Source organism: Panthera tigris, chromosome B2 (genome assembly GCF_018350195.1).
Source record: "Panthera tigris isolate Pti1 chromosome B2, P.tigris_Pti1_mat1.1, whole genome shotgun sequence".
Classification (NCBI taxonomy): domain Eukaryota; kingdom Metazoa; phylum Chordata; class Mammalia; order Carnivora; family Felidae; genus Panthera; species Panthera tigris.
Genome location: NC_056664.1, coordinates 70461467 through 70749824, shown reverse-complemented (window position 1 = coordinate 70749824; position 288358 = coordinate 70461467). Strand labels below are relative to the sequence as shown.

At 35.4% G+C, this 288358-nt stretch overlaps 2 protein-coding genes, 1 long non-coding RNA gene and 2 pseudogenes across 11 annotated transcripts; 3 read left to right on the top strand and 2 right to left on the bottom strand.

Annotated features, from left to right (window-relative positions):
• The first annotated feature begins 82736 nt into the window (after positions 1–82736).
• Positions 82737–82836, top strand: LOC122238923 (annotated as a pseudogene).
• A 15688-nt stretch (positions 82837–98524) lies between these two features.
• On the top strand, positions 98525–237025 carry LOC102951886 (pleckstrin homology domain interacting protein). Of its 3 annotated transcripts, none has more exons than XM_042986702.1 (40): positions 98525–98765; positions 98881–98939; positions 99075–99104; positions 99294–99353; positions 113984–114134; positions 114222–114320; positions 131955–132115; positions 147831–148052; positions 148327–148427; positions 152507–152577; positions 153970–154070; positions 154160–154200; positions 154968–155066; positions 155856–156009; positions 156437–156571; positions 168169–168297; positions 169493–169718; positions 173246–173383; positions 174042–174225; positions 179099–179213; positions 190200–190340; positions 193011–193087; positions 195613–195844; positions 199391–199510; positions 201467–201574; positions 202320–202444; positions 202572–202654; positions 206223–206334; positions 206503–206564; positions 208937–209092; positions 210373–210493; positions 212947–213072; positions 216383–216452; positions 216796–216846; positions 217157–217306; positions 224477–224629; positions 226002–226165; positions 226620–226879; positions 227381–227578; positions 231563–237025. In XM_042986702.1, the coding sequence occupies exons 1-40, from the start codon at positions 98726–98728 to the stop codon at positions 232195–232197; spliced, it is 5460 nt and encodes a 1819-aa protein (XP_042842636.1). In that variant the 5' UTR covers positions 98525–98725; the 3' UTR covers positions 232198–237025. The 3 variants fall into 3 exon arrangements, with proteins under 3 accessions (XP_042842636.1, XP_042842635.1, XP_042842634.1); XM_042986701.1 differs by having other exon boundaries at positions 231560–237025; XM_042986700.1 differs by having other exon boundaries at positions 98526–98765; positions 179096–179213; positions 231560–237025.
• LOC122238676 lies at positions 135047–189033 on the bottom strand. 7 transcript variants are annotated; one of them, XR_006217717.1, is made up of 8 exons: positions 188774–189033; positions 169589–169779; positions 168139–168536; positions 167307–167613; positions 157234–157339; positions 153947–154077; positions 142096–142160; positions 135047–135281 (listed from the first exon to the last, which is right to left on the bottom strand). It is a non-coding gene; the product is annotated as an uncharacterized LOC122238676 (long non-coding RNA). The 7 variants fall into 7 exon arrangements; XR_006217722.1 differs by lacking the exon at positions 153947–154077; XR_006217716.1 differs by lacking the exon at positions 135047–135281 and having other exon boundaries at positions 141868–142160.
• On the top strand, positions 135252–138867 carry LOC122238675 (annotated as a pseudogene).
• Positions 237026–266911: 29886 nt separating the features above from the next.
• IRAK1BP1 (interleukin 1 receptor associated kinase 1 binding protein 1) lies at positions 266912–282432 on the bottom strand. Its single transcript, XM_007090168.3, has 4 exons — positions 282089–282432; positions 275446–275511; positions 267323–267453; positions 266912–267219 (listed from the first exon to the last, which is right to left on the bottom strand). Exons 1-4 carry the CDS (start codon positions 282401–282403, stop codon positions 266949–266951), a joined length of 783 nt encoding a protein of 260 aa, XP_007090230.2. The 5' UTR covers positions 282404–282432; the 3' UTR covers positions 266912–266948.
• Between the last annotated feature and the right edge of the window lie 5926 nt (positions 282433–288358).

Here is a 288358-nt window from a genome sequence, read left to right as displayed (position 1 = left end):
AGCTCAGGTCATGATCTCACAGTTCATGGGTTTGAGCCCCGCGTCGGGCTCTGTGCTGACAGCTCAGAGCCTGAAGCCTGCTTCAGATTCTGTGTCTCCCTCTCTCTCTATCCCTGCCCCACTCGCACTCTGTCTCTGTCTCTCTCCCAAAAATAAATAAACATTAAAAAAATATATACATGAATATCCAATGGGGACATGAGAACATCATGAGAGATGTAAGAATGCTACACTCTGTGGGATTGTTCACGCACTGCAGGATGTCCAGCACCTCTGGTCTCTGCCCAGGAAATGCCAGCAATTTTCTCCAGACACCTCTCACCCACCTCCCCACTTCTGATCATTGTGACAACTAATAATGACTCCACAAAAGACCAGAATACCATCTGAGGGCATAGGGGTAGGCTCCATTAAGGAACACCACTCTAGAACTTTAGTATCCTCTTGGTGAAGTCAGAATTGGAATGAATCTGGGCATGAGGTCAGGTCCCAAGTGATGGAGCCTCTGCTGTTGTTTGGGGGCCTGATGGCATCAAGGTCACAAATACACCTCCTTTCCTGTGTTTTTCCATTCTACCTTTTTAATTTTAGTGTACTTTATTTTTTTTAAGTTTATTTATTTATTTTGAGAGAGAGAGAAAAAGAGAACCTGCACACAAGCAGGGGAGAGGCACAGAGAGAGGGGGAGAGAATTCCAAGTGGGCTCTGCTCAGTGTAGAGCCCGATGTGGGGCCCAAACCCACGGACAATGAGATCATGACCTGAGCCAAAGTTGGAAGCTTAACCAACTGAGCCTGAATACCCCTGTACATTATTTTTTTACTCAAATGTTTTGAAAGTCAAGTAGTACATAACAGTTACCTGCTATATACTTCCCCATCAAGCTCTTTCCCCAAAGGTATATACTTTCAGATATTTCCTCTGGTATTATGTATCCATAATTCTAAATATGTTTTTCTCTCCCTTAGGGATTGATGTCTTAAATCATAATCTTTTAAAATTTATATATAATTACATTATGATTATATATAATTTTATATTTTATATATAATTATGTAATTAAATAGAACTTTATATTATATATAATTAATTATAGATTAAATTATATTATTAAGTATAATATATAATAATACATATTATTAAAGTAATTTATAATCATAAATGTTATCTATTGGCTTTCAAATAGGGTATATAAATGTTTATGCCATATGTACAGCATATATTAAAATTAAGCTACTTTCATGTAGTGTTTTAGAATTTACAAGCACACACAACACTTGCACACACATCATCTCATGTGATCCTCACAGAACTTTTGAGAGGGTTATTGTTAGTGTCATTCTCATTTAAAAGATAGGAAACTGGAACACAGCTAAGTGACAGATCCAAGATCTTGACTTACAACATAGCAAAGACAAGACTAGAGCCCGGAATGTTTGCTCTTAATAGACTTGTTTTCTACCTTGCTTCAACAGCTTATTTGTCTATAGACCTATTCTGCTTAGATTCCCTTCCAGCACTTCAAGGCCCTGTTCCAATGCCACTTTCTTCCTGAAACTTTGCTGACCCTCCCCAGGCTGTGAGTCCCCAGCACTTTGGCCCATACCTCCATAATAGCACTCATCACAATGAATCATGACTTGTCCTTTTCACACTGCCTGAAGTTGGATCATGAGCTCATCAAAGCCCTAGGCAGTTTCTGCTTCCTCTTTTTGTCCTCAGAGCCCAGCAGGTTATAGGGCACATGGAAGGTGCTAGTTATCCAGGAATGTGAAGAGGCATCTGTGTGTCAGGACTTGTGTTATGTGCTGGGGGTACACAGATGACCAGAACAGAACACATTCCCTGGCTTCCAACCCTCCAGTTGGTAAATACGTGAATGCTTGAGTGCTACTTTCTGAAATGGATAGAGAAGCAATGATTTCAAGAGGATAGCCACACAGACTGCAGTCCACTCAGATTTGGCTTGCTTTGCACCTTAAAACTTAAAAGATTAGCCAAAACAGACTGCAAGAGATACTCATGGAGGATGAACTAGATTCATAAGGTAATGAAGATCTTGAGAGAGGAATGGAATTAACAAAAGAGGTCAGTAAAGGTATATTCTTACAAGAACAAAGATGAAAAATGATTTTGGTGAACAGAAGTGAGCTATAAGTAAGGCCAATAGAAGTTTACATTAATCAAGATGGGAATTTATAAATGCGTGGATTGATATTTTATCTGAAAATTTTTTAATAGCTTTAACAATAGAGAAGATATCTTTGGCTTTCAAGATGATCGGGGAGAAAGGAGAAGAGGAACAATTTTTTTTAATATGAAATTTATTGTCAAATTGGTTTCCATACAACACCCAGTACTCATCCCAAAAGGTGCCCTCCTCAATACCCATCACCCACCCTCCCCACCCTCCCACCCCCCATTAACCCTCAGTTTGTTCTCAGTTTTTAAGAATGTCTTATGCTTTGGCTCTCTCCCTCTCTAGCCTCTTTTTTTTTTTCCTTCCCCTCCCCCATGGACTTCTGTTAAGTTTCTCAGGATCCACATAAGAGTGAAAACATATGGTATTTGTCTTGCTCTGTATGACTTATTTCACTTAGCATAACACTCTCCAGTTCCATCCATGTTGCTATAAAAGGCCCGAAAAATAAATAATCCAGTGAAGAAATGGGCAGAAAACATGAATAGACACTTCTCTAAAGAAGACATCCAGATGGCCGACAGGCAAATGAAAAGATGTGCAACGTCGCTCCTCATCAGGGAAATACAAATCAAAACCACACTCAGATATCACCTCACGCCAGTCAGAGTGGCTAAAATGAACAAATTAGGAGACTATAGATGCTGGAGAGGATGTGGAGAAACGGGAACCCTCTTGCACTGTTGGTGGGAATGCAAACTGGTGCAGCTGCTCTGGAAAACAGTGTGGAGGTTCCTCAAAAAATTAAAAATAGATCTACCCTATGACCCAGCAATAGCACTGCTAGTAATTTACCCAAGGGATACAGGAGTGCTGATGCATAGGGGCACTTGTACCCCAATGTTTATGGAAGAAGAACAATTTAAAGAGATAAGCCTTGGGGCACCTGGGTGGCTCAGTCAGTTAAGCATCTGACTTCAGCTCAGGTCTGTGAGTTCCAGCCCTGAGTCAGGCTCTGTGCTGACAGCTCAGAGCCTGGGAGCCTGCTTTGGATTCTGTGTCTACATTTATCTCTGCCCCTCCCCTGCTCACACTCTGTCTCTCTCTCTCTCTCTCTCTCTCTCTCTCTCTCTCTCTGTCTCCCTCTCACTCTCTTAAAAATAAATATTAAAAAAATAAAAGAGAGAAGCCTTCAGAGGCAATATGATAAGAGAAAAGGAGTAAGGCTTAGCAATAAGCTAGTAATGGATATGAAATTGAAAGGAGTTTATAAAGTTATCAAATCAAGTGGTATTGAGAAATTATGAAGGAAAAGAGAGGAGGCTTTGTAGGGGGTGAGTAATTTTTTCATTGTCCAGTTGAGCAAGAAGTGAATGCAATGAACACCTAGTAGGAATTACAATATATAACATACAGACTTTATCCATAAATGCTATCAAAAGGTATTTGAATTGCCAGTTATGCATTTCTTTTCTTTTTCCAAGCCTAAAAAGGAAAATATCCTCCTTTACCTTTGGTAAATAAACACAGTTGTAAATAAATGTATTGGGGGAGTACTGTGTTAGCCAAATACTTTAGTTCAAAGAAAGCATTGACTATTTGTAAAGAATAATGTAATAGGGGCACCTGGGTGGCTGAGTTGGTTAAGTGTCCGACTCTTCATTTCGGATCAGATCATGATGTCATGGTTCGTGAGATCAACCCACATCAAACTCTGCGCGGACAGCATGGAGTGTGCTTGGGATTCTCTCTTTCCCTTTCTCTGCCCCACGCTCTCTTTCTCTCTCTCTCTCAAAAACAAATAAATAAACTAAAAAAAAGAAGAATATGCATAATAGTAGATGCATACATGTGCTAGGCCTTGACACAAACTTGCCCTAATCTTCTGCAAAGAAGTTTTCGTGAGAAAATTAAAGTAACTTGCCTTTGGTCACATAGAACAGCTCAAAAGATCTGCTGTGCCAGGCACAGTGCTAAGCATTTCATATATAGTGTGACCCTTAATCTTTATAATAAATCTAAGGAGAAACTATTGTTCTCATTTCATGGATGAAAAAACAGGAACTCAAGAATAATTCTTGCCCGAAGTTGGTAATAATAGTTGTAGGAAGAATCTCCTGAAAGTCCACCTGGTTCCTCTCTTCCACCTGGCATCCAGCAATTCCTCTTTGATGATATGATGGATTATCAATTGTGCAAGGGTGTCCATGTAAACATGAATTATAATTTCCAGAAATATCTAGTTAAATAAACTCTCTTTTGTCAAAAAATCATTATCATCATTATCATCATCCTCATCATTGATGACAAACATCTGCCATTCTCAAAAAGAAGGCACTCAATTTTCATTAATGATGTTGAGTTGGGAAAATTCCTCATACACAGCAAGTTAATGGCCACTTTAGATTCAAAACAGGGGCTCAATAAAAGGAACAGCAAAGGAAGATAATTCTTGTGGCTCCAATGCAAAGCATGCATTAAAAAGGTAATTTATAGGAAAGGCAGACTGAATGAATTTCGGGTTGAAATAATGAATGTTAAATTAGGCTTTTTAAATCTTAAAAGAAGCTTCAGAGTGACCAAGTGTAATTTTGTTTCACACTTTCTCCTTTTATATTAGCATTTGTTTTAGAACAGCCAGTAATTTATCTTTAGCTAGCTTCTGAAACTAAATAAATTGATTTAAAAAGAGAGAGTTTTAATAAAATGCCTCTGTTCCTGATGCATTTATTTGTGTCTCCATCCACAACATCTTTGTTGAGAGTCCAAGAACTAAAGAGTCACTTGGGGCTATGCCCTTTCAGGACCAGGTGAAATGGCAATTATCAGTGTAATGGGGTCAGCAGAGGGCCAAATAGCTTTCCCTGAATTAGCATGTGAGGGGAGTGTGGGCAAATTAACTGTGTATGACTAAACTCCACTTTAGTTGCTGCTGGTGACACATTGCTGGAGCCAGATTCATCTCTAAAAATGGAACTCTTCAGGGATCCTGAAAGAGTTCATTTCACATTCTTGGTCATTAGTCTGCATAATAATAAAGCTCACAAGTATTGAGTACTTACATACACTGGGTTTTGTGCTTTACATTATTTCATTCTCACAATAACCCTAGGAGATATTGATTCCAACAGGATTCAGTACAAAAAACAAAAGGAATCCTTCTAAGTATTTTAAGCAAGGTAGGATATAAGACAGGGAATTGGGTGTTTACGAAACTATTAGATGGGCCAGAGGAGCAGGTTCTAGATGGGGCCTCCAGAACTGATTCCCAGAGAAATAACAGAACCGGTCTACGAGGAGAGCAGTTACCTTCCAGGTTACTGAAGTTAGTAAATTTACAAACCATGTGCCAGAACAGGAATCCAAATTCAAAAAGCTGCTACCACTGCCACAACTTTTGACACCCAGGCAGCTGGAAAAAGAATCCCGGAGCACTGCTCAGATGAAACCTCACGCCTCCAGGATTTTTAGTGCCAGCAGTAAGATGGCCAAGTGAGATGAGAAGATGGCCTTCTCGTGTCTGCCTTCCAAATTTCAAACAAATCCATCTAAATGACGGGAACTAAATCACAGCCAAACTCCTAGTTGCAAAACAGTTTGAGAAATGCAGGATTTTAGCTTTTCAACCTCTGCAAGAGAGGAAGGACCGAGAAGGGAGGTGGAATATATGATAAGCAAGGTAATCCACATTATTATTCCAGGGGGGTACTCTATTACCATCCTCATGCCCCTGTTAATAAATAAGGGAACTGAGGAACAGAGAATTAAGTAAATGGCCTAAGGTAACACCAAGGCAGTCTGCTCCAGAACCTGTGCTCCTACCCATGGGCCTTTACCGCCTCCTTATAGTCAAGTTATGGTCCTTGTGCACAGAGGCTAAATGAAAATTCTGGCAGCATTGCTCACCAAGTTGAAACTTTTTTTAACGATAAAAAAAGTTCCCACAAGGTAAATCAGGAAAGAGCCAAAGCTATAGTAAGGGTACTATTGGATTCTTCCTACTTTAATAATACTAAACAAATTCCATTTAATCAGATAGATCCAGCAAAACTCTTGAATTTTACTTTTTTTAGGACCTGACTATTGATTTAGGTACTATTAGATGCTATGGAAATGGTGTTTCAGCTTGGAGAACCAAGAATAAACAGGGACCCAACTGCAGATTAATCCCCTTTCAACACTAAATTCAACCCAAAATCTCAGAATTTACTACTACAATGTGATGAGTAACCTCTTACAGAGACAATGGAATCAGACCTCCAGAGAGCAAAAGAAAATATCTTTTATCCCCAGCCCAGAACTGGTGTGACTGAGACATTTCCAAATGTTTACCAAGCCCATTTTAATTTCCTCGTGGGCTTCATTGCAGTTAGACTGGGGCATGTAAGTTCTGGACAATGGAAGTTGGGAAGTAACGATGTACATTACTTATAGGCCTGGCCACCCTTTCCACCCATCACTGGACCCTGATGACCAGTCCATGTGTTGATGGTGGTGGGATCTCAAGATAGAAGGAGCCGGAGCTCCTCACCACACTAGACCATGATGTGAGGAAGCAATACATTTTTATGGTATTAGGCCACTGGGGTCTGGAGCTGTTTGTTACAGCAGTTAGACTGACTAATCCAGCTGACCTGGACCTTCTGCTAAAGATCTTCTTGACAAAGACAAGACCAGGTCAAGAAGACCTAGCCCATGGGCAGAGGCACACCATGTTGGATTTGTAGGCGAGTACCCAAAAGGGTGTTACTCTCTGGATAGCCTCAATTTCATGGCGTTTTACCTGCCTTCTCCTCATCAACATCAGACTCTTTTTTCAAAAATTCATTCAAATATTTCCATACCCTTTGCTTTGCTTCTGCTTCTCAGACCAGAGTAGCAAAGCTGGACACAGTGTTGGAGAGGAAAATAAAAGAGCTAAAATGGAATCAGGGAAAAAGGACTCTACCTGAAATTGCTGGACCCTTAAAATCTTTTGATAGTGTCACCCCTGGAAAAAGTAGTCCCTTCCATCTGCTGAAATCAGATCATTGATGAGCCCTCTTCCGCCTGGGGTGGGAGCAAGCAGCATGGGAAGACAGTAAGGACACAGAGGATTTGAGCTCCCTTTTCTGGGGAACATTGGTGATCACAGGATAGGACTTCACTGATGAGGGTCCCCTTCTGTACACCAAAAACATATGAATAGGATAACCCAGAATTCACACACCCTAAAAAGAAAACCCTAAAGCTCCTTAAAAGCACCATTTATATACAATAGCAAATACGTTCATTGTAGATCACTTTTAGCTGTTCATTAAACCAAATTCCCTGGGGACATTTTATGTCAATGCTTTGGAAATTAGTCTTTGTTACTTTATGTAATTGAAAACAATAAAACTAAGGGCTTGTTATACTCTTCTGTAATTTGAAACAGGGACTCCCAACCTCAGGTCCTATCTCCAGGCCCCTCAATGGCCTCAGAGGTAATGATGGGAATCTGCATTATTTCCATTATATCAGAAAATCTTACAGAAATTGAACATTCAACTTAAAGCTGTATGACCTAAATAAAATGTTGTTTCTATTTTTTGACTGAGATATATCAGTTTAGTACAACAATTGATCATCTCAGAAGATAATTGATAGTTGATCACCTTATGCTACCTGGCCGTGCTGAATAGCAGTCATTTAATGTCTTTGATTAATCACCCAATAAGATCTTCATAAAGAGCAACCTTTAAGAAATGGGCTCCATGTAAGAAAAATTATTAGCAGTTTAAGAATCTAGCCAAAAAGTGGAAACAACTCAAATGTCCATCAATGGATGAGTGGATAAGTAAAACATGGTATAGCAATACAATGGAATATTATTCAACAATAAAAAGAATGAAATACTGCCACGTACTACAACATGTATGAACCTCACAAAACATGCTTAGTGAAAGAAACCCATCACAAAAGACCATTTATTATATGACTCCATTTATATGAAATGTCCATCAGATGCAAATCTATAGAGACAGAAAGTAGATTAGTGGTTACTTAAGGCTGAGATGAAGGACAATGGAAAGTGACTATTAATAGATATTAATAGATTGAGGGGGTGGTGATGACAGATTACCGTGATTGCACAGCTCTGTATATATTCTAAGACCTTTTGTAGACTTCAATGGGTGAATTTTATGCTATATAAATTATATCTCAATAAAGCTATTAAATTTATTCAGAATCATGAATTGAACTCCATAATTTTCCATTTGACCAAAATTTGCCTGGATTAATGGAATCTTATAGTCTTGGAGTAAAATTGGGCTCTGGAGAAACAACACAAAAACAAACAATAACTGTCTACAGCATCTTCTCTCAACCCTCTCTCCCCACTTCAATTGGGTCTTCTCCTGTACCCTGTTCCTTACTCACAGCAGGAAGTCATGAAAAGAGAAGCTGTTTCTCCCACTGCATTGTCCCAAGAAATGACCCGGGGCTTTACACACTTTCACTTCTATGCAGAGAATACAGCCTGTGGCCCTTCAACCACAGCAAAGTCAATCCTTCTCTTTGGCAGTTTTCCCTTTTCCCTCTATAGCTGGTTTTACCTGGCACTAGATCTGCACACATGACTTTTCCTTTTCTCTCTTTGAGTCATTTAACAAATTCCTACCAAAGTCACCAAGAGGCACAACAGCATTCTCCTAATTATAAGTTGGAAGCCAATTGTAAAAATTTCAGAAAATATACCACTGGCCAGTAATAACCTTTGTTAATGTTTTGGCATATTTCCTTCTATGGTTTTATATATATTTTTACTCTTTTTTTTTTTTTTAGTTGAGATCATACTAGAAATTTATTTTTGTAGATTATAGGAATCATGTAACTAGTCTCCTTGTCAGTAGCTGCTAAAAAGCCTAGAGGCAAAAGCACAAAATCTTACAACATTCATGCTCTGGATAAAACTCTCCTAGCTTAATTTTATGATTTTCCATTTAGTTTTTTTCTGTCCTACTTTCCTTGTTCTTTTATTTCTACATTTAATCTTTTATTATATGCATCTCTATAAACAATGCTAAAAGCTTTCCAAAATAAATACTTTTGTCCCTCATAATCATTCTTAAGTGTACAGTTCAGTAATGTATTCACACCATAATCTTGCAAAACTGAAACTCTGTACCCATTGAATAACAACTCCCATTTCTCCCTTCCTCTAGACCTGGTAGTCATCATTCTACTTTCTGTTTCTATGAATTTGACTACTTTAGATACCTCACATAAGTGGAATCATACTGTATTTGTCTTTTTGTGACTGGTATATTTCACTTAGCATAATGACCTCAAAGTTCATCCATATCGAAGCATATTGGAGAATTTACTTCCTTTTTAAAATTGAATAATATTCCATTGTATGTAAATATTTTTTGTCTATTCATCCATTAATAGACATTTGGCTTTTATTTCCAATATTCTTGGCTATTGGAGATAGAGCTGCTATGAACATAGATGTACAAATATCTCTTTGAGACTCCACTTTTAATTTTTTTGGATATACAGCCAGAGTAGGATTGCTGGGTCATATGGAAGTTCTATTTTGAATTTTGAGGAACCACCATACTGTTTTCCAATATGATCGCACCATTATGCAATCTCACAAGAGAACACAGGGATTCAAGTGCCTCACCAATGCTTGTTATTTTGTTTTTGTTTTTGTTTTTGTTTTTGTTTTTGTTTTTGTTTTGATAGTAGTCATCCTAATGAGTGTGAGGTGATATCTCATCGTCCTTTTGATTTGCATGTCTCTAATGATTAGTGATGTTGAACACCTTATATGCTGTTGGTGATTTGTATATCATTTTTTTAAAATGACTATTCACATCCTTTGCCCATTTTTGATCAGATTGTTTTTTGTTGTTGAGGTGTAGGAGTTCTTTGTATATTCTGGATATTAACCCTTTATCAGAGATATGATTTGTAAATAATTTCTCCTATTCCATAGGTTGCCTTTTCACTCTAGGGATGTGTCCTTTGAGGCACATAAGTTTTTAAGTTTAATGTAGTCCCATTTATCTATTTTTGCTTTTGTTGCCTGTGTTTTTGGTGTCATATCCAAGGAATCATTGCCAAATCCAAAGTCATGAAGTTTCCCGTATGTTTTTTTCTAGAAGTTATATGTTTGGGGGTCTTATGTTTAAGTCTTCAATCTATTTTGCATTAATTTTCATATATGGGATAAGATAAGGGTTTAACTTCATTCCTCTGAATGTGGTTATCCAGTTTTCCCAGCAGCATTTGTTGAAGAGATTGTCCTTTTCCCATTGAATGATCTTGGCATCCTTGTCAAAGACCTTGTCCAATGTATTTGACCATATACATGAGGGTTTATTTCTGGGCTCTTTACCCTATTCCTCTTATCTTTATGTCTGTCTTTATGCCAGTATCACACTATTTTGATTACTGTAGCTTTGTAATATGTTTTGAAATCACAAAGTGTGAGGTCTCCACCTTTTTTTTTTTTTTTTAATGTTTTGCTTTTTGGAGTATCTTCAGATTCCACATAAATTTTAGAATGATTTTTTTCTATTTCTAAAATAGTGCCATTGGGATTCTGATAGAAATTGCATTGAATATATTCATTGCTTTGGGTAGTTGACATCTTAATAATAAATTCATGAACACAGGATATCTTTCCATTTATTTTTTTCTTTTTTAAATTTCTTTCAGCAGTGTTTTGTAGTTTTTAGTGTAAACACCTTTTTTCACCTCCTTGATTAGGTCTGCTTCTACATAGTTTATTCTTTTTAATGCTATTATTAATGGGATCATTTTCTTAATTCCTTTTCAGATAATTCATTATTAGTGTATAGAAATAAAACTGATTTTTGTGTGTTGATTTTGTGTCCTAAACTGTACTGAATTTGTTTATTATTCTTAACAGTGTTTTGTAGAATCTTCAGGGTTTTCTACATATAAAATAAAATCATGTGCAAACAGATAATTTTATTCTTTTCTGATTTAGATGCAATAAACAATTTTTTAATGGAATAAATGTGTTTCCTGTGTTATTGAGATATGACTGACATGTAACATTGTATCCACTTTAGGTGTACAATATAATGATTCCATGTATGTGTATATTGAAAGATTATTCCTACAATGAGTTTAGTTAACAGCCATCACCTCAAATAGTTACATTTTTTTTTCTTGTGATGAGAACTTTGAAGATTTACTCTGTTAGCAACTTTCAAATATACAAGTACTGTTAACTATAGTCATCATGCTACACATTACATAGTCAGAACTTATTTATCTTATAATGGGATGTTTGTACCTTTTGACCACCCTTACCCATTCCCTCACTCCCCCACTTCTGGCAATTACCAATCTGTTCTCTGTAGTTCAGGGTTTTGTTGTGTTTTTGGTTTTGTTTCTTTGTTTTTTGTTTTTTGTTTTTTTTTTTTTTGGAGATTCCACATATAAGTGTGATCATACAGTATTTGGCTTTCTCTATCTAACTTATTTCACTTAGCATAATGCCCTCAAAGTCCACCCACATTGTTGCAAATGGCAAGATTCCCTTTTTTATGGCTGATAATGTTTCATTATGTATTTATACCACATTTTCTTTTTTCTTAATAATTTTTTAATGTTTATTCATTTATTTTGAGAGAGAGAGAGAGAGAGAGAGCTCATGGGAGGGGCAGAGAGAGAGAGGGAAAGAGGGAATCTGCACTGATAGTGCAGAGCCTGATGTGGGACTTGACCCCACAAACTATGAGATCATGACCTGAGCCGAAATTAAGAGTCAGATGTGTAACTGACTTAGCCGCCCAGGCATTCCTATACCATATTTTCCTTATCCATTCATCTATCAGTGAACACTTACGTTGTTTCCATATCTTGGCTTTTGTAAATAATGCTGCAATGAGCATGTGGATGCAGATATCTTTTCAAGATAATTATTTCATTTCCTTCAGTCATATATCCAGAAGTTGCATTATTGAATCCTATGCTAGTTCTATTTTTAATATTTTGAAAAACCTTTATACTGTTTTGTATAGTAGCTACACCAATTTACATTTCCACCAAAAGTGCACAAAGGTTCCCTTTTCTCTACATCCTCACCAATACTTATTATCTCTTGTCTTTTTGATAATAGCCTTTCCAATGGGTGTGAGGTGACATCTCATTGTGGTTTTGATTTGCATTTTCCTGATAATTAGTGATGTTCAGTACCTTTTCATATATCTATTTGCCATTTGTATGGAAATTGTCTTACTGGAAACATGTCCAATTTCCTTATTTGGAAAAATATCTACTCAGTTCTCCTGCCCAGAATAAATTTTATATACCACCTTTCACTATCAAAAGTATTCTCAACATCATTAAAAATGTTTGTAAACATGATTTTTTTTTAAATTTTTTTAACGTTTATTTATTTTTTTGAGACAGAGAGAGACAGGGCATGAACAGGGGAGGAGCAGAGAGAGAGGGAGACACAGAATCTGAAACAGGCTCCAGGCTCTGAGCTGTCAGCACAGAGCCCAATGCGGGGCTCGAACTCACAGACTGCGAGATCATGACCTGAGCCGAAGTCGGACGCTTAACGGACCAAGCCACCCAGGCACCCCTGTAAACATGATTTTTAATTGCTACATGAGTCCACCATCAAGGTGTGCCATAATTTACATGACCATTCTTCATTGTTCTATTGTTGGACGTTTAGGTTGTTTTGAACTTGTGTTATAAGGAGCAATATTCGAAAGCATGTCTTTATGTATAGTTCTTTGGTCACATTTAAGATTTTTTTCTTTATGATACATTCCTAGAAGCAGTACCACTGAGTTAAAACTTGTGAATATTAAGACTTTTGACACATTTTTTTCTAATTTGGGAAAGCATAACTTTAAAAAGATAATTGAACATACAACATTTGGGTACATTATATCTATCTTTTGAGAATTTACATTATATCTTTATATTTTTAGATGGCATGAAATACATCATATAGGTAGCTTCAAAAACACAAATATGTGAATTTTATTTTTCATAACATTGAACTCTTTTGTTCCTTCCCAAATCCTTCCCTTCCTTGCTGGGGTGCTGGGCAGCCAGTACTGAAGAGTGAGTTTTGTGGGGCCAGGATGGGAAGGGGTAGCCTACTTTAGGATGTACAAAGTAGGAAGCAACTATGGGGCTAGTTTAGACAAAGTTTTGGGGGGACAGATGGCAAGGCTGAGAGTCATTTTTCTGAGGAGATATAGAGCAAGCCTGAGAGGCCTGACCTAGATTGGACAGTGCGAACCTAGTGCAGACCTGTGGGCCAAATGAGGCGTGTATCATAGCTGGGGGGCAATTGGAAAGGTGGGAGATTTGGGGCTGTCACAATGATTGGGAGGGTACTACTGGCATTTAATGGGCAGGGGAGAAAAATGCTAGAGATATTGCTTGGCTTCAGACTATTTCCTAAATTAATTTTCTAGCCCTTAATGTCAGTATCTCTCCCACTGACATACACTGGACTACTTTTGTGTTGATGCTTCCAGACTCCAAGGGCTACCCTGTATTTGTTCCGTTAACCATTAAGGACCATAGAAATGTAGAAACTCACATTCAGTGATTTAATTAAGTGGATAACTTCAAAGTTCCTAAATGTGAACCATTTGAATGTTGGGTACCTTTTTAAAATGTACTCTATAGGGTTGCCTGTGTGGCTCAGTTGGTTAAGTGTCAGACTTTGGCTCAGGTCATGATCTCACAGTTTGTGAGTTCAAGCCCTGCATTGACAGCTTGGAGCCTGGAGCCTGCTTTGGATTCTGTGTCTCCCTCTCCCTCTACCCCTTGCCTGCTCATACTCTGTCTCTCTGTCTCTCTGTCTCTCTCTCAAAAATAAACATTTAAATAAATAAATAAATAAATAAATAAAATATACCCTCTAGTGATGATGGGTTTGGAATAAAAGGACAAATTTTATATTTATTCAAAAACCTATTATAAACCACAAACTTTATGTATTAGTCTCTTATGGCTATGTAACAAATCACTACAAACTGAGTAGCTTAAAACAAAAATTCATTCTCTCACACTTTTAGAAGTCAGACATGTGAAATCAAGATGCCACCTTTTAGAGAGGCTGTATTCCCTCAAAGGCTCTAAGGGATAATACATTCTTTGCCTCCTCCAGCTTTTGATGTCTGTAGGTATTCCTTGACTTGTATTGACTTTCCTCCAATCTCTGCCTTCAATAGCCTTCTCCTCTTCTATCTTATGTCCCTCTGTTTCACTCTTATAAGGACATTTGTCTTTGGATTTAGGGCCCAGCTGGCCAAGCCAAGATGATTCCTCATGTCAATATGCTTAACTTAATTAAATATCTAAGACCTTTTATAAAATAAGGTAACACTCACAGACTCCAGGGATTATGACATGAGTATCTTTATTGGGGGACCACCATTTAGCCCACTACTACACTTTACTTCCAGAATCTTACATTTTATAGCAATTGTATGATGGAGCATTGTATTTCTTGTTTACAAGTGGAGACATTGAAATTTAGAAAAAATGAGTATTTGACCAAAGGGTCCTGGCACTTGAAGAGCTAAGATTCATGCCGCAGCTCCCTCATGCTTGGATCCAGTGCTGATAGGATCTGCCTCATGCCTGGTCAGTTACATGGCACTGTCTTCACTAATGGAAAAGTCAGTCTCAGACAACAAAGTTCACAGATGGCTACGTACACACCACTAGTCTTGACCTAAAGAAATAAAACTTTTTTGCTAAAAGAACATTTAGCTTAATACAAGAAAAATATAGTCAAGCCATTAGAGGTGCTCTTTCCACAATCAATTCTGAGTATGTATCAATGCAACCTAAATTTAGATATTGCAATGTTCCAAAAGTGCCTTTTTCCATTTTCTTATCCCCTGAATAAAAAGATACATTTTTCTAGCTCAGTCCAACTTATTCTCTCAACATTTGTTGAATACCTACTATAATTTATGATATAACCTCCCTTTAAATCTTTCTTGGGCATTTTTATTTTAGAGTAAGAATACATTTAAACTCACACACATATACAAAAAGGCATAAAGATAATTCTAGTATTCTCTATATCCTGGGTTATTTTTTAACATAATTTATTGAACATTAACTTTTTGTTCCTTTTGCTTAAATTTAGGATATATTAAATAGCTTTAAGACTTTACATAACTGTGAGTGGTTATTTCTAAAAAAAATTTTTTAAATAAAGATTTTTTTTCACAATTCAAATTTAGGAGTGTTTTGAAACAGGGCCATGGAGTACACATTCAGTCAGGCCCATCAAAGCAATTATAAAATAAAGAGAATATCATACTGCTTTTCAAAAACAGTTCATTTTTCTATCAAGAGTGAGTTTTTCAACAGATACATATTAAGATATCTCATTATATACATAGTCAAAAAAGTTGATAGTTTAGAATCATAACACTTTTCAGGGAAAGGATAGATTTCCTGATAACCTTGTATGTTTAAGGAAATAATGTATTTAATGAACTTACACACAAATAACATCTGTTATTACTAATTGGGTAAATAATGTGGAAATACAAAAAATTGAAATGACATTAATTTGGCTACACTGGAGAGCATCCACAAAAGAGACCCCTTAGATGCTTTAAAATGTAAATAGTACCCATCAGGGGACGTAGCCTCACTTCACATAATAGGTTTTCAGATAAACAAGTAGGGGAAATTTGCACTAATTCTATAGGGGCATAATTAAAAATAATTAGAAAAAAAACACATATTTTATGAAATAACTTCAAGAAAACATACAGAGATGGATTTTGCATTTTCAGAAAATGGTGAGCATGTTGCACAGTCCTGGGATCTGAAGTCCCCAATGATACAAACTTCCTTCCCTGTGTACCTGCCAATTTTCTTTAAAAAAAAAAAGAAGAAGAAGAAGAAGAAGGAAAGGAAATACACACACACACACACACACACACACACACACACAAGACTCTCCAGGGAAGAAAAGGCATGTGTTTAATGACTCAGTCCTTGGCAACCATCAATAAGTATGCTAGTTACAGGCAACCAAAGAGTGTAATATGTGTACTGCAAATCCAGGAAAATACTAGAGTGGATAGATAGATAGATAGATAGATGACAGATAGATGAACAGATTCCTTACTACGAAATAAAAGAGTAAACAGAATGACAATCACTCTTGGCCTTTGCTACAATAACAAACAATGGCCAAATCTCAGTGCACCCACAAATATTTATTTTTCTTTCACATTACATGAAGGCTAAAGATTCACAGGGCTTGTGCTGAGTTTGTCTGGGTTCTACATGTCTTCTCGTTCTGGGACCCAGGTAATACTCATAGTAGAGAGCAGAAGGTAAGAGACAGAGCCAAATTACACAAGGACATTGTTCTGCTGGGACACAGCATACTCATCTGCCCACATTCCATTGGCCAAGCAAATCCAAAGTCAGTAGGGTAAGGAAATATGTTGTATTAAGAGGAAATATGGTGGGGAGACTGGGTGGCTCAGTTAGTTAAGTGTCTGGCTCAGGTCATGATCTCATCGCTCGTGGGTTCTAGGCTCCTGTCTGTCTCTGTGCTGACAGCTCAGAGCCTGGAGCCTGCTTCAGATTCTGTGTCTCCCTCTCTCTCAGCCCCTCCCTCACTCATGTTCTCTTTCCCCCCTTCTCTCTCTCTCAAAAATAAATAAACTTAAAAAAAAATTTTTAAAGGAAATATGGAAAAGTGGAGAGGAATAAACAATTGTGAACAAATAGTCTATCACACCTAAGATATAGAAAATAGCAAAATAATATGACCAAATATATTTATTTTAAAGAAATATTATTATTAAACATTTAGGCAATTCAAACAGGAAAGTGCTCTAGTCAGTGGTGGACCCAAGTTTTATGGGGTTCTAAACCTATGCATTTTTGATCGTCTTTAGAAAACTATGATCAAATACTACTATTACAAAATTAGGGGACTTGAAGCTTAAGCTTAATTAACATCAAGGTAAATTCAATTTTGTATTCAATTTATATAATGTAAAAAAACTTAATTTCATTCATCGGTAAAATTGTAACCAAGATACATATCCTCTACTTCAAAACTTGTATTAGCATAGTTCTTTTTTTAAGCTGAATTTTGTTTTATTTTATTTTTTGTTTTTATTTATTTTTGAGAGAGAAAAAAGAGCATGAGTGGGGGAGGGGAAGAGAGAGACAGAGACCTAGAATCTGAAGCAGGCTTCAGGCTCTGAGCTGTCAGCACAGAAAAACTGAAAAATTTTAAACAATTTTATTAAGTTTTTATTTATTCATTTATTTATCTCTATATCCAACATGAGGCTTGAATTTACGACCCTGGCATCAAGAATCAATGCTGTTCTGACTAAGCCAGCGAGGCACCCCCAGCACAGTTCTTTAAAAATAAAATACCGTAATTTTTAATAGGCAAATGATGTTTATTCATTTGGTCCTAAGAACACAATACAATAATCTTCTGTCCTCCTGACGCTACACAGGGCACAGACTAAAAGGAAGGTGGGAGTTCTCTAAAGGTCCTCATCTAGAGAAACCCATCTATTCACAGTTTTATTTATTCAAAGAATCCAAATTGGTTGCCATTGTTAAGTATATTATGACCATCTCATACTGCTGTTTTAATGCGTATGTTTCATTTTGGAAAAAAATTTAGGCCCCTACCCCAAGAGACAACTGATGTGTAGATGCAAGATTGTTACTGAGAATTAACACATATTTTTACAGTTAACACAAAAAGCACATTATTTCTTATACATTTTCCACATCCTAGATATTGTTGAGGATAATAAGGGAAATCATAGATGGTATGGTTTTCAAGCCAGTGAGCTAAATAAAACTAAGCAATAAGAAGGGGGTAGTGTTAGAATATGTTGGAATGTATGGTAGTAGGCCCAGATCCAGTCAGCGTGGGTTAAGATCAGGAAGGTGGAGGCCAGAAAGATAAAGATTATCCTACTCTTTCTTCACTTGGTGTGGTAGGCAGGATAATGACCCCCTAAAAAACGTATTTCCTGTCCCCCCAAATCTGTGAATGTTACCTTGCATAACAAGGGTACTTTGCAGATATGATTAAGGTTATAGACCTTGAGATGGGGAAATTATCCTGAAATAGCCAGGTGGGCCCCATCTAATCGCACAAATCCTTAAAAGCAGAGACCTCTTCCAAAGGTGGTCAGAGAAAAAGGTATGGTGAGAAAAGAGTCAGTGAAACTTGTTACAAGAGAGACTCCACCTGCTATGCTAACCTCCAAAAGCAGACACAGCTCGGCTGACGCATCTATGTTAATCTAGTGACATCCTTACTGGACTTTTGACCTCCAGAACTGTAAAAATAAATTTGTGATGCTTTAATCCACTCAGCGTATGGTGATTTGTTACTGCAACAATAAAAATCTAATATATTTGGCAAAGGCGGGAAGCGAGCCACTTGATGACATATGCAGATAGTATCCTGATTCACCAGTGGGAATGCTCTAGGAAGATTCATTCCCTGAAGCTCAGCACCAGGTCCTGGTCTTTGACCCTCCCCCCAAGTTTCTAGGGCTCTCCCAGGTACCCACTGCCACTCTGCCATGGCCCACCAGGGGAAATCCTAGTTTATCTCTTCCAGTTTCTTCAGTTTGTGAAGTGACATTTCAAGATTGCTCTTAGTTTGATTTTTCTGCATGAGGTATAGTGGGAAAACACGCTTCAGCAACTGCATGGGTCACATTCTCCAATGTGATCAAACTGTTTGCAGTGGGTCAGGGAAATGATTTTGGAAGTACATTCATTTTCCACTGGTTCAGTGTTCGACAGTTTGGTTTGTTCACATTGCTGAAAAAAAGAGCATATAACGTTAAGTTCTTCTGTGGTCTTTGAAATATGGATATATTTGAACTGTAAAACTGCATTCTGATTAAACCCACTTAAACATTGTTGCAAAAAACACAGGTCTGTATTTTTGTTCTCAGCTGGACATTCTGCTGTGCAAAACAATATCTGCCTAGCTCCAAAGGGGATACTCAGGAAGAAACCATAAGAAGAACCTCTAATTAAAAACAAAAGCAAAAAGTGAGTCATTTGGGAAAGTTAGAAAAAGATATAGAATATACGCTAAGGCAAGGGATGGACCGATTCCAAAACATCTTTTAAAATAGTTTGAATAGAAATGGTCACTGACTAGTGGTGAAAAACAGTCACACACAAGCTATTATGAATGATTTTCCTCGCACATAAAATAGGCTAGAAAGTGAAATCAAGCAGCAGTAAAGTCATGATAGGTAAGTGGACTACACTACTGAGGAGGAACAGAAGTCCTCAGGTAAGAAGAAACTATGAAAGAATAAAGCCATTTGCCAAATAATGGACCAGAATGATGAGGTTTGTGTTAACTGATATTATAAAGTTATTATATAATATTTTAGGATACTTTAATGCATATTCTTTTTCAACATCAAAGGATTTAATGTTGAGAAGAATGTTTACCATCCTCCCAGAGCTTAGTTTCTGGATTTCAACTGTGCATCACTGAGAAAACAGAATGTAATATTAATCGAGCATTACGTTGCCCAGAATATTGACTATTTATAATAGACAGTTATTAAGAAGAACCACTAGTATACTGACACTATTTAAATAGTAGAGATTGGCAAAAAAGGAGGTTATTTGTGTTCATAAACTAGAGATATTTATTCATGCCAACTTTCTTTCCAATATAATCCAAGTAGAAGCACCAGGAGTATATTATGTATTTCCCCTTGAGAGATGGCTAAGTATAACAAGGAGCACTGGACTTGGTGCCAGGACACCTGGGTTCCAGTCCCCATTCCTCTGCTTCTGGCACTGATAATGCTGGGAGTCTCCCAGAGCCTATCCTTCACCTGAAAAACAGAGATAATGTTACCTATTTTTTGTCTGATTCACAAAAGAAGGTAACATGATATACCACAATATGAAAGTGCTTTGTAAATTTTAAAGGGTCATACATTAGGGTCCTCACATGATGCTTAAAAAAACATATATAAGTCATTGAAATACCATTTAGCACAAATATACATTGTAACAACTTCTGGTAGAATTTCATCAAAACTTAATCTAATGACAGTTTTATAAGCTGGTTCTTGTTCTTGTCATGAACTTTGGTTGTGTGCTTGCACTGACGTCCTTTGCACATGAGTATTCTATAAATAAATGTTGCACTCTCCATAGTTTTGCCTAGAGCTAGCCTTTTACCTTTGTCTCCAAGTTCTCTTACAATTACTGTTCACAGCCAAATTGTGTCTCCATTAAGGTGCCAGAACAAAGTTAAATTCACAGATTTATTGACCAACAAATATTAATCACTTATTATGTACATAGCACTATTCAAGGCGTTATTCAGTAAACTCAATGAAATGAACAGTTTGATTTTTTTCCCCTCTGCAAAACTGACTAGCTCGTTGTCTGAATTAATCAAATCAACCAGTAGGTTTTTGGCTTCCTGTAGACACAGCTTAAATGTCACTTTCTATCTTGAAGCTGCTATTTTGAGAATTGGTGATGTGTAGGTGGAAAACACTTTACTATTTAGAAATAGAGTACTATACAGTAAGGCTTATTAGACAGTTATTTTCACTTTGTAGTTTTTATTTCATTTAACTTTTCATTACAGAAAATTTTAAACATGTACACAAGCATATGGGATAATATAAGGAATTCATATATACCTAACCTAGCTTCAACAATTAACAATTCATGGTCAATATTGCTTCACCTGGACCCCTACCCAATAGTCCGTTATCCCATATCATTTTGGTGTGAATATCAGAGTTTATATAATTTAATTATCAAGTGTTTCAATATGTATCTCTAAACATAAGGATATTGAGAAAATAACCACGGTAGCATAATCACACTCAAAATAAAATTAGCAGTAATTCCTTAATATCATCAAATATTCAGTGTGTGCTCAATATTCCAACTGTTTTGTAATGTGATTTTTTTGTAGTTTGTTTCAATAAGTTTTCAAATAAATCCACCCATTGTGATTGGCTGTGTCTCTTAATTCAATTTATACTTCAGCTTTCTCTATTTTCCTCCTTGCAATTTATTTGTTAAATAAATTGAGTCATTTGTCCTGTGGTCTTTTCTACAGATTAGATTTTACTGAGTGCATCCTATAATATAGTTCAGTGTTTTTCAGTCTTATGTGTTTCCTGAATATAAGTATAGAACTGTGCTGTTCTTTATTTCCATGTGTAGCTTCTTTTTTAAAATGCACATTTTTCAGGGGCACCTGGGTGGCTCAGTCGGTTGAGCTACCAACTTCAGCTCAGGTCATGACCTCATGGTTCGTGAGTTCCAGCCCCACATCAGTCTCTGTGCTGACAGCTCAGAGCCTGGAGCCTGCTTCAGATTCTGCGCCTCCCTCTCTCTCTGCCCCTCCTCTCTCTCTCTCTCTCTCTCTCTCTCTCTCTCTCTCTCTCAAAAATAAATAAACATTAAAAAAAATAAACGTTTTGCATAATAGTTTGATTTACAGAAAAATGTGAAGATTGAACAGAGTTAACACCCAGTTTCCCCTATTATTAATATCTTCTTTGTTGTTGTTTTTATTCCAGTATAGTTAACATACACTGTTATATTAGTTTTAAGTGTACAACATAGTGATTCAACAATTCCATAGGTTACTCAGTGCTCATCATGGTAAGTGCACTCTTTAATCCCCATCACCTATTTCACCCATCCCTCCTATCATTAAGATCTTTTTTTTTTTAGTTTTTTTTTTTTAAGTTTATTTTGAGAGAGAGAGAGAGAGCAAGCGGGGTAGGGGGCAAAGAGAGAGGGGAGAGAGCGAATACCAAGCAGGCTCTGCAGGGTCAGCGCAGAGTCTGATGTGGGGCTCGAACCCACAAACCATGAGATCATGACCTGAACAGAAATCAAGAGTCGGACGCTTAACCGACTGAGCCGCCCAGGCACCCCTCATTAATATCTTAAATTAAGATGATTCATTTGTTACAATTAATAAGCAAATATGGATACACCATTAATACACCACTAATATCCATGCTTTATTTAGATGCTCTTAGTTCTTACCTGATGTTCTTTTTCTATTCCAGGATCTCATCCAGGATACTAGATTGCATTTAGTTGTCATTATCTCCTCAGGCTCCTCTTGGCTACGACAATTTCTCAGAGTTTCCTTGTTTTTGATGACCTTTATAGTTTTGAGGAGTACTGGTGAGTTATTTTGCAGAATATCCCCCATTTGGATTTGTTTGATGTCTTTCTCACGACTGATCTGAGATTAAGGGCTTTAGGGAGGAAGACCACAGAGGTAAAGTGTCATTTTCACCCCATCACATCAAAGGTACATACTATACAGATAATTTATCATTGTTGATATTAACCTTGATCACCCAATTGAGGTAGTATTTGTCAGGCTTTTCCAATATACAACTACTCTTTTTCTCCTCTTTCCATGCAGTCTCTTCTTTCCCCACAGTATCCTTTGGAAGGATAGCTCTATGTGAAGCCCCTGTTCGTGAAGTAGGAAATTATGTCCCATCTCCTATAGGTGGAATAGTACACACATTATTCCGAATTCTTCTGCATGGGCAATTTTTTCTACTCCTTTATTATATATATATATATATATATATATATATATATATACTGGTATGATTCATGGATACTTATTTTATACTTTGGATACAATCCTATACTATTTTATTTTGCTGCTCAAATTGCTCCACATTTGGCCATTAGGAGCTCTTTCAGTTGGCTCCTGTGTCCCTTTGCCATACCCCATCATTGTGAGTGTGTGTAAGTTGTTTTTTAAGTAATTTCCTATTTTCTGGCATGTAAGACACCCCAGGTTCATCTTGCATGTTCCCTGCTCTCATCCTAGAACAAGGATTTCTCTAAAGATCCCTGGTTTCTTTTATTAGAGAATGGTATTAGAAACCAAGATCTGGGCACTAAGTTTAATAAAATATTTTTAATCATTCTTTTACCGACATTTTGTCTATTTCAAAAAAACTTAATTATTTTTTTATAGTTTGTGGTAAAATTTTTATTTTTTAAAGTTCCAATTTTCAAAAGTCGGTGGGTGTTGGTAGCATAGTGGTGAGCATAGCTGCCTTCCAATTTTCAAAAATCACTTTTAGGGTTTTTTATTTTTAATTTTTTATTATATATATAGAGAGAATGAGCAGGGGAGAAGGGTAGAGGGAGAGAGAGAGACAGAGAGGGAGAGAGAGAGAGAATCTCAAGCAGGCTTCATGCTCAGTGTGAAGCCCAATGCGGGACTTGATCCCACAACCCTGGGATCATGACCTGAGCTGAAATCAAGGGTCAGATGCTTAACCAACTAAGCCACCTAGGTGATCCAAAAGTCACTTTTAGTCTAAAATTTCTGCCTATATTGAACAGTAAGTCTTTTTTTCAAGCAAGTAATTTACACATATATTTTGGTTTTTATATCTTACTATTAAATCTAGGGTATGAAAATTTGAATTTTTCTATATTTTGCCAATTCAGTTAGTTCAAGTATCTATTTGGTTAAGTGATATTAAGTGTCTGTGATCTTTGACTCTTTTTTTTTAATGAATTGACTAAATATTTTGATATGTATAATTATAAGGTAGCTAGAGAAAGTGGATAAAATGGCAAATGTCATAAAGAAAGATTATGTTAATTCTGTGGAAATCATACAACAAAAATTCATTAAGGTGAATCTGTTTAATGTGAACTTTCTGAACAGCTAGGTAAACTAGTCACAGTTGAAACACAATGTTACATTAATTTCTGGTGTACAACGTCATGATCCAGCTTCTCTCTACATTATGATGTGCTCATCACAAGTGTAGCTACCATGTGTCACCATAAAACATTTTCAAGAATTGTCATTTCTCTACAAGTATATTACTTACATTTTTTCATTTGTTGTATCTTCATAGAATTCATTTTTAAAAAATAGGTTTATGAAAGTTATTCATTAGGATTCCAAAGCCAGGCGAACCTAGCAAAACAGGTTACCAACTATCAAGCAAGTATATTTTTCTGTGTTGTTTCCTTCTCTGTAAAATCGGTTATTAAGATAAATTGGCTCATATTTGTATAGAACTTAATACATACACTACATGTATGTATAAAATATATGCGTATCTACATGTATTGACATACATGTATAATGTATGCATACACACAGAAAAATACCTAGAGCCCAGCCCTTCCAAATGTTCAGTGATAGCTGTGCTTTTCTTATCTTTAATAGTATTTTTTCTACATACTCTAATATTACTTTTCCTTATTTTATTAATAGTTAATAACTTATACATTTTGCAAATTCAGACTGACCTCACCATTCAGTCCAAATTAGTGGAATTTGCTATAGTTAATATATTTTCTCTGAATCAATACTGTAATGGGAATGTTTTGATATATATTAATGAGTTTTTCTCCTTTGCGTTTCTTAATGTGTGGCCTTTGCTCATTCTGCCCAAGGCATTAGGATTATATTATAGCTGGAATGAAAAAATAAAGAGAGTTTCAATATTCAGCTTTTAATATCCAAAGTAGAGGTTTTAAGTTTGCATCAAAAAAATAATCCTGAAATTTGGCCTTTGTCAAAAGACTATACAATTTTCTATATTTTTTTTAGCTCCATGTTGACTTTGTCTATGGAAGTTATAAAGTGACAGGGATAGACAGAATTCAAGATAAGACCTGAGGGAGGACCTTATAACTTGGGGAATATCATAAAGAAGGAAAGGAGAGGTCAGGCTATCTCTTTTGGCTTAGGGGAGATTTGCAGCAAAGAGAAGAGAGACAGGGATAGAAAGTAAGACCTAAGCAGAAGCCCTTCCAAAAGGGTAATGCCTTAAATATGTTGGGGAATCCTGAAGGCAGAAGGCCTTTGCTTTGTTTCCTCTGGTGAGCCTTTGGAGAAGAGGTGGTGTGGTGCCCAGCAATGGCATTTGGTGGAAAGAATTTGTCTACACCAAAAAGTCTGATCTGCTGACTTGCCTGGCCTGTGTGCAGTAAGCAAGGGATCCAGAAGTTTCTGTGTGTCCTGGTGAGGAAAGCAAAGATCTAGAAAAACCCAGTAGACTAACAAGATCCAGGGGCAAGGTCCAGTGATGGGTGCCTACACAATGACACACAAGGCAGATGGGTCTGTCAGCAACCAGCAGTTGCAATTTCCAGGGACCAGATCAGGCACTCAACTGCAGAGATCAGTGAGGGTCCACTGATTCAGAGGTCACTATCTGAATCCAAAACCCGTTTTCACCACTACTCTCCCTACCTCCACCCCCTCACATGACATCATGACAGTATCTTAGAGTTGAGTAAGGGGAGGAAGAGAAAATCTTATATAATTAGCATTTGCCTAAAAGAGACTGGCATGCCCAAAAGAGACTGATTAAACCACCAGAAACTCAGTTATAGTGACTCTGTAAATTTAAAACACACTCACTATCTAGTAGGTGAGAAATAAAAAATCAGTTATGAGAAAAATATTAAGTTTGCAACCCCCTTAAAAATAGAAAAGCTTTTGCAATGATGAATGCCTTCCCTTCCCTGGCAGCTATGAAGATCAAATGGGTCAGTTGATGGGAAGCAATGTTGGAAAGTGAGAGCACTCACTGCGGGCAATGATAATGGCAGCTGCACATACTGCCTTGAGCATGATGGAATTGGGACCATACAAGCAGCGGGTACATCTCAGCTCTGGGCCAGGAGGCAAGGGCATAGACAAGAAGCCAAGTTCAAGCCAATTGCATGGTATCAGGGAAAAAGAGACCAGAAATCAAGAGCTGCATGCAGATGTAGCTGAGAAGTTGTGGGAGGAGAGCCAAAAAGCAGCAAAGGACCAGGTCTGAGTACAACCTCCCTACATGGGGAAGCAACGTGGAGACACATTCTTCAGGAATGACACAGGGCCTAGGGCTATCTGATATATTCTTTTTTTTATGTTTTTTAAAAAATGTATTCATTTTTTGAGAGACAGAGAGAGACAGAGCGTGAGACAGGGAGGGGCAGAGAGAGAGGGAGACACAGAATCCGAAGCAGGCTCCAGGCTCCGAGCTGTCAACACAGAGCCCAACAGGCTTGAACTCAAGAACCATGAACCACGAGATCATTGCCTGAGCTGAAGTTGGCCACTTAACCAACTGACCCACCCAGGCATCCCTATCTGATATGTTCCTTAAACATATGGTGAAAAAGACTGAATATGTAATAGTAGATTCACTAAAGATCCTCAACAGAGTGTGGCTCCTAGTCCCACAGAAAGAGTCTTGAATTAAAATTAAGAATCATCTTGTTAGGGTAGAGAAAGATGAGAAGGTTAGGTCATAAAACTAAGTGAAATCAGGATAATTAATTCATAGGAAATTTTCTCAAAGCTTCCATTTGAGGAAAGAAAGTCTTTACAAGAATAAGGGGAGAAAACAGATTCAGGGATTCTGATGAATCATATGTTATTTGGCTCGTATTTATGGCACCTATGGTGCCAGGTTCTTTGATAGGTAATTAAGAGGTCCTTGCTAACAATCCAGTAGGAACAGATAAGTCAATAGACCTTTAAAACAAATGCACAATAATGGGAGAGGTATGGGAGAACAGAGGAGGAACAGAGGGGAAAATGGCATTTTTTTAGTCTGAACTGTCCAGGGTGGTACCTAGTTGGTCAAGTCTCTGAGCATATTTATTGAGGGCCTACTATGTGCAAATTGTACTAGAGGATATAAGAGTGGATGTGGGATGCCAAAAGAGGCTTCCCAAAAGGGGACTGCCATGAGAAATCCAAATGGTGTCCTGGGGAAGCAATTGACTGTTTGGATCTGGGGTTCTAAAATGATATCTGGCCTGGAGATGCAAAGCAGCTTAATTCAAGATGCGTAACTGTTAAAAAATAATGCTCATATTCTTCTCTTCTCTTCAATAGAGCTGTGTAAATGATTTTTATTTTTCAAACTGCATACCATAAAAACAAAGTTTTGAAATATATTTGAAGTATGAATCGAGAATATTATTTCTAATATTGAATATGTACTTGGCAATGTAAAAAGAAATCAGTTTGCTAATTTAAAATGTTGGGGGGTTTTGTATGACAGGTTTTCTAACAAAATTATAAAATGTACGTTTAACTTTATATATTGTTCTTTTTACTCTCACAATTGAAATATTTTAATTTTTCTAATTTCTTATTATTGTTTAATTAGAGTCTAACTATAGTTTTTTAAAGTCACAGATCAAATTTTAATCATTTCTTGCAGAATTCCATTCCTTTGTGAGGTCATTTCTGCTTCAAATTTTTTAATTTTCACTGAGATATAATTGACAAAGAAAACATTGTGTAAATTTAAGGTGTATATGATATCATTGCTTTACTCTGTACCTTTATCCAAACACACATGAGCACTAAAATTTTGACAGTGTTTTGTCATCAGTAAATTTGGAAAAATACTAGCCTGGTGCACCCATGTTGGTGTGGCTGGGGCCTAATTTATAGCTGTGCAGTAACTTGTGACTTAAACCCAGCCAACTGCTAGACACTTAAAATGTCTTTGATTTGGAAATGTTAATCATTGTCCTTCTCTCAACAGAACTAGTTGCATTCAAGAGAGGGCTCCAAGCCTTGAGCCCCAACTGACCGTGATGCCCGATACAATCCCTGTCTTTGCCTAAGGCTGGCTCTGCTTGACTGTGAAACTAGTATCTGTTAGGTCAAGCTCTTACTAAAACACTGCTCAACATGCTCAGTCTTCACTGTGGTTTTTCACTATATGCAAATGGAATAGTTGGAGCTAGACAGAGAGCTTCCATATGTAAAAAGACAATTGTCTCTCCATGCATGAGTTTGTTTTATCATAATGTTACAAAACTTCCAAGGAAATTGTGACATAAATTATGTATTTGAAATATGCTTACCAGATAAAATCCACCCAATGTTCCTGTCTACCACAGGCATTCATAGCTTGGCCAAGTCCCAGAGAGTGAAAACTCTCTATCAAGGCCCTTGTGTTTGTCACTTGTGAAAGGTGAGTCTGGGAAACTATTAGTATGGAAGTGGTATGAATTTGGTATGGAAATGCTATTTGGAGTTTCTATTTTAATTCCAGATGCCAGAGAAAATTTCAAATTGTTAACCATTGTATAATTGGCAAGCCTTAGCGTTTAGATCCACCAGCCATATTCATATGCCTCTCTAAACACCAGGAGAAAGTCCCAAAAGAAAGAGAAGTGGAGGATAATGGCATATTCAAAGTGTGGCTGGGCACCTGGGTGGCTCAGTCGGTTAAGCGTCTGACTCTTGATTTTGGCTCTGGTCATGATCTCACGGTTGTGGGATTAAGCCCCACTTCGGGCTCTGCGATGACAGCACAGAGCCTGCTTGGGATTCTCTCTCCCTCTCTAAACAAACAAACAAACAAACAAACTTACAAAAAATGTGTGGCTTACTTATCAGAAAACAGATATTTTGTTTTTACTTTCTTACATTAGCTGGGGACAACTGATTCTTTCCTGACTTCAAATCATTTATTAAAAATTCAGTATTAAAAACAGATATAGAAACCTATCAAAATACATTTATGGAAGCAATAATAAAACAACATTTGCAAAGCTGTAGTCATATAGATACACATTCAACATCACCCAGCATTTATTGGGCTTTTCTTGGGAATGTCCTAGATACTGAGGAAAAATACGTAAATAAAATAGAAGACATGGCCTATATGTGTCAACACTGTTTCTACAGTTAAAACAATTGTTTGATTTAAATCTGACTCTTCCGATGCATTTAATCACTTATTTGCATTTATTTGCGTGTGACCAGTTAATATGAAATGGAACTTTGAAATCACCCATTTGATTCAATGTAGCCTGACAGACTGTTTAATTTTTTTTTAATGTTTATTTATTGGGGAGGGGGGGAGGGGCAGAGACAGAGGGAGACACAGAATCGGAAGCAGGTTCCAGGCTCTGAGCCGTTAGCACAGAACTCGACACTGGGCTCGAATCTACAAACTATGAGATCATGACCTGAGCCAAAGTCGGACACTTAACCGACTGAGCCACCCAGGCGCCCTGACAGACTGTTTAAATAATGTTCTCTACTGAAAGTTTTTAGCTTGAATTACCCAGTGTGGTATCTAGTTGATCAAATATCTCATTCATACATATTTACTGAGGGTCTACCTTGTGGTAGTTTGTATTAGAGGATACAGAGGAATGTAATCACCGTCCCCATCTTGGAGAACTTATACTCCAGCAAGATAATAATAGTATATACATAAACAACAACCACTTATCCTTCAGGCAGGGCATGATAAGGACCAATGATACAAGAGGGAGTGAATGTCACGGAAGCTCAGAAGAAGGAAAGGTGTCCATGGGTTTGAGGGTCTAGAGAGAATTCTGAGAGAAGAAGTTCAGGCTTTAGACTTAAGATTCTCATTATTTAATGAAAGATAATTCGGGGCGCCTGGGCGGCTCAGTCGGTTAGCCTTCCGACTTTGGCTCAGGTCATGATCTCATGGTCCGTGAGTTCAAGCCCCGCGTCGGGCTCTGTGCTGACAGCTCAGAGCCTGGAGCCTGCTTCAGATTCTGTGTCTCCCTCTCTCTCTAACCCTCCCCCGTTCATGCTCTCTCTCTGTCTCAAAAATAAATAAATATTAAAAAAAAAAAAAGAAATATAATTCTATAGTGACAAAAAAGTTATCTTTTACATCAACCCTCAAACATGTCTGTGCTGTGAAGCTATATTATGAGATTGGGTATGTCATGTTGTTTATTTCTTAATATTTTAGTCCCTAAATTCTTTCAGTTACCAGTTAAAGCCCAACAACAGCAACAACAAGACCAAAATTAGTTGCATGACTTTGTATCTCCAGATAATGTTGTTATATAAATTCATAGTTATAAAAATGAGTGGTACTAAGAAAACAAAAAACCCTATAATCAAATAAGAAATTTTATAACTCTTAATGATATTACTACTTAAATATGAGGGGGAGGAATGTGACAAGATTGTCTTACAAAAAACGTTAACATATTGTCCATCAGGTTTTCTTCAAATTCATAAGACCTCATTTTTCACTTATTTATTATAAGTCAGAACTGCTAATCTTCATACAACAAAATAACCACACTTTTCAATTTTCAAACGTTTTCTTTTTCTGACCTAGGAAGACCCAAGTGGATCAGAATTTCTCCTGTTCTAGTTAAGCGTTAATTTTTGGCCAAAGATTCAGTCATAAAGGCTGAATTTGGGGGAGGTTTAGCCCAAGGTTAAAAAAAAAAAAGAAGCTATATAAAGGAAATGATAGTGTAATTTTAAGAAGAATATTTATAGCTGTGGGTACTAATTTATTCTTTTAAACTGGCTCTGTATTTTGAATTGGTCTAAAATAGACCAACCCTACTAAATTTACATTGGATGAGTGTTCAGCTGTTATGTATGTGCAGAGGTGGTATAGCATGGTGGTTAAATGCCGAGACTCCAGAGCCTGACTTGTCTGAGTTCAAATCCCAAACCTACCTCATTCTCTTCACATTTCCCTGGGCAAGTTGCCTAAATAAACTCTCTATCTTTTTCTTAACTGTAAAAGAGGAATAATAGCAGTGCCTGTCCCCGAAATAAATCGGTACATGGAAAGCAATTAAAACTGTGCCTAGCAAAGAGCAAGCATGAAGCGTTAGCCATTAATACTATTCTGTTTTCACGTAGTGATAACTGCAGGTGTGTTGTTTCCTTACTTTTCTGTCTACAACATCTTTTCTTTCCTCTCTCCTTCCTCCCTCCCTCTCATCTCCTAGACTGCCTATCTTTCATTTTATGGCCATTTTCCATTGCTGTGCACATGTCTTCACAAAGGTGCACAATAACTGTTGAAAGAATGAACCAAACTCCTATTTATTTTTTAAATCCCCTCAAAACCATCCCTGGCCCTCTAGCCCTGTTCTGTAGTGGAGAGGGTGCTTTCTTCCTTGCTCCCATAAGCCTTTATGTATACCCAGTCACTACAGTTAGCACTGGAGGTTAGGGTGATCTGTATATGACTCTTTCTCTTTTTCTTCAGGTTTGTTCAAATTCACAAGATCTTGTTTCTTCCTTAGGAATTACTGTGAACCGATATCTCTGAACTTCTTGAGGGTAGTGGCTCTCACCTTCATCCCCTAAGGTTTGGCACACTGTAGGCCTGGCTAATGATTGACTGAATGAGTACATGGACAAATGAATGGACTCATCCCAACTCCTCAGCAGGGGCTGGACATTCTCCTACCACTAGTCACCGTCCAGCAATGTAAGCACACGGGCCCATGGGTCCTCTGTTGAATGGCCTGACCCTGGGAAAGGGTGGAAGAAACCAATAGCAAAGAGCTCTGCCTGCCACAGAAATGAATGCTATAGCTAAAATTGTATTCTAACACCTTCATTTTTCAAATGAAGAAACTAAACCTTAAAAAAGGTTCAATTAGCCAAGATCTCTTAGCATATTAGAGAAACAATTGGGAATGTGATTTAGGTTTCCTGGATTGTTGCCTGTACATATCCAAGTGCAGAGAAAGTTTTCATTTAAGGTTTTCATATTCCATTGAAAGCTTAGTAGTAACAAGTGGAAGGAGAAGGGAGATAGGATAAATAAAAAATGTCATTGGAATGCCTGGGTGGCTCAGTCAGCTAAGCATCCCACTCTTGCTTTTGGCTAAGGTCATGATCTCACAGTCTTGAGATTGAGCCTTGAGCCTCAAATTGGGCTTCACATTGACAGTGTGGAACCTGCTTGGGATTCTCTCTCTCTCTCTCTCTCTCTCTCTCTCTCTCTCTCTCCCTCTCTCAAAAACAAATAAACAGGGGCACCTGGGTGGCTTGGTCAGTTGAGCAACTGACTCTTGATTTTTGTCTCAGGTCATGATCTCATAGTTTGTGAGTTTGAGCCCTGCATTGGGCTCCCCACTGACAGCAAGGAGCCTGCTTGGGATTCTCTATCTCCTTCTCTCTCTGTCCCTCCCCTGCTTGTGTTCACAAATGCCCTCCCTTTCTCTCAAAATAAACTTTAAAATAAATAAACTTTTTTAAAAAAAGAAATGTCCTTGTTTTTCTTGTTCATTATTTTTTTAAGTTTATTTATTTATTTTGAGAGAGTCTGTGAGCAAGGGATGGGCAGAGAAAGGTGGGGAGAGAGGGAATCCCAAGCAAGCTTCACGCTGTAGTGCAGAGCCTGACACAGGGCTCGAACTCATAAACTGTGAGATCATGACCTAAGCTGAAACCAGGAGACTGACACTTAACTGACTGAGCCACCCAGGCACTCCCTTATTTATTATTCTTAGCAAAAGCCTTGCTGGCTACAATATCCTCCCACATGTTCTAACTGTTAATGATCAAAGCCATAGATAGCAATTACAAATAAATGTTATGGTAGTTACAGTATGTTATATTTCAGAATCTAAGAACATGTACTACTCTCAACTCCCAGAATCTTTTCCTGTTTTTGGTAACCATGCCTTGATTTACCTCTGGAGATCTATGTCTTTCCAACTCCCTGCCTTCTTCGTCATAATTTCAGTGAAGATGTTCAGAATGTCCCAGTCAAGGTGTGGCCTTGTGAACTCTCATTCTGGGAATCTGGATCCTGAGCAGAATGTTGCTGAGACAGGGTGTAGATTCATTCCAGTGAGCTTCCCGCAGACATTGTCCACTGCTCCTTTTTACCTAATCCCTAGAACTGCTCTAGGTCTGCCATTCCTGGGGCTGCTCAGCAGCTTTCCTTTTGATTCTGTGAGCTAACCTGTATTCTTCCAACAAATTTCTTCTCTGTTTAATTAGGCAGAGTTTGTTTTCATTGCTTGCAATCAAATTCTGGTACTGGTTGGACTTCAACTTGCAAGTTCCACTTTAGCTATGGTTTGTGAGTACAAACCAAACTGGCAGAAAAAAGAAATAACTAGTAAAATGTATGTGTGTGCATGTGCGAGAGAGAAATCTACTAAGCATATAAATGCTTAAGAAAAAATAGATTTTGTGCTATAATATATTCAAAGCAAAACAAGCCAACAATATTTTTACCAAGGAATTTGTATACTTCTTAAGATGGTCTGGAATTAAATTATTCAATTTAGGTTCTTTGTTACCTGACCTGACATATATTTCCCTTACAACTTAATATTTAAATTAAACTCGTTTATTTATGTAGGTAATAGTAAAACAAACAAATCAAGTTCATAAATTAGAGAAAATAGTATGTATAGTTTAATTTATTCACATTTATTACACTAAGCTATAAATATATACATTTTATAAATAATAGACAGGAAAAATTCTGTGTAAATCCAATGTTAATGATTTCACTATGAACTGTAGCTGTTCTTTAATTTTAAATTGCACTTAATAGGTTAAACTAGAAAGCACATAAAACATGTTCATTTTAAAAAGTATTTATGAAAACTCCTTAAGAATTAAATTATAAGAACAACCATCTATGTTCTCTCTGAAAAATAATTATTTTTTGGGAGAATATGACACAAAGGTCTTGAATAAATAATATTTGGGGATTTTTTCCATCTCTCCTTTACATTATGAGGCTTTTAAACATGTTATCTATTTAACTCTTTCTCAGGTGAATGTGTTTTGCAGGCTGAATGTTCCACCAAGCACTGGAAATAATTCCAAAGAGGTATTTATAGTAGTAGCAAAAAAGTACTTAAAAAATTTATGAAGAGGTCTTTACAGTTTCCATAATGCACATTTTTATAGTACATGTACACATATTTGAAGGAATTTTCTAATAGCTAATGTGTCAGTCTCTATGGTTGGCATACTCTTCAATTTTTAAAAAAATGCATACAGAAGCAACACTAATTTTTATTTCTTCCTCAATACAGGAGCTTAATGCATAATATTTACAACTCAGAAGCAGAAAGATAAAAGAGACACAAAGCTGATACCATCTGCCTTGCCTTATCTGGGGTTACTTTCCATTGCCTTTCACACCCTGACCTGTGTAGAACGAGGCTCGAGCACTGGTCTTCAGCACAGGTTGACACCGAGGTAATGTGTGCGTTGCCATTTAGCACGTGTTCTCTGATAACACTTAGAATAATGGTCTTTCATGAATTGGCAAAATCCGTAAGAAGACAGTCCTGGTTTCCTCAGATTCTGGGTATTTTGATTTGTGAAAACTGCTAGGACTATGAGTGTGTGTGTGTGTGTGTGTGTGTTCTCTTTAGTTACCTATTTGGTATTGCTTTTCTGTGCCAGTTTTCAACAGCAGGGGGACTTTAAAAAAAACAAAAAATTACTTTTGTATTGTTTGTGAGATAGGAATTTTTACGTTAAAATTTTTTTAAGTTTATTTACTTTTGAGACAGAGAGAGGGAGAGAGCCAGAGCATGAGCGGGGGAGGGGCAGAAAGAGGGAGACAGAATCCGAAGCAGGTTCCAGGCTCCAAGCGGTCAGCACAGAGCCTTACAAGGAGCTTGAACTCATGAACCACGAGATGATGACCTGAGCCCAAGTCAGATGCTTAACCAACTGAGCTACCCAGGTACCCCAGGAATTTTTACATTTAAATGGAAAGTACATTTTAAGATTCAGAAAAACATACATCAAAGTCTTATTTCATGATTACATTAGGAGGAGAATGTTTCTGGGGAGGTAGGAACAATAGCCTGGAAGGGAGAAATAGAAAGGAGATCTTTATTTTTAACTCAAGATTTTTATTTAACTATACGTTTGGATTTTTAGAACAATCATACACTACCTTTTATAATTAAAATTAAATTTTAAATGTTTGAAAAATAGTTACTATATACTACAATAAAGCCTTATAAAAACTGGAAAATGTATGTTTTTCATTTGTTCTTATAGCTTTTAAAGTTTGACACTAAGTAGTTTAAGTTTTTTCATTTGAATATAGTTGACACACAATGTTACGTCAGTTTCAGGTGTTGATTTTTAATTTTGATTGAGCTTTTACAATCCTTTGTATAGATAAGTAATATACTAGTATTAATAATGATAATGGTGACAGCAATAGCGTCAAGGGCTTGTGCTAAGTGTTTCCTGTACATTGTCTATTTCATTCTTACAAAACCCTACCAGTAGAGGCAGAGCTAGGTTCAATGGGACTTGAAGTTGATAGGGTTTGGGGAAGGATGGATCTTTAAGAAAATAATACAAAATTACCATGGCCCTTTACAAGGCTCTGGAAAGGGATCTGTGCAGCTTTAGCTAAGCTTCATAGGCTTCCTAATAAATCCATCTTGACTCATCAATCACATACTAGTTTCATTATACATACAAGAAAATGAAGCTTAGAGAGATAACTCACCTAAAGTTATATACCTATGGAATGGCCAACCAAGCTAATTGCAATATTTTATTATTTTAATACAATTCTCTGTATCTCAGTAGTCTATGATCTAAAGTATTTCTAGTGGAAAGTTGGAAAGAGTATTCAACTCCTGCCCAGCTCTCATTACTACAGATCTCTGCTTCCCTTAATGACTTACCCAGTAAGAAAAGTAGAGGAGAAAGAGGGGACACTGAAGGAAAGCAGGAAAGAGTAGAGAATGGAACAGGAGTGACCAGAAGTTGTGCCATTGAGAGAAGGAAGGAGAAAACAAGCAATGTCCAAATTCATGAGCATGTGCTTTAATGGCTGTCTATAGGCTACCATGGGCTTGCTGAAAAAGGCAGGGGAGGCCTGAGTCAAGGGTTCTGAAGGTCTGAAGCAACAAGTGTGTTCTTGCTTGAGATACACTCATGATGACGTACAGGGGTAAGACAGAATGGGAAATGGCCATGTTAGCTAATGGCATTAATATTATCAGGCTAAAGGTCAGAAAAATCAAAAGGAGCCCCAAGTAGCATTGTTTGAGGACTTGGAGCAGGAAAGAGTTGAAATAGCTGATATAGAGCTTAATCTCCACGAGAAGCAGGAAGATTCGCACTTGGAGGAGATCAAGAGATCTCCCAAATGAGGGAAGGAAGGTATATTGAATGATTTCTGATCTAATTTGAAGAGTTCCCTATTTTCAGTCCAACACTAAGGGTGATCCTTTAGGACTAGCGATTCCAAGGCAGACTTGAAAGAGCTACCAAGGGAGTCTGTGCCCTCTAATTGCTAGTCATCCTTAGATCTTTCACAAGGTCTTGCATGCAATGTGCCTTTAATATAATAAGTACTCAGTAAAAGAGTTTGAACGAATCAATCAATAAGTGAAGCTCACCAGAAAGTATAACCTTGAGCTGCCAAAAAGGTAAACTTCCTTAGGACCCCCCAAACCTTTCCTCCCCTCTAGTCTCCTATTTCCACCTCGCTTTAGCAAATCCCTTCCTTCTAGGAAGTCACTGCACATGAATGGAATCCCTAAGTAAACTCATAGTCATGGTTTTTCTCTCTAGGTCTATGAAGATGCATAAATAACTCCATAGGAGTGGAAAGACCAAAGGCAGAGAGGTCTTCTGAAATAACCTGATTTTACAGGTATGTATGAATACAGAGCTATTATTTACAGTATATTCCCAGAGAATTTGTGTTACTGTAAAGTTCTTGGTCATCATCCTAAACCAGGTACTTGATATTTCCTGACAATCCTACTAGATCTTTCATATTTGCCACAAGCTCTTTCTCATTCCCACAGCAATCAATCACCAAGTCTCATCAGTGCTACCTCTCCAATCTATTTGATTCCATACATTCCCAGGGCTCATCTGGAGTTCTGACCACTATCCCTTCCCTACCGATTACAGCACTAAATTCCTAATGAATCTGCCTACCTTTCCTACTGTTCCTCTACTTTCTCCATTCCAGTAATCATCTTGGACTTCTCTTGACTTCTAAAACATGCCACATGCTCTTCCTTCACAATTTTCTACATGTGCTCCTATTCCCTGAAACACTTTTTCTCTCTACTCTCCATTTATTTATTTTTTTTTTTAATTTTTTTACATTTATTTATTTATTTTTGAGACACAGAGCACAAGTGGGGGAGTGGCAGAGAGAGAAGGAGACACAGAATCTGAACCCGGCTCCAGGTTCTGAGCTGACAGCACAGAGCCCAATGCGGGGCTCGAACTGTCTACTCTCCATTTAGACAGTATCTACTTATGCTACAGATTCCCAACTAAATCTCTTTTTTAGCAAAGCATTCCCAGACGTGTATGCCTAGTTCAGTTCCCTTCCTGTATGTTCTATCATAATAGTCAATTTGCTTTATGGCGTTTATTTGTTGAATGTATCTTCTCTGCTAGTCTGTAAATTCCTTGAGGTCAGGGACAGTGTGGTCTCTTTCATTCCTGTGCTCTGAGCTCCCGAGCTCCACCCCAGGAATTCACAGTCCTCCAAGGTCTCTATTTTTCTTCCTGCTTTTCCTTGCCAAAGCCCATGAAATCTTTATCTAGTCTGGGAAAAGTTGAGAAACTTTCTCTTCTTACACAGCCTGCTTTCTTTCAGATATGTTGTCTTTGCCAAGGCCAAACCTTTTGAAACTCAAAAGCAAAGAATTGATCTTTGTGTTCTCTGTATTCTGCTGTTTCATCCCTCTGCCAAGATAATAGCAGATGGAATGGCAGACAAGTATGGGGTACAGGAATATCTATGTGGGGGTTGGGGTAGCAACCAAAGGTTATCTCAACTGTCAGTCACCTCACATTCGCAGTGAGCACCTTACCCAAGAATGACATCTATCCTCCATGACTTCTGGATCCAGTGCCACACTGCTTAGATTGTCTCTCCATGACCAAGGATCCTATTCTCCTGGAAGCTAGAAATTTTGTTTGCTGACAGCCATCAGCTTTCAACTTTCTCTGGGAATTTCCCTCAGGCGTAGTCAGCCTCCTTTCCTAGAGTGGAGTCCCTTCCTACAGCCATCTCATATCCAGTATAAAGGTGGGCCTCTTTCCCTAACCCAATCCCAGGAGTTGGCTGAAGTCTTGTTGTGACTATATATATTACAGGCTACCTTCTTGGGCCCATCATGCCTCTTTCCCTTCCCCTGGAAGTGTCAGTCCCAAGAGCAGTCCAGTAAATTTTGTGCACAGAGATCTCTATCTCAGGGACTCCTTCCTAGGAGACTTGTCCTATAGCAGCCACCTTTAGATCCATTTGCCTATGATTATATATATATATATATATATTTCACCTATCTGCCAATTCTAGAAATCTAAAGAATATAGGGGGAATTTCAGGTCATTTAGAGTCTTCCCTCTTTTTTAATGTATATATAAGAAAATTTAGTACATTCTCATATATATACATTGATTGTATGTGTATATATAAGTCACATAGAAAAACAGTTATAGTTTATTTCTGTTTACTTTAAATTTCAGATACAGTCAATGGGGTATTGTTGCAAGGAGAGAGAAAAGATAGGAGAGACAAAAATTCTGCACATTTATCTCTTTCTAGATTGCATTGGAAAGGACTTTATATGTGTGTGTATATATATATATAGAGAGAGAGAGAGAGAAAGAGAGAACTTGTAGAATTAAAAATAAGAAAGAAATGTAAATGAAAGTTGCTGGTAATTTTTCAAATACGAATTATAAAATTTTATAAACTTCTCTATAAGCCAAAATAACTCAAGTCATCTTGAAGAGTAGAGCTGATGTTTGTTATGCAGATTAAAAAATACCATTTGCCAAGACTTTTAGTGTTAATTGCTTCTCACTGAAAAACTGAAGAAAATCAAGTTGAAGAGAAGGTAAGATTTAAAAAGACAACATTCATTGTGTTTTTCATGCAAAGGAATGATAATATTACTTTTTCCTGAGAGTTGAAAGATCTTAGAAGTCTCATAGTGTCAAGTCCTGGCCAGTGCAAAAATACCTTCTGTGAATTGTTTTATTTTTGCTTAGAACACATAAATATGTTTCTAATATTAATTTATATTTTCTTGTTTTGAAGTTTAATTAATAATCTTGGCTAAATATCAACTTGAGGCCCTGTGCACTACATTGCTTTTTATCATTCTTTGATTGTCTTAATATTGGTGCATTTACATATCTTTTGTTTAATTTTACCCATGGGAACTATTATATTTAGTTAGCAATGAGTGTCTAAAGGACATACATTGATTTGCTTTGGTTTGCTCTCACACTTACACTACACTTACCCCATGTTCATGAGAATCCAGAAGGTTTTCCCTCTTTGCTGAGCAACTACAAAACAGAGGTGGACAGTGTCAGAGTAATGCAGTAGAATAACTCTCTTGAGCATTGCCTCATTATGAGTGGATTATGTTACCAAGAAGACACCTGTAATTTTTTTCCTGTATGTGAGTGTATGTGTATGAGGAACAAGAGTGAGAATGTCCCCCTTGCCAAATAGTTTATTATCATTCTTGCCTCTTTATGAACAGTAGAGCAATTCCATTCAGAACACAGAAATTAAAACAAAGTAATAATAATAGCCACTCCTTATAAGTGTTTCCTATGGTCTAGGCACCATGCTGAGTGTTTTACATATATTTGGCCCATTTAAGCCTCATAACCCTCTGAGGTAGGTATTTAAAACCTACACTTTATAAATAAAAACCTGAGGCTCAGAGAGGTTTAAGTAATTTGCCTGAATTAACATAGCTGGAAAGTTACCATAAGTCATATCTGATTTTTTTAAAACCATTTTTCCAACACTCAAAGATTTTCACTTCAGGTCTTGACCAACTTTTCCAGAAACAGCCTCTTTGCCTTTACCTCTCCCTCTAGGATTAAGTAACTCAATTCCATAGCTGCTCCTCCCCTGCACATGAAAATGACCCGCGCTCCTTCCCTCTGCCAGCTACCTTTGCTTCACCCAGCCATCTCTCACTACTCAGCGTTTTATCTGTTCGTTATCTCCTAGACCTTGCTAACTGGATGACTAGCTGCCAAATAAAATCACAGGAGGAAAAGATAAAGCATCTCATCTTTCTCTCTTAAGCCTTCCCTCTTTTCGACTTCCTTGTTGGTGAGTGTTCAAGTTCTCCAGTTTCCACAGGGCTAAATATAGCCCACTGTGTGTGGCAGTACGGTGCCATTTCCTGGGGAATGAAGGCTCCAGTAAAGACAACTAGTGCAGTGAGTGCGGGGTCACCCTATCCCTCGTCCCTGCAACCGCTCCCGGGGGGGGGGGGGGGGGCCTCAGACTTCCCCCGGAATTTGCTCATAGTCACTCTTACACAGATCAGATCAAAAGGAACTGGTGTGTTTCCTCTCTCAGATGAGAGTGGTATAACTTAGCATGGCTTCAAGGACATAATATGAGTAAACTTGTTGAGGTACAAATATAATTCAAGCCTGTCAACCATACCATTGTTCCAACTACGCAGAGAGGCTTGGCGAGAAGTAAATGTTAATTGTACTGCTAACGTATAACGAAACATAATTAAACTCATTGCAGATTGTTGGAGGAAAATCTTTCCTGGTACATACATAGAATTTGGGGGGCCATTTTTAAAAGGGGCTTACATTAAAAAAGACTCCCTGCCAGGACAAAAATAGAAACGAAATGATAAAGAGAAAAATATATATAAATCTGTACTCTCCTCAGCAATCTGTTATGAAATAAGGTTTTTCCACAAAAAAATAGCTTTATCATTTTTTATTAAGTAACAATCCCGTGAACTTCTAAAAATTAATCTGATATTAGAGAAGAAAGTAAAAATTACACAAAATCCCCCGCACTGAGAAAAACAAGTTTTGTGACAATCCTTTCTGCATACACATTTAGGCCTAAATCCCTCAGTTCATTTCCCTAGCCACAGGGATTCAGAAGTGCAGCCAGTTGGGGCCAACAAGATGTGAGAAGAAACTGGCTGAAAGGTTTTATTTCCTCACTCTTAAGAATAGGTCATGGGGGGAAAAAATGGCTCTTTTTATCCTGGCCATTGTCAAGTATAGGTGTCACTTCTAGAAAAACTGCTGCTATAGCTTTCTTGATACCAGCTTCAGAAGGAAACCAATTCAATGTTTATTTATTTTTGAGAGAGAGAGATAGAGAGAGTGCAGGGAAGGGGCAGAGAAAGGGAAACACAGAATCTGAAGCAGGCTCCAGGCTCTGAGATGTCAGCACAGAGTCCAGCTCAGGGGGCTTGATATCAGGAACCGGGAGACCATGACCTGAGCTGAAGTCAGACGCCCAACCGATTGAACCACCAGGCACCCCAGGAGGAAGCCATTTCAAAAAAAAAAAATGAGCAAAGATGAGAGAATCACAGAAAAATGATTTGGATATAGACACTGAGTTAAGCCATTCTTAATGACCACCCTGGCTCTGGACTTCTAGGCATGTGAGCCCATAAATTCCCTTCTTGTTAAAGCCTGTATGACTTGGATTTCTTGGTACTTCAAGTGGAATGCATCTTAACTAACACAGGTATTTTTTGCCCTAAGAAAAAGCTTAATATTTATATAGGGTCAATCATGCATTTTCTTAATCTGGTTAGTAACTTAATAATAGTAAATACTTACTAATAGCAAAACGATATTGCTTTTCACAATATCCCCAACATATAGGTTATACACATTATCTCACGAACTTTATCTCTTAAACATTTTATTATTTTATTTTTTACCTTTTAAAATTAGTGCAATGCTTATACATCATATGCTTATACATCATATGAGGTAATGGTCCAATATTAATCTTTTCAAATGAATAACTAATTAAGCAATTTCTAATATGAAAATAAAATGTACTAATTTACTAAACCATTCTCTCCCTTTTGAAGTGCAATATTACCATTCTCCTATATTGAGTTCCCATGTATTCTACAATTTTTGATTTGGTCTACTAATCTATTAGTCTATCCGATCTATCTGTATGCTAATACCTAACCATTTTGATTATGCTAACTTTATAACATTTTAATATCTCAAAAGGAATCTCATCATTATTTTTCATATTCATATATTTCTTAGCTTCCCTTGGACACTTATTCTTGCACATAAAATGTAAGATATTTCAATTTTTTAAAAACATAGAGATATAAATTACAATTCATTAAATATATATAACAACATGGGCAGAAGTGACAAATTTGTGAAATTAATCCTCCCTTGTAAGAATGGGGTATATGTTTCCATGTGTTCAGCTGTTGATGTAGTTCTTCAGTAAGATTTTCTGGTTCTCTTCCTATAGACCCTGAACTTTTCTTATTAAATTTATTACAAAATATTTAAAGTTTTTATATTATTGTCTGTGGATTATTTCTTACATTTCTAATTCTGATTATTTCCAGTATAGAGCCATACCATTACCTTTAAAATAAGTATGATGTATAAGCATGTTACCAAATTCCCTTATAACAGTTTCAAACTTGAATCTTTAAGTCTTTTGGTTAATGTCTAGAATGATATTTGCTCTTGGTTTTGCATAAGTAGTATTTATCACATTAGGTAGTTTCCTTTTATTCCTAGTTTGATTGAAATTTTAATAGAAATGGCTGGTGAATTTAACCAAATGCCTTTTCAGCATCTATTAATATCATTTTAATACATTAAAATAATGATGTAATAAATTATGTTATTGAAAAAGTTCCTGCCACAAAACCATCTTTGCATCTTGGCAATGAATTATACTCGGCCACTACTGACACCTACTACACTTTATTTGCTAATATTTTTATTAATAATTTTGTATTTAGGGGTGGGTGCCTGGGTGGCTCAGTCAGTGAAGCATCCAACTCTTGATCTCAGCTCAGGTCATGATCTCACGGTTTGTGAGTTTGAGCCGCACGTTGAGCTCTGCACTGACAGTGAACAGAACAGAGCCTGCTTAGGGTTCTGTCTCTCCCTCTCTTTGCCCCTCCCCTGCTGCTGCACATGCACAGGCTCTCTCGCTTTCTCTCTCAAAAATAAATAAATAAACTGGAAAAAAATTTTTAAGGTGCCTGGGTGGCTCAGTTAGTTGAGTATCCAACTCTTGATTTCAGCTCAGGTCATGATCTCAGGGTTCGTGAGTTCAAGCCCCATATCAGGCTCTGCATTGGCTACTCTGAGCCTGCTTGGGATTCTCTCTCTCTCTGCCCCTCCCACACTCACACTCTCTCTCAAGAAATAAATTAAATTTAAAAAAAATTAAAAACAAATCTTGCCCAAAGTGGCTTTGTGACTCCTCATTCATATGAAGCAAAAATTCCTGAAGACTCTTTTTTTTATATTTTATTTATTTATTTTTTTTTGAGAGAGAGAGAGAGAGAGAGAGAAAGAGAGAATGAGTGGGGGAGGGGCAGAGAGAGAGGGGGACAGAGGATCTGAAGCGGGCTCTGCACTGACAGGCTGAGAGCAGCAAGCCCGATTCTGGCTTGAACTCAAAAATTGCGAGATCACCACCTGAGCCAAATTCAGACACTCAACTGACTGAGCCACCCAGGTGCCCCAGTTCCTGAAAACTCTTGAAAGAAGAGGTTGTTCATGTTCTCAAAACCCCCTGTGCCTCTGTGAAAAGTTTTAGGAATGGACAACCTTCCCACACTATTGACTTACCAATCTTGAACAATGCCATAGCTATACCACTCTCCTCTCCCATCCTCATGGTCATTACCTTGTGACATCACATTATCTCACAATCTTATTTTCTTTGTTTATCCTCAGCATCTTGAGAATACACAACATCCACATTGATGATTCGCCAAATCCCCATCTTGCAATTCCTTAATATTTTTTCCATCTATAATGCTCATCTCCTTATTCCTCAACACCCACTTCCATAGCTACATAAAAACTATCATTATAACAGCTTACATTTACAGAACACTTTTTGCCAAGCACAATTCTAAAAGCTTTATGTACATTAACTCATTCGGTCCTCACAAAAATCCTTCAGTGTAGCTTAAAATGTCCTCTGAGCAAAACTGAGGCACAGAAAAAAATGTGACTAACTTGCCTAGTGCCATATAGGTAGCAAGGGGCAGAGTTGTTATCTAAACCCAGGTAACCTGCTCTTAACCACTATTACATTATTCTCCTGTCTCTGTAAGCATAATTTCCTGTCTTTTAACTATTTCTGCGCCAATAGTCCTGCTAAACTTTTTCTTTAACCACATTAAACATACAGTTTCTTGTAGAATCTTTTGCCCTATCAGATTCTCTGGACTTTACTTTCTTCCTATTTGGATTTAACAATACTGTAAATCACTATACTTTTCCAAGCCTTCTTAATTATTTCGAAATATTCTCTTTGTACTAAAACTTATTTTCCAAGCCTTACTGTGGGCATAATTATTTGATTTTTCTGTTCCTTCTCTCAGGCTGGCCATCACAGCTATATAAAATGATACACTAGTGTTGACTGACTCCACTATAACCCTATGACCCAGCTGACACCTGCCTACCACTACTCTGTGGTTCTTTTCCTTCTATCTACTTGGCTGTCTTTCCCATTCTGAATAGTAATAGTCCCCCTCAACTGCTCAATAATTTTATTGCCCACAGTCTTGCTATTCACCTTCTCAGCAGATGACTTAATTTCTAATATCACAAGAATGCTGTGTCCATCATGAATAAACTCCTTTAACTTCTCCTTTTCTGCCTCCAAATTTTTGTCCCTCTCTAAACTTTTCAACATTTGTGAGAGGAAGAGGTGGTCCAATTTCTCTCCAGACCCCCTAACTTACCATCTTGAATCCATTTTCTTCTGTCTCCTTTAAATTGCATGCCCATTAAGTACTGACTTTCAGATTTGTGTTTTGGTCAGAATCATCTACGCTATACTGCAATAACAAAAATTCCAAAATCAAGTGGCTTAATAAAAAAATGTGTTCATTTATTCCTTCCACCAAAACTACTGTGGATATAGGCAACTCTCCAGTGCAATTGACTTTGATATGGTGACTCATGAATTCAGGTAGCTATGGTCATGTGGTTCCCCACATCAACATGAGGCCCCAGTGGTTCCCACGGCAGGGGAAGTGAGAAACTAAAAAATAACACAGGGGTTTTTCACCATCTCAGCTCACAAATAACACATCGAACTTTTGCTCACAACATATTCACCTGCGCTACTCATATGACCTTGCCTAACAGCAAGGTAGCTGGAAATGGAGCTTTCAAAGAGATTTGAAACAGATTTGAGGACCATGTGGAATTGTTCTTCCATGTTTGTATCAGTCATCTCTCTCATTTTGCTGAATCTTTTGCCTCTATCACAAATAGTGCCAAGTCTAAACCATCTTGAAAAATGCCCACCCACCATTTCATCTACATACCTTCCCTGATATATTCCCCACATTCCAGCCACTCTGTACTGGTTGATGTTACCCACAGGTCTCATGCCACATGCCTTATTTTCTCTACTCATGAGATTCCAGCTTCCATGTAGATAGATGCTCCTTCCTGGGATACATCTATATTCCTTGCCTCTGCAGCATTCCTGCTCATTTCATAAGTCCTATAGACAGAAAGAAGGTCTTGTATCTGCAATTTATAAACCTATATCATAGTATAATTATTATTTGTATGATTTCTTGACTTTCCATATAAACAATGAGATCACTGAAGGAAAAATTGTATTTTATTGACTCACATATCCAGCACCTTACATAGTAGTGCCTGGCACATAGAAGACTTTCAGCAAATGTTTAGAGCATAAATGGCTGAATAAATCCATGAATAGTAAAATTTCTGAAAACCAATAGTGGAGAGTGTATGTTGCAATTTTTGAAGTATTATTTATGTCAGGGTTATGTCTTATTTTTTAAAAAGAGAATACAATACATATTTATTTTAAAAATTAGTTGGTAGCAGGGGTGCCTGGGTGGCTCAGTCGGTTAACCATCTGACTTCAGCTCAGGTCATGATCTCGCAGCCTGTGGGTTTGAACCCCCTGTCGGGCTCTGTGCTGACAGCTCAGAGCCTGGAGCCTACTTCAGATTCTGTGTCTCCCTCTCTCTCTGCCCCTCCCCTACTCATGTTCTGTGTCTCTCTGTCTCTCAAAAATAAATGTTAAAAAAATGTTTGTAATTAGTTCGTAGCATAAGTAGCTTGAGATAAGGAATTACTGATAGCATTATATTATTTATGCAACAGTAAATAAACATAGCATGATGCAAAATACATACTAACCCAATCATCCATTTAAAGGAGTTAAAGTAGGGGCGCCTGGGTGGCTCAGTCGGTTGAGTGTCCGACTTCAGCTCAGGTCACGATCTCGCGGTCCGTGAGTTCGAGCCCCGCATCAGGCTCTGGGCTGATGGCTCAGAGCCTGGAGCCTGCTTCCGATTCTGTGTCTCCCTCTCTCTCTGCCCCTCCCCAGTTCATGCTCTGTCTCTCTCTGTCCCAAAAATAAATAAACGTTAAAAAAATTTTTTTAAAAATAAATAAATAAATAAAGGAGTTAAAGTATGTCTCAATATTTATGATACAATGCCTTGCAATAAAGGCTGGGGGTGCTCTGGCATGTCCTCTATGACTGGTGATAATGTTTATAATATCAGGAATATATATGTGAAATTTGCTTATATGTGAATTTTGCTTATATATGTTATAAATGAACATGAAGTGAAAATATTAATGTTGGAAAAGAATTGACTAATTGATAATAATAAAGCTAAACAAATGTTTAAGGAAGATCTTAAATATGCTGAGGAAGCTTATAATTGTAAGTTAGAATCCTTTAAACTTATATTTGATATAGGCATGAAGGCTTGGGCTATAGATAAAGCTGAAATATTAGCATATAATTTCAACCATTAATTTTGGGCATTTCTATAATGCTTATTCACTTAATTATGACATTCCACCATTTGTCTTGAAGTGTAGGATAAAAATTATTATCCTCTGAATCTTTCTTATGTTCTAAAATAGAAGCACGTAGATAAGAGGATCTTGGCCAAAACAGACAGTGTTTTATTTGTTCACTTATCATAAGCCATACCATATAGAATTTAGCCAATGAGGACCATGCTTTTGTTAGAAAATGCTTTTTGAAAACTAGGATCATTTCATATGTTAAGTCCATTACTAATCCTCAAAATGGAAACTATTATTAAGTTTGAGATATACATATATATGTTATATATTTATATATATAATATATGTATATATATGTATATACTGGTCCATACTCTAAGACTGGCTGGAGATAGTTGAGGAGGAAAAAGGCAGGAGACAGTCAGGAGGGGTAGCTATGCATGCAAACATTTAGCAAGAGTTTTCCCTAAAATGGGAATCAGAAACTGGAAGGAGTCAAGGTAAGCCTGGTTGAACACAGGTACAGAGCAAACCCAGAAGCTGGAGCCAAGGATCAAAGGCAAGTTGAGCCCTAACAGTTATTGAAAAGAAAAAATAAATAAAAAGGAGCAAGCAAGAGGATGCTAAGTAACCAAGGTGGTGAAATAAAAATATACCAAGAGAGAGAATCAAGGAGAGGGCAGAGTAATTAGCTAGAAATGAATTAATGTCAGAAGGAATGTTCAAAGAGCAAGAGGGTCTGTTCAGAATTCTGCTAGACATTGCCTTCTGCTTCCACTTTTGTTTATTCTTAAATCTCCCCAGCCCAGGGCTTTTGATCCCAGGCCTTGAAGGCACCAAGAATGACTTCTGACATTTCAACTCCTACAAACATTTTCTTTCTCTCCAAGAGAAAGAGCAAAGGTCTTAACATTTCAAAATCCAAAGGTAAAAGCATGCAATTGAGAATTTTTTTTAACACTGAGGAATTCTTTAAAATTCATAGAAGTCTTATTTTGTCTATATGTTATTTCATATTTCACCCTGCAAGAGGACTATATATATGTTCCTCTTTTTGTATTTATGTATTTATATATAAATTACGTATTTATTTATTTTATATATATTATATATTATTTTATATATTTTTTCTTCTTTTATATATATACTTTCCCCCCAAAGACAGTAGCCAAATACTTGTCAATCATCTGTATGCTCTATTCCATCTCACTGATTTATTCATCTCCTTCTAAATTGGAACAAATGGAGAGTATTCAAGTCAACTTTTTGTTATTTTGTTTTCTTATGAAAGATTATGAAGAAAAAAACTTGTTTGACTTGTTGCTGTCAGATGAGCTTCACTAAATTCAAGAGTCACTCAGTCCTGCTCCCATTTCCTTTTTGTTTTTCTTTTCTTCTTCCTTTCCACCCTTCCTCCTTCCCTTCCTTCCATTATGTTAAAGAAATAAAGAAACGGTGAACATCTAGTCATTACATCTTAAAGCCTAAGAGAGGCCTAATGCAATGGGAAGCCTTTGAAGGTTTTTGAAAAGTGGTAAAGTTTCTTGTTTTGTTTTATTTTTGATGGACTCTAGCTGCATAGAATTAGATTGACATAATCCTTGCTTCATGAGATAGTTTCATCATTGGTCTATGCAAGGCCTATTTTGCTTTATTCATACTAATTTATTTATAATATTATTATGTGTTATTAATGGTACTAATTCCTAAGAAAACTCATTACCCTGCCAATTTAAAAATATATAATTATGGTGCATTAAGAAAAAGACATATAAATCTACACAACTAATGGTCATATCTTGCAGTTACTGTCACCTTGGCAAGATTAAATTTCAGATTCATTTCCAGGAGGAAACTGGGGCCAAGAGTTCTTTCTTGATGAGATAAACTTCATGGAACATTCCCTCTTTAGATAACAAGGAAAGCACATCCCGGGTGATATCTGTGAATGCCTGGAGAGAAGTGGGCATTATCTTTTCTCTTGTGTGAGACTCACAAATCGAACTCACAATAATAACTACCTTCATTGGGCAGCTACTCTGTAGCCAGCACTGACGTAGGCTCTTGATTAAATATTCACAATAAGATCCTGACAATTAGGTACCTATTATATAGGCATTTTTATCAGCATGGTTTAAATGCAAACAGAGGTTCAGAAAGGTTTAAAAATTTAGCGAAGGTAGCAACACTAGTGAACGGTGGAATCCTAAGTTAAACCTGGCTCTGGCTGTAAAATTGCGATTCTCACTTTAGGCAAGTTACACATTTACTCTGAGCTTCCATTTCTTCAACTGTTAAGAAAAATAGAGATAACTTGTTCTAATCTAACACAGATCCTGGTACACAATTTCAGGTTGTCTGGGGATGAAATCTTTGAAGAGAGCATAAAGATGACAAAGACACTGAACCGTTCCCCTCTTCTAGGACTAGGGAGAAGAGTATATTCCAACCAATTTCCTCCCTAAGGAAGAACTACTTTTATAAGAAACATTAAGAGGTAGTGGTTAGAAGCACGAAGTCTCCATTTCCTCCTCAGTAGGGTAGGAAGGGTAATATCTGGCTTATAGGATTGTTGTAAAGAGTAAATAAGATGATACAAAGGATTATCAGAGTTTGCAAATAGTAATCATTCAAAACATATTATATCAATATCATCATCATCATCATCATCATCATCAAAAAGCTATATACGAATCTTGAATTATAATTTCCAGAGGGAGTTATGCTGCTAACAGATTGAAAAATATAAAACTCCTAACTAATTGTAAGTTACTCTTAAAAACCGTGGTTTTCATATCCCTAATTTCTTGAAGAATTTTGCTTTGTAGGATCCACCTTTCTAAGTAAAGACCACGCCAGATGGAAACTGGTTCTCAAAGAACTGTGCCCAAGATGCTTCATTCTGAAAACATGATTGGCCAGTTTTGGGGGCTTCAGCACATGTTTGAAGGACTAGGGATCTGTGGAGGCTGAGCATGGCACCCGAAGATATGATACTTGGCTCCCATTCTCACTCTTAACCATCATCAAACTGGTTATATTCACAGAGAGCCCAAGGGCCAACACCTTTGATCTGTGCATAATTTTGGCCATAGAGACTTTTCATCTAATTAAGACTTTTTTTATTAAAGGAAATTAAATGGAAATAATAGGCAAATGATTTGGTTGTAATGTATCAGGAATCAGTTTAGGCTTTGTTTTTATAATATAGACTAGGTGAATACACCCAAAATAGAAATGTAAAATACTGTATGAAATATATTTCTAATCTTTCCAGTGCTATGGACCTCCATATGTAAATCAGATACTTGCTGAATCAAATAACATATTATTCATAATTATATGATCATGGCGTGAAAATCTAGACATATTGCACATGCACAGCTAATAGAATTTCATGGCTTTAATGGATAAGCAAAAGTGAAATATTTTACTATCTCCATCAAACATTCAAAAGATCATACTCCTACTGAGATTATTTATTATGATGATGATGCTTTTTATAAAGATCAAGTATGAGTAACCCCCCTCCAAAAAAAAAAAAAAAAAAACTTAAGCTGTTTCTAAGGGCATAACATTTAGAAACAACATATGGTTCCTGTAGTCAAGAATAGGTTCCTTAAATTAGCCAAAGACATTCACAGAGAAATGAGTTGGAGGAAATAGGATCATGGGCAAGAGGGAAAAAATTGTCATCTCTCATCCTTCTGCTCTTCATCTTCCTTGCCTGGCTGAATGTGGTTTTGGTTTGATACCCAATTTTAGATGTAAAAATAAAACAGGTGTTGTTAGCCTCATAAAGAAAGATCTTTTAATGCACTTACCTTTTGTTTAATGACTATTATAAATGTTATTAAAGTAAAAAAGTGCACCAGATCATAAAATGTAAAAATTACATTTATCATTTAATAAGCATACATTGGATGCCTTCTCTGTGCCCAGGGCTAGGCCCTAAGGGGCAGCACCTATTCTCTTCACTATTAAAATCTAGTTGCAGCCTTGTTTTATTTTGCCAGCACTGTATTTCCATTTGGGAGCCAACATTTAAAAGTAAATAGATTTCATATTGTAAAAAAATAAAAATAAAAATAAAAAATAAATAAAATAAAATCTAGTGGCAGGCGCGAAGACAGACTTAACCTGGCTCCTTTTACTCTTGCATTCTCTAATCCTTTCAGGATACAGAGAATCGTATTATGTACCTGCTGAAAAATCCTTCAGTGGTTTCCCATGTCAGTAGAATAAAATCCAGACCGATTACTTTTTTTTATACAGTCCTGCATCATCATGCCTCTTCCTCTTAAATTTCAGCTCTTGCCGGTATCACTCACTAGCCTTCTTTCAGCCTCTAATTTTGCCTTGCTTCTTCCCATCTAAGGGCTTTACACATGTCTGGAACATTCACACACACACACATACACACACCCTAGCTAGCTCCTTCTCATTCTTCAGATTTCAACTTAAATATTACCTCCTGGAAAGACTTTCCCTGAAACTCAAATGTAACTCAAATCACTTCACATGCTTTCCTTTATTCCTATTATTTCCTTCATTGTACTTCCTGTGATTTGTAATCATTATCATTTACTTGTTTATTTTTATGTATGTTACCTTTATTATACACACATTTTTTTAAGACTTTATTTTTAGAGCAGTTTTAAGTTCACAGAAAAATTGAGAGGGAGGTGTAGAGATTTCCCGTAAGCCCCCGACCCCATGCACGTCCTCTACCATTACCAACATCCCCCAACAGAGTGGTACATTTTTACAATTGATGAACCTACATTGACACATCATACTCACCCAAAGTCCATAGTTTACATTAGGGTTCACTCCTGGTGTTGTATATACTCATTCATTTATCATGGTATGCTTCTCCCACTAGATTATATATTCCACAAGGGCAAACACCTTAAGCAGTGTAATTCCTGGTCTGTCATATCGTGTTCAATAAATTTTGTTTAAAAATGACTACTGAACAAATGACTAATTTGTTAAGGAAATAATTGCAGGGTAGTATTTACATGAGCATATGACAATTTAGTACAAATTCTAGATATATATTCCAAGAAAGGCTTGATCAGAGTGGAATGGAATTTGCAGTAAGATCTTTCAGTAGAAGTGAGATAATTTAGCTTGGTAGGTTGTATGTTTCCAGGAGGATCCTCTTCACTGAGTTCAATGAAATGAAAGGAAAGAGAAAGATCCTTTGTGACTACTATTTTGCTCCTTCTGAATGTACAAAGTATAGAGGTGGTCTTGGCTCTGTGCAAGGAGCTTCAGGTAAGCAGGACTTATTTTATGAGAAGGGAATTAAAATTTTCCTTAAGTGACTCAAATAGTATAGCTGACTGGAACCTAGAACTCAGACCTCCTTCTAGTTCCTTCCTGCCCCTCTCCCACCTCGAAACCTGAGACTAGAAAATCATAGACAATTCACACATTTATGTATGGCTTTTCTCATACTTATCATCTCAACCTAAAATGATTTTCAGGTATTTGTAACAGGGTGTCTTATATATAACCAGGAATAAGGGGATGAGGTTTTTGCTTCTATACTGTTCATGTTTAAAAAACAAGCAAACAATCAGAACTATATTCATTTCCATCAGTAAGATGACCTGCTTTAAAATCTTGGTGTCATTGGAGAAAATTGAATATGTTAACTTCAGACCAAATTCTGCACTATAAATCCTTTCTTTAGCATGCTAGTGAGAGTTTTAGAAGTTGAGGCCTCTGTGCACCTGTCTTCAAGTTCTTACATTTCAACTAAACCATTATTTTACAGATCTAACACACTTAAAAACCATACACAGTCACACATTGCTTGTCCTACACACTAACTAAATCCTTTTGTTTGCATGGTTAGGAATTTCCCAATAATGACATTTAACTCTAATTCTGGAAGTAAGTAGGTAAAAAAAACAAAAACAAAAACAAAAACAAAGAGTTGAGTTAACTAAGGCACTTGCCTCATACAACATTGAATTTGGTCACATGAAAAGTTCTTTTGCATAAATTTCTTGGTAACTTTGCACTTAGTTATTTACAAACTAATGTAGCTACCCTCCAATTTTAAAGGAATTGTAGGCATGAATTTATTTTTTTCTCTTTGGAGAACTCGATAAAATGGGTTGCTTTACTATTTATTTAAATGTCACTATAGCAATGGTTAGAAATTCCAATAACAACTCTCTCAAAAGATTTGAAGTTTGACATTCATCTTTGTAGAAGTTGATTCATTCTGTTTTTAACTAGTTTCCATGTGAGGAATTTGGGGCTCATTCACTTCACAAACCTAATAATTATCTAGGCATAACACTTCTCTGTATGTATCACATGATAGATGGGAAAAGAAATTATTCATTTAACAAATATGTATTAAGAATCTACTATGTGATAACTAGTATCGCAGGTGGGTAAAGGTCAGAATCAATTAAGAAGGGAAAATAGACATGAAAACATCATTTCAATGCAGAGCTAGCTACAAGGGAAGATTGTACAAGGTATGGGAGTAACACAATCCTCCAGTTAAGGGAAGTCAGGAAGGTTTTCTAGAGAAGACATTTAAGCTGGGGTTCAAAGTAAAAATAAGAATTTTGCTGGTAGATTAGGGTTGGAGGGTGGTTAGGAAGAGAATGGAAACATTGGACAATCCACGCAGAAAAATGTATAGGGGCATGAAACAATATAATGTACAAACAAAGCTTGGATGAAGCAACAAGTTTGAGAGGTAGAGTAGTTAGGCAACAGCTATTAGGTGATTTTTAAGTGCCAGGTACCCTGCTTGGTTTGGGGGAATCCAGAAGTGAATAAGACAGATCCCTAAGACAGACCCTTAAAGAGATTACAGGCTAAGCCCAGAAGATAGATATTAAACAAATTATTTCAAGTGTTATGTTCTTCAGAGAAGAAATGTAGGATGCTAAGAGAGAACACTACTCAGTCTGAAAGGATAATAATTTTGAAATACCAACAGACGTTTTCCTCTCCTTCATGTTTGCCCATTCTTGCCTTCTTCCATAAATGCCTCTTTTTCCTTTCTCCATTCCCAAAGCCAATTCAGGTAGCTAGTCTTATTGCCTAATAACCCTCGACAATAAGGAGAAAATAAATAACCTCTGTGGCTTTTCCCAACTTTGCAATCATTGGTATAATAATTAAAACCATGGAAGTAGATGATTGACCTGAAGAGGGCAAAGGGTATAAAGTGAATAAAGGGTAGTACCAAGCATAGAGCTATGAGAAGCACACAAAGGAATACATGAAAGAGTTAACAGAGAAATAAGAGTGAAAACAGAGAATAAGAGGAAGAGTAGGTAAATTAGATGGAGAGGTAGACAAGCCTCAGCTCAATATATGTAAATAATATAATATTTGGTTCTCCTTTCATGGTTCCATAGTCAAAATGGCTCTCCCTTAAAAGTTCCTTAGTCACTCCTTCTCTATTACCCAAACTAGCTTATTCCTTTTGCCACTCTTCTAGGTACATTTCAGAAACTCCTCTTATTCCCTCCTTGTTCCACATCCATGCCTTGAAGCAGCCTTTCTCTTACCCCCACTCATGTGGCTACGGTAATTTACTCAACAAACTTCACCCATGAACAAAGGAGAGTCACTGAAAGAAAGGTCTATTTTCTCACACTCTTTTTTTCCTATTAAACATTTTTGTTAGTTTTACTGAAGTACAGTTTATATAAATAATATTAATCAAATTTAAGTGTGTACGTTAATGAATTTGGACAATTGGATACAGTAGTATGAACACAACACAATCATGATATGGTTTCCATGATTTCCATCACCATGAAAAGTTACCACATGCTCCCCTTGCAGTTAATTCCTGACCCTCACCCCTGGAAAATGTTGATCACTTTGCTGACACTATAGTGTTGTCTTTTCTAGAATTTCGTTATGATAGAATAATATAATATAATATGTAGCATCTTACGTGTGACTTGTCTTACTATAATGCTTTATAGAATCCTCAACATTGTTGTGTGTGTCAGAACTTTGTTCATCTTTATGGTTAGTAGTAGTCCATAACATGGATATCCCACAATCTATTTATTCATTCATAGTTTGACAGTATTTTGATTATTTCCAGTTTGAGGCTATTATGAATAAAGTTTCTATAAATATTCCTGTACAAGTTTTATAAAGATATGTGTTCATTTCTCTTGGGCAGATCTCTAGAAGTGAAACTGCTGAGTCATATGAATGTTTAATCAAAGTAGTACAAGTAGGTATCCTCGCCTTGTTCACAAACTTAGGGGAAAAGCATGTAGTTTTTTACCATGAAGTATTATGGTAGCCACAGGTGTTTTTGTAGTCACTTTTATTAGATTAAGAAAGTTTCCTTTAATTCCTAATTTTCTGGAAATTTTCATAATGACTGGCTGTTAATTTTGTCAAATGCTTTTGTCTTCATCTATTAAGATGATCATACCATTTTTCTTTTTTGTTTCTTAATATGGTGAATTACATTTATTAATTTTCTTTTTATCTTTAGGTTTATTTATTTATTTTGAGAGGGAGAGAGAGAGCACAAGCTGGGGAGGGACAGAGAGAATGAGAGGCAGAATCCCAAACAGGCTCCGTGCTGTCAGCACACAGCCCGATGTGGGGCTCAAATTCACAAACCGTGGGAGCATGACCTGAGCCGAGATCAAGAATCAGATATTTAACCGACTGCACCACCGAGACACCACACATTGATTGATTTTCTAATGTGGAACCATCCTTGCATTCCCAAGAAAGGCTACACTTGGTCCTGATGCATTGTATTATTTTTTTCTCTGTATTTGATTTGCTAGTATTATGATGATGATTTTGCATCTATGTTCTTGGGAGATATGGGTCTGTATTTTTCCACCTTGTTACGTCTTTGTCACATTTTATTACTAGGGTAATGCTAGCCTTATAAAACCAGTTGGGAAGCATTCCCTCCTCTCCTTTTTTTTTTTTTTTTTTTTTTTTGGAAGAATTTGTATAAAATTTGTATTATTTCACTGAAAATACTTGATGTAATTTGCCAGTGAAATCATCTGGGCCTGGAGTCTTCTTTATGTACAGATTTTTAACGATAAATTCATTTTCCTTGATAAACACTAGCTATTCCAGTTACTTATTTCTTCTTGAGTAAACTTTGATAATTTACTTTCAAGGAATTTGTTCATTTCATCTAAGCTAATTTATTTTCATAAATACTTATTAGGGGCACCTGGGTGGCTCAGTCAGTTAAGCATAAATACTTATTATACCTTTAATATATGACCTACACTGATGTCTGTTTTCATATTTCTGATATTGTTAGTGTGTCTTTTCTTTTTTCTTTTTAACCAGCATAGATACAGGTTAATCAATATTACTGACTTTTCTAAGAATCATTTTTTTGGTTTCATTGATTTTTAAAATTACTTTTCTCTTTTCTATTTTATTGCTTTATACTATTTATTATTTCCTTTCTTCTACTTGCTTTGGGTTTAATTGCTCTTCTCTTGCTAGTTTCTTAAGGTAAATGCTTCGATCATTGATTTAAGAATTTTCCTCATTTCTGATGTGAACATTTAATGCCGTAAATTTATAAATTTTGTAAGTAAAATACTACCTTTGCTGTGTCCCACAAATCTTGATATGTTGCGTAGTCACTTCCATTCAGTACAAAATATTTACTAAATCCCTTTGTGACTTCCTCTTTAGTATTTACAAGTATGTTGTATAACTTCCAAGTATTTGAGAATTTTACAGATATCTTTCTGTTATCAGTTTTTTAGCTTAAATCCATTGTTGTTAGAGACCATATTTTGCATTATTTCAATTCTTTTAAATTTACTAAGGTTTGAGGTGCCTGGGTGGCTAAATTGGTTAAAGGTCCAACTTCAGCTCAGGTTGAAGCCCCTGAGTTCAAGCCCCACCTAGAGCTCTGTGCTGACAGCTCAGAGCCTGGAGCCTGCTTCAGACTCTGTGTCTCCCTCTCTGTCTGTCTTTCCCCCACTCATGCTCTGTCTCAAAAAATGAATATACATTAAAAATAAATAAATAAACTAACTAACTAAGGTTTATTTTGTAGCCTAAAATATGCTCTATCTTGGTGGATGTTCTATGTGCACTTGAAAAGAATATGTGTTCTGCTGTTTTTAGGTGGAGCATTCCATAAACATCAATTAAAACAAGTTGGTTATTAGTGTTGTCCAGGTCTTCTATATTCTCAATAATTCACTCTCAATTTTCCCATCAATCACTAAGAAAAAAGTGTTGAAATATCTAAGTATAGCTGTATTTTTTTGTCTATTTCTCTTTCCAGTTCTACTACTTTTTGATTCATGCATTTTGAAACTGTCATTAGGTACATATACATTACATCATGTCTTTGTAGTTAACTGGCTCCTTATTATGTAATGTTTCTTTTTCTTACTATGAATTCTTTGTTTCATATTAAAGTAGTGAATTCAGCTTTCTTTTGATTTTTTTCCTAGTACATGTTCTTCCATTCTTTTGCCTTTTTTCATCCTACTTTTAACCTACCTATGTTTTAACATTTAAAGTGACTTTTTGTAAATAGCATTTAGTTAGGTCTTGCTTTTAATCTAATCAGACAATCTCTGTCTTTCAACTTGGATGGTTAGTTAGATCTGCATTTTTCAGTAAGATAGCAACTAGCCACATATGCCTTTGGACAACTTGAAATATGGCTGGTCTGAATTGAGATGTATTGTAAGTGTAAAATACCCATAAAATTTTAATAAACAGAATGTAAAATATCCCATTAATAATTTTTATGATGACTATATGACAAAATAACAATATTTTACATAGTTTTTGTTACATATATTATTAAAATTAACTTCATCTGTTTCTTTTAGTTGTCTTTAATGTGGCTACTAAAAAACTTTAAATTACATACCTTACTCACATTATATTTCTTTTGGACAACACTGGTTTAGACCATTTTCATTCAGTTTCATTTTTAATCGATTTAATTAAAATCCACCATCTTGCTGGTGGGCTTCTATTTGTTACTTTTTCCCTTTTGTTTCTCTTTCTCTGTTTGCTTTTGAATTAATTTATTATTTAATTTTTTTTTCCATTGCTGACTTGTTACTTATAATTTTTAAATTTTTTAGTATTTTCTGTAGAGTTTACAATACATGTTTTAGTTTACCACAGACTACCTTTAAAGTATATTTTACTTCTTTTCGTATAGTGTAAGAATCTTATAGCAACATACTTCCAATATCTTTCTCCCTTCATTTATGTTATTTTTGTCATACATTATACTTTTACATGTACTAAATACACACAATACATTGTTTCTATTTTTGCTTTAAAAATCCATTGCTCCTTAAAGCAATTTAAAATGGGGAAATATGGGGCACCTGGGTGGCTCAGGCGGTTGAACGTCCAACTCCGGCTCAGGTCATGTCTCACGGTTTGTGAGTTCAAGCCCCATGTCAGGCTCTGTGCTGACAGTTTATAGCCTGGAGCTTGCTTCAGATTCTGTGTCTCCCTCTCTCTCTGCCTCTCCCCTGTTCGTGCTTTGTCTCTCTCTCAAAAATAATTAAACATTAAAAAAAATAAATTAAAAAAATGAAATGATGAAATGCCTTTCATATTTACCTTTATTTCCACTATTGCTGGAGCTCCTCCTTTCTCTGGATAGCTCTAGGTTTCTGCATGATATCATTTTCCCTCTGCATGAAGAATTTCCTTTAACATTTCTTATATCACAAGTCCATGGTAATAATTTCATTCAGCTTGTATTCTTATGAAAAAAATATTTATTTTGCTTTTGTATTTGAAAGATAGTTCTTCTGGGTAAAATATCCCAGGTTGACAGTTTTTTTCTTCAATGCTTTAAAAATGTCACTTCATTGTTCTGGCTTGCATGGTTTCTGATGTAAAATCTGCTTTAATTGTCATCTCCATTCCTTTTTATGTGTGTGTGCATTTTCTCTTGATACCTTTAAAGTTGTTTCTTTGATATAAGTTTTACACACTTTGAAGATGATATACGTAGGGGTTAATTTTTTGTATATTTTGGGATTTTTGGTATACTGTGAGAATTTTGGATCTAAAATGTCTTCTTTAATTTTGGCCATTATATTTTCCAAAACATATTTTACCCCATTATCCCTCTCTCCTTTTACAAGTCCAGTTACATGTATGTTAAACCATTTTTATATTGCCACAATTCTTGGATACTCTGTTATGTTTTTCCCACTGTTTTACTTTTTTAATGGAACTTTTTTTTTTTTTTTTTAGAATGAGAGAGAGAGCATGAACAGGATAGGGACAGAGAAAGAGGGGGGCAGAGGATCTAAAGCAGGCTCTGTGCTGACAACAGAGAAGCTGGTGTGAGGCTCCAACTCATGAACCATGTGACCATGACCTGAGCTGAAGTCCATTGCTTTACAGACTGAGCCACCCAGGTGCCTTTTTTTCTATGTGTTTTAATGAAGATAATTTTTATTCAGCTATTTTAAAGTTCACTGATTATTTCCTGTATCAAGTTAAGTGAGGAACACATCGAAGGCATTACATATCTCTGTTGCTTTGGAGGATTTTTTTTTTATTTCTAGCATTTTATTAGATCTCGTAGTTTTCACTTTTCTGTTAAAATTTCTTATGTGCTCATGTATGTTGCCCACCTTTTCAAGTAGAACCTTTAGCATTTTAACAATAGCTATTTTAAATTCACTTCATGATTTCTGACCTCTAGGTCATCTCTGATTCTGATTCTGTTAGTTGCTTTAACAATGGGTTGCCTTTTCTTAGCTTTTTATGTGTCTGATAATTTTTATTGAATACTAGACATTATATGTAGAACAGTAGAAATTGAAGTAGAGGGCACCTGGATGGCTTAGTAGGTGAAGCATCTGACTTCGGCTCAGGTCATGATCTCATGATTCGTAAGTTCAAGTCCCACATCAGATGAACTCAAGCCCCACTTTGGGTGAGCTTGTGCCCCACTTTAGGTGAACACAAACCCCGCTTCAGGTGAGTTGAAGCCCCGCTTCAGGTGAACATGAGCCCTGCTTTGGGTGAGTCCCACTTCTCTCTCTTTGCCCCTCATGGAATTCTCTCTCTCTCTCTCTCTCTCTCCTTTTCTCTCTCTGCCCCTCCCTCACTTGTGCTCTTTCTCTCTCTTTCTCTCTCTAAAAAAGAAGAAGAAGAAGAAGAAGAAGAAGAAGAAGAAGAGAATAAATGGAAGTAGATGTTACTTATATTTGGAAATAGGCACACCTCTTCTACTAGACTGAGTTTTCAGTGTTGATTCAAACTTGTCAGAAGTTAAACTGGTTTTGGTTTTGTTGTTTCTATGATTACAGTTTTCCACCAGTTTCAGTATCCGTTAGTAAGCTTACCTTGTGGTTAGGGTTGGGGACTCTGTGCTGAATGTTTTTTTCCAATGATCCTGATATACCCTCAGCTTTCAGCCTTCCTTGTGCAACTATGGCACATTGGAGATTTTTCCCCACAATCTTGCCTCCTCCCCAGTGGTAGCCTGCTATTGATTATTATTCAATGCTTGCTATCTGGGGAGGAGGCAGGAAGCTTCTCTGTTGTCCTGGTCCAGCTCAGTCTTTGTTATACTCTCTGTGCCTCAGCCTTTGTGATGGAGATTTCTCATGATCTTGTCCCTCTTCCCCATGACCGTCAAACTGTGCCTTGTATCCTTAGTGAGTCTTGTTCAGACTCTGCTTCCCTGCCCCCCACTACATCCCAGTAATAGGAGTATTTTAATGGTATAGATTTATATAGGATCTGTGAAATAGAACTATTTCCTGACTAAGTACAGGGTATTTTTCTTTTCCCAGTCACCAGCCACCCGTGGTACTTCAAATGTGTCCTGAGAGTATCATTGTTTACTGCTTCTACCCCCATGACCTTAAGCTTTTATTCCATAGAGGTAAAAGATCCAGGAGAAGCTTCCTGCTTTTTGCACTGGAGCACTCAATCCCCTTCAGTGATCTTGCACCACTGAAGGAAGCTCTTTCTGGTCTCTTGTCCTGCCCATAACCTTTTTGTGTGTGAGTTCCCAGTGGAAACCATGGAAAAGTGTTTGCAGGTTGGTACACACTAACCTTGTGCTTGTGACTCTCAAGTAGGTATACTCTCATGCTAGCCCACACTTAACCTTTTTTTTTTTAACCATTTCTTAAATGTTTAGCTAAACTCTTCTTACATATTTTTATGGTGTATATCATCTTTTTCCCATGTTATGCCACAGATGAGCCAATTCTCACATTCTCTCTCTTTTTTGGAGGGGTCTGTCTGCTTTTGATTTCAGAGCTTATGGTTGCCCTGTAATAGCTCTCTGATAGGTTCAGGAAAATTTATGAGTTTGTAACTCGTTGTTACAAACATGTTCTCATTGTTATGATAAAAACAGTATTCTTTCTAGCTTTCTACATCTGAAGAAAAAAGCAGAAGTTTTCTTCATTGTTGCAAGGTTTTTTTTTTTAGGTTTTTTTTTTTTTTTCTGGGTATAGAAATCTGGGTTAAATTTTTTTTTCTTTTGGTTTCATTTCTTTAATCAACTTCTATTATCTTCTGGTCTGCATGTTTTCTGATCAGAACTCTGCTGCCATTTTTATCTGTATTCTTCTGAACATAATGTCTTCTTTATCTATGGATGCGCTTAAGATTTCATTTTAATCACTGGTTTTTAGTATTTTTAAAAATTTTTTTTAAATGTTTGTTTATTTTTGAGAGACAGAGTGTGAGTGGGGCAGGGGCAGAGAGAGAGAGGGTGGCACAGAATCCGAAGCAGGCTCCAGACTCTGAGCTGTCAGCACAGAGCCTGATGCGGGGCTTGAACTCACAAACCATGAAATCATGACCTAAGCCAAAGTTGGACACTTAACTGACTGAGCTACCCAGGCACCCCACTGATTTTTAGTAATTTGATTATGATGTGTCTTGATGTGATTTTCTTCATATTTTTGCTTATAGAGGTTCATTGAGGCTCTTAAATCTATGGGTAAATGTCATCAAATTTGGAGCAATTGTGGTCATTATTTTCTAAAATATTTTTTTGTTTTGCCCTCACCTTCTGATACTCCAATGATATTCATATTATTAGACTATTTGATATCATCCCACAACTCATTAATCTCATGTTTGTTTTTAAAAATTATTTCTCCAGGTGCCTGGGTGGCTCAGTCAGTTTAAGCGCCCAATTTTGGCTCAGGTCATGATCTCATGGTTCCTGGGTTCAAGCCCCATGTCAGGCTCTATGCTGACAGTTCAGAGCCTGTTTGGGATTCTCCCTCTCCCTCTCTCTCTGCCCCTTTCCAACTTGTGCTCTAAATAAATAGATGATAGATAGATAGATAGATAGATATTTCTCTTTACTTCATTCTGGATAGTTTCTATTACTGCATCATCAAGTTCACTAATCTTTTTTCTACAGTGTGTAATATGCTATTAATCTCATTCAGTTACTTTTCAGATCTTGTCTGTTTCAAATCTGAAGCTTAATTTGCTTTTTAATACCTTCCATTTCTCTCATTCTCATGTTTATGTTTTCCTCTACTGTCTTGAACATATGAAACATATTTATAATAGCTATTTTAACATCCTTGTCAGTTAATTCTATTGTCTCTCTCATCTCTGGGTCTGTATCTATCGATTGATTTTTTTTCTCCTGCTTATGAGTTGCATGTTTTTTGCTTTTTTGCATGCTTAGAAATATTTGATTGAATACTAATGTAATTAATTTTTACATTGTTAGACACTGGATGTTGTTGCATTCATTTAAGTATTGTTGGGCTTTGTGGCTTGGAATCAGTTTGATCCTTTTCCATTTGCTTTTAAGCTTTGTGAAGCAGATCTAGAATAACCTTTTGTGTAGGCTAATGTGTCCCCATTACTGAGACACCATCCTTCTGAGGATTTATTTAATGTCTATGTATTAGGAGGTTGTTCCACTCTAGTTATTTAGAACACAAACTACTACTTGACTATATGAGCTCAAGGATTCTTCAGCTTATTTCTTCCAAACAGTTTTTCTTCAGTCCCAGGCAGTTCCTTCCATACATTCACAGATCAATACTCAGCCTCGACATTCAGGGAACCCTCAGAAGCTTTCTGGGGCAAGTCTCCCCCACCCAGCTGAAGCTCTCACCTCTTCAGTATTTTGCTTCACAAATTCTAGCTACTTTCATCTCTCTGAACTCCAAACTCTGTCTCTTCAACTGAGCAAGAATGCCAAGCTTTGTCCTGGTTCTCTCTTACTTTGCTATGGCAGAAAATTTTTTCCAGGCAGTAAGCTAGAGCAATAAAAGGGTTCACTTTATTAGTTTCCCTTCTTTCTAGGTTCAGTGCCTTGTACTGCCTATTGTCTAAATGTCTAAAAATTGTTTTGTCTTGTTTCTAATTGTTTAAAACAGGAGGATAAACACACTCATTTTTACTTTATCAAATCTGTCATGTGGCCAACTTAAAGGTTTCAAGGTATATAGAACATGGTAAAATTTGTGTTAAGTCATTCTAATGGGCAAATATAGTATTAATTGGAAGAGAGTGAGTTAGGCACCAAAGTCGGGTTAAGATGTCAATAGCAAGAACATGAATTTTTGGCAGTAGACACTGGCATGGTATATTATACCCAAGAAGTAACAGATATTATAAGTATTTAGAGCACTAGGAACTAGTGACTGATTGAATCTAGGAAAATCAAATGCGATAATGAGCACAAAATTATTTCCAAACATCCATTTAAACATTGATTAAATAACAACTGTGTGCCCAGGATTATGATAGGTTAACAGACTACATATATAAATAATACATAGTACCTGGACTAAGAGAGTTAGCAGACTTATAATTTTAAAACAATGCAGGGACTGATTTGATGGAAATGTAAACAAGGTACTATATTGCATAAATAATGGCACAGTAGCAGCTGAGGGAAGTCAAAGAAGCCCTTAAAGAAGAGGTCATACTTGAGATAGTTCTTGAAAGGTAAGTGGGAGCTCTTCAGGCAGGTAAGGAGGAAAGGATATTGCAGGCAAAGAATAATAAAAGCATTGTGATTTCCAATAACAAAGACAGTTTCACAGTGAATGAAGTATAGAATATGTTGGATAATTAAGGTATGTAAATATCAAAATGTAATATTATAAAAGAAAGAGGTTATTATTTCATTTCTAAGGATTGTTTCTCTACATATATACATACATCATGTGAAATGTATGAATAAGTTTTGGTGATGTTGAGGTACTCAAAGCAGAGTCCGTGTCGTTAGTTACATAGAACAGAAGAAATCAATATTTATGTGTATTTTCAATCCAGGATACAGTAAATGCAATTACTTAAAATGTCTGCATTCATGTACTGAGATAATGTTCAAACAATCCATGCACTTGAAAAGAAATAGAAATAAATATTTTAAATGGCTCTAAGAAATAAAGAACAGTCTATATAGCATTCATTTTCTTAAGTTCCCTTTATGTTGGTAATTCCATTGCTACCCATCAAAAGAGTGTTCTTTTTCTTCTTTGCCTCCGTATTCATAAGAAACTTATAGATCTCCTTCTCGATATTTCAATGTTAAGCATTCGGATGTTAACTTTGACTTAATCTACCTATTTTTCTTTTGGAATTCCCATCCTCAAGTGTGTCTGTGGTTCTCCTGTCAAGACTCTCTACTTAATCCTCTCCAGCAAATAAAGCTCCAGTCTGTTGCTGTATAGTAGGGGGTTAGTCACCTGCAGTGCAGAGTGGTGGAGGTTTCTGTGGGTGTAGCTGCTTCTTAGATAGACTTTCAGCCAAGTCTGTTATTGCCTGACATTTACCTTCTCTACCAGAGGTGCCAGACACCCATTCCTGAGCCTTTGGGGTGGGGGTGAGGACAGGATTCTGCATTGTAAATCAGGTTGTTTCTTGGCTTTTCCCCACCACAGCTTCAGCTTTCATGAGTCGAAGTTAGTTGCCATTCGTCTTTCTTCTTTCCAGCTTCCTGTATTCTGATGCTATTGTTTTACTCTTGTTCTCTTAGTCCTTGTGGGTTCATACTTTATTTTTAAAAATCCATTTACTATCACTAGAGTGGTCTTCAGAAGGGAGCTGAAAAATGCATGTACTCAATACTTCCTTTTTAACTGGAAGTCCTTCAGTTCATTCTTTTTTAATATCTATGTCTTCGTATTTTATAATGTATATAATATATTTGAACAATAATACATATAATTTATAAATAAATAAGTACCTTCTTTCACACGGCTCAATTTATTTTTTCTTCTTCTTACAGATAATGCTATGTGATTCTAAAGGTTTGGAGACCACGGGTTTCCTGGACTCTAACTGATGGAGTCTCCAGGACTCAGAGCTTGGCATTTTTCTCTTCTTATGTTCATACTCCTTCAGGTGATCTCACCTAGTCCTGATGTTAATGGCTCTAAAATGTGTATATTTAGGAGCACCTGGGTGGCTCAATTAAGCATCCAACTTTGGTTCAGGTCAAGATGTCATGGATGGTGAGTTCAAGCCTCAAATCGGGCTATGTGCTGACAGCTCAGAGCCTGGAGTATGCTTCGGATTCTGTGTCTCCCTCTCTTGCTGTCCTTCCCTCAACCATGCTCAGCCCCCCTCTCTCTCAAAAAGAAATAAACATTAAAATATATATATATATGTATATATATATATATATATGTGTATATATATATATATATATACATATATATATATATAAATAAAATGTATACATTTAGCCCTGACCTCTGCATTCTGCATTCAGGGCCAGATATCCAGATTCCCACTTGATTTCTTCACCTGGATGTCTAATAGGTACCTAAGATTTAGTATACAAATCAGAATTCTTGATTGCCACAACCCCACACCTTCCCCAAACTGCACCTTGCCCAGGCCACCCGGTTATTCAATCAAAAATTGTATTGAATATCTGTATGATTCCAAACTCTGAGAATACAACACTGAACCCAACTGAAAAGACTGCTGTCATACAGCTTATGTTCTTGGGGCAGGGGGTGGGGAGACAACAAAAAATTGAAAAGCAAATATATGTCTTGTGTTTATATGCATCTACATTTATCTAGGTTGAGTGCTATTAAGAAAAATAAAGTAAAAGGAATGGAAAAGGGTGTGTGTGTGTTTTTTTTCTGTTCTGTCTCCTTTCCAGCTTCCAAAATTTTGTCATGAGCGTCTCTTCTTTTGTTGTCTTTGTCTTTGTGAGTTCATGGGCTTAGAAGGTATTCATTTCATTAACCGCCATTTCATGGAGTTTGAGGAGAGTGTTGAAGGAAATGCATGTGTTCAATCTTCCATCTTCACCTAGAAGTTGAAGAGTGTTAAGGGAATATCTTTATGAGAAGATGATATTCAAGCAGAAACCCAAAAGAAGTGAGGAAGTAAGCCATGAAGATATCTAAAAGAAGAGCAGTCCAGATGGAGGGAGCTGCAAGTGAGAAAGGTCCTAAAGTAGGAGTGTGCTTAATGTGTTCAAGGAACAGCAAGGAGTCGTGTTGCTGAAGTGGAGTTGAGAGGTGGGATGGAAAGGGAAGACTGTTAGGAAACAAGGTTGGAGAGGTGGCAAGAGACTAGATCCTTTATTGGAGGCCATGCTAAGGATTTTGATTTTTATTCAGAGTGAAATGGAAAGGCCTTGGAAGGTTTTAAGCAGACATTATTAAAATTACTTTTTAAGTAAATCACTCTGGCTGCTATATAATGTCTTGTAGGAAGATGAAGGCAGAAGCAGAAATACCAGTTAGGAGTGGATAAGGCAAGAGATGATGATGACCTGAGCTAGAGTGGTGGCAAGAAATGTGGTGAGAAGTAGCAGGATTTTGGATATTCTTTGAAGTTAGAGCCAGCAGAATTTTACTGACGGACTGAGCAACAGAGTGCCAGCCATATTCTAAGATACTTTACTTAAACACATAGAATTACGATATTACTGGTGATGATGGTTGTATGTGGAACAGATGTGGGAGGAGTGCAGGGGACAGGAGCTCAGTTTGACTTGTTAAATTTGAGATAACTATTAAACAACTAAATGGTGATGTCAAATGATTGCTGGATGTATGAGTCTGGGGTCTCAGGGAGCAGGCAGGTAGAAGATACTTATTGGGGCTTATCAGTGTATAAAGAGTATTTAAAGCCACAGAGCCTGATTGGATCAACAAAGGAGTGAGTGTAGACAGAAGTTCCAGTGAGTGAGATTGGGAAGGTTTCAACATTAACTGATTGGGAAGATGAGGAAGAACCTACTGAGCAGACTGAAGAAAGAGTGACCAGTGAAAAAGGAGAACCAAGAAAGGATGGTCCCTGGAAGAAAAATAAAAAGTATCTCAAGGAGAAGGGAGTGGTTGATTCTCTTAAATGCTGCTGAGAAGGTGAGTAAGATAAAGTCTGAGAAACGATCATTACATAAACAATGTAAAGGTCATTGAGGCCTTTGACAAGGTTATTTCCATGGAATGGAGGGAGTAAAAACCTGAATTGGAGTACTGCAGATGCCAACTGATGACTCAGGAAAGACAGGAATTATCTGTTGAAGCAGTGCTCACAGTTAGGCAAGAAACACAGGATCCAGGGTTTAGACGCAGATGGTTGTCTCAGGTAGAAAACCAGACAATTCATCCATTGCAATGAGAGGTAAGGCTGAAGGTTCATTTTGCAGTGGTTGGCAGGTGTGATCAGAAGTGTGGAAGTTCGATTTTTATTGAAATAGAAAGCAGGTCATTATAGGCTGAGAAAATGGGGAATGGAGAGGTATTGGAGGTTAAAAGAGAGAAAATAAAGTGTACAATAGTTATCTGAGAGAGTAGGAAGGTTAATTAGCTAGGAAATTATAGTAGGATTGCATGGCAGAGCAAAGGTCCACTCAAATTTTGAGGTCATGAAGAGAATCAGTTAGCCTGAGCATGTGATTTTTCTCTATCCATGTTTCATTGTTCCGATTCAGATGAAGAGTCAATGGAGATTTAGATTTGAGCAGGTTTGGGTTTTGCCAGGAAGAAGTGATGGAGAGGTGCAAAGGAGCTAAAGGTGTGTCAGTGTGGTGAGCCATCTCAGCAAATGCACCCTCAATCACTTGGTTTCTTTACTCGAAGACCCAAGAAGCAATTTTGACTCCTCCCTTTTTCATTCCCCAAACCAATATATATATACATTGGAATCTATCACCTTTTCTCAATCTCCATGGCCCCTACCATGGCCTAGCCACTTGCCTCCTCTTGGTGCCAGTGTCTTCCCTATCTAACTGGTCTCCTTGCCTCAACTCTTATTACCAACTTACTACCATGCAACCCATCCTCAGCACAATAGCCAGAGTCACTTTTCTTCACTCCAGCCTTTTGTGGCTTCCTAATGGATTTCTGTTTTAATCCAAATCATTGCCATGAAGGTCCTCGTTCCTCTGCCCACTTGTCCAAATCCTCTAGCACTGTTTTCTCTGATGACTGTTCTATCTCAGCCACTTTGGCCTCATCTTTGGTTCTCAAACATGCAAACTCTTTTTGTCTCAGACTGATGCAATTCTTTCTCCTTCTACCTGGAATACTCTAACTCTGGCTCTCTAATTGGCCACTTTTACTTATTTTCCAAGTCTTAGATCAAATAGTAAATTCCTCAAAGGAAACTTCCTTGAGCTTAATACTTAAAGTAGTCTTACCCATGTACTCCGTATCACATCACTTCATTTGTTTTAATATTTACACAATATGAAGTTATCTAAATATATTTGTTCACCTGTATACCCCAACTAGAATGAGGGTAGGGACTTTGTCTCTTTCATTCTCCTCTCCAGCCTTAGAGCAGTGGCTCTCAAACTTCTTTATCTCAGGAAATTTATACTCTTAGAAAGCATTCAGGACCCCAAAAAACTTTTGCATATGTGAGTTATATCTATTATTAATCTACCATTAGAAATTAAAACTGAGAAATGTAAAAAATTTTAAGTATTCTTTTATTTTTAAATAATAAACCTATTACATGTTAACACAAGTAACATTTTTATGAAAAGTAATTCTATTTTCTAAAAATATTAGTGAAAACAGTGGTATTTTTCTTTATTTTTGCAAATAACTTTAATTTCTGGTATAATAAAAGACTTCTGGATTCTTATATCTATTTCTGCAAAATCTGTTGTGATATGTTATGTCGGTTAAAATCTGTCCTCAGGGCACTTGGGTGGCTTAGTCGGTTAAGCATCCGACTCTTAATTTCAGCTCAGGTCATGATCTCACGGTTTTGTGAGATCAAGCCCCCCCACATTGGGCTCCCTGCTGGCAGCACAGAGACTGCTTGGAATTCTCTCTCCCTCTCTGCCCCTCCCCCACTCATTTCTCTCTGCCCTTCCCTCTCCCCTCCCCCACCCAAAATAAATAAATAAAACTTGAAAAAAAATCTGTCCTCATTCTGGCTTGTAGTTGGAAAGGGAAGAATATTTTATAGGTTTTTCAGACATTTGTGTATATGTTCTTTGATACTACATGAAAACTCAGAAAGTAGTAGCTCCTTAAAGGCCAATTGCAACATGGAATTTGAAATCATATCAATTAACTTTCTCTTTTTTTTAAGTTTATTTATTCTGAGACAGAGAGAATGAGCAGAGGAGCGGCAGAGAGAGAGGGGAACAGAGGATCCAAAGTGGGCTCCATGTTGACAGCAGAGAGCCTGATGTGGGGTTCGAACTCAAACCGTGAGATCATGACCTGAGCTGAAGTAGGATGCGTCACCAACTGAGCCACCCACGCACCCCTCAATTAATTTTTTCAATGTGCATTAAAATTTATTGGTCTATTTTAGGGGCGCCTGGGTGGCTCAGTCGGTTGAGCGCCGACTTCGGCTCAGGTCACGATCTTGCGGTCCGTGAGTTCGAGCCCCGCATCGGGCCCCTGTGCTGACAGCTCAGAGCCCGGAGCCTGTTTCAATTCTGTGTCTCCCTCTCTCTGACCCTCCCCATTCATGCTCTGTCTCTCTCTGTCTCAAAAATAAATAAACGTTAAAAAAAAAAAAAAAAATTAAAAAAAAAAAAAATTTATTGGTCTATTTTAAAATTTGAATGGATTGTTTGCCTATGTATGATTTTGTAACTTTATGCATTGGTCATTTGATCATTTATGCAGATTTTTCAAATGTTGACACATTTTATTATATAATATCAAAAAAAAATCACATTTGGTTCTGACCCCATCAGAAAAGTATTTGGGAGCCATCAAGCTCATGGTAGTGAATAAAAATTCTCCAAAATTCTAATTTTCATTTGGAAGCTTTAGTTTTTTATTGACATTAACTGTTGCTTCTTTTGAAATGAAGTACTCACTTTTTCATTTTTGAGAAAATATTTGCCAAATATCCAAGTCTGATAATCAGTTTGTCAGCCAGTTGTTCTTTCAATATATAACGATATTCCATGAAAAAATTGATTGCTTTTTTGGCAAAAGTGCTTTTCTTCAAGATGACCATTGTACTTCAGTATGTATACTTTGCATTCTATCACAGAATATTAAAAAGTCATATCCAAGTGTTAGATTTAATAAATTAATAATTTTATTGCCTCAGCAAGAAGACCTTAATGAATAAAGCTGGTGTTTTTTTGTTTTTGTTGTTTCACTATGAGTGCATGTCAGTGAAGAATACAATGACTATTGGTACAGTTTGGTGCTACTGTCTGGATTCATGCTAAGATACTGGGAAGTTTCACCTCTTGAATTGCTTTTGCACCATCAGTGCCAATGTCAACAGAGTTGAAAAAGCAAATAACATCTTAAAATTGTTATAAATAGAATTTTTCTCTTACAGCCCTTCTGAAAGGGTCTCAGGATCATAGGGATCTACAGATGATCCTAGAATACCTGATAGCCTACCATATGGTAGGAAGTCAGTAAAAATTTTATAATATAAATGAGGGATTAGATTACTCTACTAGTTGAGTATATTATTATTGAATCAAAACTCTTTATTATAAAAATAAGTCTTTATTCTAAAAATAATAATAAATAATAAGGATTTTTCACTTTGAGGGATCTTATGAGAGGCAAAATAAATAATCATTTAATTAAAAGTACATATCGATATCTATCTTTACATAGAGCTGTGTAGACATTGAACTTCATGCACAGATGAAGTTTGTAAACATATCTTGTTTGGGGCACCAGGGTGGCTCAGTCAGTTGAGCATCAGACTCTTGGTTTTGGCTTGGGGCATGATCTCGTGGTTCATAGGACTGAGCCCTGAGTCAGGCTCTGTGCTGCGAAGCCTGCTTGAGATTCTCTCCCTCTTCTCTCTCTCTCTCTCTCTCTGCCCCTCCCCGTTCACTCTCTCTCCCTCAAAATGAATAAATAAACATTAAAAAATAGAAATAAACAGACCTTTTTTTAAGGAGTTTATAAACACTACAGATATACAGGGCATAAATGGGGCTGATATTGAACGTATACATTAAGTTGGTTAATAATGCCAAATTTGTAGAGGGATAATTACATTTTAGATGAGATATCATTAATGCTTCAGTTCATTAGGGAGAAAATTTAAAATTCTACTAAATGATGTTAGAAGTCATTTGAAGATCTGGGGGTGCCTGGGTGGCTCAGTCGGTTAAGCATCTGACTCTTGATCTTAGCGCAGGTCTTGACCTCAGGATCCTGAGTTTAAGCTCTGCATTGGGAAAAATTGGCCAGTTCTATGATGCTAAGTGTGGCTGGGGTACCAGCAACTCCTTCATACTTGAACACCGCCATTTTGGAGAACAATCTGGCAAAGTATTTGCAGATGTACCAATTATGTTTGATTATCCAATCACACTTCTAAAGTAAAAGGGAGAGAGAGAAACCTTACAATAAGAAACATGTAAGAGAGTATGTTTTTCACAACACTGTGGAAGCAGGGAATTGGAAACAACCTCGTTGCTTACCATTAGAGAAAGGAGAAGGCTGTGGATGAACACTGCTGAATATGACCCCGCAGTTAAAAACAACATCACTCTTAAAACATAATGCTTGGAGAAAATGGAAGAAAATACATGAGATCTATTTGCATACATTTTAAAATCCACACCAAAAAAAAAATACTACTTATTTCCAAAGACACATTTAAACTTAAGAATACACATTAAATACATTAGAGCAGTTATCTGTTGGGGAGGGGAAGATAGGAGTGAAGAATGTGATCAGGGGAAGAAATCCATTTAAAATTGCTTTTTTGCCTTGCTCAGATTAATGATGATACTGTGCGATGAACCAGAGAGTTAGATTAACTCAACCTCTGCATTTATCACACCGTCTAAAACAAACAACAAAACAAACAAACTAGATATATATATTAGGATAGTAGCAGAGTCATGTAGTGAGTACATTTGAACAAGGGTAATTAGAAAAATTTGCTATCTACCTATGTTGTGATAATTCAAGTGTGTTAGCCAGAGAACTGTAGAATTGAGAGCTGAGAGAAAATCTCAATAGTTCAGACTTTTAGTTTCCTGATTGCAAGTATATCTGTTTCCTGCCAAAACCAAATTGATGTTTTGTCTATTTTTCTGTGGAAAAGTCATCAACAAAAGAGACTTCACATCTTCTTTTTATAGCTTATTTTAATATTTAACAAAAAACCCTATCAATAAATTCTTTCTTATGTCTGTACTATATTTTCACGGTTACTTTTAAGTCATTTATGAGAGAAGTTGGATAAAAGTCGCTCTACATTTTTCTTATGATAATGCCTCATGTATTAGGAGGCAATTATTGTCTCCAAACTAATTAATTCCAACTCCTTCTACCTGTTCTCATGGGTCTTATTTATTCACCGCTTTAATCATATTATTAAGCTATTCTGAACTTCCCCATTTCACGGCATCCTCAAGGTGAGGAGACATAAACTAGATGCAATACGAACTCCACAATGGCCCAATGGGTGCCTAATTGAGAGAGAAATTACTTCCAACTATTGCTATCATGAGTCCTTAAAGCTAATATCTAGTGGCTGGTAAATCTCATCAACCATTTTCTTTATGCATTTCTATTATAACAATCCCTTATATGTGTACATGTTATTGTTAAAAAGCACTATCTTAGTTTATCTTCCAACAACTCAGTAGTGACAGGAAAGATCTCCTCCTTCTCATTGCATAGATGAGTCATGTGAAGTGCAAAGAGGTTAAAGTAACTTGCTTGACGTCGCTGAGCTAATAGGTTCTGGGGGTAGAACTTCTGATTCTCAGTACATAGAAAGCATGCCTGATCTCAAACATGTAAAGAGCTTGAGGGGGAGGCATTATAGAGTAAGAAAAGGTACATTAATTTGTTGCCAGAGGATGTGGATTCATACCCTAGCTCTGGCATTGGCAGCCATGTGACCCAACAGGGATAATAGGCTGGATGTGAACATTATTGGTTAAGGTGTAATGAGCTCCATAAACTTTGATTTTCATGTTTTCTTTGTTCTGATGATTTTCATACATCTGACTTTAAAAAGTTATTCCCAAATAATTTTCCTTTGTTTGTCTGCTCCCACATCACCAGTGTATTCTTCTGGAAAATACGTTTCTTTCTGTTGTTAATAGTTGTTTGGTTTTCTTCCTGTTCACCTGGGAGCAACATTCCCTTGCTCCTCTTATTTTTAAGATATTTACTAACAACATTAGAAAATTATGAAACACATTTGTCCTGACAATTTTGTCCTCCCTTAGATTATAAAACAACGCAGTCTCAAAATATTTATAGACTATGAACCAAAAAGAAGAAGAAGAAGAAGAAGAAAAAGAAAAGTATGCAGTTGAAGATGGAGTGAATGATCACAGGAATTGAGGAAGAAATATTTTAATATCAATCTAACTTTTGCCATGTCTAATGACTTTTTGAACTTTTTTTAAAAATTTTTTTAAACGTTTATTTATTTTTGAGACAGAGAGAGACAGAGCATGAACAGGGGAGGGGCAGAGAGAGAGGGAGACACAGAATCTGAAACGGGCTCCAGGCTCCGAGCTGTCAGCACAGAGCCCGACGCGAGGCTCGAACTCACGGACCGTGAGATCATGACCTGAGCCGAAGTCGGACGCTTAACCGACTGAGCCACCCAGGCGCCCCTGAACTTTGAAAAGTTAGCATTGGTGAGAGTATTGGTGAGCAAAATTTCAGAATATGTCAGTGATTCACTATTGCAATACTTTATTTTATTGAACCTAATTATAATACTTGTACACCAAATTTTCACAACTGAAGCGTCACAACATCTTCACAGATTATAAGCAACGCATAAACTTTATTTTTGCTTTGTAGGGGACATCTGGAGGTGTATGATTAATAGTCCTCTTCTAGAAAATGCCCCCTTTTCACTCACATAATTAAATTGGTCCAGGGCCTCTGCCCATGTTTCCAGTGTTTCCTCAGACTCAGTGATTCCTGGCTTATTATTTGGTTGTTCAGTATTTCCTTAGATTACATAAGCCAATTTAATTTTTCTGTCGCCTTAATATGGTAAAATTGATATCTCTTTTGCCATCCAACCAACATCTGCCACAATTATGGTTTACATGGTTAAGACGGTATCTGTCAGATGGGATGCTGAGCTGAGTAGACCAAGTGGGAAAATGTAGAGTAGGAATAAGGGCCTCCTTATTAAACTAGCAACAAAGAAAAAAAATCATGGGACATATGCATGCAAGAACTTTACCTAGTGAGTATTAAAGAATCTGTAGTCAAGGCATCAGCAACATAGTGTTGAAAGAACAACTAAGTAAACTGTCTGATTACTTTCTCTGCTTTTATAGATACTATGAGTTGTTGTTATAAAGTTCCCATTGATTATGTCCCAATTATTGCTCTTATTTTTTGCTTCAAGTCTTTAACTCTTTCAAATGTGCTGCCATAGCTGTAATATTCAAAAGGAACACAGAAGATCTGAGAACTCTTGCTTCAGATTCTGTCTCCCTCTCTCTCTGCCCCTCCCCCATTCCCATTCTGTCTCTCTCTCTCTCTCTCTCTCAAAAATAAATAAATATTTTTTTTAAAAAAGCAGGGGGGCGTGGCTTAGTCGGTTAAGTGTCCGACTTCAGCTCAGGTCATAATCTCAGTTCATGAGTCCAAGCCCTTCATCAGGCTCTGTGCTGACAGTTTAGGGCCTGAAGCCTGCTTCAGATTCTGTGTATCCCTCTCTCTCTGCCCCTCCCCATTCACACTCTGTCTCTGTCTTCCTCTTTCAAAAATAAATAAACATTAAAAAAAAAAGATCTGAGAATACAGACTGATTTACAAAATGGCAAAGAAAAAAGTTGAAACATACTATATTTTCTCCATTCTAGTTTTCTGTCTTCACACTTAATACACCTAGAGTTGGGTTATATTTTATAGTGATATTTTCTTAAAACCCTGCCAGCCATCAGAGAAAGAAGGGGAAAAAAAACAAAAAACAAAAACAGTACATTGTCATTGTCTGTGCATGTGCCAACCTGTATTTAGAAGGAATCTGTTCAATCTTGTTATTTGCTGTTGAATTTTAAGTTAAATGGGGATCTTGTTTATGTGAAGTGAAAGCCATTAACTAAAGCATTGAACATCTATCTGTCAAAAGCTCCCAGCTGGCTTAAGAAAAGTAATTTTTAATTTACAAAAAAACCTATGATTTTACCCAAACAGAAAATGCAGGAAAAACACATATTCCTCAATGTGCCTAGGAAATTCTATCAAGCCTTAAGACGTTAAAGAGGTCAAGGTTTGGGCAGGAACTATGAAATGCAGTTGGTCACTATGGTATTATCCATAACTGAAAATACCCAACATAGTGCAGACTTCTTAGATGTCAGACATGCAGAAAATTTACTCTCAAATTCTGATTTGCTGCTGAAAGAAAAAAAAACCCTAATTATATGGATAAAATATATTGGCAAGTTAAAAAAATATCTTCATTTAATATAGTTTTTTTCCTCCTTAAAAGCTACTGTAAAATGGATGAGGTGTCTCAAAATTGCTGGCAACTTATAATTGAGGGATTCATGTGTTTTTTCTGTGCTTCCAACAGATTGCTAGTTGTGACTTGAGTATCTGTTTTTCAAATATATGGTTCTAAAAAAAAATGTGGTTGAATTAAATATACCAAGGTCCAATTGAATTGCTTAACAAATAATTTTGTTTTCTTTATCCTCTAAAACTTCTAGGACATGATTAGTTAATAGACATTGTAGATTGACGGTTCTGTAAGTTTCTGCCACCGTGTTTTTAAAAATTATCTTTTAAAAAATGTTTTAAAAGTTTTTATAAGAGTTTTCCATCAGGAGGCCTACTGAAAACAATTGGTGATCATTAAATGAGTTCCACTGCCACTTTTTAAGAACTGTCATAGAAGGATGCCTGGTTGGCTCAGCCAATAGAACATGTGGCTCTTGATCTTGGAGTTGTGAGTTCAAGCATGTTGGGCATAGAAATTACTTAAAAAAAAAAAATGGTCACAGCGATTGGAAATTAATTGGGATTGAAACAAGAAGAAATCTCCAATTTTAAAATATTTGAATGTCCTGGCTCTGGAAAAATTGAAAACTGTATGCTTTGAAGCTAGTGATAATTGAGATGATAAGATCATTACTAAAGCAAACAATAAATAGAGCCTGCCATTACTGGTCCTTTTATATCCTTGTTTTTCTTCCGGTATCACTTAGCCCAACCAGCAATATTTAGGTGATCTTTAGCTCAGAGTTGCAACACTATTGGGACATTTTATTTTATAATCTTTTATTTAATTAAATTTCATAGCCTATCTAGAATTTGTTTCTATGTCAGGAATACATTGCTTTCTTAGATCTTTCATATTGTTTTATGAATAACTGTGTCATGATATGTTAAAGTCAGTATGACCTTCTGTAAATAAAAATTTCATTATGTAAAGATGTTTAATTTTTTAAAAGTAATCCAATACCTTTGTTTATCAAGACCTTAGTAAAAAGCAGCATGGAGTATTGTAGCTTGATACTAACAGATCAGATTCAGTTCCTTTGATCTGCCTAAGTTTCCACAGGGATGGATCTTAAAATAGTCCCCATATCATGCTAAGATATTGCAACTTGTCACTTTTGCCACCTGTGCCACCAACTGCCCACCATGTTCAAGGGAAGCCACATGCAAGCACAACCAGACTTTATTATCTTTATCGTTATCATGGTCCATAAAATTCAGAGAACACATTAAAAGCATTCCTTACAATCATATACTGCTTTTGAGATTATAATTGTTGGTATTAAATTTAGCTTTTTTCCTTAACTTTAACATTTTATATCAATTTTGCATAGATAAATGATAATTTCCTTTTAGGATAAAAAAATACTTCACCCAACACAATCAATACAATGGACAAACTTAAATAATGATTTAAAGTAATAACTTCAGAAAGAACATATATAAAGGATGAACTTTCATTTAAAGACTTGGCATTTTTAGAAATCAATATTCATTCATTCATTTACAAAATTTAAAAGAAATGTACTCTTTACCAAAACAAAGAAAGAAAGAGAGATTTCGTAGAAAAGTTTGGAATCTCTAGCTCTTTTTATTGTATGGAAAAATTGGGAAATAAGACATATCTTCAAATATTAATAATGCAGTAAAATACTTCAGTGATGAAAGGAAATACCTTGAAATATATCTTATTTTGGTATATTATTGACTCTGTTGTTATGAGTGACCTGCTTTTTTGATATATACTGCTTAATTCTGGAGTTGAAATCAAAATGGGAAACTGCCAAAGAGAGAACTGAGTTTAAGTTGAGTCTGAGACATGGCATGAAAAACAACGAATGTGATTGGATGAAGAAATACTCTTTTGAAGGATGATTTCATTGTTACCCTTCTTTTTGCCAAAGAAATATCCCCAAGCATCAGAAATGAAGCTAAAGGGAGCTTTAGACAAAAGATAGTGCTTAATAAACAGATTCAGTAATAAGGAGGGGGGCGGTGCCTGGGTGCCTCAGTCAATCAAGTGTCTGACTTTAACTCAGGTCATGATCTCATGGTTGGTTAGTCGAGGCCCCCATGGGTCCCTCTGCTGTCAGTGCAGAGCCCGCTTTGGATCCCTGCCTCCCTCTCTCTGCCCCTCACTCACTCACACTCTCTCTCTCAAAAATAAATAAAAACATTAAAAAAAACACACAAGGAGGTGGACTTCTCTTATGAACATAAGCTTTTTTGAAGGTTCCACTTTGTTAGAAATGACATAGAAATAATAATACTTCCCCTATATAATGATAGACCGATTTATTACAGAGTAATTAAAATGACTAGCCTACATTTTGAGATTTAGTGTTGCTTAACTGGACAGGGAAAAGTAGCAAAGACATGGTTGACTGTGAGGAAGAAAAATGTGACTTTAAAAAATCATTCAAGTCTTGATATATAGTGCAATTAATCTTATCAAACTTGCTTTATGATTTAGCAATACATTGGTTAACTAACATCTCCTTGCTTTCACTTAAAAGGTTAACCATGTGGATAAGCAACCTTTTCTTTCTTTTTTTAAATGTCAGTTTCCTAGAAAGTTTTGCAGCTTTGAGCAAAAGTTTCACCTGAATATATATTTATTTACATGGTTTTAACGTGACAGAAAAAAATAAAAACCAAACACAGGAATGGTTATATTTTTAAGGCACAAGAAGAGCTGATTCTCTTGGTGTTAAATTACCAGCTATAATTTGGGTTGTGTCAGGAGATCACTGGGCCAAAAAATGTCCACTCTGAGGCTTGAGTGATAGAGATTCTTCATTTATTCTCAGAGGATAATTTTATGGGGGTGTAATTCTATATTACTTTGACAGTACATCTGGTTGTTCTATTGCTCCCCTCTGCAGTCAGACTATGTGAAGGACTCATCATTTAACACTCTCTTTGAGTATAAATAAAAGTTATGGATTCTACATACAGAAAGTATAAACACATATACAACATTTGCATACAATTTAAAAATGTTCTTAGATTTCAAAGCACCTGTGTATCTGGTCCAGGTTAAGAAACTATTCGGCAATGATACATATGCCATGAACTTGCCTTTTCCCTGCCACTGAAGTCTATATATCTTCCATAATGTGATATTCTCAGCTGCCAGTAGGTATAATGCTCACTGGAAGATAGAACAGCAAAAGAGAGGAGGTTTGCCTGCCAGTATAAACCCCAGAAGGGTACATGCCAGCACACAAAAGGAATGAACAAGCCCTAAATATTATAGTCTGTCCTCACTGACAGCCCCAAAGAAGTCAAACTTAAATTTGTCTAATGTTCAAATTTTAGCTCTTGATTTTATGGTAGATTTGATAGACAAATGTATACTTTACATAAATAATTGTAGAAGAATTTACATCTTTCCTTGTCTAAATGGTTAAGAAATATGTCTTTATGACTTCTCAACTAATCAATATGGGGGGAAAATGGACACAAAAGAAAAAATGGCTGGTTTCCAACCTTTTTTTGCAAAAGCAGTACAGTGGCAAAGAAGAATTAGGCACAGCAGTCAAATCTTTTGCTTAGGTTTTTTTCTTTTTCTTTTCCTTTTTTTTTTCCCACAATTAGGGAATGCATTCATCATACAAAGTCTTACTGTCAAATTGATCCCAATAGCTTACACTGAAGACCTTTTATGAAGCTGATGGGTAAAAATTGTATGAGTCAAGCACCAAGATGAATACAACAATGAAAAGCTTTTTTCTCCTCTCGGGGGAAAGTCAGATTTTTTTAGTGTCAAAGTTTTAAAATAATACTAAAAAATAAGCATAATGTAAGAGAGATAAGTTAGTCAAATTTGGGTGAGATAAATATTTTTAAAGTGGAAGAATGTACTTCTGCTTCCAGCCAAAATGGAATAGCAGGGACTGGATTTACTCTCCTGCCTAAAACAAATTAAAAAACTGAATAAATATATGAATTGTTGGTTTTCAAGAAATTGGACTTCGGGACATGAGTGACAATGGTCGATGAAACAGAACACAAATGAGATGAGCACCAAGATTTCCCCCAGCTTATTGCCTATAAACAGACATGAAGTCTGGCTATCAATAAAAAAGTACAGAGGCGCCTGGGTGGCTCAGTCAGTTAAGCGTCAAACTCTTGGTTTTTGGCTCAGGTCATGATCTCACAGCTCGTGAGTGCAAGCTCCGCAGTGGGCTCCATGCTGACAGCACGGGACCTGCTTGGGATTCTCTCTCTCTCTCTCTCTCTCTCTCTCTGCCCCTGCCCTGTTCATGCTCTTTTTCTCTCAAAATAAATAAACTTAGAAAAAAAGTACAAAGCATACTAAAAAGGCTAACCGCCCCAAAACAATAACAACAATAACAACAACAAACCCAAAACAATTTGAAGAAATGGCAAGCATCAGAACCAGACATGCCAGGTATGTTGGAATTATCAGACCAGGAATTTTAAACAACTATGATTAATATGCCAAGGACTCCAATAGATAAAATAAACAGAATACAGGAACAGATAAAAAATGTGAGCAGAGATATAGAAATTTGGTTCTAAGAAAGAATCAAAAAGAAATGCTAGAGACTGAAAAAGAAAAAATACTGTAACAAACATAATAGAATAGAAAACATAATAGAATATCCAAGGACTGTGGGACAACTGCAAAAGGTATAATGAGAATACCAGAAGGAGAAGAAAGAGAGAATGGAATAAGATAAATATTTGAAACAATAATGATCAAGAATTTTTCTCTAATGTCAGACACCAATCCACAAATCCAGGAATCTCAGAGAATACCAAGAAGGATAAAACCCAAAACTCTTACACCTAAACATATCATTGTCAAACTACAGAAAACCAACAATAAAGAAAAAATTCTGCAAAAAGCCAGGGAGGAAAAAACACCATACCTATAGAGGAAAAAATTTAATAATTATATCCAACTTCTCCTAAGAAACTATGTAAGTAAGAGAGTAGAGTGAAATACTTAAAGTATTAACAGAAAAAAAAAATCTACCTGGAATTCTGCATCCTGTGAAATTATCCTCTAAAAGTGAAGGAGAAACAAAGACTTCCTCAGACAAACTGATATTAAGGGAATTTGTTGTTGGTAAATGTGCCTACAATAAATGTTAAAAGAAGGTCTTTAGCGAGAAAGAAAATGATGTGGGTTAGAAACTTAAATCTACATAAAGAAAATAAAAGCAGTGAAGAAGGAATAAATGAAGATAAAATAAAAAATTTATTTATCTTATTCTTAATTGATCTAATAAGTTTGCTCAAAATAACAATAGCAACAATGTATTTGATGATATATTCCTATGTATGTATGTATGCCTATGTTATGCATACATATAATTGTGTATGCTTATATATAAGTGAAATGTATGATGGCATACATAGGATTGATGGCATAATTAGGATTATTTTGTTATTATAAGGTATTCACACTATCTGTGAAGTTGTATAGAGTAATTTGAAAGTGGACTTGGATTAGTTGTAAATGTATATAGCAAACTCTAGGGCAACAACGGAGAAAAGTAAAAAAAAATACCTCTCTCTCTCTCTCCCTCTCTCTCTCTCTCTCTCTCTCTCTATATATATATATATATATATATATAATTGATATGCTATGAAAGGAGAGAAAATGGTACCATATAAAACGTTCAATTAAAGCCATAAAAAGCAGAAAAAGAGTGGAAGACAAAAATAAGAACAAAGAATAAAGACAAGTAGAAGAAAGTAACAAATATGGTAAATATTGATCCAACTGTATCAATAATCATTTGGAATGTCAGTATTCTAAATGCACCAATTAATAGATGGAAAGACAAATATAAATTAAAAGATAATTGGGAATTAAATATAAATTTAAAAACATATAAAGACAAATATAGATTAAAACTTAGTGGATGGAGAAATATATGCAGTGTGAACACTAATTAAAAAAGAACAAGAGTAGCTATATTAATTACAAACATAGCAGACACCAAAGCAAAGAAAGTTATCAGAGATAAAGATAGGCATTACATAATGACAAAGTCGTTAATTCTTCAAGAAGACATAACAGCCTTTAATGTGTATTCACCTAAAACAGAGTGTCAAACGACATAAGGCAAAACTGACAGAACTGAGAAAAGAGAGAAATAGATGGATTTGCTATCATGGTTGGAGACTTCAATACCCCTCTACCAGAAATGAACATATTCAGCAGGCAGAAAATCAGAAAGATACAGTTGGACTCAACAACACCAACAATCAATGACATAATTGACAGCTATATCCTATTTCATCCAACAACAACAAAATATACATTCTTCTCAAGTTCACATGGAACATTCACCAAGACAGACCACATTCTGGGCCATAAAACACACCTTAATTTAAAACAATAGAAATCTGGGGCATCTGGGTGGCTCAGTCGGTAGAGCGTCTGACTTCGGCTCAGGTCATGATCTCGTGGTCTGTGAGTTCAAGCCCTGTGTCAGGCTCTGTGCTGACAGCTCAGAGCCTGGAGCCTGTTTCGGATTCTGTGTCTCCCTCTCTCTCTGCCCCTCCCCTGCTCATGCTCTGTCCCTCTCTGTCTCAGAAATAAATAAAACATTAAAAAAAATTTTTTAAACAATAGAAATCAAACAATGTGGTCTGCTCTCAGACCACAATGGAACTAAATTAGAAATCAATAACAGAAAGCTAATTGGAAAGTCCCAAAATATATGGAGATCAAACAACACACTTCTAAACAACAGAGGGATCAAAGAAGAAATATTAAGAGAAATTTTTTAATATTTTGAATTAAATGAAAATGAAAGCACAATTTATCAAAACTTGTGAAATGCAGTGAAAGCAGTGTTTAGGGGGAACTTTACAGCATTGAATGCATACATTTAAAAAAGATAAAAGAGCTGAAGTCAACAATACAAATTTACACTGAGAAAACTGGAAAAAGACAAGCAAATTAAATCTAAAGTAAGCAGAAGAAAAGAAATAATAAGAATTAGAGCAGAGTACTCACTTCAGCAACACATATATTTTAAAAAGTGGGAAAGATACAGAGATTAGCATGGCCCTTGTGAAAGAATGACACACAAATTTCTGAAGTGTTCCATAGTTTTTCACTATATTGTACACCTGAAACTAATATAATACTGCATGTTAACTGTATTGGAATTAAAATGAAAATGTAATTTAAAAAATTGTCACAGCTTACATAAAAAAAGAATTACAGCAGAAATCAAAACAGGAAAAAATGGGATACCAATAGGAAAAAATCAACAAAATCAAACCTGGATCTTTGAAGAGATCAATGAAATCAATAAGCTTCTAGCCAGACTAACAAAGAAAAACAAGACACAAGTTGTTAATATGAGAAATTAAAGAGGGGACATCACTACAGATCCTATAGACATTAAAAGGATAATAAAGTAATACTATGAAAACTCTATTCCAACAAATTTGAAAAATTAAATGAAGTGGACCAATTCTTTGAAAGACACAATCTTCTAAAACCCACACAAGAAGAAACACAAAATCAGAATAGATTTGTCTATCTAATAAAGAAATTGAATCCATAATTAATAACCTTCCAAAACAGAAAACACTGAGTCCAGATAGGTTCACTGGGTGACTATATCAAATATTTAAGGAAGAAATTATAATTCTTTACAATCTCTTTCAGAGCAATAGAAGCAGAGAGAATACCTCCTCACTCATTTTATGAGCCTGCACACTAAAACCAAAGACATTAAAGAAAACAAGACTATAAACCAATATCTCTCATGAACACAGATGCAAATATCTTCACAAAATATTATTTCCTATATGTCAATAATTAACAAGTGGAATTTGAGATTAAAAAATACAATAACATTTTCATAGCACCCAAAAACATGCAACATGTAGGTATAAACCTAATAAAATGTGTACAAAATCTGTGTGAGGAAAACTACCAAACTGATGAACAAAATCAAAGAAGAACTAAAGAAACGGAGAGATATTCCATGTTCATGAATACAAAGATTCAATATTGTCAAGATTTCTTTTCTTCCCAACTTGATCTATAGATATGACGCAATTCCAATTGAAATCTCAGCAATTATTTTGTGAATACTGACAAACTGATTCTAAAGATTATATACAGAGGCAAAAGATCCAGAATAGCCCACACAATATTGAGGAACAAGAACAAAGTTGGAGAATTGAAACTACTGATCTTTAATACTTATTATAAATACACAGTAATCAAGACAGTGTGGTATTGGTGAAAGAATAAACAATGGACCAGAGCAGAGAGCCCAGCCAGATGAGACTACACACAGACCTTATACCCTTCACAAAAATTAACTCAAAATGGATCACAACCTACATGTAAAATGCAAAACTATAAAACTCCTAGAAGATAACATAGAAAAAAACCTAGAGGACCCAGTATGACAATGACTATTTACACTCAACACCTAAGTCACAGTCCATAGAAGAAATAATTGATAAGCTGGACTTCATTACAATTAAAAACTTCTTTGTGAAAAGCAATGTCAAGAATATGAAAAGACAAGCCATGGACTGGAAAAAAATATTTACAAAATATACATCTGACTACAGATTGCTACCCAAAATATACAATGAAGTCTTAAAACTTAATATGAAAACAAATGATACAATTTTAAAAATGGGCCAAAGACCTTAGTAGGCACCTAACCAAAGAAGATATACGGATGGCAAATAACTATATAAAAGGATGCTCAACATCATAAATCATCAAGTAAATGTGAACAGTGAGATACACTACACATATATTAGTACTTATGGCCAAAATTCAGAACACTGACATACCAAATGCTGGCAAGGATGTGAGAAAACAAAAAGTCTCATTCATTGCTGATGGAAATGCAAAATGGTACAGCCACTTTGGAACACAGTTTGAAGGTTTCTTACAAACTAAACATATTCTTACTTTATGACCCAGTAATCATGCTCCTTAGTATTTACCCAAAGGAGTTGAAAACTTATATCCACACAAAACCTGCACACAGATTCATAGCAGCTTTATTCATAATTGTCAAAACTTGGAAGCAACCAATATGCCAGTCAGTAGGTGAATGGATAAATAAACTGTTACATCCAGATAATGGAATATTAGTCAGTACTAACAAGAAATGAATTATCAAGCTCTGAAAAGACAGAAGAAACTTAAATGCATATTAGCAAAAGAAGCCAATCTGTAAAGGTTATGTGCTATATGATTCCAAACGTGACATTCTAGAAAAGCCAAAATTATGGACACAGTAAAAAGATTGATGGTCGCTAGGGATTGGAGGTGGTTGGGTTTGGGATGCACAGGCAGAGCACAGAGGATTTTTAAGATGGTGAAATTACTCTATATATCATAATGATGGATATATGTCATTATGCATTTGTCTGAACCTATAGAATATATGATATCAAGATTGAACCCTGATATAAACCATGGACTTCAGATGATTATGATGGGTCTATATAGGTTCATCAATTTGTAAGAAATATACTATTCCAGTGGGGATGTTGATAATGAGGGAGGCTCTGCATAATGACGGTAGAGGGTATCTGTGAATTCTCTGTACCTTCCTCTTAATTTTGCTGTGAACCTAAAACTGTTCTTAAATTTTTTTTTTTTAAAGAACAAAAACTGTATTGGATTATGTAAAATCCTAAGTGTATCCCAACTTCTGGTGTGATAAGTATAATGAAAAAATGTAGACAATTGTTGAAGCAGTTATTAGCATTAGTTGACCATTTTTGGTGTCACATTTAAGCAGCTTTAATTAAAGTGACTCATCTAACCAGCTGGTTAGATACCATAAGTGATGGTACTATATTCCTTTTGCTTGGAGGTGACAGAAATCAAATGTGATCTATATTAAGCAAACAGGAGAATTTTTAATATGGATATAGGATTTTCTCATCCAACCCAAGGATGGGAACTTGGTATCAAGTAAAAGAAGGAATTTGGACAACATCTGGTCTAGCACCTTTCACACGAAGGAAAATTTAGTAAATAGTAAGTATGATCAAGCAACTGGTTTGTTCAAAAAAGAGAGATGGTTCAGATGGACCATTCTGTTCTTGGATCACATCAAAGAATTTTTTTCCGGTCAATATAACAATAATTATATAAAACTGACACTTTTTCATGTGATATCACATTTAATTCTTATAACAACACTGAAAGGTAGGTGCTATTCCATGTTACAGATGTGGAGGATACAACTTAAAGAAGTTAAACGATTTGTATGTAGCTAAGAAGCTGGAAAGCAACAGTGTTAAGGTTTAAATTCTTTCTGCATCAAAAATCAATGTTGATTTTATTTCATATTGTCATGAAAAAATAAGTAAATTTCACTTTGGAAATTTTGAAAAAATTAGTGATTGCCTGTATCTGCTGTCAATTACATGCATCTTACACCTTGCCCAAATTTGGGGGATTTAGGATTGTTAAATTAAAGAAATATACACTTTGGGAACCTGGCTGGCTCAGTTGGTAGAGCATGCAACTTTTGATCTCGGAGTCATGAGTTCAAGCCTCACATTTGAGGTAGAGATTACTTAAAAACAAACAAACAAATAAACTTTAAAAATATATATGTACACTTGAGGACACTGTGGATATAGGTAACTTAGAGTTAGCCAGTTTTGATATATAAATCCTCTTTTCTCAAAGATTTTAAAATCTCTTCAAATATAGTCTGAAAGGAGCATTTAGAATAAACTTTGCAAATGCCTAACAGACTGGGATTTGGTTTTGTGAAAAAGAGGGAGATATTAGAAAACACCATTTTTAGTCAAGCTAGCATAGCATAGTCAGCATTCTGTCCTTGAGAGTAATGTCGAGAGATACAGGTATACTACACCCTGTAATGTTACCTGCAAAAAGCTAAAGACGTTTTCTGAAACATCTCTTTACCTCTTAATGGATCTGACTTTTATATATTAAGAAATTTTATTTTAAATGTTTTGAACCAATAGGGGCGCCTGGGTGGCTCAGTGGGTTAAGCTTCAGATGTTGGCTTAGGTCAGGATCTCACAGTTCCTGGGTTTGAGCCCCCTGTGGGGCTCTGTGAGGACAGTTCAGAGCCTGGATCCTGCTTCGGATTCTGTGTCTCATCTTTCTCTGTCCCTTCCCCACTTGTGCTCTGTCACTCTCTGTCTCTCAAAGGTGAATAAATGTCAAAAAAATTTTTTTTAAATGTTTGAACCAATAATATTACTTCCTTTGTCTTCTCCTGGAAATAACAAATACACTTTGGGGGTACAGTGAGAATTCACCGGTCCTAAATTTCTCCTCTTTCAAGCTTTAAGAAGTGCTCACAGGACACAACATTACTTATGTAGTATTCATGCCAAAAACTTTAATCTAACCATGAGGAAACAATCAGGGAAATTCAAATTGAGAAACATTCTGCAAAATAATTTGCCTGGACTCTTAAAAAAACAATCAATGATGAGAAAGATGAAAAGCTCTGGCTAACTTTTCCATATTAAGGGAGAGTAGAGAGTTATGCCAAATAAATGCAATAAGAGCCATCTGATTGGGTTCTGAATCAAAAAAAGAATACAAGGAAAGAAGGAAGGTAGGAAGGGAAGAATGGTAAACTATAGAGGACTTTGTTGGGACAATTGGAGAAATTTGGATCAGATTATATAATAGATAATAGCATTAATGTTAAATTTCCTAACTGTGATAATATAGGGTGATGCTGTAGGAGACACACTTTCTCTTGAGAGATATATTCTGAAGCATTCAGGGGTTAATTAAGAACAGTAATAAGAACAACTTGCTGGGTTCTGGAACTCTAGATCTTGATGAATAAGTTTGTGTTCATCGTACCCATTTTCATCCTAAAAGTTTTCAGAGTATTAATATTTTTAGTCCATTTTCTGGCAGACAACTTTCCGTATCTTTATGTCATTTTAATTGCCTTTCTCTAGATGGGTTGGCTTTGTGGCCTTATGATTCCCTTCAGGTATGGTGAATAGAACCAAAAAATATTCCTAACGCTTATGTACAGTACTATGGGATAATGCTTTATATTTCCAGTGCTCTTCCTTGTGACACTTTGCACTCATTTTTGGTACAAAAGCTTTTCAGGACAATGTTTTACAGGGAATAATGTAAAATTACTATAGATCCTTTGTCTAGCAGTTCATCTGGGAATCCTACCATTTGATATCATTGGTTTGGCCTTTTTCTTCCCAGAAAAGCTTAGGGTCAACTAAAAATTAGTCAATTTTAATGTGCGTTTGAATGCCCCATCATGTTCTAAAACATGAAAGTCAACTGGCTCCAGCACTGACTCTGGGGCATCAGCCATCAGCTTCTGTTCTTCAGAAACTTAGTAAAAGTTTCCCTTGCTACTGTTCAAATTCTCTTTACTAAGTATCGCTTGCCTATAGGTCAAAAAAATATTGATATTATGTATATATGTGCTTTATGTATTCTATACATATCTGCTTATACATCTAAGTGTGGTTTTCGTAAAAGAGGAATAACAAGAGTGTGAATTCAAGTAAGGGTATAGGCTGAAATGTAGTAAAAACAACATGGGCTTTAGAACAAGACTATTATCCCCTTAATCTCTCTTCTCACCTATACTGGCTTCTGACCTTGGTGGGACCATGGAAACTGTCTGGGTGTCTATGGCCTTCCAGGCTGGTTTTAAAAAGAATGCCTTATGCTTAAAGTAGGTCTTCTGTCAATATTAGGCCTCTCTCTTTTTTTTTTTTTTTTCCACTTGAGAAAGTGTGAAAGTATTAATAGCTTACATTTACTAGGTACTTATTATGTACTTAAACTGTGCATGAAAAGGGGTTTGCACATACTGATAGCACAAGAGTCAGAAGTTGACTGGTTAAAAGTAGGGGCTCCAGAACTAGGCTTCCTGGGTTCAATTCCTGACTTTACTAACAATTAGCTTCATGATTAAGGATAAGTTACTTCACCATTCTATACCTCAGTTCTCTTATCTTTAAAGTGGGGAGATGATAACAATATTTTCCTTACTGGAGTCTTGTGAGGATTGAATGAGATAATATTTGTTAAACACTTAGAGCAGTGTCTGATATATAATGAGTACTTAACATATAGTAGCTTTTATTATAAAGTGTTATTATCTCATTCAATCCTCTTAGCAGCCTGGTGGGTTAGATAAAATTACTATTCATACTATTTGTGAGAAACTGATCATAAGCAAGGTTAAATAATTTGAACCAGGACACTCAGTAAAAAAAACAGAATTAGGACTTGATTCTTGTCGGTTATTAACTACTAAAATTTCTCCTTAAGTCTCTCCAATCCAATTTCTTATGGGGATTGTTTAAACAGTCTGATATAGGAACTTGTCAAAAAGCTTGTTGGAAATTTAAATATAGATTTTTCTCTCTAAATCTCCTTAGTCATACTTATTTATTCTCTCAAACAACTCTAGTGAAACAAACAAACATCATTTCTCATGCAGAAGTCATGTTGACTCATTCCATGCTAAATTATTCTCTTTTAGCTATTCAGCTATCCTACCCTTACACCAATACCTCAGAAAAATTGCAAGGCTGACTGAAACTTGAAAAGGAGGTGTGAGTTTGGACAAATCATTTAACCCCCTTGAAAAGGTATTTGGACTAGATAAGCTGTAGGGTTTTTTCCAGCTCTAAAATTCTATGATCCATGATTATGGATGTAATGACTGAGACCCTCTTTTCCACTTGCTATAGGGGCCCTGCTGAGGCACTATTCCATTTATTTGATACTCTACTTACACGGATATTTGTTTTTCTTCTGATTCTTTAGGGTACAAAATAAAAGATAGAGACAAAAGACATGTAAGGAAAATGTACTAAAAAAGACATGTTAAAGTTAAGTAGCAAAGGGAATTTCAGAGGGAAAAAGAGGGATTTGATATTCACTTTAAATTAGGCTTCCTTTTTTGTTGTTGTTGTTATTATTTTGGTATTCTGTGACCTTCTTTTATTGACCATATCATTCCTTCATTTTATATTCAAATAATACTGTAACAGAATTTCCGAGAAGGCAGAGCTAATATCCAAATTTGTGGAACATTCTGGTGTTTCTTTTAAATACAATGCATACTTTGTTTCCTTCCCTCTAATGGCAAAACCGTCAGTGTTTCCATGTGCCCATTTTAGTCCTGTCAAATTAGGCAAACTAAAATTAGGTCTTTATTAGGAACCATCCTACTACACCTTCAGAAATGACCACAGTTCATCTAATAAGCACATTCTAAGAAAAAAAAAAACACTGTGTTTATTAAATATCTGTTGTCTATTCTGAACTGTTGCATATATTGGGGATACAGAAATCCAAAATTCAGAGACTTTCCTAAAAAAACTTAGTGACTAAAAACAATATAAAACAATAATATGCCTCAAAGCTGTGCTACAAGAGACACACAGAAAACTGTTCTGGAAGCACAGAGGATGAATACCTGGTTTGTTTGCTAGCAGGAGATGCATACAGAGTTTCTCAAAGAAGCAATGGATAATTGAGTGGTGTCTTGAAAACTACATGAGAATTGGTCTGGTTTTGAGATGAAGGTTCCAGAAAGAGAGACCAGCATGTGCAAAAATGAAAGAAAGGCATGTTTGGAAAACTAATTCCATATAGGAGGCATTTAGACTGCTTATGGTCCAGTGGGTAAAGTTGAGTGTGGAGAGGTTGAGACAGGCAGATTATGAGGGGTTTCACATATCCTACTACAGATCGTCCAGGGGTTCATAAAGTATCATTGATAGGTTTTAAGCAGTTGAATGGGATGATCTGATTTGTTAACTGTGCATTTCCCATCATAAGAGAACTGCTTAGAAAGGGTCCTGATGACTTTTTCCAGCTAATCAATTCCCAGGACTTAATACAGTGTCTAAAATATGGTACATATTTTACCATATGTAAAAAAAATTTCACATGATGGATCAATCCATCAATGAAAGAACTAAGCTACTTAGTATTTGCTTCTGGACTACATATCACATTATTTACAGGAGTAATGATGAGATTTTCTTTAAAACATTTAGGCAAGAAAGGGGGTGGTAGGGGAGGATAGATAAAATAAGATTGTCCAAATGTAAATAATCATGAATACTGGGCATCTAGTACCCAGGGGATCATATTTCTATTTCCTTTACTTTATGTTTGATATTTTTCCATGATAAAGAAGTTTTTAAAAATTGCTCCTGAGTTAATAAGGCAACTTGATTTCTAGATTCCAAATGTTAATGTTTGAAGCATAAATATCTCAGTTAAAAAGAACTAAGCTTTTAAAGAATGATAATACATTTGTAACTTAAAAAAAATACTATAAAAATACTAAAAAATACTATAAAAAAAGTACTATAAAAATTTTTGGAGTTTTAATGTAATTCTTGACACTAGATTTTTAAGTTTTCAAACTAATTGTGGCTAGAAAACTTCTTGACTCAAACCTCTTTATAGTTTATATTATAGAATTGCAACTAATCTGTTAGAATTCTTAATTTTTTTAATATGGAAATCATACCCTTATTCAAAAACGTGTTGTGAAAGAAATGCTTTCACATTAATCTATATCACATGCAATTGATTTCACAAGATTTTATGTTGTTAATTTTTCAGTTACTAAAAATAACTTGCTGGAATTTATTCCTGCTAGTATTTGTAAAATATATCCACTTAGTACTAAAAGCAATTATATTAAGACACACAAAAACATTGGGGCACCTGGCTGGCTCAGTTGGTTGGGTGTCCAACTTCGGCTCAGGTCATGATCTCGTGGTCCATGAGTTCGAGCCCCATGTCGGGCTCAGTGCTGACAGCTCAGAGCCTGGAGCCTGCTTCCGATTCTGTGTGTGTGTCTCTCTCTCTGACCCTCTCCTGCTCATGCTCTATCTCTCTCTGTCTCTCAAAGATAAATGTTTAAAAAAACACACACACACACAAAAACATAGTCTACATGTATAAATGTATCATAGTTTCTATTTCAGGAATGTGAATTCATCATCGTTAAATTTGAATGGTATGTATAGCCATTGATTCTATCTCTTGCAGTCCGTTCAATAAATTGAGATATTGCTGCTGATAAAGTCAGATTTTAATAATTGACAATTTCTGGGGACTGGCCAGACTACCACCAAAACCTTTTCTTTCCAGATGCAGCCATTTTGGGGGAGGGAGGAGGGTCTCAGCTACTTCAGATTAGCGGTCATATCTGCAATCAGTGTCTGGTGAGCTGCGTATGTCCATGTGTTGTATGAAAGTACACAATGAGGGTCCAACTGCAAGCTAGTGTTTAAATGCTGGTTCTTCAGTTAATGCATGGAGAGAAAGTAAGCATGTTACAAAGAGGATTGCATAGAAGTAGGAATGGCATATGGAGACAAGGGCAGACATTAAAGGTTGACTTTTGGTCCTTGTATCACTTCAGTGTTGCCCAAGAAAAAGAAACACGGCTTCACAGAAGTGGTACATGTCACAACTTGTGATGAAGTTCTTATTTTTCTTTTTAACACTTACAAAATAAGTTTCTATCAACATATTTTCTTAATAATAAAAAGGAAAAAACTAAGAAGCCACATGAGAAACTGGCTAATTGAAAGGGAAAATGACCTTTATAATTATTCAATAGAAGAATGCTATGTTAATAGGTGTTAGGGGGAAATATCTTACTATCGTGCCATGGAAATTTGCCCTTGTGTGTTCATCAAGGATGCCTTTAAAATTTTTTTTTGGCATGATGGGATCCGGCTCTGGAAATGAAGTAAGTTTCCCATACTAAATATCTCAAAGAGGTTAAGTTAAGCACATCACAACGGGTTTTGAGTCAATGTAAGTTTTCTTCAGTCACTATTAGATTGAAAACTTTACAAACGAGAGTCTGAAAGCTGCATTAATTACTCCAAAGATTATCTCTAAAAAATCAGTAATTCCTCTAACTCAGCAAAATTTAATATCTAAAGAGGCCACATTTATCTTGACTTCAGCAAAAATGTTGAAATAAAAATTTAGTAGTACAAAAATACATAAATATACTTCAGAAACAGAAAATGCTTCCTGCTTAGCACCTCATTTCTTAAGGAAAAGTAGACAACAGAAGGCCTTTTTCTTCCTTTTCACACAAGTTGTGTAAATTATTTCCCTAGCCTTTTGTGTAAATAACCAGGAGAGCTGAAAATAAGAGATCTTGAAGATTTTAATGTGTGGCACTCTCAACTATAAGAAGCATAGATCCTCTTTATATTTTTAGAGCTCTTAGGATATATCCACATTGATTACATATCTTAATTCCTATGCTTGGTTTATCATTGGAAACTAAAGTTTCAGTGATGGAAGAGAATGAAAATTTTATGGAGACCCTGAAAAAACTGAAAATATGGGGATATTGGGGAAACACGGAAATCTTATATGTACCGAAAAACCCAAAACACTGAATGACAAAAATAAGTGTAAGGTGTAATGTATGCGAACTGGAGAGGTAAGGATGGTGAGACATTTAATGAGGCAATATATTTCTTCTTTTCCACATGATACCACTTACTCAATATTCTTAACAAAGATGTTCCCTAATGATGTTCAGTAACATCACTTCTGATAACTATTGAGAGAAAATAACACATACGTGCTTACGAGGAGATTCCATTTAAAGGCTATATTAGTTTTTCTATAAATCATTGTTATTTGATAAGTTTTGATGATCATTAAAAAATCTACTGTACCCATTTCATCTACATCTATATGTTTATGTGCTTAAATTTAAGTATGAAAACTATGACTACAATGGAATTCGTAGGTGTAATATCAAAATCAAATTGTAAGCTTTCTTAAATTTTGCGCACACACAACTCAGCTGAAAGATCTACTTGTTATCAACATTATTTTAAATTTTATAACTGTATAATAGAATACATTCTTTGTTTGAGCTAGTTAGCTAATCACCATTTCAAAAAATATAAGTATACCTATCAAAGGGACTAAAGTAACAGAAACATAAGTTAAGAAGATCTTTGCCAAGTATATATACATAAGAAGAAAAATAAAGGCAATTTACAAGGAAGGTGGTATAACTTGACAGACCTTTCTGTAGGAATTCGGAAAATGGAAACACTTTTTTTTTTTTTTTTTTTTTTTTTACAAAGTCAGTTTAAATCTAAATTGGCTTCATTCTCAATTTTGACTTGTATCTTACTTTTATAATATCTTACTCTCATATTTGAGTATCAGGTCAGACTTTTGGGCATTCTGTCAGTAAGATCTTACTCTTTAAACAACCATTCTCCTTCTTCACCAACAGTATTTACTTTGTGTCCTTGATTCTGAGTGTTCTTTATCATGTAGAGATTACTCACTGTCATATAAACCCCCCCCCCTTTCTTCCCATATAAATACTTTTTCTTCTTTGGGGTTTTCAAAGTTTATGAATTCAGGCATATGGAAAGGCAAGTGACTACTTACCTCTTGTCCTCAAATCCCATCTTTAAATCACATTCATAATAGCATGTTTTATCTAAGACACCACCACTAGCAACTTACGAAGCCTCTGCATCTCTTCCCGAGTCTACCTTCCCGTTTCCACCGTTCTGTGTTCAGTCCGGCCCACTCTTGATCCATCAGACATCTGCATATGATAGAACATGCCTACAGACTTCTCCTTTAAGTTTCCTCCCATCTGGAACAGCTTTTTCTACTTCATCCACTGTGCTGCTCCAAATCTTGTGGGAATATGTTCTAAAATTGCTTTTCTTCTTTAATCTTTGTAATTGTACTGTTAACTCATGCATGTTGTTAAAAAAATAAATAAGTCCATGAAGATGTGTATTTTTTGTGTAAACCAAGACTTACATATAAAATATGTAAGCTACTAGGATTATTTAATTTGGAGGAAAATTATTTGAATGGAAGTTTTTTGAATGGTGAATTACTAATAACATTCAAATAAGTAAGGAATTATACAATTGTTGGTAAACAACTAATTTTTGTTACATATTAAAAGGAATTGTGCTCTAACATAAGTAAAAAGGTTTTTCAATGAGATACAGGGAGGCGATATAAATTGTTAAATAATGGATTGGTTTATTAAAGCTGGTTATCTTTTTCTTTCTGGAGTAGCCAAAGAGTATATCTGCTCATATGTTTCAAATTTGATATACATCCAAGCTTTGTGAAGGAAGAATGTCTGTGTAGAGAGAAAGTCAAACAGACATGGACAGAAACATACAGTATCAGGGAGCAAGCCAGGAGGAGGAGTGGGGTGTGTTAAATAAGACTCTATTGATAGTTGTGTGTTGTTGTTAGGGCAGATGAGTATTAAAAAAGAAGGTATTTTCTGAAGAAGAATGCTTTCTACTTTTCCATTTCTACACTTTATAGGATGAAGCTTTTGCTATAAAATAAAAGCACAACATCAAAATAAAAACAAGACTTAATATATAATCTCAAAAGTTGTGTTTGCAGAATCTTTTTGGAGTTATGTATTATTTCATCATCCTACTGGAGACAAACCAAATTTCATAAAGGTAGTGGGATCTTTTCATTTATAAATATCATCCCATCTTGTTCTAGGAAGGACTTAAATGGCAACATTTGATTATTTCATTAGAATAATAGCTTATCATGATCAAGACAAACTTTTTAAGTGTTTATCTTGTTTCATGTGATGCCAAATGAATTTTACAGAAACTGACTTTTCAAGAAAAGTTCATAATTCTCCGAAACAGAGTGTATTAGATAAATACATTTGTTGTTAGCTTTTCAAACTTTTACTATTTTTGTTAGCCTTCTAATATAAAAGGCATGGAAATCTTTTTAAGTTGGCATTTTGTTTTTGAAGTCCATGAAAAAGTTAAAATAATCAACAAAAAGGGACATAGATGGAATCTGAGCTATCCTCACATGCAAAAGAGTTAATAATGGAAGAAGAAGTGCAAGGTCCATGGCCTTGGGAACTAAAGTATAGGACTTCAAGGTCAGACTTTCTTTCTATCTGCTATGTACAGACTTTCTGCATACATATGCACAATAAGTGACTTAATGTAAACCTTATAGTTAATTGATGATGCCAGAATCCAGAAATGTGTTTCATGTTTAAAAAAATTAAAAAATTATAAGGGAGTATTTGTTACATTTGAAGAACTTAGAAAAATCCAATTTAACATCTACTGTTAAAAACAAATAGTTTATTTGGTTGTAAAAAAGTTTTAATTTTTAGCTGGTAACCTGTATTTTCTTGTAACAGACTGATGGTAATAAATTAATTCAAAGACAAGCTTACAAATGTCTCCAAATTAGGTATTTGAAAAAGAAACCATAAACATTGTCCAAGGTTAGTCAAAATGACAAGAGCATCATTTCCAGAAAACTTAGAAGGGAAATTTTCCTTAACAATTTTTTAGGAGCTAAGTACTGGTAGCAAGCTTAGGAAAAGTTTTCGTGGCTTCTAAATGAAAAGCATACATGAGATAATCATACTAGCTTTCCATGTTTACATAACACTCGCAAGACATATATGGAAAACTTTACCCAGAGTAATTTTATATTCCATGCCATAATTTGGTTTATTTTCCTTTGCAAGGACAAAACATCTATTAGTAAGAATCAGACTAATACAAATATTTCAAAACCACAAGATTATGACTATAATTTTTAGTTCCTAAAATCTGTTTGTAAGAACATCATGATGATATAAAATATCACAATTATTCGAAGAATATAAGACTTTTTAAAAAGTTAAAATAGAAAGCATCAGTCATAGAAACAAATAGAATTGCAAAAAGGTATATTAAATGTCTGTCTTTTCAAAGCTAACTATCTAGAAGCAAGCCACTTACCTACAATAGATAGAATGGAATTCATGTCTATAAAAATGCAAATATTTTCAATATTTGAAGGATAGCCATTTCAATAAATGCAGTAGCTCTGATAACCAGGCTGCAGTAGGACGAGTCATGGTAACTTCTCTTTTTTATTCGATTAAGATTGTTCTAAAAGGCAATTTTTACATCCTATCATTCCAAAGAGGTTGAGGCTTTTTTTCTTCTTCCTCACATGTAGGATGATTTCTGGATATTTAGTATAGGGCATCACACCGGTTCAGTCTTGCAGTGCAACACAAGGCAGTTGCAGCAAGTATTTCCCACTAGTAATGTAAGGAGCTAGGAGGGAACAAGGCTTGAGGAAACAATCTAGAAAACCATAATACAGCTTGTTGGTCCTTTACCCACAAATAACCTTTTTAGACCAGATACATAAAACGCAGTTTATTATCTAAAATTTTAAAGGGGAATCTTTTGTTAAATGTTAACAAAGAACGACTATCCTAATTCCCTTTAAAATGCAACCCTTAAAAAAATCAACTATCAAGTCTTTTTGAAAAGTGCTTAAATCATCTGGAGATAAAAATCACTTGGTGTCCTTGTTTTCTAACAAATGGCTTTTTCCATTGTTTCCATTAATTTCACCCATATTCGTTTTTTAAAAAACAAGGCCCTTACCCTCATCAGCAAAACACAGATGTATGATTTAGCATATAAAACCGGTAATTACCTACTAATTTACGAAAGATTAATTTTTTCTCTTTTCGTCAGTTTTCAAGAAGTCTTCCCGTGATTAACTGTAAACAGGAATGGTTTACACCTCAAATTAGAAGCCATTAATTAGCATGACGAAGTCAACTGCAAGATACACAGATAATTTAAATTATTTAATCACTAATCACCTTGGTTAAACTGTAGTATACTCTTTCAATATCCTTCGGTAGGGTATTGATCTGTCAGTAAATTACCTCCCGATCAGTTAGAGATAAATATTAGCGTTCTTTCCTTTCTCTCAGCTTTACATTATTCCTTCTTGTAAATACTTAAAAAACCTTTAAGGTTCTTTAATCCCAAGTCGCTAATTAGCCATCACTAGCCTTTTTGTAACCAGGAAAAAGAGTATCTGAAGTACAGATCAGGAGTTCGCTTTGCCCGTAAACAATAAAATAAATTAAAATAAAACATCTTTAAAATGTAAAATGCTTAAGGCAACGGCAATAATAAAAGATATACGCAGAGGTGGCTTCGGCAAATAACGGGCTTGCAAACGCCAAGTGCTTAACAAAAAAAGCCGAACCTCTATTGCAATATACAGCACTCCAATAAATTACACAACACTTTGCATAGGCTGCAGAAATAACGCAGGACAAGACTTACACAGATGCCAATCCGCAGCATTTATACACATGCACATGGCAAGAGACAGAAACCAAACACTATCATTCAACTCGGGCCGGGGAGCGCGATCCCGAGTTTGCCCAGCGCGAGAGGGCTCTCTGCGTGTGTGTCTGTGTGCGCGCGTGAGAGTGAGACCCATCCTCGGGGCATTTCCCCTCTTTGGGCAGTTTTGCTTCATTTGTTTCCCATTTCTGCTACATAGAAACTAACTTCCATCTCAGCCCCAGCCAGCGCCACTGAATAGAGCCTGTGCTGCGGCTTCGTGTGCGTCAGATCCCTCCGCGGAGCCGTCCCCGGCCCCCTCCCTCCCGCGGTCGGCCTCCACAGAGAAAGCGCCTTTCAGCCAACCGGCGGCTCCGACTCCGACATCTTCTCCGACTGGAAATAAATAAATAAATCGCACCTTTGGCCGGGGAGGAAAGGGCAGGGGTCTCGTCACACTGGGCGCGGGGGCGCTGGGCGCGGGGCCGGAGGCACTCTTTTTTGCGCCGGGGGGCGGGGGCGCGGGCCGAGGACCGGGCCAAGCCCGGGCCGCGAAGGCGGCGGACTCCTTTCTGCGGCGGAGGGATCCGCGGCGGAGGCGGCGGCGGCCGTAGCCGCTGCCTGAGAGTTGTTGTTTCCTCCTCCTCCTCCTCCGCCTCCGCCGCCGTTGCTTGAATGGTGGAGCCGAGGCTGGGCTCGTGAACACACACTGACAGCTATAGGGCAGGCGGCGGCACCATCCCCGCTTCCCCTCGGCGGCGGGGTGTCCCGCCGGCGGCCCTGAAGTGACCCATAAACATGTCTTGTGAGAGGAAAGGCCTCTCGGAGCTGCGATCGGGTAAGTCGGGGGGCTGCTGGGGCCGCTGGCACCGGGCGATTCCGCCCGCGGTCCCCCGCCCCCCGCCGCCCGGCCGCTAAGCCTGTGTGTCTCCCCGTTCCCCTCTCCCGCGCAGAGCTCTACTTCCTCATCGCCCGGTTCCTGGAAGATGGACCCTGTCAGCAGGCGGCTCAGGTACGGCGGCGCGCGGCGCGCGGCGCGGGCCGAGCCGGCGCTCGCCGCTCGCGGGCGTGGGGGAGGGCGGCGGCGGCGGCGGCGGGGCTGCGGCCCGGGGCGCGGGGCTCAGCTCTCCCCGCTTTGTTGTTGCAGGTGCTGATCCGCGAGGTGGCCGAGAAGGAGGTAAGGGCGGCGGCGGCCCGGCGCGTCTCGCCGCCGCGCGGCCGCCTCTGGGCCGTGCCGCCGCCACCGCCGCCGCTGGGGCGCGGGGCGCGGGGTTCGGGGTCCCCGCCGGGGCGCGGGGCGGGCGGGGGAGGGGAGCTGGCGGGCCCGGGCTGGGGGCCGGGCTCACGGGGCGTCCTCTCCCCGCAGCTGCTGCCCCGCCGCACCGACTGGACCGGGAAGGAGCATCCCAGGACCTACCAGAATCTGGTGAGACATTCACGTCGCGGAGCAAAGAAACTTTTCCCCGAGTCGAATAAAAATTGAATTTCCCGCAATTTTTTACAGAGACAAAAACTTGGCCCCAGAACGTGAAAGCTCCAAAGGCCACGGGGAGGGTTGGGAGGCCGGCGCGGGGGCTTCGGGGGGCAGTGGTCGGGGGGACACGCACCCCGAGGCCGCAGGGGCTGCCAACAATTTATTTGTGATATTTTGTTAATGTACTAGAAATAAAGATACGTCATGAGTGTTGTGCAGTGCAAGGCCGGAGGAGGAGGGGCCGGCGCGCGCGTCCGTGCGGGCGCGGGGGCGCGCGCGAGGCGGCGGCGGCGGCGGCGGGAGCGGCGCGAGGAAGGAGGGCGCGCTTGCTCGCTCGCTCGCTCGCTTGCTCTGCACGCGCGGTCGGCTCGGCTTTCTCCTGCCCCACACAATAGCTGGTGACTAACTGCTCCGAAGTGGCATTAGCATTTCACAAGCAGGCTATTCAGCCGCAGCGGAACCGTAGCAAGGCGTTATTTTTTTTTTTTTTCCTCTCTCGATTCTTTTGCTTTCCTTAAATTCAGAGCTAGGCTTTTTGTTTGAGGGGTTCGGATGTATGAGGATACTCGGCCGGAGGCTCCTCTTGCTTTTTTCCAAAACACATTCGCAGAAGTGTAAAAGCCTGTAACCCCCCTGAAAGCCAGAAGTTTAACCGGCTTTTTCTAATTTTGCTGATTCTCGTGCTATTCCGCGACTTCAGTAAAAACGGTTATTGGAAGTCACTGAAGAGTTTTGATTTTTACGCTTACATTTATTGTGGTATGGAACTTGGCAAGTAAAAGTTTTCCAGCTTATATTGGGATGCATTTTGTTTAATAGCTTGAAAAGTAGCTATTTTTTTTAATTTTGTGGGGTTTCACAGTGACTATGTTAGTAATTTCTAAACATGGTCTTATGAAAGTGGACCTGTTGTGGCTGGACGAGTAACGTATTTGTGTTCGGTAGTTGTATTTTTTCATATTGTCTCTCCTAAACCGACTTAGGTTGTTTGTATGAATATGTGTGTCTGGAGCAGTAAAAGCAATCACACGGCGGGGGTGGTGGGGGCGCTTAATCTGTGCAGTGCAACTGACTCGGAACTGATGTTTTGGGGTGGTTCTAACGAGTATAACGTTATTTCATGAGGGCTTCTGAAACGATTAGGAAGTTTCACCTACCTTGGAATGGAATGTCTTCTGTGAGGTGAAAGCATGACAAGATTTTGGTGGCATTTGTTTCATTTGGATGTAGAACATCTAACTTTTGAGTTTAAATCTCTTACGATTTAATATAGATTAAGCGTCCATTAGGTTTAGGAAATTTAATGGAGCCTTAACAATATATTTATTTCCACACTCTGTTTTCAAGTAGTGATCGAGGCTTTCATTAAATACTTTGCTACAGTGAATGCAGGGAGTTTGAAGCAAACTCTAAGATTCAGTGCCTGCAATATTTTAATTTGGAGGGGGGGGGTGTAAATATTTGACAAAATCCTAAGTGGGTTCCTTGACTTGTTACTTGAAAAAATTATGGAGCTTATAGTATTCTGTTTTTAAGAATTGGGCAGATTTTACAAAACTCATTCTTGCATCTCATAAAAACCTCAGTCACTGAAGATTGCTGTTTTCTTGTAAAATTAAAATGTGATATTACTGCATTTTTAAAATGAAGCAGCTGATGGTATTTTGCTAAATTATGGGAATGTGTAATACTTGCATGAATATCATGTTTTCTCCAGTAAAAACAGGGGCACTAATGTTCATTTTTAGTTTCTTGAGAGGGTTTTTCATTTCATATATTAATAAAATGAATTTATATTCCTTGTCTCTTTAACAGATTTAGAATAGTAAGTGGTGTCTTCTTTAGTGTGTTATTTTTCAAAATCCACCTATTTTGCATGGAAGTGGGGTTTTTTGCCTGGAGTGTTTTCTCCTTTTACCAGAACAGTCATCTTGGCATACTTAAGAGGCAGTTAAGAATTCTCGTTAAAATGTAAGAGTTCCTGGTTCATTTTCTCTTTTTGTTCATTCAGCATATTGTTCACTCCATATCTACTGGATAAAAGACACCTTTTGAAGTGCTTTTATATCCATCAAACTATATAACTAGGTGTGTGGGTATTTGGTTTAACTTAATTTGGGTTTTTGAAATTCAGTTAGCTCTAAGACATTTTGGAACACCATATGTCTAGGTGAGCACATGCAAAATCTCTTGTATAATGTTCTCTATTGTCTTAATTTATTCTTATGACTTAAAAAACTTCGTTGCCTTCAAGTTGAATTTACTTAACATTGGTTTTAAGTTAATTTGGTGAGTGAAACCAAAATAATAACTATTATTTGTGGTTTCAGTAGTGTCTATCTCTATCTGGAAATATGTTGCTCTGTTAACTGATAAATTGACTAATATGTTAAGTGGAAGAATATATAGGTCAGATTTAAATTTCTAGAAAACCTCAAATTACAGCTATTTAACATAGATCAGCATCTGTAGTCAGCCTACATGTAAATCACAGCAATTGAGTTTTGACCAAGAGGAAAGTGGAGTTTTAAGAGCACTTTTAAAGGATTACAGGTTTAAAAAAAAAAAAGGATGCATTTATTGCAAGTGTGATAAAGTTATTATAAAACATCATTGTATTACCATCTACCTTAAGATTTAAAACATTTTTAAGATTGAATGGAATTTGATACAAAGTGAAATGGTTTGTTTCTTATATGTTTAATCAGAGTTTATATTTTTAAAAATAGGTTGGTCTTAAAGCAAAAGGGAATATTATAAGCTTTCATCAGAATTGTTATTTTTTAAACGGAGCTAAGCATAGGTAACTTTTTATAGAACAGGAAAACTCAGATAATTTTTGGGCAAAGAGAAAGCTTTGTCATTTATTTCTTATTTTGAATAGTGAAATTAGTTGGTGTATTAAGTTTCGCTGTCTAGTTGTCACTTTAGTTAGTGGTGATTGCATACTTACGGGATCTTGAGGCAGAATCTTTATAAACACTTTTTACCAAATTTGGGATTCTGATTACATTTCTTGCTTACATGGCTGTTTTGTTTTGTTTGTATACCTATACATATATATATGTATATGTGTATGTATATGTATATACATAAAAACTGGGTTCATGTTAAACCCAGTTAAAATGTTAAATGTTAAAAATGATGTAATTTTTATTTTATGTAGTGGTATTTGCTTTTCCTAAAATCATTCCACTTACTAGAAATTTTTCTATTCAAATGAAAGGATTGGGAGTTAGATATGGATTGTGATTTTAGTCCTGTCAGCAGTTAGCCTGCAGGTTACTTCAAGCAGTTATGGAATTTCTCTGGGTCCCAGTTAGCTCATTTGTAAAATGAGTGAATTGAAATTTTTGTAATCTGAAAATTGATTTTGAACAAGAAATAGCAATACATTGTCTCTAAAAGCTCAACTCTTTCATTTTGTTGATGGTTATCCAAAACACAAAAAAGTAGATACGGAGAAAACCTACAGATTAGAAAATTATATAAATGCTTTTTATAGTGCCATTCTTAGGTTGTAGTATATTTCTTCTTAGAGACAGGTGAATATTTTTGATACCCTACCCACATTGTAGACTGCCTCTTTACTCTGTAATTAGTATATTTTTCTCCATGGTTTAAGTACTAGTTTTCATAAATTATTGCTAGTCTTAAATTCAGAGAAGAATAAGAACCATGAATAAGATATATTTATAGATCATAAGTGTGCATGTATTTAGAGTATGCTGATTAATGTGAAAGTTAAGATTCAAAACCTAGGAGACAAGTTTTAGAAAAAAACCAAAAACATGTTTTTGAATGAGGTATTTTTGTTCTATATTGAAGATAATACGGCACTTTTAAAACTTAACCAGTAAAATTTTGGGGGTGGGAGATGACGAGTAATGAAGTGAATGTGCAGAATAGAGTTACATTTCGTTTTTTAATAGAGTATCAGTGAAATAGTAAGATTTGCTTGGTAGTCGCTAAAACACAGCTTTTGTATCCTATAGTCCTTGGGGTGCCTGGGTGGTTCAGTCAGCTGTGTCCGACTTGATTTTGGCTAAGGTCACGATCTTACCGTTGATGGATTCGAGCCCCTCATCGGGCTCTGCGCTTATAGCACAGAGCCTGCTTGGGATTCTCTCTATCTCAAAATAAATTAAACTTAAAAAAAAAAATCTCCTAATTCTTTTAATGAAAACTACAAAGTTAACATGTTAGGGAAACATGCTGAAGGGCTGAAATGGGCAAAACTTGATCCTTTCTTATCTATGCAGTTATTCTGTTGGTATATATACCATTATTTTAAGAAGTTGGAGGCATTTACAAATATTTTTAAAGGAAACAAAGTACCTGTTAAATTCTTTATACTCCCAAATGATTGTAAAGTGGCCTGAACATAAGGAGGAGTTGGATTATCCCATCGCCAACTACATAATGGTGTTTTACATGACTGTAATGAGGCAGAATAGTACTGCAGGAGCTTGTTTCCAGTCTGTAAAATGGGCTAAAAATAGCCCTATTTTGTAGGATTCGGTGACTGATAACTGACTGGCACAAATCAAGTACGACGTAAAGGTTTGTGTTTGCAATTATCAGGACTTTAATCGTGGTAGTAAAGGTTCCAATTATAGTTTTATGATGCATTAAAGTTTAAGAAAAACATCTTTATTTGAGAAGTAAGTATGCATAATTTTCTGAACATAGCAGCTGCAGCGTAAGAAAGACCACTTCAAAACTTCAGAAGATACTATCGGTAGAATTATATTGTAGATCCAATAATTAAGTCTAAGGTAGAAAAAAGTATAATAAATACCAAAAGTAAATAATTTTTAAAACATTGTGGCTAGAATTCTAGAAAAAATTTGGTGGTCTGTATAGTGATTCTATGACTGTTTTTTGTGGACTAATTAACATTAAAAAATGTTTGGGTAGTTGAAGTATCCAAAACTGGTTAGAGAATACATGAAACTTTTTCTTTTGGTAGTCAGATGACATTTAGGGATTTGTGAAGGGAACTTGGCTGTTGCTTCTGTCTCCTTCTGTTCAAAGATTTGTATAATTTAAACTCCTCACAATGGTTTGTATTTTTGAAATTGTCAGAGAGGACATGTTTTGTCAGTCTGGTTTAAAGTTACATGTTTTAAACAGAGCTTAATACAGACTTTTTGAATTAATCTTTAAGTGAGCACTAGGTTAAATTAATCCTATGAATGCCAATTTTTTAATCCACTCAAAATTCCTTTGTCAGATCACAAGTTTTTGTTTCTTTTATGTAGAAGCACCTTATCTAGTCTACTGCAGTCATTTTTCTTTTTCCCAAATTTTATAGTTACCTGTCATTGTCACTGCAGAATTGTAACAGATAAAATTGCATCCTACACAACTTGTTCTGGACAAGTAATACCAGACAGGTTAATTTCATTCTTGTAGTTTCCCTGTTTAGGTTTCTGAATTCACAGAAAAGTGTATGTAATACTAATAAGCAAAGTGGACGTTAGTTAACAGTACTAAGTATCCATTTTAATGGGCTTTTTAATTATATTCAAGAAAATCAGGCATTAAAATGAGTGTATTTTTCTTCTAGGGTATTTAAGTTGCTTTTATAATTACATCTAAAAGTAATAAAGGCTATTATATGATACAAACCAAATTTAAAATTTTAGAAAAAAATTTAAAATGTGTAAAGATTATCGATTTCTGCTTTGTGAAAAGCTATGTTATGGGTACAATTATGAGTAATTTGTGAAAACTAATAAATTATCTTAGAATGGATAAGTATATGTTACTGAGCATATGGAATATAGAAGAGTCTATTTTAGAACAGATTGGAGAAAATGATACTTTTTTTTTCTCTATGGAATTTGAGGATTCAGTGTACTAAAAAATCAAAATTATGATATAGAAGAATGAAATATGTAAGTGAGAACGTTTGGTCTCTGTAGTGACAGAGAAGGCAATCTTCAGATATGATGCTGGTCCATCTTTATTTGCCTTACACACACAGAAGCAGCCTATTTGAGCTCAGGGATGACAGATAAGGAAAAGGGTGGTTGGTTGGATGAGAAGTTTTTCATACTAAGAATATGTAGTTAGCAACATGATCTGATGCTCCTTCTGTTTAAGTTAAAACTAAATTGTAAATGGAATGAGGTTTATAATATAGCTTAGGTTATTCGTGATAGCATGGATGATGGCAGCAGGAGGCACGTATTCTGGACTCCAGGTGGCCTGTGATCATGGTGGCATGACCCATTTGATCTTTATCAGGGATAGAGAACAGGCACATAGCCTGTCTTGGCAGAGGTTATAGTAGAAATGCAAGAAATATTTACCTTGTGTCATTTGATTCTGGTTTAGATTTTGAGTAAATTCTAGGCAACTTGGAGAAACATGCATTTTTTTTTTTTTTTAAACAACTTCACTGCCATTGTATGTGTGGTGTTAGTTATTTTGAGTATACTGTTTGAAACTGAAACATGACTAAAAATGAAACTAGTCGTTCTCTTAAGAGTATTTATATTGACATTTTAAGAATACTTTAAGAATTTTCCGTCTTTAAATTAATAGACGATGACTTTTCCAACAGAATCCCGAATTGGAAATTTAAATTCTAGTTTAGTAAATAATGTTTTAAAGAGGATTTCTTAACTGTACAAATTTTGCTTAGGAAACATGATTTAATTTAAAAACAAAACTTCAAAATGTAATATTTCAAAAAGTTAAATTTTATCATGTAGTGTTTTAAATTAATTTTTATAGAGAATCCTTTGTAGTTTCTGGACACCTAAATTCTTGATAAAGTTTTTTTTTTTTTTTTGTAGCAAAATATAGTCGGATTGTGATGAATAAAATTTGGAAGAGCATCATGAATATTCTTTAAAAGACAGATTTGTATTGATAATACTAGCTGAGTTCTCTAAATGAATTCTTAGGTGGTTAATTAAATTGTGAATAGAAGACAGTCTTTCAAGCATGTTTATTGACAGTTAATTAAGGGTAAATAGACCACCAAGATTAATTTTGACACTTAATAAGATTCTGTATTAATTTTATTATACTTCTAATTACAAAGAAATCATAGGCATGTAAAGAGTCCTTGTGAGAATAGTTACCAGATTAGAGGATTTGACTCGAAAAATGTTTATGTAGGTTCTATTGAGTATAATCCTAAGAGCTGTGTGACAGTGGAGCAGGGACTAAAGTTTTGAGAAGGAAACTAACGTAGTGAAAATAACAGTAATCTTGGAATCAGGAGACCTTGGGTTTGATTACTAATTTTTCCTATTTTCTAAATGTATGACTTTTAAGAAGCTGTAACCTTTGGACTTCAGTTTTCTGTATCTGTGAAATGGGGAAAATACTTGATCTTATTTGCTTGTGAAGATAAATTTTGAGAATACTTGACACAAAGTAAGTATTCCGTGTATTTTCTACGTGGAAGGCTATCACAATTTTTTAAAAAAATTGCTCAGAAAATGTAAACTAGTTTTAAAGATGGTGGATGTAATTTTAGCCTATACTTTGTAAATCTGTTGATTTATAATTAGAAGTTTAAAGTTTTGAGAATTTGAGATCTGGTTTTAAAAATAGGTCTTACAGAATGATTAATGGTAAATAGGGCTTTTAAATTTATGATTTTGTTCATATGTTAGAATAGTTGTAAAAATAAGAATTGTATTTCACTAAGCTGACCTTTTAGAATTTAGAACTATAGTGGAGAGCAGAAGTAACTAGCCTTTCAGATTTGAAAAAAATTGAGAAAACGTGAAAAAACTGACATTTTTAGAACAGATCAGGTGTTCAGGACCTAGTAGTGCTAAATATTTGTGGATCTTATTTTCATAGGGACTTCTTAAATTATATGCTAGAGGAAGGACTGATATTTCTAGAGCTCATAGGTAAATCAAGTAGTTTCATTGTATTGATCTGCCTCATTTTGGAAAGGTCCTTAAAATGGTTTCCAAAATGTTTTTTCCCTGCGTAGGTCTAGAAAGATTCTCAACATGAAAGATCAACATGGAGCATGTAATGTGAAGTGTAATTTAAATGACAGACAACTCCATGTCAGCTACCATCACTACCTCCCAAGGTGGTGACTTGGCAGTCTCAGTCTTGTAGATGAGGACATTGAGATGTGGAATAAATGTTTTCCCGCGCTCAGCAAGTTTAAACGTAGACTGTTGGACTTTAGAGCTTTCAATCAAACTACTGACCTTTTCTTTAAAAATTGAGTAGAATTCTTAATGACAGTATGTCTGGTGGAATGCAGTGGCTTCCAAGTTTTTTATATTTTCTTCCCACTGATAAAATTTACCTTTTAACGGTAATTTCCATTGACAATGTCAAAATTTTCTTGGCTGGGAAGAACGGCTGTTTATATGAAGTAGCATAGCAAGCAGAAGCAGATAGTTTTAGGCAGGGATGCAAGAGAGTAAACTACTCAAAGACCTCAGTCTTTCCTTGCTCCTTCCTTGCTATAGTTTACATTTTCAGAAGAGGATCCTGTTGTTCAAATTGTGATAGACAATTCTAGAAATGTTTTACATATGCAGCTGGAAAAAGGAGTGATAAAGGCTTATGATTTGGGCGAAGGCTTGAGCAGAGTTGTCTCTTTCACAGAATTCTGCTATCCTTGCTAGTGGAAATTTTGATAGAACCAAGAATTGTTTAGATCAGGGGTGGTAAACTATGTTGGTTGCAGGTAAATTGTGTAGGAAACCTGTTTTTGTAAGGCCTCGAAGCTAAAGTTATTACATTTTTAGAGTTGGTAAAAATATGTATGTACAACTGATAGGCGCCTCCAAAGCCCAAAATATTTACCATCCGACCCTTCACAGAAAATGTTTGCTGACCTCTGTTCTAGATATCCTAACATATTTACACAGGGACACCTTTAATTCAGGTTTTAACCATTAATTATGGACCCTTAACCCAAAGATTGTTGTTACTGTATCAAGTGATTTTCTTTTGGGATTAGAGGTGGGAGTGGGGATATGAGAAGTTTGAAAAAGCTCTGACTAGCCCCCTGGTGTTAAGAGTGAATCTCAGTGAGATGACATCAGAGTTTGCATCCTTAAATCAGGCTCTTGCATCTGAGTAGGAGAGAAGATGAGATGTTTATGAACATTTAAAAGGGGAGCACAGCTAAAAAATAGTGCATTTTCCTTATTTTCTTTTCAGGATAGTAATCATAAATTTTATGGTTTAATCTGTTTGTACCTTCTAACTTTAAGAGTTTAAAATTTTAATCTTAGAAATATTGAGAAAAGTAGGGCTGATCACATTGATTTCCTTTAACCATAGTAGGAGAGAGTATTTAGGGTTGTCACTCTATCTTTGTAATTTTATTTTCCATCCTTAGTTGTTTATCTTTTTAAAAAAGTTTTGTCTATTTACTCTGTACACCCAGCGTGGGGCTTGAACTCACAAACCTGAGATCAAGAGTCGCATACTCTTCTTAGCCAGCCAGATGCCCCTCTATCCTTAGTTGTTTTAAGTGTAGCCCTTTACCTGTAGGAATTTGTGCCTTTGTGCTAATTTGTTTAGTACTGAAAGTGAACTTTAGAATGTTTCTTTTTCGGCGTAGTTTAATGTCTGTGTTGAAAACTATTCAGAATGTCTATTTTTAAGCTTTCTTCTATATTGATATATATGTATTTGAGGCAATAGGTACTACAGGCAGTGTAAATGAGGGCTGGAGTTACAGTGCCTTGGTTTGATTCTCATCTCTGCCATCCACTAAATGTGTGTGATCTTGGGAACCTTGTTTTATATTATTGTATAATAATTTCTTCATTAACGGGAATAATAGTTCATATCTCTTAGGGTTATTAAAATAACTGAGCTTTTACATGTAAAATTTACCAACTTACCACAAGGCCTAGCATTTAGAGTGTAGTCAATATGTGTTAGCTAGATAGTGTTAATATTTATCACCCTTAACTTTATAATTTGATCATACTTTTTATACATTGAATGTCTTAAGAAATTGAAAGCAACATGGGTCATGGAAAGTAATCAGTATATTAGAATTGAGGATGTTGTTTTGTTTTTCCCAAATAATAGTGTACAAACCATTACCAAGAATCCAAATATATACATTTTGTTTAAGGGATTTTATTACGATCTCATTTCCGATTTCCCTTTTGATTTTAATTTCCTTTTAGTTATTTACTAGTATAAACAAATAAAATAAAAATTTATTCAAACTAAAAAGCTTAATATTAAAGATACGGTATCTTACTAATTTGAAAATTAAAAATCACATATATGTGTAGTCATATATGAGCCATTTTAATTTTTTGAACCATTTTCATTTTTTAAAATTTGTGTTTGTCTTTACATTTTATTGACCATAGTGACATGGATTAATACTCCTTAAGAATAATGATTTAAGGTAGCAAAAGAAAGTTTTCATTTATTTTTATAAGTATGTATTGGGTGTGTGTGTGTGTGTGTGTGTGTGTGTGTGTATGTATGTGTGTATGTATGTGTGTGATGCAGTTTGGACCAAAAAGAGACTTGATTCTTACACTCTTGTAGTTAATGGCGAAGTTGAGAAGAAAAACATTGAATTATTAAACTTTTAGATGTATAATAACAAACTGGTACATGAGTTAAGAAAAAGTTGCCAAGAGTATGTACCCAAGATAACACATTTAGACTGGTAAGATAAAGGAAAACTAGGGAGATTACATTGAAGAGAAGATTTGAAGCACATTGAAGAGTTGTTTGGGCAAGGAAATGTGGGGAAATGTAGAGAGTATGCCACATGGGAAAAGCCTGAGAGCAGAGAGTGCAGGTAAAGAACCTGAAAAAAGGCCAGTGTGTCTAAATGTGGTAAGTGGGGGCTGGAGTGTGTAGGACTAAGAATGTGCCAGATGAAGTAGAGAAATATGAATGGACCATACGTGCCTTTCAGGATTTGTAGACCATGTTAAGGAGTCGGATATCTAAAGAGCAAGGAAAGTCTCTGAAGTGTTTGTTTTTGTTTTTTAATTTATTTTTTAATGTTTATTCATTTTTGAGAGACTGCGCGTGAATGGGGGAGGGGCAGAGAGGGAGGGAGACAGCATCTGAAGCAGGCTCCAGGCTCTGAGCTGTCAGCTCTGAGCTGTCAGCACAGAGCCCCACACATTTCTCGAACTCACTAACTGCAAGATCATGACCTGAGCCAAAGTTGGACGCTCAACCCACTGAGCCACTCAGGTGCGCCCCGTCTCTGAAGTGTTTTTAAATTTTTTATAAGTGTTTATTTTTGAGAGAGAGGCAGAGCGTGAACTAGGGAGGGGCAGAGAAAAAGGGAGACAGAATCTGAAGCAGGCTCCAGTCTCTGAGCGGTTAGCACAGAGCCCTGTGCAGGGCTCAAACCCACGAACTGCAAGCTACAGTCGGACACTCAACTGACTCGAGCCACCCGGGTGCCCCTCTGAAGTGTTTTAAGTAAGGGTGACTTGACCAGATAAAGCTTTTGGAGAGATCATTATGATTGCAGTATACAGAGTACCTCTGGGATAGAAGAGATTACAGATTCGAATGAGGTTGGAGGCATGAGTAGATGTGGGAGAGAGAGGGGTTTATTGCAATGATGATTTTGAATTGGATTGTTGTGGAGAATAGGAAGGGAAAATCAATTGAACTTGGTGACTACTTGGATATTGGGAAGGAGATGGAGGAATGGGCAATGTAAAAAATACAACCTTTTCACTTGAGGCTGGATGGATAGTGTTGCCGTTTGTCAGGGTAGAGAACATTTTGGGAGGTGAGTGTTGACATGAGGATTATGAGTTCATTTTGCATATGTTGAGCTGAGGAGGGCTTGGGATCCAAAGAGAGATATCTTTTAAGGAAGTTTGATGTGTAAGCCTAGGCTACAGTTACAAATTTTGGAATCATTGGTATAATAATTGTCCAAGTAGGAAGTATTGAGTGAGAAGAAATAGGGTCTGGAGCTGGACTCTGGTAGAACTCTGGTAGAACAAGTGAACGAGATCTAAGCCTGTGTTTACCTATATAGGTCATGGACAAGTAAATGGGCAGTCTTAGGATATTGCAGGGGTCTTAGGAACCTTCAAAACAGGGAAAGATAGAGTTGTTTGGGGGGAAGAGGATCATAGCTATGATTAGATTCTCACTGAGGTCTAGATAACAAAATATATGAAGAACAATATGATAGAAGTACTACAGACTGCTGGTTAGTGGGGTAAAAGAACATTTTGGGAAGGAGTATAATGTGCTATGGAAATACAAAGATAGAATGTCCAAAAAAGGGGGGCAGAGGTATTGTAGTAGGTCATAGAAGGCAGTGAGGCATAGACTGAGACATGAAGAAGAATGAGTTGGGGAAGGTGGATGGGCAGAGAAAAGATTTCCAGCAGACGAATCAGCTTGTATAAAGTTTCAAAAGCCAGAAAGCCCCTGAGGATTTTAAGAACTGAAAGTATCTGACTTTTAAAGTGAAAGTTGGTTTTGGAAAATTGAAATATACTAAATCACCAAGGGAAGACTAAGTCTGAGAAAGTGGATTCATAGTATTTTATTCAAAGACACAATTCTGCAATAAAGATATTCAGGTTCACTACCTGAAATGAGTCTTGCAAAATGACTCCAAAACAGGATAATCACAAAACTGAAGTTATTAAGTAATGAACTTTATGATTAAAATAAAATTTTTAAAAGAAATTTTGATTAGTTTAAAGAAAGCACATTAGAATAATGATATACAATTTAGAACTAGAAGGGACTCTAAATATTCTAGGCTTTTTCCTTTAAATTTTATTTTTAAGCAAATTAGGGAAGATTAAATATAATTTTAAAAATTCATATTTGGTAATTTCTTCTAATTTTTTTTTTTGCTTAGCTAATCACCTTAGTGTTTGAAAAAGTATGTTTTGAGTCAAGATGGTGATATTAGGGAAAAGGAATCATAGCTTAATAAGTTTAGGAAATTGTATTAAAATCAAACAGATTTATCTCAGGATTTTTCAGAGGTACATAATATAGTATATATAGTTTGTATTGGGACCTCTTTTCTGCCATTCTTCATTCCACTAGTACTTACTGACCATCTACTATATGCCACACGCTGTATTATTTTAAATTGTCGGTGTAACAGTATGGCTCTCTGTTGTCTCTATGACAGGAATGTATTATGATAAAAAGTAGGTTGGTTTCTCTTAATTGGCTTCAGCTTAGAAGGATGAATAGTAGCTAACTTTATAAAAACACCATTCATGTTCTTCTATAGTTTGGGTATAACAGATACTGCAAGATGGAATGAAATGATTTAACCCTTCACTTCCCTCCCCAGATCAATCTTATAAGGAATTCATATTAAAAGTGCCATTACCGTGTGTACTTGAGTAGCATTTCTCAAACACTTGGCCTCAGAACCGCTTTATGTTAATAAAAATTACTGAATTTTCTTTGTTTACATGGAATTATCTGTTCATATGATTTAAAAATTAAGGTAGATTATAAAATATTTTATTCATTTAAATATAATAAACTCACTTCATGTTGATTAACATTTTTTATAACAGTTTTCTAAAAGTTTTGAAGAGTGGCATTGATTTACATTTTCAGGGATGTTTAATGTCTGGCTTAATAGGTTTCTTATATCTGCAGCCTCATTTAGTCTGTTGTGATATCACATGCCACTTGACCTTTGGAAAAATCCACCATGAGAAAGTGAAAAAGAAAAATAATATATTAGTATTATTTATGACTTTTACTTTAGGAACCTTCAGGAGTTCCCAGAACTCACTTTGAGAACAGCTGAACTATAATATTTAGGTGGTACATTGACAAATTTTTTATAACTTGATACCCTAATCATGAAATGATAAAATAGTATACTTTTTTTCTGTAATTCTCTTTAGATTCTTCTAAAAGACTTTCAGGATGGATAATAAAAATATTAGAATTTCATATCTTGGTTTCAAATGCTATCATAAATTAAACAGTGTTTTGAAGTTGTTCCAAAGTGCCCAAACTTTTTGTGGTAGGTAGATTTATTTTATAGTCGAAGCTTAGTTAAATCAGTAGTTGCAGTTTGGCCTTTCTCTCTAAGGTTTTTTGTGAATTACAAAATTCATCATAGAGGCTATATAATTGTTTTTAAATTTTGTGATGAGTACATGAACTATCGGGTTTTTTTTTTTTTGTTTTGTCCTTAATTATTCTGGAGATATTCCTTATGTAAAAGATTCAAAACATTTATTATATTTTGTAGTTGGATGACTTGTTTGAAGCTTTTGAAAATTAAAATTTAAACATCATTTTAGGTTATAATGCTATATAGTTTTTCTTCAGTCAGTATTTGCATTGACTAGAATCTGCTAATTTATAACTTGCTATATTTAGGTTACATTAATTCTTTAGCAGTTTTTCTCCTCACTGAAGTAAATGATGGTTGGGGTAACTATTCTGTGAGTCAAGTGGTTGAACAGAACAAACATGAACTTTGACCCCAAGTAAAATGAAATGTGGACTAGCCAGAACAAATTATTCTATTTTTTAAAGTATATTTTATTTATTACAAAGAACTATATCACTTTATTTAGCAAGTATTTTATATGTCTTTCACATAATAGGTGAAGTATTACAGACATTTAGCACCTGATCACTTGCTGCAAATATGTCATCGGCTAGGACCTCTTCTTGAACAAGAAATTCCACAAAGCGTTCCTGGAGTACAAACTTTATTAGGAGCTGGAAGACAGTCCTTGCTACGCACAAATAAAAGTATGAACAATTTGTAATAGGATTTAGACATTCTTTTTTGTGTATGTGTCCTACCTTTGGATCCATAAAAATATGTGTGTTTAATAGGCTGCAAGCATGTTGTGTGGAAAGGATCTGCTCTGGCTGCATTGCATTGTGGAAGACCACCTGAGTCACCAATTAACTATGGTAGCCCACCCAGCATTGGTGAGTTGTTTGAGTTCATTACCAAGTTGATATCCTCTTGGTAAAGAGCTTTTGAATATAAAAATGTTTTAGTTACTTCAAGAGAATTTCATATTATGTGCATTAGCATTCAAGTAAGGAAAAAGCTATCATTTCTTTTTACTATGTCAGTAATCTTAGTAGTGAAGTCATGATATGTAATTATGGATTGTATGTATTGTACGTAATGTAGGCTAACTAGCTTATTGATATTCTATTTTTACAGAAAAACTGTTTTCCTAAAATGTATTAGATTGATTTTGTGGGTGACTGTATCACAATACACATTAGTTACGATGGTGGAAAACAAAAATAGTTCAGTTATTTTTTTATAAAGCATAGTGTATTTTTCTGCCTTTAAAATTTCAAAGAAGGAAAACTGATGCAGATAGGTCTTCCTTTTGAAATACCTCCTAGATTCATCCCTTGTCTCTTCTACCTGGTCCTTGGTCTTCCTGGATTACTGTAGCATTTCCAAACCAGTCTTGCTTTCAGTGTCTTCTCCCTCTTTCCCTTCCGAGTCATACTTAGAATACTGTAATATTAATCTTCTTTAATTCTACCCTTGCTGTGTTGTCCTTCTACTCAAGGTAGTATAAAGAGGTTGTTTAAGGAATTTTAATGGTGTCATACTTCCTCTAGCACCAATCTAAACTTCTAATTTTCAGAGACTTTCATATTTTAGTCATAGCCTTTTCTCCCACCCCCACCCTTTTGCCTATCCAGGAGCGTTATTCTCCCTCTCCCACCTATCCAAATCGTACTTACTTCTTCCTTTTCTGGATACTTATACTGATCATCAACATTGCAGTTCTGCCTTTTGCTTAAGATTTATATGGTATATCTTTTTTCACTGTTTTACTATTAACCTTTTTGTGTCCTTTCATTTCCCATATCTCTTAAAAATAGCAAAGAAGTGGCTTTTTAAAAATATAGTATGGCAGTCTTTATGTTTTATGTAAGGCATTTTGTTCTGTATGTATAATTATTGATATATGTGAGTTTAAATCTCCTAACTGTTGCTGCTTGGAAATCTTGCTGATTTTCTGCAGTTTGTCTGTGATATGCCTTGGTGTCTGTGGGGTTTATTTTTCTTGTTTGAGATCCATTAGGTTTCTTGAATCTGTAATGTCTTTTACTGGCACTGGAAAATTCTCAAATATTATCTTTTAAAATATCATCTTTGCTCCATTCTCTCTCCTTTGGGACTCCAGTTGAACACATACTAGACTCCCTTACTTTATCTTCTCTATCACCTCTTTTTTTACGATTTCTATCTTTTTGTCTCTGTGATGTATTCTGGTTTGTTTTCACTGACCTATTTTCCAAAGGTATCCTATGTGACATTTGTATGGCAGACAATCGTGGATGATTTTTTTTTTTTCAGTATATTGTCTTGGTTACATAATGATATTTATTTATTATCTATATATAAAGAACAACTATTAAAACAAAGGATTTGAGACACTAGAGTATATTTGCACTTAGAAAATTATACTAGGGGCAAAATGGTTTTGTTGAAAGAAGGGGAGGGTAAAATATTAAAGGAGTTTCACTGGTAGGGAGAAGTTTATCCTCTCTGTGAAAAACTACAGGTCTGTATAGTAAAGAGAATGTGTTATGTTATTCTTTCAACACATTGTCATGTAGCCCTGTGGTAGGCAATGCAAGTGCAAGAATGATTGACGGTACATAACTTTCATCTTAACGTTTCCTATGTGAGTAATTACTATGTGCCAGGCAGTACTCAAAGCATTTTTCATTTATATTCTCTTTTAAAACCTAAATGGCCTATAGGAGGAATTGTTCTTACTTTATAGAGAAGGAAATTGAGTCATGGAAAACGTCGGCATTTTGACCAAGGTTACATGTTTAGTGAGTCATGAAACCAGCCTGACTCCATTATGCTGTGTCTTATTTTCAGTAAGCTAAACTTTCAAGTCGTAGCATTTGGCTATTCAAGAAAATTGGTGTTAAGTCTCATGGTCAGATCAGTAAATATTGCTGACATGGATGTAGGGAATATGACCAAAATGTCTTGAGTTTTTTGTTACAGCAGAGTAATGCAACTGGTATATTCAGGTATCAGAATTAATTACCAAGCTGGTAATTTTTGTACCTTTCTGAAAGACTTAATTTCATAAGGGTTAAGATGAATGCTTTTTTCTTCCATTTGTATTTTCAGGAAAATACTAGTTCTTTGTATTTAAAAAAGTAACTATTATAATGCCAATTTTACCTGCTTTTTCATATTTGCATATAGTTTTTTAAGTTCCCAAAGAAAAAAAGCTGAACTAAAAATGAGTCTATTTATTATAGTCATAGTTTAGTATTCTCTCTTTTCGGTTCACCTTGGTGACAGTCTTGAATGTTTTGTGACTGCTACAAAATTGGGAATAGGATGGAAGTGGAAAGAAAAAGTTCATCAAGCTTTTGGCCTGCATGGTGATAAGGTGTATCATTTTACGTTATCGCAGAGTATGGGTTAGAAGATTTTTTTTTTTAAATATGAACATTTGTAGTACTGACTTAATTCTTTTGTTGATTCCTCTTTGCTATTTTCTGTCTAGCTACTTTTAAAGATTTTCTTTGCTCTTTCCTTGATCTATGTAGTACTACCAAGTAAAAAGGGACGTAAGGAAAAAACCTTATCATTTTAACTTTTCATAAACTATGGATTTAAATGTTTAATATACATCTAGATATTTAAATTTTGAAACATTTGAGATACAGAAGTTTTAAAAATAAACTTTTAACTTGGAAATAAATTATTTACTGAAAAGTTGCACAGATAGTTCACAGTTCCTTTTATACACCCTGTGCAGTTTTTCCTAATGTTGTAATCTTATTACCTGGTACATTTCTCCAAACTACAGAACCAGCATTGGGACACTATTATTAACTAAATACCAGATCTTATTCATATCTCACCAAGGTTTTCTGTTAATTGTCTTTTCTTGTTCCAGGTTACCAAACTGCACTTAGGAATTTAAGATTTTTTTTTTTTTTTTAATGAACTTTCTCTTGTAACTCAGAAGATCATGTAAGATAAGTGTGGTGATAAATTGGATTTTCCTTTCTTAGATTTTTGCAGACTATATGCAAACTTTTGTACTTCTCAATTTGAGTATTTCACATTTGTCTGAAACTTTAAAATGTGTAAAATAGAACTTCTAACCCTGTGAAACTTGTTATTCCAAGCCTGGGAGTTAGACTTCTTAATTCATTTCTTAACATTCATTTAGTAAATAAGGCTTGTGTATTTTATTCTAATCTCTTGAGTCTGTTTTTCATTACCATTGCAATAGCCACATTTGAGGCCTTGGTACTTCTTGCCTGGAGCTGTAACATCATTCATTCACTTACTAAGTAATTACTGAATCTCTCTGCATTCATTATATCTGGCATTGGGCTAGCATCTGGAATTTTAGGATAAATAAGAACATGCTTGACCTTTGCTCTCCTTGAACTTACAGGCTACTTGATCCCTTGCCTCTAGTCTTATTCCTGTGCCCTAGGATTTAGCTCTAAATCAAGGTTTTGTAACTTTGGCATTGTTTATATTTTGGGCCAGAGAATTGTTTGTTGTAGGCTACTGCCCTGTGCATTGTAGGGTGTTTTATCAGCATCCCTGCCTGTGCCCAGTAAATGCTAGTAGCATTTCCCACCTTCTGCCCCTGGAATTGTGACAACCAAAAAATATCTCCAGATGTTCCCAAATGTCCCTGGGGCAAAATTGTCTCCAGCAGGCATGTGTGATCCTATCATGCCTCCTTTCCCTCATTGACTTTGAATAGTTTTAACCATGTAATGTTGCTCATAAGACTGACCTTTTCCCATCTTCCCGCCTTTTCCTCGCCTCTACCTGTACTCTAGTTTTGTACAACTCCTTGGCAGTTCTTAACAGTGAGCTAAACCCTTAACCCTTTGTCTCTGCACGTTTTATTTCTGTCTGCAGTGTCTCTCTTTTTTGTTAGTTCTATGAATATTCATCCTTTAAACTTTAAATGTCTGCTTATACTTACCTCTTCTATAGCTTTTGTCACATAGTTGTGTCTGTTTCCTTTTCTTTTTCTACTATACTGTTAGGACATGGAGGTTAGAGATTATGTTTCATTGCTCTTTATAGACCCAACTCCTAGGCATTAGTAAACGTTAAATGAAGAGGCAGTTGGTAATTGATGAACTGGAGTGGGACTCAAAAAATTCAGCAGTGTATAGGGGGTGAAAATTGGAATAGATGGTTGGAATAGCCAAGAGAGAGACTTGGTCCAAGGATATCATTGAATTAAGGGAAAACCTCAGAAGCTGGTTTTTAAGAAATTAAGGTTTATTAATGAATTATCAGTTCATTACACTTGAGATGTCAAAAACCCATACCTGTATCATTTAAGAACCAGGTATTGAGCTTATCTCAGTGTGTCTTTACCCTATTTTATTTTATAAATCCCGATTGCTTTGTATCTCCTAGTCCTTGATGTAAATTGTGAAAATTGAACTGGAATTCATTCTCAGGGCAGGAGAACCAAAGCAGCCAGCTGCTTTCTAGTCCTCTAGAACCTCTCTCAATGGGAGAGAAATAAAAGAAAAGAAAGGTCCTACTAATCTGTTATCATTATCTCCTAACTCATTTTCTATGGAAGAGATACATGATCATGTATTAGGCATAATAACAGATTTACTTTCAAAAATACTTATGATCTCAGGTATTGTGCTTTCTCCAATCTCCTTACCCATATTATGCCTATTTTCAGATATAATTTACTCTGTATTTGCCTATGTTAATAGGCATAATTTAATAATAAATGACATTAGTGGAGGGAAGCTGGGAAAGAAGAGACATAGGTACATTAAAGCTGTTTTTAAAGTTAAATTTGGGGATTCATTTAATGCATGTTTATCTTGTGGAAAAGGTTGTAATAAAGTAAAACAATCTTTTGCTAATTGCCTGTTTATATTTTTTGACATTTACCATATTAGCCAAGTAAACTTTTTATGTTTAGGTTTTCCATATCTCATCTTGTTTGTTGTTTTGCCTATGTAGTTCTGCTTGTTGCTTCTGTCATTTTACTTGCTGCTTCTGCTGCAAAGTTCCAGTTTTGGTGGGTGAGGATAAGGAGTATTGAGAAATCTCATTCTGTGTGAGTGTAAGGAAAGCTTTACCTTGAAAAATAGCCTTGCTACACAAACATGCAGTTGACATTAAGAAGCTTTTTGCATGAAAAGAAGTTTTAGATCTCATCTACATTTATAGTTTTTTCTGAGAAAACTAGTGTGAACAAAGGCAGCAAAGATTTGCTTAAAATTAGATTATAAATCTTGACTCGGCTTTAGTCTAGATGCGTGGCCTTAGGCAAATTATTTAATTTTTTAGCCTCTCAACTTCCTCATTTGTAAAATAGGGGTGAAACTTACCATATATGGTAATTTGGAAACTTAAATGAGATAGCAAAGTGACTATGCACAATGTACACTACACTAAATGTAACTTTTTGCCCTTTCTGTGTGTAATTCTCATTTAATGCATTATTTTGCTAGCAAATCTTGAGTACTTTTAAAGAAAAGGGTCTTTTCCCCTTCTATTTTTACTGTGCTGTTTTGCCACATTTCCAATATTTGACTTATTCTACAGTTGGTAGTTTTTTAACATAATTTGGCACTGGGCTGAGATCTGGAGGTTAGAGTTAATTTTTTCCTCATGTAACCATGTTTCTTACATAAGTATTAATAACATTGTATGTTATAAATCTGTAAGATTTAACATATAATTTAACATTTGACATATAATTCAGTAATTTGTAAGATTATAATAATAATCTGTAGTTTCTTTCCTGTTCATGTATTCTTTACCTCATATTCTGTTAAGTTTTGTACTTTTTTTACCTCAGTCCATACTTTATCCTAAGTTAGGCATCTATTCATCACTTATTTAAATACATTCATTTTAACCTATTTTCTCAGTAACCATTTTCTCTTTCAGAACTCATTTTCTTCTATTTTTCTAATCTTAGTAGTTTTATAATTTGTGTTGTTTAATCATTTCTGACTTAGCTATATTTTTTGGATTTTTATTTTTTGGTCTTGGTTTCTGTTTTTTAATCTGTCCCTTGAATGATATTTATTTACCTTTGTTTTTTTCTACTGTACTGTTAGGGCTTGGAGGATAAAGATTATATTTTATTGCTCCTTATGGACCGAATTCCTCAGCATTAGTAAATATTAAATGAAGAGGAAGTAGGTAATTGATGTAATTAATGAATGAGGTGGGACAAGAAAAGTTCAGAATGACATTCATATTTCCATTTGGCACAGGTTTTTGTTATTTTAATTCTCTTCCTTGCTCCCCTTCCTCTCCTCCCTCCGCCTCTCTACTTCCTTGTTTTGCCTTCTAAGAATAGGTAACTGTGAGAGACTCCTAAGATGTATTGCATTTTTGTTTTAAGGGAAATAAAGCTAATGTTCATTATGCCAAAGTGCCAAATATATAAAATAGACATTATTATTTATTTTTTTCTTTTGCTTAAATTTCTTTTCAAATTTATGATTGACCAGAAAAGGGGAAACACTTTGAAGAATGACAGTTTACTTAGGTGAGTTCAAATTGTTGCTCTTGTAGCTGTGTTTTATTTTCTTTTGTAAATAATGAGAAGAAATTCTTTTTAAGGTCATAGATGTGATGAGAGGTATCATCTGTGCCCCCTGCCCTCTTGTTGTACTATGTCTGGCAAGCAGTGTCAGTAGTAACTAGGAAGCATTAGCCTTTCATTACCCCCTTTTAGTTTGTGTCCCATATTTTTCCAGATTGTTTACTTTGATGTTGAATTTCATATCTGTTTAAGTGAAGCAAATTATCTTATTTTCTTCATAAAGTCTCTGACTTTTTATTTTGAATTTTGAGGTTAAGAATTGAACGTTTTCTGGGGCGCCTAGGTGGCTCAGTGGGTTGAGTGTCTGACTTCGGCTCAGGTGACGGTCTCACGGTCCACGAGTTCAAGCCCCGCATTGGGCTCTGTGCTGACGGCTTGGAGCCTGGAGCCTGCTTCAGGTTCCATGTCTTCCTCCCTCTCTCTCTGTCCCTTCCCCACTTGCACTGTCTCTTTCTCTCACAGAAATAAACATTAAAAAAAATTTTTTTAGGGGCGCCTGGGTGGCTCAGTCCCTTAAATGTCTGGCTTTGGCTCAGGTCATGATCTCACACCTCACGACCTCACAGCTTGTGAGTTCGAGCCCCATGTCAGGCTCTGTGCTGACAGCTCAGAGCCTGGAGTCTGCTTCAGATTCTGTGTCTCCCTCTGTCTCTGACCCTCCCTACGCTCGCTCGCTCACTCTCTCAAAAATAAACATTTTAAAAATTAAAATAAAAATAACATAAAAATTTTTAAACCAAAAAAAAAAAAAAAGCAAGGAATTGAACATCTTCCTAGACATCTTGAAACTAGGAAATCCATGATCAGGCTGAATAGATATTTATATGAAGAGAGCAGCAGTTTGTTCAGCTCCATAAGGAAGATGAAGGGGAAAAAATGATGTCCCATAAAGTCTTTTAAAAAGTAAAAGAAAAACTGTGGTTAGTAAGATTTAATTTTACAACATGAAGATTTGATTGTTCAAAGTCAATACTGTGGTAGTATATAATACCTTTGAGTTTATAGAACATGTTGTCTCATTTGCTTTTCATAACAACATTGCAAGATACCCCAACTTTATCAAAGAAGCTGAAAAAAAGAAGAGGTAGTGACCAAGTCAATTATCCTTGGTTGTGTTTTTCTGAAATATGCATTTAACTTTATGTCACATTTATTTAGCACCGTTTTGCCTTCTCTGTGAAATTCTTTATGCATTAGCCTTGTACCACTTGTGTCCATTTATTGATTTGGGTATAGGAGCCTTTGAATTCAGAATGTGAACTTTAGAAAGATTGAAACATGGTATGTTGTTTCAAGTTTATCTCTTTCCATATAAATAACTTAATTTGAGAGAAAATAATTCAGTTCCTTGAGAAAGCATTATTAACAGTCTTGTTGGCAAACTGATTACATTCTATTTTAAAATGAAATTTTGTTTTTTGAGCCCTTTGATTTCTTTTGCAAAATCAGCTTTTGCTTTTAGCCATATTCCTTGTGATCTGTTCTCATTGTGGTCGAGAGATAAAATGGCAATCGGTTATCCCAAAGCAAATCTTATGTAATTCCCACTTCTTTCTCCTTAATAACCTTTAACTTCCTAATTTGGGGGAAATAGTCCAGAATGCCTTACCATAGCTTACAAAACATTCTGGAGTCTGTGCCCTACCTTCCCATCTCTTCTCTTGACACTTCACCCAGTGTGCTCTGTGTGCTAGCCATACCTACTTCCTTATATAGTTTGAGTGCCATGTTCTTTCCAGCCTCAGACCATTGCACATGCTCTTGCCTCAACCTAGAATATGCTCCCTTCCCACCAACATTCTTTGTTCCACTTTCAGGTCTTAGTTTAAATGTCTGTTTTTCAGAAAAGCCTGACTCACTGATATGCAACCCCTTCCCTCCCCTGCCATATATTTAGGGCCCTCTGCTGTATATTTTAAGGTTTTTCTGAACCTTTTTTTTGTTTTGCTGACACTTCTTGTTATAAGTCCTTGTTTCACGTCTGTCTTCCCTGCTAGACTACAGTCTTCATGAGGGTAAGTACTGTGCGTTTTCTTTCTCCGTTACATCCCTTAGTCCATACTTGGCCCATATAGGTGCTATATAAATGTTTGTTAATTTAAAATTAAATGATTAAAATGTTTGGCATAAAACTATATAGCTTTAAAAAAATGAATTTTTATTAAAATTACTATAAAAACATTTAAAAGTTTTATGGTTGAAATACCATCAGACTAGTTTCCAAGAAAGAAAAGAGGAGGAAGAATAATACAAATCAAGTAATTTTACAATTCTAGTAAATTTGAATCCTTGTAATTGTAATGTCTGTTTTGGGGGTTTGTTTTGTTTGTGCTTATGTACTTGGTTCATGAGATTTTTTTGCTTAACTCTTGGAATCATCTCTTTACTTTCTGTATTTTATTTTAGTATTTGTGCTCTCCTTTTTAGAGCTTATTTGTCTTTGTGGTATCTGTTAAATCTTAAAAACGTGGTGTCTTTCATATGGGAGGTACAACTAAACACCAAATTGACTATGTAGAGATTTGGAGGGTAGCTACTGTGCATACTAATTATTTTAGTTAGAGTAGTAAAATAAAGAGAGAAGCTCTCCTGGGTGCTGTGTTGCCCAGGTGATTATTTTACTTTTCTATTCTCTCTTTCCTTTTTCGTGGACCAAAAGCTGTTTACAGGATTGTCCTTGTAATGTTACAGACCCCTTTTACTATAAAACTAAAGTTGGGAATTTTGTTCATTACAGTTAACGGTGATTTATTTGCCTTGTTCTCGTGTTGGTTAGTTGCTAGTTACTGGTGCAGAATGATACAAAGATCAGATGATGATGTAGAAATAAGCCAGTCTGTGTTGAATTATTTTCCAGATTATCTGTGACCCTCAAATTACGAACATTTGGTTGTTATTCCCTACTAATGTCTATATTAGTAACCTCAGGAGAATTGTGGCAAGCTTATCAATTGTGGCTCTATGGTGAATTAACTGTTAAAAGTTCTTTCTTATAGGATTCCTTCCCAAATAAAATTGAACCTACACTGTCTTTGATATATTTCTCTTTTACTTTAAAATTTTATTGGGAAAGATTTTAGAAACAAAACTTACAAACAAAATTAATGGTGCTTTGTATTATTTTATGGCTTTTGAATCAAACCAGGTGTAAATTCTTTGTAGTCTTATCATTCAATTCATTGTCATATAGACAGTGGTTATTGTCTGTTTTATAGTATACAATTCTGATGCTTCGGTATGCTTAGTCTTAAGGGTTCTTTTTTTATGCTTAAATAAATTTAAATGCTTTGCATCTTTATCCTTGGGTGTGTTTTTCTCAGGTTTTGAATTTAAGTTAATCTCTTCAGACAGTTTAGATTTGTCATATTGCTCTTTTGAGTTCCTTGAGACAGACTGAGCTATACTTTATTTAATTAAAATTAATCAGAATGAATAGAGGAAATAATCAGTAGAGGAAACTTGGAAATCAGAGAACAGTTCAAACAGCAGTCAGTGTCACTGGTTAACTGCTATTACTGCTTTGGCATATTTCCTTTCAGTCATTTTTTTTTTCTAATATTTGTTTACCTAACCACCATGGTAAGAGTGCGCTCTTGGGAGTAGATGCCTGAATTCAACCTTGGACTTCACCTCTGGGAAAGTTAAATTTTATCTTTCAGTTTCCTTGCTGGTAAGGAATATCCCCTTCTTGGAGATAATAGTATCTGCCTTAAAAGACGGGTGAGATTAAATGAGAATCAATGTAAGATGCCTGGCATGTACTAAAGCACTCAGTAAATATTAGCCATTATTTTCCAAACCGTTATTTCATAATAGTGTTCTATAGCCATTTTTCTCCCCACTTTAGTAATTATATTGTATTTTGACATTTACCCACATTATTTGAAGCAGATAAGACTTTCTGTCATTAGATTTTTTTAAAATTTTTTTTAACATTTATTTATTTTTGAGTGTGAAACAGAGTGCAAGTGGGGGAGGGGCAGAGAGAGAGGGAGACACAGAATCGGAAGCAGGCTCCAGGCTCTGAGCTGTCAGCACAGAGCTTGATGTGGGGCTCGAACTTGTGAACCACCAGACCACGACCTGAGTTGAAGTCGGACACTTAACCGACTGAGCCTCCCAGGCACTCCAATCATTGGGTTCTTGAAGTCTCTAGCTCTAAGCCTTGGTGACTTTTTCCTCATCACAGCCATTTTCGCAAGGTATTTGATTCCTGGCTTTAGCATAACTTCTCTTTTAGAGATTCATATAGCTATTTTTTTGTGACCCCATAGTCATATCTTCTTTTCATTAGAACATTTTTGTGGTTCTTTAAAATGAATAAAATTTTATGTAATTTTATGCCTTATCAAATACCTTACACCACACATTTATCTAATGAAAATTTTGAAATCACCAACACACTAATAGGCAACTTTTTGAACTTGCAGGGTGTTTTCTATAGTAATTATTCTGTAAGTGCCTGGTCATGGATATAGCATTATTTTGTTGGGAAAACTAGTTATCATCTAGCAATAAAGCAGTTTGGAATTTGTTTTCATGTGGTCTTGCTTACATGTTTATTACCAGTTTTGTAGTTCACTCAAGTTTAGTTTTATAGGTTTCCAAATTCTTGTTTTATAGTTATGGGTTCCTAATTTTACATTTAGAAAGCCTTTATTAACACAGATAATGGAGGTTAAAATGAAACCTTGGTACTGATTATCCAGAATTCACTCTTTTCTACTTTAACTTAAGAATTGTTTATGTGGTTATTAATTATCAATTATAACTATTTTGCATTTTATTTACAGAAACTCTGGGAGGTTTCCAAGATTTTTGTTTTGTTCTGTTTTTAGGTTTATTTATTTTGAGAGAGGGAGAGAGAATACCAAACAGGTTTTGTGCTGTCAGCACAGATCCTAACACGGGCCTCAATCCAATCCCACAAACCATGAGACCACAACCTAAGTTGAACTCAAGAGTCGGATGTTCAACCAACTGAGCCACCCAGGCACCCCAAAGTGTTTTTTTAACCAGAATCACAGAATAAAATTAGTCAAAATATAGTACAAAAATAAATTTAGTAAAAATCAGTTATTCTTCTTATAAAATACCCTGAGGTTTTTTATCTGAGTACCCCTTTCTCTGTATAAGAAAAGATCCCAGGTTACACTGAGATACCTGCTGAATTACATATTCTGTCTTTCCTTTGCTTCTTCATCTATTGTCATAAAAATTCTCTGGGTTTTGGAATCTACAGCCACATGCTTCTCCTTGCATTCATTATGGCACCAGCAGGACTCTGCTTTCATGAGCTGGCAGAAGTTGCAAACACTAGTTATACTAGTTTAGATTGTTAAAGGAAAACAGTTTTCCTTCACTGGAGTAGACATTGTACAGCATGTTATATTGTTCTTTGTTAAGAAAAAACAACAAAACCCAGAAAAACTAACCTCTGCATTTTTGTTAATTCATAGTAATTAAAATTTTTTTACCCAACTCTTTTTTTTAGCAGTTTTACTTTTTTTTTTTTTTTTAAGGTTTTTATCATTTATTTTGAGAGAGAGAGGGAGGGAGAAGGAGAGTGAGCATGAGTGGGGGAGGTACAGAAAGAGAGAGAATCCCAAGCAGGCCCCATGTTGTCAGCCCAGTGCCTGATGTGGGTGGGGCTTGATCTTGCAGATCATGACATGAGCCAAAATCAAAGAGTTTGACACTTAACCCACTGAGGCACCCAGCAATGGTTACTTTTGATCTTGGATAATTTATTGCAATTCCACGATGTGTTCTCCATTTTAAAAGTACTTAGCAGAAGGAGAAAAAAATCTAAACATTTTGGAGGGAAATGATAGTATTTCTATTTCAGTTCTTTTTTGTTTGCAGAGATTTTATCATGTATTTTTCCAGTGTCCTCAAAATCATAGCTACTAAGGTTATTGCAGATGCTCTTTCCTGGCAGCTACCCAGTGTTTCCTTACAAAACTTGGTTCAAATAGTACAGATTTGTATACAGATTTCCCAGGAAGTTGGTTCAGATGGTCCAGATTTGTATAGTGAGGAAAATCGTAAGGTTACTTTGATTATGTTTATCTTTTCTTAAAATCATCTGTATTGAAAACTTGGTCCCAGGTATAGGAACAGAGCATCATGTTCCTAGATAGAAAGATGTCAGTTGTTTATCAGGTAATGAAATTATCCTTACATTCCCAACAAATGGATTTTTTTTAACTTATCAGTGATCCTCAAATAGGATAATAATCAAGACTAAGACATTTAAAAATGGATGCATAGTGATAAATAGCCAGATAAATACTAAAACATTATTAGTTACAAAATTAAATTTTTGGTACTGGCATATAAATAGACATGTGGTCAGTGATCTGGCACAGATATACATATGTAAGATAATTTAATCACGATTTTTAATAGAGAAGGATTCATAAATGAAAAGTCTGGAACAAATGGTTATTTGGGGTAGAATAAATGTCTTTAGAGACTCACTTCTGTATATACTAAAACTCCAGATAAATTAAGGAGTTAAGTGAGAAATTTAAACCGCAGAGAAGTAAAAGAAAATGTAAGTGGATATTTGTTGTATTATTGGCTGGTTAGGAGAACTCTTCATATTAAATCAGTAGAAGAAATTATTTTAAAAAGGGAAATATACTGAAAATTGTGAAATTGTGAGGTGTCAAAGAACTACATAACATGAAAGTCAAGTATATTGTGGAAGATGTTTCTAGAAATATAACTGGAGAAATTGAAATTGAGATAAAATCACTTGCTTAAAGTCCCCATGGTATGAAGTTTGAACATGAGTCTGTCAAACTTAAAGGTTAATCTTACTTCATTAAGGAATATAGCATAGCTGTTAAAATGCTGTTTATGAGGGAAACCTTTGCAAAATTTTAGAAGTGACTGCGTTAGGTGTTAGAATCATGGATTTTTCTTCTTTCATTTGTGCTCTTATTTTCTGCACTGAATACCCATAGTATTATGATTAGAGAAATGAATCAATTCTTCAAAAATAACTAGGTATAAACTGGGGAAAAGTGACCTGTGGGGAGATTTGATTTATCATCCTTATACTTACAGAAGTAATGAACATGAGCCCACAGGTTAGATATGTATGTATTTATATCTAACATTAAAAATTTGTGGGCCTTTTGTTTATCTCTAATAGTTCTGTAGGCTTGTGCACATAGACTTTGTTTCAAAGACTGTTCTGAATGATTTGGTACAGATGGCGGTTTTCACCATTTTGTTTCTTTTCTCTCTTCACACTTTAAGAGACTGATATTTCAAATGTTTAACAGTGATTTCTGAATGTTTATTTTATTTGCTGGTCTGTTTACTTAGGAATTTGAGTAATATATGTTTAGTTTTCTCTTTCCCTCCAAATTAAATCCATTTAGCAGAGGAGTTGAAATGAAGAACTATTTAGAGATATTTTGGATATGTAATCAGTTTGACAAATCCTCCATTTTTGTTTTATTCCTTAAGCCTAATTATCTTATTATCTAATAAGATAATTTATTATCTAATAAGATAATAATCTTATTATATATTTATATGTAATTTGTTCATTGAATTTACCAAATATATAGTGATCATCTACTAAGTGCCAGCCATCATTGTCAGCTCTATGGTACAGCTCTAGGTAGCATTGTCAGCTTTTAGGTAAATACAAGGACAAAAAAGACAAAAATCTGGCACATATGGAGCTTGTTATATAAGTTGTAGTTTGGGGAGGCAAGAAATAAACATTGAACATAATGAGCTAATAAATGTATACCATCAGCTGATAACTGATGGAAAAAGAACAAATATAGAGCTAAATAAAGGATGACCAGGAGTAGTTGTGGGTTGTGATAGGGAATGAATTGCAATTTTCAATGGACTGATCAGGTTAGGCTTCATTGGGAAGTGACAGAAATCTGAGAAAAGACTTGGAGAAGGTCAAGGCATTAGCTGTATGGGGGGAGTGTATTCTAGCCAAAGGGAACAGCCAGTGCAGAAACCCTCTATTAAGAGCATGCCTCCTGTGTTGGGAGAATGGGGGAGAATAGAGTGGCTGGAGTAAACCAAGTAAAGGGTTTCAAGTAGCAAGTGAAATCAGAGAGGTAATGAGAGACAAGATCATGCATCGCCCTGATAGGCTTGGTGTAGGAATTTGATGTTTATTCTGAATGAAATGAGCATTGTTGTAGTTTTGAATAGGAGTGATATTATAAGGTGACCAGTTAGGTTGCTTTTGAAATTCACTACAGTCTTACTAGAAGAGGTGACATTTTAATTGGCCTTAGAGGGTAAGAAAGAATTTGCCAAGTGAAGGAAGATAGAAATTTGCTTTGGCAGGCTTAATTTAAGAATATTTCCCATCACCATACTTAGGAAAATAAATGTACTTTCAAACCAAGTCCTATATGTTACTTGATTTATAATAATGTCATATAAGGAACTTACTCCTTTGTGACCCCTTATATCTGTTTAACCATGCTCATTTTAAAAATTAATGTTCTAGTTTAATAAAATTTAAGGAGTTTCTATATTCCGAGAGACATTTCCTTATTACTCAGAAATCCAATTAGTCCATTAACAGTTTCTTTAGAAAGTGAATAATTGCCATTTGCCTTTTTGTCATAAAACTACAGATTAAATTGACCATGTGTATGTTATTAACTAAGATTCATTTATATACTTTTTTATTTAAAGGCTCTATACTCAGTTGTGGGAAATGTGAGTAAGAATTTCTTTCCTTAGGGTACTTAAGATCAGATAAGGGAGATAGACATTATGCAAATGGTATAGTAAAAGAAAATGTTGAATTCATTGAATGGGAGTCCTAGAAAATCCTTCTCTCTACCTTTGTAAAATTTTTTACCTATTTAATTTGGTCAGGTCTTCAAATTCAGCCTCCTCAGGTTAACTTCAACTATTGAACCATACTTAAATTTTCTTCTCTAACTCCCTGTATCAAGTTTGAACCATCATCTTATTACCTGCTAATTCTACAGACTGTTCTGCATAGGTTATCTTTTAGTTACTGTTGCACAAAGTTTGTAATTTGTCTGAAATCTAAGGACTTGGCTAAAATAGTTAATTGGTAGCCAAGCATAACAAAAGGTAGTGTAGAATATAGTTTTAACTGTAAATATATTTTACTTAAATATATTGTTTCTGATAAGTTTTACTTGAAAAGTTAATTGTAAAGTAGCTTTTTGAAAGAGATATTCTTTTTTTAGCCTCCTAAAATGAAAATAAAGATTTAATCCCAATTTAGAAAGATTCAGTAAAAAAACTATGTTTAAGAGAGCAACAACATTTTCTCTTAGGGCAAGGATTTTTTGCTTAGAAAATACTTCATTAACTCGATTTTTAAATGGTCTTTATAATGAATTTATTTTTACAAATTTTGACATGCATATGCCTGATCATCTTTAAAATAATAGTTTTGATATTGTAATTATCTCCAATAATCATATTTTTATGCCTGAACGGTGTTAAATACCTCAATAAAATTTGTGATTTTGAAAATTTTGTAAATTTTGGTTGGAGGGAATTAAACTACATCTTAGTAACACTGTCAGCATTTGTGTTTTTTGTCATCACTTACTTTCTTATAAAATAGGTAAGTTTGGGATGTCATTGATCTTAGTGTTTGGATAAGATCATTTTGAGTTCTCCTTTATCAGGACATTTGATGTTTGGTGGATTTTGCTGTAAATCAGTTTGAACCAAAGCACTAGAGGATGTCTTTTACCAGGCTATTTCTGTGCATAAGGAAAAATGTGTCAGGTTTATTAGAAAATTAATGAATTACTGTTGTTGTATAAGTAGCTGAAGCCTAAATATGTTAATTCACAACTGTCAAAGCTTATCTAAGATATCCCAGATGTTAAAATAGATTGTAGCATAGAGCTTATGTGCTAACAGCAAAAGGTACACTCTTAGAATATAAAATAATTGATGTAGTAAAAGAACATGTAAATATGTAGTTATTCTTTGACATATCATACAAAGCATTTTTCTCCATTTCTCTTCGTAAGTCCCCAAGATTTGTTTTTGCTTTTAAATGGAGTGTGAGCCAAACATTTGTTGTACATAAATAAAATAATACTGATTTTTTTTTTTTTATGATACACCAATATACTTGTATTTCATCAACTTTAGGATATAATTGCTAGGCTCTGAATCTAGGTTAAATAGTATTTTGTATGTATATTTAAATTTTCTTTGGGACCAAATTCAAGTAAGAAGCTGCAGTGTTTATCCAAAGTAGATGGCAGTCATAGTCAGAAATAAAAAGTCATATATTAAAATAATTTTAAAAAGTGTATTAAAGGGAATCTGTCATTGAATAACATCCCTGCAGATTAGTCAGAATGTATTTATTGAGCATTGTCTTTGTCCATAATTATCAGAATAGAAAATACAGTAGTGATTTAGTTAGAAGAGAACATTTTGGGCTGGAGTCAGCACATCAGGCTCTGGGCAGAAGATAAATTTCAGACATATCATGAAAGATGGTTAAAATGGATGAGTTGAAAAATAGAGCTAATAGGTTCTAGAGAGGGAATCATTATGCAGGTGTTTGGCAAGATCCCCAGTTTAATTATTTCTTAAAATAATGCAATATATTATTCCTCACTCTTCATTTATGCAAAGTTTTTGAGTACTAGCCAGAGAATAAAGAAGTCTAAATTTAATCCTAGCTTCATGTCTTTCTTATTTTGTGACTTCAGACAGTCATAAACTGACTTTGCTTGTTTGTAAAATGAGGACAATAGTGCCTGACTTACTTCTGGTGAAATAATGTGTTTTTCTTGACTATTTTAGGGACTTTTAACTAGGAACCATATGCATTAGAAAAAGTGTCTTTATTTTTACCAACATATGAGAAGTTGGAGTATGTGAATTCTTGAAAGATGGTAATTGAGAAAATGAATTTCTGAATTACACTCCTATTTCCCCTTTTTCTTGGTAGCGGATACTTTGTTTTCACGGAAGCTGAATGGGAAATACAGGCTTGAGCGACTTGTTCCAACAGCGGTCTATCAGCACATGAAAATGCATAAGCGAATTCTTGGACACTTGTCATCTGTCTACTGTGTAACTTTTGATAGAACTGGCAGACGGATATTTACTGTAAGTAATTTTTGAAGTATTATCTTAATTCATATAAGGCATTGAAGAAACACTGCTTATAGTTGAACTTGAAATAGAGCTTTTGATTTTTTTCTTTTAATGAAAAACTGAATATTCAGGTAATTTAGCTTACTATAATAAAAGATATTACTTGAAGTTGAACTTGATCCAGGTTTGGAAAGTTCCTAAAGGACATGTTGTAATACAGGCACAGCTATATGATAGTGCTACATTATGGATAAGTGTAATTCTGAGCATTATATCAAATTTGCAGTTTGACATTTTATAAAATGTCATATAATAATCTAAATTGTATACAGGGGCATTTCTAAAGTGTGTTAAGCAAATTAGAAGAGACTATTAAATGTATCTTTTTATATTATCCTTAGCACCTCATTTCTTCAGTGTATCTGATGTTGTGTTTAAAGAGGCTCTTTGGGTTTATTTGCTGTTGTTTCTTTTAGCTTGTTGATGGAGAAAAGCAGCTTTTCAGCTTTAACTTAGAAAATTACTTTTGGAAATATTTTTATTTTTAGTTGCTTTATTATATCCATTAAGGGTAATAGTTATTACACTGTTCTTATAATTAAATACTACGCTGTGGGCTGAAGGTGTGCATTCATTCACAAAGCCCTTAATTTTCTTTGAAGTAAGGAAATAGGAAATGGAAGTTAAAATAGAAATTCCTATCTCTGTCTTTGGAGAGCAGCTGAGAATTTTATACAGTTTGGGACAATTACAGATTCTTCTTTTTTTAATGTTTACTTATTTTAGAGAGCGAGAAGGAGAGAGAGTGAGCATGCAGATGGGGGGAGGGGCAGAAAGAGAGGGAGACACAGAATCCAAAGCAGGCTCCAGGCTCTGAGCTGTCAGCACAGAGCCTGATACGGGGCTCGACACAGGGCTCCATCTCGAGGACTGCGAGATCATGACTGGAGCCGAATTCAGATGCTTAACCAACTGAGCCACCCAGGCACCCCCAGATTCCTCTTTTAAGTAAATGTGCTTGTAAAATAAGATTTACTTATATCTCCTTCTCTACCCATACACCCAGTCATCTGTAAAATGTTTGCTTAAACAGCAGGATGTGGGAAAGGATTTCCATACATATCTTTTCCCTGGTTCTAATCTACTCAGGCATTTTCAGATCATTTCTTAGATTAGTATTCTCTTTCACCTTCTTTTACACCTTTCCCCATTGTTCTCTGTGAAGCAAAATAAAAGCGAAATTTTCTGACAGGTCATTATTTTCAAAGTGGAGAGCCGGTATCTATAAATTTGCCCAAGTGCTTGATATACCTACAACAGTAATTTGCTTTCAAATGGTAATGGGGAATCACATTTAGTTTTTTCAGGTTCAGTATACTAATATTTAAATTCAGTTCTCAAAACAAAGTAAATTTCACATTTGTCATGTTTAAAAGGATTCTTTGAAAAATAGTAATAAGCTGAAATTATGAGAAAGAAGCATTATGTTGTGTTTGTACTTCATTTTGGTGAGTATAAAGTTAATGCCATTGCATTGAGGCTATAAAAATATATAACTTGGGGCGCCTGGATGGCTCAGTTGGTTGAGCATCCGACTTTGGCTCAGGTCATGATCTCACAGTTTGTGGGTTTGAGCCCCACATCAGGCTCTGTGCTGACCGCTTGCTCAGAGCCTGGAGCCTGCTTCAGATTCTGTATCTCCTTGTCTGTCTGCCCCTCTCACACTCACGCTTTGTCTCACTGTATTTCTCAAAAATAAATAAATGTAAAAAAAAATAAAAATTAAAAAAATTAAAAATATATAACTTACTTAATTTTTAATGTTAGTAAAATACCTTGTGGGTATTCTTTCTTTAAAAATGATAGGGTGGTAAGCATTTGTTTTTGTAGTTTATGACGCATTATGTGTATTTTAATTTGATTTAGATACATAATCTAGAATTTTTTTGCAGGAAAATGCAGTGAAATAATGTGCTGATGCTATCTCATGAGTTTGGTATAGTGGTAGGTAAGAAGTTTGGAAGAGCAGCTCTTTGAACTTAAGGGGTAACAAACTACTCCTGTGGGTCAAATCCAGCCTTCTACCTGTTTTTGCAAATAAAATTTTATTCCAACACAAGCATGCTTAGTTGTTTACATGTTGCCTGTGGTTGCTTTTGCACTACCAAATGGCAGAATTGAGTAATTATGACAGAGACTGGCATGTTTGAGTATTTATGGTTACAAAGCCTAAGATAATTAGTGGCCCTGTAGGGAAAAAATCTGCATGCAGCTCCTGTTCTAGATTTGGGGAGAAGGAATGCTGTGTGAAGAAGAAGCTGTTTTTTGGGGCTCCTGAGTGGCTCAGTCAGTGGTTATGCTTCCGACTTCAGCTCAGGTCATGATCTCACGCCTGGTGAATTCAAGCCCCGTGTTGGGCTCTGTGCTGACAGCTCAGAGCCAGCCTGGACCCTGCTTCGGATTCTGTCTCCCTCTCTCTGTGCCCTTCGCCCACTCACAATTCTGTCTCTCTCTCTCAAAAATAAACATTAAAAAAAAAAAAAAAGCTGTTTTTGATTATTTTTCTACAGTTGAGGGCACATACTTAAAGGGAGGGAAATAATGTTTATATTATTTTATATGGTCTTACCAGAGCCTAAAATTGTTGATGTTTTATGTATGTGATATAATTTGCTAGTTGGGCCAAACTCATAGTACTGTCATTTTGTACTGGTGATTTGCAGTTATAGAATCCAAAATGTTACCATGTGATAAGAAATAAAAGGTATGAGAGTACTCTTATTTAAAATTTCCTTGTATTTTTATAATTCCCACCTCAAGTGGCAATGTGGTACATACGTGTTCACTGTTCATATTAACTTCATAAAGTAGGATGGCTGCTCATCCCACTGGAAACACACTAGCCACTGACTGACTTTTGAAAATCAGTCTTGAAAACTGATGGGATAAAGCTTTAGGATAGTAGATCATGATTGACCAATGAGACATTCCTGTGAGAGAGCACACTGTTATTTATTGGAACAACAGTTCAGTAATAGATCAACTCAGTTTTATCTTTTTATGTATTTGGTATCTTAAGACCTTACATATTTATTCCTAAAGTTCTTGTGTAGATGTATTTGAAAGTTTTTGTCCAAGGGACGACAAATTCTCTGGAGTCCTTTCTCAGTAGACATAGCTAGGGACAAAATAGATAGCACTGTGTTTAAGGGTGTCAACTTTGGCATTAGGGGGTGCTTAGTTTAGCTCACAGCTTTACCACTTCTAGCAGTGTAATTTGGACAGATTACCTCATCACTTTAATCTCTAGTTTTCTCATCTCTAAAAAAAGGAGGGAGGGGAAATAGACAATAATAATACCAACCCCACAAGATTTTTATATGATTACATGAAATAATGCATGTAATCAGTGTAGAACAAGCTCTACAGTAAGCAATCATTAAGTTTTACCTACTGCTGTCGATTTTATAGATAGATTTAAATTTTATCCATTTCATTTACTTACTAAAATCTTATTTGTAAATTCTATACAAGATCAAAAATGAAATCACTTTAATTGATAAGGGAAATTCTATAATAGGATAATTTACAAATATTTTGTACTAGAATGTTGTAATAGATATTTCCCAGTAGAATAATGAGAAGAACCCAGAGAGGGAGACAGCATTACTATCAAGTCAGACTTGCTTCCTAATTCTCTTAGTTTGTAAGTTGTTTTACTTGGTTTTAGAATCATTTCCTTAAATAATATTTACCAAAGAAAAGCAGAGTTAATGAATTTTCTCAGGAGTAAGCTATTCACTCATAATACACAAAGTATGTTGAGAACCATATACAAATATTCTTCCCTTCCCCTTTATAGAAGAAAAATATATCTCTCTTTTCAAATTAAGGCAAAAGGGCATAAAATATTTCCATAAATGCTGTAGGTTACAGCCAGACACTCTTCCAGACACTTAGTATCTAGAAATGAAAGAGTATCTGTCCCTGGAAAGTTCATCAGTAGTCAACAGACAATATTGATACAATTGATAAGAAACTTGAAAGAGGCTATATAAGATACTGAATTGTCATAGAGGGAGAGGTATCTAATGCAGTGTGTTGTAGAAAATGGTAAGGGAAACACTAGGAGTAACACCTCAGCTGAATTTAGCTGGATATTGCAACTTAGGGAAAGGCATTTGTAAACCTTAGAAGAATGTAACAGGCAGTTGTGTATTTTTAGATATGGCAAAGAATAAATATAGATAATCATTTAAGCAAGAGCTGGAGATATTAGTGGGAGACAAAATCATCAAGATCCTTTTGATGATGTATGAAGGGGAGTGGGTTTCTTTCCTGAAGGCAAAGGAGAGAAAATGACAGATTTTGACAGAAGAGTGAGTATAATTTGTCTTTTTAACAATCTCTTGGCATTGTAAGGATGGATTGAAAGAAACAGAGTCTGTATGGAGAAATTGGTGAAAAGGTTCTGGCATTGATCCATGAAAGAAATCATAAGGCTTGAACAGAGTCACAGTGAAAAGTAGGGATGGAATTAACAGATTAAAAATATCTGTAGGATTTAAGAGCTTCATTTGAGTATAGGGAAGAATTGAGTGGGAAGAGTATGGGATCACGTGTTTTTAACTTATGTGACTGGATAGAAAGTCCTATCATTTACTGTGGTAGGGATTTAAGTGAAGTTTGTGAAGGTGGGCATGTTGAATTTGAGATACTTACCCATATAGCCAAATAGAAATGTTCAAGAGGCATTGGGAGCTCAGGAAAAAGATTAAGGCTAGAAGATTCAGCTTGGGAATCATTGAATATGGAAATTGATTGTATTACCTCATATGTATGTAACCTAAGGCTGAAACTTTAACTTTTAAAACAGGTAAAAGAAAAGGAGAGGAGTCAATAATTGAGACTGAGAGCTGCTTAAGAGGCCAGAGAAAAATAAAAGAAATGGTGTCTTAAAAGCCAAGGGATTAATATTTTATGAAAGATGGAAACCTAAAGTAAATTAGAACTGAAAGGCATTTTTTGGTTGTCAAAACCATTAATGACCTTGACAAAAAACAGTTTTAATTTAGTATTAGGAATAGGAGTAAGATTGCAGTGCACTGAAGAGGGACTGGGAATTGAAGAATGGAAGAGACTTAACACAGACTATTCTTCAAAAAGTTTAACAGTTAAAAAAAAAAAAATCGTTTTCTGAATGTGGAGTACTATCACTTGAACTGCATACTTCTATTGTATTTTTGTGTTATGTTGCAATGAATTTGTTTAGATGTCTCTCTTTTAAGTTATGAACTTAATATCAAAGGTTTTTTTCTTGAACCTTTTTAGATCTTTAATGCCTCAGAGTATCTTGTGCATACATTAAGGGTGGAACAAATGATGAATGAATCAACCAGTCAGAGATACAAAAATGAATAATGTTCTTTCTTGTAAGAAACTTAGAATCTGTTAGGGGAGATCTATACAGATGTCTGTAAGACTGATTCCTTTCTTGTATCCTCCTTTTACACTGGTCTTTTTCTGTACTTTACACTTGCAAAGCCCATTTATGGCTTAGAGCCTTTGTAGTACCTATTCCCTTTGCATTGAATTGTTTTTTCCAAAATATTCCCATGACTAACTCCTTTATTAGCAGTTCTCTGTTCAGACACCACCTTCTTACAGACTTTTTCCTATCTTCCCTCCCATACTTCCAACATCGTCTATTCCATTTAGACACTTTATTATATTTCTCTTAATATAGATATCATTGTCTGAAATTCATATTTTTAAAATTTGAGTTTTATGAGCTACCACGCTGGGGCAAGTGAGAGCCAGATAGGCGCTGGGTGGTGACTGCCACACTGAGGAAAATAATTAAACATGGACAGAGGAGATCCTTAAGAAGCCAAGAGGCAGATGTCCTCATGTGCTTTCTTTATGCAAACTCACTGGGAGGAGCACAAGAAGCACCCAGAGGCTTCAGTCACCTTCTCAAGAGTTTCTAAGAAGTGCTCAGAGAGATGAAGACTGTGTCTGCTAAACAGAAAGAAAAATTAGAAGACATGGCAAAGGTGGGCAAGGCCCATTAAGAAAGAGAAATGAAAATTTATATCCCTTCTAAAGGAGAAACGAAAAAAGAAGTTCAAGGATCTCAGTACACCTGAGAGGCCTCCTTCAGCCCTTTTCTTGTTTTGTTCTGAGTATCACCCCAAAATCAAAGGAGAACATCCCAGTCTCCATTGGTGATGTTGCAGAGAAATTGGGAGAGATGTGGAATAACACTGCTGCAGATGACAAGCAACCTCATGAAAAGAAGGCTGTTAAGCTGAAGGAAAAATATAGAGGACATTGCTGCATAGTGAGCTAAAGGAAAGCCTGATGTGGCCAAAAAAAAAAAAAAAAAAAAGTCAAGGCTGAGGAAAGCAGGGAAGAGGAGGAAGATGAAAAGAATGAGAAGGAGTAGGGCAGTTTTTTCCCCCTGATCTATAAAGCATTTAACGCTTGCTGTACACAACTTTTAAAGAAAAAAATTGAAATGTAGGGTTGCATAAAAATTTGTTTTTAAACTGTAGATTGTCTTTTTTTTTTATATAGTTAACACAATACCAAATGTGTCTTTAGATAGCCCTGTCCTTGTGGTATTTTCACCAGCCACTAACCTTGCCTGGTACAGTATAGGGGTTGTAAATTGACCTAGAAATTTAAAGCAGGTTTGGAGCACCTGGGTGGCTCAGTTAAGTATCCAACTCTTGGTTTCGACTCAGGTCATGATCTCATGTTTCAAGTTCAAGCCCTGCACTGGGCTCTGCGCTAACAGTGTCAAGCCTGCTTGGGATTCTCTCTCTCTCTCTTTCACTCTCTACCCCTCTCCACTCATGCTGTTACTCTCTCGAAATAAAACTTAAAAAGAAATTTAAAGCAGGTTCTTATTGGTACACAGCAGAAACTAGTTATGCATGGGGATGGTAGCTTTTTTCATCTTTAGTTTTCTTTGGTGCAGCTTATAGGAAATAATTGTTTTGTTGATGGAATACCACTCTAATTGCAAAAAAAAAAAAAGTTACAGCTGTTTTGTTGACATTGTAAATAATTGTTTTGTTAATGGAATACTACTCTAATTGCAAAAAAAAGTTAACGGCTGTTTTGTTGACATTGTGAATGCTTCTAGGTAAATATAATTTTTTTAATTAAAAAAAGTAAATAGAATTGGGGTTCTGTTCTATTTTCTTAGTAAGCACCATTAGGATAGTCAGGGATTCTATCTTTTTTTTTTTTTTTTTTTTTTTTAAACGTTTATTTATTTTTGAGACAGAGAGAGACAGAGCATGAACAGGGGAGGAGCAGAGAGAGAGGGAGACACAGAATCTGAAACAGGCTCCAGGCTCTGAGCTGTCAGCACAGAGCCCGACGCGGGGCTCGAACTCACGGACCGTGAGATCATGACCTGAGCCGAAGTCGGACGCTTAACCGACCAAGCCACCCAGGCGCCCCCAGGGATTCTATCTTATTAGCATTGACTAAAATAGGAACCCATGAGTCTATACTGATATAAGTAAGTAAATGAATAAATGAGAAAGGAGGAAAAACTCTTACTTAGGTCAAATGTCAACTGATAATTGTAGAAAGAATGATGATTTGGCAACTATCACAGTGGTAGTTGATTCATTTGTGTGTCATTAACAAAAGCTAACTAAGACTAGTAGAGGATCTTGGTTTGAAGATACTGGCTTAATCTTGCAATATGTTCCCACAACATGTTAATCAAAAAGGGGAAATTTCAACTTTACAGGGGAGAAAACTTGAAAATACATGATAAAATTAACTTCACAGGTGGTGAGATGAGTTGACATGGTGTGTTCTCTCAAGTGGTACACTGAAAAATACAGCATTTTATTTGTGGGATTCCTGTCAAGACAGTAATTACCTAGATTCATTCGTGAAGAAACATTAGACTGAGGCTTGAGATCATCCTACAGAACTTAAGGTCTGTATTTGTAAATTTCTGAGAACACAAAACAGAAAGCCTGAGGAAATTTTCTACAATGAAGGAAATTGCAGAGATAATATAACTAAAATATAACATGTGTTGCTATATGGGATCCTGGACCAAAAAGGAAAAGGAAACATTTTCATAATAGTTGACGAAATTTGAATGGGGTCTGTGGATTGGATGGCAGTTATATAAATATGAATTTACCAACTTATGTAGATGAGTATCCCTGTTTTGGAGAAATATAGACTGGGATATTTAGAAGTGACGGGGCATCAAGTCTGCAGCCTGATCTTAAATGGTGCAGGAAAAAACTAATGGTAATGGGTACGTTGATCAATCTGGGTTACGGAGATATGGAAGACATTGGTACTGTTCTTGAAACTCTGTAAGCTTGAAATTAAAAATTATTTTTTTTAAGTGCATGAGAAGTATAGTGGGTATTCAGTAAGTTTGGTAGTAATGGAAAGGAAAGCAAGAGCATAGTAATTTATAGGAAGATAAATTTGTGAAAAACTGTTGGTCAAAGAGATGGAACTAGAACAGTAGACTTGATATAGGAAGATCTAAGGAGGATGGATAGAATAAATAGATGAAGATGAGATGTGTAAAGAGCACTTTATTTTGGCCTATTTCAAAAGAGAGTTAATTAAGTTCACAATGAGCAGATTCTACTTTCATTGTGAAATACTTTATGTTAGGAAACAGAACTGGGTCCTAGAGGTATGTGATAAAGCCTCGTAATAGGAAAAGAGTGACAAATAGGGACCAGTTAGCTTTAGCCTCCCAAATAAATAGAGGGAGGGTTCATAATATTTTCAGTGTTGCAGATTTAGTACGCATATCTTCTTTTTCCATAATAGTACCTAGTATCTTGGGAGCAGGATCGGAGTAAGTGATAATTACATGGATACAGGTTAGTCATTGGTGGTGTAGGTGGATGAGAGAGTGAGAAAATTGGGCGTGTGTTGAAATGATTGACACTGAAGTTTGGGATTATTTGTAAGGGAAATGAAACAGGTCTGTAGTAGATTGGTAGGAAAGAAAATCAATGGCATCTTTTTTAAAAAAACATTGAACTACATTTAAATTATAAGCAAATTTTAGCTGCCTGAAGAGCAAGGTACTTTTTAGCTTGAATAAGAAAATGATACTGTAGTATACATGACAATATACATGATGTTTTTAACATTTAATTCTGTTCTAAAGACATCAAGAGTGAAATCTGATTCAAATCTGTGTTGTAGCAAGAAAAATTAGAATTCTCTTGATTTCTGCCAAGGAATGCTAGATTTTCCAAGATATTATAGGTTTAAATATCACATAATTTCTTTTTTTATTTCAAAGTAGTAATGTTTGGTTGGTCTGCACAGTTAATGCTCCTCTTAGCACGGAAACGTTTATAGATCTACTTTTTCCTTTTAAGATAATCTGTAGATGTAACCTGCTATACTGTTTCCAAATGTGTGTGGTTTTCTGCTTGCAGAAGTCAATCATTCTTTGGCATTTACTGTTCCAACCTGTAAAGGACTTTCTTCATCACTGACTAGTTCACATAATTGTCACTTCCAATCTTCTAGCTTTTAGTTTAAGTAAATACATAAATACAAATTCAGTTAAGCCTTTAAAAGTTGCCTAAAAAAAGCCTTTAAAATTTAAATTTTGGGAGTGCAGACTTTATGTTCTGCTTTAGTTTCTGCATAGAATTTAAGTGATTCAGAGCCCTATTACTGATTGTTTCATAAAGTTTTCATAACATTAGATAGGACATTTTTCTAGATTTTGAGAGTTTTAATACCCAAGTCCATGACAAAGTGGAAAGCCATGTCACAGAGACCTGTGGAGTACCAGAATACCAAAGTCAGATGCGTACCTAACATTGCCTAGGCTTCATTTATGGAGAATGTCGGTATTTTTATTTATCTGAACTTTACCTCTCAAACTTTTTTATTTTCATGAAACTTCGAAATTTCCAAGAGGGATTCACAAAATAGAATTTGTTGTTGTTAGGAATTACCTATAGTGTAAGAGATCCAGTTTCATGTTGGAAGGAGAGGTCTTTGCTGCCATTATCTCCATAGTCTAAGAAAAAGAGAAACAGAGAAAGAAAGAAACAATGATTCCTAGGTAAAGTCTGACTCCGTTTTCTTCCTCTATCCTAAGCTACAGAGCATATTGATTATTTTAAAGGCACACAGCTTTATTGTGAGTATGGCTTCCTTGGTGTGGCAGTGGAATATACAAATTAATAGGGTACTTCAAACTAAGTCCTGTGTTCAGGCAAATCTGTTTTCTTTAAGTCCCATTCTTTCTTACCAGGCCTTTTCATAAATAACATCTACACTGCTGTTTTTCCAAATAAAGATAAGTTGTTGTTGTTTTGTTTTTTCTTCTTTGGCTTTATCTTTGCATTGACAATGATGTCTAAAAAAGTCACTGAAAATTTGGTGTCACATCTTATTTGAGGATTTAAATAAGTGAAGCTGCACATTCTTCTCATTGTAATTTTTTTCAGATTTTTTGAATGCTAGGTTTGACATAAACACAAATGACAACATATTAATGAGCACACTTTTCACAGTAATTATGACAATTTAACATTATTGAAAAGTGAAAGTAGTGATACACTGCTGTCTTATGTTTGCTTGTCATTAAACACTAGCTTAATATTTAAATTTGACTCAAAAATGAATTCCAAAAAAAGCATTTTCTATTTTGCACCTAGCTCATAGTTTCATAGAGTTTATTGTGGCTAAAAATATTGTGGTAACCAAGTCTTGTCTGCTTAATATTCTTCAGTAGCTACCTCACTGGGTTAAATCCAAACTCCTTAACAGGTATTTAAAACCGTCTATTATCTTACTCAGATAAAACCTTTCCAGCTTCGTTTCTTGTTTCCACTTCTACTTTGTACTCCCAGCTTTTCTCACTTTGCCAATCCCCTGTCCTAAGAGCAACATCTAGATGTTATTGAAAAGAAATGACTACTCTGTTTTCCCCTAGGCATTGGAGCTTTGCTAAAAAAAACTGTTAGTTGAAGTTTTTCTAAAATCATGCTATCTAATTTTAGCAGGACATTCCCCTTTTGCTTACAGAGTTTTTCCTTTTTTCTTACTGCTCTTCTTCCACTTTATTTCCAAGCTTTGTTCACTTTTTTTTTCTGGTTCCTTATTTTGTTTCTCCCTTTCCCCATTTTAGGAAATAATCCTCAGATAATTGTATTGTTGCTGAGGTTAAGAATCATCTAATTTCTTTCCAGTTTACTTTAAATTTGCTATTTCTGCCATACCTCTTTCTTCTTCATACATCTTAGAAACCTGTGTAATCCTCGTAGCCAAGGCCAACCACGATGACTATGTTGTTCATCTTGTTCCTTTCACCATTACATAACATTGGTCTTATTTTAATGTCCATAACACTTTTTTAACATTTTAAGACTGTAATGCCCTACTCTTTGGTTTATTATTGACCCAACTAACATTTGAGGTAGGCTTGGGGAAGGAAAGTTTTTCTAATTCTGCTCTACGTTTTTTTTTTTGTTTTTTTTTTTTTTTTAAGAATAATCAGTTTTTAATATATCCTTCCACATTCAATTTAAACACGTGTATAGTGGTTTTAGAAATGTTTTCCCAGGGGCGCCAGGGTGGCTCAATCAGTCAAGCGTCTGACTTTTGCTCAGGTCGTGATCTCATGGTTTGTGGGTTTGAGCCCTGCATTGGGCTCTCTGCTTGTCAGTACAGAGCCCGCTTTGGATCCTCTGTCCCCCCACACCCGCACCTTCCCCCCTCTCAAAAATAAACATTTAAATATAAAAATGTTTTCCCAGTAAATTTAATTTTTCTTGTGCAGTCCTTTTCAGTCAATTTATGTGTATTTATGTTTCTGATAGCCATTTTAAAAGAACTTAGGTGAATTTGTCAGATCATCTTTAGTTTTACATTCCCATAAAAATAAATTAATGATCACAAGTAATGATGCATGAAATAGAAATTGTTTAAGAATGCTTTAGAGTTCTGTTTGAAATTCTGCCAGGAGTTCCGGGGAGTAGGGGTGAGGATGGGACAGCACACTATTGTATAGGTCATGGAAGAGGATAGTAAAGAGAGATTTCCCTAAAAGGTCAAAGATTTCTCTCCTGCAACCAAATGGAAGAAAAGAGGTCAATTGGAATAAAACACACTTGGGGAAAATGTGCATAATGTTGTTTTATTTTAGTACTTCTCTATACAGAGCAAAATTATTAAAATATTAAATTGGTGATATTACTAATAATGAAGTCAATATGAATATAATGGGACTTTTTGTTCTTTTAGTTGGTGAAAAGTCACTGAACGCTGACTTTCAGGTTGCTACTATTTTCATTAAAAACTGGCATTTTGGTCAAAAAGGTGTTTGGTTTTTGTTTTTCCCTCTTTGTTAACATGAAAATATGTGAAACACCCTCTACAGTAGAATGTAAAGCAAACTTTTATTCAAATACATAAGAACAAAATGATTTCTATCAGTATTATGAAGCACAATGAGATGTCATGATTTTACTTTTTCATATATTCTACCAGTATTAACATAAAATTTTACTTTGTTGTGAGTTTAGGTCAGAGCCAAATATTTACCTTAATTTTTAGAAGAAAAAGTGAATAAATTGACTTAATTTGTGGAATTAAAAGTTGAATAAGTAAGTTTAAGAGTTGAATAAATGCTTTATTGCCGTTTTTTATTCAGCTAATGCTTAGTGCAATTCCCATGTGCCAAGTGGTATGTAGACCACCTTTCTGGAAGTCATAGTCTACTACCATTCCTTCTTCTCTTTTCACTGATAGCAGAGATACAATCTTCTTTCCTTTAATTCCCCAAACAGCTCTGTATTCTATCTCTTTTGAGCTTTCTCTGCTATCATAATCTGTTTTATCACTTCTCTCACCTTCCTGTACTGTTCTAACAACTTTCACCTGGCCTCCGATTGTTTATCCTAATTCACACTGATGCCAACAGGATCTTTGCTGATACTGACCTGCTTAATAATCTTAAGTGATCCCCTTTAGAAAACATATTTTATAGTATACCATAAAAGGTCCTTTACAGTTTTTCCCTAACTTCATCCTTGTGCCTTTACCTCACACTCTAAGTTAGCGTACAGACTACTTGGAGTTCTCACATTGACATTTTCATGCCTTTGATCAAACTTTTCTCTCTTGCCATATGGAATGTTTCTGTTTTTTTAAAGTAGTAAGAGTATTGCTAAAGTAGGGGCGCCTGGGTGGCTCAATCATTTAAGCATCCAACTCTTGATACTGGCTCAGGCCATGATCTCATGGTTGTGAGATCGAGCCCCAAGTTGGGGCTCGCGCTCGCTCTCTCTCCCGTCCCCTCTCCCCCCACGCCAAATAAATAAAGAAACTTAAAAAGAATATCGCCAAAGTAAAAATAAGAATACTAATACCAACAGAAGCAGTGGTAATAGTCTTACTGTGTACCAGGTACTCCATCCTCACTTATTTAGTTTTTGCAACAGTGCGATGAGATGCGTAAAGAAAAGAAAACTTAGGCATAGGAAACCTGTAACTTACCCAAGGTTAAACATATAGAAAGTGGCCATACCAGGTCATGAACTAAGATGTTTGACCCTGGAGTCTGTGTGCAAAGCTTACTACATTACGTTGTGTCTTCATGCAGAACGCTCTGTCCAGGCATCACTGCTTCTGGATTCTTTTCCAGATCCTGTTTCTTCACCGCTCAGGAAAAACACCCTGTTCCCTTGTTTGAATCTCTTCTGATCAACAGTATAGCACTTCAGACATGTTATTGCATTTACGCTCTTTTGCCTTGCTTCTTAAGGACAGGAATCCTGCGTCTTTGTATCTCTAGTGTTTGGCACATACTTAATCTTCAGGCAAATGAATAAATGAGTGCACGAATCACTGAATTTTAAAAGTAGAAGGAACCTTAGGAATCATCCAGTTTAACCACCTTGTTTTATAGATAAAGAGCCTGAGATAAGTGAATGGGATACAAATACCAGATTTTAATGTAGATAATTTACCAAAGTTAAATTTTATCACTAGTCTTTAGTGGTTGGTTACCCACTTAATTTGCTTCAAAGCTCAGAAGAATGTGAGTTAATTGAGACTATTCTAGGTAGTGTTGGCCAACTCTGGTTTAGGATATAGCATTTAAAATGTTCTGTTAGGGCGCCTTGGTGGCTCAGTGGGTTGAGTGTCAGATTCTTGATTTCAGCTCAGGTCATGATCTCAGTGGTTGTGAGATCAGCACTAACAGTGCGGAGCCTGTTTGGGATATATTCATTCATTCTCTCTCTCTCTCCCTCCCTCCCTCTCTCTCTCCCTCCCTCCCTCCCTCCCTCTCTCTCTCTCTCCCTCCCTCCCCCCCCCTTCCTCTTTCCCCCAAGCCCCTGCTCGATCTCCCTCTTTTTCTCTCTCTCTCAATAAATATTTACTTAAAAAAATGTCCTGTTAATACTGTGTTTGTGGTCATTTATATGTCATATCAGTATGAAGGTGATAATACATCTGTACATTTGCTTTTGTGGATCTTCAAACTACTTTCTAATATCAGATATAAGGAGGGGGTTGTTTTTGTTTTTTAAGAATTAGATTGGATGGTTGTAACATGCCACCTTTGAAACCTATTGATAAGTTTGAATTTGGGAAATGGATAAGGCTAATGACAATATTCTCCACTTTTTTGTGTATTTGAAACTTTCAGGGGCGCCTGGGTGGCTCAGTCGGTTAAGCGGCCGACTTCGGCTCAGGTCATGATCTCACATTCCGTGAGTTGGAGCCCCGCATCGGGCTCTGTGCTGACAGCTCAGAGCCTGGAGCCTGTTTCAGATTCTGTGTCTCCCTCTCTGACCCTCCCCTGTTCATGCTCTGTCTCTCCCTGTCTCAAAAATAAATAAAAAAACGTTAAAAAATTTGTTTAAAAAAAAAAAAAACTTTCAAATAATGGAAAATAAGAGGAAATAGAGGTTGGTAAACAAGTATAAATTTACAGCTATAAAATGAATTAAGGAAACTAAGAAAAAAAATAATAAAGCCTAGAAGTTCTAATCTCTGGTTTTGATTATGAGAAATTGAAATGTTTATTTGTAAATATAGATATTCCTGGAAAATGTGTATATTTTACAATTTCTTTCTGAGCTTATGCTAGTATAGCAGAATGTGTAATTTATGTATTTTTATTGACTTCATGGGAGATAAAATGAACTTTGTTTTGGTAACTAACAAATCAGCTTTGGTGATTTTATATGTAACATATTTAGCTGAAGATTACTAATGGGAAACTCATTTATGAATTACATTTTTAACTTCCTAGGAGAAAAATTAGCTTTTGTTTCTGTATAACATAATATCATATACAGGATTAATCACTATTGTGTATTACATTATGTTCTCTTACTACAATTTTGTTTTGTTACTTCAGAAGTTCAGATTCTTTCACAAGATTCCGGATAGAGGTTACCAGAGGTGGTGGGTAGGAGATCATAGGTAAATGTTATTATTAACGTCCTGTTTCTCCTGGTAGATTGGTGGACACACAGGTATTGTTTATAAGTGAATGATTTAATAAAAATAGACTTGTATAGAGGAAAATTCCTAAAATAAGTATTTAACACTTAAGTACTTAAGAATATGTGTTGGGAAGTGAACATAACAGATATAATTTTTTATCTCTGTTCAGAATTTGAATTACAATTTATAGACTTAATTCCATTAATACTCATTTTTTTTTAAGGGTTCTGATGACTGCCTTGTGAAAATCTGGGCAACAGATGATGGAAGATTATTAGCTACTTTAAGAGGACACGCTGCTGAAATATCAGACATGGCTGTAAACTATGAGAATACCATGATAGCAGCTGGAAGTTGTGATAAAATGATCCGAGTCTGGTGTCTTCGAACATGTGCACCTTTGGCTGTTCTTCAAGGCCACAGTGCATCTATAACATCACTACAGGTAATTTGCTTAATCCCTGTAAAATCCTTTTGATTATGATTTAAATTTTAAGTCGCTGTTATAATCCATTGTATGAAGCCAACTAAAATGAAGAAAGGAATATTTCTTTTTTCTTTATAAATATATGGACTTTAAATACATGGTAGTCATGACCTTCATCCATTGTGAATGTTTTCTAGCTCTGTTTATTAGTTGCTATTTATATGGTAAAAAGTGGGTTATTTGGATTGTGTCACTCTTCTTATATTTTTTTTCTTCTTCAATTGTTTTTCAGTTCTCACCATTGTGCAGTGGCTCAAAGAGATATCTATCTTCTACAGGGGCAGATGGCACTATTTGTTTTTGGCTGTGGGATGCTGGAACCCTTAAAATAAAGTCAGTTGCTCTTTTATATCATAGAATCGATTATTTAATTTAATGGTTAAAATTGCAATAATATAAAGTAGTCAACAATAAGTATAAATTTATTTATTCTCCTTGAGTAAAAAACAGAAATGCATTCACTGACCTCTTTGATTTTCATGCTTCTCCCCACACCCCCCTTTTTTTCCATGCTTCAAAGAAAGTTTATGTTAACAGGTGTGGTTTTTGGTTTTTTCTCTTTTTCCTAGCCTTAGCCATTTCCTTCAGAACATACCTGTTTCATTATCACTCTTAAAACAAGGTGGTTAGACAGTGTTCTCTTTCGATTAAGGACAATGAGGCAAAACAGTTCTTAAGAATTGGCATGGCCAGGACTTAGAACAACACTTCTCTGCCCTTTGGTACCATGCTATCTATGCCTTGCCACCTCTCAAGTAGGTATAATAGGGAGAGGAAGTGCTGCATATTGCCCCATCGGCAGTCTGTGAATGGGGAATTGGTGCATTCAGTGATTCTGCAGTGTCTAAATGGTCATCTCTGTGCTCTCATGGTAGAACATCATTGAGATTAGAAGGGATATCTCAATAATTCTGTCTGACTTTTGTTTATAAATATTAACTCAAGTTGAGTAATTTGAGAATGTCTTTATAATTTTAAAACAGTAGTATTTAGATAAGCTTCGTGTATATTAACATTCCTGTGGAGTGCTGCTAATGGCAAGGCATTAAGAGGCCATGGAAGGTAGAATGACATAATAAAATGTACTTCATTTGAAAAAAAAGATTCTGATTAAGACATGATTGTTTGCAGAAAGCAAGTTGATTTCTAATTTTAGTTGCATTCTTAATATTTAGAATATTAAAGATTTTCTGTAAACATTAAATAAAAATTTAAATATTTTACTGATGTGTGTGGACAATAGCAAAAGTTAATTGTTGTTTTCCTTTGAGTATTTTTTACCTTCTTATGGACCAGATTAGGATACCATTGTGTTTTCATGTTTTGTTTTTATAGAGAAGAAAAATATGGCTAACAGTCTTCAAATTACAGGAACAAAAATGTTTTCACAAAATTAAACTCTTCAACTTTGTGCTTCTTGAGGATTACATTACTAAGTACGATAATATTTATCTGGATTCTTGAGAAGTGAATTATTCCATATAAGTGATATTTTTTTCAGAACCTTTACAGAGATTTAGCCATTAACCAACTATCCTAACAGCTTTTTCACATAAATGTGTATTTTTAATGTAGATGCAAGTAGAGAAATGTATATAATTTTCTGCTGTTTTTTTCTTAACATTTTATTATAGGTATTTATAATAATTTTAATAGCTGCATTATGTTCCACTGAGTTGTTATGCTATACTTTGCTTCATGTTTTTCCTATTTTTGGACATACAAATTTTTTTATAGTTATTATAGGTAGGATTATTTTCTATTCTTGTAATCATCCCTTAAAAGCTTTTAACCTACAGTCAGGCATAAAGGAGTAATTTTTTCTTAGTTATAGACTTGAGGACACTTAGTTTCTTTTCCATATTTACTCATGGCTAATAACTGCCAAAAATTTTGGCAGGATGTAGATTGTTACTGTCACATGGGTTTTAATTACTGATCAAAGACAAAAATTGTATTGAACTGTAATGCTTTTGTATAATCTGATGAGGAGGTGCCTTCAGCAACCCAGTCTGCATTGAGAAAATCAGTTCTTTTAGAAGTTAATGAAACCTCTTTAGAAACCCAAACCTCTTGATAAATTTGTTTTTATACAGAGTTTATGTATGTGGTAACAACTTCTACTAATAAAGATGCTGCTTCTTAGATGAGAAATAGGAGTGGCTGCGTGACTCAGAATCTGACTGAAGAGATCTCTAAGTAGGAGAGAAAGGCTGTCCAAGCATATTTAGATGTAAGAGGAGAATGGGAATCCTAAAATATATAGATGATAATGATTACAAATTTTTATTAAGCACTTAGTCTGACAAGCTTGTACTAATAAGCACTTTCTATTTGTCATCTCACTAATCTTTATGACAACCCTATGAAGAAGGTACAATTATTTTCTTTAGGACAGATAGGAGAGAATATAGAGGTGGATACTGGAAGTATTTCGTCAACCCCCTCTCAAGCAGAGTGCCAAACTAAAAGCAGTTATTCATTGATCGACTATCTAGAACTGGTTGAATTAAATTAATTAAAATACTAATGATACTAATACTTATTGAGTGTGCAGTACTAAGCATTTTACATGGGTTAAATTTATTCAATTATCTCAATAACTCTTAAGATATGCTTTGTTTTTACTCCCATTTTATAGATGAGACTGAGGCACAGAAATGTTAACTTGCCTAAGGTCATAATGCTTGATAAGTGGCAGAGCTGGAAACTGGGCTCACAGAATCTGATACCAAAGCTTTATCTTAAAATATTTCCTCGGATGTGCTTTTAAAAACAAATTATTTGTGGGGTTCCTGGGTGGCTTAGTTGGTTAAGCTTCCGACTCTTGATTTTGGCTCTGGTCATGATCTCGCAGTTCGTAAGATCAAGCCCCACTGCTGACAGCGTGGAACCTGCTTGGGATTCTCTCTCTTCCTCTCTCTATCTGCTCCCGCCCTCAAAATAAATAAACAAACATTTAAAAAATAATAAATTATTTGTATTTGTTTATCTATTTTTTTCCCTTTAAAAATATTAAAGTCCATTTAAAATGGCAATTTGTATGATTATTTGTATATTCTGATTGTAAGTTACAGCTAAATGGTTGCTTAACACTTACAAGAATGAATGTGCTAAAAATTAACAAAAATGGAGAGCTGGAATCCATAAGATATTAATGAAAGTAGTGTATTTAGTTGTCTTTATAATTTCAGATTACTTAAATTATGGTTACTTAATTCTGCTCTGAATAATTGTTTAGTAGGTTTTAAGAGTGTTTTAATAACTTTCTGTTCTCTAAACTATTCATGCTCAGTTATGTCAGGGCTTGTGACTATTAGGAAAAATTGTATAAATGTCACTTTAAAAATTTATTTAATTAAAATTTTTAACAAATACTTTTGTGTTCTGTATCACTTTGACAAAAATTCCTTTTTCTGAATGTGTAATTGATCATAAATATTTTGTCCTTTTTTCCCCTGATACGATTACAAAACTGAAACCACTCTATTTTCAATTGCTATGGATTATACAATTTATGCAGTGCACTTTGATTGAAAGCTCTAATTATTTCTTATAATTTTCTCCCCTGATATCTTAAGGAAAAACTAGATCAAAATGTATGTTAAGTAGGGCTCTAAATAAAATCCCTGTATTAGAGCATTACAAATATATTGTGTACTTATTGGACCTGGTATGGTATAAAATCTAGTTTTTCTTTCTTCAATACTGTTGATTGTAACAAACATGTAACGTCAGTAGTGTAAATATAAGACATTCTGTAATACAAAATTATACAGTTAATGTAAATATATTTAAAGGAAGATGATTTTTCTGTAGATGTCTATTTTGAATGAACATTATAGCTGACATAAGATTCAAACAGTCTTCAGATTTTCACTAGGATAAGTGTTTAAGATTCTTTTTGGAGTCTTAAAAGGCATATTTTGTCACATTGGAAGATAAACAGGGAAGTATTTAATTAACAGTGCCTAATATTGAAAAAGTTTAGTTAACTGATGGTATACTTATGCCACAGAGGCAGTACCTATTTTGCTGGTGTGTTCATGTTTTCAAATGACTTATTTTCTAATGTATTTGTGCATTGCTACGGTACTGTATGAAAAACTAAACCCTGTTAAATTTGATTAGAAGTAAGTATAACTAATAACTGCATGTCTGGTGTGACAGTGGCTTTGAGAGTGTTTCATGTGTGGATTGTTGTATAATCTGGGGCTCCTATGAAATCTGTAGAGCTTCCATAAGATCTGCTGATCACGACACATAATGATTTCCAACTTGTTTAGGGAAGGGAGCCATCTGTTGCTTCTTATTTAATTTTGTCTTTCTGTATTTAGTTTTTGAAACAGCTCATTTCTGGTGTTGCTCTTCCCTTTAGGGATATTTTTAATTGTTTATTTTTTACATTATAGTCCAAGACCTGCTAAATTTACAGAGCGCCCTCGGCCTGGAGTTCAAATGATCTGTTCTTCTTTTAGTGCTGGTAAGATTTTTCTCTCCCTAATTTTCCACTTAAAGTTGTACATTAGAAAGTTTCTAGTGGAACACATAAAATTTTGGAAAATATTTATTATCGTAATATAAATCATATTCACATACATAAACCAGGGGATGGTCATAAATTAATTTAGAAATATTTGAACTTTGCTAGAGTCTTTTTATGTATTCACGTGACTAAGAATTTTCCTTGAGACCATAATGCTCTGCTCTGGAGAATAAGAGTTTCAGAATCGACTCTGTTAAAGAATATATCTTTGAATAGTTATCTCATTGCGAGAAAGGTATTTTAAATACGTTTTATATTTTCATGACATTTGGGAGGTATCCTGTAGCTAAGTAAAATAAATTTGATTGCTATTTGTAAATATTAAATACTTCGCTCCAAATTCTTGTTCTTTGCTCTTTAAAAAGTAGCTATATAGCAATGCTGATAACTCCAATTACGTTCTGAGTTTGTGCAGTAGCATTTTGAATGGACATGTCTTTTTAAACAAACTATAATTTGACGATTTGAAATGAATTGATGAGAAAATGAAATGAAATATTAATAGATTTAACACCTATTAAATGTTCCTAGTACCAGTTCCTTTTACATTTACTTCGAGTTTTACTTGTCTTTTCAATTCATAATTGTGAATAGCAGTAGTTCCTCAGATAAGGGATAGCATACTAATGACATAAATCTGTTTTTTCCATATTAATATCCAAACGTGTTTAATTTCTAACTTCTAGATTTCCACTTCTACTGCCATGAAGACCATTTTCCTTTTTGTAATAACACAATTACAGGCTTTATACATGATTTCAGAGTACTCTGTAAGGAGTTATATACAGCACTGTTTCAGGACTGTAGGAGAATATTGATTCAAAGTGGAGAGAGCAAATTGCTATATAAATAACTGTAATGTAAAGTAGAATGTATGTATTACAGACAAAGTCTTAATAAGAGTTCATAGGATAGCAGGCTCATTTGATTGCAGGGTGGCAAAGACAACCCATTGAAGAAATTGGGCCCTAAAAGTTTGATAGATTTTAACATAGGAAATGTGGCAAGAGAGGGACTTCAGTAGAGTTAAAGGGCATGTTTTTTAGGGAGAGTGACAAATTTTAACAAAAAATTATGTAATCACTTAATGAAATGATTTGTAGTGGAAATCTGTAAATATTGAAAATGCATCTTAGTTAAAGCTGTGTTAGTTAAATGTATTTTAAGTTCATTAAGTTCAGTTTTAGATGTAATTTTTATGCTTAGGATAAATATGCATAGTTTTAGAGTAAAATATTAATCATTATATATTATGGTAATATTGCTTGCATTTTATTTTCAGTGATTTTGAAACTGTTTTACTCACAAATGTTTGCTCCTACTCCTCAGGTGGCATGTTTCTGGCCACAGGAAGCACGGATCATATTATTCGGGTTTATTTTTTTGGATCAGGTCAGCCAGAGAAAATATCAGAATTGGAGTTCCATACTGTAAGTACTGATAAAAAGAATAAGATAGGTACAATTTAAATGAGTTTAACAGTTTATATTCAGGATTTTTTTTATCTCTTTATATGTAGGACAAAGTTGACAGTATCCAGTTTTCCAACACTAGTAACAGGTAAAATAATTATTTTTGTTTGTAAATTTAATTCCAATTTTAAAGTTATCAAATACATTTCTTACAGTCAGATTTTAATTAGAACTGTATACAACTTAGCTACTAAAATAAGGATCTTGAGCAGTTACACTGAAGAGTGACTATAGCCTTCACATGCATGTGAGAACAGGTTTTATGTTTTATTTCTATAAATGTTAGTTTATTTGGGCACTTTTAACAATAGGGACTTTTATCCACCCTATATATTTTCTATACATATCAAAGCATAGGGAAACTTAGTAGAGTTTGGAAATGTATCATTAATGTAATATTTGAGACAGAACTATTTACTGAAGATAAATGATGTTTTGTAAATTTTCCCAGGTTCTTATTTGAAAACGAAAGAAAGCTATTCCTAAGTACCTTTTACCTTGAGTAAAAGAAGTCAAGTTCTTTAACATTGAGAGGAAAATCAGTATTTTTCCATTGGAAAATACTCATTTTATTTGTAAGGTAGTAGATGGTGGCCTTGAATCCCTTTTGAATGTCCTTTTGCGACCTAGCCATACACATTAGAATATGTATATAAAGTTTTAAAAGCCCGTTAAGTTGCAGAAGTTGTTAATTTAGTAGAGAATATCTGACAGAGACTAATCTGTATTATATTAGAATGCTGTGTAAATAAAGATGAGTCTGTCTTTTAGTATTTTGAAAAACAGCTCTGGAAAAATTCATTTAGTAAAGTACATGTGTTTTTTTTTGGGGGGGGTGGGTTTCCTTTAATTCAGATTTGTGAGTGGGAGCCGTGATGGGACAGCACGTATTTGGCAATTTAAACGAAGAGAATGGAAGAGCATTTTGTTGGATATGGCTACTCGTCCGGCAGGGTAAGAGATCGAATTTGAAATATTACATAAATATAGATAGATCATTTAAAGTATGCTGTATTACAAGCTGGTGTGACTCTCAGCCTATAGAAACATACGTCATAATCCATGTTAAAATGATTACTTTTCTGTAATAACTAGAGGTGTTACTGGAGATGGAAAGGGGATATTTCTAAAATTATTTATTGCCATATATATACACAAAGATCTGCATTAATGACTTTTTCAGTTTGATTTATTAAGATGATGATAGTACTACAGGAATACTCCTAGTTTTCTTTAAAAAGTAGAACATATCCTAGTGTTAATCTGTCACAGAGAGATGATGTAGTGTATCTAGTGGTTTTCTCCAGCCAAGAGAAATTATATTACACTTTGTAACTATTATTTTGGTTTTAATATTTAATAAATAATTCTATATTTATATGTAGTGGTCTCAGGTGGATGGGAGAGCAAAGCAATTAGCAGGGCATGACAGCAGCAGAAGATGGAGAGTGAGCTGCATGGCATAGAATTCTTGGATCCAGATTGAGTTAAAGCATTAATAACATGTTCAAGGCCATCTATTACTAAGGGCTTAGGCTGAAATCCTGGGTGTTTGCTGACTCAGTGCAGTGTTTTTGCCCTCATTCTTTGTTGATGCAGATTATTCTTAATTGCTGTTAAGTGATAGTTATTCATGTAATGAACTTAAATATAGATTATAAGAAAACACATTTAGGTTTTTGTCATAATAGTATTTTAATAAATAATATTGGTGTAAACAAATACTGCCTCCATCACTTTCAGCCAAAACCTTCAAGGGATAGAAGATAAAATCACAAAAATGAAAGTAACTATGGTAGCCTGGGATCGACATGACAATACAGTTATAACTGCAGTTAATAACATGACTCTGAAAGTTTGGAATTCTTACACCGGTCAACTAATTCATGTCCTGATGGTGAGGAAAAAAAAACTCATTTTTATTTGGTATAATGAAGCTTATTATAGAATGGCATATTTTCATTGAGGACTAAAGTCTTTTATAAAGTTAGCCAAAAAATCTTGCTAGATGGATAACAGGTCTTTGTGGGAGATTAGAAATAATTTTAAAATGTAGTTAAGCAGGTTTGACTTGGAAATCGAAATTCTTGCTGTTCTTTAATATGTAGGGCTGCATCAGTAGTATTCTCAGGTTTCACCAAATGATAGCAAAGCCCTGAATAGTGGTATTAGCTCAGCTTCATTATTATACATTGATAAGTTTGAAGATTTTTGCCACTTTAATAATTCTTAGAATTCAGATTCTAGACATGTTGCCATATTGATGTTTGATTGAATTTTCTTTTTTAAATTCATAATTCTGTGCAACTTCAAAAATATTTCAGGGTCATGAAGATGAGGTATTTGTCCTTGAGCCACACCCGTTCGATCCGAGAGTTCTCTTTTCTGCTGGTCATGATGGAAATGTGATAGTGTGGGATCTGGCAAGAGGAGTCAAAATTCGATCTTACTTCAATATGGTAATTATCAGTCTCTTCATTTTAAAGATTTGGGGACTTCATGCAGGTACTCTGCATATCACAAAGGAAATCCATTTAGGAGTTTATTTAGACTTTTTTTGCCTTTAAGTTTTAAAAAACAATTCTGTATTCTACACTTATATTTAGGTGTTAAATTTAAAAGAAAATTGTGCATATTAACAGTACGTGTATATTGGTGATAACTAATTTGGTTTCTAAAATAGTTTTAAGAGTGATACTTTGAGAAACTCACAAGTAGAAAGATACAAAATAATATAGATTAGAAAACAGTTTGGAAAACCATGTTAAGAAATTATAATTATATTGTGTTAGTGTACTTCAGCAGCCCTCTTGTGCACAGTTTTATTCCAGTGCACCCATTTTATTTGTTTTATAAAGTTTTATTTAGGTAATCGCTATACCCCACATGAGGCTTTGACTAATGACCCTGGTATCAAGAGTGTCATGCTCTTCCAACTGACTCATCCAGGCACTGCCCCAATGCACCCATTTTAAAATTAGAGCCAGACTGAAGGCGTTCTTGTCTTTTATAATCGAATTGCAGTATGTTAGATACTTATTGTGTTTAAGCCCTTTCCCCTCCAAATTTTGCTTCTTATGTAAATTTTTAGTATAATTTGCTCAGTATATACGTAGCTTACTGTGCAGCGTTGTCCACTTGTCTCTAACCACTGTATGAAGTTTTCTTCAAATACTGCTGTTTATCGTCACTTTTTAAAACATCTACTTCCTAGGTATTAGGGATACCTTTCAACAAAAGGAAAAAGAAAAACATTTATTTCTACTATTTCAGCATCTTCAGATTTTTTTTAATCAATTATGGAAGCCTCTTGTAATGAGTCATGAAAAGGTACAATTAATAGTGTGTATAGTCAGTTATTTTGAAAAGAAAAAAACCTCAAAGTGTCATTTGTGAAATGCCATGTTTTGTGAAAAAATTTCATGAAGGTGATGCTATACTTCATTGATAATCATAGTAAAGTTCTACATAGTAAGAAGTAATTAAAAAGTCAGAGGGAGGAATAAGAAGATAAAAGCATTATTAGTGAAGGAATTCAGTTACCTGCCTTTATAGATAATACCTTAGTGTACATAAGGTAAGAACTTAAGATTTGTCAAATTCTTATTTTTCTAAAAAGACTGCTAATTATTTGGAGTACAATTTTTAGTGACAGGTGGATTTCCTTAGTGATATGTGTATAGAGAGTTTTTTTTAAAGCAAATCCTTAAATATGCTGGTAAAGAATTCTTTCTTTTCTATCCTTGTGTTTCTGGTTTGCTCTTTTTTGAGGCATCTCTGTTTAAATAAAAATACTATTTTCTCAATTTGTCTTTATAGCTTCAAAAGAAAACAATTTGTGTCCTATACATATATTTTAGTGACTTTTTTTTTTTTTAGTAATTTCATATTTTCAAAAGGCATTGGTGGGTTAATTGAGTGTTTGGGGGGAAAGTTTTATCTCATACTTGAATACTGCTTTCACCTTTAAGCTACAAAGGTGAATTTTTCCTGTTCAGGTAAGTTGATCACACTAATATTCCACCTTATGTTATAAAAATTGGAATACATTGAGACTTAAGTGATTTGCTCTTAGACCATTACAAATAAGTGATGTAGCCGGGAATTGAAGTCAGACATACTATATTGCATAGTCTTTGAAATTAACTAAGGGATTTAGTTAACATTATTGCCTTAAAAATTGTTTTAAGAGTTTTAGATAAGGATATTTTTCCTGTTCCAAGAATAAGAGAAAAGTCTCTAAAGGGCAGAAGAAACAACTTTATGTAATAAGTAGCCCATCTATGGATGGTATCCATAGAATACTCAAACTGAGAAAGACAAAACATAGACTAAAAAGGATTAAAAATATATCCTGCACTTAAAAAACTAGAAAATGAACTACATTTTATCTAATTAAAATAAAGATACTCCTTTTAATTTTTTGCATGATTTTTAATGATTTCCAAAATACTTCTGTGTATTACCTCATTTGGTTTTCATGAAAACTTTGTAATACAATCAACAGTAGATTTTATTATTACTGGTTTTATGAATGGAGAAACCGTACAGAGATGAATTGCTTTGCCCAGGTTTATCTAGGTCACACACCTGTTACAGGGGAACTTGGGGTTTTAAACCCGCATTTTTTGGTCCATTGTTACTGTGTTCTTAATGCTAACTCTAGTTAATGGTTGGCCATTGCACAGCTAACTTCCAAATCTACCTAGTTAGTGATATGTCACCTGGAGGAGATGTTTTTATAATGGTATTAACTCTGAGTAGATCATTTGAGATCTTAAAGTTTAGTTTGATGATTTTTTTCTGTCTCTTCATTTATAAGTTCTCTAAGTGCCCTCCTTGCTTTTTGCTCTTTGCTTTTTTGTTCATTTCGTTGTTTGTTTTATCTATGGACAGATGGAAGATAAAGCATCCAGCATTACTATTAAAATAAAAACAATTTGAGGGGAGAGTAGAAGCTTGTGTTCACTGTCCACTATCATGAAGGTAGCATTTTGGTTATAGTAGTTATAACTATTTAGCTCTGTGTAGCAAGTCAGTCATTTTTTCAGTTACTAAAATACCATAAAAGTTGAAGAAGTACAAACTCTAATATTAAATTGTACCAGTAATCATAAGTTCAACCTAGTAAATAATTTTTGAGTGCTCTGTAGAGGAACTATTTATAGCATGCCTTGGAAGACCTCTTTTAAGGATGAATAATTCTAGTGGAATACTCTCTGTTTAGACTAGAAATGGTAAAAGTTTAGAAGAAGTATCATTAGGGCTACGTAATATTTCATGTGAGTTTTAAAATCAAAGCTTTACAACATGAAGAAAAAAATCACCATTAAACAGAGATACAGGCAGAAAATACGGCATGTAAACTGCCTTTAAAAGAAAAAAAAATGTATATATAATTCTTTAAGATGCAGGTTTTTATCAATTATATTTTGAGAATACTTTAATACTGGTTTTTCTTTTTTATGATACTTTGATTTTCCACTTGAAATTCATAATACCTTTGTAAGAAGTTTTGAAATCATGTAACAAATAATTATTACGTGTTAATCAGCATTTTACTGTCCCTTTTTACGTATTACAAAAATTAAACTTTTTTTGAAATTTTAGACATAGTCAAAAATTCTATGTCATCAAAAATGCCTTTCATGGGGGGAAAAGTTGAGTTTTGTAAATGCCTATGTTTGGCATGGAGTAAGTACATTTTAATAAAATTATATATACATTTAATAAATTTAAAGTATGAGGCATTGATGTATTAATATTGCACTGATACTTGTCATTCTGATAAATATTCTAATTACTCCCCCCCCCCCCCCCCCCCCCCCCCGTATCAAGCCTTGACTTATACTTTTAAAAATCTGACACTTTATTTTAGGACCACCTAAATTTGTAAACAAGGTTTGAGATTAAGAATTGAGATAGTTAGTTACTTATTTGCCCATAAAACCCCCTAATTTATTTCATTTCAAAATTTAATAAAAAGATTCTTAACCTGCTAGTGGTATTGTCTAGAAAAAGTGATGGAGTTACCTTGCTTATTTTTACTACTAGCTTTCCTCTTAATGGAAGATCTGAATGACAAAACAGTTAGGGGTGGGTGGGTGTTAGGTTTGCTTTTGTTACATACAAGAAGTATATGACAAGTGAAAAAGAGATAACAGAGCATGAAGTAGAATAGACCGTTCATGTTCCTTGTAACACGCCCCCCCCCCCCGTTGTCTCATCTTTAAAAATAAAATAATCTTAAACACTGAATAGCATTTGTTGGAAAAATATATGAGGAAGAAACCTGGAACCTTTCTTTGTTTATTATTATTATTATTATTATTATTATTATTATTATTGTATTTGAGAGAGCACACAAGTGGGGTACAGGGGCTGAGAGAGAGAGAGAGAGAGAGAGAGAGAGAGAGAGAGAGAGAGAGAGAATCCTAAGCAGGCTCCACACTTACACAGACCTCAATCCCACGACCCTGGAATCATGACCTGAGCCAAAATCAAGAGCCAGATGCTCAACTGACTTAGCCACCCAGGCACCCCTCCTTTTTTTTTTTTTTTTTTAAATGAACCAGAGAATGAAAGTAAAGAATATTGTAGAGATGATTATAAGACAACTTTATTTTCTTTAAAAATATATATAAATTTTAGCCCTTAAGCTTTACTTGTCTACATTCCTCTAAAAACTGTGTCAGTTATTCATGTTCTAGTTGAACAGACCTTATATACCTATATAATATACTTATATATATTCAGGATAAAAGTGTATTTGGGTATTTTGTTGAAGACAGATAGTATATATTAAGAATATTCCAAACTATTCAGGCGTTGTTTAGCAAGCCTAGTATAGATGTGTTTTAATGAGAGTTGTTCTAAACTCTAGTTTAAAGGCTCTGAAACTTAAATGTTAAAAGGCAGATAAATTGTTCCCAGAAATAACTTGAAAATGTGTGCAAACTCCTTGAACTGAATTTAAAGGATTTTGTACTATTCCCATTTCCTGAAAGAGGTAAGCAAGTTTGAGAGTTTAATATAACCATAAATGGTCCTAAATAATAAAGTTTTTTTAGCCCTTTTCCCCTTAAACTAACACAGTATAACTACGTTTTAACTACAAGTTTAAATGAACAATAAATTAATTTGAAAGGGGACTTTCAAATTTCTTAGTTTGATTCGATTCTTAGAAAGTAAATCTATTTGAAGTGGGATTGTAGACCCCACATTAGTAGCTTTCCTCATATTTCTGGTGCTTTTATCTTTTCTGTTCCCTTCCTTTTCTCCGTATTATTCCTAGCTGTGTCTGTGACGTTCTCTTTTCATATCATTCTGTTTCTCTCATGTTACTCAAAGCTGTAGTTTGTTGCCTCTTGTCTGGTTTTGATTTTAATTGAAGAGTACAATGTCTCTTTCTAGACAGCAATTTACTGAATTTGAGTTTTGCTTTACTTTTGTTGTTTCATGAGTAAATTCCAAATAACAATTTTTATTTATTTAATTAAAATTTTCCTTATTTTTATAATTAACCTTTCTTTTACTTGAGATTTAAAAAAAAATGTTCCAGTGTCCACTAATCCAGAACAATATATTTCTCCTTGCAACGTTCCAAACAAGCAGAGGCTGCCAATCCACCACTCAGAATTTTTGCACATGCATACTTCTGACAATATGTTCTCAGTGTGACCTCTAATTTAGTTTTAGACAGTTGTAGCTGCATATATCTAGGAAAGGGAGAAAGAGAAGCTCAAAATAGGTAATCTCGTATTGTGTTCTCTTGTGAATCAAGATTTCAAGATAAATCTTTCTCTCTTTTTCTCCTTCTCTCTTCTCCTTCCTTTTTTGCTTTCATCCTTCCATCTCTTTCATTACCTATCTATCATCATCTAACAAGATGCCATATATCTGCACTCTATGTTAAAAGGATTCTTTGATGCTTCCAGTCCTTGTTTCAGCCTCCCTGGGTAAGGAATTACCTTCAATCTTCTGAGTATAAACTTTATTGTCACTTTTTTTTCAGGTTTCTCCGGTTCTCTAGATTCTGTCTCTTTCTCATCTTTGGTATCAAAAACATATCTTAAAATTTGTTGCCATGAATGTGAGTTTGTCTCTCTAGCTTGTCATACTATATTATATTTAGTGAATTACTTTTATGTAATTCTTTGACATGGTCTATGAATTACTGTCACAAGGGTTTTGGAGATTTGATAGTTATACAGGGAAATATGTAAACATACACATGGAAGACACTTTGATTAGCAAACATTTGAGTATTTTGTGCATTAGCACAAAATATGAGAACCACAAAGAAGAATAAGACATTGTCCTTGTTTTTAGCCGGCAGTGGTAGCATGGCATGTGAGAAAAGAGAATTGTTGTATCTAAAGATGTGTAAGGATCACTTCAGGATGGATGTTCAGAAACAGTTTTTTTGAGGAAAAGAATTGGAATTATGGCTTGAAAAATAAAAATTGAGTCATTAAGAAAGATAATTTTGTAAATAAAAGGAATATTATAAATAACCAAGTAAGATATGTTAAGATGTAATTTGGAATGGTTGTCTGGAATAGATTTTGAAAAGTGGATGACAAGCTGAAAAGTGTAAGTTGGGGTGGATTGTTGATGGCCTCGTATTACCTTGTAAGCATAAAAAGAATAGTTAACATGGTGGGATTTTCATAAATTATACTTCAGAAACAAGGGAAGAGGTTTGATTGCCAGTAGTAGTATTTCAGGTGTGAAGTTGAATAGGTTGGGGGATAACTACTTTTGTCATTGAAATCATAATGAAAATTTATAAGGGTTAAGGTAGTAGAAAATTAGTGAAAGAAAAATGTGTATAAGACTTGGAGTTTTGTGACTAATAGAAGGATTAGGGCTGGAGAGTGCTGGAAAATTTAATAAATATGTTGGGAGTGTACCGCAGGTTGTATTGAAAAAATGATATTAATGGAAATATGAGTTATGTGAAGAAAAACTGATTTCTTTTAGCTCATCTTTAATGTTTATTATGATGTAGTGTTGGAGATCTATGTGGAAATGGCCAGCCAACAATTGAATATAGAATACTTAGAAGGGCTAGGAGTGGAAAGAGATGTTGAAATCTTCCATGTAGAACGCTGTTTACCTCATGGAGATAGAACAGTGTAGAGGGCTTACAGCTAAACTTTTAAAATATAGTCCTATTTAGAAAATGGAGAAGAGATCATAATCTTTAAAGAGTGTGTTAGAAAGATACCATGCTAATATTATGTCAGAGGCCTAAGGAGGAGAACAGATTACAAGGAAGACTGATGAATAATATTACAGCCCTCAGTGAAATCAGAATATGGGTAAGCAGAATGCTGTTAAATTTGAAGATTAGTTATTTATTTTGATAAGAAATGTTCCTTTGATGAAAATTAGAGCTCATTCTTCAAAATCACTTTTATGTATCTACTGGTTCTATCAAGATAGTTACAGCAGTTTCCTTTTTTATATAAATTTATTATCTTAGCACTCCGTAAACAGTTACCTTTAATTCATATTTAATAATGTTTATACATTAAAGAATTTTCAATATTAAAGGAAACATTCATTTGCTAATGGTCTTTAAAGTAATGTGATGACACCTAGCCTATTACAGTGTGGGTAATTTCCCTGAAGATCTGTTTTTTGTTTGCACTGTAACTATCATAATGATTAAAGTGGCCAAAGCATATTTTAGGCATATGTATGACAGTGTCTGTCTTCAGTATTTAGTATACTTTCTTAATTAAGTTTATTTCTCCCCTGGTAGATAAACTTTAAAAGTTCTTTATACATAAGGACTTTCTAAGGATAATTCTTAGCATAAGTTCTGTTTCTCAGCTATTTTATTCCTGGGATGAGTCTGTATCACAGCATCGTTAGGATGTTTAAAGATTCATAATTTTAAATTATGGAGTATTTCTAGGTAAGATGCTCCCTTCTAGACAGTGGAATAGTTTTAAAAATGAATGAGGCAAAAAACAAAACAAAAAACCTGACCCTGGTCATAAACCTGGAATAATTCCTTAACAGGACGATTCTGCTTAAGATAGCCCATATTTAAAAAAAAAATTTTTTTTAATGTTTATTTTTGAGAGAGACAGAGACCGCACAGTCAAAAATAAATAATGTTTATTTTTGAGAGAGACAGAGGCAGTCACAGAGACAGTGAGTGGGTTAGGGGCAGAGGGAGAGGGAGACACAGAATCCGAAGCAGGCTCGACTGTGAGCTGTCAGCACAGAGCCCGACGCAGGGCTCGAAATCAGGAGCTGTGAGATCATGACCTGAGCCAAAGTTGGACACTCAACCGACTGAGCCACCCAGGCACCCTAAGATAGCCCATATTTTTAACATTCTTGAATTATGTTGAGTTTCTCCACGACTGCATACTTCTCATATTCACCTGTGTGTATATTCTTCATGATTGATGTAATTTAGACTCTGTAATTTTAGTCTGCATTGTAGTGCTTTTACTATATACCTCATTTCCAGATTTGTCTAATTTTTCCAAAAAGTCTTCCTGAATATCAGGTGTTAGAATTTTAGAACTGGGTAGGACTCTGGCGATCATTTAAATTATCTCTATCGCAGAGAGATTAAGTGATTTGCCAATAACCAGAGAAGTCTCTTAGGTCTTAGGCCTCATTTCTCTGTCTCCTTTAATTATTCATCATTCTATTTCACAAAAATTACATTGGTAGTTGTGGATAGTATTCTGCCTTAAAAAAGATACTAGTATTCTTCATTAAATATGACAGTTCTGTCATCATCATGGCTTTTTGCTCATAAGTTTTTGTATTATTTTAAATTCAGTGTAAACTTCTAAATAGTACTCCTCATTTCTTGGAAATATTTCGAGAATTCTTTGGTCAGTAATGAGAATTTCTCTAACAAAGGAATTATTATTATTTTAACTCATCTAATCCTTTTATCTCTTGCTTTAAAAATAAAACAGAATGACTTCTGTATCATAATTGCATAATACATTTTTTATTTTAACTCCTGTTCTTTTGAAATTTTTGCACTTACTGGTAAATACCATCTCTTGGATTTTCTCAGCTCTCCTTATTGTGATTTAATGTGTATGAGTTTTATTATGTGGTCTGTATTTACATATGTTCCAAATGTTTCTTAAGCATGCTTGATTTTATTAGGAGTAGTTCATCCAAAATTTACTTTGAAAATTCTGCTCTTATTATTCCTTTCCATTTTTAATTTTCTACAACATACATCAAATACTAGCATAAGTTACATGCTGTATTAAATTTTATGTTGACTTATTCTTGGTCAGTACATTTAGTTTTATGATAGGCCCATATAACTTTAATATGGATAGAGAAGATATTTTCATCCTTTTGGTTTTTGAATAGAAGCTTCATTGTTTTCTAGTTGCGCATGAATATTCAAATAGTACCTTCATTATTTTTTTTTTTTCCCCCTTTGGGAATTCTTAGAAATACTTTCAGCCTGATTTAAGAAGGTGAAATCATTTTTCAGAGAGAAATACGTAACTTTCTTTTTTGGTTGGCTTACTTAATCATAGCATAAAAACAGTTACAGTGTAGTTATATAGGAAAAGTAAAATAATTTTTCTACTTTGCATCAGCTGGAGAGCCTAGTCTGCATTTTATAGTTGTGTGATGATTATATTCTGAGGAGCAGTTACTAAAGATAAATTTGGCATTTTAATAAGGTTATGGACACCTTTTCTGATTCATGAGTAGATTCTTTCAATGCCTTCTTTAATGAATAATGGTTAAGCCAGATAATGTGCTTTTACTTTTTTCTGATGTTCTGGAAATATACTTTTATTTTGTCCGTATGAAAGTCATAACAGATGCCTTAAACCAAGAAAATTGGTACTGTCCTGACATATTCAAACATCATGTGTTATATAGGAAAGACAGTGACCCTCAGTAGGACTGATTTTTTTCTTTGCTTCTTTAGAATTTTATAAGTTCCACATCTCCCCATTATTCTTTTAGAGATCTACTAACTATAAATGTGGCAACATTGGTAGATTAAATGGAAATAGGGTTGATTAATCATCATACAGCCCACTCCACAAAAAAAAAAAAAAAAAAAAAAAAAAAAGAAAAGGAAAGAAAATGTGTAGAGTGGGGTTGCCTAAACATGTAAAGGATACCATGCTTATGAACATCTATTAAATATCCTTTGTCATTGCTGATCAGACTTGTTTCAGATCTCTTCCTCTGTTCTACTGTGTACTTAGAATTGTAAACTTAGACTTAAAATAATAGTATTACATTTTGGGGAGCATTTATTATAATAGAGTAGATTTATAAAGTAGTTGCTTTTTTGTTTTCACTTTCATTTTTTGTGAAATTTGGAATGACTGAGATAAAACATGTAACAATTGCCAAGGCAATTTGAATTGTCTTGAATTTTTTATATGAAATTCTGTCTAGAGGTAAACTTTTTCAAGTGGTTACTTGCTTATAATAGTTTGTGTAACTTTTTATTTGGTCAGAAAACATTGAAAAAGAAAGACCTGAACCCTGACACTTCTTTTTTTGTAGTCTTTCATTTTTGGCATATACTAAGATGTGTGTATCTCCTAATGCTTGTATGCTACTTAGGAGAAATCATTCTATTCTTTCTCTTTTTGAATAGTTTTAAGCAAGACTTGGAATCAGTTCCCTTTCTCTACTGTCTTATCCTCCAACCTTCTTCATAACCATTTTCTTCCTTGTATGGTAAATCTTTAAGTGTATTAGTCATTAGGTAAGTTTACCAATTTTCATATGATTAATTTTAAGAAAATTCTTATTTCTTTCACATTATTACCACTATCCAAAACATTAATAAACACCAGTGGTCTCTTTCCTTCTTTTCAAAAAGCTGAAGAAAAACTAGTTTTCTTTTTGAGTCAGTCCCATTTGTGATATTATGTTAACTTCTTAGGCAGAGCCCTTTCTTTTAGAGTGATAGTTTCTCTTTTGACCACAATGCAAACTTTCCTTGAGAAATTAACTTTTCTTCTGAATTTTAACTTCACTTCCATTTTTGGTGAACTACACATCCATCCCTATGCCATATTTTTAACACTAAAAAAAGAAAATTACCATTTCTCTCTTCTCTAAGCATTTCCTGGAATATTGGGATAGTACTAGTACATTTCAGTTGTTCTAGATCAGTGGATACCGGAACAGAGAGGAGGTATTTCTTACCTGATAATGTGTGTGTGTTCCGATTCTGCTAATCCAGAAATCCAATCGCATTTGTTGAAAATCATCCTTAGTTGTTATTTGTTAGGGAGTCGACTCCCTATTTTAGTTGTTTTCTGAAATTCAGTCCCTAGATGTGCTTTAGATAGGGTAGAACTTTTACCTCTTTCAGAACACTGCTAAAGAAGTTTTCAACTGGAACATAGTCTGAAGAAGCACTGAGAGCAAAAAAAATTCAGAGTGGTGATTGGCCACCTCTGTTTGATTGACAGGTTGCAGGGAGAAACCCATTCGTTCTGGATTAATGGAACTGGAAAACAGAAAACAATTATCAGGTAAAAAAAACCTTTTCTTTAACCTTTGAAATTCACCATTTAAAAGATGAGTCAGACCATCAAGGGAATTTATTACCAAAAGGAAAAAATTTAGTGTCTTGTGAACAATAATCTCTGGCTACTACTTCCAAGAGTTAAGAAAAAATCGCTACAGTTACTACACATTGTCAGCCTTTGCTGAAAGGGCTTGATTAAATGCAGATAAGTTGGAATGCAAGGTGCAATTACATTTTAAATGTGGCTTAAAGACATGAAGCAGAATTCTATGGGTGGGGGAGATTGATGTTTTATTTCCTGAATTGTGTGTGGTCTGTGTGTGCATAAAGAAAACACTTTGTTTTTCAAGGCTATTAATCTGGCACTTTTCATGAATATTCACAAATTTTGTTATTGTACTGTGTTATACTTAATCTTCACTTCATTGGGATGTATACTTTTACATATCTTTTACCATAAAATTTTAGTAACAGTAATGACCAGTCTTTTTATTTTAATGGTACCTTTCTGATTGTTGGTTAAATATATTTCAGATTGAAGGCCAAGGACATGGTGCAGTATTTGACTGCAAATGCTCTCCTGATGGTCAGCATTTTGCATGCACAGACTCTCATGGACATCTTCTAATTTTTGGTTTTGGCTCCAGTAGCAAATATGACAAGGTAGAGTATGATGATGATGATGATGATGATGATGATGATGATGATTCTTCTTCTTCTTCTTCTTCTTCTTCTTCTTCTTCTTCTTCTTTTCTTTGTTTTTGTTTTTAATCTGTGGATGCTTAGGGGTTGTATTTCTTCTTCAGGGGTGGGTAAGCATCATTTATGCTTTAACAATCATATTTTAAGTATTCTAGAGACTTAAGTTTCAGTGAACATAGCAGTTGTTAAATTCCTCTTCTCTGTAATAGACATTAGATAATATTTTATTCAGTCATCTATATTTCAGAAAGAATAACTTTTTACTTAGGTTGCTAGAGCAATCTAGCTTGTAATTCTAAAGCTGGGCATGAGAGAGGTTGTCCATAGAGAGACTCTGAAATTATGTAAAATGTTTTATCTATATGGATAAAATACATTTATTTACCTGGGGTAAAAATCTGTAGCTTTTATATGATTCCCAAAAATGTATGACCCACTGATGTAGCTAATATTTTTAAATACTAAAGAGCCTATTTAAGTTCATTGATTAAAAGACTTAAAAATTGAATAGGTCATAGTTTAAGAAATACCAAATCAATAAAATTGTGAAGTTACAGATGTGTCAGGCATGAGTTCATGTTAATAATTTTGTGTTAATTTAAAAAAAAAATTCTTTAGCGAAAATGCTTATTAACTCTTGGAAAATCTTGTCATGTTGATTTTTAGGTTAATATAAGTCACATGTACAGTATACTTAAGAGTTTTCTTAAATTGTATAAGTGATTGCATTAGAGTTTAATTCAAGGAATATATTCATTGAGTGATTTCCCCTTGCAAAATGCTAAAACAATTACTGTTTAATAATTTAAAAAATAAGATAATGCATGGTAGCTCTATGAAAGTAATAGTACCCCTGAATGATTTATACCTAGATTTTATTTTACCATTTAATTTGAAATTACACAACTTTAATTATGTTAGTGTTTTATGTATACAGTCTTTTCCCTGTTCCAGAGAAAATTGAGAGCAGCTGCTTTTCTGATCATAAAATTTAATGTAAAAATATAGTAAAGATTTCTTTACCATTAACTCAAGAATATTCTTTTATATTGTTGCTTAATACCATGATTTACATTAAAACATTGCCTTCCATTAGAAATTTATCAATGATAAATTTTTATTTTCCTTGTCTTTTATGGGTCTTTTCTTTTTACAGATAGCAGATCAGATGTTCTTTCATAGTGATTATCGGCCCCTTATTCGTGATGCCAACAACTTTGTGTTAGATGAACAGACTCAGCAAGCACCTCACCTCATGCCTCCTCCTTTTTTGGTTGATGTTGATGGTAACCCTCATCCATCAAGATATCAGAGATTAGTTCCTGGTCGTGAAAATTGTAGGGAGGAGCAACTCATCCCTCAAATGGGAGTAACTTCCTCAGGTAAATGCTCATTTTCATAGACTGCCAAATTTTCCATTTCTACTGATGTCCTGTAAAACTGCTAATTGGGTAAAATTTTGTTACTATTTTGAACAAATGGGAAGTAAAGTGATTTTTAAAAATTTCTCTTAAGTCTTTTGAATAATGCTTAAGTATGTACTACAAGATAACTAAGGAACATTGGAGAGCAATAATCTTGGTCATTTATTTATTTATTCAACAGCATATATTGAGAATCTTCTCTGTAACACCTCTAAACTGGTTTTCAGTAGTGAATTAAACAGACACAATCCTTGTTCTCCTGGAGTAAAATTCATAAACACAGTTGTAAACAAATAGTTAAAACTTGTGATACATGTTCTTGAAGGGAATAATAGTATGAGGTGAAAGATTAAGACTAGATAGCCCGTTCATATCAAAGATTATTTTAAGAAGTGATCAACTTTTAACAATTTTAATTAAGTTAGGGGCAAAAGTGTTGAGAGCTTATTAGTGAAGTAATGGAGAGTAAAAGTAAAATTAGTTGAAGAATTGAAAGGAAGTTGAAATGGAAACAAGGTCTGCAGACCTTTCCTTTTGACAAAAAATGTGGGAATAATTAATGAAGTGAAAGTAATGGAGAGACCCTATAAAGAAGATTAAACCAGTTTTCTAATATATGAATCTGTTATATTTTAGATTAGAAAAATGCTTATGAAAATATTTTAAGTTCTGAACGCTAGCATAATGGACAAAAGTTCTAAGTAGATGGAAAGGACACATATGGGATGTAATATGTACTGAGTAACTTTGAAATAATGGATTTAGATTCTATTAAGGCTGCATCAAAAAACCCATCTCACTGTATTACAGAGAGCGCATCTCTTATTTTCCATTAAGGATTGGGCATGAAATTGCAATGAAGGTGAACATATTGGGTAGGAAGGGCTACTCTTTAAAGTAGATATGCCCACTAAGGATGGAAGGTGAGGAGAAGCATTAGAAGAATAGTCCCTGCTGCTACTTGCAGTGAGTAGTACAATCCAGCAGGCCTGAATGTCTGAAATATGTGAAACTAAAATGTCTCATACATGGACATAGCACAAACTCAAAGAATCTAAGAACAGGTAGTATTTGAGAAATCTAGGCAAATATTCAAATTAGAGAACAGGTAGTATTTGAGAAATCTAGGCAAGTATAAAATTAGAGAAGTCTCAATTATTAAAGAAGTCTTGATCATGGGACTGAAATTAAGATAAATGTCTTCAGTCTCTTGGAGGGGAACTGGCAAGGTCAAATCTTGCCCAGGTCTCAAAATAGGTACCTAGGCTGGGATTTCAAGGAAAGAGAAATAATTAAAATATCAGTGCAACATGATTATCATGGTTATCACTTTTTTCTTCCATTTAACAGTTTGTATTGGACTTTCATAAATAATATCATATATAGATATATATATGGCATCCTTATTCTAAAAGTTGAGAAAATGAAAATTTAGTAACATGTCTTATTTAAGTATATGGAACCACCGGGACTTTAAATCCAGCTCTGACTTTTAGTGCATTCTTTCTTCCATACTAAGCTGCCCTTACAGTAAAAGAGTGCTCCTGTTCTTGACAGTAAGTTAGACACCAGTTTTTAGTACAGGACCACAAGAGAACCCATAGCAATAATTATGGCTTCAACGTGAGTCATAAGATTAAGTGTTCTAGGTCACAAAATTCAAGGTAAACTTCATTTTTTTTTCCATTATTTTAGACTTAACCTAGTGTAATGTAGGACAGAAGGAAAATATTTTTAGCATCATTTGTAACTATATTTTTATTTGTAAATCTAAATCTGCAATAAAATTTATTGTGGAAATCCCTTAGAATTAGGTAAAAATAGATGGCTGTTATGATAATAAGTTGGCTTCAGTGCAGTTTATATTTTACACTGTTAAATTTGTATTTGAGCAGTGCACTTTTTAAATATGCTGCTTCAGTTATAACTTGAACTATCAGATTAGTCACTGATGTTCAGACATGAGACACTACCCAGCAGCCTAACAGGAAAGGAACATCCACAGGCATTTTAACTTTTACCTCTACTTTTACCACTTTGTAGCTCTGTGACTTCGGGCAAGTTCATTTTATCCCATTGAATTTTACTTCTCTCATAAAATGAAATAACATTATGTGCTTATTAATACATGTAATTTTCCCTTTCCTTATACCTTCCTTACTACTAATTCTTCATTTCAGAATGTCCTTTGTATCTTCTGTTCCCAGCCCACTCTAGAAATCCATCTCTTAAATACCCACACACCCAATACTAATTGCTCCTTTTTTCTCATGGCAATGTTTTCATGTATCTCAATACACATTTTTTATCTATTCAGCAGGATTGAACATTCTTATATCCCTATTTAAAATTAGAATATTAAGGTAAATAAAGCAATCCATGCTTTTGAGGAACTATCTAGTGGGCTTCCTTTTTATATTGGGCTTGAGGAAATGAAAGAGGATAGCAGCTAAGTGTTTCAGGGGTAGTCTGGAAAGATTTCACAGAGGAAGTATCATAGAGTTGCCATTTCAGTTGGTGCTTGAAGGATAAGTTAGTGTTTTTCAGATTTATACTTGAACTGGGAGTATTGTGGTTAAAATCTCCAAAGCATAAAGGTGTTTATCCTGTTAGGAGAGCAGAAGAGTCAAGTAGTCCCATATGACGGATACAGGTGAAAGTTGATGCTGGAAAATTATGGTGGGTTAAAACACACCAAGTTCCTACCTACCTGAGGCTTTGTTCCAATTCTTACTTTCTGTCTGGAGTGTTCACTTTCTTGCTCTTCACCTGGACGACTGATTCTTTTTCTTCAAGTCTTAGCTCAAATGCTGCCTTCTCAAAGAGGGCTTCTTTGACTTTTCTGACTCACCATAAGTAGTTCCCATCTCTCTTCCCCATTTTCTTTTTCTCATTATCATCTTTAACATTTTTCAGTCTGCATTTTTTATATGGATTTATTGTTCCAACTTTTCCATTAGGATGTCAGCGCTTAAAGTCAAGGACCTTGAATTCTACTCACCACTGCATCCTCACTTCTTTGGTATAGTTCCAAACACATAATAGACACTCAAGGATTTGGTGAATAAATGAAGCAGTAAAGTTTTTTTGAGAAAGTTGGGTAATGAGATTTGCCTTTTTTAAAAGAAACTGGTCTAAGATGAAATCCTACTTTTGCCATTTACCAGATATGTAACTTTGAGTAATTATTTTGGTTTTCTCATCTGTAAGTGGAGTTAATAATACGTATCTTACTGAATTATTGTGAGGATTATATGAGTGTCTGAATCATGGTAAACAGTAAGTTATCCATGTCACTGTTATTTGTAGTAAATTAGGTTTGCGTTGTCATGTTCCTGGTGTGTGTGTGTGTGTGTGTGTGTGTGCGCGCGCACACATAAACATAAAAATTTATGTTTAATTCAGGACTCAAAGTGAGCTCAATTAGTAAAATGGTTTGACTAGTGGACTAAAGTGTCCTTAGCATTTTATGTGGTATTAAATAGGACTGAATCAAGTTTTAAGTCAGCAAGCAAACCAGGAGATCAGCCCACTGGACAGCATGATTCAAAGACTACAACAGGAGCAAGACCTGAGACGTTCTAGTGAAGCAGGTATCAGTAATACCAGCCGTTTAAATAGAGGTAAGCAGTGATTGCTTTAAGTAAAATATTTTAAAAATTGTAATAGTTTAAACAGTAAAGAGGCGATGAAACAAATTCATGGCACATCCATTAAATGAAATATTTGGCTGCCAGAATGATCATGTTTTTAAAAACACATAATAGCTAAGAAAACCCTCTTAAGGTTTCAAACTGTAGATAATGAGTCTTTAAATAGATATATTCTTCAGATTTCCCATAGTAAACGTGTAGAACCTAGAAAAACTTAAAAAATAAATGTATTCAATAGTGTATGAAATACATTCCACATTCTCAAATATCTCGTCACCCTACTGTAACATATTATTTTAAGAGAAAAGTTAAAGCAAATTTATGAACCATAAATATTTTGGGTTTATCTGTTTTTGCTTCTTACATAGGTTTCCCAGAGTACAAAGCATATTTTAAAAATTAATGATTTTACATGTTTACAGTCAGTAGTTATGATTCATTAGCTTATTTAATTAACTGAATAACTGTGTTTTGTTTTCATTAAACTTTTGCCTGTGGTCTGGTTCCTGATTTGGTAGTTTGTTTGCCTTAATATGAAGTTTCATGTGGAAGATAGTATAGATTTTGTTTTTTCTGTTATAAGCTTATGTTTCTAACTAGAACTTACTATATTAATTTTTTCATTTAGGCTCTGTAAGTTCTACCTCAGAGGTTCATTCACCACCAAATGTAGGACTAAGACGTAGTGGACAAATTGAAGGTGTACGGCAGATGCACAGCAATGCACCAAGGAGTGAAATAGCCACAGAGCGGGATCTGGTAGCTTGGAGTCGAAGGGTTGTGGTACCTGAGCTATCAGCCGGTGTAGCCAGGTAAGGGGGGTTGTGAAGTTTATGTACTGCAGTTGTTTATGTTCATTTTGAATTATAGCCTTCAAAGTACCTTTTCAAATTTCTAATTTATTTTAAATTTATCTGAAGAGCTAGTGTTTTAAACTAGCCATGACTCTGAAGGAAAGTTAAGTTTCAATTATGTCCTTTTCTAGAATGATTCATGCAAATGATTCATGTGAAAGATGTGGATGGGGGGGGTTAAGGTGAGCAGCATATTTAAATCTTAGTTTATCTTGTTTAACTATATTTTAAAACATATATTTCATCGGGGCGCCTGGGTGGCTTGGTCGGTTAAGCGTCCGACTTCGGCTCAGGTCATGATCTCATGGTCCGTGAGTTCGAGCCCCGCGTCGGGCTCTGTGCTGACAGCTCAGCCTGGAGCCTGTTTCGGATTCTGTGTTTCCCTCTCTCTCTGCTCCTCCCCTGTTCATGCTCTGTCTCTCTCTGTCTCAAAAAAATAAATAAACGTTAAAAAAAATTAAAAAAACAAAAAAAACACATATATTTCATGAAGTTATAATTTTTTATGGATTTTGCTCTGCACACCATATATAGGTAATTATAGTGAAATTATAATGAAATAATTATAGTGGAATTATAAATATAGTGAAATGCGTGGTATTTATTGGTAATACATTATATAATCATTTTTTATATATCAAAATGATTCCTTAATGATTATTTTTTATATTTGGATGTATACATATATAAATTTTGATTTGATATAATTCTGTTCTGAAGGTCCATGTTATGAAAGAACTTTATATCCAGTTGCTTTTGATTTCTTTTGATTTACTAATGCATTATTCATGAATGTGGTCCATATGAACCCAGCTAGTACTAACTTAAAGTTGACCCTGGAACAACATGGGAGTTGGGATGCTGACCCCTGTATGACTAAATTTGCATATAACTTTTGACTACCCAGAAGCTCAACTAATAACACAGTTAGCTAACACATGTTTTGTGTATTATATGTATTATGTATGGTATTCTTATAATGAAGTAAGCTAGGGAAAAGAAAATGTTATTAAGAAAATCAAAAGGAAGAGAAAATGCACTTATACTACTTTACTGTAAAAAATCCACATGTGGAGTACCTGGTGACTCAGTTGGTTGAGCATCTGACTTCAGCCTAAGTCGTGATCTTGCTGTTCCCAACTTCGAGCCCATGCCGGGCTCTGTGCTGACAGTTCAGAACCTGGAGCCTGTTTCAGATTCTTTGTCTCCCTCTTTGTTTGTCCCTTCCCCACTCATGCTCTCTTTCTCTCAAAAACAAATAAACATTAAAAAAAAATTTGTTTAATCTTCTAAAAACAAAAATCCATTTATAAGCGGACTTGAACTCAAAAGATAGTAATGATACAATTTAAAAACACTTTTAAGGGTGCCTGGGTGGCTCAGTCGGTTAAGCGTCCGACTCTTGATTTCGGCTCAGATCATGATCTTGCAGTTCCTGAGGTTGAGCCCTGCATTGTATCAGGCTCTGCACTGGCAGCATGGGGCCTGCTTGGGATTCTCTGTCCCTCCCTTTTCTCTCTGCCCCCCTCCCCTTCTCGTGCATAGTCTTTTTCTGTCTGTCTCTCAAATAAATAAACTTCAGTAATAAATAGATAAATAAAATTAAAAACCCTTTTAACCTGAATGTTTATATAGATTATGCTTCTTGATTGGACAATACTTGAAATTTGTGTCAGGATTTAAGATTAATTATAGAAATAAAGTATAAATTTGAACAGCAACGTTACTTGATGACAAGTCTACCCAGATGTTAATAAAAAATTAACTCTCATGGTGTATATATATATATATATATTTTTTTTTTTTTTTTTTAATGTTTATTTATTTTTGAGATAGAGACAGAGCATGAACGGGGGAGGGTCAGAGAGAGGGAAACACAGAATCCAAAGCAGGCTCCAGGCTCTGAGCTGTCAGCACAGAGCCTGACGCGGGGCTCGAACTCACAGACCATGAGATCATAACCTGAACCGAAGTCAGACGCTCAACCAACTGAGCCACCCAGGCGCCCCTCATGGTATATTTTTAGTTGGATTTTTGTCTACCTTTTAATTCTAATGTTAAGGTTTGAAGGGGGTATAAGTAACACGCATCTTTTTAACAATAGTTCTGTAGTAACTGAAAACAAAAAAGAATGGGATATGAAATCCGAATGTTACTCTTTATTATTGCTACAACTGTGGAGGATGAGGGTTTTATCTGCATGAACTTGTGTTCCTAGTCCTGAACCCTAAACACCAGTAGCACTGGATCACAGTATTTCACCCCATGTGAGGCAAGCAGGTTTGATTCTTTAAAATGCAGAACAGAATGTATACATTGCAAATAAGAGCATAAGATTGGGAAGAAACCAGAGGAGTGGGGAAGATGTATTTCTCTTCATATGTTGTCTTTTTATCCTTTTTACATTGTGCTTAACCATTGAGCTGATGGTCAAGCAAGGCTGTGACCAATGACTTCCTGGAGCTTTTCCCCCAATACTTAGTACTCTCACTTTGAGAATTTTCCTGGGATATTCCCCCCTGGTAGGTAGTTTACAGTTTGCCCCTAGAAGGCTCTTAAGTGGGTTAGACCTATTACGTTAATTAAAATTAAATGCAAATGCACTGATTGGATTCTAACAGATTATTGTCTATAGTATATAAAGAACTCTCAAAACTCAGCAGTGAATAAAACAATCCAGTCAGAAAATGGGCAGTAGACAAGAACATTTTATCAAAAAGGATATACAGGTGGCAAGTAAGCATGTAAAAAGATACTTGACATTAGCCATTAGCAAGATGCAAATTAAAAACACAAGGAAATAATTTCTGTATACCCAGCAGAATGGCTAAAATGTAATAATAGCACTGAGTGCTAAGGAGAGTGTGGAGAAACTGGATTATTCATGCATTACAGGTGGGAATGTAAAATATTACAGCCACTCTAGAAAGCAGTTTGGCACTTTTTAAAGAAATCTAAATGTGTAACTACCATATTATCCAGTAATTGCATCTTGGGCATTTATCCCAAAGAAATGATAACTTGTGTTCACACAAAAACCTGTACCAAAGTGTATAGCAACTTTATTTGTAATAGCCAAAACCTATAAACAATCCAGATGTCGTTTAGTGAGTGCATGGTTAAACATATTAGCTATATCCACACTATGGAACACTACTTTGCAATAAAAAGGAATGACTTATTGATAAACAGATTGAATGAATCTTGAAGAAATAATGCTGAGTGGGAAATCAGCCTCAAAAGGCTACACACTTTATTATTTATGGACTGTTCTTAAAATGATAGAAGTATAGAGGTGGATAACCAATTAGTGGTCCTAGACTTTGTGGAGAGGAGGTGCTGAGAGGGAATACAAAGGTGTGGGCATGATAATTAAAAGTATACCACAAGGGATCTTTGTAGTGATGGAAATGTTCTCTATCTTGACTGGGGTAATGGATACACAAACTTGCACATTGATAAACTGGAATAGAACTAAATATACATACACACATGAGTAGAAGAAAAACTGGGGAATTCTGAATAGTATTAATATGTTGTATCAGTGTCAACATCCAAGTTGTGATAGCGTATTATAGTTTTGCAAAATACTATTGGGGAAAACTGGGTAAAGGAGACAAGGAATTTCTGTATTATTTCTTAAAACTATATGTGACTCTATGGTTATTCCAATAAATTTAATTTAAAAAGAATAAATAATGGGGCTCCTGGGTGGCTCAGTCGGTTAAACATCTGACTTTGGCTAGGGTCATGACCTCATGGTTCGTGGGTTCGGGCTGTGCTTCAGGCTCTGTGCTGAAAGTGCAGAGCCTTCCTGGGATTCTCTCTTCCTCTCCCCAAACTTGGGCATGTGCTTGCGTGCATGCTTGCTTGCTCACTCTCTCTCTCAAAATGAATAAACTAAAAAAATAAATAAGAAATCAAGATCAAACAAAAAATTAAATCAAGGCCATTCTTTTTACAAGATTTAAATTTACTCTATTTTCCATTTAGAATTATGACCAGCTGCATTAGAGATTCTTCAGTTAAGTAAAATGACAACATTCATATACTCTAGTAATAAAATATCCACATTATAGAGCTATTCCAAGTTTGAATATTAACTCCCTTCCAACTGAAATCTCCAGGGAAAAATTAAAGTTCAAATATTAAATAGCCCTGCAGGTCAAAAACTTTAAAGGTGTAAGGAATTAAAGTAAAAAATAAAATTCTCTTGCAATTGTAAGCGAGGTTCCATGAAATTAAAGTTCACAATTAATGTTCTTCAACTTTTTTTCTGTTGCTCACTTTCAGCTTGATGCCTGGAATGAGTTGAAGTTTTTTCAATAGCTGAAGCTATACCTACTTTTCATTGCAGAGGACATAGTTCTTTCAGGGCATTAGAAGTTATATTAGTTCACCCTCAAGGTTCTCTTCTAATTCTTTTTTTAAGATTCTAGCTATCCATGGGCACAAGAGATCATCACAGCCCAAAGATCATCACAGCCCTACACTGACATAATATTAAAAAATACAATTTCTACCCTTGGAGTAGTTACCTTAGGAATAACCATGTTCCCAGGACTGAGTACTTGATTTGCTAGGGACCATAAGCAGAAACAGTAGTATCAAGTTCAAGTAGACCATCTGTCTTTCCAGTATTCCAGTCATTTAATGACAAATGTCTAGAGCTCATAGCCTATGCATTTAAACTTAGAAATGGTTATCATATCCTCTGCCTGAAAAGAAAATTATCAGGGGTAGCATTCCTTCTCTGACACTGAACATACCTTTCAGAAATCATTTATAATAATTCTAGATTAACGTGTGACTTATAATTCTCTTTCAGTAGGCAGGAAGAATGGAGAACTGCAAAGGGAGAAGAAGAAATAAAAACTTACAGGTCAGAAGAGAAAAGAAAACACTTCGCTGTTCCAAAAGAAAATAAAATACCCACTGTTGCAAAGGTAAATAATAATTACTTGGATGTTTAATATTTTGCTTCATAAGCATAATGAATATTTTAAGGCCCTTTGGTAATTAAAAATGTTAACATTTTTAAAAGACTATTTCATTAATGAAATAAAGTTTATATAGTTAATTCTTGATTATCTCTTTGGATGATCAGTTATCACTTTATTTTTTTATTTTACTGCCTTCAAGCATACCTTTTCCCCAAATGCCAATTATTACTTGCCCATTAAATGTAATAAATTGTATTATAAGTCTAATAAGCAAGATCCTTTTAGTTCTGCCATTGATTGCACACTCTAAAAGTTTTTTAGTTTTGTTTTGTCCTATCCATTTTTTTGTTTTGTACCTGTTCTTCTAGGTAAGTCAGTTATGCTACTATAAATAATAGTTCTTATTATCTCTATTAAAAAAAAATTGTTTCTATGAGTTTGCTTTGTTGGTTTCTCTGTGTTCCTACTCTGGAAAAGCTTTTGGATCTGGTAGGTTTCTCTTAGTCATGCCCTAATCTGAGAAAGATGTGTACTTATCTTCTTGAATGTCAAAGAATCACAATGACCTACTTTTCCATTCTTTCTCTTTTTCAAACCTTCTTCGCTTAGAAGGTTCAGAGCCTTAGAGTGCAAAATGGAAGTAAACTATGGTGCTTCTTTTCTCTTAGAAGTCACCATCTAAGCAGTGATCTAAACAAAAAATAACTGATTTCTTTACCCTGCTTTGTCCTCTTTCCTCTTTCTATTTGAGTTCCTTAAAACTATTGTATATTAGTCTTGCTTACAAGAACTCTTTTTTTTTTTTTTTTTGTGACTCTTCTTTTTAAAGGACTTAGGTGGTCCTTTGCTATTGTATATTTTCCTTTATTTAGGGGTATCATACTCTGGGATCAGTAGGACCTCACAAAGGTTCATGTTAGTGTAATCTGAGGTAATCTTTTGTTTTCTGGGGGTCTTTTTGGTTGGTTGATTGGTGGTGGTTTTCGTGGTGGCTAAACAGCATGCCCTTTTCTGGATCCTTTGTTCAGAATCCAAGGATGTGGAGATATAAACTCATGTAATGATGGTGAGAGTTTGTATGGCTAGCACTTTTTTGGATGAGATATGGTAATATATATTAAAAGAACATGCTTGCTTTTAATCCAGCGGTACTTGGATTACTTTAAAGAGCGGTTTTTGTGGGGGGCATCTGGGTGGCTTAGTCGGTTAAGCGTCCGTGTTCAGCTCAGGTCATTATCATGTTTCGTGAGTTCAAGCCCTACGTCAGGCTCTGTGCTCACAGCTTGGAGACTGGAGCCTGCTTCAAATCTGTGTCTCCCACTCTCTCTGTCCCTCCCCCACTTGTGGTCTGTTGCTCGCTCTCTCAAAAATAAACATTAAAAAAATTTTTTTAAGATGGGTTTTTTTTAATAGAAAACTACTGATGTACATGTATGTACGTGTATATGTGTGTCTGTGCGCTCAGATATTTATAGTTTCTCTGATGGGAACAACTAGAATGACTTTAATGTCCACTGGTGGAAGAGAGGTGAGGTAGGCTGTCATTATGTATCCATGGAATATTATACAGCTTTTTAACAAAATGAGTTAGAACTCTGTTGCCTTAGAGAATGTTTATGATACATTTTTAAGTGAAAAAAGAAGTATGATAGTAATGTTTATGACCTAGTTTTTTGTTTCTCAAATTTTATCAAAATAAGGGTTTGAAAGCATACCTACAGGTGTATAAATTATGAGATGGCCATCTTTCATCTCAGAGTTGCAATGTTTTTTTCTTCTAATAAAAGGTACTTAGTATGCAGGTAGGAAGTATAAATTAATACAAGAAACTGTTTAGAAAGCAATAATAATAAAAGGATTTTTAGCAGTAGGTTTCGTCCTAAAAAATTACTTGGCTTAAATAAATAGAAACTATATTTTGCTCTGATAAAAGCCTTAGTTGGTGGTCCTGGTCCACTGGTCCGTAAATTTTTAAATGAATTTGAATTGTAGGTGAAAATGTTAGATGAAAGAAGTAGGGTACATTACATTCCTCATGCATTACTCACAATTATGATTTTAGTTGACCACTATTTCCTTTTTATACCCCTTTGAATTTCCCAGAATTCCTAGAAAATTACAAAACCCTTCAATAATCCTTTTAGAGAGAATCCAGGTGGAGTGAATCTTGTGTCCTTGTATGTGAAAATGTCTTTTATTTCACATGGCTATTGCTAGTAACCATTTGGACAAGAGTAGGGCTGAAGTGCAGGGCAGTGTTCTAGTGACAAGAGTGGTTGCGGAGAAGGAACTGGAGAGTGGAGAGTTGGATGAGGGAACAGGGAATGGTTGAACTCAGATTGCAGTTATGATGAGTCTTTTTTTTTTTTTTTTAAGTCTTTACATTTGCTTTATTTTTATTAATGTTTATTCATTTTTCTTTTTTTTTTTTGTATGAAATTTATTGTCAAATTGGTTTCCATACAACACCCAGTACTCATCCCTCCTCAATGCCCATCACCCACCCTCCCCTCCCTCCCACACCACATCAACCCTCAGTTTATTCTCAGTTTTTAAGAGTCTCTTACAGTTTGGCTCTCGCCCTCTCTAACTTTTTTTTTTTTCCTTCCCCTCCACCATGGTCTTCTGTTAAGTGTCTCAGGATCCACATAAGAGTAAAAACATATGGTGTCTTTCTCTGTATGACTTATTTCACTTAGCATAACACTCTCCAGTTCCATCCCCGTTGCTGCAAATAGCCAGATTTCATTCTTTCTTATTGCCAAGTAGTATTATTCCATTGTATATATAAACCACAACTTTTTTATCCATTCATCAGTTGATGGACATTTAGGCTCTTTCCATAATTTGGCTATTGTTGAAAGTGCTGCTATAAACATTGGGGTACAAGTGCCCCTATGCATCAGCACTCCTGTATCCCTTGGGCGAATTCCTAGCAGTGCTATTGCTGGGTCATAGGGTAGGTCTATTTTTACTTTCTTGAGGAACCTCCACACTGTTTTCCAGAGCGGCTGCACCAGTTTGCATTCCCACCAACAGTGCAAGAGGGTTCCCGTTTCTCCACATCCTCTCCAGCATCTAAAGTCTCCTGATATGTTCATTTTAGCCACTCTGACTGGCATGAAGTGATATCTCAGTGTGGTTTTGATTTGTATTTCCCTGATGAGGAGTGACGTTGAGCATCTTTTCATGTGCCTGTTGGCCATCTGGATGTCTTCTAGAGAAGTGTCTATTCATGTTCTGGCCATTTCTTCACTGGATTATTTGTTTTTCGGGTGTGGAGTTTGGTGAGTTCTTTATAGATTTTGGATACTAGCCCATTGACCAATATGTCATTTGCAAATATCTTCTCCCATTCTGTCGGTTGCCTTTTACTTTGTTGATTGTTTCCTTGCAGTGCAGCTTTTTATCTTGATGAGGTCCCAATAGTTCATTTTTGCTTTTAGTTCCCTTGCCTTTGGAGATGTGTCAAGTAAGAAATTGCTGCAGGAGAGGTCAGAGAGGTTTTTTCCTGCTTTCTCCTCTAGGGTTTTAATGGTTGCCTGTCTCACATTCAGGTCCTTCATCCATTTTGAGTTTGTTTTTGTGAATGGTGTAAGAAAGTGGTCTAGTTTCATTCTTCTGCATGTTCTGTCCAGTTCTCTCAGCACCATTTGTTAAAGAGACTGTCTTTTTTCCATTGGATATTCTTTCCTGCTTTGTCAAAGATTAGTTGGCCATACTTTTGTGGGACCAATTCTGGAGTCTCTGTTCTATTCCATTGGTCTATGTGTCTGTTTTTGTGCCAATACCACACTGTCTTGATGATGACAGCTTTGTAGCAGAGGCTAAAGTCTGGGATTGTGTTGCCTCCCACTTTGGTCGTCTTCTTCAATATTACTTCGGCTATTTAGGGCCTTTTGTGTTTCCGTACAAATTTTAGGATTGCTTGTTCTAGCTTTGAGAAGAATGCTGATGCAATTTTGATTGGGATTTCATTGAATGTGTAGACAGCTTTGGGTAGTATTAACTTTTTAACAATATTTATTCTTCCAATCCATGAGCATGGAATGTTTTTCCATTTCTTTATATCTTCTTCAATTTCCATCCTACGCTTTCTATAGTTTTCAGCATACAGGTCTTTTACATCTTTGATTAGGTTTATTCCTAGGTATTTTATGATTCTTGGTGCAATTGTGAATGGGATCAGTTTTTTTGTCTTTTTGTTGCTTCATTATTGGTGTATAAGAATGCAACTGATTACGTTAATTTTGTATCCTGCAACTTTGCTCAATTCATGTATCAGTTTTAGCAGACTTTTGGTGGAGTCTGTTGGGTTTTCCATGTATAATATCATGTCATCTGCAAAAAGTGAAAGCTTGACTTCATCTTTCCCAATTTTGATGCCTTTGATTTCTTTTTGTTGTCTGATTGCTGATGCTAGCATTGCCAACACTATGTTAAACAACAGTGGTGAGAGTGGATATCCCTGTCGTGTTCCTGATCTCGGGGAAAGCTCTCAGTTTTTCCCCATCAAGGATGATATTAGCTGTGGGCTTTTCATAAATGGCTTTTATGATGTTTAAGTATGTTCCGTCTATCCCGACTTTGTCGAGGGTTTTTATTAAGAAAGGATGCTGAATTTTGTCAAATGCTTTTTCTGCATCGGTTGACAGGATTATATGGTTCTTATCTTTTCTTTTATTAATGTGATGTATCACATTGATAGATTTGCGAATATCGAACCAGCCCTGCAGCCCACAATGAATCCCACTTGATCATGGTGAATAATTCTTTTTATATGCTCTTAAATTCTATTTGCTAGTATCTTATTGAGAATTTTTGCATCCATATTCATCAGGGATATTGGCCTGTAGTTCCCTTTTTTCCTGGGTCTGTGGTTTGGGAATCAAAGTAATGCTGGCTTCATAGAATGAGTCTGGAAGTTTTCCTTCCCTTTCTAATTTTTGGAACAGCTTCAGAAAGATAGGTATTATCTCTGCTTTAAATGTCTGGTAGAATTCCCCAGGGAAGCCATGTGGTCCTGGACTCTTACTTGTTGGGAGATTTTTGATACTGATTCCATTTCTTTGCTGCTTATGGGTCTATTCAAGTTTTCTATTTCTTCCTGTTTGAGTTTTGGAAGTGTGTGGGTGCTTAGGAATTTGTCCATTACTTCCACAGTGTCCAGTTTGTTGGCATATAATTTTTCATAGTTTTCCCTGATAATTGCTTGTATTTTTGAGTGATTGTAATTATTCCATTTTCATTCATGGTTTTATCTATTTGGGTCTTCTCCCTTTTCTTTTTGAGAAGCCTGCCTAAAGGTGTATCAATTTTGTTTATTTTTTCAAAAAAAACAACTCTTAGTTTCATTGATCTGCTCTACAGTTTTTTTAGATTCTATATTGTTTATTTCTGCTCTGATCTTTATTATTTCTCTCTTTCTGCTGGGTTTGGGGTGTCTTTGCTGTTCTGCTTCTATTTCCTTTAGGTGTGGTGTTAGATTTTGTATTTAGGATTTTTCTTGTTTTTTGAGATAGGCCTGGATTGCAATGTATTTTCCTCTCAGGACTGCCTTTGCTGCATCCCAGAGCATTTGGATTGTTGTATTTTCATTTTCATTTGTTTACATATATTTTTTAATTTCTTCTCTAATTGTCTGGTTGACCCATTCATTCTTTAGAAGGGTGTTCTTTAACCTCCATGCCTTTGGGGGTTTTCCAGACTTTTTCCTGTGGTTGATTTCAAGTTTCATAGCATTGTGGTCTGAAAGTGTGCATGGTATGATCTCAACTCTTGTATACTTATGAAGGGCTGTTTTGTGACCCAGTATGTGATCTGTCTTGGAGAATGTTCCATGTGCACTCGAAAAGAAAGTATATTCTGTTGCTTTGGGATGCAGAGTTCTAAATATATCTGTCAAGTCCATCTGTTTGTTTGGGCCCTTGTTTCTTTATTGATCCTGTGTCTAGATGATCTATCCATTGTTGCAAGTGCTGTATTAAAGTCCCCTGCAATAATCACAGTCTTATCAATAAGGTTGCTTATTTTTCTGATTGTTTTATATATTTGGAGGCTCTTGTACTTGGCGCATAGACATTTATAATTGTTAGCTCTTCCTGATGGATAGACCCTGTAATTTTATATAATGCCCTTCTTCATCTCTTGTTACAGCCTTTATTTTTTTTTTTAAATATTTTTTTAATGTTTATTTATTTTTGAGACAGAGAGAGACAGAGCATGAATGGGGGAGGGGCAGAGAGAGAGGGAGACACAGAATCGGAAGCAGGCTCCAGGCTCTGAGCCATCAGCCCAGAGCCCAACGCGGGGCTCGAACTCACGAACCGTGAGATCGTGACCTGAGCTGAAGTCGGACGCTCAACTGACTGAGCCACCCAGGCGCCCCTCTTGTTACAGCCTTTAATTTAAAGTCTTGTTTGTCTGATGTAAGTATGGCTACTCCAGCTTTCCTTTGACTTCCAGTAGCATGATAGATGGTTCTCCATCCCCTCACTTTCAATCTGAAGGTGCCCTCAGGTCTAAAATGAGTCTCTTGTAGACAGCAAATAGATGGGTCTTGTTTTTTTATCCATTCTGATACCCTGTGTCTTTTGGTTGGAGCATTTAGTCCATTTACATTCAGTGTTGTTATTGAAAGATACGGGTTTAGAGTCATTGTGATGTCTGTAGGTTTCATGTTTGTAGTGATGTCTCTAGTACTTTGTGGTCCTTGCAACATTTCATTCACAGAATCCCCCTTAGGATCTCTTGTAGGGCTGGTTTGGTGGTGATGAATTCCTTTAGTTTTTGTTTGTTTGGGAAAACCTTTATCTCTCCTTCTATTCTGAATGACAGACTGGCTGGATAAAGGATTCTTTTTTTTTTTTTTTTAGTTATTTTAAATGTTTATTTATTTTTGAAAGAGCAAGCAAGTGAGCATGCAAGTGGGGGAGGGGCAGAGAGAGAGGGAGAGGGAGACACAGAATCCTGAGCAGGCTCTAGGCTCTGAGCTCGAACTCACAAGCTGTGAGATCATGACCTGAGCTGCAGTCAGACGCTTAACCGATGGAGCCACCCAGGCACCCCTGGATAAAGGATTCTTGGCTGCATATGTTTTCTGTTCATCACATTGAAGATTTCCTGCAATTCCTTTCTGGCCTGCCGAGTTTCAGTAGATAGGTCTGCTACTACCCGTATGTGTCTACCTTTGTATGTTAAGGCCTGTTTATCCCTAGCTGCTTTCAGAATTCTCTCTTCATCCTTGTATTTTGCCAGTTTCACTATGCTGTGTTGTGCAGAAGATCGATTCAAGTTACGTCTGAAGGGAGTTCCTCTGTGCCTCTTAGATTTCAATGCCTGTTTCCTTCCCCAGATCAAGGGAGTTCTCAGCTATGATTTGTTCAAGTACACCTTCAGCCCCTTTCTCTCTCTTCTTCTTCTGGAATTCCGATGATAGGGATATTGTTCCATTTGATTGCATTACTTAGTTCTCTAACTCACCCCTCATATTCCTGGATTTTTTTAATCTCTCTTTTTCTCAGCTTCCTCTTTTTCCATAATTTTATCTTCTAATTCACCCATTCTCTCCTCTGCCTCTTGAATCTGTGCTATGGCCGGCTCCATTTTATTATGCACCTCATTGATAGCATTTTTTAATTCCTCATGACTATTTTTTAGTCCCTTGATCTGTGTATCAATAGACTCTCTGCTGTCCTCTATGCTTTTTTCAAGCCCAGCGATTAATTTTATGACTATTATTCCAAATTCTTGTTCTGTTATATTGCTTAAATCGGTTTTGATCAATTCGTTAGCCGTCACTACTTCCTGGAGTTTCTTTTGAGGAGAATTCTTCTGTTTCATCATTTTGGGTAGTCCCTGCAATAGCTGCAAACTGCAGGGTACTTCCCCTGTGCTGTCCAGAGAAACTTGTGTTGGTGGGCAGGGCCACAGTCAGACCCGATGTCTGTCCCCAGCTCACCACTGGGACCACAGCCCCTCTCCTAGGGGCAGGACTCGCAGTATGATGAGTGTTGAAGTACACATCTCTTTCACGCATACACCTCAGTAATCTTTTTTAGGAGTACAATAAAGACCTAGATTTTTGCTTTTTTCTCTCCTCCTCCTCCTCAGTGCAATATTAGCGCCCCAACATGCTTGTGAAGCCAAAGCATGATAGGTTAAAAAAAAAACCACACTACAGATGGACTTACATGACTTACATAGGGAAACTAATTGGATGCACAGAACAGATAGTTGAAATAGCATATTCTCAGAGAGCTAGGCAAGGATATTGGGAACATGTAACCTTAAGCAGTTTTGGAGAGGATCCCATTAGATACATTGGGATGAAACACATCATTATTGAAACCAAGAACTCAGTGGATGACCTGACTAGAAGAATGTAAGACACTGAAAAATTAGTAAGCTTGGAAAGTCAAGTTGAAGAACTCCCCCAGAGTGTATCAACAGGGAATGAAATAATGGGAAGAATGAGGGAAGTATAAAAAGCAAACATACATAGTTATGTAATATGTATGTAGGTATATGTAAAGAGAGCATGCAAAGTATTAATGAGTCTCTGAAGAAGAGACAATAGAGGGAGGAAAGAGTTGAAAAATAATAAACCAGCATTTTCTTAAAATTAACCTGGCTGGTGTGCCGTGCCAAACAGTAGAAACAAGGAGTAAATGATATAGAATTAAAAATTTTAAAACCTCCACTAAGCACGTGATAGATTTGAAAACATGTAAAACAACATTCTGAAAGTTTCCTGACCCGAGAATCACCTGAAAATGAACACAAACTCGATTAATGTTACATAACTTCTTATTTTGTGTTAATAGCATGAATTCTTGTGAGCATCTCATAGAAGAGATATGAAGAAATTGTTAAGGAACCAGCACCTACATTAAGAAAATTGGCTCAGGCACCTGGGGTGGCTCAGTTAGTTAAGTGTCCAACTTCGGCTCAGGTCATAGTCTCACTGTTCGTGAGTTCAAGCCCTACGTCGGGATCTGTGCTGACAGCTCTTAGTCTAGGCCCGCTTTGGATTCTGTGTCTCCCTCTCTTTCTCCCCCTCCCCCACTCACTCACTCTCTCACGCTCTCCCTCCTCTCTCTCAAAAAGGAAATTGACTGTAACCTCTACACCATAGCATTTGTGCCAGTTTTCGGTTGGACTGGTACATGTTAGAACCAAGTGCTGACGTACATTGGTTCAAGAGATGGAAAATCACCTGTAAAGATGACAGTGCCAACGGAACCATGCTGCTTGTAGTTCTGGACAGTTTTGACATTCTACCACCAACTCATCCAACTTACAGACATTTGTGCCTGCCCTTCCCTGTTGCCTACAAAATTGGGTAGTATTAGTGCTGTCCCCTTAGGCCCAGTGCAGACTGATGTCCTCAAACCTGGCATGGTGGTCATCTTTGCTTCAATCACTACAGTTGTAGTAGGGTTTGTTGAAATATGTGCACCGTGAAGCTCTCTCTGGTGCTTATGTGGGCTTTAGTGTCAAGACCATATTTATAAAAGATGCTTCCCATGGCACTATGGCTGCTGATAGCAAAAATAACCCACCAGTGCAAGCAGCTGGCTTCGCAATGCAGATTATTCTCTTTAGTCATCCAGGCCAAATTAGTGCTGGCTGTACACCTGTGCTGAATTGTTACACAGTTCACATTGCTTACAAGTTTGCTGAGCCAAAGGAGAAGATTGATTGGTCTTCTGGGAGGAAACTGAAAGCGGACTCTGAATTCTTGAAATCTGTTGATGCTGCCATAGTTGATATAGTTCCTGGCAGGCCTGTGTGTGTTGAGAGCTTCTCTGACTGTCCTTCTCAGGTCATTTGGTTCTTTGTGACATAAGACAGTTGCTGTTGGTGTAATCAAAGCAGTGGACAAGAAAGCTGCTGGAGTTGGCAAGGTCACCAAGTCCGCCCAGGAAGTTAAATGAATATTATTCCTAATACTGGCCACCTTGTCTTAGTTAGTAGTGGAAGAGTAATCTCAGAACTGTTTGCCTCCGATGGCCATTTTAAGTTTAAGAAACTGTTTAACGATAGTAATGCATTGTAAACTCTTGAAAGAACCTTTTGTGGATCATTTGGTGTGTGTTGGGGCGGGGGGTGGCAATTTTAAGGTAATTTAGTTTTTAAATTAGTACTTTTAATGGAAGCAACTTGGCCAGAAATCTGTCACAGAATTTTGAGACCCATTAAAACAAAGATTAATGAGAAGGGGAAAAAAAGCCGGGGCCGGGGAGGGGGGATTGGTTACAGTCTCAAAGTTATTTTCTGTCACTTTAAAGATTTTCTTATTGTATGATATATATTCATTAATGATATATTGTATGCATAAATCTCATGGCAGTCTGTTTTTAAAAGTAATCTTTATTTTCTTTTTTCTTTTATATTCACAAGTAGTCTTTTTTTTTTTTTTCAGGTGTGAATTCTTAGGTTTGTTGGGTTTGTCACCATGTTGGATTTTCTCAGTTTTTGATCATTGTTAGTTGTGTTCTCATCTGCTGCGTTCAGTCTGCAGCAGAAGAGAGATAGCCAGCCACCTGGTGTCCTAGCCTCACAGTGGTAGGGTAGTTTTGTGATCACCGTTTTGGTTTCCAGTTTGCCCCTACCTAATGACATATGTCTCACAGCCCATGGTCCTCTTTCTTTTATCTGTTCTATAGGTTTAATGTGGGTATAGGAGAATTGTTAGTCTGCCATTATGAATCTTTTAGTCTGTATCACTTAATCAGAAAAAAACTTTTTCTAAGCTAATTTATCAGTAAGTGAATTTTAGAATTTCACAAACCTGTGATTTGACCTAAATATTTAATATTAATGATTTACTATTAAAATACTTGAACTGGAACTATAGTCCACTTATGTGATTATCTTAAATATGAATGTATTTTTTAATAATTAAAAAATAGATAACTTCTACAGGAAAAAGCATGCTCTTTGATCACATTTTAAATAAATAAAATTTAATTTACTTTTTTCCAGAATCATGCTCATGAGCATTTCCTGGATCTTGGAGAATCCAAACGGCAGCAGACAAATCAACACAATTATCGTACAAGATCTGCATTGGAAGAGACTCCTAGACCTTCAGAAGAGATAGAAAATGGCACTAGTTCTTCAGATGTAAGATCTCAGCACATTCACAAAGTTGTTCTCAGTTTTACTTGTTTTTTTTTAATATGACTTTCATTCTTTGCACTCATTGATGTATTATAGATGTAGCTCAAAGATGATGTTTTCTAGGTCTTACAATGATAATGATAGCTTCCATTTACTGAAGACTTATTATGTATGTTCCAAGCATGGCACACATATTCATAATACCAAATCCACAAAACAAATGCATATGAATGAATTATTCCTATTTTATGTATGAGGTGTCTGAAGTTCAGAGATGTTTAGATTACCTATGTACCTAATTATTAAATGGTAGAGCGGGAGTTAAACCCAAGTTCCTTTCTTTACACTAAAGCCAACCTTTTAAACTAATACCATGAAGCTCTAGTCTGTAATTATAATAACTAATTAAGAGACATTTGGCAATTTTGGTTAGCTTTTTAGCTCTGTACTAGTGTATGACTTTCTTAATTTAATCTTTTAAATTTTCCTTATGCATAATTATTTCTATAAATATCATTGTCCCTACTAAATTATATATTCTTTCAACAAAGGCAACCAATTTACGATCATAAATTAATCTTAAGTATTTACAACATTTCCCTTACTCTCTCCACCTTCCCAATCATCCCTCCCCCAGTTAGGTCAAAGACTCTATGATCCTATTGACTACTATATGTTTATGAAGCAATGTTAGACATATACGGGAATTCTCTGAGTATATTCTACTTTGTAGACATGGCAGTAAAACTCAAACTGTGAGAGTATGCTAACCACAGTTGAGAAGTTAATCTCCATTGGCTTCAGGTCCTAGTATGGCCAGGTCAAAATGATAATGTCCAATCTAGTAAAATGACCAAATATACTAATAACATAATTTTGACACATGACAGTTTAGATATACACATAAAATATATGTGAGCTAGTTATTTGCCTTTATAAAATAGTTCCTTATTTTTGAAAGATTTAGTATGATTCTTTTAGTAATATGTTTCTATAAAATATTCTAAATGTGATTCAGCTTATTAGAAACATATTTTCACATATATCTGTTACATAGGAAAAAGTTAACTAATCCTTCATTTGTCTTCAAAACTAATTTGTTTATACTTTAACATTCATTCAGAGCAACTGAATAAATTTCTAGATGAATACATGGAGAAAAGAATATTGCGTATGGTACAATATATTAACGGAAAAAATCCTGGTTTTTTTTTAGTTCAAATATCTTGTACTTCTGTATAGTACTTAATTTTCTACTAAGAATATAGAAGTACATTTCTTTTCTCTCCCTTTAAAGAAGTAATATGTATAGTAATGATGGGAATAATCGGATCATTTGTTTATTTTTTCAGTTATATTGAGCAGAGATTAAATTTACTGTTGGATTTGATCTTTTCATATTTGCTTAGTTCTCAAAACATTGTGGAATAGTTGTATAATACATATTCTTCATTATTAACACATCAAAAAGAAAAAATTCCTCCCCAAATAGGCTATTTTATTGAATTAGTAAAGGAATACATCCCATTATCATCTTGGAAAATTCTGTGAATATGCCCAGCAAGTGATAATACTGAACCATTCTTGTGGAGAGGAGTCTAAACTTTGGAGTAGCTTAGTTGCTTATTAATTATGCTGCCTAGGGTAAATTGCTTAACCTTTTTAAACTTTAATTTCTTTAAATAACTGCTCCCTATCACCAGCAATGTTTTGTCTAGGTCAAATGGGATAATGTATACAACATGCTTTGAATAATTTCTGAAATACTAATAAAAGCTTAATTAACGTGAGCTGTTATTTTTACTGAAGCATAAAGTTTTATTTGAGCAAGGGAGAAATTGTGTAAGATTTTGTGACCCTGAAAAACAATTTTTATAAAGAAAATGGCTTCTCTGGAATATCCTACGTTGAGCGGAGTATATTTACTGAAGAGAAACAGTGTTTGGGTATTTTTTAATCCTCTACTATTTGTATAGAATAATATCAGAGTGTAACAATAAGATATAAATTCCTAATTTAAGCTTCTCATAACATCTGTAGAAAAACCTTAAGTTTTTAAAATGGGCCAAAAAGTAAAATTGATTCCCATTGTTATCTATAGAATTTAACATCCAATCTCAAAGATATATTGAGGCTTAAGAAACGGTAACAAACAAAATGTTAATCACCTGAGAGATTGCTCTGAATCCATTATTAATAGGTATTATTTTGTTGGCTATGTTTAATAATTTTGTTGGATAAAAATATAAGACCTGTGTTTTATAGCTAATTAAAATCAGGTTTTAATGGTTGTAAATATACTATATGATTGGTACTATTAAATATCACTGATACTTCTTTTTTTAAATTGTTATGTAATAATAACATAAGAACAAATGAGATTAAAAAAAGTTTTTGACATTTAAGTTGCTTTAAAATATGCTACTTCCCATTATGTCTGTATCTATATAATCACATATGCATAACCATTTAGCCAGGGATACATAAAGCAAATATTTGTTAGGTATATTTCCTTCGAGCTACCTCCCCCATTTTAGCCTGCATTTTTAAAAAATTGTTAGTTAACGTATAGTGTAATAATATCAGGAGTAGAATTGAGCGACTGATACTTTCTATAATCATAGAATGTTAATGTAAAATTACACAATAAAATATATATTAAATATTTCTTAGGAAGGGGAAGTTGTTGCTGTCAGTGGTGGAACGTCTGAAGAGGATGAGAGAGCATGGCACAGTGATGGCAGTTCTAGGTAATTCATCGAATTTTATTTCTACACATGTAATATAAAATCTTTATAAACCTGAAGGTTCGTTTTTATCAGCAACACATTTCAGATTTTCTTTGGGTTTAAAGTTATTTTTGGCGGCACGTGGGTGGCTTGGTTAATTGTCCCAACTCTTGATATTAACTCAGGTCATGACCTCACTGTTGTAAGATCGAGCCTTACCCGTGTCAGGCTGCAGGCTTGAGTATGGAGCCTGCTTAGGATCCTTTCTCTCCCTCTCTCTCTGCCCCCCCCCCCCCAATAAATAAATTAACTTAAAAAAAATAAAGTTGGTTCTTTTTTAGAGGTCTTTTTGTAGTCCAAAAGTTAGGAGATTTTCTTTCTGATATGTTTATCTTAGCAGAAAAAAATTTTGGTCATTGCAACTAAATGTGCAAAATGATGCTTTTAATTTGTCTTCTTAGTTGATCTTTTATCTTCTGAATCCTATTATTTGTAATAGTGAACTACAAATTAGTTTCATTACTGGTTTTGAGAAATACTTAAGCATTAAAGTAATGAGATCTTGTAGAATTGTCTATTTTCATATAGTATAATTTGTTGAATGATAATTATTTCTTCCAGCAATGAGAAGTGAGGATTCCTTTATTTCCTTATAATGGTGATCTACATTGTTATAGTGCTGATCTTTGCTGACCTTATAAGGTCTTAGTACCAAGAAAGTAGCTTTTGATTATATTTAGCTCCTTACACTTAACACTGTCAGTAGTAGCTCTTAAAATTGCCAAGGAAACGAAGAGGTGGAGGTTATAAGAATTCCTTATATCAGTGTTAGAATCAAGGGCTTTCTTAGTCCTACAACATTGACTCCTAGTGATGATATATGCATGTACCCGTGGTTGTGTCTGGGAGATTTCTATATTTGAAACGGCAATAAAAGACAAACTCACTTTCTTTTGGCTCAGCAATGGAAAATAGAGTATCTCAAAACATGAGACAGCATAGAAGTTCATATATTGAGAAAGTAGTAGTGGCTTCAGCAGTTAGGGGCAGTTGTAAAGACCACGGGTTCTGCAGTTTGTAGTCAGATCTCTGCTGGCATCAGATTTTCTGTAAGTGCCAAGTGCTCTGGAGAGTAGCAGCTGTGAGTATTTGGCAGGTGCCATTTTTAGTGACCATGGGCTGGAGTTAGTATAAATAAATGCTCATAAGTTGAGGACAGCTTATTCTTGGATAGATGTTTGCTCTGCAGATGCATTCCCATGCATCCAGTATAGAATCTGAAAATATTTTTTAAACCAAGTTCTTTAATATTGTTTTCAAATTAAAATGAAGTCATGAAATCATACTAGAATGCACCTTAATTATTTGATTCTTATCTGTAATGATTATTCTTAGGGAGATATAGGTAGATGTCTGTTAGGGATATTGGGGACAGGGGTTAGAAGTGGTGGTAGTAGAATAAAACTCCAGACAAATCTGTCCTTTCCACATTAATCTTTTTAGAGAAGTAAGGTTATACATCATCACTAAATATAGGAAAACTATTGATTTTAACATAGTGTAACTTAGATTTCTTTAAGGCATTTATAGTTTTAAAATTGTAAAAAATCAAGTAGTATTCTCATGTACTAAAATTAGAACAGAAGATAATATAACTGCATTCTTTATTTTGCACCAACATCAGTTCAATAAAATTTGAGTCTTTTGAAGGTACACTGAAAAGAAATGGCAAACATGCTTAGTAGTGATACATAAAACACTAAGGCATGTAGTTTTCAGAATCATGGCATTCTTTGAAGCATAAGCTATGTCTAAGGTATATGTAGATGTTGAGTAAAAGTTGCAAGCACAACCTTCCTAATAGGCCGGAACACTTGGGACAAACCCCACCTTGCCCCCATTTAATATCCAGCTATCATGAAGGCACCAGTGCTCTACCATCAAAATACCTATGGTGAAGAGTTCCCTGCTCCTCTCAAATAAGTAATCCCTCTGCTTCCTCCTCCTTAATGTTGGTATCTCTGTGGCATCCAAGACTATCTGCCGTTGCTAGAATTGCTCCTTATTTTTGTATTCCCCACAGTATTTTGCCCCAGAATGCAGCACTCTTCAGAAATTAATTTTTTAAGTCTATTTATTTATTTTGAGAGAGGGGGAGAGAGAATCCCAAGCACACTCCCCACCTATAGTGAGGAGCCAACACAGGGCTCAAACTCACAAACTGTGAGATCATGACCTGAGCTGAGATCATGAGTTGAACACTCTTCTGACAGAGCCACCCAGGTGCCCCAGAAATTAATATTTTTGTTAAAATCATAGGAGGCACTTAAATTCATTGTTTCAATTAAAGCTATAGCCTTACTTATCTTAAAGTTTTTGAGATATTTAAGTTAAGCTGACAGAATTTTAAGAAACTGTTTAGAACATGAGTTGAAAGGGAAGTGTTTTTAGTTTATTTGTTACTCTCATTGTGATCTCTTTATATTTATAAAATAGTCTTACGGTATATCTTCTGTTTGTATTTTTTAATCCCTTTTGCCTTTTAGTGACTACTCTAGTGATTATTCTGACTGGACAGCAGATGCAGGAATTAATCTGCAGCCACCAAAGAAAATTCCTAAGCATAAAACCAAGAAAGCAGAAAGCAGTTCAGATGAAGAAGAAGAATGTGAAAAACAGAAGCAAAAACAGATTAAAAAGGAAAGGAAAAAAGTAAATGAAGAAAAAGATGGACAAATATCACCAAAGAAAAAGAAACCCAAAGAAAGAAAACAAAAGGTTTTTTGTTTTTTTTTTGATATAAATTGTTTTCTATGAAAACAAAGCACACTTTCTAAAAGTGCTGCTGATAAACATAAATGCTGTTGAGGCGTACCAGCAAGTAGTATTGGAAAAAACTCAGAAGTATACAGTAGCAAAATATAGTATGCCAAACGTATTTACTTTTCTCAAGTTTTAAATTAGCATGTGCGAGTATTTACTTATAGAATTACCATATTCTCAATATTAAGCATTTAATCTTATGAGCAGATTTTTTTTTGATAATCTCTTGGGATTTATTCATTTGTATATATAAAAAAAGTTTAAAAACATATAGTTTTATGAGTCTTTTAATTTCCTTTGCTTTTTGACCATCCTTATTGATTGTTAATTGCTGAAAATAACCAGCAAGCATAGAGCACACATGACTTGGAATAATAATGGCAGAACTTGTCATAGTTGACTACAAGGCAAATATGAATCTAAAATAGGATACTGCAGTTGTTAACAAGCTTTCATTAATTTATAGAGAAGATGAGCCATAATTAGATGATCCTTAGGTCAGTAGCAGTATTGACGTGATTACTTCATCTTTAGTCTGGGTAATTTGAGACAAATCAGAACGTAAGAGATAAATGTTATGGAAATAAGAACTGTCAGCTCTTACGGAAATGGAATTCTTTCAAGAAAAATAAGAGCTGTTTAACTTTTGCTCTAAAGTAAATGAAATACAAGGGAGATGTTTTCTATTCCCCAAAAGACTATAAGTAGAAAGTATATTTGGTTAAATAAACACAAGGAAGATTTTTTTTAACCTCTTTCATTTTTAGAATTAAATATAAGTTGTTAATTATAGGATTAAATACTAGGGAGGCTGTCTTTATCTCCGGAGAGCTTTCAAAATTTTAAGAATACTTCTGTTTTTAATGTTTATTTTATCTGTATCATCTGAACTCTTGTTTCAGCTTTATAATTATTTATTAATTTGGATTCCACAGCCTACTATTCTTATTACTTACTTTGCTTTTGTCTGGGGATGATTTACCAAAGAGAGTGTCACACATATATGTGCTCCGTTTTCTCTTGTGTGTCTGTTGTGTGTCAGTGATGATAAATGTAGGCTGACCCATTATTTTATGTGGTACACAGACTGGTTGAAGAAAACTGATTTAGCCTTCTATCTAATAAACATTTTTTTTCTTATCTCAAGACAGTTTTGATTAACTTTTGAGGTTTACAGTGTTAAGTCACTGTGAGAACATAATTTTTTTGTCTCAAGAGTGCAGTTTACCTGACTCACCTGGTTCCTTTTGATTGATAATTGTGTGTAAACTAACACCTTGGGCTTTTTCATGCAATGCCACATTTAGATCCACTGTTGCTGTTTGGCATATTTTAACTTCACAATTTTTATTGAAGTATTACAACAGGATCTGTGTGCCACTGAATTTATGTGGGACAGACTTTAAATATCATGAGGTAAGGATATTATAGACTGTTCCCTTTAATTTGGTTTTTGTACACATGGTTTGGTATTAGTCTACCAATGGATCTAACAATAGAATTGTTCTTATTCTTTAGTCTCTTTGTTATTCTAAATAAACACAATAATATTTCCCTCCTTACGCATAGGGTCATAGAGTTGGAAAGTAACAGATTCATTAAGTAATATTTACTGCAAGTATGAACAGACATTTTCATATGATTCATTAAGTAATATTTATTGCAAGTATGAACAGACATTAGTCATATGACATTTTCCATATGACTAATTGTATTCAAATTAATTAAGAGCCAGTAAGGCAGATAAAGAAAATGGTTATTAATAGAATTCTCCAGAGATGCAGTAAAGTCATCTCAGAGATGTCCATTATATTGTTAGGAACTCTGGAAACCAGATCAATAAATTTTTATTGAAGGCTTACGGTTTATAAAGCAATACAGTGGATAAAAAGAAGTGTAAGACATAGTACTTACTCTGAAAACAATGTGTGATTAACAAGTTGCTTTAATCCCCCAAGATAAAAATAGAATATCACATTGTCTAATATGTTTAATTACCAGATTAATTTTAAAGATGATAGCTCAAATCAAATAAGGACATCTTTTCTTAGAGTTTCAGGTAAGGCTTCCAGAAGTAAGATGTGAGGTAGACCTAGAAGAATTTCCATGAATACAAAGGAAAGATCTCAATTACCTGTATCTCCAAAATGAACAAAAATTCAAATGATGAGGCTGGAAATTTTGAGGAATATTCAGTGCATTTTATTTCCTAAGTGGTTTTAAGTACTAAGTGATAGAAACCTACTTTAAAAATTCTAGGTTTCCCAAGAATTATTGAGGAATAAGATGTATCATCGTAATGATTCTTGGCTGTGCCATACCAAAGTCTTACAGTTATAAATATTATTCCTATTTAATAGCCAACTTAACCTGGTTTCATGTAAGTGTTGTTCACTATTTCAGTCAATATAGGTATTTTCCTTACAGGGAGAAATATTTTTCTGCTATAATTAATAGCCCTTATTGAGGCTGGAATTAACAATTTTCAGACTTTTCCTACCTTTTTTTTTCTTTTTATTAATAAGTCAAAGGAAACCTTTTTCACACATACTTTAACTCAAAACCTCAATGTATAAAACTGAAATCTGTGGCTCTAATTTTTTTTTCTTTTTCAAGTTCTTATTTAAATTCTAGTTAGTTAACATATAGTTTATGGTTTCAGGAGCCAAATTTAGTGGTTTAGTGATTTATCACTTATTTTAACACCCAGGGTGCTTATCACAACAAATGCCCTCCTTAATACTTGTTACCCATTGAGCCCATGCCCCACTCACCTCCCCTCCAGCAACCCTGTTTGTTCTCAATAGTTCAGTCTCTAATGGTTTGCTTCCCTCTCTTTCTTTTCTTTCTTCCCTTCCCTATGTTCATCTGTTTTGTTTCTTAAATTCCACATGAGTGAAATCATATGGTATTTGTCCTTCTGTATTTCACTTAACAGAGTACATTCTCGCTCCATCCATGTCGTTGCAAATGGCAAGATTTCATTCTTTTTGGTGGCTAATACTCCATTTTATATATACACCACATCTTCTTTATCTGTTCATCAGTCAGTGGACACTTGGGCTCTTTCCATAGTTTGGCTATTATTGATAATACTGCTATAAACATTGGGGTGCATGGGCCTCTGAGTATTTTTGTATCCTTTGGATAAATATCCAGTAATGCAATTGCTGGGTCATAGGGTAGTTCTATTTTTAACTTTTGAGGAGCTTTCGTAGTCTTTTTCAGAGTGATGCACCAGTTGTTCACCTCCTTTTGTTCTGAATGTTGTCTGTAGGTTTTAGTTTATCTGGTTCTTTTTTTGTGGTGATTTGGAGACTGAATAACTATACTGCCACTGCTGCCGTCTTCCCAGAATAACGTTTTTAAAAGCTGAATATATATTTTTGTTCAAAGATCTCTTCCTCCTTTTATTTAACTACCTTTATAGTTATTTCAAAGGGCAGATTGAGAGATGAATGCTTTTCTGATAATATTACTTTATAATGTTCTAACTTTTAGAGATTGGCTGTAGGAGAACTCACGGAAAATGGTTTGACATTAGAAGAATGGTTACCTTCAACATGGATTACAGATACTCTTCCCCGAAGATGTCCATTTGTGCCACAGATGGGAGATGAGGTACTTTAAAATTTTTAAAAACAATCTTATCTTTAAGCCTTTTTTTTTATATAGCTCTTGAAACAGAACTGTAGAAAACTATAGCAGTCTCATGAAGTATCTAATTTTTAGATGCTTGTAAGCTTTGTATGGAAAAACTGTAATTAGGAGGAAAGCTCTAATCTTTTTTGAGGCCACTTGCCACTTTAAATATTGCAATAGCAAAAACTAAATATTGTAAGAGAATGGGAATTGTATTAACATTTTAAAAACTAGTATTGTTTTTAACAAGAGGATTCTATTGCCAGTTTTCTTTTCCTTTCTAAAAATATTTTTTTTTCTTAGCTTAAGGCTTAAATATATAGCATGTTAAAGGAAAAATGCAATTCAGCATTTTATTTCTATTTAATTTTATTTCATAAGTTTTCATTTAAATACAATGTTTATAATTTATTAGATCTTTAAAAATATTTATTGCCTTAGAATAAGGAATATTTCATTTTTTAAAAAATGTGATTGGCCATCATTTTGGACTATGCACTTACGAATTTGAAATGAAAATGTAAGATCTTAGATCAAAATTTCCCACTCCAGGGTTCATGTGTTCTTATTTTATGCATAGATGTTCAGAAGCAGAGTCATCTGGTATCCAATAGATTAGCAGTAATAAATTAGGGAGTACAATATGAGCTTCTTTAGCAAACCACACTAATGAGCAGTAGAAAGTGGCAAGTGACAGTGGACAGTAAAAAAAAAAAAACAAAAAGAAAAAACAAGGGGCGCCTGGGTGGCTTAGTCGGTTAAGCGTCTGACTTTGGCCCAGGTCATGATCTCGTGATTTATGAGTTGGAGCCCCCCCTGCACTGGGCTGGGCTCTGTGCTGACAGCTTGAAGCCTGGAGCCTGCTTCAGATTCTGTCTCTCTCTCTCTGCCCCTCCCCCACTCAGGCTCTGTCTCTATCTCTCAAAAATAAATAAACATTAAAAAAAAGAAAACATATAATGCAAGAGTAACTCTAAAGAGCAGTCCAAAAAAACTCATTTAGAGACCCTACTAAAGAAGACTTGAAGTGCACAGAACATTCCCGTGTTGTTGTAATTGTACGGTGATAGGTTCTAACAGATCCTTGAGCATCAAAGAAGATGCTTGGTTAAATTATATTTATTATTTCCAGTAAATTATATTCACTATTACTAGAAAGTGTGTAAATCCTTGTTAAATAACTTTCTTTCAGTATGTTAAACTTGTCTTTTTGATCATTGATGCTTAAACAGGTAAGTTCTCATTATTCAGCAAGCACTATTCCTTCATATGAAATTTCAAACAACTGGAGCAAAAGTATGTAGAATAATGGATATCCCAAAATGTTACTAAGAACTCAGTAACATCTTTAAAATTTTAAGCAGCATTTCTTAACAAGCTCTATTTTTTTTTTTTTTGTAGTGGGAAGAATAGGTGGTTGCAGACTACTATGTCAAGTACCAGTTTACAAGATGGTAGTCAAGTGTCAAATTTGACCTTCATAAAATTGGAACAAATATATGCCTTGTTCTCTTTTTAACAATAAAATATATTTATATAAATACATTTTTCATGTTAAAGTTGTCTGCATATGTACAAACCACTTGCTACCAAAATAAGTGAATAATAAACTGATGGTGACTCCTACTTACAATTTACTTTGTTATACAACATAGGTCAACTTACTTTGAATCCAAAAATAAAACAGTGAAACAAACAAACTGCTCATTTTATCCTCTTAATGTGTAACCAAAGTAATGTTATTTAGAACACTTTGTTTATGATTAAGTGACATTAAGACAACTTTAGGAAAAGAAGGGGAAAAATAACAAAATACTAGAATTTCTTTCTGTTCAAAGAACATTAAATTCTCTCCTGCAATTTTAGCTGATACCTTGCATCTTGGGTTAAAGGAAACATTCAAGTTTTAAAACTGTGACTTTATTTACTTTTTAGGTTTATTATTTCCGGCAAGGACATGAAGCATATGTTGAAATGGCCCGGAAAAATAAGATTTATAGTATCAATCCCAAAAAACAGCCGTGGCATAAAATGGAACTACGGGTATGGTGTTTATTATTTAAAAAGTTCCAGATTATGTAGAATATTGTATTGAATGGTACTCTTTTCACTGTAAGAAACTGTTCCATGAAGATACCTTTTTTAGTTGAAGCAGTCCTAGAGAGTAGAAGGTATTTAATTTTCAGAGAGACACAAGATTGAATTTATATATTCCTATAGTTTATAAATTGGGTACAAAATGTAATTATAGAGAAAATTAGTACTAATGTCTAACGTAAACTTTGTATGTGTATTTCTAGATTTATCAGACAGAGTTCAAAATTATGTAGAGGTCTTTGGAACTATATTGGAAACTTTTATTTCAATAAAGTTTTCCCCTTTATAAATTTTTTATTTATTTTTTAATGTTTATTTTTGAGAGAGAGCTTGAGTGGGGGAGGGGCAGGGGAGGCACAGATGATCTGAAGCAGGCCCTGCACTGACAGCAGTGAGCCTAATGTAGGGTTCAAACCCACAAACCGTGACATCATGACCGGAGCCAAAGTCAGATGCTCAACTGACTGAGCCACCCAAGCGCCCCTCTCTTTTTAAACTTTCTGTTGAGATATAATTTGTGTACTATAACATGCACAGATCTTCAGTACGCAGGTCAACAAATTTTTACATGCACAGGATAATCACCACCTAGATCAAGACAGAAATGAAGAAATGTTTTAATTATTTTTATCAGTTTATTTTGTGATTTATTTTATGAAGATGGTTTCTTATTTTTTATATCTTTTTTCAGGAACAAGAACTGATGAAAATAGTTGGCATAAAGTATGAAGTAGGATTACCTACCCTTTGCTGCCTTAAACTTGCTTTTCTTGATCCTGACACTGGTAAACTGACTGGTGGATCATTTACCATGAAGTAAGGACTATTGAAAGAGGCAGTGGTTTCTTAGTATTGTAGATTGTTTTTCAAGATTCATATAAATTTGAACTTTTAGATATTTTTAGGTATGTGACCTAATCAATTTGTTTCTATTTGTAATTAGATACCATGATATGCCTGATGTTATAGATTTCCTAGTCTTGAGACAACAGTTTGATGACGCAAAATATAGGCGGTGGAACATAGGTGGGTAATTTATTTAGAAGCTATACATGTTCGTAATTTTTTTAATCTAATAAATTATTTACTATTTTTAATAATTTAGAAAAAGATAATCAGAGAAATCTTCTTGCCATTTGTGGGAACGTTGATAGCAAAGTAAGATATGGTGTCAGGTATTTAACAGTGTACCCTTCAATGCAAGGATTAAGAGTACTGACCCCCTGCATAATCAGAAATCTGTGTATAACTTTTAATTCCCCAAAGAGTTAACTACCAATAGCTTACTGTTGACCAGAAGCCTTACTGATGACAATTAATACGTATTTTATATATGTATTATATACTGTATTCTTAAAATAGAGTAAGCTAGAGAAAAAATATTAAGAAATAGTAAGGAAGAAAAAATGAATTTACAGTACCGTATATATCAGGGAAAAAAATCCATGTATGAGTGGACCCACACAGTCTAAACCTGTATTGTTCAGGGCTCAATTCTCCTTTAAATATAGTTCATGCTGAAATTCTAAACATTTTCTCTCTCAGATTTGGTAACTCATTAGATTGTTTATAGCTATTTCTTCAGCTGTTTTATGTGTTGACTTAAATTTTCTTTTAAAAATATAATAATTCAAAGTTGAAGCAGAAGATGTCTTCCAGTTCATAATGTTTAATAATTTGGACTGGGGCCAAAGCTAAACTGACATTTTCCTTTCCTTTGTTTAATCTGTTAATAATCTTTAAACTTAATATTGTAATCAAGACTCAAAGAAACTTTAAAATTCTTAAAAGATTCCAGACATTTAAGATGTATTCATTTATGTACACATGGATGTGCAGTTCATTAGAGTTGGGTTTTTTGTTTTTGTTTTTTAATTTTCAAATAGGGGCACTCTTTGGAGTGGTACATATATGGCATATTTGGTTTGTAAAACCACATCAGTTGATATGCCAGTCCACCTCTCTTCCAGTGCCATTGGAAGGCATTGGCACGGTGATTTGTCTAGTTTGGTCATGGTAAACTTAGAAATTTACATATGTGTGCTCTAAAAAGAAAAATTAGAGAAATACAGTTTATCAAAATTAGGGACATGGGAGCTATCAAAAAATTTACATTCCATGTAAATTCTATTACACCATTTTTCTGGAAACTTTGAAAGGTATGTTCCATCATATAAGGAAATGAACCAAGGAAGAGAAAGACCTGGAATCCCCTCCCCTCCACCAGGAAACAGGAAATCTAGAACAAGAAAGAGCCAAAATGAATTCCCAGTAATAGTCCCTAGAAGTCTCAGGATAGCATCTGTCTAGCAAGATCTATAAAATGATAGTTCAGAAGATGTTGTCCTCTAAGAGCAGTCTTTAGAAAAAAAAGAAAATGGAACTGATGAATTATCTAATGTGTTTGACTTTGTTGGAAATTAAGTTGAGGAATGTTTTATAATTTAAGCCTTTAGAGAATGTGGGAAGACTTTATAAATACAGAGAAAACCAACCACAAACAGTGAAGCAGTCATTATACAAAACTATAGAAGAAGGGAATTGTATGTTTGGCTTTGTAGCAAACATAGTGCTGATAAAAACAAAATAGGTTAAATAAAATACACATAAATTGTTTATACAATTATATGGAGAGGTCAATACTTAATGTCTAAAATTAATGAGTGAAACCATAACTGTATACTCATTTAGAAGTCTAAATAAATTCAAGAAGAAATCTTTGCAAGAGTTAGAGGTTTTTCTTGGTTTTGGTTATAAGCCTTTGGTACACTTGGTTGTTTAAACTATTTGAATGTGTTACTGATAAATTTTATTTTATATATATTTTTTTTATTTTAGAGAGCATGAGTAGGGGAGAGGGGCAGAGGGTGAGAGAGAAGAATCTTAAGCAGGCTGCATGCTCAGCATGGAGCCCAACACAGGGCTTGATCCCATGACCCTGGGATCATGACCTGAACTGAAATCAAGAGTCAGACACTCAGCTGACTAGGCCACCCAGGCACCCCTAAATTTTATTTTTTTAAAGACATGCATCTGCCAATAAAATGCAGAACAAATAGTAACAGTCAGAATTTAGGAATATTCCAGAAATGAGCTGATAACCTATGTCTTCAGAAATGTTTAAAGTTTACTCTGAATGGTGTACTCTATTCCTTGCTTAATTTCATTGTTATTCTGTAGTATTGTTTGTTGAGGTTAGACATACATTATCCAGTTCTTCCTCTTTAGCATAATGTCATCAGTGTATGTAAGATCATAAAAAATAGCTTTTTGAAACTCATGTTTACTGTAAGGTTGTGGTGACATCAAGAATGCTGTTTGTTAATTATATGGTAGCTTCTCACTAAGCTCAGTGTCACTAATATATATGCATCTGAAGAGCAAGTAGAGATCTGATCTGGTAGTAGATCCTGTTTACTGCTTAACATTGGCTGTTAGAATGCTTGAATCTGCATTTGGGTCCCAATGCATACCCATTCAAAGTTAGATATAATTCAGCAACATGCACTTGTGTTCTATTAACTTACTCCTGGCTCCAGTTTCCCTGTTTGTCATTAAATTTCTTTTAACTTTTTTTGTTTAGTTTTTTTTTGTTTGTTTGTTTGTTTGTTTGTTTGTTTGTTTGTTTTAGTTTTTAGTTCATTTTATGCTGTATGTCTCCCTAAACTTCTAAATCTTTTTTTTTGTAAAAAATGAGAATATAAACAAATGCTTGCTTTTTTGGGTTTGAGAATGAAACTTATTCAGATGAGTTCTAAAATACCTAATTTGTTCAAAGTCACACAGATAAGTTATTTGAACTCAAGTCCTTCAGACCCTAACCTATGCTCACCAGGAGAAAACCACTCTGTACTGTGAAAGCAAGGAAGAGGAAAGAGGGGCAGAAAGGAAGACTTGATTTACAGTTTTCATATGACACAGAAGGAAGTTGAGAAGATAGCTTATTGGGTCTTTTGGGAAAGCAGTTTTAGTAACATGACAGTAGCTGAGTGCAGTTGGGTAAGGAAAGAGACACAAGGAATGATGTCTAGTTTACAAAGATTAGTTGTTTTTCTTTTTGTTTCTTGTTTTTATAGGAAAGGGAAAGTGAGTATATATAGGAGTGTTACAGCTTCAGGGTGATTGACATGAAAGGGACCAAACAGATTGGATGTTTTATTTTTGTTTCTAGGCTGGAGTCTTGATTGTTGGAGGAACTTGCCTATAGGAAACAAGAAAATAAAGATAGACTCTAAATACTTGTTGGGTAGAAATTATCTAAACTGTGCTTTTATTTGAATGAAAAGTTTGGGCATAGTCCTAATGATGAGCTTAAAATTCTAGATTGGTAAAAATGCTTAAGAGTGAATTTCTCCTGGCCCTAATAAATATAAGAAATGGTACTAGAAACTGGTTAGTCATACTGATGTGTTTATTAAGTAAGTTTTTTTCTTCAATATTACTAATTTTATTTATTATTTGTTTATTTTGGAATGTATAGGTCACTTTTTATATGTTTTCTGAAATTATACAGGCAGTTTAGATTTGGGTAAAAAGGAGTAAGTACAGCAGCAGTACATTTCAGAGTAATGAGATGGCTTTTATTCTTATCCAGGTGACCGTTTCAGATCAGTCATAGATGATGCCTGGTGGTTTGGAACAATTGAAAGCCAGGAACCTCTTCAGCCTGAGTACCCTGATAGTTTGTTTCAGTGCTATAACGTTTGGTAAGGGAGTGTTTGTTGTATTTTAGTTCAGCTTGAGTTACTTTTAATATTTTCCCCCATCTATTAATAAAGTGACAAAGACACTTCTTTTAAACACTTAATGTTATTTTGTAAAATTTACAACACAATATTTAGATTTTTTAATGTAAGGATTTTCCTTCCTTTAAGCTGGGACAATGGAGATACAGAAAAGATGAGTCCTTGGGATATGGAGCTTATTCCTAATAATGGTAAGTGTATGTTAGGCTTTTTGTGTCTGTGTTACAAAATTAGTTTCTTAAATAAGGAATCTGATTTGCTGACTTGCTATTGCGTAGGGTTGTTATGAAGAGCAAACAAAATATTCAGCAGTTATTTATTGCACACCTGCTGTGACCTTGGATTGAAGGTAGAGATGGCATAGCATTGAACATGATAGACATAATCTTTGTCCACTTGGAATTTATAATCTTACAGTGAAGATTGAAATTAGTTAATTATAGCAAAATATGAAAATGTTTTGCTAATTATTGTTCCCTCCTAGAAGGTGAGCATTTGGGAGCAAAGATTTTTTTTTTGTAACTCCAGCGGAACACTTAAGACTATAACAGAATATTAAGATTCAGCTTTTTGAGTGAGACAAATACTCATACCCTGTCTCTGCCATCTTCTATCTGGTGTCATCTTGGCAAGTTCCTTTTTTTTGTTTGTTTGTTTTTTTTAAATATTTATTTATTTTTGAGAGAGAGACAGAGCGTGAGCAGGGGACGGGCAGAAAGAGAGGGAGACACAGAATCTGAAGCAGGCTTCAGACTCTGCACTGTCAGCCCAGAGCCTGACACGGCTCGAACCCATGGACCATGAGATCATGACCTGAGCGGAAGTCAGACACTGAACTGACTGAACCACCCAGGCACCCCTTGGCAAGCTCTTTAAAAGACTTAAAACTTCAGATTTTTAGGACTTCAGCCTTTGAAATTAGGTAAACTAATACAATACAGGGCTGTTGTGAGAATTAAATGCCATCATGTGCATAAAGAGCTTAATATAGAGCCTGACACATGTAAGGGCCTCCAAGAGTAGGTAGTTTGCTACTAATAACAACTGTCTTCTTGCATATGGCCTGATATATATTGCCTTAGGATTAGGGAGTCAGATTTGGGCAGTAAGCAGATCTCTTCCTGGAACTGAAAAAAAGCCGGTGTGGGTGAAGCCTGTAGATTGCATTTTCCTTCTACCTCAGTGCCCATTTTTGTTTCTATTTTTTAAAAAATATCGCACACATAAGTGTATATGCATAAAAGGACTTAAAAAGCTGTATATTCCAGAATATTAAGAATGATTATTTATAAAGGTTGGGGATTTTTCCCAATGTGTCACTTTTCCTTTCAGGTAAGAATAAAGACTTTAAAAAACAAAAGGGAGGAGCTCTTGTGACATAATAGAAATAATCATTTATAATGGAGTTGTTCACTAGTTATTGTATTCTCAAAAGTCAGAGAAAAGATAACTTGGAAATTTAACCCAGCTGGTAAACCTTAGAGATGATAAAATCATGCTCATACATTAAAACTAGTTCTTTCTCGAAATTATCGCTTTGAAAATTTAATACCAATAACATATTTTTTTATCTCACTACTAAATTAGAGCTGTTTGAAACTATAAAATATCTCATACAACTTGTAACATTGTTACATGGCTTATCTTCTGATTTTATTTATCTTGTAAGCTTGAGTTTGAAGTCACATTGGACTATATATGAGAGAAGTGATGCTAGTCAGTGTTGTAATGCTTGGGGTATTTCTTGAAATGAATTAGTGGCATTAATTAATACGGTATTTCCTACCTAAATTTATCTGTGGGTGAAGGGGGTGATTTTTGTTGGTTTTGTTCTGTCCTGATATATATACACACATGCACCTATGGAGTTTAATTACATTTTGTAAGAGGAAGAATTTTGTATACAAATAGTGGCATATTTTCCAGTGTTCTCTGATGAAGTTTAGCTTAAAGGAAAAGGTACTTGGCAGATTTGTAAATTTTATGTCACCATCACCTCCTAACGATACTGTTAAAGATTCAGGTATGCAGAAGGCATGCCTTCATCATTTAAAAGCAAGAAGCATAAGAATCATCTGTTAGTATTAATAATTCTCTGTTTCCACATTTTAAAAAGTTGAGACTTCGATTACAGTATTCATGAAAAACACCACTTTAGTTCAGTTTCACCTTGTGTATGTTTTATCAAAATAAATATGAAGATTATATTATAAAATTCAGAAAATCTTTAATTTCTATCATTTTACAGAAATATTTGTCCTTTATCTGAAACTGATAGTAGAGCAAGTTGTCTGGTATAATTTTGGAAAAGTAATTATATACCCATCTAGAGAATTATTTATAAAATTAATGTTTTAAAAATTAATGTTATTGACCCTTGAAACATACTTCTCTTTAATGAAAAAAAGGAATATACTTACCAGATCTTTACAAGATTATACTTTAGGTTTTTTTTGACAATATCAACTCTTTGTAAAGATAACCTAAATATTAACAAATAACCTAAATATTAGCAAGAAAGACATATATTAACTAAATCTGCTTTTCTTTCTGTGTATTTCAGCTGTATTTCCTGAAGAACTAGGTACCAGTGTTCCTTTAACTGATGTTGAATGCAGATCATTGATCTATAAACCTCTTGATGGAGAATGGGGTTCCAATCCCAGGGATGAAGAATGTGAAAGAATTGTTGCAGGAATAAACCAGTTGATGACACTAGGTAAATAATAATAGTAACACAGCAATGCAGGACAAGCTGGCAAAAAGCAAAGGAAAGGAAAACTGTTAGTATTTGAATAAAATTTTTCTTCACGGTGTCATGTCCGTGGTTTTCAAATATTATTAAGTGGAGTGTTTTTTTAATGAGGTATTACATAGAACTCAGATATCTAGAACAGGTAAAACTGGGATTGCTCTAGGTGAATTTTAGAGTGAGGGCCCCCAGAAATGCCAGGGATACCTCTGAAAAATCTGGATCCTCCAGAACCCAACTTGAAATCCCTCAACATATTTAAGCTGACATGATGTGAATTGGGAGAGTGGGGCTGAATGCTGAATTATAATTATATGAATAGCTGTACCAGTTTTCCCCTTAACTTTATGAATATATACACAAGGGAATACTTGCAAGGTAATAGGAGAGAATGAAATGCTTTTTCTCATATGAAAAAAAGAAAAACAATGGCCACAAAATGTTTGGTTATCTGAATTAAGGGCTTCCAAAACAACTCTAACTGGTGTGGTGGTTGGTAGCAACCCCTTCTGTCGATAGGGAATCAAGCTTAAAAGAGGGAAAAATGATGAATAAGAAGAGGAAAATACTCTGGAGACACATATTGGATGATATTTTCATTTGAAGTCTTTTTAAATATGGCAACACTTCATTTAAAGAGTCTATAAATATAATCCTAAATAATTTTAGTAGTAGTTTAGCATAAGAAGTTGTCTTATACTAAATGTGGATAAGCAAAAAATAGAGAGTGATCTTTATCAAGTTTTAGATTTTACCAGTTTACTGTGTGCCATTTGGTCAGTGACGTTGAGTCGGAGACTTCTGGATCTGTTCTTCCTCTGTACTTGTCTGATATTTCACAGAATTATGTTGTTAAAGTAAGGTAAGTTTTTGAGAAAGGTTACATTTGAATGGAATGTGTTATTATAGTGTTACTGAATGATTGTGAAAAACCTACAGATTCAGGACTGGCCATGTTTTAAGTATAGAAATATATGTATACTTAATAGGTCAGATTTATATATTATCTGTCATGGCTTTTCTTCTAAGAAATCTGAATAACAAATATCCCTAGAATTTTGCAGTATAAATATAGATGTAATAAGAAGTGAGACTCTATTATGCTAGCTAAACTGTATGTATTTTCTATGAAAAGACAGTGGCAGTCTAAGGGTTATATGAATCAGAACTTGTCTTAACTCAAGCAGAATTGTGAAGTCTTGTTAAACCATGAAAATTAAACATACAAACTAATTTTTTTATTCTAGATATTGCTTCAGCGTTTGTGGCCCCCGTAGATCTGCAAGCCTATCCCATGTATTGCACTGTAGTGGCGTATCCAACGGATTTAAGTACAATTAAACAAAGACTGGAAAACAGGTTTTACAGGTTAGAACCCATTTGCTGTATGTAGCTACTACCAAAAGAATACTAAATGATCCTTGGGTGTTTCTCAAACTTTAATGTCCATACATATCACCTAGGGATTTTGTTAAAATGCAGAGTCTGGTTCAGTAGTTTTAGTAGGACGTGAGGTTCTGCATTTCTAAGTTCCCTGGGATGCTGATGCTCCTGATCTATAGACTTGGAATATGGTTCATAGATACGGTTTTTTCTAGTTGCTAATGAGTGGGACCTCCCTGTCTTCATACTGTATTTTACAATTCAAGCCAGAGTATTTCATTTCCCACAGACATCACATTGAAATATTTGTTCATGGATTTTTTCATAGAACAATATTAAAAAGTTGTGGGTTTTTTTTTTCTTATTTTGCTTATAAATACTTAAGAACAACAAAGTTAGGAAAATTAGGGTATTTTTCATAGCTGTACTTTAGCTTGAAATATAGAGTTTAAAAAAAAGACGTCTAATTTAAATTAATTTGCATCTTCTAGTTAGCGGTTTGAGTAAACATTGAGTTCTAATCTGAGACACCCATCGTAGGCTTATTGCCTAGAATATGTTTTTAGAAAAGTGAATTTAAGTCTATAGTTTTCACATAATCAAATCATATTTCCAGTTTTCATGACTTTTGCTTAAAAGACAACATTTTAATTTAAATCAGTGCATTAAAAAATTTCTTTGGGGGGGGGGTCCCTGGCTGGCTCAGGTGGTTAAGCATCTGACTTTTGATCTTAGCAAAAGTTCCCACATTAGGCTCCGCTCTAGGAGTGAAGCCTGCTTAAAAAAAAAAAAAAAAAAGTTTGTGAGCACTTTCATTTTTTTGCAGTTCTTTACATTACTATTCATTTTAACTTAGGGGAATTTTTATTCATATTTCATATATTTTGATATAAAATGTGCCTTCGGTTCTTTTTATTCCTTAAATTATAATTCTGATTTGGTACTTTCTGTGCCTGCACTGAAAACACCATTTATTATTCCTTAACTTACTAAGCAAGGTTTTTCAACAAAAGCATTATTGACATTTGGGAGCTAGAAAATTTTTTATTGTGAGGGGCTGTCCATACCTTTACCCTTTGGGTGCTAATAGTAGCCCCTAGTTGTAAAAAGGAAAAATGCCTTTAAACATTGCCAACTAAGATGTTAAGACTTCAGGTTCTAAAGATTTTTCTGATCTTGTTAGGTGCTTCTGCTGTTGGTATATTGATATTTGTCAAAAGCAGAGATGAGGAGGAAATCACAATGATGTGCGCCTCCCAGCCATCTTACCTTCAAAGTACACTTCTTTAAATCTTTTTTAACATCACATGTTAGAAGTTTAAGAGAAAAGGGAGTAGTTATTTTTAACTATATCCTTCCTTGTCCCTAGACCCCTAAAATTGCTAAGCCTTAAGAATTGTACTTAGTGCTTCAGAGATGGAACAAGATAGGGGAGGAAAACGGGAGAAAGAGTTGTTCCTATACACTAATTGTTGGATTACAGCTAAAAAGATAAGCTCCTGACATCTCCCACTATTGTTGTAAATGTACTTTCTCATAGAAATACTACTTAATATGGTAATTGCTAACGTGTAGTGTTTTTTACGGTACATTATAGCTTAAATAGGCTTTATTGGCAATTGCTTAGCTTAGTAGTCACTTTAAGAAAAAATCTTGGAACACAATCCTTACATAAATTAGAAACAAACTGCCTGTTTTTGAATCTGGTAATAAAGACCTGAGTTATGTTATTTAATAAAATGATGCCTTCATGTGAGTTTTCACTGCTTCAAGTTTTTTGTTTTTCCTTTACTTATTGGCTACAGATTTCTTGCAGTTTATGGTTTTCCTCTCTGATACCTCTGGTTCAGTCTCATTAAACTACTACTGTCAGTTTGCCCTGCTGGGCATTAATCTAATACCTTATTTTACACAGTTTTCTATAGAGTATCCTGAAGATGCCTGTGATTCTGTTACTAGAATAAGTCTTGCAATGCTGTATGAAAAGCACACAGCTTTCTGTATGCTTCTGTACCCACAATTGTATATAATATTTGTAAAATTACATAAAATTGTGTTTCTGTTCACACATCAGTATCAGTAATATTTTCTGAGCATTTTCTTCTTTGCTATTTTAAGTGGGACCACATATTGGATGATACTCTAGAAGTCATTTTTGGATTTTTCTTTACTTTCAGAAAGAAAAGAAACCACTATTAATAGTCTAGTGTGTCTAATCTAGGGTGACATTTTCTATGCAAATACACAGTTACTGTTGCTACTCCTTTTTTTCCCCTGCCCAAATGAGATATATATTTTTTCAGAATAATTTTTTAAGTGGTGAGTTTTGTAATTGAATTGAGACTGCAGTTGAAAAGTTGGAATGTCTTGGTTTTAAATTGTGTGGAAATATTTCTAAATAAAATGAGGCTAAGACTTCTGTATTTTGTTTGTTTAAGGCGAGTTTCTTCCCTAATGTGGGAAGTTCGATATATAGAGCATAATACACGAACATTTAATGAGCCTGGAAGCCCTATTGTGAAATCTGCTAAGTTTGTGACTGATCTTCTTCTACATTTTATAAAGTGAGTAGTTTTTCCACACTTAATTATAATTAATTAATGTCAATATTTTAAGGTTTAAAAATGTCAAAATATAAAATGCAATTATTTTTTATATGTATAATGTTGCATGCTGTGCTATAAATTAGCTCCACTCAAGATAGGAAGCATACAATGTCTGTCTAAACACTTAGTTCATTGACTGATATTAATTATGAAGTCATAAAAGTTGTGTTACAGTTATATTCTATAGTTAATATTAAAAAATATGAATCATTCTCTAAATCTAGCTGTTAGATAATAATAGTAAGAGGTTAAGCACTTATAGAACATAATAATGTTTTACCTAAAATAGTTCTAAACCAAATAATAATAATACAGGTGGCAGATATCACTATCTGGAATTAACAGTTAAGAAAACAGTTGTAGAGATTTACATGTTTAATTTACACAGGAACAGAGTGTCTGCCATCTAAGAATTTTTCATCTTAACATTATATTGCCCTTGACAAGTTTGTAAATAAGTATTTATGTAGTCCAGCAAGAAACTAAATTTAGCTTTCAAGATTCTTCTTAAAAGTCAGGTTTACTTCCTCATTCATTAATTTCCTACCAAGAATGATAACTGCAGCTCTTTAAGGGAGTAGCTCTTTTATTTTTTTATCTTAATGAATTTTATATAGCCACAGAATGAATTGAGCTTTTTAAACTGAAGCCAGAGGAATGACTCAGTGGTATGTTTTGTCTAACATACCACTCTTGAGTTCATACTGAGGTTATTTAAATTGGATAATTTTTTCTGGCTAAGAAAAAAATATATTTTATAATTTAAGTTTAAATACTCAGCTGCTGACAGCTTTCATTTTTACATGAAGATATTATTGAGGCTTTTTTAAAAACATCTCCAATTTCATTCTCATTACTCAGCATAATCATAGGGCCCCCTTTTGTGGTATTAGTTAGGGGTTTTTTTTGTTTTTTGTTTCTTGGAAGTTTTTTGGTAAAGAACGTAGGTAATTTCAATATAAGAAAACACCAAAGAAAATTAGTAAGATAAATGTTATGCCCTACTCTCTACCTTACTCTGTAAAGAAATCTGTTGCCTTTCAAATGGTTTGGGGGCTATTTTTACTATGCCTTTTTTTTTTTTATTTTTCCCCAGTTTTAATGGGGAAACTAATTGAGACTAATTAAGGATTAATTACCCCTGGAAGATTGTTTACATAACTTAGTTATAAGGCTTATAATATTTTACCAGTGAAGTTTATAGTCTGTAATTTTGCTGTATGTGTGTGTATGTACATTTCTCTTTTCCAAAGAGGAATCAATAAAATTGCGTGATACAGTAATTTCACACTTTAGTGAAATAATTTACATGAAACAATTATTTTTATATTTGGAATAGTCTATAAAATATTTTTCAAACTGTTACTTTGAAATGCCTTGTAAGAATAGATTAATGTTTAAAGCATCTATATTTTATGTATCTAAAAATAAACCCCTGCATTTTTTTAGAAGTATATAATTTGTTGGGGCACCTGGGTGGCTCAGTTGGCTGGGCGTCCGACTTCGGCTCAGGTCACGATCTCACTGTCCGTGGGTTCGAGCCCCGCGTCAGGCTCTGTGCTGACGGCTCAGAGCCTGGAGCCTACTTCAGATTCTGTGTCTCCCTCTCTCTCTGCCCCTCCCCCATTCATGCTCTGTCTCTCTCTGTCTCAAAAATAAATAAATGTTAAAAAAAAAAAAATTAAAAAAAAGTATATAATTTGTTTATACATTTTTAGCTAACAGTAACTCTTAAATATTAGGTATATCTTGAAATTTTTATTATACTTTGAGTTATTTCTCAAAGTTTGAGATAACTCATAACTTTGAGTTATTGGCCAAATTTCAAGCAATAGGGTATATAATGAGGTGATATAAGAGATAAATGAGATAGAAATGTGTATTTATCATCTTAATACAATTTCATAGATAAATTTTAAGTAACTATAAGGAAAATAACAAGAAAATCTGTATGAAAGTTTAGATGGGGATTACTTCTAGCTTATGAAAGTGGGGTTTTAGGTACAGGAAACATGGGTTAGGATGTTACGGACAAGGTAGATATCGATAGATTCAGAAGTTAGATGAAAGCCATTCTAGGGACAAGGAGTGTGGCATAAGGGGTAGGAAAGGGTAAGGAGTTATTAACGGAATTAAGCAATTTATACCAGGTGAATTAGAAAGTACGCGAGCAGAAGTAATAAGGATACAATGCTATAAGCATGAGTTGGAGCCAGATCATGTAGGGCCTTGAATGCATTTCTTTTTTTTTTTATTTTTTTTTTTATTTTTTTTTTTTCAACGTTTTTTATTTATTTTTGGGACAGAGAGAGACAGAGCATGAACGGGGGAGGGGCAGAGAGAGAGGGAGACACAGAATCGGAAACAGGCTCCAGGCTCCGAGCCATCAGCCCAGAGCCTGACGCGGGACTCGAACTCACGGACCGCGAGATCGTGACCTGGCTGAAGTCGGACGCTTAACCGACTGCGCCACCCAGGCGCCCCTTGAATGCATTTCTAATATTAATTGATAGGGAAGAGACAGAAAGCCTAAATAGCAGATTGATTGCTACAGCTGACCAACTAAGAGGTGATGAGGGTTTAATGTATGGAAATGAGAAAGAAGCAGAGACCAAGAGATTTTGAAGGTAGAATCACAGAACTTGGCCAATGATTGGGTTTATAAGGAGGCAAAGGAAGGAATAGTGAAAAATCATGCATTACTGTGAGAATGGTAATGCTGTTAAAAATAGGAGGAGGAAGAGTGGGGAGTGAAAATTAGGTTTAGACATGTGGAATTCTAGATGATGATAGGAATCTCAAGAGAAGAGTCAGACCAAATTATAGAATTCGGAATTCATTTACACAAGTAAGGTTATCAGGGCAAAAGCTGTAGTGTCAAGAAAAGATGACTAAAGGACAAAATTTTAGGGAATGACTATAAATATTTAAGAATGAAAGGAAGAAGGAATTAGAAGACAGGAAGTATCTTAGCTTTCCTTTGTGTATTGAGGAATGAAAGAGGGCATCACACACACAGCAGCAACCTGAGCAAATACTGGCAGGTAAAAATTGGGTTTGGTGTATTGAAATAGGCCAGAATGGAAGCTCCACATAGGGTGGAGGGGCACGGGCAGGTGTGTGGGTATAGGGTTTTGGAGTTGACCAATGAAAAAAGCGTTCCGCTTCAAACTTTATCTTAAAATCTGGTTTTGTTAACAGATTTAAAGGAAAAAAAATAAAATCTCAGGACTCTAATCTTATGTACTAACATTTCCTTGCTGTTTAGGGATCAGACTTGTTACAACTTAATTCCACTGTACAATTCAATGAAGAAGAAAGTTTTGTCCGATTCTGAGGTATTTAATATTTCATTATGATATTGATATTGGTCTTTTTCTATATATATATAAAAAGAAATGTACACATAGTAGTTTTCAGGTAAATGCTGTAATGAAAATTATTTTTGGCTAATGCTGTAGTTTCCAAAAAGTGGTTCAGCATTTTTTTGCTGTAGTTATTAAAAATATTGTGGGGGACTCTCTAATGAGCCCATAAAGTATTCCAGCATATACATTATGGGTTTTCCAAAGTGTAAAAGTGATAATTGGTATATAAATAACTATGGTAGATTCTCTAAACTCTAAAACATGTAATGAAGTCTAGAATGTTTAGTGAATCTGATAAACTCTTATTTCAAAGGAAGAAGAGAAAGATGCTGATGTGCCAGGAACTTCTACCCGAAAAAGAAAGGTAAGATTTTTTTGTTTTAGCAGAAATACTTTATATGAATTAAAATGTATTAAAGGCAGTTTTTTAACTCTTAGTATTTTTAAAGACAGATTATTACTTCCAAATCATTTTCCATTACAAAATACATGGTTTTCAGAACTAGGTGAATAATATTTTCTATTTGAGTTACTGTATATGACCTAATTATTTGAGATTGCATTAAAAATACAAATTGTACTGTATAAATGTTACTTTATTAATTTTTTATTTTAATATATTTGAAGCTTTTATACATTTTATTTTATTAATATATTGAAAATTTTCATTTCAGGACCATCAACCTAGAAGGAGATTACGTAACAGAGCTCAATCTTACGATATTCAAGCATGGAAGAAACAATGTCAAGAATTATTAAATCTCATATTTCAATGTGAAGATTCTGAGCCTTTCCGCCAGCCAGTAGATCTCCTTGAATATCCAGTAAGTATTTTTGAAAATATTACCTTACCTGTCAGCTTGCCATATATCTCACACATGACAGTTAGCTATTTAAGTTATTTCTTATGGTTATAGTTTATTTCTTCATTATTAAATACGTGTTCTCATCTGTTTGGCTAAATGGAGCATCTAAGTTGAGTAGTGTGGTATTTAAAACAGAAAGAACCCCAGATTAAGACTCTGAAGTATTAGATTATGGCCCCAGCACTCCCACTTACCAGCTGTGCAACTTTGAGCAAGTCATTTAGTTTGTTTATCTGAATATTATTTTTTACTATTTTCTTTCTCAGACTAATTCTAAGAATTTATTATGGCAGTTACAGGAAACAAGAGTAATAATACCTAACCTTCCCTACAGGGTTATGGATGAAATGAGAACACATTAAAATAATTTTTCACTTGTAGCACTACATACAAATGCAAGGTGGCATAATTATATTTATGGAATTCAAGGTAGGGAGGTTGAGTAAAACTGATCTGAATATTTATTTTTGCGTGCAGTCTTAGCAATCTAAATATAGTTTAAAGTGATTTTTTTTTTTATTCCTTTATTCAGTTATTAAAGGTTGTACAGTTCAGGTAACATTCATTTATGGTTTCAAATGAAAATAAAAATGAAATATTTTATAAGAGATCATGACCCAAACGTGATATCATCTGACTTCATTGTTTTTTATGTGTGTGTTCTAATTCAAAATGATGAATGAAAATAGAGAAATTTCATCAGTAGATAAATATCATAAAATGCCTTTTTTTTTTTGTCATTTAAAGATTGAATGTACAAGATAAACTTTTAATTCCAGCAATGTAATAAACTGGGCTAATTTGAACCCTATATTCCAAAAAAGTCATAAAGAAGTAAGCTAATGCTACAGTACTCTGGTTTTCAATTCTCTTTGCTTTTGGAACTTGTGGATTTCCCTTTGTTTCTTACAAGCCCAGCTATGTATTTTAGAAAACATTATAGTTTATCTCGTGCTTGCAAGTGTTTGTATTCTAGACTTTTCCCCAGAAAAGAAGAGATAGATGTAAGCTTTAATGTTTTGATTCTAGAGGCACAAGAATAACATGACGTAGAGACAGAAAAAGCCATGCAATCCACGCTGAGGAAGGAAATTAGAACTGAGACCCCCCCCCCCCCCCCCCGCCTCCCCAGGACTGTTGAAAGACTTCACCCTCGATGAAAACAATAGTATAATTCCCTCCACAAGGAAAAATATCTCTGTTGTTCTGATGTCAGGAGAGAAATCTCTAATAGCTGGCTCTACGCATAGATTTAGAGCCTAAATTTACAGTATCCATGTGTGTAGAAATTCATCAGAGGGAGAAAAAAACCAAACCCTAAACAAAGGTGAATTAATGATAAAAAGAAATCACAAACTATATGAGGGAGTGATCCATCATAAATACTACAGAAACAACAAGTGGAAATATTAGTACCCTCTTCCCCAAAACTTGACATAATAGATTATTTCTGAAATACTATACTTTATCAGATATAAAACACCAATGACTTATTTTATGCATCACCAAGAAAGGAAAAAATGCTGCCAATGAAACTTGGTTGTTATTTTGGTTTAATAGATAAATGGAGGTATAAGAAGCATAAGGAAAAAAAGACGTTATTTGAGGGGGAAAAGGCAGATATTTTTAAAAATTTAAACTAAATAAGGGGACCTGGGCGGCTCAGGTGGTTGAGCATCTGACTCTTGATTTCAGCTCAGGTTATTTCAGTTTGTGAACTCAAGCCCTGTGCCATGCTCTGCGTTGACAGCATGGAGCGTGCTTGGGATTCTCTCTCTCTACCCCTCCCCCACTTGCATGTTCTCTCTCCCTCAAAATAAATAAATTTTAAAAAATTTTAAACAAAATGGAATTTCTGAGAATGAAATGTGAAATAATTGAAATGAAAACTCTGAAAGAAAGGAGATACAGTAGATAGGATGAAAAAATTCAAAACATAACTTACAGGAGTTTCAGAATGGGAGAGGGGCAATCTTTGAGGAGTTAATGGCTGAAGGTTTTCTAGGTTACATAAACATTTGACAAAGCATGACTCCTGAGCAGGATAGATATGAAAAAAAAAAAATCTTTACCTGGAATAATAGTGAAAAATCAAAACTCTAAGTACAAAAGAAAAATGTTAAAACAACCATACAAAAAATATAGAAGAGACCTATTCTCATGACTACATATAGTGTTACACTTGTGCATCTGGAATCTAAACGTTAAAGCTTGTATCTTTCTCTTCCTTAATGGAGAAAAGTCCAGAATACAAACACCTGCAGAGAGAGAGAGTGTGTGTGTGTGTAAAAAATATATATATGATAACAATACATATATTTATATATGGATACAGGTATAGCTGACTCATTGTTGAACTGAGGGTCATGTTAAGCAGCTCTCCAAGATACACAGCTATTTGTTGACAAAGTGAGGACAGGAGCCCCTATTTCCTATATCAGGTGCATCAGAGCTTAGGCAGTGTTCTTACAGAATAACTAGTATATAAGAATGTAGTCTCTCTGAGGTACTCAGGTATTCAAAATAATGAGAACAGTATTTAGAGGTTTTCCTTCTAGCAGCCAAAAGTATTAAACAAATAGAAGAAGCAAGAAAAAATTTTAATTTGATCACTTGTCTCTTACGTTACTCCTTGATGGAGGGAAGTGTAAAGACTTAGGATTATTTGCTGTTTTTTATTATTATCACTGAGAAGAGAAAATCGGATTTATCTGCTTTTTATACTTCAGAATTAACTATAAGTTAACTGCCAGCCTAACTGTACTAGAATATTTATGGCAGTCATATTCTTCATATTTCAGCTTTTGTATGAAAATGTTCACATTTTGAGTTTAGTCAAATACTTAAAGCAGGATTTTAAAAATTAAAATTTTTTGATGGAAATCAGCATGCTAAATAAATATTCTACCCCATTTATTTAACAGATACATTAAATGGTTATCATATAGTGTATGGAGTAACAGAAACCCAAGATATGAACCAAGAAGAAGTGTTCCATATAAATATATTTAACATTTTCCTAAAATCTGCAAAGTTTATAGAGCCAGTATGTCATAATATTCAGTATCCATGTAATTATAGTTTCTGTTGAAGTGGTTAGTTACCCTTAAGGAGAGAGAGAGGTTGCACAGACACTGTTCAAATGACGTTACCATTGCATAAAGCAGTTTTCTAACTCCTTTAACTTTGCTGCCCCCCCGAGCCCCTCCCCCTACAAACTATCTTAAGAATCAGGGTTTCAGTCTTTGGAATGTCTTTTTTTTTTTTTTTTAAGGTCATTTATATGATTTTATTACACAGGAAAATCTGAAATTACAGTTTTCACTTTGGATATGTTATTCTTTTCTATTTCACTTTTTTAAACTTTGTTTTTATTTTAAATCCAGTTAGTTAACATTCAGTTAGTTTCAGCTGTACAATATAGTGATTCAGCACTTCCATACATCACCCTGTGCTTATTAAATAACCACAAGTGCATTCCTTAATCCCTTATGGTAACCATTAGTTCTCTATAATTAAGAGTCTGTTTCTTACTTTGACACTCCCCCCCGTCACTTTTTTCCTGTTGCTTGTTTTATTTGTGAAATTCCACGTGAGTGAAATCAAATGGTATTTGTTTTTCTCTGCCTCATTTTGCTTAATTAACATTATACTCTCTAGCTCCATTCATGTCATTTCAAATGGCAAGATTTCGTTCTTCTTTATGGATGAATGATATTCCACTGTATATATAGACCTTCTTTATCCATTCATCAATAATACTGCTATACACATAGGAATGCATATATCCTTTTGAATTCGTGTTCTACGAATTTACTGGGTAAATACCCAGTAGTGTGATTGCTGGATTGTAGAGTAGTTCTATTTTTAACTTTTTGAGGAACCTCCATACTGTTTCCCAAAGTAGCTGCACCAGTTTGCATTCCCACCAACAGTACATGAGTGTTCCTATTTCTCCACAGGAGTGTTCCTGTTTCTCGCCGACACCTGTTGTTTCCTGTATTTTTGATTTTAGCTATTCTGACATGTGTGAGGTGATATCTCAATGATGAGCATCTTTTCACATATCTGTTGGCTATCTGTATGTCTTCTTTGGAAAAGTGTCTGCTTTTTTTCATTTTTAAAATCAGATTGTTTTTTGAGTGTTTTATAAGTTCTTTATATATTTTGGATCCTATCCTTTATTGGATATGTCATTTGCAAATAGCTTCTCCCATTCCATGGATTGCTTTATTTTGTGTATGACACCAGTATATTTTGATAATTTTGTATATATTATAAATACCTGATCAACCACTTAAGAGATGTATTCATAGAGTTATAGTCATAAACACAGTACATAAATCAAAGGGAATCTGTTCAAGTGACCAAGGAAGATTGGGAAGAAAAGTAAAAAAACAGCAGGACAGATGTAATTGAAATCATTACAGAGTGTTTTCCAGCCACAGTGGAATCAAACCAGAAATAAACAGGAAAATCTCTAATCACTTGATTGATGACTAAATAAATATATATTTCTGAATAATCTGTGAGATCAAAGAAGTCTTATGGGAAATAAAACACATTGAACTAATAAATGAAAATGAATACAATATAAAAATTTGTGGGATGAAGCTAAAAAATTGAGGAAAACAGAGAGCACTAAATAGTACATGAGAATAGAAAAAGTCTTGAATCAGTCATCCAAGCTCTCTCCTCAAGAACCAAGAAAAATTAAAATTAACCCACAGTGAGCAGAAGAAAGGAAATAATAAAAAGAAATCAATGCAACTGAAAACAAAAACAATAGAGAAAATCCATAAAACCAAAAATCTCATTCTTTGAAAAGATCTATAAAAGTGACAAATCTCTATTAAGAAAAAAGACACAAGTTGCTAATATCAGGAATGCAATAGAGGATATCACTACAGACCATACAGATACCAAAAAGATAAAAAATACTACAGGCAACTCTACACATACAGATTGGACATCATAGGTGAAATGGACCATTTCTCAAAGTACAGACTACCACAATTCCCCCAATAGAAAATAGATCATTTGAATAGCCCTGTAACTAGTAAGGAAATTTAATTTGTAATTAAAAGCTTTCAAAAAAGAAATGTCTTAAGTCCAAATATCTTCACTGGACAATTCTACCAAAATTTAAAGAATTAACACAAATTCTACATAGTCTCTTTCACAAGACAGAGAAGGGACTACTTCTGCACCCATTCTGTGAAACCAGTATTATCCTGATTTTAAAACTGGACCAAAAAAATACAAAAGAAAATGCAAAAATTCTCAATAAAATATCAGCAAATAGAATTCAGTGATATATACAAATGATATTATACGATGACCAAGTGGGTTTTTATCCAGGGATGTAAGGCTTATTCAATATTCAAAAATGAATCTGTGTAATTCATCATATTAAAGGAGAGAAGTCTCCTTTATGATTGTATCAATTAATGCATATGAAAAAGTATTTGACAGAATACACATTTGTTCTAAGAATGCACATATTGGATATGGGATTAGATGGTACAGTCAGCATTCCCATAAGAGGAAATGAGAATGGGGCTTAAAAGGAAATTTATTACATTCACAAGTCCCAGAGATGGTGTCACTGAATGCTACTTAGAGCCACAAGGGAAACATCAGGTTTTGGTCAGATGGCAAAAGGCAGGAGCAAGGAAATGCTTAAGCCAGAGCCTTTATTGGGGTCTTTATGAGAAAGGCAAGGCAGAGCAAGGTAAACACTTTAGGACTGGCTAATTTGAATAATTCCAGTGGGCTTTGGGGCATAGGGTTGGTCTATCTCTAAGAATTGGTTAGTCCTGGGAGGGGCAGGCTCTCTTCAGGTCTGTAAGAATCCCAAATCACCAGAGCATCAGGAACACAAAAGATAGGAAAATATAATTTACATAATTAGTCCTGTGATGAATGGATGCAATATAGACAAATACATAATGTAAGATAACCACCATTAATGATAATTAAAAAAAAAAAAGAAAAGAAAAACTCTTAAGTAAACTAGGAATAAAGGGGAACTTTGAAAACGTGATAAAGAGTACCTGTTTAAAAACCTACAGCTAAATTATACTTAATCATGAAAAACCAAATGCTTTCCCCCTAAGATTGGGAATGAGGCAAAAGATGCCTGTTCTCACCACTGCTTTTCAACATAGTACTGCAAATTCTAGCCAATGCAATAAGGTAAGAAAAAGAAATAAAAGGCATATAGATTGTTACAGAAGAAATAAAACTGTCCCTATTTGTAAAAGGTAATAATGCTATTTCCCTTATGGTCAAACATACTTGATCATAATTTAAACTTGATGGTGCAAACTCAAGCTACGTGTTGAAAAATGTAGTTACATACTTCTGGTCTATGGAAAAGATGTATTACTCTTTCTCTTTTAAAAGATACCATATTCAAATAATTTTATACCCTTCTGTTTCTTTCTGCTTTCACTTGTCTTTTTATTGCTTCTAATCTATTGCCTTATTTTATACACAGTTGACTAGGTAGATACTTTAGGTGATTCCACTTCTCCTTTGTCTGATGAAGTGTATAGGCTTTGTGACAACTATTTACATTCACAATTCCTGATTAATGCAGAGTTCCCAATTGTAGTACTAAAGTTGAGGTTAGTAGAATTCAGGCCTCCACACAAATGGAGTATCAGTGTATTTCTATTGTTTTATCTCCTTATTTTATTTTTTATTTATTTTTTATCTGCTTATTTTGAAGATCTATGTCAGAGCCTTTAGAGTTCATAGCTAGTATAAAATTTTGAGTTTTATTATATGAAATTTGTTAGTTGTGGATCTAAGGTTTTTTTCAGTACGCTTAATCCTTTTTCCAGAAAAACTCTACCCTTTACCTCTTCCTCAAGAAAAAGCAGCAGAACTTAATAGCTTCTTGAATGAGAAGAACCTATGTTGACTGCAATAAAAGGGAGAGGGCATGAAAAAAATAAAAATTATTAGGAAAAAAAAAAGCCTTGATGAGGAAAGTAAGGGATTATTAATAGTTCTAGGACTTATACTCATCACAGGAATTGTATGTCAATCCCTGTGCTGAGTATTAATGCCTTGTGGTAGTGATGTTAATAGTAATACCACCTGTTTTTCTTCTTTTAGGACTACAGAGACATCATTGACACTCCAATGGATTTTGCTACTGTTAGAGAAACTTTAGAGGCTGGGAATTATGAGTCACCCATGGAATTATGTAAAGATGTCAGACTTATTTTTAGCAATTCCAAAGCCTATACACCAAGCAAAAGATCAAGGGTATATACTTAAAACTGGTTTTGTCTATGTTTAATTTAAATGAAATTAGTAGCAAAGTATGTTAAGTAACTAAATGTTCTGTTAATTAAATATAGAGCAAAATTTATATTATGTTCTTAATGGTATCCTAGTGGAAAAAAGAATTCACATATTTTTATTTCTTTCCTTCTATAAAATAAAAGTGATGACATTAATGTTTAGGGATGGTTACTTTTCCTTAACAAATACCACATACTTTTTGTCCTGATATATATTAGGGCTATGTGGGCTTAACTTTTCCAGCTATTTTCTGCATTAATGGAAAGGTATTTTTGTGAATCTTTTATAAAAATGAGTAAAATTATAAATATCATTTACCTCTCTTTGGGCAGACAAGATATCACAAAAGGGTGATATATGGAAATGAAATGAAAAAGAATAGGGGCACTTGGGTGGCTCAGTCGGTTAAGCGTCTGACTTTGGCTCAGGTCATGATCTCACAATTCATGAGTTTGAGTCCTGCATCAGGCTTTGTGCTGACAACTCAGAGCCTGGAGCCTGCTTTAGATTCTGTATCTTCCTTTCTCTGCTCCTCACCCACTCGTGTTCTATCTCTCAAATAAATAAATGTTTAAAAAAAAAAAAAAAAGGAAATTAAAAAAAGAAAAAATATAGATGATAGTCCTAGGTAACAGGTTCAAAACCTCAGGGATAGTTTCAGTGTGATAGAGTTCAAAGGAATTTTGTCTGTATAGGCCGTGTGAATTGATACTAGGGCTCTTATTTAAGAATCTGAAATCCAGGGCCCTTGGGTGGCTCATTTGGTTGAGCATTCAACTCCATTTCAGTTCAGGTCATGATCCCAGGTTTGTAGGATCGAGCCCTGCATTATAATGGCTCAGTGCTGAGCATGGAACCTGCTTAAGATTCTGTCTCTCCCTCTGCTCCTCGAACCACCCCCCCCCCCCAAAAAAAAATAAAAACTTAGACTCTGAAACCTTGGAAGATTCCTAATCCAAATGTAAAAATAGTTTAATTGTCAGGGCACCTGGGTGGTTCAGTCAGTTGAGTGTATGACTATTGATTTCAGCTCAGATCATGATTCCAAGGTCATGGGATTGAGTGCTATGATGAGCTCTGCACTGAATGTGGAGCCTAGTTAAGATTCTCATTCATATTCTCTCTCTCTCTCAAAAATTAAAAATAAAACTTACAAAAAATACAGTTTAAATGTAAAAAGGCTTTAGTTTTACTCTTCATCTAAAGAGATTGGAAAAATATAATGTTTAAATTGTTGAAACTTTTTGCTAAAAAAAATACTTAAGTTCTATGTTAATATTTACTGAGCAGGCATTTTCCTTTCCACATTTAAACACTTTTTTTCTTATCGTAGATTTACAGCATGAGTTTGCGCCTGTCTGCTTTCTTTGAAGAACACATTAGTTCAGTTTTATCAGATTATAAATCTGCTCTTCGTTTTCATAAAAGAAATACAATAACCAAAAGGAGGAAGAAAAGAAACAGAAGCAGCTCTGTTTCCAGTAGTGCTGCATCAAGGTATATGATTTATTTTAAAAAACATCAACTGATCTATAACTTTGTCATCTAAATGATAGAACTCGGTGTTTTTTAATACTTCCTTTACTATTCCCTATATTGCAGAATGATATATTTGACATGCAAGTTCCTATGATGTGGAGGATTTTTAATCTTTTAACTAAAGCTATACTAGTGTAAGTGCTTAAATTCAAACTGCTAAATCTATACAGTAAAACAGCATTTTTAGGATAGTGATGGCATCATGCTTTCTGTCATATAACTGTAGCATTTATGGCAATCCTTCACTAAATATTCACTTTCAAAGGCTCACAACCATATGAAATCCACTACAAATCTCATATTTTAACATATTTCATAATAGTACAAATATTGAATCCAACAGTATTATAAAACTATTTTATTTATCCGCATAGAGCTATAGGAATGACTAATGATATTATTTTATTTACAGCCCTGAAAGGAAAAAAAGGACCTTAAAACCCCAGCTAAAGTCAGATATCTCTACCTCTCCATTCTCTACACCTACACGATCAATACCACCGAGACATAATGCCACTCAGATAAATGGTAAAACAGAATCCAGTTCTGTAGTTCGAACCAGAAGCAATCGAGTGGTTGTAGATCCAGTTACCACTGAGCAGCCATCTACTTCTTCTGCAGCAAAGGCTTTAATTTCAAAAGCTAATACATCTGCAATGCCAGGGAAAACAAGTAAGAATCATTTACGGTTTCTAAATTGAAGTATATATGATTTTTAAATTTAGCTTTTATTTTGCCAAATGAAATATATGAGATTTTTGTAAATTCCAGCAGAAAGTGTTGGTTTTGCTCTTTTTTGCTTATTTGTAATAAAAAAAAATGACGTTTAGTAATGTTAGCATAGAATACTTAAAAATGGTAACTCTGATCCAAACTGCCTGGATTAAAATCCTAGTACCCAGACTTGCTAACAATTTGCTATGGCTTACCTTCATAATCTTGAAGTTACTGGACATCATCAGAAAGGTCTGAAACTGTTAAAAGAGTTTATTTGTGTATTCCTTTTTTCTGTTTGAAAGTAGATTTCCTAAGAAAGCATTAAGCAACTCCTAGGTTTTATCCTTTCGCTAATTCAAGCAGTCCAAATTACAAGTAATCCCAACCTCCTTGCTTATTTATAGGTTAAATAATTTAGCTTTTAATTGTGTGTGTGTGTATGTATATGTGTTTCAGTTCTAGAAAATTCTGTGAAACATTCCAAAACTTTGAATACTCTTTCAAGTCCTGGTCAGTCCAGTATTAGTCATGGCACTAGGAATAATTCTGCAAAAGAAAACACAGAAAAGGAAAAGTCAGTCAAACGTAAAGTGAAATCATCTGTACTCTCAAAAACATCCACTCTTTCAAAGTCATCACCCATCATGGAGCAAGGTAAGGTATTATTTGTATCTTCCAAGATAAAGTAGGTATTTCTTAAGAATGATGCTTTTTGTTGGAGGTAGCATTTATATCCACTTTTTCTTAGGTTGCTCATTTAAAAGTCACATTCTGTATTAGTTGGTGCATTCAGTGAGACATCTTTTGATTTGCAGCTTTGTGCCCAAAGCAAACTGTATTGTCATTAAATTTTAAGAGCCAAGAAAAACTTGCTTTATGGAAATAAAAACAAATTCTAGAATCAAAGGCTTTTACTGATGTAAGTTAACTAATTCCTGACTTCATTATTACAAAACCTTAAAAAGTATTTTCAGGTAGTTTAAATTAAATTAGATTTACTTAACCAAATGTATACGCCTTTCCTTTTTAGAAAAATTAAGTTGTTCTTACATCACAAAATTAAGCACACTGCCCTGCCCTTCACTAAATGTTAACTCATCAGGGTTGTCCACAGCCCGACCTTTGTTCTGTCATAAAACTTTTAACCCTTTACAGTTATGCTTCCAAGTTCTCTCATCTGCAGATTTTCATTTTAAAGGCTTTATGTTTGAACAATGGAGAAAGAAACTGATACAGTACACCCTATGATGTGTTAAAACAATTATGGCTTATTGGCAGTGAGCAGTTCGAGAAGAAGCATTTTGTATCACAGCTTCCAATGTATGCCTAAACAATTTCCTCTTCAATGTTCTCCTCAGACACCTCTCAAAATTTAATATTTCTACTGAAATGTCCTTTTATATGTATAATGGCATTGGGATATACCCCTCTATGTAAGCTTAAAGTCAGGGAGTCATCTAGCCTTCTCTTCCAGATCTACTTCACAGTCGTTAGTTTCTGTTATTTCTGCCTCCTTAATTTCCCTAAAATCGGTTCCTCTCACTTCCATGTTTTTAATTCAGGCCTACATAATTTCTCACCTGGACTGTTCTAGTTTTCTAACTGGTCTTGCTGTCTTGATTCTCAACTCTTCCTTACCCAATACGTCTTCCACATTGCGTAAAAGTGATCTTTCTGATCATTTATCTTTAGCACAAATGCATGCATGCCCATACACACACACAGTTGAAATCCTTCCCTGCGTTCAAATCATCCATAGAGTCAGATTTTAATGTTTTTGCTTATTATATAAGACTCTTCATTACTTGGCTGCTGCCTAACATTCCAGCTTTCTTTACTTTTCCCTCTCCTTTTTATGTCCCAGCTATCCTATACCACTTGAAGTCTCTGAAATATCATTGTCCTTTTCTTCCTTCTTTGGAATGTCTTTTTTTCCCTCCCAATTTAATGGTTTCCTATTACCTTTCAAGTTTTACTTTGAAATATTATCCACTCCAGGAAGCCTCTTCTTGGGTTCTTTAGACAGAATCAAGCACTTCTTTTATGTTCCCAGAACACCCTGTTCATTGCTTTTTGTGGTAACACTTATTATTATTTTTTACATGTGTTTGTATCCAGTGGAATCTGAACTTCTGGGTTTAATTACTTTTTCAGTCACTTATACTTACTATATAGTGGTCAGTAAGTGAATAAAGAAGCAAATGACTTTGTATATCAGTGTTTTACATTTTTATTATTTGCTTCCTTTCTGAACTAAATTCAAAGTTTTTAGTATATTGGCCTTGCTTCTGTCACTTTGAACCCTACGGAAATCAGATGTACATAGTGAATTGGTTCTAGCATTACAATAGGGGGTCCAATAACCAATTTGATTTATAAGTTTTGCGTGTCACAAATATGAGTTACCACTGCAGTATAGAAATATAATTAGCTAATAAGTCATTAATGATGACTTATTACATAAACATTGACACCTGGATTAACTGTTAGAATCAAGAGGCAATTCTGTCCAGTGGAAATATAATATAAACCACTATAAATCATGTGTATTATTTTAAGTTTTCTAGTAGCTACTGCATCTAATAATAAACAGGTAAAATTACTAATTTTAATAATTTATTCCATCATATCAAAAATACTGTCATTTCAACCTGTAATCAATATTCAAAATGTACAGTGCTTCAGTATTCACATTTAAATTAAAAATTGAGTTCCTCAATTGCATAGCTGTTTCAATTGCTCAGTAGCCACGTGGTTAATAACTACCATACTGAACACAGGCCCCATATAAAGAGTGTTACATTCATTCTTAACCTTTTTACTTAATGCATTGCTTTGCAAAGTTGATGAAACCTGTAGTCCTTTCCCCAGAAAATGCCCATAGGCATATTCACACAAAATTTGGACATTTCAAGAAATTCATGGAGTCCTTGAAGCCAAGCTGTAGAATTTCTATAGTGAGTATGTGGACTGGTTATTTACAACCTTGTCAGCAGTCTTAATGTAAAACAAGTAAGATATACAGAATCCTCAGACAGGTTAAGTGTAATTGTGTGTTAGAAGATACTTAATTACTTTATTCACACTCACACACATTTCTCCCCTCTTCCCACTCCCCTCCTTATGCCGGAAAACCACTAAAGAAAAGTATTTGTATCATGGGGGTCAGGAAATGGGGGCTTTGCCTTTTCCCTTTGCTTCTGGCTCTGGCCTCTTGTGACCTCTTGATTTTTTTCTTGATACATATGAAGTATAATTCAAGCTATGACAGATATCATTATGAGGAAGTATTCTCTTTAAAAGCAGTGTTCATCTCTTTAAAAGCAGTGTTCATCTCTTTATGTATTTTCTTTAGAATATTGCAGTGTAGATCACCCACCACAACCAAACAAAAAAACTTAAGAACTTTAGGAGAACAAAGGTAGTAGTAATACATGTTTGTCATCTTTTTCCTTCATCTAAAGGGGTAATAGCATTTATTTTTAACACAGAAAGGCAGTTCACCATGGTCTCTAGATAGATTTAGAGTTTGATCTCTAGAATTTTATATTTTTTTATAAAGCACAATAGCCTTATCTTGGAGTTTGTTGCAATTATAATGGCATACATAATAGATTTGATTGATACATGGATTCAGTACTGCTTATGATAATAAATCAATTGTTTGCCATTCAATTACGTAAGGATATAGGACCGTTTCAAAGAGCCTGTGAAGGAAACTACTGTTTAGTTGTTTACTTCATCCTTTTTAAACTATTCTGAGAACATAGTTCATAACCAAGAGTAACTGATTTCTAGTGTTGTAGTTAGGAGAGAGGAAGAATGTCAAAGGCATGGTAGTTTTTATGGGGAATAATTGATATAAATTATTCTAATAAATGTACTCAAAAACCTCTTTTGTAGTAGGATTAGGAGAGGAAATTCTTCTTACCTCTGAGGAACATAAGCAAATATTTAAATTGTAAACTCTTCTGTGATACCAGAGAGGGTATGATGATCATATCCAAAAAGGAATCAAATAAGAGCTAGAAACATTCCAGTCTTGATATCCCTTTTTCTTCCATCCCTAGTAGAAAAAGTTATTAGAGGTAAGTGGAAGGAGATGTTATGCTTACTATGTATTCAGATTACCAAGTTAAAAGGTCATGGATTTTATACTAACAACATTTTCCATGATTGAGCTGCTTAAAGGTAGGAATACTGAAAACTTGCTAATGAGGTAAGCAGTAAAGTTCTTTGTGGTTGCTAAGCTCTATACAAGTGAATATGGTCATTTTGTGTAATCCAAACAGTGTTCATATATTAGAACATGTAGTAAAGGTAATAATGCTAAGAAACGTTGGCTGATCTCAGCTATATCATAATTTACAATGTTAACAGGTTATTTGCTGAGTGTCATTTCCCTCATGTGAGGTCATTAATGATTTCATTAAGGGTCTTTCTTCCTCTGTGAGTTTTAAGTAGAAGATAATCTCATTAAACTATTAGCCTTCTGTTAGTTCCTTTTCTCATTTTAGTAAAAACAAAAATTAGAATTACGTGCTTACGTAAGTATAGCAGTGTCCTTATGACTAGTTTGAGAGTCAAATAAAAAAAGCAATTCCCTATGTTAAGTGTACTGTTGTTCCTTTTTAGCAGATTGCAGGAACAATGCTCTTGTACCAGGAAGCATTCAAGTAAATGGCCATGGAGGGCAGCCATCTAAACTTGTAAAGAGAGGACCTGGAAGGAAGCCTAAGGTAGAAGTTAACACCAATAGTGGTGAAGTTATACACAAGAAAAGGGGTAGAAAGCCCAAAAAACTACAGTATGCAAAGCCAGAAAACTCAGAGCAAAATAATGTACATTCAATCAGAGACGAAGTAGTTCCTTCTTCAACATGCAGTTTTCTTTCTGAAACTAATACTGTAAAGGAGGATCTGTTACAGAAAAAAAGTCGTGGAGGCAGAAAACCGAAAAGGAAGATGAAGACACAAAAACTAGATTCAGATCTCATAGTTCCTACAAGTGTTAAAATGCTAAGGAGAAGTAACCGAAAAAAGACAGATGATCCTATGGATGAGGAAGAAGAGTTTGAGGAACTTAAAGGCTCTGAACCCCACATGAGAACTAGAAACCAAGGTCGAAGGACAGCTTTCTATAATGAGGATGATTCTGAAGAGGAGCAAAGGCAGCTGTTGTTCGAAGACACCTCTTTGACTTTTGGAACTTCTAGTAGAGGACGAGTCCGAAAGTTGACTGAAAAAGCAAAAGCTAATTTAATTGGTTGGTAACTTGTACCAAAATATTTTACTTCAAAATCATAAAGCAGGTACAGTTAAGGAATATGTAGAACTAAGGCTTCTGCTTCCTTGCTGCTATGGTGGATTAGGGAATGTTTTGATTTGCAAAAAAAAAAAAAAACAAAAAAAACACAAACAAACAAACTTACAAGACACTTCACTTCTTTAAATGAATATATATATATAAATATATACATATATATTTTAAATGTTTGCTATTTATTGCCTTTAGATAGGTTATGCATTTCAACATTCATTTCATTCACTGTTTGAAACAAAAGAAATTGAGGACCTATAATGAATTCCCAGTTTATTTCTGGAAAAGACAGTTCTGCTATACTCTTAAGGAGCATAATATTCCTAGTGATAGAGCATTTCATGTTAAAATGAATTATTTTTGACCAAGCCAGGTACATTTCTATTGATACAGAAGGTCGTGCCCCTAGGAAGACAGATGTTACCAGAGTAGCAGTAAATTCAGAAGTGTGTTTCCTCTAAAGATAAATATAAAAATTCCCACCATTTGATAACCCTAAAAAGTTTAATTTAACTATAGATTGTTCATCTACAAAGAATCTAGATGAGGCTTTTGCTGTATTCCATTTCTGCCAAACATAAGAGAAAATGTACTGATGGAAAGGAAACATATCCACATTGGAAAACATTTGACTGTCTAATTTTTCAGACCTTGATTCTTATATCAATCACTCAATCTCTGTTTATTGTGCCAAAGACTGAGAATCAGTGCAGTGGAAAGCCTGTTTTTGACTGTCAGGACAGCATACACTTTTCAATATTGGAAAGGCTATATATTATTCTAAAGAGCACGTTATTAAAAAGAGTTATGCTGAGATGTATCTTTTTTTGGTACTTAATAGTAGAAAATAATGCACTGGTGGGTCCTTTGACAGAGATGTTTTAGAGAAAATGTTTAAGTGGTTAAAGGATTCAAGGAGAATACAGGAAAAAGGTATGGGATTTGATGTTTACTTGTTGATCTGGATTAATGTCGTTTCTAAACTTTAGACATATCTAATAGGCTAAAATGACTTACAAAGAAATGTGTCTGTGTGTGTATGTGTATATATTGATAAATGGGTATAATTAAATATATATACAAACACATACTTATATACTATTACCCAGGTATAAATTCTTTTTTCAGGATTTTTTAGATAGTGGTAGAATAAAAATAATTTTAAAATGTCATACTTTATAGTTTAATTTTAAGGGGAAGATTGGTTATTTTCAATTATTAAAGGTTAAAATAGGCCAAATCACTTTTTATGCAATCATGTTTTATACAGTGGTCTCATTGCACATTGTGTTTTTTCTGCACTTTTTATGGTATCCTTATCACGCTGGTATGTCAATATACACCCTAAAGAAAAATTCCATTTAATGATTGTGCCTTGTATTCTATTATTTTTTGCATCATTAGTAAAATTGAGTTGTCTATTGTAAATGATAACTATATGACTTAGGAGAATGTATTGCTATATGTACTGCTATGGAAAAGGAAAGCAGTTATTTATTTGTTTATGGTACAGTAGTTATTTTATACCTTAAAAACCAACATAAATACCATTTCTATTGTTTAAAAATTGTCCATTTTTTTAAAAGTTTAAAGAATGTAGTATTTTCTGAGGACTGGTATGGTACAAAAATGTAACCAAAATTTTCAGATACTACATTTTTAAAAAGTGAGGATGGGAAAATCTGTATCAGCATGACCCTGATGTAGAAAAATAAAGTCTTTAATTGAACCTTGGCAAAATACATTACATAATTATTTCTTTACTTATTTCTGGTAGGGATAAATGTTAGCCGTCATTTAATTGTCTTGAAGAACAGTGGAAAGTGATGCATTTGGGCTTTTTAGATCATTTGTACCTAAATTTGTACAGAAAACCTCCTGTGAAATTAAGTAAACCATTTTCCAGATCTTAACTGGATTGCTGTGATTTTGCAGTCGAAAAATAATTTCAAATTTTTCAGGTTTTTTGTATATTTATTTTTTTCTAACAAATATATTTAACTATATAATTAAAAGTCAGTAGTTAAACTCTTCATAATGCAGAAATGGATGGCTTGGTTGTATAGTAAAATGAGTCTTTCAGTTACACCATTATTGAGAATAATGTGTATGTTTGAAATTTAAGTCATTAAAGTAATTAGTTGCTTTTGAAGGCAATCTGTTTGAAACATGTAATTTCCTGATGTTATCTGCATTGTGTTGGAAAAAAAAATAGACTATAAATCCATTTTTGTAAAAAATAAGTGTACAGTTTTAAGGTGTGTACAGAAAAAGGAAGAGCGTACACAGTCTTAGAGTGGAATATACCTCTAGTATGATGTATGGATTCGTTCTAACTCTTGAGCAAAGAAATGAGTAATTACCATCTTACATGCAACAAGTAAATGTATTATTTCTGTTCTAAAGACACTGTATATTTATGACCTTATTTGGACATTATTAGACATTGGTTTCTTAGTAAAGCAAAAATGACATGGATTCAGATTCTTTGTAATTAAAACATTTAAAAATGTATTAGTAATATCAGATATATTTAGATTTTATATTTTTATAATTTAGCTTCTATACATTGCAAAAGTTGAATTGAGAAATTTATGTCAGCACCATATTTTTGTTCTGTTTGACCAGATATCAAAAGTATTGGAAAAAATTATCCTCTTTAAGACAGTGACACCATGTATGTATTCTTTGTAGGCCAAAAGAAAATTTGGCAGTTGTCTTAGGTGAGCAATAAAAACCTCAAGTTTATTGAAAGCTTCAGAAATATAACTTATTACATACATGGAAAATATAAATCAATTTCTGTGTTTTTAAGTACCTAATAATCTCTCCACCTGGTAGTCTCCAGTCCCAATCAAATCTTATAAAATTATAAAATGTTGCAAATGAGCAGTATAAATCATTCAATCAAATTACAGTCTCATAACTCTGGGCAATAGATCTATACCTTCTTAAAATTTTATCCTGTTTTCTGCTTAAATTTATGTACTAAAGATTTGTTGGTCTTGTTTCCATTGTTTTTATTATTGGCACAGCTTCACAAATTTGAAGGCTCTTTGTTAACATTATTATGAAACTATCTTCCTCCTTAAATTTAATTAGAGTAACTGTATAGAATTATTGTGGGCTTGATCATGTCACATCTGAAATAACGAGTTTGGCAGAATTTAGTGTCGCTTGGAAATGAATTGCGTTAAGATAGACTGGTCTGCAAAAAGATCCTCATGCAGCACATGTGTGTTAACACCTAGAACTGACCCTTATCTGGAGTGTAGTATATTAATCAGACATTTTAACAGATGTATTCAAATAACATTTTGCTTATGTTGTATTCACATTTACATGTTTTAAAATATGATTAATAATATAAATTAGTTCTTCTAGCTAATGTTTAATTCTAGCATTCCATTTTATACAAACATAGCTTGTATCTCTCAAATGTCAACTAAAAGCAAATTGTTATTCTGAATGTTTTTATTCACCTGAAGTTAATTTTTGAGTAGGTTGAAAGGACCAAGATACTTGAGTGTTTAAAGGGCTATAAGCATTCTTATATGCAGGAAATACATGGTTGTAGAGTCATAAAAGGGGAAGTACTTATACGTTCTGTGAATTACCCCCATACTAAGAAAGTACTTTTTACATAACAGGTTGTGATGTGGTTTAGTTACGTTTAGGTGAGAATTTATTTTCCTATTGAAATTAGAAAAATACACCTTTTCCTTACTTTCCTCCTTGCACTTCTCCAAAGTTCCCCAAATTTCCAAGTGATTTGAACTGAATATTACATTTACTAAGAAACTACTTATGTTCTTAATTATACTAAGCTAAGCACTCCAAATGATGTTTTGTACTATGTACAGTAACTAAGAAGAGGTCAAATTGAGTCAGAAGACTGTAAGTACCACTTTTGACGCTCCAGAGATAAATCTTGTACACACTACAGTAAAACAACTAGAAAATATTATGAGCTATAAGTATATATTATTTTTAGTTTTGATAGCTCTGTGTTGAAGTACTTCTTTTAATGCAGATAAAATCATCAGGAAATTAACCTTTATATGGCACAAACCAAATACGTAATAGTGGGTGGCTATGAGTTTCTACATTTAAGGAGCTAAGAGAATAGGTTTGAGATGATATATAGTACACGATAGGATACAGAGGCACACACATGCTCATGACTTTTAAGATTGTGTGTGATTAATCACAATGATAAACTATAAATTGAGGCAAAATACAAAGTTACATTTTTGGACCATATTAAAACTGCAAGAAGATGAGTCTTATTAAAGATCTTTTAGAAAACTGTTAAATCCTGTCACACGATATTTAGACGTGTAGAATGTAGCTCAATTTTTTAAAAGTAACTGACCTAGAGGGTTAAAGTTGAAACTGACACATTTTCAAATTAAAATTATACTTATTTTGTACAGAAAACAATGTTAAACACAAGCAAATCTGTTGTATGTAATAAGTAACAGAGTTTAAAGACAAATTATTTAGCTTTATTGAGGTTTTTGTTTTTTTCCTTCCAGAAACCTGGAAGTATCATGGTATAAACGGCAGTCTCACACCAGAATAGCAGTGCCCTTTCTTTTTGTACATATTGATTGGACCTTTCTTTACTGTTATGTGGACACTTTCTATGTTAGTTTTGATGCATAATTCTTTGAATCCTTTTATACAAACTAGAATGTATGTGTAAGAATTCCTGTCCCTGCAATGTAGTAACTACAAACTTATTTTTAAAATAAATAGAAAACTTGTTTTTCTAAGCTATTTTGTAGAGCCTCCTGATTTCTTATTTCCTCTTTTTTTTGTGGGGGGGGGGTGGTAACACATAACGTGCTCAGTACATAATTTCAACAGGCACTGTACCAAAGAAGCCATTATGTAAATGCTGGTGCATTAGAGTTTTGCCCTATTTAGCAAAATGTTAAAATTAATAGCCAGTTAAAGGATTGTGGGTACACTAATTCCAAAATAACCAAAGGTTGAAAATAAGTCACTTGCCTTTTAATGTGTACATTTTATTTTAAATTATTAATTTGTTACTATGTGCAAGTTACTGTACTGGGTGATAAATAGTATTCAGATATGTAAGATAATTCAAAGGAACAGTTTGTGTAAGTATTTTTTCAAAAATGTGAAGTAAAATTTCTGCAAAAGAAATGGAGGAATGAGGAAATATTTCACTTGTTAAACAGTTATAACAAGATAAGATTTATGAAAGCATTGCTTATTGACTTCCCAAGAATCCCAATTATAGTAAAAAGAATATATAAGGCTATAATAAATGACAATTCAGATTAAGCAGCTAAAGGGATGATTTGTATTTTTGTGCTATTGATCGTTTCTCCCTACGAAATTTTGTTTAAATGACTAAAATTTCTAAGTTGAGGAAAGCAGGTATGCATTCCTGGGGCACTTTTTTTTTTCCTCTTTCTAAAATAGACGGATACTTACATGTGGTACATAGAAGAACCAGTCAAGAAAAATTGATTTTCAGCAATCACTTTTTACTGGTTTCTTTTTGTAATAGCATCAATTTTATGTTCGAGGCTGTTTCCCTATTATTTAAGGACAGTAAGATTAAAACCCAAAACACAAGACTTCTGTCCCTTGCAGTATAATACCTTGTATCTGTAATCTTTCTGCACTTAACACATTTACTGTGTATTGATTGCTCTTTGGTTTTGTTTGGGACAAGAATAGTAGAAAGATTCAATGAAATACCTTTTAGCCTGATTAGCTAGACATGGTGGCAGCAGCGTAATGGAATGAAGTAGGCATAGAGTTGAGTCCTTTCATCTCATCTAGCTTTACTTTCTTCATCTGTAAAGTTAAAAAAAAAAAAAGATAATTTCCAAGGTCCAATTCATTTCAAATAGCCTATGGTTACTTCTCATTTGTATATTGTCCGCTGTACTCATGGATCAGTCTTGGCTTTTCTGTTTAGTCCATAAATAAAATAAGCCATTTAATGTATAACTTCCAAGCAAGCTGATTGTAGTAAGTGTACATGTGACCATGACCTAATTGTAGGGAGTGTAAAATCTTGTGAACCCTTAGAAAATGGAGTTTTGAGTTGCAAAATTTTTTGCTACTAATAAAAAGTACTAAAGTTTGTGATTTTCCCAGGGCCCTCTGGGAAGTCTCAAAGACAGTTTCTGTGTAAAACATACCTTGAAATTTTTTGGATTCAATTTTGGGAAAGCAAAATCAAAAGTTTTCAGAGATTTAATCACTTCATTAAGATAGGATCATGGGTGCCGGAGAATAATAGTGGGTTTCCCACTTAATAAAAGTGAAAGAAAATACTTTTTTTTAATTTTTTTTTAATGTTTATTTATTTTTGAGACAGAGACAGAGCATGAACGGGGGAGGGGCAAAGAGAGAGGGAGACACAGAATCGGAAGCAGGCTCCAGGCTCTGAGCCATCAGCCCAGAGCCGGACGCGGGGCTCGAACTCACGGACCGTGAGATCGTGACCTGAGCCGAAGTCGGACGCTTAACCGACTGAGCCACCCAGGCGCCCCCCCAAAAAAGTGAAAGAAAATATTTAAAAAGAAACCTAGAAAGCAGAGCAATTTCAAGGAAACTCCTCTATCGCAAATGGGAAACTTGTTCTTTCATTTTGATCTTTGTTTTAATAATTAACATTATAAAGTTAAAGCCAAGCAAATTATTCTGATGAGATATGGGATATTTGAGCAAATTATACAGAAGTTATAGAGCAATTTAGTCTTCTTTTGAGCTCTTTAAGAACAATTTATTATTTTAACAAAATCAACTTCTAGTTCAGTATTGACATAAGTACTTGGCAATAAAGTTTTCACACGCTCTTCTCTCCCTTGTGAATAAGTGCATCAAAACTGGAGAAATTTTGTAGTACATTTTGTAGTTTCTTTTTAGACTCTTACTTTTTCTTCTAGATACTCAAGTTTTTCATATTTTGGAGCAAATAGACACTTCAGGAAAAAACTGAAAAACTCATTCTATTATTGCGATACTTAATTGTATTTTTCCATCAGTATTTGTTCCTGGTCTCAGCTACATACGTTAATTACAAATTTTAAGCAAAGTAACTATTTAACTGAGAAAACTGAAAGGAAAGTAATTGAAAACTCATATGCAAGCATTTTTGTAGAATAGCAAAGCTCATGAATACACAACTTTGAAACCTTAACGTTGCAAAAATGAACATGTTCATTAAATACATGACTCAAAGATAACCACTCCATAGTATATAAGAAGCAAATGTAAATGAAATTATGCTGAGCGAGCAGTATTTTAGTATTGAATCTTACAATTAAATAAGTAATGATTGCCCATTAATATTAGTCCAAAGTTTTAAGTTACCTGAGGATCTTGGAAATTATGTTCAAGCTGGCATAATATGAAATGTTATTACTGTTAATTAAAACATTTGTCATGGGACACCTGACTGGCTTGGTTGGTAGAGCATACGACTCTTGATCATGGAGTTGTGAATTTGAACCACGTGTTGGATGTAGAGATTGGGTAAAAATAAAATCTAAAAAAATGAATAATATTTGTCAGAAGCATAATTCAATTTGAACACATCTTATGTTTTTCTTCCAAATATGTAAGTAATGTTAGCTTATCTAGTCAGTAGACTGACATAAATTTAAGGACTTAAGATTAACTAGTCTCTTGAGAAAGCAAATCCAATCTTCATTTTAAAAATAAAATGTATTCTTGGATTATACTGTATACATAGAAAAGATGCAGCCATTGTTTATCTTTTAAAACCAAAACTACTGGAATACCTGGGTGGCTCAGTCAGTTAAGCATCTGACTTCAGCTCAGGTCAATCTCAAGGTTTGTGAGTTTGAGCCCCACCTCAAACTCTGTCCTGACAGCTGAGAGTCTGGAGCCTGCATCGGAGTCTGTGTCTCCCTCTCTCTCTGCCCCTCCACCACTCACCCTCTTATGTCTCTCAAAAATAAACATTGAAAAAATGTTTTAAACCAAAATTACTAAATCAGCTTAATTTGCCCAGAGATTCACCTTAATTATATGAACTGGGACCCATTTTAAGACGTTTGTGAGCCAGTGGTTTTTGTAAGAAAGATTGTTTTAAAATGTATTTATTTTGGGGGCACCTGGGTGGCTCGGTCGGTTGAGTGTCCAGCTTCGGCTCAGGTCATGATCTCACAGTTCATGGGTTCAGGCCCCATGTTGGGTTCTGGGCTGACAGCTCGGAGCCTGGAGCCTGCTTTGGATTCTGTGTGTGTGTGTGTGTGTGTGTGTGTGTGTGTGTCTCTGCCCCCTTCCCTGCTTGTGCTCTCTCTCTCTGTCTCAAAAATAAATAAACTTTTAAATAAATGTTTAAAGTTTATTTTGAGAGAGGGCACATGCACATACAGGCATGCACACGATTGGGGGAGGGACAGAAAGAGGGAGAGAGAATCCCAAGCGCAGGGCTCAGTCTCACCAACCGTAAAATCATGTCCTGAGCTGAAATCTAGACTGGGATGCCCGACTTACTGAGACACCCAGGTGCCCCAGAAAGATTGCTTTTAATGTCTCCTACACGTACTAGAAAAAGTCTGGGTTGGGAGGCAAATGTGGTTTCCAGTTACCATATTACGACATTTTAAATGTCCACTTTTTAAACAAAAAATTGCATGCAAAGACGAAAGTGGGGCTCATTCACAGGAAGGTAAGATCGCTGGATACATAAAAAACCTGGTTAATGTTTTACAGACCAATACAATAGCTTTGTAGTTATCTTTTCCAATAAACAGAAATGATTTTTAACTCTACTAGACAAAATCTGTAAGTCAACATGTAACTTTACTCGATCTGGGTGGGACCTTTAACCAAAATCTTAAAAGTCTTTGGAAAGGACTTCATATACTCAGTTAAAACACCATATCCAGACTTATAAAACATAATTTCATCAAGCTTTCTGCTGTTCTCATCGTATAAGGACAACCATATTAAACCCGTTTAGGCCATATTTATCCCAGAGAAATAATAAACGTATATAGCCAATTTGCTTCTAGAGTGGTATCCTAAAGACTCTGAGGTCCCAGTTTTGTTTTTTCATGATTCACTAAATTTTGCTAATCCCCATGGCGATCTATTTGCTCCTTTAATTTAGCCAGTCTTCCTCACTTATTAAGACCACTTGAAAGGTTGGTCTAGAATGTATTTCTCCATCATTGCTATTAGGAAACCAATTTAATGCTAATTAAATTATCATAGTAGAGTAGCCATATTTTATAAAATAAAGTGACATTATTCACCAGATATCAAATTACAATTAATAAATAAGCTTGCTATATAAAAACAGTGCAAAACTTAGAGCAAATGAAAGAAGTTCTCTTTCACTTTTCAGACATGTCACTGAATGAACAAGCTCTAGCTTTTTTCTAACCACTCTGACCATCTCTTTTCTGACTTTTTTCACTTACATGTAGATTTTTCTATCTTAGCTGTGTTTGCAATCTACGTGTTCTCAAGTACCAAATTCATACTGATAGTAATAATGATTGCTAACACACTAAACACTATGTGCCAAGCACTGTTCTACATTCTTTACATATAGCAGCTCTTTTTCTTTTAAGATTTTATTTTTAAGTAATCTCTACACCCAATGTGGGGCTCAAATTCACAACCCCAAGATCAAGAGTTGCAGCCTCCTCCAACCGAACCAGCCAGGCACCCCCTATAGTTTTTTTAGACTACAGAATAATCTTATGAGTTAGGTACAATTATTATTCTCATGTTACGTTAGGGAAACTAAAACATACAGAGATCAAGTAACTTGCTCTCTACTCCCAAATGAGTTGACTAGATTAATGAGTGATTTCTATTTGTGATTTATAATATTGGCTCTAAAGGTAATTTTTTCTAAGATTAGGTCTTGTTACAAAAGGCCAGGACACAGACCACCAAGAGGTCCTACTTGTACTACCCATGATCATTTTCTGGTATCTTGGATTAAAAACATCACTAATCTGTCATGGATCACATTACTGTTAATCCCCAACAGTATATTTCTAGACATACATTAGTCAAAGTCCTCTAAAGAAGTATACACCAAGATGGGATTAAACATGTAAGGATTTGAATAAAGGAAATGCCTCTGAAAGAAAATTGGGAGGGAGCTAGGAAAAGCTGAGATCCATCAGATGCAATGTGTGACTCCAGATGAAAGAGAGAGGGAAGTAAGTTTGGATGAGAGTACCTTTGAGTGGGGTGCCTCAGTGGCTCAGGAGGTTGTCAGACTCTTGATCTCTGCTTAAGTCACGATCTCACGGTTCATGAGTTCAAGTCCCTCACTGGGCTCTGCACTGACAGCACAAAGCCTGCTTGGGACTCTCTCTCTCTCCCTCTCTCTGCTCCTCTCCCACTTGCACCTATGTGTGTGCATATGTGCACTCTCTTTTCTCTCTCTCAAAATAAATAAGTAAATAAACTTAAAAAATTATCTTTGCTGTGTAGTCTAAGGAAGTTCAGCAGGACAAGTGGGGAGTCCTTGAGCCAAAGTTGACCACCAGAGGAGTCCCCCCCCCCCGCCATCTCCCAGGTATGTATGCACCTGCTTTAGTATCCCTGCATGCCAATATTGGCTGGAAGCAGCCCCAGGAAGATGGATCTATGGCACAAACGCCGCAATGGAGTTCAGAGTATGGCTGTGGGGGCCCCTGGCCTATTAAATTCCCTGTAGTTGGAATTCTTCAAGGTGCATTCTCAAGGCCAACACAATATGCTTAAACAGCTGAAGAGCTTTGGCTTTATTTTAGTCTAAGTTCAGTGTAACATTTTTGCTACATTATTTCCATCACTCCTAACCTCTTGATGTATTGCATTGTTAGGAATGCAGACTCTCAGTCCTTCAATATGTTTTTCTGCTAATCTCAGTTGTTCATAATTTAATTCATGATATGCAACCCAGTATCCCATGACCCATATGATGTGGCCAGAAGTTCGTATGTCAAACATGATGACAATTCTGTCTATAATACCTAAGATATAAAAACTATAACTTAATTGTTAGTATTATTAGTATCAGTAAAATTTATTCAGCTTATTAAGCCAAGTGTCATAATCACCTTACAAGGGAGTTGTTCCATCATTACATATAGGCAATGGATGATTCACTAGAAATCTTGAGAGCAATTCTGTATGTGCCATATATCACAGAAAGCTTTAAAACTGTTTAGGAGTGTTGCCTTGAATTAAATTTTTTTAATGTTTGTTATCTTAGAGAGAGAGAGAGAGAGAGAGAGAGCATGTGGACGGGGAGGAGCACAGAAAGAGGGAGACAGAGGATCTGAAGCAGGCTCCACGCTGACAGCAGGGAGCCCAACGTGGGGCTCAAACCCACCTACCATAACATGAGCTGAAGTTGGATGCTCAACCAATTGAGCCACCCAGGCACCCCAAACTTGAATTAACTTTTTACATGATAGAGGCCATCAACCAGGACACTTGCAGAAATGGAACTTAGGCAGAACAACCTAAAACACACTAGACATAATACAGAAATGTCAGATTATAACTGCATAAATAGACCTTGCAATCTGACATTTTCTTTTCTCAGTTTGGATGCCTGCCTACCAATAGCCTTGGTATGCAAAAACTAGACTTTATTTTAGAAACATGAAAGTATTGTACAAACAGTTGTAATGGATATTACATTTGCTGGGTATTATGATTCCAAAATTTTCGAAACATGAAAGTATTGTACAAACAATTGTAATGGATATTACATTTTGGATATTATGATTCCAAAATTTAGAAAATGGCTCATCTTTAAAATTAAGTTCATTTCAGTCAAGACTTTAAAAGAAGTTAGCCTCTGGGTTAATCTTTTCATAATTTTTGTTAGGTGAGAGGCAAGTTAAGACACACGCTTTTTCTTGAGTTTTGAGAAAAATTTTCAATGTTCTCTTACAAGTTTTTAAAATCATCCAGGAGTTAGCTAATAAACATATTAACTTTTTGATCACTAGTTAAAACAAGTTTCTTTTAATTTAGAGGAGTGGTTAAAATGGTCTATATTACAAATGAAATTTTATTTTGGAACAGTACATATCACTCAAGAATTTTGGCAATTATTTGGCAAGTATAATATGGCAATTATTACAAATATTGATTCTTCATTCTGTCATCTTGTCATTGCTAGAAAGTGTCAAAAGACATCAGAGTGTATCACCTGCTCCTTCCTATTTACCCCTCCCCATTTTACTTACAATTTTACCTAATAGTTGTATTTTTCCAAGAAGTCTAAGAAATAACCAATTTAACTCCTTTGACAAAAATGGGTGAAATACCGCTAAAGAAAAAGAGAGGAATTTCATTTTAAATATGTGTTAATTAATTTGTTCTCCTCACTATTTGGTTTAAATTCTTATTTTTTCTAGACTTATTAATGTATAATTGACAAAAATTGTATATATTTAAGGTGTGTAATGTGATGGTTTGATGTATACATTGTGAAATGATTACCACAGTCAAGTTAATGCATACATCCATCACCTCACATGATTACTTCAGTTGTGGTAGTGAGAACACTAAAGATCTACTTTTTTGGCAAATTTGACACACACAATACAAAATTATTAACTATAATCACCATGTTGTGTAAATTAGATCCCCGGAACTTATTCATAACAAAGCTTATGCCTTTTGACCAGCCTCTTCCAATCCCCTATCCCCTTCTCAGCCCCTGGAAACCACTGCTCTACTGTCTCGTTCCATGAGTTCCACTTTTTTAGATTCCATATGTAAACGAGATCATCTCTGCAGTAATATTTGTGCCATCGATCATGCTTTCACAGTCCATTTTATTCCAAACGTATTATGTTTATACAACATGTTCTTCATGTGCTAATAGATGCCTTGTAAAATATAAACACTCAGATGTTTGTGAAATAAGTTGCAAATACAGTAAGTGAAAATACGGATATCACATTTCTCTTTAACAAAGAGCCTGAGCGCCCTTTTAGATCTTGTCTAACTGTAGGCTCCATGCCCAATGTGGGGCTTGAACTCACAACCCTGAGATGAAGAGCTGCAAGCCCCACCTACTGAGCTGGCCAGGCACCCCTCTTATATCTCATTCCTGCATTTTTGGTAGCACATTCTTTGTCCCTTTATATGACAATAATTTTGTAATATTTTCAAAATGTATTCATGTTTTTACACAAGGTATAATTCAGTCATTTTCATTGCTGTATATAATACTTATCCTATGAATTTATCAAAATCTAATCACTGTTGCCAGTAAGACATGGTAATCCTTTCCAGCCTTTTGCTATTCTGAACAACCCTGCTATAGACATCATTTCCTGTATTTGCTTTTGTCCCACAACTCATCCCCTGCATTCTTTTTTTAAAGTTTATTTATTTTCGGGAGACAGGGAAAGAGTGTGAGTGGGGGAGGGGCAGAGAGAGAGAAAGAGACACAGAATTCAAAGCAGTCTCCAGGCTCCATGCTCCGAGCTGGAGGGCTTGAACCCACAGACTGGGAGATCATAACCTGAGCCGAAGTCAGAAGGTTAACTGAGCCATCCAGGCTCCCCACATCCTCTGCATTCTTGCTGACAGTGTGTATGTGTGTTCAGTAAATACAATTCTTATCATACTACTTTTCTACTTAAAAATCCTTCAACCTGGTGACTTGGCCTAACCACCTGGAATATTTCAGATGGCCTGTAATGATATCAAGATAACTACAGTTACCTCAAGCCATTCCTTTTGAGGATATTCATCAAAATAGCAATGTTGCGGCGGCTTGGGTGGCTCAGTCGGTTGAGCGTCCGACTTCAGCCCAGGCCACGATCTCGCAGTTCGTGGGTTCGAGCCCCGTGTCGGGCTCTGTGCTGACAGCTCAGAACATGGAGCCTGCTTCAGATTCTGTGTCTCCCTCTCTCTCTGACCCTCCCCCGTTCATGCTCTATCTCTGTCTCAAAAATAAATAAACGTTAAAAAAAAAATAGCAATGTTGCTCAGTGAGTTTGCTACTTCTCTTTCTTTTTGTCACCAGAAGCTGAAACCGCTATAGAAACGTAAAGATGGATGGAAATTAAGATGGAAACACTGATGCTTCAGCAAGGCTTGACTTTAAACTGAGAAAGTTTTCTCTTTCTCATTCTTGAAGCCTCTCCCTCCCCTTCACTTGTTTTTCTGTAGAATCCTTTGTTCTAGGAACTTGGCATTGATATGGATATCTTGCTGACCTTAATGTAACCAGACCTGGATGGCCCCCTGCTAGTGCTAGTCACCTTGAAAGACATGAAGAACGCAGCTGGCAGCACTGTTGAAACAGCCATGATCCTGTGTTTTCCTATAAAACCCCTCAGACTTTTACCCTGGGCAGGTCTGCAGTTTTGAATGCATTAGTCTGCTGCAGCCTCCTTGTCCTGACAAAATAATAAAACTACTGTTTCTCTTTTTCTCCAAACTCTGTCTTTGTGCTATGTTTCAGCTCTGGAACACAGTTTTCGACAACAAATCTACTCCGTCCCTCTCTGCTGTGTACTCTGGCATTGTATAGATGCTCCAAATCCGGTCAGATGTGAATATCTTATCACTGAAAAGATAAGCAACCAAGAATTCTTTCTCCAGCAAGTCTGTCATTAAGAATAGAAGGAGAGATAATACGTTTCCCAGACAAACAAAACCTAAAGGAATTGATGAGCAACTAAACCAGCCCTGCAAGAAAATTTAAGGGGACCTTGCTGAGTGGGGAAAAAAATAAAACAAAACAAAACAAAAAGACCAAAAGCAACAACGACTAGAGAACATCACCAGAAACACCAACTCTACAGGCAACACAATGGCACTAAATTCATCTCTCTCAATAATTACTCTGAATGTAAATGGACTAAATGCTCCAATCAAAAGACATATGATATCAGAATGGATAAGAAAACAAGACCTATCTATATGCTGCCTAGAAGAGACTCATTTTAGACCTAAAGACACCTGTATTGAAAGTAAGGGGATGGAGAACCATCTATTATGCTAATGGACATCAAAAGAAAGCTGGGGTAGCCATACTTATATCACACAAACTAGATTTTAAAGCAAAGTTTGTAACAAGAGATGAAGAAGGGCATTATATCATAATTAAGTGGTCTATCCACCAAGAATGTCTAACAATTATAAATATTTATTCTCCCAACTTGAAGGCACACAAACATATAAATCAATTAATCACACAAAAAAAGAAATTCCTTGATAATAATACAATAATAGTAGGGGACTTTAACACTCCACTTACAACAATGGACAGATCATCTAAGCAGAAAATCAACAAGGAAACAATGGCTTTCAATGACACACTGGACCAGATGGACTTAAAGATATATTCAGAACATTTCATCCTAAAGCAGCAGAATACACATTCTTCTCAAGTGCGTATGGAATATTCTCCAGAATAGATCACATACTGGGTCACAAATCAGCCCTCAACAAGTACAAAAGATCAATTATCATCCCATGCATATTTTCAAACCACAACACTATAAAACTTGAAATCAACCACAAGAAAAAATTTGGAAAGACTGCCAATACTTGGAGATTAAAGAACATGTTCCTAAAGAATGAATGGATTAACCAAGAAATTAAAGAGGAAATAAAAAATACATGGAAGCCAATGAAAATGAAAACAGGACAGTCCAAAACCACTGGGATGCAGCAAAGACAGTCATAAGAGGAAATTATATAGCAATCCAGGTGTTCCTAAAGAAGGTAGGTCTCAAATACCCAACCTAACCTTACACCTAAAGAATCTGGAAAAAAGAACAGCAAATAAAGACCCAATCCAGCAGAAGAAGGGAAATAACAAAGATTAGAGCAGAAATCAACGATATCAAAGTCAAAAAACAGTAGAACAGATCAGTAAAACCAGAAGCTGGTCTTTGAAAGAATTAACAAAACTGACAAACCCCTATACAGATTGATCAAAAAGAAAAAGGAAAGGACCCAAATAAATAAAATCACGAATGAAAGAGGAGAAATCACAACCAACACCACAGAAATACAACCAATAATGACAGAATATTCTGAGCAATTATATGCCAACAAATTGGGCAATCTGGAAAAAATGGATAAATTCCTAGAAACATATAAACTACCAAAACTGAAACAGGAAGAAACAGAAAATTTAAAGAGACCCATAACCAGTGAAGAAATTGAATTAGTAATCAAAAATCTCCCAGTAAGTAAGAGTCCAGAGAGAGATGGCTTCCCAGGGGAATTTTACCAAACATTTAAAGAAGAGTTAATGTCTATTCTTTTGAAGCTGTTCCAAAAAATAAAAATGGAAGGAAAACTTCTAAACTCATTCTGAGGCCAGGATTACCTTGATTCCAAAACAAGACAAAGACCCCACTAAAAAAGGAGAATTATAGGCCAATATCCCTGATGAACATAGATGCAAAAATTCTCAGCAAGATACTAGCAAATCAAATCCAACAATACATTAAAAGGATCATTCACCACAATCAAGCGAGATTTATTCCTGGGCTGCAGGGGTGGTTCAATATCAGCAAATCTATCAACATGATACATCACATTAATAAAATAAAGGATAAGAACCACACGATCCTCTCAATAGACGCAGAAAAAGCATTTGACAAAATACAGCATCCTTTCTTGATAAAGACCCTCAAGAAAATAGGCAGAGAAGGAATACATCTGAACATCACAATGGCCATATAGAAAAACCCACAGCTAATATTATCCTCAATGGGGAAAAACTTAGAGCTGTCCCCCTAAGCCCAGGAACAAAACGGGGATGTCCACTCTCATCACTGTTGTTCAACAGAGCACTGGAAGTCCCAGCAGCAGCAATCAGACAACAAAAAGAAATAAATTGCATCCAAATCGGCAAGGAAGAAGTCAAACTTTCACTCTTTGCAGACGACATGATACTCATAATGTAGAAAACCCAAAAGGAAGAGTTGCATTTCTATATGCCAATAATGAAGCAGCAGAAAGAGAAATCAAGGAATCGATCCCATTTACAGTTGTACCAAAAGCCGTAAAAACCTAGGAATAAACCTAACCAAAGGGGTAAAAGATCTGTATGCCTAAAACTATAGAAAGCTTATGAAAGAAATTGAAGACACAAAGAAATGGAAAAACATTCCATGCTCATGGATTGGAAGAACAAATATTGTTAAAACGTCGATACCCAAAGCAATCTACACATTCAATGCAATCCCTATCAAGATAACACCAGCATTCTTCACAGAGCTAGAACAAACAATTCTAAAATTTGTATGGAACCATAAAGACCCAGAATAGCCAAAGTAATGTTAAAAAGAAAACCAAAGGTAGAGGCATCACAATTCTGGACTTCAAGTTGTATGACAAAGCTGTAATGATCAAGCCATGTAATTCAACATGAATTAAAGACCTAAATGTAAGACAGGAGACCATCAAATCCTAAAGGAGAAAACAGGCAACACCCTCGTTGACCTTGGCTGCAGCAACTTCTTACTTGATATGTCTCTGAAGGCAAAGGAAACAAAAGCAAAAATGAACTACTGGGACTTCATCAAGATAAAAAGCTTCTGCACAGTGAAGGAAACAATCAATAAAACCAAAAGGCAACTGACAACATGGGAGATGATATTTGCAAATGACAGATTTTAGTATCCAAAATCTATAAAGAACTTACCAAACTCAACACCTAAAAAACAAATAATCCAGTGAATAAATGGACAAAAGACATGAATAGATACTTTTCCAAAGAAGACATCTAAATGGCTAACAGACACATGAAAAGATTCTCATGACTGATCATCAGGGAAATCCAAATCAAAACCACAACGAGATACCATGTCATACCTGTCAGATAGCTGAAATGAACAACTCAGGAAACAGCAGATGTTGGTGAGGATGTGGAGAAAGGGGAACACTTTTGCACTCTCACTGGGAATACAAACTGGTGTAGCCACTCTGGAGAACAGAATGGAGGTTCTTCAAAAAATTAAAAATAGACCTACTCTACAACCCAGCAATTGCGCTACTAAGTATTTATCCAAAGGATACAAAAATGCTTATTTGAAGGGGCACATGCACCCCAATGATTATAGCAGCACTATGAGCAATAGCCAAAGTATGGAAAGAACCCAAATGTCCATCAACTAATGAATGGATAAAGATGTGGTATGTACATACAATGGAATATTTCTCAGTGATCAAAAAGAATGAAATCTTGCCTTGTGCAACAACATGGATGAACTAGAATGTATTAGGCAAAGCAAAATAAGTCAGTCAGAGAAAGACAAATATATTATTTCATTTGTATGTGGAATTTAAGAAGCAAATCAGTTGAACATAGCAGAAGGGAAGGAAAAATAAGATAAAAACAGGGAGACAAACCATAAGAGACTCTTAAATACAGAGAAGAAAGTGAGGGTTGCTGGAGGGATGATGGTGGGGGGGGGGGCGCTAAGTGGGTGATGGGCATTAAGGAGGCCACTTGCTGGGATGAATGCTAGCTGTTGTATGTAAGTATGTTGTATTTAGTATGAATCACTAAATTCTATTCCTGAAACCATTATTATATGTTAACTAACTTGGATTTAAATTAAAAAAAAAAAAACTAATCCTTATTACCAAAGTTTTCTAGGAAGAATAAAAAAAAAATCTTCCTTTGGGAGACTGTCCCAGAAAAGGCTACTATGGTGAAAAGAGCATAAGAAGAGTCAGATGTCTCTAGTCTTCAACCATGGTACTGCTATTTATGAACTCTCAACTCACTTGGCTTTCTGAGTCTCTGCGTAACAGCAAAAAGGCAGTTATGATTCCTGAATGGCCTGCCTTCCAGTGTGGTATAGAAGATCAAATAAAACCTCCATGTATTCCACAACACCAACCCAGTCACTGGACTAGGTCCACAGATGAAACACAAGGCCCCTTGTCCTACAAGAGCTCATCAGGCTAGAGCAGTGGTTCCTGGGCTGTATATGGGAATCACCTGGAGGGTTATTTTTAAAAACATGGAAGCCTGAGTTCCCTGTGTCTGGGCCATGTAACATTGAACAAATTTCTTAAGCTTGCTTAGTCTATACCCCTCCTGTATGATGAGGATAATAGAGGCTACTTCATAAGGTAGTTCTAAGTATTAAATAATTTATAACACCTGCTTAACTTCGTGCCTGGTGCCTAATAGCTGGCAATAAACTGCTGCAAGTGGGGTGGGCAAGGTAAGTGACTACATAGCTGGATAATGATGGTGTCTACAATGGAGAGAAACAGGCAGGTGCTCCGGAGATCCCAAGAAGGTCCTCTAACTCAGCTGGGATGGCCATCCCGAAAGATAGGATGTCAGAGCCCATTTTTTAACTCAAAGATGAGTAAAATAGCCAGACAAGCCCGGGAGGCAACTGGGATGAGGACTATACCAGAGAAGGGAGTCTATTCGTTTTCTCTTGGAGCATACAAGGAGGGATGAAAATGGGAAAAGCACAGGGGCCAGATCTTTTTAAATTTTTTAAGTTTATTTATTTTGAGAGAGAAAGCACAAGCGGGCAAGGGTCAGAAAGAGCAGGCTCAGAAAGAGTGCGGAACACAATGCTGGCTGGAACTCACAAACTGTGAGCTCATGATGAGCAGAGATTAAGTCCGTCGTTTAACTGACTGAGCCACCCAGGGGCCCCCAAGAGGCCAGATCTTGAGGGGCCTTCGAAACCTCGAAGAGGGCGTTGGTCTCTCTGCTGCTGCCCATCAGAAACCACCTAAAGGGTTTGGCGGGAAGGGTCTGGTATAGTCCTTCCCAAACTGGGAAGAAGGCGATGAGAGTCAGTTTAAGTCAGGCCACTGCGTTCTGGTGTGGATTTGAGGGGATCAGATTTTGAGACTGGAGTAGGGTGATCAGTGGCCTGCTCTCAGGCGGTTGCCTGAGAGGAGAGGGGAGAAAATGGACCAAATCGACAGCCCTTGGCTGTATAAGAAGCGTGAGTGATGCGGCGGATAGGAAGGCCATCCTGCCACTTGGCACTACCAGTGGGCAAAAGAGGGCAGAGCCACCGCCTAGGACGGCGCTTCACCACACGAGCGGGAGCTCTGGGTGGACTCGGTAGAACAGACGCCGTGTAGGGCCGGGCGACTCCGCAGGCGGAGAAGGTGCGGCTCAGACCCCCGGGGGGGCGCCCTAGCCCCGCTAAAGCCTCCAGAAGAGTGCGCGCGGCGGTTCCGTGTGCAGCGCGCTCCCGCCGCGATGCCCGAGCCGCCCCGCCGGAGGGAGCGCGGTTTTCGCCCGCGTCGTGCCCGCAGCCTCCCGTCGCACCCCACCCGGAAGTGAGGAGCGGGAGCCGGGGCTAGACCACTAGGGCGCAGGTGGGGGGCACCCTGGCAGAGGCCCCTGGCTCTCATCCGCCTGCTTCCTTAGGGCACCGGGCCGCGGGGCCGCGTGCGGATTGAGGGCGCGGCCCGCGAGGGGCCTCCTCTCTGGGACCCCTGAACAGGATCGACGAGGAACCTGGGCGATGGCGGCGCCCTCTGCCTCTGTTGCGTCATTTCAGGTATTTTGGGGTGAGGGAGAAGGAGGCGACGTGCATATTTTAGTGCGCCTTTGTCGGCCTCGGAGAGGACAGGTGTTTATCTTTCTCAAAGTTTGGTTTGTGCTTTATGGTCCGCACCTTTCTCTCTTCCGGTCGATGTCAGGTTTCCTCCCCTTGTTACATCCCATTGGTTAGTTTCTTCAGGTATTTTGTGGCTTTTTTAGAAAAAGTTTAATTTAATTTATTTGAGAGAGACAGAGACAGTGTGAGCGGGGCAAGGGCAGAGAGAGAGAGGGAGAGAGAGAATCCTGAGCAAGCTGCGCACCGCCAGCGCAGAGCCCCACGTGGCGCTCGAACTCTGCTAGCTGAGAGATCATGCATGACCTGAGCCCAAACCAAGAGGCTCTTGCTTAACCCAGGTGCCCCTATTTTGTGGCTTTTAAACAACCTGGATCTACATCAGTAGAAGTCTTCCGTCAGTAACTGTGGACTCAACCGGAAATAGGTTTTTCTGTCGAATGTTAACACCGAGGCCACTACTTTCTGTGAATAGTCTGCTCTGGTGATTTTGTAGTGATGCTGACTCTTGAGCCAAGTTCTAGGACGTGTATATCTCTTGAATATTCCATAATGTCCAGGACAGTGGTCGGTACATGGTGGACTTTCAATACATTCTTGATAATCTATCACGTTTTTATGCGGAGAGAAACCAGTATCCTCTTCTCATTGTTCTTGTGACCTGATCACACCCCCACTCTCCAGACTTGCCCTCTTCCCTGTCATGGACCTCGCACCTTATCCGAGAGCGACTCCAGTTTCCCTCCACTGTAGCCTGCTGTTTACCCAGACACATGTCTAGGCTTGGCATCAGGCTTCAGCCTGCCTTTCAGACTCTGCATGTCTATCCTTTGTGACCCACCCAAGTCTTTTCCTGCTTTTTCTTCCCCCCATTCCCTATATTCTTGTCAGAAACAGCATACTATAATGGAAAGATGCCATTTTTAACAACTATATTATGAAAATAGCAAACATATAGAAATAACGACAAACATCTAGGCACTATTTAAATTTCCAAATATCTCCTGCCGTAAATATTTTTTTAGTTTGTTTGAATCAGGACCCAAATAAGCTCCACACGTTGTAATTGGTTAATATATTTTAAGTAAGCCATACATTCCCCTTCTACCTGGACTTCATCTCAGCCTCTGTACCTTTATATTGTTATCGGAGTAAGAGTTTTTTTTTTTTTTTAAGTTTATTTTGAGAGAGAGGGAGAGGAAGAGGGTGTGTGTGTGTGTGTGTGTGTGTGCGCGCGCGCGTGCGTGCCCGTGTGCGTGTGCGCACATGAATTGGGGAGGGGGAGAGAGAGAGGGAGAGAGAGAATCCCAGCAGGCTCCCTGCTGTCAGTGCAGAGCTAGCTGCAAGATCATGACCTGAGTGGAAAATCAAGAATAGGGTGCTTAACTGACTCAGCCCCCCCAGGAACCCCTATTTTTTTAATCTTACTTAATTGGTTTATTTTATTTTATTTTTTAAATTTACATCCACATTAGCATATAGTGCAACAATGATTTCAGGAGTAGATTCCTTAGTGCCCCTTACCCATTCAGCCCATCCCACCTCCCACAACCCCTCCAGTAACCCTCAGTTTGTTCTCCATATTTATGAGTCTCTTATGTTTTGTCCCCCTCCCTGTTTTTATTTTTGTTTCCCTTCCCTTATATTCATCTGTTTTGTCTCTTAAAGTCCTCATATGAGTGAAGTCATATGATATTTGTCTTTCTCTGACTAATTTCACTTAGCATAATACCCTCCAGTTCCATCCACGTAGTTGCAAATGGCAAGATTTCATTCTTTTTGATTGCCGAGTAATACTCCATGGTATATATATACCACATCTTCTTTATCCATTCATCCATCGGTGGACATTTGGGCTCTTTCCATACTTTGGCTATTGTTGATAGTGCTGCTATTAAAATTGGGGAGGCACCCCTATTTTTAAGGCCCTTCTCATAGGTAGTGAAATGTGCGACTCACCAATGATGTTTAGATGTACAGTTTTGGAATTCTTGTGCATTTTTCATGCACTTAAAGCCAGCATTTTGGCTTTAAAGTCTCTTAAATTATGCTTGCATTCAGGGGGATCCTTGATGTACTTTAGAAAACATACAGACACTCTTAATACATGAACACATGGTGGGTTTGCTGAGAAGCTAGGTTAAAATCTTTACAATTCAGGGAAAGAGAAGGATGTGCTGACCTTCAGGCCAATCTGTTATTTGTCTGCTTTCCCTTCTTAAATTAGTAGTTTTCCCAGTGTGGAGGTTCCTCAGAAAATTAAAAATAGACCTACCCTATGACCCAGCAATAGCACTGCTGGGAATTTACCCAAGGGATACAGGAGTACTGATGCATAGGGGCACTTGTACCCCAATGTTTATAGCAGCACTCTCAACAATAGCCAAATTATGGAAAGAGCCTAAATGTCCATCAACTGATGAATGGATAAAGCAATTGTGGTTTATATACACAATGGAGTACTACAGGGCAATGAGAAAGAAGGAAATATGGCCCTTTGTAGCAACGTGGATGGAACTGGAGAGTGTGATGCTAAGTGAAATAAGCCATACAGAGAAAGACAGATACCATATGGTTTCACTCTTATGTGGATCCTGAGAAACTTAACAGATACCCATGGGGGAGGGGAAGGAAAAAAAAAAAAGAGGTTAGAGGGGGAGAGAGCCAAAGCATAAGAGACTGTTAAAAACTGAGAATAAACTGAGGGTTGATGGGGGGTGGGAGGGAGGGGAGGGTGGGTGATGGGTATTGAGGAGGGCACCTTTTGGGATGAGCACTGGGTGTTGTATGGAAACCAATTTGACAATAAATTTCATATATTGAAAAAAAATTAGTAGTTTTCCTCCTCCTCAATATATACTTTTCCCCTCTTATTTCATATTTTCTCCCTAGTCCCAAGACTGGCTTTTTATGCTATTACTCTTTATAGTTTTCTACCAATTCTGTAACGCTGAAGACCATTTATCAAAGATGCTGTAGAAGAGGTTTGGGATTAAGTAGAAGGTGGGCCCAGAGTTGACCTCTGTGGTCCTTCAACTCCAGGATTGCATGGTAAATCAAGAAACAAACCAGATGCAGGGAAAGAAGTTGAGAGAAACCAGTCAGGCTACTGTTGGTGAAGAGTCAGCTGAAGGTGAGAAATGACAGCTTAAAAAATGATAGCACATTGATTTTCTGCCCCACTACATGTCTAAAACCAGTAGTTCTTTTGGCGGATGAACACCGCAGGGAAAACGTAGGCAGCTATGTTACACTGACCGACAAATGCCATCTTAGTAACCAGAGTGAGAGAGCTCAAGTCAGCAGAAAAGTCCAATGTAATTAGGCTCTCTCAATTTTTTATTCTGTACCAAGTTCTAACCTTTTATCGTTTTAATACAGGAACTATGGATTAAATGGGTCTCAGGAATTTCAGTCCCCTCTTAAGAAAGTATCTTCTGATCCTAGTGAGGGAAGCTTTTCTGGTAGTCTAAGATGTCTCTTTAACTGTTTTTGCTGCATAGATGAAGTAAGCTTTCTGGGCTCACAAATGTGAGACACCTGTTAAGTGAACCCAAGTTTTGTGGAAGATTGGGTGCTTGAATTAGGGGAACCAAGTTAAGTTATTTATCATTTATTTTAAATCGAGTAATAGCTGGGAAGAAACCTAATGACCTGGTAATGCTTATAATAGCTTTCAATCCAAAAAGTAAAAATGCCAAAAACTAAAAATTAGTAACCTTCTGAGTTTGGCAGTAGTAATTGGAAAACCATCTGTTGTTTCACATGCAAATGTTGCTATAGGAATTTTCACATTAAGGGTGAGTAAACATGTTTTCCTTCTTTTTGTTTGATAATAATACATAGAGAAGCATCTTAGAAGACTTATTACTGTGGAGATTGTTGCAAATAGTGTACTGAGGGTTTTGTAGCTCTATTTTCCGTAGACAGCTCTACCCTTGCAGTGTTTTGTCTCCGGGGTATGTGAGCAATTGTCACAGTCTTAAAGGAAAAAAAAAGTTGTGTTGTATTGTAATTCTTTTATTTTCTTTCATCCTTAAAAAAAATTGCTACCATCCTTCAGAGGAGACCTTTACATGTTATTTAATAAAATATTTTGGGATTGTAGGGCAGATAATAATGATTAATCAATGTAGTGGCTTTTGGCAAATAAAGTATATAAAACAACATGTCGGGTGCTTGGGTGCCTTGGTTGGTTAAACGTCTGACTCTTGATTGTGGCTCAGGTCATGATCTCACGGTCTGTAAGATCAAGCCCCAAGTCGGGCTCAGTGCAAAGTGCCGAGCCTGCTTGGGATTCTCTCTCTCCTTCTCTCTCTGCCCTTCCAAATCTCCTTCTGCTTGCTGTGCTTTTTCTCTCAAAGTAAATAAACAAACTAAAAAGTGCACATCTTACTATTTATGTTGAAAAGGTTCAGGAATAGAAACCTCCTAACACATTGATATAATCATCCTAGTGTAAATATTTGAAAACAAAAGTAAACTAAACCAATCCAAGATCAGTATGCATTGTCCTTTTGTAGTGGAAGCTTTGTAATTAAATCATCCCTCCTTTTACCTGAGGGCAGAAGAGGATGGTGTAGTAAATTGTAACACTAAATCTGTTTGTTTAGATTAGTAGAATACTTTTCAACAATATTTGAGTGATTTGACTACTTAAAAATTTCAGTTAGCTTTAAGAACAAAGAGGAACTCTTCTTCACATCTCGTAAAACCTAGCTTGAAAAAAAAAAACACTAGCTTGAGCACTGATGGGGAAATGGGGGCTCAGACAATTTTGGAGAGAAATAAGATCACTTAATAACGTTAGCTGACAAAGTGTAGTTTCTGAAAAATGTTTACTTTTTAGCTTTATCTCCAGGAAGATGAAGCAAGACTGTGAGGATAATGGAAAAGTGATCTTAATTTGTCTTTATCTATTTCATCTGTCATTTCCCTATGTAGTTGGAAAAGAAATCATATTCAGAAAAAAAGAATATTCATCCTTCCATATACCTGAGAGTAGTTTATTCTGCCATACACAAAAATCTTACTTTCAGCAATTTATTGGTGTATATTTGACCTATCCTTTGGGGGAGAGAAATACCCAAGTTACTCTTGCTACTTCAGACAGGCATCATGTGTCATGTCGTTGAGGGCTGAGGTAGAGGATGTGGTAAGTTTCTTGGCTGCCCCAAATCTGGATTTTACCCTCAGCCTCCATTATTTTGTTTGCAGTTTTATATGTTCTTGGGACATTAGAGAACAGTAGCAAAATATTATTATAAAATCACATATCAATGCTAAATATTGGTATATAGGGTTTTAGAATTCTTTTTACCATTAGAATAGACCAGTGTTGACCCCAAAAAAGCTCCAAAGTATTCCAGAGGTGACTCATTGCCCTATAAGATGTATTTCACTTTCTAAAAACAAATATGCTCCAAAAAGTTTTTTCTGAACAATAAATTTTATCTGATTTATAGTCCTTTTAAACATGTAACAAAAAAATAAGCATGTACAAAACGAGAAAAAGAGCCTTTGTGGGAAAAGGAAATTGACTGTAAGGAAAAATAAAATTATTATAGAAACGCAGAAAAATGTTATGTAGCCAGATTATACTTTTCTGATTTATAGATTATATTCTTGTGATACAATAATCTGAAGTTCTGACACCTTATTTCATGAAAAAGAGAAAATTTACTGGTCATGATACAGAATGTGTGTGTGTTTATGTATTTTAATACTCTTGTTTTACAAGAGAGATCTGTCTTCTCTTAACTTTCGCACAGATCAACTCAGTGTCGTTGGATGAAAGGCAAGTCCCCTCTCAGAGCGCCTGGGTGGCTCAGTCACTTGAGTGTCTGACTCTTGATTTTGGCTCAGGTCCTGATCCCAGGGTTGTGGGATTGAACCCCATGTACTGGGCTCTGCACTTGGTGTGGAGCCTGCTTAAGATTTTCTCTCACTCCCTCTGGCCCTTTGTCCCTCTCCCCCACTGTCTGTCTCTCTAGAAGAAGAAGAAAAAAAAGACAAGTCCTTTGCTCAGATGACAGCTAGACATTATGTAACAAGCAGCATCATTTGCTATATATTAATATGCATATTTTAAGCATTTTATTTATTTTTAGTGCTTTCTGATTTTTGGAATGGTTTTAGATGGGCATACCAAAGAATGAAAGCATGGATGACTCATATGAAAGACTGGTTACTAAAGATAAAGTAGTATACGTTTATGTGATATAAATCTGCTTTCACATTTTACCTTTGAGTCCTAATCTGATTCTTGACTTGCACATACCCTTTCCAAGATATATTTTGAATGAAGATTTTGTGTATAAAATAAAGGAAGTTAGGAAAGGTCTTTTCTGGCCATGTGGAAGATTTACCTAGTTTCTAGTCATCTAGATTTAATGCTTATTAAATCCATGTTTTTTCTGCATAAATATTTTAAAAGGCAGAGAACTAAGAGTAAGGATAATTACTTCCTTTTAAAAAAGAGGAGGCAGATTCATTTTCTTTCAACTGTAGTGTTAGGAGTAATGGCAGATGTGGCAAAAGAGTAATGCTTTTATTTTGAAGATTTATATGTCTGTCTAGCTATATACATACACATAAATGTTTACATAACTTTTCAGATAATAGTGTAAATCCATGAATTTAAAAGCATCACGACCACTAGGGAATGAAGAGTGGTCCAAAAATAATTATGGGCCAAGGGGTATCACTGACCACAGGCATCAGTAAACAGAATAGTTTAATAGGCACTACAAATTTAAGAAGATTTATCCAAAGTTCATTGCAAACCTTGAAAATAAAAATAAAATTTTTGACATTTTTGTGCTGATTTTATTCTTATTTAAGAAGAAGAATGAGAAAAACTGTAAGAAATAATTAGGTAACTTGATATTTATTCCATTTGTCCCAGATTATTTTAGGCTTGGCTAGAAATGGGGATAGATTATGAAAAAGGAACTATGCTCTAGGTAAACCAATATTCCTTAGTTTCCATCACTATTATTAAAGACTTGATAAATAGTTTCAAACACATAATCCACTTTTTTCCAAATTAGTCATGAAAACCTCTCCATCATAATTCATTTGAGTTCTCAGTGGCAAAAACTAAAAGATGTCTGGCCTTATTTGTGATGTGGCTGATTCAGTTAAGGGCACTTACGTGCAAGCTTTTAGGCTGTTTATCCTTTCTATGACTAGACAGGGAACATTCATGGGAAATAGCACTTTGTGAGACAGGATAAGAAGGGGAGAATGAGAATGGTATTTAGAATTCTTTTTTTTTTTTGAAAGCAAATACTTAAAATTTAAGTGATTTCTCTTTTTTTTTTTTTTTTTATTAATTTCAAGCATTTTTAGTTTGTGCCCCTTTATCATATGTTGCAAGTGTAGCATTACAGTGACACTACATTCCATAATCCTGATCATGATTTTTAAAAATTCTTTAGATTTACATTTTCTTTCAGGTCTGCATACTCACTTAGGTATATAGATGCATTGCATTTATCTACAGGTGTTCAAAAAGCGTGAATATGGGGTGCCTGGGTGGCTTAGTTGGTTAAGCGTCCAACTTTGGCTCAGTTTATGATTCGCAGTCCATGTGTTTGAGCCCCAGGTTAGGCTCTGTGTTGACAACTGGAAGCCTGGAACCTGCTTCTGATCCTGTGTCTCCTTCTCTCTGCCCCTCCCCCGCTCACACTCTCTCTGTTTCTCAAAAGTGAATAAACGTTAAAAAAATTTTTAAGTGTAAATAATAGTTCTGATAAGTAGTGGACTGAAAACTAAGCAAAGAAAGTACAACCTCCATTTTTACCTCTGGAAGTGGTATTACCCCTATCATGCCATAGCTATGTTTCAAAAAAGTTCATTATTCTCCCAACTCCCATGTTCCCTTTCTGAACACACTTGTTCACACATAGCAAAGCAGTAGTTGGGTGGCTGTGTGGATACTGCTGGGGTTTCTACTATTCCTGCCATCAGGGCTACTGTGGTGGGTGGGGTAAGTGGCTGGAATCTGTACAAATCTCAGAGCTGCAGGTGTTCTCATAGTTATTCAGTTGTGTGGTTGTTGCAGTGTTATGTTTCCAGAGTTATTCCCAAATAATATGAAAAATCATTAGTTAATATTTGTTAATGAAGTGTCTAAACATTTACATAAAACATTTCCACGGTGTTGAATTTAATAGTCATGAGATAATTATTATTCAAATGAAGTAGTAAACAATTGAATGTTTTTAAATGAATGTAATGTTTAAGAGTAGTAACATTTTGGGGTACTATGAAATCTCAACATTCCTACAGAATGAAACCAATATAGTCATTCCTCAAATACATGCTGACCTCTATGGTTTGCAAGTACATTCTTTTAAAGGTTTCTACTGCATATTCATATTGGCTTCTTTGTAGAGACACATCAGTTTGTAATCACTGCATCTTTATAATTTTAGAAATAGGTACAATGATGATGAAAAAGAAATCTATGCTTACTTTAGTATTGAGCTGGTGAAACACTTGATATATTAAAAATAATTTTGTATTTTATTTGGTTGACATTCAGCATTAATTATACCTTACCCCTCCTCCAATATAGAATATCTTAGACTTTCCGTGATTAATTTAGCATAAACTAAGAAAAATTTTCTTTTGATGCTATTTACTTGGGCTAGAGTTGATATATTTGAATTGTTGTACCAATTCTTTTTAAATGAATTACAGTAAATGTGACTGATTCAATAAAAGGAAAACAAACCTTTTTGTATGAACTACAAATGCGTTATTGCTATTAAATACAAATATGGTTTTCTAAAATAAGCTTTGAAAGTAAAATTTAATGCTAATGGAAACAAATTCAATTTAAGCATCTGTTTATTAAAAGTTAACTTAATTTATTAGATGCACTTTTATAGTGGTTGCAGTCAGAATTTCAAAAGCAACTTTCCCTGAGCAGTGTATTTTGTTCTGTTGGTGAGGCATGTGTGGCACAAGTGATAATAACTCAGTTGTGCAGGTGGCTAAAGGGCAGAGGTGGACACTTAGAGCCTATAGCTTAGATCTGTAAGCTTAAAGTGAATATAGGTTCTGAAATAATTTAAGAGATTAGTTTAGACAACAAAACATGTTTTTGCATAGCCACAGACTTATTTTCTGAGAAAGCTAAACTTTAGAGAAATAAAAGCATACCCATTTAGAGATAAAATGGGCATTCTGAACATACGTTGTAGAACCAGTGCTTTGCATTTTCCTTCCCTACTTCTATGTGTACCAGCATTGTACTCTGCTATAAACGCTATCCCTCTGATAGGGAATAAAACAAAAGATCTGACAGCCAGCTTTTCCTCTTCTTAGCCTGTTATTAGCCAGATAGTGGGAAAAGAAATGTTTAAGATATAGCCCAGATCTTAAGGAGTTCATAGTGTTATATAGAGACAGATAAAACATAAGTATGTAATTAACGTGATCAGTGTAAACCTGATGTATGTATGAAGTGTTGGCACTATTTATCTGTTTTTAACTCTTTGCTCAAAGTTGTTTGCAGAAGGGAAGCAGAGGATAAGTGATACAATCTTCAGATTTTAAAAAATAGACACACACACACACACACATTCCACCACCCACCAGATGGTAAGTAGCATGATATTTGGAGGATTTCTTATTTTAAATTTAGGGATCACTTACTGGTTTCAGGATCATTTAGGCTAGCACTTTGTCCTGCCACCTGGGCTTTTCATCCCTTAGTATGGAAACTAAGATAGGCCGGACACTATTTTGAGGTGGGATTGGTGATCATCCACAATCACCATGGCTATCTGGGAGTAATTGTTGGTCGAGATATTGAAGCCAGATCTCCAGCAGAAGAGTGGCTGAAACATAAATACCCTCCTGATAAACAAGTTATAAAAGGGTATTCTTTTTTTAAAAATTATTTATTTATTTATTTATTAAAAAAAAATTTTTTTTTTAACGTTTATTTATTTTTGAGACAGAGAGAGACAGTGCGTGAACAGGGGAGGGGCAGAGAGAGAGGGAGACAGAGAATCCGAAACAGGCTCCAGGCTCTGAGCTGTCAGCACAGAGCCCGACGCGGGGCTCGAACTCACAGACCACGAGATCATGACCTGAGCCGAAGTCAGACACCCAACCGACCGAGCCACCCAGGCGCCCCCAAAATTTTTTATTTTTTGAAAGAGAGAGAGGGAGACAGAGCACGAGCAGGGGAGGGGCAGAAAGAGAGGGAGGCACAGAATCTGAAGCAGGCTCCACGCTCTGAGCTGGCAGCACAGAGCCCGGCGCGGGGCTCAAACCCATGAACCACAAGATCATGACCTGAGCCGAAGTCAGATGCTTAACCGACTGAGCCACCCAGGCGCCCCAAGGGTATTATCCTTTTAATAAAATAGCACAAATCATCCCTCTTGAAAAATATCTATTACCTCACCCCGAGAACAGTTTGACTTGGATTAGCCACTGTGAATCCTAGTCTTTTTTTTTTTTTAATTTTTTTTTAATGTTTATTCATTTTTGAGAGATAGAGAGAGACAGAGCATGAGTGGGGAAGGGGCAGAGAGAGGGAGACACAGAATCTGAAACAGGCTCTAGGCTCTGAGCTGTCAGCACAGAGCCCAACGCGGGGCTCGAACTCATGAACTGTGAGATCCTGACCTGAGCCAAAGTCAGACTGTCAACCAACTGAGCCACCCAGGTGCCCCATCTAGTCTTTGAAACAAAACTGAACATGTAAAGTAATTTAAACCACATTAGATTATTGGTAGGAGCCATTTGGCTGTAAATACAATATGCATAAAAATATTAAATGTTATTTTAGTTAAACTAATTTATACAGTGGGTTTTTTGAGGAATGAATAGTAAAGTATTTGCCTCCTACACAATTTTGTAATATAGATAGTATATTAACTCCCATTTTTGACCTCTTAATTCATGTTTTTATATTTTTAGGCCAGTGAAAAGAATTCCTCGCTATCAAGTTCTCATCAACATGTCAGACAGAATTAGGATATCCTCGACCTACATTCCTGAGGAGGACATAACAATAATTATGGGATATGAAGTACAGCATCCTAAATTACAAACTATTTTTCCAGGTCTTATTTATTTACATTGAACTAAAAATTAACTGTCAAGTAAGAACACTGATACTTAAAATAAGGTAAATTGCTGCTCCAAAAAAATGTATTCTTTACCATGTAACTGAATAGAATCCTAAATTTTGTCGGTAATATTCAGAAAACTTGTATATTTAATAGTAGTTCCTTTTACAAAGGTGCTTAGAATATAGTGGGTCTGTTTCAGATATCCTAATTGGAAATTTCTTTCTTTCTTTCAGAAAACAGCAATTAAAATTTGCTGCTTTCTGAAAGATTTTTTTAAAAGGGGGTTCAGGGGCGCCTGGGTGTCTCAGTCGGTTGAGTGTCTGACTTCGGCTCAGGTCATGATCTCATGGTCTGTGAGTTCAAGACCCGCTTCGGGCTCTGTGCTGACAGCTCAGAGCCTGGAGCCTGTTTCGGATTCTCTGTCTCCCTCTCTCTCTGCCCCTCCCCTGCTCATGCTCTCTCTCTCAAAAATAAATAAAACATTAAAAAAAAAATTAAAAAAAAGGGGGTTCAGAAAAAAAATTTTGTCAGGATTAAGTTTGGGGTAGGCTGATTCTAGCAGGCTTTGTGGCACAGGTACCCTGAGGAATTCATTGTGAGACTCTAGTATATGCCACATGTCAGAAATTCAGCTCTGTCAGCTGACAACTAAATTTGATACCGTTAGTCTTAAGGACATAGGATGTCATACATAAGCCAGTCCAATCTTTGAAGGATTTTTTTCTCTTTATTGCTGTACAGAATTGTAGCATTGCCCATTTTATAGGCTTTTTTTTTAAAGCAACATCTTTAAAAATTCATGTAAATTCTAAAAACTATTTGGTAACTTAAAATTTGTTTTTAGGTATTTCATGCTAAGTAGAAAACTTTACCAAATATAATGGAGCCAAATTATAATAAAGATACAGCTAAGAAAAATCTACAAATATAATTGTTTATTGAGTATAAACAATTTTTTTCTTGATGTTGAACCCCCACAGTATTTTCCTATCCAACTGGATAAATAAAAGCTACAGTGGAATTTATTTAGCTTTGTTTTTTGGAAATAAAAGCCTATCTTAAACTGTTTTTGTGATAACTTTGTTTTTAATATGACTCTTTCAATTCATCTTTTTTTTTTTTTTTTTTTTTTTTTAGTATTTCTTTTTTTTTTTTTTAATTTTTTTTTTTCAACGTTTTTTATTTATTTTTGGGACAGAGAGAGACAGAGCATGAACGGGGCAGGGGCAGAGAGAGAGGGAGACACAGAATCGGAAACAGGCTCCAGGCTCCGAGCCATCAGCCCAGAGCCTGACGCGGGGCTCGAACTCACGGACCGCGAGATCGTGACCTGGCTGAAGTCGGACGCTTAACCGACTGCGCCACCCAGGCGCCCCTCAATTCATCTTAATGGAAGACTTGGAAGAGCCAACTTTTAATTGGGTTGATCGTAATCAAAGAATGCAGTTGCTATAATAGCAACCATTTACTGAGTGACAGCTGTGGTGCTGGGTATTATTCTCGTGGTCTTGTATTTATCAGCTTTAACCCTTATAGTAACACTGCAACGTAGATATTTAGCCTCATTTCATTGGTGAGGAAAGAGAAGCTTAGAGAGATTAAAGTGCCTGGCTAAGTTTACACCTCTGGTAAATTCACACAGCGGATATTTGAGAGCCTGCTCTGTGTTGGCCCTGATACTATGCTGGGTCTGAGAATGCAGCTGTGAACAAGACAAGATCTTCATTCTAAAGGAGCTTACATTCTAGTAGTAAAGTCTGGATTTGAACACAGGGTGTTGCAATCTAAAACTTTTCTTCTTAGCTTTTACACTCCCTCCTGCCAAGGACACACTATAGAGGAGATAGATAAAATTGTTTCAGTGCCACTTAAGAAGGTGGGTGGGGATGTAAACTACATTCTAGAGCGTGCTATAGGGAAGAAATACTGGTATATGAGTATCAAGATATAACAAAGGAAGAGCGCTAGGACCTGTATAACTCTATGGTGAGAAATGGAAGCCTGTGCTAAGTAACAGTCTTGGTTTATGATCATCTGTAGATAATGTGCAGTGCAATAGCAATGCCATGTACTTGCTGTTATACATCTCAGTCTTAAGATCAGTATTATCTCAGTGTATAACCCTGCACTGTCCAACATAGTAGCCATTAGCCACTTTCAAGTACTTAAAATGTGGCTAGTGCAATCAAAGAACTGAATTTTAAATTTTTAAAAATTTTAATTTGAAAATTGCTACTTGAAATTGCTACTTCAGTTACTACATCTTTTAAGCATGTTTGTAACAACCTGTGTGTGTGTGTGTGTGTGTGTGTGTGAATCTATTTTTTCAACTACATTTTAGTAAATAAATACAGATTATTTCTGATGAAAATTTAGCATCTGAATTAACATGGTTACAATATAAAATGTACACTATATAAATATCCATTAGTTATTTTTAAAATATTGACTACATGCTGAAATGATATTTTAGACATACTAGGTTAAATAAAATATTATTAAACTTAGTTTCAACTACTTTATTTTTTACTTTTTTTTCTATGTGTCAACTAAGTAATTTGAAATTACTATGTGACTTTCTTTTATTTGTATTAAAGAGTGCTGGTATAATCAATCACAGGAGCCTGGTGAAGAGGATCTGGTCCATATATTTTATTTCTGGCATCAAAATATTTTCCTAGTATACCTCACTCTCCTTTTATCAAGAGTTAATGTATTCCTCATCATTCTGTTAATGTTAAGAATCATGCTAATAACTGCCAATATTTATTCCTGTAGTAGAAATATAAACATTTCTTGTCAGTATAAAAGTATGCACATATAACACATTGTTTTCAGAGTATTTCTCATAGTTAAATTTTTAAAAATAGAAAATAAGCTTAGATACTGTGGGACTGGATTCAAGGACTGACAGATTTGGGGGAGAAATACTTTATATTATACAATATATATATTCATGAAAAAAGCAAACATAAAAAGTATAAAAATAAAAAGATACAATATATTTTAGTTGGAATTTCAGAGATTTTTTCTTTTCTTCTCTTTCCCCTTTACTTCAAAAGTTATAAATACTTTTGAAGCAACATGTATTGTCGCACTTTTGATTTTTTGTTGTACAGTTAATGAACTTGAGAGTCTGGATGACTGGAGATCATCTATTTGGCCTTCCCATTCTTTTGTTTCTTCTTCTTTGATTAATAAAGGTTTTCCTAGAGTTTGGCCGACAAGGTTACAGACTTCTTGAGCTTTGCGCCATGCGTTCTCAACAGCAACAAGACAGGCTTGCCGTCTTAGGAATTAAATGCAGAGATTATTAATATGACATTCAATGAACTTTAGCACTGAATAGTTTTGTTTAATTGATAATTTAGTTAAAGATGTGCTTAACTTACCGAAGATTCTCAACAGAACCTGGAGTATGATAGAACTGGGGCTGGCTGATGACGACAGAGCTATCTAGCTTTTCAACAAGAAAGTTACAGATATTTTGCATTTTTCCAAATTCAGTAAATGTAATGCAGACCTGTAAATGAAATGACACTTGAAATTATTTTCATGCCTGATGGCTTCTTTTAAAGTTTTCTCTAGGAGCGCCTGGCTGGCTCAGTTGGAGGAACATGTGACTCTTGATCTTGGGGTCATGGGTTCAGGCCCCATGCTGGGTGTAGAGATTACTTAAAACTTTTAAAAAATAAAAATAAAAAATAAAGTTTTCTTTAAATATGAGGAAAAAAATTAAAGCCAGATAACGAGGTCATTTTATAATATGTAACAGATAAGCCTACTTGATACTCAACAACTAAATTATTAAATTTTATTAAATTATTTTTAAGTAGTATCTCTACTTTTGAACATAAGAAATAGTTATAATAACTAATGATTATGTCTGTTAATTTTAATATCTGTATTGGTTCTTGGTTGGTTTGACTTTCCTCCTTATTGTGAGTTTTATTTCCATGCTGTTTTGTAGATCAGGTAATCCTTGTGAATTAACTTTATGAGAGGTGTTGGATATTCTTGTATATACCACTATAAATAATTATTTGTTCTAGAATTCCATCAACTTACTTGGAAACTGATCTCTTTCGGTTTGCTTTTAAGATCTGTTACGTGGGACTGGAGTAATGTTTGAGGCAGGATACTTCTGTATACGCCACCTCATGCCCTATGAATTGTAAAATTTTCTAATCTGGTGCTATACAGCCCTGTATGAACCCCAGACACTGTTCCCTCTAAATTTTGGGGTGATTCTTTTTCTAGCCTCAGGTCATTTTCACACATAGGTGTGCTGATCAGTATTCTGCTGAGTACTTGGCAGGGGTTGGTGGTATCCCCTCCGTGGTTCTCCGAAGACCTCTCTCTCTGCAGCCCTCTACTCTCCTACAAACTCTAGCTGTCTTGTTTGGGCTCTCAATTCCATTTCTTCAATACAAGGAGTTTGCTAGGCTCTGTCTGGGTTCTCTTCCCTGTGAAGCTGCCTGGACACCTTGAGACACTGAGTTAGGACAACTGTAGGACTTTTGTTTGTTTCCTTTTTCTCAGGGATCACAGTGTTTCATTGCTTTATGTCCACTCTTTTGAAAACCATTGTTTCATATACTTTGTCAATTTTTTGGCTGTTTCAGGTGGGAAGGTAAATCTGGTGCATGTTATTCTACCTTAGAAGCAGGAGTCTTGTCTGTCTTTTGAAGAGAAGTCTTTTTTTGTGTGTTTTGTTTTTTTAAACACTATATGGGCTAATAAACTTTTCTGTTAGTCAAAATCAATTTCCTCAGCCATACCCAAGATGCTAGTTTTTAATCTCTGGGTAAGTTTCCAAATTTATATTTCCTTCCTGGTTGAAAATCAAAGCTCCAAAATGCCTATAGGCTGCCCTTAATAAGAAGTACAGACAATAAATACTTTTCTGCATTTGCATAGTTTAAATATGGAAACAAATCCTGTCTTTTGTGGCTGTATTTAATCTATAAAAGTGCCACAGCGGCCCTGTACATACATTTCATTACATGTAATGAAACATAAAAAGATGTACGGTGACTCTGTGGAAGTTGGAAGGTAGCCAAATATGAGAGTTCAAAGGGTTTCTCTGCATGGAGATTAAAGTGATTGAGTATAACAGGTTCCAGGTGTCAACAAAAGCAATTCTTTGCTATACAAGTGCCCTTGAAATGCATTTTATTTTTAAAATTTATTCCAATTTCTACTCTGATAACTTAAAACAAAAATAATTTTTATAAATATACCCGCTTTCCTATGAAATATGCTGAATCCTTTGCATCCTTGGTATTCTTCTTTGCTAAAAATAAGTTATCTGGAAGGACAGTAAAAATTCCTAAGCAGGTTGCAAAAAAGATACTAATTTTTCCTTCTTCAATTCCCCTCTACCCCTAATCATCTGAGGCAAATTTACTCCTACAGAATCAGGATTAACATGTGGTACTTACTTGCTCTATTTCTATAAATAACAGGAAAACCTGTCTGTTAAGATCAGCTCCATGGCTGCTCAAAGAAGATTTTCTCTGCCTTTCTTCCCTCTTACCATTACCATGACTTAAAAAGTTAGCAGATGTAGCTTTTAGAAGTACATCTACATTGATACACAGACCATGAACAAAGTATAGTTTAGGAGTAAGTGTGTTGAATGATCAACAAGTAAATTTGGTAGGAAAAAAAACTGTTTTCTGCTTTTTCTAACAGTTCAAGAACTGTTTTAAGTCTTCCAGTGGTCTGAACTTCTGCTTTTAAATTCAGCAATGTGATATATAATCAAAATGTAGCTAGACAGAAATCCAAGTTAATGAAGTTGAGTCACTTTGCTGAATAGAGATGTTGCATCACAATTTTTAAAGAGGTATTTAGGATAAAAATATTTTAAGTACCTAATACATTGAAGATAAAGATAAATCTGTATATTCAGAATCCTCATTATATGTTTCATCATGGTAAAATAATGTGATTACAAATGTATGCACATTTACACACTATCTTGTAATAGCTATATTAAATTACAGAACAGATTGATAGATAAATGCTTCCCATCTCTTTGGTCAAGAAGAATCCTCATTAGTTTAGAAATTTCAGTACTAAAAGAGAAACTGAATTCCAGAATAGGTGAGTTTTAAGTAAACTCTACCCCCAATGTGGAATTCAATCATGACCCCAAGATCAAGAGTCTCATGCTGTACTGACTGAGTGAGCCAAGTACCCGAAAGGTGAGCTCTTAAGTGCTTTTAATGAATTTGTCTCCTGGAGAAATCAAATCTCAGTTTATTAAAATTTTCTGCAAATGGGACTTCTGAATTATTGCTAATCTCAATTACCATAGCAAAACAGGCCAAAAGCCTCTTTAAAAATACTTGCGGTTCTAATTTCCAAAAAAGGCAAGTGTATAAAACTGAACAAACTACATGTAGTAGGCTAGACGCCTTTCAATTCTGGGCAAGATTCTAAAAGATTATTTTAAAAATCAGTTTGTGGGGCACCTGGGTAGCTCAGTTGGTTTAGTGTCTGACTCTTGCTTTCGGCTCAGGTCATGATCTCACAGTTCCTGAGTTCCAGTCCCTTGTTGGGCTCTGTGCTTATAGTGTGGAGCCTGCTTGGGATTCTCTCTCTCTCTCTCTCTCTCTCTCTCTCTCTCTCTCTGCTGCTCACCCCCCCTACCCCCCATGTGCTCCCTCTCTCTCCCACGCTCTAAATAAATAAATACTTAAAAAAATTAGTTTGTAAGGAATTAGGAAAGAAAAGGTTTCTATGAGAAACAAAGAAGATAGGACCTTGTCATTCATTTTGTTACCTTGCCACAGGCCTCCAAGTACTTTGTATATTTTCTTTTCTTTTTGGTATTACCACAATCTATTATTTTCTTCCCTTTTTAAATATCCCCCAGTTTTTATTTTTAGTTCTGTCACTGAAGAAAAGAATACAGGGTTTTCTCATTTTAATGGTCCTACAAGAAGGCATTCAGGGAAGAACAAAATAAGGACACAGGAATTTAAGAGTAAAATCTTCTAAGTTCTCTTAAGTACTGAGTTTCTTGATGAGATGTTAGGTAAGAACTCATCTGACTTTTCACTTTGTTTTTTTCCCGAGAGTGAAGTTCACCAACTCTATGCTTTTCTTCTGATCTCTAACATTCTCAACCACTGCAAAATTATTTCTATCCAAAGGCCAATCTATTGAGCATGTATATTTGAGATTACTAAGAACAAATCACGATATATTAAACTTGATTTCCTAACTGGCAAGTTACCAGAGAAATACTGTAGCAATAAAGAATTTATTTTTTACTTAGGATATACTGACATATAGTCTTCATGGCAACATTGTCAAGGTCATAGTTGATTGATGTTACTTAGTATTTTTATTAATTACACAGATGGGTACACGGATGATAAAATCAGCAGGTGACAGAAAGCTGGCCAGGCAGAATATAAACACTGATTGATAAAATCAAGATCCAAAAAGATCCTAACAGGCTGGAAACATGGTCAAATCTAGTGGATAAAATTTTACAGAGATAAATTTAAACTCTCATACTTTATTTTGAAATAGCAATAACAAGTATAAAATAGAAATATGTGAAAGCAGCATGTGAGAAAGATACTTTGATAATTTTAATTACTGATTATAACTGTGAGCTCAACATAAGGGAACAATGTGATACAAGTACCAAGTTCAGTCTTAAACATTCCAGAATAAAGGAGATAATCATCTTTCACTAATGTGGACTGGTTAAATCACAATTAGGACACTGTAGTTGTGTTGTAGGTGCTTTGGATGGAAATTGGTTAACTCAGTAGTTTGTCTTATTATAAGAAATGACTAAAGAAACTGGGGATTCTTACCCCTGGAGAAGAAAAAACTAGCATCAACATGATACTGAACTTCAAGTATATACTTCAAGGAAGTAGTATTTGCCTTTTGTTCTTGGAGAGGTACATCATTAATAACGGATGAGTACTACTAAGTCCATTCTGGCTTGATGTTAGAAAAATTTGTATTGATTAGACATCTGAAAATGGAATAAGCTTTTTATATTCATGTACTTACATCATTTCTAACTTTCAATATTCTTACCTTTAAAATAAAGAGAAACAGCAGGGGGTAGGTGGGAGTTTAGATAAAGAATCTCTAAAGTGCCATTCAGGATAAAAATCTTAGTTATTTTGTAAAGTAATGTTCTACCTCCTAATCTAACTTTATATATTTAACTGTCCACAAGGGTACTGGTATATGTTAGACATTATTTTGTACTTTGTGACCCCATCACCCTGGTCTCTGCTGACTGCTGATGCTGACCTAAGGGTAATATTATCAGATTGCATGATATAAGAATTCTGGCTATCAGGGAGCCCTATACAAAATATGATCAGATTCTCTAAAGAAGTTGAGTACGGGACATTAAAAAGTATAACAGAAGGGGAAAAAAGCAGAGTTTAGCCAAGTCCTAATTTAATCATGTTCTTCTAACAAAACAAGCAGCTCTAATGCATTTTCTGTAACAGCACAGTTGGTCCCTAAAACAACTTAAGTCTGAAAATGATGCCAGTTTTCCATGAAGCTTTTCTGTGTATTTGCTGGAACCATTCCTTTTTCTCCTTACTTGGGGTACCCTCACACTAAACCCCATTCACTTGAGATAACCTGAGCCAATGTATGTTCATTAGAGCCTGAAGTCCTGACAGGTAATCACTGCTGGAGGAGTGCTAGAATAACTTCCAGCTTTGTTCTCTGCAATACAGACTCTTACCCCTCTGTTCTTCATCCTGTTTTTCCTTTTTTTCAAGACATCCAGTATTGTAATATCACCCAAAGAGCCCCAAATTGAAAAACTTATTTTAAGAAAACAATTGATATGAAACAGTGATACCATAGTGTGATATCATAAAAATCATTAAAAGTTATATTAAAACTTTTCACATCTGAGAAGTTTCATAACTCCCCTAATTTTTTTTTAGTTGAAGTACAGTTTGACACACAATGTTACATTAGTTTCAGGTATACAACATAGTGATTCAACAAGTCTATATACACCTTGTTTTTTCCCCCCAGATTTTTTTCTTAATTTTTTTTTTTTTAACGTTTGTTTATTTTTGAGACAGAGACAGAGCATGAACGGGGGAGGGTCAGAGAGAGGGAGACACAGAATCTGAAACAGGCTCCAAGCTCTGAGCTGTCAGCACAGAGCCCGACGTGGGGCTCGAACTCACGGACTGCGAGATCATGACCTGAGCTGAAGTCGGCCACTTAACCGAATGAGCCACCCAGGTGCCCCTCCCCCCAGATTTTATTTTAAGTAATCTTTATATCCAACAAGGCGCTTGAATTTACAACCCCGAGATCAAGAGTCACATACTCTTCCTACTGAGCCAGCTGGGTGCCCTCCCAAGTGTATAGTTTATGCTGTGCTCACCAGAAGTGTGGCTACCATCTGTCACCGTATACTATTAAAATAATATTGACTATATCCCCTTTGCTGTGCCTTTTATATCTGTGACTTATTCATTCTATAACTGGAAGCCTGCATCTCCCACTGCCCTTCACACATTTTGTCCATCCCCTAATGCCCCTCTTCATCCTGTTATGAAAGATATTTTTCAATCCCAACTACCATAAAATAAGTTTTGCCATGTGGATCTCTAAAATTATCATGAGTAATTTTAAAATTCCTTGAGATAGTTAAATTTTAAGTGGAAAAATAAAACTATTTAAGTACTGGAGCAACAGTGTATTGTAGAAATTACTGTTTCAAGGAGGTAAGAAGCTAGGCAGGATTCTAATTTCCGTTCTTTCTTTTAATATGACTGGGAAGTCTGAGACCCCAAGTTATCTGAACTTGAAGTCACGCCCTTAAAATTATAAAAATAATAGATTATCTGGTAGGACTAGATGATTTTTTGAGATATTTCCCACCTCTAAACATAAAGATTATCTGACTAGAGGGGCGCCTGCGTGGCTCAGTGGGTTAAGTGCTGACTTTGGCTGGCTCAGGTCATGATCTCATGGTTCGTGGGTTTGGCCTGCAATGGGCTCTGTGCTGACAGCTCACAGCCTGGAGCCTGCTTTGGATTCTGTGTCTCCCTCTCTCTCTGCTCCTTCCCCCACTCATACTCATTCTCTCTCTCTCTCTCAAAAATAAACATTAAAAACAAAAAGATTATCTGACTAGATAAATAAGAGTTTATCTCTAACTCCATTCTTGTTTGCTTCCTGTGAGGAGGCAGCATGGAACTAGCACACAAATCCCAAGATGTTTGGATGCTGAAACAAATCGTAGTCCTATAACCTAACCACAACTATAACATACCTGATTTCATAAAATCCTGATCATAAAATCTTTAAAAATAAGTAAAAAGTATAGGCAGTTGTAGAAATTAAATGTTATCATTGAGTGTACAAAAAATATTTTGTTCTTTTTAATTTAATTGAGTGGTCTTTATTTTTTTTAGTTAATTGTAAGAGTTTTTCTTTTTTTAAGTGGGCATCATGCCCAGTGCAGAGGCCAACATGGGGCTTGAACTCATATCCCTGAGATCAAAAGTCAGATGCCTAACCAACTGAGGCACCCCTTAAAGATTTTATTTTTAAGTAACCTTGCACCCAATGTGGGGATCAAACTTACAACCCTGAGATCATGAGTCACACGTTCTACTGAGTGAGCCAGCCAGGTGTCCCAAGTGTTTTTGTAAAAAAAAAAACAAAAACAAAAAACAAAAACCTGATAACTTAGCACAATAGAGTAAAATTGCATTATGAAAGAAAAGAAGGTTGAAAAGTGTTTCAATCCTTATGTTAGGACATTATTAATTTTCTTTTTATCTGAGAAGAAATTTCCTATAGTGTTTTCCTGCTCACTAGGTGATAACTTTACTAAAATTTCATTCAGGGGGCAATTAACTGCTCTTCCTTCTTGCTATTTTTATTCCATTTCAAAACAATTTCTCGTAAATATATCTCATTACAATTTATTTTAAAAGCTCATACAGGGGCGCCTGGCTGGCTCAGTCGGAAGAGCACACGACTCTTATCTCCAGATTGTGAGTTCAAGCCCCATGTTGGGTATAGAGATTACTTTAAAAAAAAAATTAAAAAAAAATGTGTATATACACATATACACACATATATATAATATGTATACACATATATACACATATATATATAATAAAAATAAAAAATAATTAAAAAAAATTCTTTTCTTTCGATTGTTATTTTTAAGAAACAGAACATGAGTGGGGGAGGAGCAGAGAGAGAGGGAGACACAGAATCCGAAGCAGGCTCCAGGCTCTGAACTGTCAGCACACAGCCCAATGGGGGAATCAACCGACTGAGATCATGACCTGAGCTCAAGTCAGATGCTTAACCGACTGAGCCACCCAGGCACCCTGAGAAAAATAATCTTTTATCAATATCATGAGAAGCAGTCCTCCTATACATTTCAGTTCAAGAATAAAAATAAATGTAAATTGTATCCACAAAGTCATGCTGTTTCCAATTATTTTTCATGATAAGTACATACCTCTGCTTCCATGTGATAAGCATTTTCCATTCTTCTAAAATCCTTTGTCACAGTTACATTTTCTGCCTGAAGCAGAAAGTACAAGAGTATGATTACTCAGTGTTTGACTACCAAATGCAATTACTCTAAAACATAAAGTAGAAACCTGAACTTATTAAACTCAGAATAACAGAGAATGCAGAAAGAACTGGTTTGCCTGATGTTTTAAACCTTCCCTAAAAGTTACATAAAATAAGTGTAGAGCCACTTACCCATTTAAGAGAAAACAAAGCCCTTTTCCTTACACCAAAATAAATTCCAACACAGCAAATATTTAATGTAGTATAAAGGGTCCCTAAAAGTTCCAGGAAATATTAGTTAACAGCTATATAACCTTAGGCTTGGGAAGGACCCAATAAGTATTATACCAAAGGCAAGAAACATACTGACAAGATTAGTGATTTTAGCTAAATAAAATTTAAAAATTTTGAATGTTCAATACTGTAAACAAATATGGCAAATATGAAATTGGGAAAATATTTGCAATAATGAGAGAGTTATTGATAATCTTAAGGTTCCCTTAAAATAATCTTGAAAAAGAAAAACAAAGCTAGAGGTATCACAATCCCAGATTTCAGGATATACTACAAAGCTGCAGTAATCAAAACAGTAGATGTTGGCACAAAAACAGACACACAGATCAATGGAACAGAATAGAGAACCCAGAAATAAACCCCACTTATAGGGCCTATGACAATTAATTAATTAATCTACAACAAAGGGGGCATGAATATACAATGGGAACAAGGCAGTCTCTTTAACAAATGGTATTGGGAAAACTGGATAGCTACATGCAAAAGAATGAAACCAGACCACTTTCATTAGACCATACACAAAAATAAACTCAAAATGGATTAAAGACGTAAATGTGAGATCTGAAGCCATAAATTTCCTATAAGAAAACACAGGCAATGATTTCTTTGATATTAGTCATAGAAACATTTTTCTATATATGTCTCATTTGGCAAGGGAAACAGAAGCAAAATTAAACTATTGGGACTATACCAAAGTAAAAAGCTTTTGCACAGTGAAGGAAACCATCAACCAAACAAAAAGGCAATCTACTGAATGGGAGAAGATAATTTGCAAATGATATATCTGATAAGGGGTTAATATCCAAAATAGATAAAGAACTTATACAACTTCACACCATAAAAACAAAAAATCCAATTAAAAAATGGGCAGAGGAACTGAACATACATTTTTCCAAAGAAGACATACAGATGGCCAATAAACACATGAAAAGATGCTCAACATTACTCATCATCAGGGAAATGTAAATTAAAACCACAGTGCGTTAACACCTTATATCTGTCAGAATGGCTAAAATAAAAAATGCAAGAAGTAACAAATTTTGGCGAGGATAGGGAGAAAAAGGAACCCTTGTACACTGTTGGTGAGAATGTAAATTGGTGTACTATTGTGGAAAACAGTATGGAGGGACCTCAAAAGTTAAAAACAGAATTACCATATGATCCAGTAATTCCACTACTGGATATTTACCCAAAGAAAATGAAAACACTAACTGAAAAAGATATCTGCACCCCTATGTTTACTGCAGCATTATTTACAGTAGTCAAGATATGGAAGCAACCTAAGTGTTCATCCATAGATAAAGATGTGAGACACTTATATGTGTACACACACACACACACACACACACACACACACACACTCTGAACTATTACCTATAAAAAAGAATGAAATCTTGCCATTTGCAACAATATGAATGGATCTAGAGGATTTAATGGTAAGTAGAATAACTCAGCCAGAAAAAGACAAGCACCATATAATATAACTCATTTGTGGAATTTAAGAAACAAAGCAAATGAACAAATAAGAAAAAAAGAGACCAAAAAAGACTCTTAACTACAGAGAATAAACTGGTGGTTTCCAGAGGAGAAGTGGGGGGTGGGATATTGATAAAGGAAGCTAAGAGTATTACATTGATGAGCATTGAGAAATGTACAGAATTGCTGAATCATTATACTGTACAGCTGAAACTAATTTTTAAAAAGTTCCCATAAATTAATAAAAGAGTAGAAAAAGCAGACAAAGTTTTATGAACTGGCAACTTACATGAAAAAAGTTTAACCTCAAATGTAAAAAAAAAAAAAAAAGAAACATAGGAAATGACAGTAACATTTTTTTGGGCTACTGACTTGGCAAAGTTAAAAAAGAAAATAATGCCCACTATGCCAAAGATGTATTTGTAGGGAAGTTGTAAACTTATTGTCCTACACTGTAATTTTTCATAAGCCTTAAAAATATGCATAAGCCAGGAATTAATGTCCAAAAACATAATTAAAAACATGTATAAATACCTAGCAACAAGGTTATTCATTTTGTCACCATTTTTAATAATGAAAAACTATGATATGCTCAATCTATTCCTACTACTCCCTATCATAATTTGAATGCACCTAGAAATAGACTCTGAAACATGGATGTGAGTACAAGCAGTTAATTTTTAAGGCAATCCCAAGAGGGGCGCCTGGGTGGCTCAGCTGACTTCATTTCAGATCATGATCTCATGGTTTTGTGAGTTCCAGGTCCCACTGGGCTCTCTGCTGTCAGCATGGAGCCTGCTTCATATCCTCTGCCTCCCGGTCTCTTTGCCCTCTCCGGGGGGGGGGGGGGGGGGGGTGCAGGCGGGGGTAAAAAAAAAAAAAGATAATCCTTGGAAGCACCATAGGGGAATGGGAAGTGAAACAAAAGGAAAGCAAGCCATTGAAGTGTGCATTGTCAAGCGGTCACCACTGTGGGCAACTGGAACTTATTCCTGCAGAGAAATTCTGGGAGCCAGGGCAGAACATATGCCTCAGAGCTATCCTGCCCTAGAGGTAAGGTCTCCTTCCATTCACTTCCCTCACTTCGTAGCTGAAGGCTGTTAGAGCTTGGGGAGGGGCTGTTAATCCTCTGGCACTACTGGCTGGCCCATTTGTGGGTGGAGCCAGGAAAAGCTGCAGCCAGGAAAAACTGGCAAAGGACGCTCCATGTCGGCAGATGGAAGTTGGGCCTGTATGCACACAAATGTGAAGTGCCAAGGGATACAAGTGTGGGGTATCAATAGCATCTGCTACATCCCCTACTTAAAACTCAATCACCCACTGCCAAGACAATAAAGCAGAGACATACTATAGTGGTTAAGAGCAAGAGCTTTGAGGTCGAAATTCTTGACTGGAGTTGAAACTCTGTCACTTTCTAGCTGTGTGACCTTGGGCAAGCGACCTGCCAATAATCACTTTGATCCCAAGAGTTCTCATCTATAAATAGCAATTGAAATGCCAGTCTCATATGATGGGAATGAGTATCAAATGAGATAACATTTGTAAAAGATCTAGCAGTAATAAGCGGTTTTTTATCACCAATAACATTCAAAACTCCTCCATGCAGCAAACAAGGCCTTCTTCCATGTTCTGCCTACAGCCTTCTTCTTCAGTCTTATCTCAGTTCTCGTCCATTTTTCCCAAGTACTCCTGTGTCCTAGCCATAATGAACTGTATACAGTGCTCTGAACACATACTTGCTGCATTCTAGTGCGGAATTGGAATGCTTTCATTTTGGTCACTATTCAAGATCTGACAGAGTCACTTCCATTTCTGGTGCCCAGCAATATGCATCTATTACACATTTATCAAAAAACCCCACAATTGTGAGTAGGCAAATATTGGACTTTGTACCTACGAAAGGAACATACACATTGGAAAACAAAATAATTACTATCACGTAAGTGCTATTTAAAATTAAACAGTGACAGGAAATGCTTAAAAAATGTTTGATGGTTGAATAAATACTGCTTAGTATCTTTAAAACATTTCTCCATGAAGGGGCGCCTGGGTGGCTTAGTCAGTTGAGCCTCTGACTTTGGCTCAGGTTATGATCTCAGGGTTCATGGGTTTGAGCCCCGCGTCTGACTCTTGACAGCTCAGAGCCTGGAGACTGCTTCAGATTCTGTGTCTCCCTCTCTCTCTCTGCCCCACCCCCCCACTCTCTCTCCCTCCCTCTCTCTCTCTTTCAAAAATGAATAAACATTAAAAAACTACAACACTGAAAATGAGGGTATGCCTTCATATGTGAAACTATATATGATCATAAAATAATCTATAATGTAGTTGATCTATAATATAGTTGAATAGTTTTAGTGCTTCATTTTTTTTTTAGTCATTCAAAGCCATTTTTTAAAGTTTATTTATTTTTGAAAGAGAGAGACAGAGAGAGAGAGACAGAGTGTGAGTGAGGGAAGAAAGAGAGAGGGAGACACAGAATCCAAAGCAGGCTCCAGGCTCCGAGCTGTCAGCACAGAGCCTGACACCGGGCTTGAACTCACAAACTGCAAGATCATGACCTGAGCCGAAACGGGATGCTTAACTAACTGAGCCACCCAGGCACCCCTCAAAAACCATGTTTTGAGTATATACTATGTGATGTGTGTGAAGCGTAACCCTTGAATGCAGAGCAAGAGATAGAAAATGGTCTGTGCTCGAGAGGTTCAGAATATGAAGGAGATACCAGTAAAGCAACAATTTAAAATACAGAGGGATACGTTTTATTATAAGTAGGGAATAGAGTGTGGTATGGCAGAGACTAGAGTTATGTTAGAAAAGGAATGCCAAGAAAGTAAGCTTGGGCTGATTCTTTTTTCCTTTTTTTAAGATTTTATTTTTAAGCAATCACACCCAACATGGAGCTCGAACTCACGAACCCTGAGATCAAGAGTTGCATGCTCTGCTGGCTGAGCCAGGCAGGCGCCCCTTGGGCTAGTTCTTTTTTTTTTTTTAAAGATTTTTTTAACGTTTATTTATTTTTGAGACAGAAAGAGACAGAGCATGAATGGGGGAGGGTCAGAGAGAGAGGAAGACACAGAATCTGAAACAGGCTCCAGGCTCTGAGCAGTCAGCACAGAGCCTGACGCGGGGCTTGAACTCATGACCTGAGCCGAAGTCGGACGCTTAACCAACTGAGCCACTCAGGCGCCCCCCCTTGGGCTAGTTCTTAACGGAAAAACTGGGAGTCAGCTAGTCAAGGAGGGGAGAGACAAGAGAGGAAACAGAGTTAGGTTCCATCTATTAAGCAAAGGAACCTGGAATATGAGGAGACCCTAAAGTAGGGGAGTGATGTTTTTAAACCCCCAATTCCAAAGTCTAAAATGAATACCTTTGTGAAAACCCATTATAATTCATCCTGAAAAGTAATATAAATTGTTTTTTGCATCATCTACTGAATAAATTGTCTACATGACTGCTTTATTCCATTAGCAGAGATAACTGGGAGATTACTGACGTTTTCTGTCTTGAACACTGAACCTTGATGTAATTAAGTTAGATGCAGTAATTTATTGCTTTCCATGTTAGAAGTTATAGCCATGTGAGCTCGGTATACTTAAGAATTAGTTATATTGTCCAAACAGGACTGTAGCACTGGCAATAGTTTTTACGAGGAAATTTTTTCCACATAGTAAACCACTTAAATCACATTGTCTATAATTAGCCTTTGAATTCTTCTAAACTCTAAAATCATGGAGACATCTGTTCCAAATGACTTTTAAAATAATTCTATGTCTGTAAATGCAGTACAAATGTATTTTTTTCCTTAAAGCAATAAAATTGCTTTTTGGGGGTGTGCCATTTCTAACAATAGACTAGAAGCGCTTTTATGAACTCAGTGTTACTTTGGATAATCGCAACTCTGGCCTTTTGAGTCATACTATGTAAAATGAAGGAAATGAGATAGCCGACTCATTCTGTGGCTTCTTCATTTCCTTTTTCTAATTATCTGGGGCCAACTATGGTTGGAAGCAATGTAGAGTTTAGTCTCAGGAAGATAAGAGTTCAAACACTGCCCTGACTAAAGCTTAGAGCATTATGTAACCTCTTTGAATCTAAATGGGGATATTAAAACCTGTCTAACAGAACTGTTGTTCAGATGAAATAAAAAGCTGGTTGATTTTTTTCTCCTTTTCTTACAAGCAGAGTTTAGGTAGATTTACTTAGGGATTTGTTTTATGGACATCTCTGGTAAGTAAAGGTATTTCATTTATGTGGCATCTACAATATACTGGCTGGTTTTTAAAGTTAAAACTAAAAAATTTGCCGAAATGTTTTGAGTGCTCGTTAAACGATAATGGATGCAATTTTCCTCCTCACGTTACTGTTTGCGAAAAATACTGAGGAACCACTCCAAGCAAATCTTTACATAGTTGGGAGGAAGCATGCTTTCACTTGCTAATTGCCTGGTGCGGAATAAAAACAACAAAAAAATATATTAGTGTCTAGTATACTCAGGCAAGCACTTTCATCTAATGTGTCAGGTCTAACAGTTAACCATATCAAGGTAAAATACAAAATTACTGCGGCAAATGTCGCCAAATAAAAACCTACTCCATTTACATTCTTTTATTTCATAAGCCACTGGGACCAATAACTGCTTTCATCTAGAAGAAAAATGGGCCGAAAGTTCTACTCCGCCAGGTCCTGTCGCTCTGTAATACCGATGAGATAAGGTCAAGACCCTCGCCACCGCCAACTGACACCCGTCGGAGCCTGGAACTCTGCCTCCGCTTTTTGCGGTCCGGCCCGAGGCCCCTCCCCAACGAAGCTCTCACCTGCACACCTTGCTGCTGGAGGCTTTGTGTGATGTAGTCCAGGCGGCGGCAAACGCTCTTCTTGGCCTCGGCCGCCGCCTCCTTCGTGCTGCTCACTAGCACCGCCACCTGCGCCCGGTCGGGGCTCGCAGACACCTCAGCGGTGCCGCTAACGTGCACCTCGCGGGTCGCAGTTTGGGCCTGTGCTGAAGGGACGTGGCGTCGGGGTCCTGGCAGCAACTCACCCCCCGAGACCACATTGTTCTCCCGGCCCCGGTCAGCCCAGGGAACCAGTTCCACAAACACCCGCGACTGAGGGGCCTGCTGCAAAGACATAGCGAGGGTAGCTGGGTTTCCATAGCAACTTAGAGACTACGGCGGCCGAAGGAGCCAAACCGCGCCAGGCTTTTTGTGCGTGGTGCAAAGGATGCTGGGATGGGCTTGGAGGGCCCACAGTTATGGATGCGAGCTGCGAGGATTTTGCAGTGTCTCCTTTACCAGATGTTGGCTGGGCACGTTATCAATAGTTTTTAACGTGTTTACGTTACGGCTTCCAAAAATCTTAGTGAGTTTTCTCTGCGCCCTCCCTCTTAGCGCCGCCTTTCCATGCCCACCGTCCGTGACTGTCCCCCTATCTAGCTTACCTCCAAAGAAGCTCCGGAGAGGCCAGGCTGGGCAGAGTGAGAGTGCTTTTACATTTCTCTGACGCCGGTCTGCGATTGTCCCCAGCCCTGTCTAATTTGACTTTACCGGTTCGTCTTGGGCACAGACCGCTCTTTGAGGCTGCACAGCGCCACGGTACGGGAAAGAGTTCTGTTGCAATGAACTGCTTTCTGCTAGTTTAATCTTGGGGAGTTAATGATTCCTCGAGTTTCAGTGTCATTGTTTCTAAAGTTATGTTGGCAATACTTTTCACGTTTGCAGTGTGGTTTTAAGTGCTTGCCATGTGGAAAGCAAAGAGAAAATAGTGAATAGCCAATAGTAATAGATTTGACATGATTTTCATCTTTTGAATTTTCTTTAAAATCCCTGGAATGATTCTGGCTTTGAATATTGACAGGAGAGACTCGACTGGTGTCAGAGCACATTCAACATGAACATTGTTGGGTCTGTGCAACTTAGATCTTATCTGTACCCCTTTCTTGAGAGAACAACACCAATTTCAAACCACTGATCCCCATTAGGTAGGTTTTATTCTTACCACTAAGTATGTAAAAGATATTTTTACATAGATATTACCTCTCCTGTCCCATGAGGAAAAAAAAAAAAAAAAAAGAAAACCTTTTAAAGATAACTAATTAAAAAGACAACTGTTCTCTTGAAAGAACCTGAAAAGGCCAACTGACAATCCTCATGAAGCTTCCCCTCTATGTTTTTCTTTTCTTATCATTTAGTTAGATCAAAAAATGCAAGTAAATCAGATGGTACCCCCTTCCCTCTTTCATTTGGGTTAAAGCAATTTTGTATCTATTTTGATGTTTATTTATAACTAAAAACAAGTATGTGATAGTATTTTAATTTAAAAACTTTTCTCCTTAATATTTTTGTAATTTTTATCATTTGAGACACCCAAAATAGTGCTTCTTGAATTTGGTGGAAAATTCTTTTTCCTTAATGATAAATGTGGAACAATATAATTTCCAAAATGAGTTATTGAATAAATGAATATCATAAATAAAAAGCAAAAGAAATTTTAAGTGCATATAAGTGTTTAGGATATGATAATATATTTAAAATAAATGGGAAAATGAGTAAGTGGTACAGGGATAATTGGTTAGCTGTATGAAAAAAGAATTGATCTGTATCTTACATCATACGCTGAAAGTAAAATTCAGATGAGACAAAAAAAGAATTGGAAGAAAATATAGGTGACTATAAGTATGCTGTAACAATGGAAGAACTTTCTAAGCACAATTTCAAATGTAGCAACCATAATGAAAGGCTTGAAAACTTTTACTACACTAAAAAATACTTCAGTATATAAAACAAAACAAAAGAGAAAGGTGAGGGGGTACAAAATAAACTGGGAGAAATATTTGTAACATTTATTTTGTATAAAAGGCTAATAGCCTTAATATTAAGAGAGCTCTCACCAGAAGAAAAGAAAAGAAAAATGGAATATGAACACAGGGAAACTGTGCTAGTCAGCTAGGCCTGCTGTAACAACATATCACAGACTAGGTGGCTTAGCAGAAATTTATTTTCTCACAATTCTGGAGACTAGAAGTCCAAGAATAAGACGTTGACAGTTTTAGTGTCTCCTGAGGCTTCTCCCTGATTTGCAGAAAGCCTTCTCACTGTGTCTTTCCATGGCCTTTCTTATGTAGGCAAGCTTCCCTGGCATTTCTTCCTCTTATAAGAGCACCTATTGATTAGAGCTCCATACTTGTAACCCAAATTAACCTTAATTTCTTCTGTAAAGGCCCTATCTCTAAGTACAGTCACGTGGGGGGGGGGGTGGATCAGTACTTCAAAATATGAATGAGAAGACGGAGACACATAATTCATATAACACAAACCAATGAAACAGAAATACTAATAGTCTATAACATGAAGGAAAAATGAAAAATATTTATTTCCACCAGTAGTTAAAGAAATGCAAATTTAACTATAGTGAACTTTTTTTTTGGATCTATCATTTTGGCAAATAATAAAGCAGTGGAAATGAAGGTAGAATAGAAAAAAGAGTAATTTTGAGAGAAGAATGAAATTGTTCTTGGTGACAGAACTATATAATAAATAAGAGAGAAGGATAAGCCAAATCGGACTTTGAGGTTTTCAGCCAGGATAACTGAGAGACTAAATGAGGATGAGTTTATCTATTCATCTTATCATGACCCAGTTCTTCCTCAGAGTCAAGGCAAAGCTTCTAGCAACCATTCTGAATGAGATGACTCTCTACATAATTTGTTTGGATCTGGAATAGGCACCTCATTCAAGCTGTGACAGTTAGAGGTGTTTTTTGGCTTTGTTTGTTTTTGTTTTTAACCTGGGAATCTGTATTTACACCAAATTTCATTTATTAGTATTTTTTTTAATGTTTATTCATTTTTGACAGAGAGAGAGAGAGAGAGAACGAATAGGGGTGGGTCAGAGAGAGCAGGAGACACAGAAATCGAAGCAGGCTCCAGGCTCTGAGCTGTCAGCACAGAGCCTTGATGTGGGGCTCAAACCCACGAGCTGTGAGATCATGACCTGAGCTGAAGTCAGACGCTTAACCAACTGAGCCACCCAGGCACCCCTACACCAAATTTTAAACTTAAGTTTCCCAGATTGTGGGTCATGACGTACACTCATACATACATATAAAACTTTGACAGATGTAGATTGGCCATTTTCTACATACCATTTCTAGTAGAAAAGCAGAAAATGACAGTGTATAGAGAAACGGAGAGAAAATGAGAGAGAAAGAGATGAAATCATACATCCAGAGAGGAACAGAGAGGAGATGGAGGAAGAGTACAGATGCAATTCTAATCTCTGTTTCTAGAGTTTTCTTTAGGCCTGGTTTCATTCCTGCCCTGGAGTTCTAGAAAATATTCTTGTATCCTTGTCATAAAATCTCCCCCACTTTTTTTTTTTACAGAAGTAGCTTGACTGAGTTTTCTGTTTTCTTAAAACTAAAAATATTAACTAATAATAATGGATAAGAGGAGAAGAATTCAAAGTTGACTTGTGTAGCTTTTAGCCTTAACTAATTTATTGAACTCCACACAAAGTGGATCATTAGGTAAAAGCCCAAAGCTTTACCCTTTGAGGAATTTTTGCTCTCCATTATCATTCAAGGACACACTGAGCAGTGCTGTCATGCAGTTGTTTTCCATTTCCCACTGGAGCTTTCTTTATCAAGCCAGTCTATCCATAAATCTATACATAAGGGCTCAAGCTTTTTCCTCCTCCTTTAGCTGTTCATACAAGAACCACCAATGTAACCATTGGCGTGAGCTCATAATGGTCTTCTAGTGCAGCCTTGCTGTGTGGCATGGGAGTCTGGGATACCTATTCATGCAGCTTGTTTATGCCTTTTCATTTGTTATTGGATTTCTGCTGGGCTTCCTGCCTGTATGATATGGAGTGTCTGACGGGATCCTGCTTATGATGGCAGTTCTGAACACCTAAAAAACCGAATTGTCAGAGGAGAATGGAGCAATATATTCCAAATGCTGAGGGGCAAAAAAATAAATTAACCTAGAAGGGTGTGTTAAACTTTTCCTCAATAATGAAGGAAAATAGAGATATTTTCAGACATACAAAGACTTAAAGGAGTTTACTACCTATAGATTTCTCGCTAAAATATTATCATAGACTAGGCCTCTGTGATATTACGAAGTCCAAAAGGAAAGCATGGCATGGAAGAAACAACAGTAATTACAGAAATTGGTAACATGTTGAAAAATTTAATTACTGGGGCACCTGGGTGGCTCAGTCGGTTAAGCGTCTGTATTCAGCTCAGATCATGATCTGTGGTTCATGAGTTCGAGCCCTACGTCAGGCTCTGTGCTGACAGCTCAGAGCCAGAGCCTGCTTTGGATTCTGTGTCACCCTCTCTCTCTGCCCCTCCCACACTAGCGCTCTCTCTCTGTCTTTCAAAAATAAATAAATGTTAAATTTTTTTTTAAATTTAATTAGTGAAAATGATTTCTTGTTTGTGTGAGGATGGTGAAACAAAAATTGAAACTAAAAAAATATTCTAGACATTATAACAAAAGAGGATGAGAGACGTTCCATTGCATTTGGTTAAAGCATCTTAAGGTCCTTGGCTTGTTCAAAAAGAGGCTGGAGATACTGAATTATATTGTACTTTGTTGTAATACTTTCTAGTTAATTACCTATGGAAAATATATAAATCAGTGATGAGATCAAAGGAGGCAGAAAAGGCTCAAAGAGGTAGGAGGAAGATTAAAATAGCGCAATGTTGTGAACCAGAGGGTATAAAACTTTCAAAAAAGGAAAGGTGATGAATAATGCCAAATGATACAGACCTATAAAAAAATTGAGGGTACAGATGTCTATTGAATATAATATTTAGAGGGTTATTAATGACCTTCAAAAAATTGATTCACTGGGAACTGGTTGACAAACTGTTAAAGGATGAGTGAGTGACTAGAAAAAGGAAAGTCAGAGAAGTATCTAATAGTATATGAAGGATTTTTTTTTTCTTTTTAGAAAAAGTAATTGGATTCAGACTTTCCAGAAATGAAGATAATATCCTACCTTATCTTATAAATACCCTAGACACAGGAAATAGCTCTCCTCTCTTTTCTTATTATTTCCAGGTTTGTGGTTTGCTTCCTTACAGGTTAAAGATGTTTATCTTCTGGTACCTTAAATGATACAGGTAGAACAGGATAGTGGGCATAGGGTATGCTGTGTCCATGGGGACTTTGGCAAGTCAGGTTTATTTACTTTTCTCCTCTGCCTATCTTACACAGAGTTCCAGAGTCTAATAAATATAGCTTTATCTTGAAAGTTACAAATTAGTACAGAAAAAGTATTCCCAAGTACATCTCAACTCTCTAAGGGAAAATAAATGTGCAACATCCTCCCTACTATATCATCTTGTTGTTAGGCTGGGCGGTCCTATGTTTTGCTGTTGAATTGGAAACCACCTGACTCTGTATACACACTTGACTGACCTGTTGGACACTTCAGTTTGTAAGGTAAGCTTTTGGTTTAAATCTTCTCTCACTGCACTTAATTTTTCTTTAATCCATTTCACATCACTGGCCTTGGTTGATATTATCTGGCTTATTCTTGGTATTCACATGTTGGGCTGCATAATATAACCACGTAACATTTTGTTTACACAAAGCAGTGGATGCCTTAATGAAGGGAGAAGTACTATTTTATAAATAAAACTAATATAGTAATAGTAGCAATTACTAGTTGTAATTATATCTTAGCTGACTTATACTATTTTTATTCAAGACAATAAAACGATTTGATAGCTTGTTTGTAAATTTAAGCTGTGAAATTCTCACTTGGGTAATGACTGCTTCTTCTTGGTATTAATTCTCTTTGAAAACAGTGGATTAGAGATAGCTTTGCCAATAGATACTTTAAACTCCAAAAATTATTTAATTCCAAATTCTAGTTGTATCCAAGCCAATAGGACATTGCAGATATATAAATAACTTAGGGAGAAAATCTTTTTAAATTTCTTGAGTTTATGCAGATGCAATGGTCAATATCAATTTGTACTGCACATCAAGGGAAATTGTGATGAATAAGAGAGGGCTACTTACAGAAATTGTTTCTCTGCTCATGATACTTTATTAGATATTTTTAAAG

What these genes read in the sequence shown, in the direction of transcription:
- LOC102951886 (XM_042986700.1), top strand. Translation starts at nt 98,726, where the DNA reads ATGTCTTGTGAGAGGAAAGGCCTCTCGGAGCTGCGATCGG. An exon ending in TTTTCCAACACTAGTAACAG is followed by an intron (nt 154,201 to 154,967) that starts GTAAAATAATTA and finishes CCTTTAATTCAG; the next exon opens with ATTTGTGAGTGGGAGCCGTG. An exon ending in TCCAGTAGTGCTGCATCAAG is followed by an intron (nt 226,166 to 226,619) that starts GTATATGATTTA and finishes TTTTATTTACAG; the next exon opens with CCCTGAAAGGAAAAAAAGGA.
- IRAK1BP1 (XM_007090168.3), bottom strand. Translation starts at nt 282,403, where the DNA reads ATGTCTTTGCAGCAGGCCCCTCAGTCGCGGGTGTTTGTGGAACTGGTT. An exon ending in CTTATCACATGGAAGCAGAG is followed by an intron (nt 267,454 to 275,445) that starts GTATGTACTTAT and finishes TTTCATTTACAG; the next exon opens with GTCTGCATTACATTTACTGA. An exon ending in GGTTCTGTTGAGAATCTTCG is followed by an intron (nt 267,220 to 267,322) that starts GTAAGTTAAGCA and finishes TTAATTCCTAAG; the next exon opens with ACGGCAAGCCTGTCTTGTTG.